The following is a 288,358-nucleotide window of genomic DNA, read 5'->3' as shown; positions in this document are numbered from 1 at the left end:
ATCCTGCCTTTAGGGGTACAAAAAATAGTAATTGGGGCCTAGTATGGTTCTGTACTTTTGAGATACATACATTTTCTTTGATAATATTTTCTATTCCGCTATTCAATAAAAACCTTTGGGTATAAACAATTAAATTTCGGGATAGTCTGTGTTGGTACATGTGAGATACACCTTTCCAATTTTTGGGGTTCATCTTATACTTCTGAAGATTTGAGGGTGCTTCCTTTTCCGTACTCCTCCTACTCCTCATCCTGCCTTTAGGGGTACAAAAAATAGTAATTGGGGCCTAGTGTGGTTCTGTACGTGTGAGATGCATACACTTTTTTTGATAATATTTTCTATTCCGCTATTCAATAAAAATCTTTGGGTATAAACAATTAAATTGCGGGATAGTCTGTGTTGGTACGTGTGAGATAGACCTTTCAAATTTTTGGGGTTCATCTCATACTTCTGAAGATTTGAGGGTGCTGCCTGTTCCGTACTCCTCCTACTCCTCATCCTGCCTTTAGGGGTACAAAAAATAGTAATTGGGGCCTAGTGTGGTTCTGTACGTGTGAGATACATACACTTTTTTTGATAATATTTTCTATTCCGCTCTTCAATAAAAACTATGGGTATAAACAATTAAATTGCGGGATAGTCTGTGTTGGTACGTGTGAGATACACCTTTCCAATTTTTGGGGTTCATCTCATACTTCTGAAGATTTGAGGGTGCTGCCTGTTACGTACTCCTCCTACTCCTCATCCTGCCTTTAGGGGTACAAAAGATAGTAATTGGGGCCTAGTGGGGTTCTGTACGTCTGAGATACATACACTTTTTTGATAATATTTTCTATTCCGCTATTCAATAAAAACCTTTGGATATAAACAATTAAATTGTGGGATAGTCTGTGTTGGTACGTGTGAGATACACCTTTCCAATTTTAGGGGTTTATCTCATACTTCTGAAGATTTGAGGGTGCTGCCTTTTCCGTACTCCTCCTACTCCTCATCCTGCCTTTAGGGGTACAAAAAATAGTAATTGGGGCCTAGTGTGGTTCTGTACGTGTGAGATACATACCCTTTTTTTTGATAATATTTTCGATTCCGCTATTCAATAAAAACCTTTGGTTATAAACAAATAAATTGCGGGATAGTCTGTGTTGGTACGTGTGAGATACACCTTTCCAATTTTTGGGGTTCATCTCATACTTCTGAAGATTTGAGGGTGCTGCCTGTTCTGTACTCCTCCTACTCCTCATCCTGCCTTTAGGGGTACAAAAAATAGTAATTGGGGCCTAGTGTGGTTCTGTACCTGGTAGATACATACACTTTTTTTGATAATATTTTCTATTCCGCTATTCAATAAAAACCTTTGGGTATAAACAATTAAATTGCGGGATAGTCTGTGTTGGTACGTGTGAGATACACCTTTCCAATTTTAGGGGTTTATCTCATACTTCTGAAGATTTGAGGGTGCTGCCTTTTCCGTACTCCTCCTACTCCTCATCCTGCCTTTAGGGGTACAAAAAATAGTAATTGGGGCCTAGTGTGGTTCTGTACGTGTGAGATACATACCCTTTTTTTGATAATATTTTCGATTCCGCTATTCAATAAAAACCTTTGGTTATAAACAAATAAATTGCGGGATAGTCTGTGTTGGTACGTGTGAGATACACCTTTCCAATTTTTGGGGTTCATCTCATACTTCTGAAGATTTGAGGGTGCTGCCTGTTCTGTACTCCTCCTACTCCTCATCCTGCCTTTAGGGGTACAAAAAATAGTAATTGGGGCCTAGTGTGGTTCTGTACCTGGTAGATACATACACTTTTTTTGATAATATTTTCTATTCCGCTATTCAATAAAAACCTTTGGGTATAAACAATTAAATTGCGGGATAGTCTGTGTTGGTACGTGTGAGATACACCTTTCCAATTTTTGGGGTTAATCTCATACTTCTGAAGATTTGAGGGTGCTGCCTGTTCTGTACTCCTCCTACTCCTCATCCTGCCTTTAGGGGTACAAAAAATAGTAATTGGGGCCTAGTCTGGTTCTATACGTGTGAGATACATACACTTTTTTTGATAATATTTTCTATTCCGCTATTCAATAAAAACCTTTGGGTATAAACAATTAAATTGCGGGACAGTCTGTGTTGGTACGTGTGAGATACACCTTTCCAATTTTTGGGGTTCATCTCATACTTCTGAAGATTTGAGGGTGCTGCCTGTTCCGTACTCCTCCTACTCCTCATCCTGCCATTAGGGGTACAAAAAATAGTAATTGGGGTTTGGTCTGGTTCTGTACGTGGGAGATACATACACTTTTTTTGATAATATTTTCTATTCCGCTATTCAATAAAAACCTTTGGGTATAAACAATTAAATTGTGGGATAGTCTGTGTTGGTACGTGTGAGATTCACCTTTCCAATTTTTGGGGTTCATCTCATACTTCTGAAGATTTGAGGGTGCTGCCTGTTCCGTACTCCTCCTACTCCTCATCCTGCCTTTAGGGGTACAAAAAATAGTAATTGGGGCCTAGTGTGGTTCTGTACGTGTGAGATACATACACTTTTTTTGATAATATTTTCAATTCCGCTATTCAATAAAAACCTTTGGGTATAAACAATTAAATTGCGGGATAGTCTGTGTTGGTACATGTGAGATACACCTTTCCAATTTTTGGGGTTCATCTTATACTTCTGAAGATTTGAGGGTGCTGCCTTTTCCGTACTCCTCCTACTCCTCATCCTGCCTTTAGGGGTACAAAAAATTGTAATTGGGGCCTAGTCTGGTTCTGTACGTGTGAGATACATACACTTTTTTTGATAATATTTTCTATTCCGCTATTCAATAAAAACCTTTGGGTATAAACAATTAAATTGCGGGATAGTCTGTGTTGGTACGTATGAGATACACCTTTCCAATTTTTGGGGTTCATCTCATACTTCTGAAGATTTGAGGGTGCTGCCTGTTCCGTACTCCTCCTACTCCTCATCCTGCCTTTAGGGGTACAAAAAATAGTAATTGGGGCCTAGTGTTGTTCTGTACGTGTGAGATACATACACTTTTTTTTGATAATATTTTCTATTCCGCTATTCAATAAAAACCTTTGGGTATAAACAATAAAATTGCGGGATAGTCTGTGTTGGTACGTGTGAGATACACCTTTCCAATTTTTGGGGTTCATCTCATACTTCTGAAGATTTGAGGGTGCTGCCTGTTCCGTACTCCTCCTACTCCTCATCCTACCTTTAGGGGTACAAAAAATAGTAATTGGGGCCTAGTGTGGTTCTGTACGTGTGAGATACATACACTTTTTTTGATAATATTTTCTATTCCGCTATTCAATAAAAACCTTTGGGTATAAACAATTAAATTGCGGGATAGTCTGTGTTGGTATGTGTGAGATACCCCTTTCCAATTTTTGGGGTTTATCTCATACTTCTGAAGATTTGAGGGTGCTGCCTTTTCCATACTCCTCCTACTCCTCATCCTGCCTTTAGGGGTACAAAAAATAGTAATTGGGCCTAGTGTGGTTCTGAACGTGTGAGATACATACACTTTTTTTGATAATATTTTCTATTCCGCTATTCAATAAAAACCTTTGGGTATAAACAATTAAATTGCGGGATAGTCTGTGTTGGTACGTGTGAGATACACCTTTCCAATTTTTGGGGTTCATGTCATACTTCTGAAGATTTGAGGGTGCTGCCTGTTCCATACTCCTCCTACTCCTCATCCTGCCTTTAGGGGTACAAAAAATAGTAATTGGGGCCTAGTGTGGTTCTGTACGTGTGAGATACATACACTTTTTTTGATAATATTTTCTATTCCGCTATTCAATAAAAACCTTTGGGTATAAACATTTAATTTGCTGGATAGTCTGTGTTGGTACATGTGAGATACACCTTTCCAATTTTTGGGGTTCATGTCATACTTCTGAAGATTTGAGGGTGCTGCCTGTTCCGTACTCCTACTACTCCTCATCCTGCCTTTAGGGGTACAAAAAATAGTAATTTGGGTTTAGTCTGGTTCTGTACGTGGGAGATACATACACTTTTTTTGATAATATTTTCTATTCCGCTATTCATTAAAAACCTTTGGGTATAAACAATTAAATTGCGGGATAGTCTGTGTTGGTACGTGTGAGATACACCTTTCCAATTTTTGGGGTTCATCTCATACTTCTGAAGATTTGAGGGTGCTGCCTTTTCCGTACTCCTCCTACTCCTCATCCTGCCTTTAGGGGTACAAAAGATAGTAATTGGGGCCTAGTGTGGTTCTGTACGTCTGAGATACATACACTTTTTTGATAATATTTTCTATTCCGCTATTCAATAAAAACCTTTGGATATAAACAATTAAATTGTGGGATAGTCTGTGTTGGTACGTGTGAGATACACCTTTCCAATTTTAGGGGTTCATCTCATACTTCTGAAGATTTGAGGGTGCTGCCTTTTCCGTACTCCTCCTACTCCTCATCCTGCCTTTAGGGGTACAAAAAATAGTAATTGGGGCCTAGTGTGGTTCTGTACGTTTGAGATACATACCCTTTTTTTGATAATATTTTCTATTCCGCTATTCAATAAAAAACCTTTGGGTATAAACAATTAAATTGCGGGATAGTCTGTGTTGGTACGTGTGAGATACACCTTTCCAATTTTTGGGGTTCATCTCATACTTCTGAAGATTTGAGGGTGCTGCCTGTTCTGTACTCCTCCTACTCCTCATCCTGCCTTTAGGGGTACAAAAAATAGTAATTGGGACCTAGTGTGGTTCTGTACGTCTGAGATACATACACTTTTTTGATAATATTTTCTATTCCGCTATTCAATAAAAACCTTTGGGTATAAACAATTAAATTGCGGGATAGTCTGTGTTGGTACGTGTGAGATACACCTTTCCAATTTTTGGGGTTCATCTCATACTTCTGAAGATTTGAGGGTGCTGCCTGTTCTGTACTCCTACTACTCCTCATCCTGCCTTTAGGGGTACAAAAAATAGTAATTGGGGCCTAGTGTGGTTCTGTACCTGGTAGATACATACACTTTTTTTGATAATATTTTCTATTCCGCTATTCAATAAAAACCTTTGGGTATAAACAATTAAATTACGGGATAGTCTGTGTTGGTACGTGTGAGATACACCTTTCCAATTTTTGGGGTTAATCTCATACTTCTGAAGATTTGAGGGTGCTGCCTGTTCTGTACTCCTCCTACTCCTCATCCTGCCTTTAGGGGTACAAAAAATAGTAATTGGGGCCTAGTGTGGTTCTGTACCTGGTAGATACATACACTTTTTTTGATAATATTTTCTATTCCGCTATTCAATAAAAACCTTTGGGTATAAACAATTAAATTGCCGGATAGTCTGTGTTGGTACGTGTGAGATACACCTTTCCAATTTTTAGGGTTAATCTCATACTTCTGAAGATTTGAGGGTGCTGCCTGTTCTGTACTCCTCCTACTCCTCATCCTGCCTTTAGGGGTACAAAAAATAGTAATTGGGGCCTAGTATGGTTCTGTACTTTTGAGATACATACATTTTCTTTGATAATATTTTCTATTCCGCTATTCAATAAAAACCTTTGGGTATAAACAATTAAATTTCGGGATAGTCTGTGTTGGTACATGTGAGATACACCTTTCCAATTTTTGGGGTTCATCTCATACTTCTGAAGATTTGAGGGTGCTGCCTGTTCCGTACTCCTCCTACTCCTCATCCTGCCTTTAGGGGTACAAAAAATCGTAATTGGGGCCTAGTGTGGTTCTGTACGTGTGAGATACATACACTTTTTTTGATAATATTTTCTATTCCGCTCTTCAATAAAAACTATGGGTATAAACAATTAAATTGCGGGATAGTCTGTGTTGGTACGTGTGAGATACACCTTTCCAATTTTTGGGGTTCATCTCATACTTCTGAAGATTTGAGGGTGCTGCCTGTTACGTACTCCTCCTACTCCTCATCCTGCCTTTAGGGGTACAAAAGATAGTAATTGGGGCCTAGTGTGGTTCTGTACGTCTGAGATACATACACTTTTTTGATAATATTTTCTATTCCGCTATTCAGTAAAAACCTTTGGATATAAACAATTAAATTGTGGGATAGTCTGTGTTGGTACGTGTGAGATACACCTTTCCAAATTTAGGGGTTTATCTCATACTTCTGAAGATTTGAGGGTGCTGCCTTTTCCGTACTCCTCCTACTCCTCATCCTGCCTTTAGGGGTACAAAAAATAGTAATTGGGGCCTAGTGTGGTTCTGTACGTGTGAGATACATACCCTTTTTTTGATAATATTTTCTATTCCGCTATTCAATAAAAACCTTTGGTTATAAACAAATAAATTGCGGGATAGTCTGTGTTGGTACGTGTGAGATACACCTTTCCAATTTTTGGGGTTCATCTCATACTTCTGAAGATTTGAGGGTGCTGCCTGTTCTGTACTCCTCCTACTCCTCATCCTGCCTTTAGGGGTACAAAAAATAGTAATTGGGGCCTAGTGTGGTTCTGTACCTGGTAGATACATACACTTTTTTTGATAATATTTTCTATTCCGCTATTCAATAAAAACCTTTGGGTATAAACAATTAAATTGCGGGATAGTCTGTGTTGGTACGTGTGAGATACACCTTTCCAATTTTTGGGGTTAATCTCATACTTCTGAAGATTTGAGGGTGCTGCCTGTTCTGTACTCCTACTCCTCATCCTGCCTTTAGGGGTACAAAAAATAGTAATTGGGGCCTAGTCTGGTTCTGTACGTGTGAGAAACATACACTTTTTTTGATAATATTTTCTATTCCGCTATTCAATAAAAACCTTTGGGTATAAACAATTAAATTGCGGGACAGTCTGTGTTGGTACGTGTGAGATACACCTTTCCAATTTTTGGGGTTCATCTTATACTTCTGAAGATTTGAGGGTGCTGCCTGTTCCGTACTCCTCCTACTCCTCATCCTGCCATTAGGGGTACAAAAAATAGTAATTGGGGCCTAGTGTGGTTCTGTACGTGTGAGATACATACACTTTTTTTGATAATATTTTCTATTCCGCTATTCAATAAAAACCTTTGGGTTTAAACAATTAAATTGCAGGATAGTCTGTGTTGGTACATGTGAGATACACCTTTCAAATTTTTGGGGTTCATCTCATACTTCTGAAGATTTGAGGGTGCTGCCTGTTCCGTACTCCTCCTACTCCTCATCCTGCCTTTAGGGGTACAAAAAATAGTAATTGGGGCCTAGTGTGGTTCTGTACGTGTGAGATACATACACTTTTTTTGATAATATTTTCTATTCCGCTATTCAATAAAAACCTTTGGGTATAAACAATTAAATTGCCGGATAGTCTGTGTTGGTACGTGTGAGATACACCTTTCCAATTTTTGGGGTTCATCTTATACTTCTGAAGATTTGAGGGTGCTGCCTGTTCTGTACTCCTCCTACTCCTCATCTTGCCTTTAGGGGTACAAAAAATAGTAATTGGGGTTTAGTCTGGTTCTGTACGTGGGAGATACATACACTTTTTTTGATAATATTTTCTATTCCGCTATTCAATAAAAACCTTTGGGTATAAACAATTAAATTGTGGGATAGTCTGTGTTGGTACGTGTGAGATACACCTTTCCAATTTTTGGGGTTCATCTCATACTTCTGAAGATTTGAGGGTGCTGCCTGTTCCGTACTCCTCCTACTCCTCATCCTGCCTTTAGGGGTACAAAAATAGTAATTGGGGCCTAGTGTGGTTCTGTACGTGTGAGATACATACACTTTTTTTGATAATATTTTCAATTCCGCTATTCAATAAAAACCTTTGGGTATAAACAATTAAATTGCGGGATAGTCTGTGTTGGTACGTGTGAGATACACCTTTCCAATTTTTGGGGTTCATCTTATACTTCTGAAGATTTGAGGGTGCTGCCTTTTCCGTACTCCTCCTACTCCTCATCCTGCCTTTAGGGGTACAAAAAATAGTAATTGGGGCCTAGTGTGGTTCTGTACCTGTGAGATACATACACTTTTTTTGATAATATTTTCTATTCCGCTATTCAATAAAAACCTTTGGGTATAAACAATTAAATTGCGGGATAGTCTGTGTTGGTACGTATGAGATACACCTTTCCAATTTTTGGGGTTCATCTCATACTTCTGAAGATTTGAGGGTGCTGCCTGTTCCGTACTCCTCCTACTCCTCATCCTGCCTTTAGGGGTACAAAAAATAGTAATTGGGGCCTAGTGTGGTTCTGTACGTGTGAGATACATACACTTTTTTTGATAATATTTTCTATTCCGCTATTCAATAAAAACCTTTGGGTATAAACAATAAAATTGCGGGATAGTCTGTGTTGGTACGTGTGAGATACACCTTTCCAATTTTTGCGGTTCATCTTATACTTCTGAAGATTTGAGGGTGCTGCCTGTTCCGTACTCCTCCTACTCCTCATCCTGCCATTAGGGGTACAAAAAATAGTAATTGGGGCCTAGTGTGGTTCTGTACGTGTGAGATACATACACTTTTTTTGATAATATTTTCTATTCCGCTATTCAATAAAAACCTTTGGGTTTAAACAATTAAATTGCAGGATAGTCTGTGTTGGTACATGTGAGATACACCTTTCAAATTTTTGGGGTTCATCTCATACTTCTGAAGATTTGAGGGTGCTGCCTGTTCCGTACTCCTCCTACTCCTCATCCTGCCTTTAGGGGTACAAAAAATAGTAATTGGGGCCTAGTGTGGTTCTGTACGTGTGAGATACATACACTTTTTTTGATAATATTTTCTATTCCGCTATTCAATAAAAACCTTTGGGTATAAACAATTAAATTGCCGGATAGTCTGTGTTGGTACGTGTGAGATACACCTTTCCAATTTTTGGGGTTCATCTTATACTTCTGAAGATTTGAGGGTGCTGCCTGTTCTGTACTCCTCCTACTCCTCATCTTGCCTTTAGGGGTACAAAAAATAGTAATTGGGGTTTAGTCTGGTTCTGTACGTGGGAGATACATACACTTTTTTTGATAATATTTTCTATTCCGCTATTCAATAAAAACCTTTGGGTATAAACAATTAAATTGTGGGATAGTCTGTGTTGGTACGTGTGAGATACACCTTTCCAATTTTTGGGGTTCATCTCATACTTCTGAAGATTTGAGGGTGCTGCCTGTTCCGTACTCCTCCTACTCCTCATCCTGCCTTTAGGGGTACAAAAATAGTAATTGGGGCCTAGTGTGGTTCTGTACGTGTGAGATACATACACTTTTTTTGATAATATTTTCAATTCCGCTATTCAATAAAAACCTTTGGGTATAAACAATTAAATTGCGGGATAGTCTGTGTTGGTACGTGTGAGATACACCTTTCCAATTTTTGGGGTTCATCTTATACTTCTGAAGATTTGAGGGTGCTGCCTTTTCCGTACTCCTCCTACTCCTCATCCTGCCTTTAGGGGTACAAAAAATAGTAATTGGGGCCTAGTGTGGTTCTGTACCTGTGAGATACATACACTTTTTTTGATAATATTTTCTATTCCGCTATTCAATAAAAACCTTTGGGTATAAACAATTAAATTGCGGGATAGTCTGTGTTGGTACGTATGAGATACACCTTTCCAATTTTTGGGGTTCATCTCATACTTCTGAAGATTTGAGGGTGCTGCCTGTTCCGTACTCCTCCTACTCCTCATCCTGCCTTTAGGGGTACAAAAAATAGTAATTGGGGCCTAGTGTGGTTCTGTACGTGTGAGATACATACACTTTTTTTGATAATATTTTCTATTCCGCTATTCAATAAAAACCTTTGGGTATAAACAATAAAATTGCGGGATAGTCTGTGTTGGTACGTGTGAGATACACCTTTCCAATTTTTGCGGTTCATCTCATACTTCTGAAGATTTGAGGGTGCTGCCTGTTCCGTACTCCTCCTACTCCTCATCCTACCTTTAGGGGTACAAAAAATAGTAATTGGGGCCTAGTGTGGTTCTGTACGTGTGAGATACATACACTTTTTTTGATAATATTTTCTATTCCGCTATTCAATAAAAACCTTTGGGTATAAACAATTAAATTGCGGGATAGTCTGTGTTGGTATGTGTGAGATACCCCTTTCCAATTTTTGGGGTTTATCTCATACTTCTGAAGATTTGAGGGTGCTGCCTTTCCATACTCCTCCTACTCCTCATCCTGCCTTTAGGGGTACAAAAAATAGTAATTGGGGCCTAGTGTGGTTCTGTACGTGTGAGATACATACACTTTTTTTGATAATATTTTCTATTCCGCTATTCAATAAAAACCTTTGGGTATAAACAATTAAATTGCCGGATAGTCTGTGTTGGTACGTGTGAGATACACCTTTCCAATTTTTGGGGTTCATCTTATACTTCTGAAGATTTGAGGGTGCTGCCTGTTCTGTACTCCTCCTACTCCTCATCTTGCCTTTAGGGGTACAAAAAATAGTAATTGGGGTTTAGTCTGGTTCTGTACGTGGGAGATACATACACTTTTTTTGATAATATTTTCTATTCCGCTATTCAATAAAAACCTTTGGGTATAAACAATTAAATTGTGGGATAGTCTGTGTTGGTACGTGTGAGATACACCTTTCCAATTTTTGGGGTTCATCTCATACTTCTGAAGATTTGAGGGTGCTGCCTGTTCCGTACTCCTCCTACTCCTCATCCTGCCTTTAGGGGTACAAAAATAGTAATTGGGGCCTAGTGTGGTTCTGTACGTGTGAGATACATACACTTTTTTTGATAATATTTTCAATTCCGCTATTCAATAAAAACCTTTGGGTATAAACAATTAAATTGCGGGATAGTCTGTGTTGGTACGTGTGAGATACACCTTTCCAATTTTTGGGGTTCATCTTATACTTCTGAAGATTTGAGGGTGCTGCCTTTTCCGTACTCCTCCTACTCCTCATCCTGCCTTTAGGGGTACAAAAAATAGTAATTGGGGCCTAGTGTGGTTCTGTATCTGTGAGATACATACACTTTTTTTGATAATATTTTCTATTCCGCTATTCAATAAAAACCTTTGGGTATAAACAATTAAATTGCGGGATAGTCTGTGTTGGTACGTATGAGATACACCTTTCCAATTTTTGGGGTTCATCTCATACTTCTGAAGATTTGAGGGTGCTGCCTGTTCCGTACTCCTCCTACTCCTCATCCTGCCTTTAGGGGTACAAAAAATAGTAATTGGGGCCTAGTGTGGTTCTGTACGTGTGAGATACATACACTTTTTTTGATAATATTTTCTATTCCGCTATTCAATAAAAACCTTTGGGTATAAACAATAAAATTGCGGGATAGTCTGTGTTGGTACGTGTGAGATACACCTTTCCAATTTTTGCGGTTCATCTCATACTTCTGAAGATTTGAGGGTGCTGCCTGTTCCGTACTCCTCCTACTCCTCATCCTACCTTTAGGGGTACAAAAAATAGTAATTGGGGCCTAGTGTGGTTCTGTACGTGTGAGATACATACACTTTTTTTGATAATATTTTCTATTCCGCTATTCAATAAAAACCTTTGGGTATAAACAATTAAATTGCGGGATAGTCTGTGTTGGTATGTGTGAGATACCCCTTTCCAATTTTTGGGGTTTATCTCATACTTCTGAAGATTTGAGGGTGCTGCCTTTCCATACTCCTCCTACTCCTCATCCTGCCTTTAGGGGTACAAAAAATAGTAATTGGGGCCTAGTGTGGTTCTGTACGTGTGAGATACATACACTTTTTTTGATAATATTTTCTATTCCGCTATTCAATAAAAACCTTTGGGTATAAACAATTAAATTGCGGGATAGTCTGTGTTGGTACGTGTGAGATACACCTTTCCAATTTTTGGGGTTCATCTCATACTTCTGAAGATTTGAGGGTGCTGCCTGTTCCATACTCCTCCTACTCCTCATCCTGCCTTTAGGGGTACAAAAAATAGTAATTGGGGCCTAGTGTGGTTCTATACGTGTGAGATACATACACTTTTTTTGATAATATTTTCTATTCCGCTATTCAATAAAAACCTTTGGGTATAAACAATTAAATTGCGGGATAGTCTGTGTTGGTACATGTGAGATACACCTTTCCAATTTTTGGGGTTCATGTCATACTTCTGAAGATTTGAGGGTGCTGCCTGTTCCGTACTCCTACTACTCCTCATCCTGCCTTTAGGGGTACAAAAAATAGTAATTTGGGTTTAGTCTGGTTCTGTACGTGGGAGATACATACACTTTTTTTGATAATATTTTCTATTCTGCTATTCATTAAAAACCTTTGGGTATAAACAATTAAATTGCGGGATAGTCTGTGTTGGTACGTGTGAGATACACCTTTCCAATTTTTGGGGTTCATCTCATACTTCTAAAGATTTGAGGGTGCTGCCTGTTCCGTACTCCTCCTACTCCTCATCCTGCCTTTAGGGGTACAAAAAATAGTAATTGGGGCCTAGTGTGGTTCTGTACGTGTGAGATACATACACTTTTTTTGATAATATTTTCCATTCCCTTATTCAATAAAAACCTTTGGGTATAAACAATTATATTGCGGGATAGTCTGTGTTGGTACGTGTGAGATACACCTTTCCAATTTTTGGGGTTCATCTCATACTTCTGAAGATTTGAGGGTGCTGCCTGTTCTGTACTCCTCCTACTCCTCATCCTGCCTTTAGGGGTACAAAAAATAGTAATTGGGGCCTAGTCTGGTTCTGTACGTGTGAGATACATACACTTTTTTTGATAATATTTTCTATTCCGCTATTCAATAAAAAACCTTTAGGTATAAACAATTAAATTGCGGGATAGTCTGTGTTGGTACGTGTGAGATACACCTTTCCAATTTTTGGGGTTCATCTCATACTTCTGAAGATTTGAGGGTGCTGCCTGTTCCGTACTCCTCGTACTCCTCATCCTTCCTTTAGGGGGTACAAAAAATAGTAATTGGGGCCTAGTGTGGTTCTGTACGTGTGAGATACATACACTTTTTTTGATAATATTTTTTATTCCGCTATTCAATAAAAACCTTTGGGTATAAACAATTAAATTGCGGGATAGTCTGTGTTGGTAAGTGTGAGATACACCTTTCCAATTTTTGGGGTTCATCTCATACTTCTGAAGATTTGAGGGTGCTGCCTGTTCCGTACTCCTCCTACTCCTCATCCTGCCTTTAGGGGTATAAAAAATAGTAATTGGGGCCTAGTGTGGTTCTGTACGTCTGAGATACATACACTTTTTTTGATAATATTTTCTATTCCGCTATTCAATAAAAACCTTTGGATATAAACAATTAAATTGTGGGATAGTCTGTGTTGGTACGTGTGAGATACACCTTTCCAATTTTAGGGGTTCATCTCATACTTCTGAAGATTTGAGGGTGCTGCCTGTTCCGTACTCCTCCTACTCCTCATCCTGCCTTTAGGGGTACAAAAAATAGTAATTGGGGCCTAGTGTGGTTCTGTAGGTTTGAGATACATACCCTTTTTTTGATAATATTTTCTATTCCACTATTCAATAAAAACCTTTGGGTATAAACAATTAAATTGCGGGATAGTCTGTGTTGGTACGTGTGAGATACACCTTTCCAATTTTTGGGGTTCATCTCATACTTCTAAAGATTTGAGGGTGCTGCCTGTTCTGTACTCCTCCTACTCCTCATCCTGCCTTTAGGGGTACAAAAAATAGTAATTGGGGCCTAGTCTGGTTCTGTACGTGTGAGATACATACACTTTTTTTGATAATATTTTCTATTCCGCTATTCAATAAAAACCTTTGGGTATAAACAATTAAATTGCAGGATAGTCTGTGTTGGTACGTGTGAGATACACCTTTCCAATTTTTGGGGTTCATCTCATACTTCTGAAGATTTGAGGGTGCTGCCTGTTCTGTACTCCTCCTACTCCTCATCCTGCCTTTAGGGGTACAAAAAATAGTAATTGGGGTCTAGCGTGGTTCTGTACCTGGTAGATACATACACTTTTTTTGATAATATTTTCTATTCCGCTATTCAATAAAAACCTTTGGGTATAAACAATTAAAATGCGGGATAGTCTGTGTTGGTACGTGTGAGATACACCTTTCATATTTTTGGGGTTCATCTCATACTTCTGAAGATTTGAGGGTGCTGCCTGTTCTGTACTCCTCCTACTCCTCATCCTGCCTTTAGGGGTACAAAAAATAGTAATTGGGGCCTAGTCTGGTTCTGTACGTGTGAGATACATACACTTTTTTTGATAATATTTTCTATTCCGCTATTCAATAAAAACCTTTGGGTATAAACAATTAAATTGCGGGATAGTCTGTGTTGGTACGTGTGAGATACACCTTTCCAATTTTTGGGGTTCATCTTATACTTCTGAAGATTTGAGGGTGCTTCCTTTTCCGTACTCCTCCTGCTCCTCATCCTGCCTTTAGGGGTACAAAAAATAGTAATTGGGGCCTAGTCTGGTTCTGTACGTGTGAGATACATACACTTTTTTTGATAATATTTTGTACTCCGCTATTCAATAAAAACCTTTGGGTATAAACAATTAAATTGCGGGATAGTCCGTGTTGGTACGTATGAGATACACCTTTCCAATTTTTGGGGTTCATCTCATACTTCTGAAGATTTGAGGGTGCTGCCTGTTCCGTACTCCTCCTACTCCTCATCCTGCCTTTAGGGTTACAAAAAATAGTAATTGGGGCCTAGTGTGGTTCTGTACGTGTGAGATACATACACTTTTTTTGATAATATTTTCTATTCCGCTATTCAATAAAAACCTTTGGGTATAAACAATTAAATTGCGGGATAGTCTGTGTTGGTACGTGTGATATACACTTTTCCAATTTTTGGGGTTCATCTCATACTTCTGAAGATTTGAGGGTGCTGCCTGTTCCGTACTCCTCCTACTCCTCATCCTACCTTTAGGGGTACAAAAAATAGTAATTGGGGCCTAGTGTGGTTCTGTACGTGTGAGATACATACACTTTTTTTGATAATATTTTCTATTCCGCTATTCAATAAAAACCTTTGGGTATAAACAATTAAATTGCGGGATAGTCTGTGTTGGTATGTATGAGATACACCTTTCCAATTTTTGGGGTTCATCTCATACTTCTGAAGATTTGAGGGTGCTGCCTGTTCCGTACTCCTCGTACTCCTCATCCTGCCTTTAGGGGTACAAAAAATAGTAATTGGGGCCTAGTGTGGTTCTGTACGTGTGAGATACATACACTTTTTTTGATAATATTTTCTATTCCGCTATTCAATAAAAACCTTTGGGTATAAACAATTAAATTGCGGGATAGTCTGTGTTGGTACGTGTGAGATACACCTTTCCAATTTTTGGGGTTCATCTCATACTTCTGAAGATTTGAGGGTGCTGCCTGTTCCGTACTCCTCCTACTCCTCATCCTGACTTTAGGGGTACAAAAAATAGTAATTGGGGCCTAGTGTGGATCTGTACGTGTGAGATACATACACTTTTTTTGATAATATTTTCTATTCCGCTATTCAATAAAAACCTTTGGGTATAAACAATTAAATTGCGGGATAGTCTGTGTTGGTACGTGTGAGATACACCTTTCCAATTTTTGGGGTTCATCTCATACTTCTGAAGATTTGAGGGTGCTGCCTGTTCCGTACTCCTCCTACTCCTCATCCTGCCTTTAGGGGTACAAAAAATAGTATTTGGGGCCTAGTGTGGTTCTGTACGTGTGAGATACATACACTTTTTTTGATAATATTTTCTATTCCGCTATTCAATAAAAACCTTTGGGTATAAACAATTAAATTGCGGGATAGTCTGTGTTGGTAAGTGTGATATACACCTTTCCAATTTTTGGGGTTCATCTCATACTTCTGAAGATTTGAGGGTGCTGCCTGTTCCGTACTCCTCCTACTCCTCATCCTGCCTTTAGGGGTACAAAAAATAGTAATTGGGGCCTAGTCTGGTTCTGTACGTGTGAGATACATACACTTTTTTTGATAATATTTTCTATTCCGCTATTCAATAAAAAACCTTTAGGTATAAACAATTAAATTGCGGGATAGTCTGTGTTGGTACGTGTGAGATACACCTTTCCAATTTTTGGGGTTCATCTCATACTTCTGAAGATTTGAGGGTGCTGCCTGTTCCGTACTCCTCGTACTCCTCATCCTTCCTTTAGGGGGTACAAAAAATAGTAATTGGGGCCTAGTGTGGTTCTGTACGTGTGAGATACATACACTTTTTTTGATAATATTTTTTATTCCGCTATTCAATAAAAACCTTTGGGTATAAACAATTAAATTGCGGGATAGTCTGTGTTGGTAAGTGTGAGATACACCTTTCCAATTTTTGGGGTTCATCTCATACTTCTGAAGATTTGAGGGTGCTGCCTGTTCCGTACTCCTCCTACTCCTCATCCTGCCTTTAGGGGTATAAAAAATAGTAATTGGGGCCTAGTGTGGTTCTGTACGTCTGAGATACATACACTTTTTTTGATAATATTTTCTATTCCGCTATTCAATAAAAACCTTTGGATATAAACAATTAAATTGTGGGATAGTCTGTGTTGGTACGTGTGAGATACACCTTTCCAATTTTAGGGGTTCATCTCATACTTCTGAAGATTTGAGGGTGCTGCCTGTTCCGTACTCCTCCTACTCCTCATCCTGCCTTTAGGGGTACAAAAAATAGTAATTGGGGCCTAGTGTGGTTCTGTAGGTTTGAGATACATACCCTTTTTTTGATAATATTTTCTATTCCACTATTCAATAAAAACCTTTGGGTATAAACAATTAAATTGCGGGATAGTCTGTGTTGGTACGTGTGAGATACACCTTTCCAATTTTTGGGGTTCATCTCATACTTCTAAAGATTTGAGGGTGCTGCCTGTTCTGTACTCCTCCTACTCCTCATCCTGCCTTTAGGGGTACAAAAAATAGTAATTGGGGCCTAGTCTGGTTCTGTACGTGTGAGATACATACACTTTTTTTGATAATATTTTCTATTCCGCTATTCAATAAAAACCTTTGGGTATAAACAATTAAATTGCAGGATAGTCTGTGTTGGTACGTGTGAGATACACCTTTCCAATTTTTGGGGTTCATCTCATACTTCTGAAGATTTGAGGGTGCTGCCTGTTCTGTACTCCTCCTACTCCTCATCCTGCCTTTAGGGGTACAAAAAATAGTAATTGGGGTCTAGCGTGGTTCTGTACCTGGTAGATACATACACTTTTTTTGATAATATTTTCTATTCCGCTATTCAATAAAAACCTTTGGGTATAAACAATTAAAATGCGGGATAGTCTGTGTTGGTACGTGTGAGATACACCTTTCATATTTTTGGGGTTCATCTCATACTTCTGAAGATTTGAGGGTGCTGCCTGTTCTGTACTCCTCCTACTCCTCATCCTGCCTTTAGGGGTACAAAAAATAGTAATTGGGGCCTAGTCTGGTTCTGTACGTGTGAGATACATACACTTTTTTTGATAATATTTTCTATTCCGCTATTCAATAAAAACCTTTGGGTATAAACAATTAAATTGCGGGATAGTCTGTGTTGGTACGTGTGAGATACACCTTTCCAATTTTTGGGGTTCATCTTATACTTCTGAAGATTTGAGGGTGCTTCCTTTTCCGTACTCCTCCTGCTCCTCATCCTGCCTTTAGGGGTACAAAAAATAGTAATTGGGGCCTAGTCTGGTTCTGTACGTGTGAGATACATACACTTTTTTTGATAATATTTTGTACTCCGCTATTCAATAAAAACCTTTGGGTATAAACAATTAAATTGCGGGATAGTCCGTGTTGGTACGTATGAGATACACCTTTCCAATTTTTGGGGTTCATCTCATACTTCTGAAGATTTGAGGGTGCTGCCTGTTCCGTACTCCTCCTACTCCTCATCCTGCCTTTAGGGTTACAAAAAATAGTAATTGGGGCCTAGTGTGGTTCTGTACGTGTGAGATACATACACTTTTTTTGATAATATTTTCTATTCCGCTATTCAATAAAAACCTTTGGGTATAAACAATTAAATTGCGGGATAGTCTGTGTTGGTACGTGTGATATACACTTTTCCAATTTTTGGGGTTCATCTCATACTTCTGAAGATTTGAGGGTGCTGCCTGTTCCGTACTCCTCCTACTCCTCATCCTACCTTTAGGGGTACAAAAAATAGTAATTGGGGCCTAGTGTGGTTCTGTACGTGTGAGATACATACACTTTTTTTGATAATATTTTCTATTCCGCTATTCAATAAAAACCTTTGGGTATAAACAATTAAATTGCGGGATAGTCTGTGTTGGTATGTATGAGATACACCTTTCCAATTTTTGGGGTTCATCTCATACTTCTGAAGATTTGAGGGTGCTGCCTGTTCCGTACTCCTCGTACTCCTCATCCTGCCTTTAGGGGTACAAAAAATAGTAATTGGGGCCTAGTGTGGTTCTGTACGTGTGAGATACATACACTTTTTTTGATAATATTTTCTATTCCGCTATTCAATAAAAACCTTTGGGTATAAACAATTAAATTGCGGGATAGTCTGTGTTGGTACGTGTGAGATACACCTTTCCAATTTTTGGGGTTCATCTCATACTTCTGAAGATTTGAGGGTGCTGCCTGTTCCGTACTCCTCCTACTCCTCATCCTGACTTTAGGGGTACAAAAAATAGTAATTGGGGCCTAGTGTGGATCTGTACGTGTGAGATACATACACTTTTTTTGATAATATTTTCTATTCCGCTATTCAATAAAAACCTTTGGGTATAAACAATTAAATTGCGGGATAGTCTGTGTTGGTACGTGTGAGATACACCTTTCCAATTTTTGGGGTTCATCTCATACTTCTGAAGATTTGAGGGTGCTGCCTGTTCCGTACTCCTCCTACTCCTCATCCTGCCTTTAGGGGTACAAAAAATAGTATTTGGGGCCTAGTGTGGTTCTGTACGTGTGAGATACATACACTTTTTTTGATAATATTTTCTATTCCGCTATTCAATAAAAACCTTTGGGTATAAACAATTAAATTGCGGGATAGTCTGTGTTGGTAAGTGTGATATACACCTTTCCAATTTTTGGGGTTCATCTCATACTTCTGAAGATTTGAGGGTGCTGCCTGTTCCGTACTCCTCCTACTCCTCATCCTGACTTTAGGGGTACAAAAAATAGTAATTGGGGCCTAGTGTGGTTCTGTACGTCTGAGATACATACACTTTTTTTGATAATATTTTCTATTCCGCTATTCAATAAAAACCTTTGGATATAAACAATTAAATTGTGGGATAGTCTGTGTTGGTACGTGTGAGATACACCTTTCCAATTTTAGGGGTTCATCTCATACTTCTGAAGATTTGAGGGTGCTGCCTGTTCCGTACTCCTCCTACTCCTCATCCTGCCTTTAGGGGTACAAAAAATAGTAATTGGGGCCTAGTGTGGTTCTTTAGGTTTGAGATACATACCCTTTTTTTGATAATATTTTCTATTCCACTATTCAATAAAAACCTTTGGGTATAAACAATTAAATTGCGGGATAGTCTGTGTTGGTACGTGTGAGATACACCTTTCCAATTTTTGGGGTTCATCTCATACTTCTAAAGATTTGAGGGTGCTGCCTGTTCTGTACTCCTCCTACTCCTCATCCTGCCTTTAGGGGTACAAAAAATAGTAATTGGGGCCTAGTCTGGTTCTGTACGTGTGAGATACATACACTTTTTTTGATAATATTTTCTATTCCGCTATTCAATAAAAACCTTTGGGTATAAACAATTAAATTGCAGGATAGTCTGTGTTGGTACGTGTGAGATACACCTTTCCAATTTTTGGGGTTCATCTCATACTTCTGAAGATTTGAGGGTGCTGCCTGTTCTGTACTCCTCCTACTCCTCATCCTGCCTTTAGGGGTACAAAAAATAGTAATTGGGGTCTAGCGTGGTTCTGTACCTGGTAGATACATACACTTTTTTTGATAATATTTTCTATTCCGCTATTCAATAAAAACCTTTGGGTATAAACAATTAAAATGCGGGATAGTCTGTGTTGGTACGTGTGAGATACACCTTTCATATTTTTGGGGTTCATCTCATACTTCTGAAGATTTGAGGGTGCTGCCTGTTCTGTACTCCTCCTACTCCTCATCCTGCCTTTAGGGGTACAAAAAATAGTAATTGGGGCCTAGTCTGGTTCTGTACGTGTGAGATACATACACTTTTTTTGATAATATTTTCTATTCCGCTATTCAATAAAAACCTTTGGGTATAAACAATTAAATTGCGGGATAGTCTGTGTTGGTACGTGTGAGATACACCTTTCCAATTTTTGGGGTTCATCTTATACTTCTGAAGATTTGAGGGTGCTTCCTTTTCCGTACTCCTCCTGCTCCTCATCCTGCCTTTAGGGGTACAAAAAATAGTAATTGGGGCCTAGTCTGGTTCTGTACGTGTGAGATACATACACTTTTTTTGATAATATTTTGTACTCCGCTATTCAATAAAAACCTTTGGGTATAAACAATTAAATTGCGGGATAGTCCGTGTTGGTACGTATGAGATACACCTTTCCAATTTTTGGGGTTCATCTCATACTTCTGAAGATTTGAGGGTGCTGCCTGTTCCGTACTCCTCCTACTCCTCATCCTGCCTTTAGGGGTACAAAAAATAGTAATTGGGGCCTAGTGTGGTTCTGTACGTGTGAGATACATACACTTTTTTTGATAATATTTTCTATTTCGCTATTCAATAAAAACCTTTGGGTATAAACAATTAAATTGCGGGATAGTCTGTGTTGGTACGTGTGATATACACTTTTCCAATTTTTGGGGTTCATCTCATACTTCTGAAGATTTGAGGGTGCTGCCTGTTCCGTACTCCTCCTACTCCTCATCCTACCTTTAGGGGTACAAAAAATAGTAATTGGGGCCTAGTGTGGTTCTGTACGTGTGAGATACATACACTTTTTTTGATAATATTTTCTATTCCGCTATTCAATAAAAACCTTTGGGTATAAACAATTAAATTGCGGGATAGTCTGTGTTGGTATGTATGAGATACACCTTTCCAATTTTTGGGGTTCATCTCATACTTCTGAAGATTTGAGGGTGCTGCCTGTTCCGTACTCCTCGTACTCCTCATCCTGCCTTTAGGGGTACAAAAAATAGTAATTGGGGCCTAGTGTGGTTCTGTACGTGTGAGATACATACACTTTTTTTGATAATATTTTCTATTCCGCTATTCAATAGAAACCTTTGGGTATAAACAATTAAATTGCGGGATAGTCTGTGTTGGTACGTGTGAGATACACCTTTCCAATTTTTGGGGTTCATCTCATACTTCTGAAGATTTGAGGGTGCTGCCTGTTCCGTACTCCTCCTACTCCTCATCCTGACTTTAGGGGTACAAAAAATAGTAATTGGGGCCTAGTGTGGATCTGTACGTGTGAGATACATACACTTTTTTTGATAATATTTTCTATTCCGCTATTCAATAAAAACCTTTGGGTATAAACAATTAAATTGCGGGATAGTCTGTGTTGGTACGTGTGAGATACACCTTTCCAATTTTTGGGGTTCATCTCATACTTCTGAAGATTTGAGGGTGCTGCCTGTTCCGTACTCCTCCTACTCCTCATCCTGCCTTTAGGGGTACAAAAAATAGTATTTGGGGCCTAGTGTGGTTCTGTACGTGTGAGATACATACACTTTTTTTGATAATATTTTCTATTCCGCTATTCAATAAAAACCTTTGGGTATAAACAATTAAATTGCGGGATAGTCTGTGTTGGTAAGTGTGATATACACCTTTCCAATTTTTGGGGTTCATCTCATACTTCTGAAGATTTGAGGGTGCTGCCTGTTCCGTACTCCTCCTACTCCTCATCCTACCTTTAGGGGTACAAAAAATAGTAATTGGGGCCTAGTGTGGTTCTGTACGTGTGAGATACATACACTTTTTTTGATAATATTTTCTATTCCGCTATTCAATAAAAACCTTTGGGTATAAACAATTAAATTGCGGGATAGTCTGTGTTGGTAAGTGTGATATACACCTTTCCAATTTTTGGGGTTCATCTCATACTTCTGAAGATTTGAGGGTGCTGCCTGTTCCGTACTCCTCCTACTCCTCATCCTACCTTTAGGGGTACAAAAAATAGTAATTGGGGCCTAGTGTGGTTCTGTACGTGTGAGATACATACACTTTTTTTGATAATATTTTCTATTCCGCTATTCAATAAAAACCTTTGGGTATAAACAATTAAATTGCGGGATAGTCTGTGTTGGTATGTGTGAGATACACCTTTCCAATTTTTGGGGTTCATCTCATACTTCTGAAGATTTGAGGGTGCTGCCTGTTCCGTACTCCTCGTACTCCTCATCCTGCCTTTAGGGGTACAAAAAATAGTAATTGGGGCCTAGTGTGGTTCTGTACGTGTGAGATACATACACTTTTTTTGATAATATTTTCTATTCCGCTATTCAATAAAAACCTTTGGGTATAAACAATTAAATTGCGGGATAGTCTGTGTTGGTACGTGTGAGATACACCTTTCCAATTTTTGGGGTTCATCTCATACTTCTGAAGATTTGAGGGTGCTGCCTGTTCCGTACTCCTCCTACTCCTCATCCTGCCTTTAGGGGTACAAAAAATAGTAATTGGGGCCTAGTGTGGTTCTGTACGTGTGAGATACATACACTTTTTTTGATAATATTTTCTATTCCGCTATTCAATAAAAACCTTTGGGTATAAACAATTAAATTGCGGGATAGTCTGTGTTGGTACGTGTGAGATACACCTTTCCAATTTTTGGGGTTCATCTCATACTTCTAAAGATTTGAGGGTGCTGCCTGTTCCGTACTCCTCCTACTCCTCATCCTGCCTTTAGGGGTACAAAAAATAGTAATTGGGGCCTAGTGTGGTTCTGTACGTGTGAGATACATACACTTTTTTTGATAATATTTTCTATTCCGCTATTCAATAAAAACCTTTGGGTATAAACAATTATATTGCGGGATAGTCTGTGTTGGTACGTGTGAGATACACCTTTCCAATTTTTGGGGTTCATCTCATACTTCTGAAGATTTGAGGGTGCTGCCTGTTCCGTACTCCTCCTACTCCTCATCCTGCCTTTAGGGGTACAAAAAATAGTAATTGGGGCCTAGTCTGGTTCTGTACGTGTGAGATACATACACTTTTTTTGATAATATTTTCTATTCCGCTATTCAATAAAAACCTTTAGGTATAAACAATTAAATTGCGGGATAGTCTGTGTTGGTACGTGTGAGATACACCTTTCCAATTTTTGGGGTTCATCTCATACTTCTGAAGATTTGAGGGTGCTGCCTGTTCCGTACTCCTCGTACTCCTCATCCTTCCTTTAGGGGTACAAAAAATAGTAATTGGGGCCTAGTGTGGTTCTGTACGTGTGAGATACATACACTTTTTTTGATAATATTTTTTATTCCGCTATTCAATAAAAAGCTTTGGGTATAAACAATTAAATTGCGGGATAGTCTGTGTTGGTAAGTGTGAGATACACCTTTCCAATTTTTGGGGTTCATCTCATACTTCTGAAGATTTGAGGGTGCTGCCTGTTCCGTACTCCTCCTACTCCTCATCCTGCCTTTAGGGGTACAAAAAATAGTAATTGGGGCCTAGTGTGGTTCTGTACGTCTGAGATACATACACTTTTTTTGATAATATTTTCTATTCCGCTATTCAATAAAAACCTTTGGATATAAACAATTAAATTGTGGGATAGTCTGTGTTGGTACGTGTGAGATACACCTTTCCAATTTTAGGGGTTCATCTCATACTTCTGAAGATTTGAGGGTGCTGCCTGTTCCGTACTCCTCCTACTCCTCATCCTGCCTTTAGGGGTACAAAAAATAGTAATTGGGGCCTAGTGTGGTTCTGTAGGTTTGAGATACATACCCTTTTTTTGATAATATTTTCTATTCCACTTTTCAATAAAAACCTTTGGGTATAAACAATTAAATTGCGGGATAGTCTGTGTTGGTACGTGTGAGATACACCTTTCCAATTTTTGGGGTTCATCTCATACTTCTGAAGATTTGAGGGTGCTGCCTGTTCTGTACTCCTCCTACTCCTCATCCTGCCTTTAGGGGTACAAAAAATAGTAATTGGGGCCTAGTCTGGTTCTGTACGTGTGAGATACATACACTTTTTTTGATAATATTTTCTATTCCGCTATTCAATAAAAAACTTTGGGTATAAACAATTAAATTGCGGGATAGTCTGTGTTGGTACGTGTGAGATACACCTTTCCAATTTTTGGGGTTCATCTCATACTTCTGAAGATTTGAGGGTGCTGCCTGTTCTGTACTCCTCCTACTCCTCATCCTGCCTTTAGGGGTACAAAAAATAGTAATTGGGGCCTAGAGTGGTTCTGTACCTGGTAGATACATACACTTTTTTTGATAATATTTTCTATTCCGCTATTCAATAAAAACCTTTGGGTATAAACAATTAAAATGCGGGATAGTCTGTGTTGGTACGTGTGAGATACACCTTTCATATTTTTGGGGTTCATCTCATACTTCTGAAGATTTGAGGGTGCTGCCTGTTCTGTACTCCTCCTACTCCTCATCCTGCCTTTAGGGGTACAAAAAATAGTAATTGGGGCCTAGTCTGGTTCTGTACGTGTGAGATACATACACTTTTTTTGATAATATTTTCTATTCCGCTATTCAATAAAAACCTTTGGGTATAAACAATTAAAATGCGGGATAGTCTGTGTTGGTACGTGTGAGATACACCTTTCCAATTTTTGGGGTTCATCTCATACTTCTGAAGATTTGAGGGTGCTGCCTGTTCCGTACTCCTCCTACTCCTCATCCTACCTTTAGGGGTACAAAAAATAGTAATTGGGGCCTAGTGTGGTTCTTTACGTATGAGATACATACACTTTTTTTGATAATATTTTCTATTCCGCTATTCAATAAAAACCTTTGGGTATAAACAATTAAATTGCGGGATAGTCTGTGTTGGTGTGTTTGAGATACACCTTTCCAATTTTTGGGGTTCATCTCATACTTCTGAAGATTTGAGGGTGCTGCCTGTTCCGTACTCCTCCTACTCCTCATCCTGACTTTAGGGGTACAAAAAATAGTAATTGGGGCCTAGTGTGGTTCTGTACGTGTGAGATACATACACTTTTTTTGATAATATTTTCTATTCCGCTATTCAATAAAAACCTTTGGGTATAAACAATTAAATTGCGGGATAGTCTGTGTTGGTACGTGTGAGATACACCTTTCCAATTTTTGGGGTTCATCTCATACTTCTGAAGATTTGAGGGTGCTGCCTGTTCCGTACTCCTCCTACTCCTCATCCTGCCTTTAGGGGTACAAAAAATAGTAATTGGGGCCTAGTGTGGTTCTGTACGTGTGAGATACATATACTTTTTTTGATAATATTTTCTATTCCGCTATTCAATAAAAACCTTTGGGTATAAACAATTAAATTGCGGGATAGTCTGTGTTGGTACGTGTGAGATACACCTTTCCAATTTTTGGGGTTCATCTTATACTTCTGAAGATTTGAGGGTGCTTCCTTTTCCGTACTCCTCCTGCTCCTCATCCTGCATTAGGGGTACAAAAAATAGTAATTGGGGCCTAGTCTGGTTCTGTACGTGTGAGATACATATACTTTTTTTGATAATATTTTGTACTCCGCTATTCAATAAAAACCTTTGGGTATAAACAATTAAATTGCGGGATAGTCTGTGTTGGTACGTATGAGATACACCTTTCCAATTTTTGGGGTTCATCTCATACTTCTGAAGATTTGAGGGTGCTGCCTGTTCCGTACTCCTCCTACTCCTCATCCTGCCTTTAGGGGTACAAAAAATAGTAATTAGGGCCTAGTCTGGTTCTGTACGTGTGAGATACATACACTTTTTTTGATAATATTTTCTATTCCGCTATTCAATAAAAACCTTTGGGTATAAACAATTAAAATGCGGGATAGTCTGTGTTGGTACGTGTGAGATACACCTTTCCAATTTTTGGGGTTCATCTCATACTTCTGAAGATTTGAGGGTGCTGCCTGTTCCGTACTCCTCCTACTCCTCATCCTACCTTTAGGGGTACAAAAAATAGTAATTGGGGCCTAGTGTGGTTCTTTACGTGTGAGATACATACACTTTTTTTGATAATATTTTCTATTCCGCTATTCAATAAAAACCTTTGGGTATAAACAATTAAATTGCGGGATAGTCTGTGTTGGTGTGTTTGAGATACACCTTTCCAATTTTTGGGGTTCATCTCATACTTCTGAAGATTTGAGGGTGCTGCCTGTTCCGTACTCCTCCTACTCCTCATCCTGACTTTAGGGGTACAAAAAATAGTAATTGGGGCCTAGTGTGGTTCTGTACGTGTGAGATACATACACTTTTTTTGATAATATTTTCTATTCCGCTATTCAATAAAAACCTTTGGGTATAAACAATTAAATTGCGGGATAGTCTGTGTTGGTAAGTGTGATATACACCTTTCCAATTTTTGGGGTTCATCTCATACTTCTGAAGATTTGAGGGTGCTGCCTGTTCCGTACTCCTCCTACTCCTCATCCTGCCTTTAGGGGTATAAAAAATAGTAATTGGGGCCTAGTGTGGTTCTGTACGTCTGAGATACATACACTTTTTTTGATAATATTTTCTATTCCGCTATTCAATAAAAACCTTTGGATATAAACAATTAAATTGTGGGATAGTCTGTGTTGGTACGTGTGAGATACACCTTTCCAATTTTAGGGGTTCATCTCATACTTCTGAAGATTTGAGGGTGCTGCCTGTTCCGTACTCCTCCTACTCCTCATCCTGCCTTTAGGGGTACAAAAAATAGTAATTGGGGCCTAGTGTGGTTCTGTAGGTTTGAGATACATACCCTTTTTTTGATAATATTTTCTATTCCACTATTCAATAAAAACCTTTGGGTATAAACAATTAAATTGCGGGATAGTCTGTGTTGGTACGTGTGAGATACACCTTTCCAATTTTTGGGGTTCATCTCATACTTCTAAAGATTTGAGGGTGCTGCCTGTTCTGTACTCCTCCTACTCCTCATCCTGCCTTTAGGGGTACAAAAAATAGTAATTGGGGCCTAGTCTGGTTCTGTACGTGTGAGATACATACACTTTTTTTGATAATATTTTCTATTCCGCTATTCAATAAAAACCTTTGGGTATAAACAATTAAATTGCAGGATAGTCTGTGTTGGTACGTGTGAGATACACCTTTCCAATTTTTGGGGTTCATCTCATACTTCTGAAGATTTGAGGGTGCTGCCTGTTCTGTACTCCTCCTACTCCTCATCCTGCCTTTAGGGGTACAAAAAATAGTAATTGGGGTCTAGCGTGGTTCTGTACCTGGTAGATACATACACTTTTTTTGATAATATTTTCTATTCCGCTATTCAATAAAAACCTTTGGGTATAAACAATTAAAATGCGGGATAGTCTGTGTTGGTACGTGTGAGATACACCTTTCATATTTTTGGGGTTCATCTCATACTTCTGAAGATTTGAGGGTGCTGCCTGTTCTGTACTCCTCCTACTCCTCATCCTGCCTTTAGGGGTACAAAAAATAGTAATTGGGGCCTAGTCTGGTTCTGTACGTGTGAGATACATACACTTTTTTTGATAATATTTTCTATTCCGCTATTCAATAAAAACCTTTGGGTATAAACAATTAAATTGCGGGATAGTCTGTGTTGGTACGTGTGAGATACACCTTTCCAATTTTTGGGGTTCATCTTATACTTCTGAAGATTTGAGGGTGCTTCCTTTTCCGTACTCCTCCTGCTCCTCATCCTGCCTTTAGGGGTACAAAAAATAGTAATTGGGGCCTAGTCTGGTTCTGTACGTGTGAGATACATACACTTTTTTTGATAATATTTTGTACTCCGCTATTCAATAAAAACCTTTGGGTATAAACAATTAAATTGCGGGATAGTCCGTGTTGGTACGTATGAGATACACCTTTCCAATTTTTGGGGTTCATCTCATACTTCTGAAGATTTGAGGGTGCTGCCTGTTCCGTACTCCTCCTACTCCTCATCCTGCCTTTAGGGGTACAAAAAATAGTAATTGGGGCCTAGTGTGGTTCTGTACGTGTGAGATACATACACTTTTTTTGATAATATTTTCTATTCCGCTATTCAATAAAAACCTTTGGGTATAAACAATTAAATTGCGGGATAGTCTGTGTTGGTACGTGTGATATACACTTTTCCAATTTTTGGGGTTCATCTCATACTTCTGAAGATTTGAGGGTGCTGCCTGTTCCGTACTCCTCCTACTCCTCATCCTACCTTTAGGGGTACAAAAAATAGTAATTGGGGCCTAGTGTGGTTCTGTACGTGTGAGATACATACACTTTTTTTGATAATATTTTCTATTCCGCTATTCAATAAAAACCTTTGGGTATAAACAATTAAATTGCGGGATAGTCTGTGTTGGTATGTATGAGATACACCTTTCCAATTTTTGGGGTTCATCTCATACTTCTGAAGATTTGAGGGTGCTGCCTGTTCCGTACTCCTCGTACTCCTCATCCTGCCTTTAGGGGTACAAAAAATAGTAATTGGGGACTAGTGTGGTTCTGTACGTGTGAGATACATACACTTTTTTTGATAATATTTTCTATTCCGCTATTCAATAGAAACCTTTGGGTATAAACAATTAAATTGCGGGATAGTCTGTGTTGGTACGTGTGAGATACACCTTTCCAATTTTTGGGGTTCATCTCATACTTCTGAAGATTTGAGGGTGCTGCCTGTTCCGTACTCCTCCTACTCCTCATCCTGACTTTAGGGGTACAAAAAATAGTAATTGGGGCCTAGTGTGGATCTGTACGTGTGAGATACATACACTTTTTTTGATAATATTTTCTATTCCGCTATTCAATAAAAACCTTTGGGTATAAACAATTAAATTGCGGGATAGTCTGTGTTGGTACGTGTGAGATACACCTTTCCAATTTTTGGGGTTCATCTCATACTTCTGAAGATTTGAGGGTGCTGCCTGTTCCGTACTCCTCCTACTCCTCATCCTGCCTTTAGGGGTACAAAAAATAGTATTTGGGGCCTAGTGTGGTTCTGTACGTGTGAGATACATACACTTTTTTTGATAATATTTTCTATTCCGCTATTCAATAAAAACCTTTGGGTATAAACAATTAAATTGCGGGATAGTCTGTGTTGGTAAGTGTGATATACACCTTTCCAATTTTTGGGGTTCATCTCATACTTCTGAAGATTTGAGGGTGCTGCCTGTTCCGTACTCCTCCTACTCCTCATCCTACCTTTAGGGGTACAAAAAATAGTAATTGGGGCCTAGTGTGGTTCTGTACGTGTGAGATACATACACTTTTTTTGATAATATTTTCTATTCCGCTATTCAATAAAAACCTTTGGGTATAAACAATTAAATTGCGGGATAGTCTGTGTTGGTAAGTGTGATATACACCTTTCCAATTTTTGGGGTTCATCTCATACTTCTGAAGATTTGAGGGTGCTGCCTGTTCCGTACTCCTCCTACTACTCATCCTACCTTTAGGGGTACAAAAAATAGTAATTGGGGCCTAGTGTGGTTCTGTACGTGTGAGATACATACACTTTTTTTGATAATATTTTCTATTCCGCTATTCAATAAAAACCTTTGGGTATAAACAATTAAATTGCGGGATAGTCTGTGTTGGTATGTGTGAGATACACCTTTCCAATTTTTGGGGTTCATCTCATACTTCTGAAGATTTGAGGGTGCTGCCTGTTCCGTACTCCTCGTACTCCTCATCCTGCCTTTAGGGGTACAAAAAATAGTAATTGGGGCCTAGTGTGGTTCTGTACGTGTGAGATACATACACTTTTTTTGATAATATTTTCTATTCCGCTATTCAATAAAAACCTTTGGGTATAAACAATTAAATTGCGGGATAGTCTGTGTTGGTACGTGTGAGATACACCTTTCCAATTTTTGGGGTTCATCTCATACTTCTGAAGATTTGAGGGTGCTGCCTGTTCCGTACTCCTCCTACTCCTCATCCTGCCTTTAGGGGTACAAAAAATAGTAATTGGGGCCTAGTGTGGTTCTGTACGTGTGAGATACATACACTTTTTTTGATAATATTTTCTATTCCGCTATTCAATAAAAACCTTTGGGTATAAACAATTAAATTGCGGGATAGTCTGTGTTGGTACGTGTGAGATACACCTTTCCAATTTTTGGGGTTCATCTCATACTTCTAAAGATTTGAGGGTGCTGCCTGTTCCGTACTCCTCCTACTCCTCATCCTGCCTTTAGGGGTACAAAAAATAGTAATTGGGGCCTAGTGTGGTTCTGTACGTGTGAGATACATACACTTTTTTTGATAATATTTTCTATTCCGCTATTCAATAAAAACCTTTGGGTATAAACAATTATATTGCGGGATAGTCTGTGTTGGTACGTGTGAGATACACCTTTCCAATTTTTGGGGTTCATCTCATACTTCTGAAGATTTGAGGGTGCTGCCTGTTCCGTACTCCTCCTACTCCTCATCCTGCCTTTAGGGGTACAAAAAATAGTAATTGGGGCCTAGTCTGGTTCTGTACGTGTGAGATACATACACTTTTTTTGATAATATTTTCTATTCCGCTATTCAATAAAAACCTTTAGGTATAAACAATTAAATTGCGGGATAGTCTGTGTTGGTACGTGTGAGATACACCTTTCCAATTTTTGGGGTTCATCTCATACTTCTGAAGATTTGAGGGTGCTGCCTGTTCCGTACTCCTCGTACTCCTCATCCTTCCTTTAGGGGTACAAAAAATAGTAATTGGGGCCTAGTGTGGTTCTGTACGTGTGAGATACATACACTTTTTTTGATAATATTTTTTATTCCGCTATTCAATAAAAAGCTTTGGGTATAAACAATTAAATTGCGGGATAGTCTGTGTTGGTAAGTGTGAGATACACCTTTCCAATTTTTGGGGTTCATCTCATACTTCTGAAGATTTGAGGGTGCTGCCTGTTCCGTACTCCTCCTACTCCTCATCCTGCCTTTAGGGGTACAAAAAATAGTAATTGGGGCCTAGTGTGGTTCTGTACGTCTGAGATACATACACTTTTTTTGATAATATTTTCTATTCCGCTATTCAATAAAAACCTTTGGATATAAACAATTAAATTGTGGGATAGTCTGTGTTGGTACGTGTGAGATACACCTTTCCAATTTTAGGGGTTCATCTCATACTTCTGAAGATTTGAGGGTGCTGCCTGTTCCGTACTCCTCCTACTCCTCATCCTGCCTTTAGGGGTACAAAAAATAGTAATTGGGGCCTAGTGTGGTTCTGTAGGTTTGAGATACATACCCTTTTTTTGATAATATTTTCTATTCCACTTTTCAATAAAAACCTTTGGGTATAAACAATTAAATTGCGGGATAGTCTGTGTTGGTACGTGTGAGATACACCTTTCCAATTTTTGGGGTTCATCTCATACTTCTGAAGATTTGAGGGTGCTGCCTGTTCTGTACTCCTCCTACTCCTCATCCTGCCTTTAGGGGTACAAAAAATAGTAATTGGGGCCTAGTCTGGTTCTGTACGTGTGAGATACATACACTTTTTTTGATAATATTTTCTATTCCGCTATTCAATAAAAAACTTTGGGTATAAACAATTAAATTGCGGGATAGTCTGTGTTGGTACGTGTGAGATACACCTTTCCAATTTTTGGGGTTCATCTCATACTTCTGAAGATTTGAGGGTGCTGCCTGTTCTGTACTCCTCCTACTCCTCATCCTGCCTTTAGGGGTACAAAAAATAGTAATTGGGGCCTAGAGTGGTTCTGTACCTGGTAGATACATACACTTTTTTTGATAATATTTTCTATTCCGCTATTCAATAAAAACCTTTGGGTATAAACAATTAAAATGCGGGATAGTCTGTGTTGGTACGTGTGAGATACACCTTTCATATTTTTGGGGTTCATCTCATACTTCTGAAGATTTGAGGGTGCTGCCTGTTCTGTACTCCTCCTACTCCTCATCCTGCCTTTAGGGGTACAAAAAATAGTAATTGGGGCCTAGTCTGGTTCTGTACGTGTGAGATACATACACTTTTTTTGATAATATTTTCTATTCCGCTATTCAATAAAAACCTTTGGGTATAAACAATTAAAATGCGGGATAGTCTGTGTTGGTACGTGTGAGATACACCTTTCCAATTTTTGGGGTTCATCTCATACTTCTGAAGATTTGAGGGTGCTGCCTGTTCCGTACTCCTCCTACTCCTCATCCTACCTTTAGGGGTACAAAAAATAGTAATTGGGGCCTAGTGTGGTTCTTTACGTATGAGATACATACACTTTTTTTGATAATATTTTCTATTCCGCTATTCAATAAAAACCTTTGGGTATAAACAATTAAATTGCGGGATAGTCTGTGTTGGTGTGTTTGAGATACACCTTTCCAATTTTTGGGGTTCATCTCATACTTCTGAAGATTTGAGGGTGCTGCCTGTTCCGTACTCCTCCTACTCCTCATCCTGACTTTAGGGGTACAAAAAATAGTAATTGGGGCCTAGTGTGGTTCTGTACGTGTGAGATACATACACTTTTTTTGATAATATTTTCTATTCCGCTATTCAATAAAAACCTTTGGGTATAAACAATTAAATTGCGGGATAGTCTGTGTTGGTACGTGTGAGATACACCTTTCCAATTTTTGGGGTTCATCTCATACTTCTGAAGATTTGAGGGTGCTGCCTGTTCCGTACTCCTCCTACTCCTCATCCTGCCTTTAGGGGTACAAAAAATAGTAATTGGGGCCTAGTGTGGTTCTGTACGTGTGAGATACATACACTTTTTTTGATAATATTTTCTATTCCGCTATTCAATAAAAACCTTTGGGTATAAACAATTAAATTGCGGGATAGTCTGTGTTGGTACGTGTGAGATACACCTTTCCAATTTTTGGGGTTCATCTTATACTTCTGAAGATTTGAGGGTGCTTCCTTTTCCGTACTCCTCCTGCTCCTCATCCTGCATTAGGGGTACAAAAAATAGTAATTGGGGCCTAGTCTGGTTCTGTACGTGTGAGATACATATACTTTTTTTGATAATATTTTGTACTCCGCTATTCAATAAAAACCTTTGGGTATAAACAATTAAATTGCGGGATAGTCTGTGTTGGTACGTATGAGATACACCTTTCCAATTTTTGGGGTTCATCTCATACTTCTGAAGATTTGAGGGTGCTGCCTGTTCCGTACTCCTCCTACTCCTCATCCTGCCTTTAGGGGTACAAAAAATAGTAATTAGGGCCTAGTCTGGTTCTGTACGTGTGAGATACATACACTTTTTTTGATAATATTTTCTATTCCGCTATTCAATAAAAACCTTTGGGTATAAACAATTAAAATGCGGGATAGTCTGTGTTGGTACGTGTGAGATACACCTTTCCAATTTTTGGGGTTCATCTCATACTTCTGAAGATTTGAGGGTGCTGCCTGTTCCGTACTCCTCCTACTCCTCATCCTACCTTTAGGGGTACAAAAAATAGTAATTGGGGCCTAGTGTGGTTCTTTACGTGTGAGATACATACACTTTTTTTGATAATATTTTCTATTCCGCTATTCAATAAAAACCTTTGGGTATAAACAATTAAATTGCGGGATAGTCTGTGTTGGTGTGTTTGAGATACACCTTTCCAATTTTTGGGGTTCATCTCATACTTCTGAAGATTTGAGGGTGCTGCCTGTTCCGTACTCCTCCTACTCCTCATCCTGACTTTAGGGGTACAAAAAATAGTAATTGGGGCCTAGTGTGGTTCTGTACGTGTGAGATACATACACTTTTTTTGATAATATTTTCTATTCCGCTATTCAATAAAAACCTTTGGGTATAAACAATTAAATTGCGGGATAGTCTGTGTTGGTACGTGTGAGATACACCTTTCCAATTTTTGGGGTTCATCTCATACTTCTGAAGATTTGAGGGTGCTGCCTGTTCCGTACTCCTCCTACTCCTCATCCTGCCTTTAGGGGTACAAAAAATAGTAATTGGGGCCTAGTGTGGTTCTGTACGTGTGAGATACATACAATTTTTTTGATAATATTTTCTATTCCGCTATTCAATAAAAACCTTTGGGTATAAACAATTAAATTGCGGGATAGTCTGTGTTGGTACGTGTGAGATACACCTTTCCAATTTTTGGGGTTCATCTTATACTTCTGAAGATTTGAGGGTGCTTCCTTTTCCGTACTCCTCCTGCTCCTCATCCTGCCTTTAGGGGTACAAAAAATAGTAATTGGGGCCTAGTCTGGTTCTGTACGTGTGAGATACATATACTTTTTTTGATAATATTTTGTACTCCGCTATTCAATAAAAACTTTTGGGTATAAACAATTAAATTGCGGGATAGTCTGTGTTGGTACGTATGAGATACACCTTTCCAATTTTTGGGGTTCATCTCATACTTCTGAAGATTTGAGGGTGCTGCCTGTTCCGTACTCCTCCTACTCCTCATCCTGCCTTTAGGGGTACAAAAAATAGTAATTGGGGCCTAGTGTGGTTCTGTACGTGTGAGATACATTCACTTTTTTTGATAATATTTTCTATTCCGCTATTCAATAAAAACCTTTGGGTATAAACAATTAAATTGCGGGATAGTCTGTGTTGGTATGTGTGAGATACACCTTTCCAATTTTTGGGGTTCATCTCATACTTCTGAAGATTTGAGGGTGCTGCCTGTTCCGTACTCCTCGTACTCCTCATCCTGCCTTTAGGGGTACATAAAATAGTAATTGGGGCCTAGTGTTGTTCTGTACGTGTGAGATACATACACTTTTTTTGATAATATTTTTTATTCCGCTATTCAATAAAAACCTTTGGGTATAAACAATTAAATTGCGGGATAGTCTGTGTTGGTATGTGTGAGATACACCTTTCCAATTTTTGGGGTTCATCTCATACTTCTGAAGATTTGAGGGTGCTGCCTGTTCCGTACTCCTCCAACTCCTCATCCTGCCTTTAGTGGTACAAAAAATAGTAAATGGGGCCTAGTGTGGTTCTGTACGTGTGAGATACATACACTTTTTTGATAATATTTTCTATTCCGCTATTCAATAAAAACATTTGGGTATAAACAATTAAATTGCGGGATAGTCTGTGTTGGTACGTGTGAGATACACCTTTCCAATTTTTGGGGTTCATCTCATACATCTGAAGATTTGAGGGTGCTGCCTGTTCCGTACTCCTCCTACTCCTCATCCTGCCTTTAGGGGTACAAAAAATAGTAATTGGGGCCTAGTCTGGTTCTGTACGTGTGAGATACATACACTTTTTTTGATAATATTTTCTATTCCGCTATTCAAAAAAAACCTTTGGGTATAAACAATTAAATTGCGGGATAGTCTGTGTTGGTACGTATGAGATACACCTTTCCAATTTTTGGGGTTCATCTCATACTTCTGAAGATTTGAGGGTGCTGCCTGTTCCGTACTCCTCCTGCTCCTCATCCTGCCTTTAGGGGTACAAAAAATAGTAATTGGGGCCTAGTCTGGTTCTGTACGTGTGAGATACATACACTTTTTTTGATAATATTTTGTACTCCGCTATTCAATAAAAACCTTTGGGTATAAACAATTAAATTGCAGGATAGTCTGTGTTGGTACGTGTGAGATACACCTTTCCAATTTTTGGGGTTCATCTTATACTTCTGAAGATTTGAGGGTGCTTCCTTTTCCGTACTCCTCCTGCTCCTCATCCTGCCTTTAGGGGTACAAAAAATAGTAATTTGGGCCTAGTCTGGTTCTGTACGTGTGAGATACATACACTTTTTTTGATAATATTTTGTACTCCGCTATTCAATAAAAACCTTTGGGTATAAACGATTAAATTGCGGGATAGTCTGTGTTGGTACGTATGAGATACACCGTTCCAATTTTTGGGGTTCATCTCATACTTCTGAAGATTTGAGGGTGCTGCCTGTTCCGTACTCCTCCTACTCCTCATCCTACCTTTAGGGGTACAAAAAATAGTAATTGGGGCCTAGTGTGGTTCTGTACGTGTGAGATACATACACTTTTTTGATAATATTTTCTATTCCGCTATTCAATAAAAACCTTTGGGTATAAACAATTAAATTGCGGGATAGTCTGTGTTGGTACGTGTGAGATACACCTTTCCAATTTTTGGGGTTCATCTCATACTTCTGAAGATTTGAGGGTGCTGCCTGTTCCGTACTCCTCCTACTCCTCATCCTACCTTTAGGGGTACAAAAAATAGTAATTGGGCCCTTGTGTGGTTCTGTACGTGTGAGATACATACCGTTTTTTTGATAATATTTTCTATTCCGCTTTTCAATAAAAACCTTTGGGTATAAACAATTAAATTGCGGGATAGTCTGTGTTGGTATGTGTGAGATACACCTTTCCAATTTTTGGGGTTCATCTCATACTTCTGAAGATTTGAGGGTGCTGCCTGTTCCGTACTCCTCCTACTCCTCATCCTGACTTTAGGGGTACAAAAAATAGTAATTGGGGCCTAGTGTGGTTCTGTACGTGTGAGATACATACACTTTTTTTGATAATATTTTCTATTCCGCTATTCAATAAAAACCTTTGGGTATAAACAATTAAATTGCGGGATAGTCTGTGTTGGTACGTGTGAGATACACCTTTCCAATTTTTGGGGTTCATCTCATACTTCTGAAGATTTGAGGGTGCTGCCTGTTCCGTACTCCTCCTACTCCTCATCCTGCCTTTAGGGGTACAAAAAATAGTAATTGGGGCCTAGTGTGGTTCTGTACGTGTGAGATACATACACTTTTTTTGATAATATTTTCTATTCCGCTATTCAAAAAAAACCTTTGGGTATAAACAATTAAATTGCGGGATAGTCTGTGTTGGTACGTGTGAGATACACCTTTCCAATTTTTGGGGTTCATCTCATACTTCTAAAGATTTGAGGGTGCTGCCTGTTCCGTACTCCTCCTACTCCTCATCCTGCCTTTAGGGGTACAAAAAATAGTAATTGGGGCCTAGTGTGGTTCTGTACGTGTGAGATACATACACTTTTTTTGATAATATTTTCTATTCCGCTATTCAATAAAAACCTTTGGGTATAAACAATTATATTGCGGGATAGTCTGTGTTGGTACGTATGAGATACACCTTTCCAATTTTTGGGGTTCATCTCATACTTCTGAAGATTTGAGGGTGCTGCCTGTTCCGTACTCCTCCTACTCCTCATCCTGCCTTTAGGGGTACAAAAAATAGTAATTGGGGCCTAGTCTGGTTCTGTACGTGTGAGATACATACACTTTTTTTGATAATATTTTCTATTCCGCTATTCAATAAAAACCTTTAGGTATAAACAATTAAATTGCGGGATAGTCTGTGTTGGTACGTGTGAGATACACCTTTCCAATTTTTGGGGTTCATCTCATACTTCTGAAGATTTGAGGGTGCTGCCTGTTCCGTACTCCTCGTACTCCTCATCCTTCCTTTAGGGGTACAAAAAATAGTAATTGGGGCCTAGTGTGGTTCTGTACGTGTGAGATACATACACTTTTTTTGATAATATTTTTTAATCCGCTATTCAATAAAAACCTTTGGGTATAAACAATTAAATTGCGGGATAGTCTGTGTTGGTAAGTGTGAGATACACCTTTCCAATTTTTGGGGTTCATCTCATACTTCTGAAGATTTGAGGGTGCTGCCTGTTCCGTACTCCTCCTACTCCTCATCCTGCCTTTAGGGGTATAAAAAATAGTAATTGGGGCCTAGTGTGGTTCTGTACGTCTGAGATACATACACTTTTTTTGATAATAAAAACCTTTGGGTATAAACAATTAAATTGCGGGATAGTCTGTGTTGGTAAGTGTGAGATACACCTTTCCAATTTTTGGGGTTCATCTCATACTTCTGAAGATTTGAGGGTGCTGCCTGTTCCGTACTCCTCCTACTCCTCATCCTGCCTTTAGGGGTATAAAAAATAGTAATTGGGGCCTAGTGTGGTTCTGTACGTCTGAGATACATACACTTTTTTTGATAATATTTTCTATTCCGCTATTCAATAAAAACCTTTGGATATAAACAATTAAATTGTGGGATAGTCTGTTTTGGTACGTGTGAGATACACCTTTCCAATTTTAGGGGTTCATCTCATACTTCTGAAGATTTGAGGGTGCTGCCTGTTCCGTACTCCTCCTACTCCTCATCCTGCCTTTAGGGGTACAAAAAATAGTAATTGGGGCCTAGTGTGGTTCTGTAGGTTTGAGATACATACCCTTTTTTTGATAATATTTTCTATTCCACTATTCAATAAAAACCTTTGGGTATAAACAATTAAATTGCGGGATAGTCTGTGTTGGTACGTGTGAGATACACCTTTCCAATTTTTGGGGTTCATCTCATACTTCTAAAGATTTGAGGGTGCTGCCTGTTCTGTACTCCTCCTACTCCTCATCCTGCCTTTAGGGGTACAAAAAATAGTAATTGGGGCCTAGTCTGGTTCTGTACGTGTGAGATACATACACTTTTTTTGATAATATTTTCTATTCCGCTATTCAATAAAAACCTTTGGGTATAAACAATTAAATTGCGGGATAGTCTGTGTTGGTACGTGTGAGATACACCTTTCCAATTTTTGGGGTTCATCTCATACTTCTGAAGATTTGAGGGTGCTGCCTGTTCTGTACTCCTCCTACTCCTTATCCTGCCTTTAGGAGTACAAAAAATAGTAATTGGGGCCTAGCGTGGTTCTGTACCTGGTAGATACATACACTTTTTTTGATAATATTTTCTATTCCGCTATTCAATAAAAACCTTTGGGTATAAACAATTAAAATGCGGGATAGTCTGTGTTGGTACGTGTGAGATACACCTTTCATATTTTTGGGGTTCATCTCATACTTCTGAAGATTTGAGGGTGCTGCCTGTTCTGTACTCCTCCTACTCCTCATCCTGCCTTTAGGGGTACAAAAAATAGTAATTGGGGCCTAGTCTGGTTCTGTACGTGTGAGATACATACACTTTTTTTGATAATATTTTCTATTCCGCTATTCAATAAAAACCTTTGGGTATAAACAATTAAAATTTGGGATAGTCTGTGTTGGTACGTGTGAGATACACCTTTCCAATTTTTGGGGTTCATCTCATACTTCTGAAGATTTGAGGGTGCTGCCTGTTCCGTACTCCTCCTACTCCTCATCCTACCTTTAGGGGTACAAAAAATAGTAATTGGGGCCTAGTGTGGTTCTTTACGTGTGAGATACATACACTTTTTTGATAATATTTTCTATTCCGCTATTCAATAAAAACCTTTGGGTATAAACAATTAAATTGCGGGATAGTCTGTGTTGGTGTGTTTGAGATACACCTTTCCAATTTTTGGGGTTCATCTCATACTTCTGAAGATTTGAGGGTGCTGCCTGTTCCGTACTCCTCCTACTCCTCATCCTGACTTTAGGGGTACAAAAAATAGTAATTGGGGCCTAGTGTGGTTCTGTACGTGTGAGATACATACACTTTTTTTGATAATATTTTCTATTCCGCTATTCAATAAAAACCTTTGGGTATAAACAATTAAATTGCGGGATAGTCTGTGTTGGTACGTGTGAGATACACCTTTCCAATTTTTGGGGTTCATCTCATACTTCTGAAGATTTGAGGGTGCTGCCTGTTCCGTACTCCTCCTACTCCTCATCCTGCCTTTAGGGGTACAAAAAATAGTAATTGGGGCCTAGTGTGGTTCTGTACGTGTGAGATACATACACTTTTTTTGATAATATTTTCTATTCCGCTATTCAATAAAAACCTTTGGGTATAAACAATTAAATTGCGGGATAGTCTGTGTTGGTACGTGTGAGATACACCTTTCCAATTTTTGGGGTTCATCTTATACTTCTGAAGATTTGAGGGTGCTTCCTTTTCCGTACTCCTCCTGCTCCTCATCCTGCCTTTAGGGGTACAAAAAATAGTAATTGGGGCCTAGTCTGGTTCTGTACGTGTGAGATACATATACTTTTTTTGATAATATTTTGTACTCCGCTATTCAATAAAAACCTTTGGGTATAAACAATTAAATTGCGGGATAGTCTGTGTTGGTACGTATGAGATACACCTTTCCAATTTTTGGGGTTCATCTCATACTTCTGAAGATTTGAGGGTGCTGCCTGTTCCGTACTCCTCCTACTCCTCATCCTGCCTTTAGGGGTACAAAAAATAGTAATTGGGGCCTAGTGTGGTTCTGTACGTGTGAGATACATACACTTTTTTTGATAATATTTTCTATTCCGCTATTCAATAAAAACCTTTGGGTATAAACAATTAAATTGCGGGATAGTCTGTGTTGGTAAGTGTGATATACACCTTTCCAATTTTTGGGGTTCATCTCATACTTCTGAAGATTTGAGGGTGCTGCCTGTTCCGTACTCCTCCTACTCCTCATCCTACCTTTAGGGGTACAAAAAATAGTAATTGGGGCCTAGTGTGGTTCTGTACGTGTGAGATACATACACTTTTTTTGATAATATTTTCTATTCCGCTATTCAATAAAAACCTTTGGGTATAAACAATTAAATTGCGGGATAGTCTGTGTTGGTATGTGTGAGATACACCTTTCCAATTTTTGGGGTTCATCTCATACTTCTGAAGATTTGAGGGTTCTGCCTGTTCCGTACTCCTCGTACTCCTCATCCTGCCTTTAGGGGTACAAAAAATAGTAATTGGGGCCTAGTGTGGTTCTGTACGTGTGAGATACATACACTTTTTTTGATAATATTTTTTATTCCGCTATTCAATAAAAACATTTGGGTATAAACAATTAAATTGCGGGATAGTCTGTGTTGGTACGTGTGAGATACACCTTTCCAATTTTTGGGGTTCATCTCATACATCTGAAGATTTGAGGGTGCTGCCTGTTCCGTACTCCTCCTACTCCTCATCCTGCCTTTAGGGGTACAAAAAATAGTAATTGGGGCCTAGTCTGGTTCTGTACGTGTGAGATACATACACTTTTTTTGATAATATTTTGTACTCCGCTATTCAATAAAAACCTTTGGGTATAAACAATTAAATTGCGGGATAGTCTGTGTTGGTACGTGTGAGATACACCTTTCCAATTTTTGGGGTTCATCTTATACTTCTGAAGATTTGAGGGTGCTTCCTTTTCCGTACTCCTCCTGCTCCTCATCCTGCCTTTAGGGGTACAAAAAATAGTAATTGGGGCCTAGTCTGGTTCTGTACGTGTGAGATACATACACTTTTTTTGATAATATTTTGTACTCCGCTATTCAATAAAAACCTTTGGGTATAAACGATTAAATTGCGGGATAGTCTGTGTTGGTACGTATGACATACACCTTTCCAATTTTTGGGGTTCATCTCATACTTCTGAAGATTTGAGGGTGCTGCCTGTTCCGTACTCCTCCTACTCCTCATCCTGCCTTTAGGGGTACAAAAAATAGTAATTGGGGCCTAGTGTGGTTCTGTACGTGTGAGATACATACACTTTTTTGATAATATTTTCTATTCCGCTATTCAATAAAAACCTTTGGGTATAAACAATTAAATTGCGGGATAGTCTGTGTTGGTACGTGTGAGATACACCTTTCCAATTTTTGGGGTTCATCTCATACTTCTGAAGATTTGAGGGTGCTGCCTGTTCCGTACTCCTCCTACTCCTCATCCTACCTTTAGGGGTACAAAAAATAGTAATTGGGCCCTAGTGTGGTTCTGTACGTGTGAGATACATACCGTTTTTTTGATAATATTTTCTATTCCGCTTTTCAATAAAAACCTTTGGGTATAAACAATTAAATTGCGGGATAGTCTGTGTTGGTATGTGTGAGATACACCTTTCCAATTTTTGGGGTTCATCTCATACTTCTGAAGATTTGAGGGTGCTGCCTGTTCCGTACTCCTCCTACTCCTCATCCTGACTTTAGGGGTACAAAAAATAGTAATTGGGGCCTAGTGTGGTTCTGTACGTGTGAGATACATACACTTTTTTTGATAATATTTTCTATTCCGCTATTCAATAAAAACCTTTGGGTATAAACAATTAAATTGCGGGATAGTCTGTGTTGGTACGTGTGAGATACACCTTTCCAATTTTTGGGGTTCATCTCATACTTCTGAAGATTTGAGGGTGCTGCCTGTTCCGTACTCCTCCTACTCCTCATCCTGCCTTTAGGGGTACAAAAAATAGTAATTGGGGCCTAGTGTGGTTCTGTACGTGTGAGATACATACACTTTTTTTGATAATATTTTCTATTCCGCTATTCAATAAAAACCTTTGGGTATAAACAATTAAATTTCGGGATAGTCTGTGTTGGTACGTGTGAGATACACCTTTCCAATTTTTGGGGTTCATCTCATACTTCTAAAGATTTGAGGGTGCTGCCTGTTCCGTACTCCTCCTACTCCTCATCCTGCCTTTAGGGGTACAAAAAATAGTAATTGGGGCCTAGTGTGGTTCTGTACGTGTGAGATACATACACTTTTTTTGATAATATTTTCTATTCCGCTATTCAATAAAAACCTTTGGGTATAAACAATTATATTGCGGGATAGTCTGTGTTGGTACGTGTGAGATACACCTTTCCAATTTTTGGGGTTCATCTCATACTTCTGAAGATTTGAGGGTGCTGCCTGTTCCGTACTCCTCCTACTCCTCATCCTACCTTTAGGGGTACAAAAAATAGTAATTGGGCCCTAGTGTGGTTCTGTACGTGTGAGATACATACCGTTTTTTTGATAATATTTTCTATTCCGCTTTTCAATAAAAACCTTTGGGTATAAACAATTAAATTGCGGGATAGTCTGTGTTGGTATGTGTGAGATACACCTTTCCAATTTTTGGGGTTCATCTCATACTTCTGAAGATTTGAGGGTGCTGCCTGTTCCGTACTCCTCCTACTCCTCATCCTGACTTTAGGGGTACAAAAAATAGTAATTGGGGCCTAGTGTGGTTCTGTACGTGTGAGATACATACACTTTTTTTGATAATATTTTCTATTCCGCTATTCAATAAAAACCTTTGGGTATAAACAATTAAATTGCGGGATAGTCTGTGTTGGTACGTGTGAGATACACCTTTCCAATTGTTGGGGTTCATCTCATACTTCTGAAGATTTGAGGGTGCTGCCTGTTCCGTACTCCTCCTACTCCTCATCCTGCCTTTAGGGGTACAAAAAATAGTAATTGGGGCCTAGTGTGGTTCTGTACGTGTGAGATACATACACTTTTTTTGATAATATTTTCTATTCCGCTATTCAATAAAAACCTTTGGGTATAAACAATTAAATTTCGGGATAGTCTGTGTTGGTACGTGTGAGATACACCTTTCCAATTTTTGGGGTTCATCTCATACTTCTAAAGATTTGAGGGTGCTGCCTGTTCCGTACTCCTCCTACTCCTCATCCTGCCTTTAGGGGTACAAAAAATAGTAATTGGGGCCTAGTGTGGTTCTGTACGTGTGAGATACATACACTTTTTTTGATAATATTTTCTATTCCGCTATTCAATAAAAACCTTTGGGTATAAACAATTATATTGCGGGATAGTCTGTGTTGGTACGTGTGAGATACACCTTTCCAATTTTTGGGGTTCATCTCATACTTCTGAAGATTTGAGGGTGCTGCCTGTTCCGTACTCCTCCTACTCCTCATCCTGCCTTTAGGGGTACAAAAAATAGTAATTGGGGCCTAGTCTGGTTCTGTACGTGTGAGATACATACACTTTTTTTGATAATATTTTCTATTCCGCTATTCAATAAAAACCTTTAGGTATAAACAATTAAATTGCGGGATAGTCTGTGTTGGTACGTGTGAGATACACCTTTCCAATTTTTGGGGTTCATCTCATACTTCTGAAGATTTGAGGGTGCTGCCTGTTCCGTACTCCTCGTACTCCTCATCCTTCCTTTAGGGGTACAAAAAATAGTAATTGGGGCCTAGTGTGGTTCTGTACGTGTGAGATACATACACTTTTTTTGATAATATTTTTTATTCCGCTATTCAATAAAAACCTTTGGGTATAAACAATTAAATTGCGGGATAGTCTGTGTTGGTAAGTGTGAGATACACCTTTCCAATTTTTGGGGTTCATCTCATACTTCTGAAGAGTTGAGGGTGCTGCCTGTTCCGTACTCCTCCTACTCCTCATCCTGCCTTTAGGGGTATAAAAAATAGTAATTGGGGCCTAGTGTGGTTCTGTACGTCTGAGATACATACACTTTTTTTGATAATATTTTCTATTCCGCTATTCAATAAAAACCTTTGGATATAAACAATTAAATTGTGGGATAGTCTGTGTTGGTACGTGTGAGATACACCTTTCCAATTTTAGGGGTTCATCTCATACTTCTGAAGATTTGAGGGTGCTGCCTGTTCCGTACTCCTCCTACTCCTCATCCTGCCTTTAGGGGTACAAAAATAGTAATTGGGGCCTAGTGTGGTTCTGTAGGTTTGAGATACATACCCTTTTTTTGATAATATTTTCTATTCCACTATTCAATAAAAACCTTTGGGTATAAACAATTAAATTGCGGGATAGTCTGTGTTGGTACGTGTGAGATACACCTTTCCAATTTTTGGGGTTCATCTCATACTTCTAAAGATTTGAGGGTGCTGCCTGTTCTGTACTCCTCCTACTCCTCATCCTGCCTTTAGGGGTACAAAAAATAGTAATTGGGGCCTAGTCTGGTTCTGTACGTGTGAGATACATACACTTTTTTTGATAATATTTTCTATTCCGCTATTCAATAAAAACCTTTGGGTATAAACAATTAAATTGCGGGATAGTCTGTGTTGGTACGTGTGAGATACACCTTTCCAATTTTTGGGGTTCATCTCATACTTCTGAAGATTTGAGGGTGCTGCCTGTTCTGTACTCCTCCTACTCCTTATCCGGCCTTTAGGGGTACAAAAAATAGTAATTGGGGCCTAGCGTGGTTCTGTACCTGGTAGATACATACACTTTTTTTGATAATATTTTCTATTCCGCTATTCAATAAAAACCTTTGGGTATAAACAATTAAAATGCGGGATAGTCTGTGTTGGTACGTGTGAGATACACCTTTCATATTTTTGGGGTTCATCTCATACTTCTGAAGATTTGAGGGTGCAGCCTGTTCTGTACTCCTCCTACTCCTCATCCTGCCTTTAGGGGTACAAAAAATAGTAATTGGGGCCTAGTCTGGTTCTGTACGTGTGAGATACATACACTTTTTTTGATAATATTTTCTATTCCGCTATTCAATAAAAACCTTTGGGTATAAACAATTAAAATGCGGGATAGTCTGTGTTGGTACGTGTGAGATACACCTTTCCAATTTTTGGGGTTCATCTCATACTTCTGAAGATTTGAGGGTGCTGCCTGTTCCGTACTCCTCCTACTCCTCATCCTACCTTTAGGGGTACAAAAAATAGTAATTGGGGCCTAGTGTGGTTCTTTACGTGTGAGATACATACACTTTTTTTGATAATATTTTCTATTCCGCTATTCAATAAAAACCTTTGGGTATAAACAATTAAATTGCGGGATAGTCTGTGTTGGTGTGTTTGAGATACACCTTTCCAATTTTTGGGGTTCATCTCATAGTTCTGAAGATTTGAGGGTGCTGCCTGTTCCGTACTCCTCCTACTCCTCATCCTGACTTTAGGGGTACAAAAAATAGTAATTGGGGCCTAGTGTGGTTCTGTACGTGTGAGATACATACACTTTTTTTGATAATATTTTCTATTCCCCTATTCAATAAAAACCTTTGGGTATAAACAATTAAATTGCGGGATAGTCTGTGTTGGTACGTGTGAGATACACCTTTCCAATTTTTGGGGTTCATCTCATACTTCTGAAGATTTGAGGGTGCTGCCTGTTCCGTACTCCTCCTACTCCTCATCCTGCCTTTAGGGGTACAAAAAATAGTAATTGGGGCCTAGTGTGGTTCTGTACGTGTGAGATACATACACTTTTTTTGATAATATTTTCTATTCCGCTATTCAATAAAAACCTTTGGGTATAAACAATTAAATTGCGGGATAGTCTGTGTTGGTACGTGTGAGATACACCTTTCCAATTTTTGGGGTTCATCTTATACTTCTGAAGATTTGAGGGTGCTTCCTTTTCCGTACTCCTCCTGCTCCTCATCCTGCCTTTAGGGGTACAAAAAATAGTAATTGGGGCCTAGTCTGGTTCTGTACGTGTGAGATACATACACTTTTTTTGATAATATTTTCTATTCCGCTATTCAATAAAAACCTTTATTTATAAACAATTAAATTGCGGGATAGTCTGTGTTGGTACGTGTGAGATACACCTTTCCAATTTTTGGGGTTCATCTCATACTTCTGAAGATTTGAGGGTGCTGCCTGTTCCGTACTCCTCGTACTCCTCATCCTTCCTTTAGGGGTACAAAAAATAGTAATTGGGGCCTAGTGTGGTTTTTACGTGTGAGATACATACACTTTTTTTGATAATATTTTTTATTCCGCTATTCAATAAAAACCTTTGGGTATAAACAATTAAATTGCGGGATAGTCTGTGTTGGTAAGTGTGAGATACACCTTTCCAATTTTTGGGGTTCATCTCATACTTCTGAAGAGTTGAGGGTGCTGCCTGTTCCGTACTCCTCCTACTCCTCATCCTGCCTTTAGGGGTATAAAAAATAGTAATTGGGGCCTAGTGTGGTTCTGTACGTCTGAGATACATACACTTTTTTTGATAATATTTTCTATTCCGCTATTCAATAAAAACCTTTGGATATAAACAATTAAATTGTGGGATAGTCTGTGTTGGTACGTGTGAGATACACCTTTCCAATTTTAGGGGTTCATCTCATACTTCTGAAGATTTGAGGGTGCTGCCTGTTCCGTACTCCTCCTACTCCTCATCCTGCCTTTAGGGGTACAAAAATAGTAATTGGGGCCTAGTGTGGTTCTGTAGGTTTGAGATACATACCCTTTTTTTGATAATATTTTCTATTCCACTATTCAATAAAAACCTTTGGGTATAAACAATTAAATTGCGGGATAGTCTGTGTTGGTACGTGTGAGATACACCTTTCCAATTTTTGGGGTTCATCTCATACTTCTAAAGATTTGAGGGTGCTGCCTGTTCTGTACTCCTCCTACTCCTCATCCTACCTTTAGGGGTACAAAAAATAGTAATTGGGGCCTAGTCTGGTTCTGTACGTGTGAGATACATACACTTTTTTTGATAATATTTTCTATTCCGCTATTCAATAAAAACCTTTGGGTATAAACAATTAAATTGCGGGATAGTCTGTGTTGGTACGTGTGAGATACACCTTTCCAATTTTTGGGGTTCATCTCATACTTCTGAAGATTTGAGGGTGCTGCCTGTTCTGTACTCCTCCTACTCCTTATCCGGCCTTTAGGGGTACAAAAAATAGTAATTGGGGCCTAGCGTGGTTCTGTACCTGGTAGATACATACACTTTTTTTGATAATATTTTCTATTCCGCTATTCAATAAAAACCTTTGGGTATAAACAATTAAAATGCGGGATAGTCTGTGTTGGTACGTGTGAGATACACCTTTCATATTTTTGGGGTTCATCTCATACTTCTGAAGATTTGAGGGTGCTGCCTGTTCTGTACTCCTCCTACTCCTCATCCTGCCTTTAGGGGTACAAAAAATAGTAATTGGGGCCTAGTCTGGTTCTGTACGTGTGAGATACATACACTTTTTTTGATAATATTTTCTATTCCGCTATTCAATAAAAACCTTTGGGTATAAACAATTAAAATGCGGGATAGTCTGTGTTGGTACGTGTGAGATACACCTTTCCAATTTTTGGGGTTCATCTCATACTTCTGAAGATTTGAGGGTGCTGCCTGTTCCGTACTCCTCCTACTCCTCATCCTACCTTTAGGGGTACAAAAAATAGTAATTGGGGCCTAGTGTGGTTCTTTACGTGTGAGATACATACACTTTTTTTGATAATATTTTCTATTCCGCTATTCAATAAAAACCTTTGGGTATAAACAATTAAATTGCGGGATAGTCTGTGTTGGTGTGTTTGAGATACACCTTTCCAATTTTTGGGGTTCATCTCATAGTTCTGAAGATTTGAGGGTGCTGCCTGTTCCGTACTCCTCCTACTCCTCATCCTGACTTTAGGGGTACAAAAAATAGTAATTGGGGCCTAGTGTGGTTCTGTACGTGTGAGATACATACACTTTTTTTGATAATATTTTCTATTCCCCTATTCAATAAAAACCTTTGGGTATAAACAATTAAATTGCGGGATAGTCTGTGTTGGTACGTGTGAGATACACCTTTCCAATTTTTGGGGTTCATCTCATACTTCTGAAGATTTGAGGGTGCTGCCTGTTCCGTACTCCTCCTACTCCTCATCCTGCCTTTAGGGGTACAAAAAATAGTAATTGGGGCCTAGTGTGGTTCTGTACGTGTGAGATACATACACTTTTTTTGATAATATTTTCTATTCCGCTATTCAATAAAAACCTTTGGGTATAAACAATTAAATTGCGGGATAGTCTGTGTTGGTACGTGTGAGATACACCTTTCCAATTTTTGGGGTTCATCTTATACTTCTGAAGATTTGAGGGTGCTTCCTTTTCCGTACTCCTCCTGCTCCTCATCCTGCCTTTAGGGGTACAAAAAATAGTAATTGGGGCCTAGTCTGGTTCTGTACGTGTGAGATACATACACTTTTTTTGATAATATTTTGTACTCCGCTATTCAATAAAAACCTTTGGGTATATACAATTAAATTGCGGGATAGTCTGTGTTGGTACGTATGAGATACACCTTTCCAATTTTTGGGGTTAATCTCATACTTCTGAAGATTTGAGGGTGCTGCCTGTTCCGTACTCCTCCTACTCCTCATCCTACCTTTAGGGGTACAAAAAATAGTAATTGGGGCCTAGTGTGGTTCTGTACCTGGTAGAAACATACACTTTTTTTGATAATATTTTCTATTCCGCTATTCAATAAAAACCTTTGGGTATAAACAATTAAATTGCGGGATAGTCTGTGTTGGTACGTGTGAGATACACCTTTCCAATTTTTGGGGTTAATCTCATACTTCTGAAGATTTGAGGGTGCTGCCTGTTCTGTACTCCTCCTACTCCTCATCCTGCCTTTAGGGGTACAAAAAATAGTAATTGGGGCCTAGTGTGGTTCCGTACGTGTGAGATACATACACTTTTTTTGATAATATTTTCTATTCCGCTATTCAATAAAAATCTTTGGGTATAAACAATTAAATTGCGGGATAGTCTGTGTTGGTACGTGTGAGATACACCTTTCCAATTTTTGGGGTTCATCTCATACTTCTGAAGATTTGAGGGTGCTGCCTGTTCCGTACTCCTCCTACTCCTCATCCTGCCTTTAGGAGTACAAAAAATAGTAATTGGGGCCTAGTGTGGTTCTGTACGTGTGAGATACATACCCTTTTTTTGATAATATTTTCTATTCCGCTCTTCAATAAAAACTATGGGTATAAACAATTAAATTGCGGGATAGTCTGTGTTGGTACGTGTGAGATACACCTTTCCAATTTTTGGGGTTCATCTCATACTTCTGAAGATTTGAGGGTGCTGCCTGTTACGTACTCCTCCTACTCCTCATCCTGTCTTTAGGGGTACAAAAAATAGTAATTGGGACCTAGTGTGGTTCTGTACGTCTGAGATACATACACTTTTTTGATAATATTTTCTATTCCGCTATTCGATAAAAACCTTTGGGTATAAACAATTAAATTGCGGGATAGTCTGTGTTGGTACGTGTGAGATACACCTTTCCAATTTTTGGGGTTCATCTCATACTTCTGAAGATTTGAGGGTGCTGCCTGTTCTGTACTCCTCCTACTCCTCATCCTGCCTTTAGGGGTACAAAAAATAGTAATTGGGGCCTAGTGTGGTTCTGTACCTGGTAGATACATACACTTTTTTTGATAATATTTTCTATTCCGCTATTCAATAAAAACCTTTGGGTATAAACAATTAAATTGTGGGATAGTCTGTGTTGGTACGTGTGAGATACACCTTTCCAATTTTTGGGGTTAATCTCATACTTCTGAAGATTTGAGGGTGCTGCCTGTTCTGTACTCCTCCTACTCCCCATCCTGCCCTTAGGGGTACAAAAAATAGTAATTGGGGCCTAGTCTGGTTCTGTACGTGTGAGATACCTACACTTTTTTTGATAATATTTTCTATTCCGCTATTCAATAAAAACCTTTGGGTATAAACAATTAAATTGCGGGATAGTCTGTGTTGGTACGTGTGAGATACACCTTTCCAATTTTTGGGGTTCATCTCATACTTCTGAAGATTTGAGGGTGCTGCCTGTTCCGTACTCCTCCTACTCCTCATCCTGCCATTAGGGGTACAAAAAATAGTAATTGGGGCCTAGTGTGGTTCTGTACGTGTGAGATACATACACTTTTTTTGATAATATTTTCTATTCCGCTATTCAATAAAAACCTTTGGGTATAAACAATTAAATTGCCGGATAGTCTGTGTTGGTACGTGTGAGATACACCTTTCCAATTTTTGGGGTTCATCTTATACTTCTGAAGATTTGAGGGTGCTGCCTGTTCTGTACTCCTCCTACTCCTCATCTTGCCTTTAGGGGTACAAAAAATAGTAATTGGGGTTTAGTCTGGTTATGTACGTGGGAGATACATACACTTTTTTTGATAATATTTTCTATTCCGCTATTCAATAAAAACCTTTGGGTATAAACAATTAAATTGTGGGATAGTCTGTGTTGGTACGTGTGAGATACACCTTTCCAATTTTTGGGGTTCATCTCATACTTCTGAAGATTTGAGGGTGCTGCCTGTTCCGTACTCCTCCTACTCCTCATCCTGCCTTTAGGGGTACAAAAAATAGTAATTGGGGCCTAGTGTGGTTCTGTACGTGTGAGATACATACACTTTTTTTGATAATATTTTCAATTCCGCTATTCAATAAAAACCTTTGGGTATAAACAATTAAATTGCGGGATAGTCTGTGTTGGTACGTGTGAGATACACCTTTCCAATTTTTGGGGTTCATCTTATACTTCTGAAGATTTGAGGGTGCTGCCTTTTCCGTACTCCTCCTACTCCTCATCCTGCCTTTAGGGGTACAAAAAATAGTAATTGGGGCCTAGTCTGGTTCTGTACGTGTGAGATACATACACTTTTTTGATAATATTTTCTATTCCGCTATTCGATAAAAACCTTTGGGTATAAACAATTAAATTGCGGGATGGTCTGTGTTGGTACGTATGAGATACACCTTTCCAATTTTTGGGGTTCATCTCATACTTCTGAAGATTTGAGGGTGCTGCCTGTTCCGTACTCCTCCTACTCCTCATCCTGCCTTTAGGGGTACAAAAAATAGTAATTGGGGCCTAGTGTGGTTCTGTACGTGTGAGATACATACACTTTTTTTGATAATATTTTCTATTCCGCTATTCAATAAAAACCTTTGGGTATAAACAATTAAATTGCGGGATAGTCTGTGTTGGTACGTGTGAGATACACCTTTCCAATTTTTGGGGTTCATCTTATACTTCTGAAGATTTGAGGGTGCTTCCTTTTCCGTACTCCTCCTGCTCCTCATCCTGCCTTTAGGGGTACAAAAAATAGTAATTGGGGCCTAGTCTGGTTCTGTACGTGTGAGATACATACACTTTTTTTGATAATATTTTGTACTCCGCTATTCAATAAAAACCTTTGGGTATATACAATTAAATTGCGGGATAGTCTGTGTTGGTACGTATGAGATACACCTTTCCAATTTTTGGGGTTAATCTCATACTTCTGAAGATTTGAGGGTGCTGCCTGTTCCGTACTCCTCCTACTCCTCATCCTACCTTTAGGGGTACAAAAAATAGTAATTGGGGCCTAGTGTGGTTCTGTACCTGGTAGAAACATACACTTTTTTTGATAATATTTTCTATTCCGCTATTCAATAAAAACCTTTGGGTATAAACAATTAAATTGCGGGATAGTCTGTGTTGGTACGTGTGAGATACACCTTTCCAATTTTTGGGGTTAATCTCATACTTCTGAAGATTTGAGGGTGCTGCCTGTTCTGTACTCCTCCTACTCCTCATCCTGCCTTTAGGGGTACAAAAAATAGTAATTGGGGCCTAGTGTGGTTCCGTACGTGTGAGATACATACACTTTTTTTGATAATATTTTCTATTCCGCTATTCAATAAAAATCTTTGGGTATAAACAATTAAATTGCGGGATAGTCTGTGTTGGTACGTGTGAGATACACCTTTCCAATTTTTGGGGTTCATCTCATACTTCTGAAGATTTGAGGGTGCTGCCTGTTCCGTACTCCTCCTACTCCTCATCCTGCCTTTAGGAGTACAAAAAATAGTAATTGGGGCCTAGTGTGGTTCTGTACGTGTGAGATACATACCCTTTTTTTGATAATATTTTCTATTCCGCTCTTCAATAAAAACTATGGGTATAAACAATTAAATTGCGGGATAGTCTGTGTTGGTACGTGTGAGATACACCTTTCCAATTTTTGGGGTTCATCTCATACTTCTGAAGATTTGAGGGTGCTGCCTGTTACGTACTCCTCCTACTCCTCATCCTGTCTTTAGGGGTACAAAAAATAGTAATTGGGACCTAGTGTGGTTCTGTACGTCTGAGATACATACACTTTTTTGATAATATTTTCTATTCCGCTATTTAATAAAAACCTTTGGGTATAAACAATTAAATTGCGGGATAGTCTGTGTTGGTACGTGTGAGATACACCTTTCCAATTTTTGGGGTTCATCTCATACTTCTGAAGATTTGAGGGTGCTGCCTGTTCTGTACTCCTCCTACTCCTCATCCTGCCTTTAGGGGTACAAAAAATAGTAATTGGGGCCTAGTGTGGTTCTGTACCTGGTAGATACATACACTTTTTTTGATAATATTTTCTATTCCGCTATTCAATAAAAACCTTTGGGTATAAACAATTAAATTGTGGGATAGTCTGTGTTGGTACGTGTGAGATACACCTTTCCAATTTTTGGGGTTAATCTCATACTTCTGAAGATTTGAGGGTGCTGCCTGTTCTGTACTCCTCCTACTCCCCATCCTGCCCTTAGGGGTACAAAAAATAGTAATTGGGGCCTAGTCTGGTTCTGTACGTGTGAGATACCTACACTTTTTTTGATAATATTTTCTATTCCGCTATTCAATAAAAACCTTTGGGTATAAACAATTAAATTGCGGGATAGTCTGTGTTGGTACGTGTGAGATACACCTTTCCAATTTTTGGGGTTCATCTCATACTTCTGAAGATTTGAGGGTGCTGCCTGTTCCGTACTCCTCCTACTCCTCATCCTGCCATTAGGGGTACAAAAAATAGTAATTGGGGCCTAGTGTGGTTCTGTACGTGTGAGATACATACACTTTTTTTGATAATATTTTCTATTCCGCTATTCAATAAAAACCTTTGGGTATAAACAATTAAATTGCCGGATAGTCTGTGTTGGTACGTGTGAGATACACCTTTCCAATTTTTGGGGTTCATCTTATACTTCTGAAGATTTGAGGGTGCTGCCTGTTCTGTACTCCTCCTACTCCTCATCTTGCCTTTAGGGGTACAAAAAATAGTAATTGGGGTTTAGTCTGGTTATGTACGTGGGAGATACATACACTTTTTTTGATAATATTTTCTATTCCGCTATTCAATAAAAACCTTTGGGTATAAACAATTAAATTGTGGGATAGTCTGTGTTGGTACGTGTGAGATACACCTTTCCAATTTTTGGGGTTCATCTCATACTTCTGAAGATTTGAGGGTGCTGCCTGTTCCGTACTCCTCCTACTCCTCATCCTGCCTTTAGGGGTACAAAAAATAGTAATTGGGGCCTAGTGTGGTTCTGTACGTGTGAGATACATACACTTTTTTTGATAATATTTTCAATTCCGCTATTCAATAAAAACCTTTGGGTATAAACAATTAAATTGCGGGATAGTCTGTGTTGGTACGTGTGAGATACACCTTTCCAATTTTTGGGGTTCATCTTATACTTCTGAAGATTTGAGGGTGCTGCCTTTTCCGTACTCCTCCTACTCCTCATCCTGCCTTTAGGGGTACAAAAAATAGTAATTGGGGCCTAGTCTGGTTCTGTACGTGTGAGATACATACACTTTTTTGATAATATTTTCTATTCCGCTATTCGATAAAAACCTTTGGGTATAAACAATTAAATTGCGGGATGGTCTGTGTTGGTACGTATGAGATACACCTTTCCAATTTTTGGGGTTCATCTCATACTTCTGAAGATTTGAGGGTGCTGCCTGTTCCGTACTCCTCCTACTCCTCATCCTGCCTTTAGGGGTACAAAAAATAGTAATTGGGGCCTAGTGTGGTTCTGTACGTGTGAGATACATACACTTTTTTTGATAATATTTTCTATTCCGCTATTCAATAAAAACCTTTGGGTATAAACAATTAAATTGCGGGATAGTCTGTGTTGGTACGTGTGAGATACACCTTTCCAATTTTTAGGGTTCATCTCATACTTCTGAAGATTTGAGGGTGCTGCCTGTTCCGTACTCCTCCTACTCCTCATCCTACCTTTAGGGGTACAAAAAATAGTAATTGGGGCCTAGTGTGGTTCTGTACGTGTGAGATACATACACTTTTTTTGATAATATTTTCTATTCCGCTATTCAATAAAAACCTTTGGGTATAAACAATTAAATTGCGGGATAGTCTGTGTTGGTATGTGTGAGATACACCTTTCCAATTTTTGGGGTTCATCTCATACTTCTGAAGATTTGAGGGTGCTGCCTGTTCCATACTCCTCCTACTCCTCATCCTGCCTTTAGGGGTACAAAAAATAGTAATTGGGGCCTAGTGTGGTTCTTTACGTGTGAGATACATACACTTTTTTTGATAATATTTTCTATTCCGCTATTCAATAAAAACCTTTGGGTATAAACAATTAAATTGCGGGATAGTCTGTGTTGGTGTGTTTGAGATACACCTTTCCAATTTTTGGGGTTCATCTCATAGTTCTGAAGATTTGAGGGTGCTGCCTGTTCCGTACTCCTCCTACTCCTCATCCTGACTTTAGGGGTACAAAAAATAGTAATTGGGGCCTAGTGTGGTTCTGTACGTGTGAGATACATACACTTTTTTTGATAATATTTTCTATTCCCCTATTCAATAAAAACCTTTGGGTATAAACAATTAAATTGCGGGATAGTCTGTGTTGGTACGTGTGAGATACACCTTTCCAATTTTTGGGGTTCATCTCATACTTCTGAAGATTTGAGGGTGCTGCCTGTTCCGTACTCCTCCTACTCCTCATCCTGCCTTTAGGGGTACAAAAAATAGTAATTGGGGCCTAGTGTGGTTCTGTACGTGTGAGATACATACACTTTTTTTGATAATATTTTCTATTCCGCTATTCAATAAAAACCTTTGGGTATAAACAATTAAATTGCGGGATAGTCTGTGTTGGTACGTGTGAGATACACCTTTCCAATTTTTGGGGTTCATCTTATACTTCTGAAGATTTGAGGGTGCTTCCTTTTCCGTACTCCTCCTGCTCCTCATCCTGCCTTTAGGGGTACAAAAAATAGTAATTGGGGCCTAGTCTGGTTCTGTACGTGTGAGATACATACACTTTTTTTGATAATATTTTCTATTCCGCTATTCAATAAAAACCTTTATTTATAAACAATTAAATTGCGGGATAGTCTGTGTTGGTACGTGTGAGATACACCTTTCCAATTTTTGGGGTTCATCTCATACTTCTGAAGATTTGAGGGTGCTGCCTGTTCCGTACTCCTCGTACTCCTCATCCTTCCTTTAGGGGTACAAAAAATAGTAATTGGGGCCTAGTGTGGTTTTTACGTGTGAGATACATACACTTTTTTTGATAATATTTTTTATTCCGCTATTCAATAAAAACCTTTGGGTATAAACAATTAAATTGCGGGATAGTCTGTGTTGGTAAGTGTGAGATACACCTTTCCAATTTTTGGGGTTCATCTCATACTTCTGAAGAGTTGAGGGTGCTGCCTGTTCCGTACTCCTCCTACTCCTCATCCTGCCTTTAGGGGTATAAAAAATAGTAATTGGGGCCTAGTGTGGTTCTGTACGTCTGAGATACATACACTTTTTTTGATAATATTTTCTATTCCGCTATTCAATAAAAACCTTTGGATATAAACAATTAAATTGTGGGATAGTCTGTGTTGGTACGTGTGAGATACACCTTTCCAATTTTAGGGGTTCATCTCATACTTCTGAAGATTTGAGGGTGCTGCCTGTTCCGTACTCCTCCTACTCCTCATCCTGCCTTTAGGGGTACAAAAATAGTAATTGGGGCCTAGTGTGGTTCTGTAGGTTTGAGATACATACCCTTTTTTTGATAATATTTTCTATTCCACTATTCAATAAAAACCTTTGGGTATAAACAATTAAATTGCGGGATAGTCTGTGTTGGTACGTGTGAGATACACCTTTCCAATTTTTGGGGTTCATCTCATACTTCTAAAGATTTGAGGGTGCTGCCTGTTCTGTACTCCTCCTACTCCTCATCCTGCCTTTAGGGGTACAAAAAATAGTAATTGGGGCCTAGTCTGGTTCTGTACGTGTGAGATACATACACTTTTTTTGATAATATTTTCTATTCCGCTATTCAATAAAAACCTTTGGGTATAAACAATTAAATTGCGGGATAGTCTGTGTTGGTACGTGTGAGATACACCTTTCCAATTTTTGGGGTTCATCTCATACTTCTGAAGATTTGAGGGTGCTGCCTGTTCTGTACTCCTCCTACTCCTTATCCGGCCTTTAGGGGTACAAAAAATAGTAATTGGGGCCTAGCGTGGTTCTGTACCTGGTAGATACATACACTTTTTTTGATAATATTTTCTATTCCGCTATTCAATAAAAACCTTTGGGTATAAACAATTAAAATGCGGGATAGTCTGTGTTGGTACGTGTGAGATACACCTTTCATATTTTTGGGGTTCATCTCATACTTCTGAAGATTTGAGGGTGCTGCCTGTTCTGTACTCCTCCTACTCCTCATCCTGCCTTTAGGGGTACAAAAAATAGTAATTGGGGCCTAGTCTGGTTCTGTACGTGTGAGATACATACACTTTTTTTGATAATATTTTCTATTCCGCTATTCAATAAAAACCTTTGGGTATAAACAATTAAAATGCGGGATAGTCTGTGTTGGTACGTGTGAGATACACCTTTCCAATTTTTGGGGTTCATCTCATACTTCTGAAGATTTGAGGGTGCTGCCTGTTCCGTACTCCTCCTACTCCTCATCCTACCTTTAGGGGTACAAAAAATAGTAATTGGGGCCTAGTGTGGTTCTTTACGTGTGAGATACATACACTTTTTTTGATAATATTTTCTATTCCGCTATTCAATAAAAACCTTTGGGTATAAACAATTAAATTGCGGGATAGTCTGTGTTGGTGTGTTTGAGATACACCTTTCCAATTTTTGGGGTTCATCTCATAGTTCTGAAGATTTGAGGGTGCTGCCTGTTCCGTACTCCTCCTACTCCTCATCCTGACTTTAGGGGTACAAAAAATAGTAATTGGGGCCTAGTGTGGTTCTGTACGTGTGAGATACATACACTTTTTTTGATAATATTTTCTATTCCCCTATTCAATAAAAACCTTTGGGTATAAACAATTAAATTGCGGGATAGTCTGTGTTGGTACGTGTGAGATACACCTTTCCAATTTTTGGGGTTCATCTCATACTTCTGAAGATTTGAGGGTGCTGCCTGTTCCGTACTCCTCCTACTCCTCATCCTGCCTTTAGGGGTACAAAAAATAGTAATTGGGGCCTAGTGTGGTTCTGTACGTGTGAGATACATACACTTTTTTTGATAATATTTTCTATTCCGCTATTCAATAAAAACCTTTGGGTATAAACAATTAAATTGCGGGATAGTCTGTGTTGGTACGTGTGAGATACACCTTTCCAATTTTTGGGGTTCATCTTATACTTCTGAAGATTTGAGGGTGCTTCCTTTTCCGTACTCCTCCTGCTCCTCATCCTGCCTTTAGGGGTACAAAAAATAGTAATTGGGGCCTAGTCTGGTTCTGTACGTGTGAGATACATACACTTTTTTTGATAATATTTTGTACTCCGCTATTCAATAAAAACCTTTGGGTATATACAATTAAATTGCGGGATAGTCTGTGTTGGTACGTATGAGATACACCTTTCCAATTTTTGGGGTTAATCTCATACTTCTGAAGATTTGAGGGTGCTGCCTGTTCCGTACTCCTCCTACTCCTCATCCTACCTTTAGGGGTACAAAAAATAGTAATTGGGGCCTAGTGTGGTTCTGTACCTGGTAGAAACATACACTTTTTTTGATAATATTTTCTATTCCGCTATTCAATAAAAACCTTTGGGTATAAACAATTAAATTGCGGGATAGTCTGTGTTGGTACGTGTGAGATACACCTTTCCAATTTTTGGGGTTAATCTCATACTTCTGAAGATTTGAGGGTGCTGCCTGTTCTGTACTCCTCCTACTCCTCATCCTGCCTTTAGGGGTACAAAAAATAGTAATTGGGGCCTAGTGTGGTTCCGTACGTGTGAGATACATACACTTTTTTTGATAATATTTTCTATTCCGCTATTCAATAAAAATCTTTGGGTATAAACAATTAAATTGCGGGATAGTCTGTGTTGGTACGTGTGAGATACACCTTTCCAATTTTTGGGGTTCATCTCATACTTCTGAAGATTTGAGGGTGCTGCCTGTTCCGTACTCCTCCTACTCCTCATCCTGCCTTTAGGAGTACAAAAAATAGTAATTGGGGCCTAGTGTGGTTCTGTACGTGTGAGATACATACCCTTTTTTTGATAATATTTTCTATTCCGCTCTTCAATAAAAACTATGGGTATAAACAATTAAATTGCGGGATAGTCTGTGTTGGTACGTGTGAGATACACCTTTCCAATTTTTGGGGTTCATCTCATACTTCTGAAGATTTGAGGGTGCTGCCTGTTACGTACTCCTCCTACTCCTCATCCTGTCTTTAGGGGTACAAAAAATAGTAATTGGGACCTAGTGTGGTTCTGTACGTCTGAGATACATACACTTTTTTGATAATATTTTCTATTCCGCTATTCAATAAAAACCTTTGGGTATAAACAATTAAATTGCGGGATAGTCTGTGTTGGTACGTGTGAGATACACCTTTCCAATTTTTGGGGTTCATCTCATACTTCTGAAGATTTGAGGGTGCTGCCTGTTCTGTACTCCTCCTACTCCTCATCCTGCCTTTAGGGGTACAAAAAATAGTAATTGGGGCCTAGTGTGGTTCTGTACCTGGTAGATACATACACTTTTTTTGATAATATTTTCTATTCCGCTATTCAATAAAAACCTTTGGGTATAAACAATTAAATTGTGGGATAGTCTGTGTTGGTACGTGTGAGATACACCTTTCCAATTTTTGGGGTTAATCTCATACTTCTGAAGATTTGAGGGTGCTGCCTGTTCTGTACTCCTCCTACTCCCCATCCTGCCCTTAGGGGTACAAAAAATAGTAATTGGGGCCTAGTCTGGTTCTGTACGTGTGAGATACCTACACTTTTTTTGATAATATTTTCTATTCCGCTATTCAATAAAAACCTTTGGGTATAAACAATTAAATTGCGGGATAGTCTGTGTTGGTACGTGTGAGATACACCTTTCCAATTTTTGGGGTTCATCTCATACTTCTGAAGATTTGAGGGTGCTGCCTGTTCCGTACTCCTCCTACTCCTCATCCTGCCATTAGGGGTACAAAAAATAGTAATTGGGGCCTAGTGTGGTTCTGTACGTGTGAGATACATACACTTTTTTTGATAATATTTTCTATTCCGCTATTCAATAAAAACCTTTGGGTATAAACAATTAAATTGCCGGATAGTCTGTGTTGGTACGTGTGAGATACACCTTTCCAATTTTTGGGGTTCATCTTATACTTCTGAAGATTTGAGGGTGCTGCCTGTTCTGTACTCCTCCTACTCCTCATCTTGCCTTTAGGGGTACAAAAAATAGTAATTGGGGTTTAGTCTGGTTATGTACGTGGGAGATACATACACTTTTTTTGATAATATTTTCTATTCCGCTATTCAATAAAAACCTTTGGGTATAAACAATTAAATTGTGGGATAGTCTGTGTTGGTACGTGTGAGATACACCTTTCCAATTTTTGGGGTTCATCTCATACTTCTGAAGATTTGAGGGTGCTGCCTGTTCCGTACTCCTCCTACTCCTCATCCTGCCTTTAGGGGTACAAAAAATAGTAATTGGGGCCTAGTGTGGTTCTGTACGTGTGAGATACATACACTTTTTTTGATAATATTTTCAATTCCGCTATTCAATAAAAACCTTTGGGTATAAACAATTAAATTGCGGGATAGTCTGTGTTGGTACGTGTGAGATACACCTTTCCAATTTTTGGGGTTCATCTTATACTTCTGAAGATTTGAGGGTGCTGCCTTTTCCGTACTCCTCCTACTCCTCATCCTGCCTTTAGGGGTACAAAAAATAGTAATTGGGGCCTAGTCTGGTTCTGTACGTGTGAGATACATACACTTTTTTGATAATATTTTCTATTCCGCTATTCGATAAAAACCTTTGGGTATAAACAATTAAATTGCGGGATGGTCTGTGTTGGTACGTATGAGATACACCTTTCCAATTTTTGGGGTTCATCTCATACTTCTGAAGATTTGAGGGTGCTGCCTGTTCCGTACTCCTCCTACTCCTCATCCTGCCTTTAGGGGTACAAAAAATAGTAATTGGGGCCTAGTGTGGTTCTGTACGTGTGAGATACATACACTTTTTTTGATAATATTTTCTATTCCGCTATTCAATAAAAACCTTTGGGTATAAACAATTAAATTGCGGGATAGTCTGTGTTGGTACGTGTGAGATACACCTTTCCAATTTTTGGGGTTCATCTTATACTTCTGAAGATTTGAGGGTGCTTCCTTTTCCGTACTCCTCCTGCTCCTCATCCTGCCTTTAGGGGTACAAAAAATAGTAATTGGGGCCTAGTCTGGTTCTGTACGTGTGAGATACATACACTTTTTTTGATAATATTTTGTACTCCGCTATTCAATAAAAACCTTTGGGTATATACAATTAAATTGCGGGATAGTCTGTGTTGGTACGTATGAGATACACCTTTCCAATTTTTGGGGTTAATCTCATACTTCTGAAGATTTGAGGGTGCTGCCTGTTCCGTACTCCTCCTACTCCTCATCCTACCTTTAGGGGTACAAAAAATAGTAATTGGGGCCTAGTGTGGTTCTGTACCTGGTAGAAACATACACTTTTTTTGATAATATTTTCTATTCCGCTATTCAATAAAAACCTTTGGGTATAAACAATTAAATTGCGGGATAGTCTGTGTTGGTACGTGTGAGATACACCTTTCCAATTTTTGGGGTTAATCTCATACTTCTGAAGATTTGAGGGTGCTGCCTGTTCTGTACTCCTCCTACTCCTCATCCTGCCTTTAGGGGTACAAAAAATAGTAATTGGGGCCTAGTGTGGTTCCGTACGTGTGAGATACATACACTTTTTTTGATAATATTTTCTATTCCGCTATTCAATAAAAATCTTTGGGTATAAACAATTAAATTGCGGGATAGTCTGTGTTGGTACGTGTGAGATACACCTTTCCAATTTTTGGGGTTCATCTCATACTTCTGAAGATTTGAGGGTGCTGCCTGTTCCGTACTCCTCCTACTCCTCATCCTGCCTTTAGGAGTACAAAAAATAGTAATTGGGGCCTAGTGTGGTTCTGTACGTGTGAGATACATACCCTTTTTTTGATAATATTTTCTATTCCGCTCTTCAATAAAAACTATGGGTATAAACAATTAAATTGCGGGATAGTCTGTGTTGGTACGTGTGAGATACACCTTTCCAATTTTTGGGGTTCATCTCATACTTCTGAAGATTTGAGGGTGCTGCCTGTTACGTACTCCTCCTACTCCTCATCCTGTCTTTAGGGGTACAAAAAATAGTAATTGGGACCTAGTGTGGTTCTGTACGTCTGAGATACATACACTTTTTTGATAATATTTTCTATTCCGCTATTTAATAAAAACCTTTGGGTATAAACAATTAAATTGCGGGATAGTCTGTGTTGGTACGTGTGAGATACACCTTTCCAATTTTTGGGGTTCATCTCATACTTCTGAAGATTTGAGGGTGCTGCCTGTTCTGTACTCCTCCTACTCCTCATCCTGCCTTTAGGGGTACAAAAAATAGTAATTGGGGCCTAGTGTGGTTCTGTACCTGGTAGATACATACACTTTTTTTGATAATATTTTCTATTCCGCTATTCAATAAAAACCTTTGGGTATAAACAATTAAATTGTGGGATAGTCTGTGTTGGTACGTGTGAGATACACCTTTCCAATTTTTGGGGTTAATCTCATACTTCTGAAGATTTGAGGGTGCTGCCTGTTCTGTACTCCTCCTACTCCCCATCCTGCCCTTAGGGGTACAAAAAATAGTAATTGGGGCCTAGTCTGGTTCTGTACGTGTGAGATACCTACACTTTTTTTGATAATATTTTCTATTCCGCTATTCAATAAAAACCTTTGGGTATAAACAATTAAATTGCGGGATAGTCTGTGTTGGTACGTGTGAGATACACCTTTCCAATTTTTGGGGTTCATCTCATACTTCTGAAGATTTGAGGGTGCTGCCTGTTCCGTACTCCTCCTACTCCTCATCCTGCCATTAGGGGTACAAAAAATAGTAATTGGGGCCTAGTGTGGTTCTGTACGTGTGAGATACATACACTTTTTTTGATAATATTTTCTATTCCGCTATTCAATAAAAACCTTTGGGTATAAACAATTAAATTGCCGGATAGTCTGTGTTGGTACGTGTGAGATACACCTTTCCAATTTTTGGGGTTCATCTTATACTTCTGAAGATTTGAGGGTGCTGCCTGTTCTGTACTCCTCCTACTCCTCATCTTGCCTTTAGGGGTACAAAAAATAGTAATTGGGGTTTAGTCTGGTTATGTACGTGGGAGATACATACACTTTTTTTGATAATATTTTCTATTCCGCTATTCAATAAAAACCTTTGGGTATAAACAATTAAATTGTGGGATAGTCTGTGTTGGTACGTGTGAGATACACCTTTCCAATTTTTGGGGTTCATCTCATACTTCTGAAGATTTGAGGGTGCTGCCTGTTCCGTACTCCTCCTACTCCTCATCCTGCCTTTAGGGGTACAAAAAATAGTAATTGGGGCCTAGTGTGGTTCTGTACGTGTGAGATACATACACTTTTTTTGATAATATTTTCAATTCCGCTATTCAATAAAAACCTTTGGGTATAAACAATTAAATTGCGGGATAGTCTGTGTTGGTACGTGTGAGATACACCTTTCCAATTTTTGGGGTTCATCTTATACTTCTGAAGATTTGAGGGTGCTGCCTTTTCCGTACTCCTCCTACTCCTCATCCTGCCTTTAGGGGTACAAAAAATAGTAATTGGGGCCTAGTCTGGTTCTGTACGTGTGAGATACATACACTTTTTTGATAATATTTTCTATTCCGCTATTCGATAAAAACCTTTGGGTATAAACAATTAAATTGCGGGATGGTCTGTGTTGGTACGTATGAGATACACCTTTCCAATTTTTGGGGTTCATCTCATACTTCTGAAGATTTGAGGGTGCTGCCTGTTCCGTACTCCTCCTACTCCTCATCCTGCCTTTAGGGGTACAAAAAATAGTAATTGGGGCCTAGTGTGGTTCTGTACGTGTGAGATACATACACTTTTTTTGATAATATTTTCTATTCCGCTATTCAATAAAAACCTTTGGGTATAAACAATTAAATTGCGGGATAGTCTGTGTTGGTACGTGTGAGATACACCTTTCCAATTTTTAGGGTTCATCTCATACTTCTGAAGATTTGAGGGTGCTGCCTGTTCCGTACTCCTCCTACTCCTCATCCTACCTTTAGGGGTACAAAAAATAGTAATTGGGGCCTAGTGTGGTTCTGTACGTGTGAGATACATACACTTTTTTTGATAATATTTTCTATTCCGCTATTCAATAAAAACCTTTGGGTATAAACAATTAAATTGCGGGATAGTCTGTGTTGGTATGTGTGAGATACACCTTTCCAATTTTTGGGGTTCATCTCATACTTCTGAAGATTTGAGGGTGCTGCCTGTTCCATACTCCTCCTACTCCTCATCCTGCCTTTAGGGGTACAAAAAATAGTAATTGGGGCCTAGTGTGGTTCTGTACGTGTGAGATACATACACTTTTTTTGATAATATTTTCTATTCCGCTATTCAATAAAAACCTTTGGGTATAAACAATTAAATTGCGGGATAGTCTGTGTTGGTACGTGTGAGATACACCTTTCCAATTTTTGGGGTTCATCTCATACTTCTGAAGATTTGAGGGTGCTGCCTGTTCCATACTCCTCCTACTCCTCATCCTGCCTTTAGGGGTACAAAAAATAGTAATTGGGGCCTAGTGTGGTTCTGTACGTGTGAGATACATACACTTTTTTTGATAATATTTTCTATTCCGCTATTCAATAAAAACCTTTGGGTATAAACAATTAAATTGCGGGATAGTCTGTGTTGGTACGTGTGAGATACACCTTTCCAATTTTTGGGGTTCATCTTATACTTCTGAAGATTTGAGGGTGCTTCCTTCTCCGAACTCCTCCTACTCCTCATCCTGCCTTTAGGGGTACAAAAAATAGTAATTGGGGCCTAGTCTGGTTCTGTACGTGTGAGATACATACACTTTTTTTGATAATATTTTCTATTCCGCTATTCAATAAAAACCTTTGGGTATAAACAATTAAATTGCGGGATAGTCTGTGTTGGTACGTGTGAGATACACCTTTCCAATTTTTGGGGTTCATGTCATACTTCTGAAGATTTGAGGGTGCTGCCTGTTCCGTACTCCTACTACTCCTCATCCTGCCTTTAGGGGTACAAAAAATAGTAATTTGGGTTTAGTCTGGTTCTGTACGTGGGAGATACATACACTTTTTTTGATAATATTTTCTATTCCGCTATTCATTAAAAACCTTTGGGTATAAACAATTAAATTGCGGGATAGTCTGTGTTGGTACGTGTGAGATACACCTTTCCAATTTTTGGGGTTCATCTCATACTTCTGAAGATTTGAGGGTGCTGCCTTTTCCGTACTCCTCCTACTCCTCATCCTGCCTTTAGGGGTACAAAAAATAGTAATTGGGGCCTAGTGTGGTTCTGTACGTGTGAGATACATACACTTTTTTTGATAATATTTTCTATTCCGCTATTCAATAAAAACCTATGGGTATAAACAATTAAATTGCGGGATAGTCTGTGTTGGTACATGTGAGATACACCTTTCCAATTTTTGGGGTTCATCTCATACTTCTGAAGATTTGAGGGTGCTGCCTGTTACGTACTCCTCCTACTCCTCATCCTGCCTTTAGGGGTACAAAAGATAGTAATTGGGGCCTAGTGTGGTTCTGTACGTCTGAGATACATACACTTTTTTGATAATATTTTCTATTCCGCTATTCAATAAAAACCTTTGGATATAAACAATTAAATTGTGGGATAGTCTGTGTTGGTACGTGTGAGATACACCTTTCCAATTTTAGGGGTTCATCTCATACTTCTGAAGATTTGAGGGTGCTGCCTTTTCCGTACTCCTCCTACTCCTCATCCTGCCTTTAGGGGTACAAAAAATAGTAATTGGGGCCTAGTGTGGTTCTGTACGTTTGAGATACATACCCTTTTTTTGATAATATTTTCTATTCCGCTATTCAATAAAAACCTTTGGGTATAAACAATTAAATTGCGGGATAGTCTGTGTTGGTACGTGTGAGATACACCTTTCCAATTTTTGGGGTTCATCTCATACTTCTGAAGATTTGAGGGTGCTGCCTGTTCCGTACTCCTCCTACTCCTCATCCTGACTTTAGGGGTACAAAAAATAAAAAATTGGGGCCTAGTCTGGGTCTGTACGTGTGAGATACATAAATTTTTTTTGATAATATTTTCTACTCCGCTATTAAATAAAAACCTTTGGGTATAAACAATTAAATTGCGGGATAGTCTGTGTTGGTACGTGTGAGATACACCTTTCCAATTTTTGGGGTTCATCTCATACTTCTGAAGATTTGAGGGTGCTGCCTGTTCTGTACTCCTACTACTCCTCATCCTGCCTTTAGGGGTACAAAAAATAGTAATTTGGGTTTAGTCTGGTTCTGTACGTGGGAGATACATACACTTTTTTTGATAATATTTTCTATTCCGCTATTCATTAAAAACCTTTGGGTATAAACAATTAAATTGCGGGATAGTCTGTGTTGGTACGTGTGAGATACACCTTTCCAATTTTTGGGGTTCATCTCATACTTCTGAAGATTTGAGGGTGCTGCCTTTTCCGTACTCCTCCTACTCCTCATCCTGCCTTTAGGGGTACAAAAATAGTAATTGGGGCCTAGTGTGGTTCTGTACGTGTGAGATACATACACTTTTTTTGATAATATTTTCTATTCCGCTATTCAATAAAAACCTATGGGTATAAACAATTAAATTGCGGGATAGTCTGTGTTGGTACATGTGAGATACACCTTTCCAATTTTTGGGGTTCATCTCATACTTCTGAAGATTTGAGGGTGCTGCCTGTTACGTACTCCTCCTACTCCTCATCCTGCCTTTAGGGGTACAAAAGATAGTAATTGGGGCCTAGTGTGGTTCTGTACGTCTGAGATACATACACTTTTTTGATAATATTTTCTATTCCGCTATTCAATAAAAACCTTTGGATATAAACAATTAAATTGTGGGATAGTCTGTGTTGGTACGTGTGAGATACACCTTTCCAATTTTAGGGGTTCATCTCATACTTCTGAAGATTTGAGGGTGCTGCCTTTTCCGTACTCCTCCTACTCCTCATCCTGCCTTTAGGGGTACAAAAAATAGTAATTGGGGCCTAGTGTGGTTCTGTACGTTTGAGATACATACCCTTTTTTTGATAATATTTTCTATTCCGCTATTCAATAAAAACCTTTGGGTATAAACAATTAAATTGCGGGATAGTCTGTGTTGGTACGTGTGAGATACACCTTTCCAATTTTTGGGGTTCATCTCATACTTCTGAAGATTTGAGGGTGCTGCCTGTTCCGTACTCCTCCTACTCCTCATCCTGACTTTAGGGGTACAAAAAATAAAAAATTGGGGCCTAGTCTGGTTCTGTACGTGTGAGATACATAAATTTTTTTTGATAATATTTTCTACTCCGCTATTAAATAAAAACCTTTGGGTATAAACAATTAAATTGCGGGATAGTCTGTGTTGGTACGTGTGAGATACACCTTTCCAATTTTTGGGGTTCATCTCATACTTCTGAAGATTTGAGGGTGCTGCCTGTTCTGTACTCCTCCTACTCCTCATCCTGCCGTTAGGGGTACAAAAAATAGTAATTGGGGCCTAGTGTGGTTCTGTACCTGGTAGATACATACACTTTTTTTGATAATAATTTCTATTCCGCTATTCAATAAAAACCTTTGGGTATAAACAATTAAATTGCGGGATAGTCTGTGTTGGTACGTGTGGGATACACCTTTCCAATTTTTGGGGTTAATCTCATACTTCTGAAGATTTGAGGGTGCTGCCTGTTCTGTACTCCTCCTACTCCTCATCCTGCCTTTAGGGGTACAAAAAATAGTAATTGGGGCCTAGTCTGGTTCTGTACGTGTGAGATACATACACTTTTTTTGATAATATTTTCTATTCCGCTATTCAATAAAAACCTTTGGGTATAAACAATTAAATTGCAGGATAGTCTGTGTTGGTACGTGTGAGATACACCTTTCCAATTTTTGGGGTTCATCTCATACTTCTGAAGATTTGAGGGTGCTGCCTGTTCCGTACTCCTCCTACTCCTCATCCTGACTTTAGGGGTACAAAAAATAGTAATTGGGGCCTAGTCAGGTTCTGTACGTGTGAGATACATACACTTTTTTTGATAATATTTTCTACTCCGCTATTCAATAAAAACCTTTGGGTATAAACAATTAAATTGCGGGATAGTCTGTGTTGGTACGTGTGAGATACACCTTTCCAATTTTTGGGGTTCATCTCATACTTCTGAAGATTTGAGGGTGCTGCCTGTTCTGTACTCCTCCTACTCCTCATCCTGCCTTTAGGGGTACAAAAAATAGTAATTGGGGCCTAGTGTGGTTCTGTACCTGGTAGATACATACACTTTTTTTGATAATATTTTCTATTCCGCTATTCAATAAAAACCTTTGGGTATAAACAATTAAATTGCGGGATAGTCTGTGTTGGTACGTGTGAGATACACCTTTCCAATTTTTGGGGTTAATCTCATACTTCTGAAGATTTGAGGGTGCTGCCTGTTCTGTACTCCTCCTACTCCTCATCCTGCCTTTAGGGGTACAACAAATAGTAATTGGGGCCTAGTCTGGTTCTGTACGTGTGAGATACATACACTTTTTTTGATAATATTTTCTATTCCGCTATTCAATAAAAACCTTTGGGTATAAACAATTAAATTGCGGGATAGTCTGTGTTGGTACGTGTGAGATACACCTTTCCAATTTTTGGGGTTCATCTCATACTTCTGAAGATTTGAGGGTGCTGCCTGTTCCGTACTCCTCCTACTCCTCATCCTGCCATTAGGGGTACAAAAAATAGTAATTGGGGCCTAGTGTGGTTCTGTACGTGTGAGATACATACACTTTTTTTGATAATATTTTCTATTCCGCTATTCAATAAAAACCTTTGGGTTTAAACAATTAAATTGCAGGATAGTCTGTGTTGGTACGTGTGAGATACACCTTTCCAATTTTTGGGGTTTATCTCATACTTCTGAAGATTTGAGGGTGCTGCCTGTTCCGTACTCCTCCTACTCCTCATCCTGCCTTTAGGGGTACAAAAAATAGTAATTGGGGCCTAGTGTGGTTCTGTACGTGTGAGATACATACACTTTTTTTGATAATATTTTCTATTCCGCTATTCAATAAAAACCTTTGGGTATAAACAATTAAATTGCCGGATAGTCTGTGTTGGTACGTGTGAGATACACCTTTCCAATTTTTGGGGTTCATCTTATACTTCTGAAGATTTGAGGGTGCTGCCTGTTCTGTACTCCTCCTACTCCTCATCTTGCCTTTAGGGGTACAAAAAATAGTAATTGGGGTTTAGTCTGGTTCTGTACGTGGGAGATACATACACTTTTTTTGATAATATTTTCTATTCCGCTATTCAATAAAAACCTTTGGGTATAAACAATTAAATTGCGGGATAGTCTGTGTTGGTACGTGTGAGATACACCTTTCCAATTTTTGGGGTTCATCTTATACTTCTGAAGATTTGAGGGTGCTGCCTTTTCCGTACTCCTCCTACTCCTCATCCTGCCTTTAGGGGTACAAAAAATAGTAATTGGGGCCTAGTCTGGTTCTGTACGTGTGAGATACATACACTTTTTTTGATAATATTTTCTATTCCGCTATTCAATAAAAACCTTTGGGTATAAACAATTAAATTGCGGGATAGTCTGTGTTGGTACGTATGAGATACACCTTTCCAATTTTTGGGGTTCATCTCATACTTCTGAAGATTTGAGGGTGCTGCCTGTTCCGTACTCCTCCTACTCCTCATCCTGCCTTTAGGGGTACAAAAAATAGTAATTGGGGCCTAGTGTGGTTCTGTACGTGTGAGATACATACACTTTTTTTGATAATATTTTCTATTCCGCTATTCAATAAAAACCTTTGGGTATAAACAATTAAATTGCGGGATAGTCTGTGTTGGTACGTGTGAGATACACCTTTCCAATTTTTGGGGTTCATCTCATACTTCTGAAGATTTGAGGGTGCTGCCTGTTCCATACTCCTCCTACTCCTCATCCTGCCTTTAAGGGTACAAAAAATAGTAATTGGGGCCTAGTGTGGTTCTGTACGTGTGAGATACATACACTTTTTTTGATAATATTTTCTATTCCGCTATTCAATAAAAACCTTTGGGTATAAACAATTAAATTGCGGGATAGTCTGTGTTGGTACGTGTGAGATACACCTTTCCAATTTTTGGGGTTCATCTCATACTTCTGAAGATTTGAGGGTGCTGCCTGTTCCATACTCCTCCTACTCCTCATCCTGCCTTTAGGGGTACAAAAAATAGTAATTGGGGCCTAGTGTGGTTCTGTACGTGTGAGATACATACACTTTTTTTGATAATATTTTCTATTCCGCTATTCAATAAAAACCTTTGGGTATAAACAATTAAATTGCGGGATAGTCTGTGTTGGTACGTGTGAGATACACCTTTACAATTTTTGGGGTTCATCTCATACTTCTGAAGATTTGAGGGTGCTTCCTTTTCCGAACTCCTCCTACTCCTCATCCTGCCTTTAGGGGTACAAAAAATAGTAATTGGGGCCTAGTCTGGTTCTGTACGTGTGAGATACATACACTTTTTTTGATAATATTTTCTATTCCGCTATTCAATAAAAACCTATGGGTATAAACAATTAAATTGCGGGATAGTCTGTGTTGGTACATGTGAGATACACCTTTCCAATTTTTGGGGTTCATCTCATACTTCTGAAGATTTGAGGGTGCTGCCTGTTACGTACTCCTCCTACTCCTCATCCTGCCTTTAGGGGTACAAAAGATAGTAATTGGGGCCTAGTGTGCTTCTGTACGTCTGAGATACATACACTTTTTTGATAATATTTTCTATTCCGCTATTCAATAAAAACCTTTGGATATAAACAATTAAATTGTGGGATAGTCTGTGTTGGTACGTGTGAGATACACCTTTCCAATTTTAGGGGTTCATCTCATACTTCTGAAGATTTGAGGGTGCTGCCTTTTCCGTACTCCTCCTACTCCTCATCCTGCCTTTAGGGGTACAAAAAATAGTAATTGGGGCCTAGTGTGGTTCTGTACGTTTGATATACATACCCTTTTTGTTGATAATATTTTCTATTCCGCCATTCAATAAAAACCTTTGGGTATAAACAATTAAATTGCGGGATAGTCTGTGTTGGTACGTGTGAGATACACCTTTCCAATTTTTGGGGTTCATCTCATACTTCTGAAGATTTGAGGGTGCTGCCTGTTCCATACTCCTCCTACTCCTCATCCTGCCTTTAAGGGTACAAAAAATAGTAATTGGGGCCTAGTCTGGTTCTGTACGTGTGAGATACATACACTTTTTTTGATAATATTTTCTATTCCGCTATTCAATAAAAACCTTTGGGTATAAACAATTAAATTGCGGGATAGTCTGTGTTGGTACGTGTGAGATACACCTTTCCAATTTTTGGGGTTCATCTCATACTTCTGAAGATTTGAGGGTGCTGCCTGTTCCATACTCCTCCTACTCCTCATCCTGCCTTTAAGGGTACAAAAAATAGTAATTGGGGCCTAGTGTGGTTCTGTACGTGTGAGATACATACACTTTTTTTGATAATATTTTCTATTCCGCTATTCAATAAAAACCTTTGGGTATAAACAATTAAATTGCGGGATAGTCTGTGTTGGTACGTGTGAGATACACCTTTCCAATTTTTGGGGTTCATCTCATACTTCTGAAGATTTGAGGGTGCTGCCTGTTCCATACTCCTCCTACTCCTCATCCTGCCTTTAGGGGTACAAAAAATAGTAATTGGGGCCTAGTGTGGTTCTGTACGTGTGAGATACATACACTTTTTTTGATAATATTTTCTATTCCGCTATTCAATAAAAACCTTTGGGTATAAACAATTAAATTGCGGGATAGTCTGTGTTGGTACGTGTGAGATACACCTTTACAATTTTTGGGGTTCATCTCATACTTCTGAAGATTTGAGGGTGCTTCCTTTTCCGAACTCCTCCTACTCCTCATCCTGCCTTTAGGGGTACAAAAAATAGTAATTGGGGCCTAGTCTGGTTCTGTACGTGTGAGATACATACACTTTTTTTGATAATATTTTCTATTCCGCTATTCAATAAAAACCTTTGGGTATAAACAATTAAATTGCGGGATAGTCTGTGTTGGTACGTGTGAGATACACCTTTCCAATTTTTGGGGTTCATGTCATACTTCTGAAGATTTGAGGGTGCTGCCTTTTCCGTACTCCTACTCCTCATCCTGCCTTTAGGGGTACAAAAAATAGTAATTGGGGCCTAGTGTGGTTCTGTACGTGTGAGATACATACACTTTTTTTGATAATATTTTCTATTCCGCTATTCAATAAAAACCTATGGGTATAAACAATTAACTTGCGGGATAGTCTGTGTTGGTACATGTGAGATACACCTTTCCAATTTTTGGGGTTCATCTCATACTTCTGAAGATTTGAGGGTGCTGCCTGTTACGTACTCCTCCTACTCCTCATCCTGCCTTTAGGGGTACAAAAGATAGTAATTGGGGCCTAGTGTGCTTCTGTACGTCTGAGATACATACACTTTTTTGATAATATTTTCTATTCCGCTATTCAATAAAAACCTTTGGATATAAACAATTAAATTGTGGGATAGTCTGTGTTGGTACGTGTGAGATACACCTTTCCAATTTTAGGGGTTCATCTCATACTTCTGAAGATTTGAGGGTGCTGCCTTTTCCGTACTCCTCCTACTCCTCATCCTGCCTTTAGGGGTACAAAAAATAGTAATTGGGGCCTAGTGTGGTTCTGTACGTTTGAGATACATACCCTTTTTGTTGATAATATTTTCTATTCCGCCATTCAATAAAAACCTTTGGGTATAAACAATTAAATTGCGGGATAGTCTGTGTTGGTACGTGTGAGATACACCTTTCCAATTTTTGGGGTTCATCTCATACTTCTGAAGATTTGAGGGTGCTGCCTGTTCCATACTCCTCCTACTCCTCATCCTGCCTTTAAGGGTACAAAAAATAGTAATTGGGGCCTAGTCTGGTTCTGTACGTGTGAGATACATACACTTTTTTTGATAATATTTTCTACTCCGCTATTCAATAAAAACCTTTGGGTATAAACAATTAAATTGCGGGATAGTCTGTGTTGGTACGTATGAGATACACCTTTCCAATTTTTGGGTTCATCTCATACTTCTGAAGATTTGAGGGTGCTGCCTGTTCCGTACTCCTCCTACTCCTCATCCTGCCTTTAGGGGTACAAAAAATAGTAATTGGGGCCTAGTGTGGTTCTGTACGTGTGAGATACATACACTTTTTTTGATAATATTTTCTATTCCGCTATTCAATAAAAACCTTTGGGTATAAACAATTAAATTGCGGGATAGTCTGTGTTGGTACGTGTGAGATACACCTTTCCAATTTTTGGGGTTCATCTCATACTTCTGAAGATTTGAGGGTGCTGCCTGTTCCATACTCCTCCTACTCCTCATCCTGCCTTTAAGGGTACAAAAAATAGTAATTGGGGCCTAGTGTGGTTCTGTACGTGTGAGATACATACACTTTTTTTGATAATATTTTCTATTCCGCTATTCAATAAAAACCTTTGGGTATAAACAATTAAATTGCGGGATAGTCTGTGTTGGTACGTGTGAGATACACCTTTCCAATTTTTGGGGTTCATCTCATACTTCTGAAGATTTGAGGGTGCTGCCTGTTCCATACTCCTCCTACTCCTCATCCTGCCTTTAGGGGTACAAAAAATAGTAATTGGGGCCTAGTGTGGTTCTGTACGTGTGAGATACATACACTTTTTTTGATAATATTTTCTATTCCGCTATTCAATAAAAACCTTTGGGTATAAACAATTAAATTGCGGGATAGTCTGTGTTGGTACGTGTGAGATACACCTTTACAATTTTTGGGGTTCATCTCATACTTCTGAAGATTTGAGGGTGCTTCCTTTTCCGAACTCCTCCTACTCCTCATCCTGCCTTTAGGGGTACAAAAAATAGTAATTGGGGCCTAGTCTGGTTCTGTACGTGTGAGATACATACACTTTTTTTGATAATATTTTCTATTCCGCTATTCAATAAAAACCTATGGGTATAAACAATTAAATTGCGGGATAGTCTGTGTTGGTACATGTGAGATACACCTTTCCAATTTTTGGGGTTCATCTCATACTTCTGAAGATTTGAGGGTGCTGCCTGTTACGTACTCCTCCTACTCCTCATCCTGCCTTTAGGGGTACAAAAGATAGTAATTGGGGCCTAGTGTGCTTCTGTACGTCTGAGATACATACACTTTTTTGATAATATTTTCTATTCCGCTATTCAATAAAAACCTTTGGATATAAACAATTAAATTGTGGGATAGTCTGTGTTGGTACGTGTGAGATACACCTTTCCAATTTTAGGGGTTCATCTCATACTTCTGAAGATTTGAGGGTGCTGCCTTTTCCGTACTCCTCCTACTCCTCATCCTGCCTTTAGGGGTACAAAAAATAGTAATTGGGGCCTAGTGTGGTTCTGTACGTTTGAGATACATACCCTTTTTGTTGATAATATTTTCTATTCCGCCATTCAATAAAAACCTTTGGGTATAAACAATTAAATTGCGGGATAGTCTGTGTTGGTACGTGTGAGATACACCTTTCCAATTTTTGGGGTTCATCTCATACTTCTGAAGATTTGAGGGTGCTGCCTGTTCCATACTCCTCCTACTCCTCATCCTGCCTTTAAGGGTACAAAAAATAGTAATTGGGGCCTAGTCTGGTTCTGTACGTGTGAGATACATACACTTTTTTTGATAATATTTTCTATTCCGCTATTCAATAAAAACCTTTGGGTATAAACAATTAAATTGCGGGATAGTCTGTGTTGGTACGTGTGAGATACACCTTTCCAATTTTTGGGGTTCATCTCATACTTCTGAAGATTTGAGGGTGCTGCCTGTTCCATACTCCTCCTACTCCTCATCCTGCCTTTAAGGGTACAAAAAATAGTAATTGGGGCCTAGTGTGGTTCTGTACGTGTGAGATACATACACTTTTTTTGATAATATTTTCTATTCCGCTATTCAATAAAAACCTTTGGGTATAAACAATTAAATTGCGGGATAGTCTGTGTTGGTACGTGTGAGATACACCTTTCCAATTTTTGGGGTTCATCTCATACTTCTGAAGATTTGAGGGTGCTGCCTGTTCCATACTCCTCCTACTCCTCATCCTGCCTTTAGGGGTACAAAAAATAGTAATTGGGGCCTAGTGTGGTTCTGTACGTGTGAGATACATACACTTTTTTTGATAATATTTTCTATTCCGCTATTCAATAAAAACCTTTGGGTATAAACAATTAAATTGCGGGATAGTCTGTGTTGGTACGTGTGAGATACACCTTTACAATTTTTGGGGTTCATCTCATACTTCTGAAGATTTGAGGGTGCTTCCTTTTCCGAACTCCTCCTACTCCTCATCCTGCCTTTAGGGGTACAAAAAATAGTAATTGGGGCCTAGTCTGGTTCTGTACGTGTGAGATACATACACTTTTTTTGATAATATTTTCTATTCCGCTATTCAATAAAAACCTTTGGGTATAAACAATTAAATTGCGGGATAGTCTGTGTTGGTACGTGTGAGATACACCTTTCCAATTTTTGGGGTTCATGTCATACTTCTGAAGATTTGAGGGTGCTGCCTTTTCCGTACTCCTACTCCTCATCCTGCCTTTAGGGGTACAAAAAATAGTAATTGGGGCCTAGTGTGGTTCTGTACGTGTGAGATACATACACTTTTTTTGATAATATTTTCTATTCCGCTATTCAATAAAAACCTATGGGTATAAACAATTAAATTGCGGGATAGTCTGTGTTGGTACATGTGAGATACACCTTTCCAATTTTTGGGGTTCATCTCATACTTCTGAAGATTTGAGGGTGCTGCCTGTTACGTACTCCTCCTACTCCTCATCCTGCCTTTAGGGGTACAAAAGATAGTAATTGGGGCCTAGTGTGCTTCTGTACGTCTGAGATACATACACTTTTTTGATAATATTTTCTATTCCGCTATTCAATAAAAACCTTTGGATATAAACAATTAAATTGTGGGATAGTCTGTGTTGGTACGTGTGAGATACACCTTTCCAATTTTAGGGGTTCATCTCATACTTCTGAAGATTTGAGGGTGCTGCCTTTTCCGTACTCCTCCTACTCCTCATCCTGCCTTTAGGGGTACAAAAAATAGTAATTGGGGCCTAGTGTGGTTCTGTACGTTTGAGATACATACCCTTTTTGTTGATAATATTTTCTATTCCGCCATTCAATAAAAACCTTTGGGTATAAACAATTAAATTGCGGGATAGTCTGTGTTGGTACGTGTGAGATACACCTTTCCAATTTTTGGGGTTCATCTCATACTTCTGAAGATTTGAGGGTGCTGCCTGTTCCATACTCCTCCTACTCCTCATCCTGCCTTTAAGGGTACAAAAAATAGTAATTGGGGCCTAGTCTGGTTCTGTACGTGTGAGATACATACACTTTTTTTGATAATATTTTCTACTCCGCTATTCAATAAAAACCTTTGGGTATAAACAATTAAATTGCGGGATAGTCTGTGTTGGTACGTATGAGATACACCTTTCCAATTTTTGGGTTCATCTCATACTTCTGAAGATTTGAGGGTGCTGCCTGTTCCGTACTCCTCCTACTCCTCATCCTGCCTTTAGGGGTACAAAAAATAGTAATTGGGGCCTAGTGTGGTTCTGTACGTGTGAGATACATACACTTTTTTTGATAATATTTTCTATTCCGCTATTCAATAAAAACCTTTGGGTATAAACAATTAAATTGCGGGATAGTCTGTGTTGGTACGTGTGAGATACACCTTTCCAATTTTTGGGGTTCATCTCATACTTCTGAAGATTTGAGGGTGCTGCCTGTTCCGTACTCCTCCTACTCCTCATCCTACCTTTAGGGGTACAAAAAATAGTAATTGGGGCCTAGTGTGGTTCTGTACCTGGTAGATACATACACTTTTTTTGATAATATTTTCTATTCTGCTATTCAATAAAAACTTTTGGGTATAAACAATTAAATTGCCGGATAGTCTGTGTTGGTACGTGTGAGATACACCTTTCCAATTTTTAGGGTTAATCTCATACTTCTGAAGATTTGAGGGTGCTGCCTGTTCCGTACTCCTCCTACTCCTCATCCTGACTTTAGGGGTACAAAAAATAAAAAATTGGGGCCTAGTCTGGTTCTGTACGTGTGAGATACATAAATTTTTTTTGATAATATTTTCTACTCCGCTATTAAATAAAAACCTTTGGGTATAAACAATTAAATTGCGGGATAGTCTGTGTTGGTACGTGTGAGATACACCTTTCCAATTTTTGGGGTTCATCTCATACTTCTGAAGATTTGAGGGTGCTGCCTGTTCTGTACTCCTCCTACTCCTCATCCTGCCGTTAGGGGTACAAAAAATAGTAATTGGGGCCTAGTCTGGTTCTGTACGTGTGAGATACATACACTTTTTTTGATAATATTTTCTATTCCGCTATTCAATAAAAACCTTTGGGTATAAACAATTAAATTGCAGGATAGTCTGTGTTGGTACGTGTGAGATACACCTTTCCAATTTTTGGGGTTCATCTCATACTTCTGAAGATTTGAGGGTGCTGCCTGTTCCATACTCCTCCTACTCCTCATCCTGACTTTAGGGGTACAAAAAATAGTAATTAGGGCCTTGTCAGGTTCTGTACGTGTGAGATACATACACTTTTTTTGATAATATTTTCTACTCCGCTATTCAATAAAAACCTTTGGGTATAAACAATTAAATTGCGGGATAGTCTGTGTTGGTACGTGTGAGATACACCTTTCCAATTTTTGGGGTTCATCTCATACTTCTGAAGATTTGAGGGTGCTGCCTGTTCTGTACTCCTCCTACTCCTCATCCTGCCTTTAGGGGTACAAAAAATAGTAATTGGGGCCTAGTGTGGTTCTGTACCTGGTAGATACATACACCTTTTTTGATAATATTTTCTATTCCGCTATTCAATAAAAACCTTTGGGTATAAACAATTAAATTGCGGGATAGTCTGTGTTGGTACGTGTGAGATACACCTTTCCAATTTTTGGGGTTAATCTCATACTTCTAAAGATTTGAGGGTGCTGCCTGTTCTGTACTCCTCCTACTCCTCATCCTGCCTTTAGGGGTACAAAAAATAGTAATTGGGGCCTAGTCTGGTTCTGTACGTGTGAGATACATACACTTTTTTTGATAATATTTTCTATTCCGCTATTCAATAAAAACCTTTGGGTATAAACAATTAAATTGCGGGATAGTCTGTGTTGGTACGTGTGAGATACACCTTTCCAATTTTTGGGGTTCATCTCATACTTCTGAAGATTTGAGGGTGCTGCCTGTTCCGTACTCCTCCTACTCCTCATCCTGCCATTAGGGGTACAAAAAATAGTAATTGGGGCCTAGTGTGGTTCTGTACGTGTGAGATACATACACTTTTTTTGATAATATTTTCTATACCGCTATTCAATAAAAACCTTTGGGTTTAAACAATTAAATTGCAGGATAGTCTGTGTTGGTACGTGTGAGATACACCTTTCCAATTTTTGGGGTTCATCTCATACTTCTGAAGATTTGAGGGTGCTGCCTGTTCCGTACTCCTCCTACTCCTCATCCTGCCTTTAGGGGTACAAAAAATAGTAATTGGGGCCTAGTGTGGTTCTGTACGTGTGAGATACATACACTTTTTTTGATAATATTTTCTATTCCGCTATTCAATAAAAACCTTTGGGTATAAACAATTAAATTGCCGGATAGTCTGTGTTGGTACGTGTGAGATACACCTTTCCAATTTTTGGGGTTCATCTTATACTTCTGAAGATTTGAGGGTGCTGCCTGTTCTGTACTCCTCCTACTCCTCATCTTGCCTTTAGGGGTACAAAAAATAGTAATTGGGGTTTAGTCTGGTTCTGTACGTGGGAGATACATAAACTTTTTTTGATAATATTTTCTATTCCGCTATTCAATAAAAACCTTTGGGTATAAACAATTAAATTGTGGGATAGTCTGTGTTGGTACGTGTGAGATACACCTTTCCAATTTTTGGGGTTCATCTCATACTTCTGAAGATTTGAGGGTGCTGCCTGTTCCGTACTCCTCCTACTCCTCATCCTGCCTTTAGGGGTACAAAAAATAGTAATTGGGGCCTAGTGTGGTTCTGTACGTGTGAGATACATACACTTTTTTTGATAATATTTTCAATTCCGCTATTCAATAAAAACCTTTGGGTATAAACAATTAAATTGCGGGATAGTCTGTGTTGGTACGTGTGAGATACACCTTTCCAATTTTTGGGGTTCATCTTATACTTCTGAAGATTTGAGGGTGCTGCCTTTTCCGTACTCCTCCTACTCCTCATCCTGCCTTTAGGGGTACAAAAAATAGTAATTGGGGCCTAGTCTGGTTCTGTACGTGTGAGATACATACACTTTTTTTGATAATATTTTCTATTCCGCTATTCAATAAAAACCTTTGGGTATAAACAATTAAATTGCGGGATAGTCTGTGTTGGTACGTATGAGATACACCTTTCCAATTTTTGGGGTCCATCTCATACTTCTGAAGATTTGAGGGTGCTGCCTGTTCCGTACTCCTCCTACTCCTCATCCTGCCTTTAGGGGTACAAAAAATAGTAATTGGGGCCTAGTGTGGTTCTGTACGTGTGAGATACATACACTTTTTTGATAATATTTTCTATTCCGCTATTCAATAAAAACCTTTGGGTTTAAACAATTAAATTGCGGGATAGTCTGTGTTGGTACGTGTGAGATACACCTTTCCAATTTTTGGGGTTCATCTCATACTTCTGAAGATTTGAGGGTGCTGCCTGTTCCGTACTCCTCCTACTCCTCATCCTACCTTTAGGGGTACAAAAAATAGTAATTGGGGCCTAGTGTGGTTCTGTACGTGTGAGATACATACACTTTTTTTGATAATATTTTCTATTCCGCTATTCAATAAAAACCTTTGGGTATAAACAATTAAATTGCGGGATAGTCTGTGTTGGTATGTGTGAGATACACCTTTCCAATTTTTGGGGTTCATCTCATACTTCTGAAGATTTGAGGGTGCTGCCTGTTCCATACTCCTCCTACTCCTCATCCTGCCTTTAGGGGTACAAAAAATAGTAATTGGGGCCTATTGTGGTTCTGTACGTGTGAGATACATACACTTTTTTTGATAATATTTTCTATTCCGCTATTCAATAAAAACCTTTGGGTATAAACAATTAAATTGCGGGATAGTCTGTGTTGGTATGTGTGAGATACACCTTTCCAATTTTTGGGGTTCATCTCATACTTCTGAAGATTTGAGGGTGCTGCCTGTTCCATACTCCTCCTACTCCTCATCCTGCCTTTAGGGGTACAAAAAATAGTAATTGGGGCCTAGTGTGGTTCTGTACGTGTGAGATACATACACTTTTTTTGATAATATTTTCTATTCCGCTATTCAATAAAAACCTTTGGGTATAAACAATTAAATTGCGGGATAGTCTGTGTTGGTACGTGTGAGATACACCTTTCCAATTTTTGGGGTTCATCTCATACTTCTGAAGATTTGAGGGTGCTGCCTGTTCCATACTCCTCCTACTCCTCATCCTGCCTTTAGGGGTACAAAAAATAGTAATTGGGGCCTAGTGTGGTTCTGTACGTGTGAGATACATACACTTTTTTTGATAATATTTTCTATTCCGCTATTCAATAAAAACCTTTGGGTATAAACAATTAAATTGCGGGATAGTCTGTGTTGGTACGTGTGAGATACACCTTTCCAATTTTTGGGGTTCATGTCATACTTCTGAAGATTTTAGGGTGCTGCCTTTTCCGTACTCCTCCTACTCCTCATCCTGCCTTTAGGGGTACAAAAAATAGTAATTGGGGCCTAGTGTGGTTCTGTACGTGTGAGATACATACACTTTTTTTGATAATATTTTCTATTCCGCTATTCAATAAAAACCTATGGGTATAAACAATTAAATTGCGGGATAGTCTGTGTTGGTACATGTGAGATACACCTTTCCAATTTTTGGGGTTCATCTCATACTTCTGAAGATTTGAGGGTGCTGCCTGTTACGTACTCCTCCTACTCCTCATCCTGCCTTTAGGGGTACAAAAGATAGTAATTGGGGCCTAGTGTGCTTCTGTACGTCTGAGATACATACACTTTTTTGATAATATTTTCTATTCCGCTATTCAATAAAAACCTTTGGATATAAACAATTAAATTGTGGGATAGTCTGTGTTGGTACGTGTGAGATACACCTTTCCAATTTTAGGGGTTCATCTCATACTTCTGAAGATTTGAGGGTGCTGCCTTTTCCGTACTCCTCCTACTCCTCATCCTGCCTTTAGGGGTACAAAAAATAGTAATTGGGGCCTAGTGTGGTTCTGTACGTTTGAGATACATACCCTTTTTTTGATAATATTTTCTATTCCGCTATTCAATAAAAACCTTTGGGTATAAACAATTAAATTGCGGGATAGTCTGTGTTGGTACGTGTGAGATACACCTTTCCAATTTTTGGGGTTCATCTCATACTTCTGAAGATTTGAGGGTGCTGCCTGTTCTGTACTCCTCCTACTCCTCATCCTGCCTTTAGGGGTACAAAAAATAGTAATTGGGACCTAGTGTGGTTCTGTACGTCTGAGATACATACACTTTTTTGATAATATTTTCTATTCCGCTATTCAATAAAAACCTTTGGGTATAAACAATTAAATTGCAAGATAGTCTGTGTTGGTATGTGTGAGATACACCTTTCCAATTTTTGGGGTTCATCTCATACTTCTGAAGATTTGAGGGTGCTGCCTGTTCCGTACTCCTCCTACTCCTCATCCTGACTTTAGGGGTACAAAAAATAGTAATTGGGGCCTAGTCTGGTTCTGTACGTGTGAGATACATACACTTTTTTTGATAATATTTTCTACTCCGCTATTCAATAAAAACCTTTGGGTATAAACAATTAAATTGCGGGATAGTCTGTGTTGGTACGTATGAGATACACCTTTCCAATTTTTGGGTTCATCTCATACTTCTGAAGATTTGAGGGTGCTGCCTGTTCCGTACTCCTCCTACTCCTCATCCTGCCTTTAGGGGTACAAAAAATAGTAATTGGGGCCTAGTGTGGTTCTGTACGTGTGAGATACATACACTTTTTTTGATAATATTTTCTATTCCGCTATTCAATAAAAACCTTTGGGTATAAACAATTAAATTGCGGGATAGTCTGTGTTGGTACGTGTGAGATACACCTTTCCAATTTTTGGGGTTCATCTCATACTTCTGAAGATTTGAGGGTGCAGCCTGTTCCGTACTCCTCCTACTCCTCATCCTACCTTTAGGGGTACAAAAAATAGTAATTGGGGCCTAGTGTGGTTCTGTACCTGGTAGATACATACACTTTTTTTGATAATATTTTCTATTCTGCTATTCAATAAAAACCTTTGGGTATAAACAATTAAATTGCCGGATAGTCTGTGTTGGTACGTGTGAGATACACCTTTCCAATTTTTAGGGTTAATCTCATACTTCTGAAGATTTGAGGGTGCTGCCTGTTCCGTACTCCTCCTACTCCTCATCCTGACTTTAGGGGTACAAAAAATAAAAAATTGGGGCCTAGTCTGGTTCTGTACGTGTGAGATACATAAATTTTTTTTGATAATATTTTCTACTCCTCTATTAAATAAAAACCTTTGGGTATAAACAATTAAATTGCGGGATAGTCTGTGTTGGTACGTGTGAGATACACCTTTCCAATTTTTGTAGTTCATCTCATACTTCTGAAGATTTGAGGGTGCTGCCTGTTCCGTACTCCTCCTACTCCTCATCCTGCCGTTAGGGGTACAAAAAATAGTAATTGGGGCCTAGTGTGGTTCTGTACCTGGTAGATACATACACTTTTTTTGATAATATTTTCTATTCCGCTATTCAATAAAAACCTTTGGGTATAAACAATTAAATTGCGGGATAGTCTGTGTTGGTACGTGTGAGATACACCTTTCCAATTTTTGGGGTTAATCTCATACTTCTGAAGATTTGAGGGTGCTGCCTGTTCTGTACCCCTCCTACTCCTCATCCTGCCTTTAGGGGTACAAAAAATAGTAATTGGGGCCTAGTCTGGTTCTGTACGTGTGAGATACATACACTTTTTTTGATAATATTTTCTATTCCGCTATTCAATAAAAACCTTTGGGTATAAACAATTAAATTGCAGGATAGTCTGTGTTGGTACGTGTGAGATACACCTTTCCAATTTTTGGGGTTCATCTCATACTTCTGAAGATTTGAGGGTGCTGCCTGTTCCGTACTCCTCCTACTCCTCATCCTGACTTTAGGGGTACAAAAAATAGTAATTGGGGCCTAGTCAGGTTCTGTACGTGTGAGATACATACACTTTTTTTGATAATATTTTCTACTCCGCTATTCAATAAAAACCTTTGGGTATAAACAATTAAATTGCGGGATAGTCTGTGTTGGTACGTGTGAGATACACCTTTCCAATTTTTGGGGTTCATCTCATACTTCTGAAGATTTGAGGGTGCTGCCTGTTCTGTACTCCTCCTACTCCTCATCCTGCCTTTAGGGGTACAAAAAATAGTAATTGGGGCCTAGTGTGGTTCTGTACCTGGTAGATACATACACTTTTTTTGATAATATTTTCTATTCCGCTATTCAATAAAAACCTTTGGGTATTGTAACAGGAAGTCAGCTAAATCTGGGAATGTAGTCACAGGAAGGAGATACATTTCTACCTGATTTAGAAAGTCCATTAATTAATTTAGGGTGTTGGCTACAGAGCTAGCCAGCAGGAAGTTGAAAGGCCTTCACCTGTTCAGAATGAGGGAGTTAAGGCTCTATAATTTGTTCAGAGAAATTCCTATTGTTTGCTGCCTCCAGAAGCTGCATCCTGAAGCCATGTGGGCTGGGAGCAGGAGGACAGTCAGCGTGTGCCTCCCGACAGGATGTGTGGGCCTGGGAGAAGACCCCCCGGAGTGATGTGTGCCCGGGACGGTAACCAAGGGTGAATACGTCTCAAAGGTGAGAAGACGAACTGTTGATGTGAAAGAAACAAAAGGACTGTGTGGCCCTGTGAAGCTATTATAAAAGGACTATTGAGTGTCCGCTGTAGGACAAGGAAGTCTGCCCGACGGTAGGTTGGAGACAGACACTTAGGCAGGTTCCAGTTGTGAGAAGGTAGCCGCCCACAGAGGCAAGGATTTATTTTCTGTTTTATTTTATTTTGGATGTTTTGCTGCATACAGCCTGGTGAAGAAAACACCATTTAATAAACCACACTGTTTGTTTGCAAGCACTTGTCGGCTACCTCTCTGGGAAAACGCACCCCCCAAGGGGTCATCCACACCCGCCACCGAGCTAATCCCTCACATATGGTGGAGGTATGCAGTGGGCAGAAGCAGCAAGATCCCTGCAAGGAAGTGCAAATGTTTGATGAACTTTATCTGGTGCATGAGATTGCACAATCTATGTGTGCAGGAGAGAAGATCCTGACAGAAAAAAAAAAAGTGTTTTAAAGAGACAGCGGTCTCAAAATTATTTGATGAACTTTGTTGTGTCTGGTGCAAGTGACTGCACAAACTGTGTGTGCAGGAAAAGAGATCTTGCAAGAGAGAGAGAAAAACTACATGTGTTAAAGAGACAGTGGTCTGAAAAATTTTTGCTGGACTGTGAAAAATTTGTTTGTGGAGTTATTGAAGATGGGGCGTTCAAAACGCCTGAAGAATGCAAAGATAGATGAAATGAGAGACCGGATTCTATGGATGGAGGGGATGTTGCCGTCTGAACCAGCCCCATCCATGCCTAAAGAGAGTCTACTAAAGAGGAAGGTTGTTGTCCCTAGCAACACTGATGAAACTGCTATGGAGACGCAGTGTGCTCAGATGAAAAGTAAGCTCAAAATGGAGGAGATGTTGAAACATCTGATTATATCAAATGCAGCTCAACAGCAGGCAAATGCGGATTTTCAGCAGAGCTTTGCAGCTCAACAAAAGGCTCATCAAGAGAGCATGGCAGGCTGGAAACAGAGACGCCAGCAGCCAATGGAGGCCATCGGTTTGGAGGAAACCGAGTATGTGTGCAGGGCTGAGTTGGATGCCTTGCAACGGAAAATGGAAGAAAAGGAACAAGCCTTGGAATTGCTTAAAATGGAGCATAGAAACTTGCAGGAAATGAATGAACTACTCAAGTCTCATGTGTTACAGTGGGAAGAATCCACTGCTCTTCTTTTGGTCGAGTTGCAAAAATGTCAAGACACTATAAAGGAGAAAGATACCATCCTCATGGAAAAGGAAATTGAAATTCAGACTTTGCAGAAGCAAAGTATGTGTGAAATGTTGGAGTTGCGTAATCAGCTGGAAAAAAGTCTTCAGTGTTTGGAAGTTACAAAAATAGACCTGCAGGAGTCGCAGGAACAGAATGTCGCTCTGAAAACGACATTGTCTCTCAGCGACAACGAGAAAAGTGAAAGAGAGGCTAAATTACTGAGTACTGTGTATGAGCTCACCACTTTGAGCAATGTGGTAGATGAATTACGTGCAGACTGTGAAAGTTGGAAAGGTGAAGCCCAACGTTTCCAGCAGCAGTTAAAGGAGAAAGAAGCCTGTGTGGCAGAATTACATAGTTACATAGTTACATAGTAGGCGAGGTTGAATAAAGACAATAGTCCATCCAGTTCAACCTGTGTAGGTGTGTGTGACTGTAATCATCTAACATAGCCCTCAATCTCCTGATCCTTGAGATGTAAGTCTAAGAGTCTTTTGAAAGTCACCATACTACCCGCAGAAACCACCTCTTGTGGTAGACAATTCCACAATCTTGTAGCCCTAACAGTAAAGAACCCCCCACGTTGCCTGAGGTTAAAACGCTTCTCCTCTAATCGCATTGTATGTCCTCGAGTCCTCATGCAATTCCTTCGAATGAACAGCTTTTCTTCTAAGCTGAGATCCCCATTAAGATATTTATAAATTGCTATCATGTCCCCTCTCAGACGTCTTTTCTCCAGGGAAAATAAATCGAGCGATTGCAGCCGCTCTTCATAGGTAAGGTCCTCCAACCCCCTAATCAGTTTAGTTGCCCTTCTCTGGACTTTCTCCAGCTCCAACACATCCCTCCTGAGGACTGGCGACCAGAACTGGACAGAATACTCCAGATGCGGTCGGACCAGAGTTTTATAAAGTGGAAGGATTATAGTCTTATCTCTGGAATACATCCCTTTCTTTATGCATGCTAATATTCTGTTGGCTTTGGAAGCTGCCGCTTGGCATTGCATGCTGTTGCCTAATCTATCATCAACTAAGACTCCCAAATCTTTCTCCATTTTTGATTCCCCCAAGGGTTCCCCTCCTAACGTGTATTGTGCTTTTATGTTTTTGGTCCCCAAGTGCAAAACCTTACACTTCTCCACATTAAACCTCATTTGCCATGTCGTTGCCCACTCCGTAATTTTGTCCAGGTCATTCTGTAGGATATCTGCTTCATGCTGTGCAGTTATCGCCCTGGCCAATTTTGTGTCATCTGCAAAAACTGATAACGAACTACTGATCCCTTCCTCAATGCTGTTTATGAATAAATTGAACAAGGTTGGTCCCAGGACTGAGCCCTGGGGCACCCCGCTTACTACCTCAGACCAGTCTGAGTATGCGCTGTTTATTACTACCCTTTGGACACGGCCTTTTAGCCAATTCCGTATCCAAGAGCAAACCCTGCTGTCGATACCTGCAGACCTTATTTTATAAATTAAGCGCTTGTGGGGAACTGTATCAAACGCCTTAGCGAAATCCAAGTACACCACATCCACTGGTCTCCCCCTATCTAGCTCACAGCTCACTTCCTCGTAGAATGCTAAGAGATTGGTTTGACAAGAACGCCCATTTGTAAACCCGTGCTGGTTACTACTGATGATGTTGTTGTCTTTAGCATACTCTACGATATAGTCCCTTATCATCCCCTCCAAAAGTTTACATATTATTGATGTCAGACTGACAGGCCTATAATTTCCCGGGATATGTCTCTGGCCCTTTTTGAATATCGGAATCACGTTAGCCTTCCTCCAATCCCCTGGTACATCTCCTGTCCTAATACTGTCAGCAAAGATCAGGAACAGTGGTCTAGATATAACCATACTGAGTTCCTTGAGCACTCTCGGATGTACGCCATCCGGGCCTGGTGATTTGTTTGTGTTAAGTTTATCCAGTCTTTCCCTGATTTCCCCCTCTGTTAGCCATAGTGGCAAGTCCTGTGTATTACTACTAACCATACAGTCATGGTCAGTGTACCCTTCCTTTTCCTGCGTAAAAACTGACGAGAAAAAAGAATTCAGCACGGTTGCTTTTTCAGTGTCCTCTGTAACCATCCTCCCATCATCGTTAATTATGTGTGCAATATGCACTGCCCTAGTTTTTTTGCTGTTGATATATTTAAAGAATTTCTTTGGGTTTTTTTTACTATCCTCCGCTATTTGTCTCTCAAAGTTGATTTTAGCCATCTTGATTTCGTGTTTACACTTCTTATTTTCCTCCTTGTATTGCTGGAAGGCCGATACTGTGCCCTCTGATTTATATTTCTTGAAGGCCAATTTTTTTCCCCTAATAAGTTTTTTAACGCTACGGTTTAGCCAGCCAGGTTTGGCTTTGTCTCTTCTAAATTTATTCCCCATAGGAATGCACTGCAAGATGCCTTTGCTTAATATTGTTCTAAAGCATTCCCATTTTTCCTCTGTGGTCAGTGATCCCAGGGTTTGGTCCCAGTTTACCCTTTCCATCAATGAGTACAATTTTGGAAAGTCTGCCCTTCTGAAGTTTAGGGTTCTTATGTTCCCCACTTGCCTTTTTATATTGTTATTTATACTAAATGTGATCATCCTGTGATCGCTAGAGCCCAGGTTGTCCTGGACTCCTACCTCCGAGATTATGTCTGGGTCATTAGTGATCAATAGATCCAGGATAGCATTCTCTCTAGTAGGGGAATCCACCAACTGCGACATGTAGTTATCCTGTAAGGTTTCCGTGAATAGCCGGGCCTTATGCGAGTGTGCAGTCCCCTCTTCCCAGTCAATGTCGGGATAATTGAAGTCCCCCAATATGATGACTGATCCTAGTTTTGCCGCTTTACCTATTAGTGCTAAAAATTCCAGCTCTACCTCCTCCCCTTGGTTAGGTGGCCTATAGCAAACCCCCACAACTACTTTTCCCTTATCTTCTTCCCTATCGAGTTCAACCCACACAGATTCTAAATCCATGCTCATCCCATCCGTAATGTCACTCCTTTCTAGCACCTTTATATTGTTCTTGACATAGAGACATACCCCTCCCCCTCTTTTACCAACCCTGTCCTTCCGGTACACCGAATACCCTTGGATATTGGCCAGCCAGTCATGTGAGGGGTCGAACCAAGTCTCCGCTATTCCCACAAGGTCTATGTCTTCCTCATGTACTAACATTTCCAACTCATCCATCTTATTAGCTAGGCTCCTGGCATTAGCATATACCCCTCTTAGTTTTACGGAAGTTAAACGTGATTGGCGGTTTTGTTTATTTCTGTTTGGTCTGCTGTTCTCCCGCACAGACCCGCCAATTGATGTTGTTGACCTACTGTCGCTGTTGACCCTACAACTGCCTTCAGTCCTCTGCTCCCTCCTGACTGATTCTACTTCTGAGCCCTCCCCCCCGTCTCCTAGTTTAAAAGCCCCTCCAACTCGGTGGCCATCTTTCTCCCCAAAAGAGCTGTACCGTCCCCATTAAGGTGCAGCCCATCCTTACTAAAGAGCCGGTAGCCGACTGAGAAGTCAGCCCAGTTCTCCAGGAACCCAAACCCCTCCTTCCTACACCAATTCCTCAGCCACTTGTTAACTTCCCTAAGCTCCTTCTGCCTCTCCTGTGTGGCTCGAGGTACAGGCAGTATTTCAGAGAAAACCACCTTGGAGGTCCTTTTCCTCAATCTATTACCTAAGTCCCTGAAATCGTTCTTAAGGATCCTCCACCTACCTTTAACTTTGTCATTAGTGCCCACATGCACCATGACCGCTGGGTCATCCCCAGCCCCGCCCAACAATCTGTCTGCCAGATCTGCGATGTGCCGAACTCGGGCGCCCGGTAAACAACAAACTGTTCGGTTCACGAGATCTTTTTTACAGATTTCCCTCTCTGTCCTCTTGATAATTGAGTCCCCAACTACCACAACCTGTCTAACCTTTCCTGCGTTACGGCCCCCCTTCTTCCTGGAGCCGTCCCTCCCCTGGCAGCTGGGGGAGGGCGCATGCTCCAGCTCTGCCACCCCTGAGTTGATATCCCCCTCAACCTGCAACTCAGCAAACATGTTAGGGTCTACCAACTCAGGACTGGCCTCCCTGACTCTCCTCCCCCTAACATTCCTAACAGTCACCCAGCTGCGTACCTCTGCTGCTTGCGTCTCCTCTATTCCTCCCTCCTCTATGCTGACCCCTGCCAGCGCCTGCTGGGTAATGTCCAAGCTCCTTTTCAGGTTGTAGATGCCACGCAGTCTTGTCACTGTGTTCTCTAGATCCACGATGTGGGCTTCCAGAGCAACAAGTCGCTCACATCTTGCACAGCAGTATTCGTCCTCGATTGTTTCATCAAGGAACGCATACATGCCGCAAGAAGTGCACTGAGTGGCATCCCCAATCCTGTCGGACATTATTACCCTCTACTCTATGGGGATAATATTAACAACCTGCTCTTCCTTACCTACCCTACCTCTAACTTCCCTGGTACAAAACCTGGGGTACCCACCAGTCGCTAATACCCTCACCAGTCACTAGATACTCACCAGTCGCAAGGATCCTCACCAGTCGCAAGATACTCACCAGTCGCAAGATACTCACCAGTCGCAAGATACTCACCAGTCGCAAGATACTCACCAGTCGCAAGGATACTCACCAGTCGCAAGGATACTCACCAGTCGCAAAGATACTCACCAGTCGCAAGATACTCACCAGTCGCAAAGATACTCACCAGTCGCAAGCTACTTCACCAGTCGCAAGGGTACTCACCAGTCGCAAGGATACTCACCAGTCGCAAGGATACTCACCAGTCGCAAGGATACTCACCCGTCGCAAGATACTCACCAGTCGCAAGGATACTCACCAGTCGCAAAGATACTCACCAGTCGCAAAGATACTCACCAGTCGCAAAGATACTCACCAGTCGCAAAGATACTCACCAGTCGCAAGGACACTCACCAGTCGCAAAGATACTTCCAGTCGCAAAGCTACTCACCAGTCGCAATGATACTCACCAGTCGCAAGGATACTCACCAGTCGCAAGGATACTCACCAGTCGCAAGGATACTCACCAGTCGCAAGGATACTCACCAGTCGCAAGGATACTCACCAGTCGCAAGGACACTCACCAGTCGCAAGATACTCACCAGTCGCAAGATACTCACCAGTCGCAAGATACTCACCAGTCGCAAGGATACTCACCAGTGCAAGGATATTCACCAGTTGCAAGGATACTCACCAGTTGCAAGGATACTCACCCGTCACAAGGTACTCACCAGTCGCAGGGATACTCACCAGTCGCAAGGATACTCACCAGTCGCAAGGATACTCACCAGTCGCAAAGATACTCACCAGTCGCAAAGACACTCACCAGTCGCAAAGCTACTCACCAGTCGCAAAGCTACTCACCAGTCGCAATGATACTCACCAGTCGCAGGGATACTCACCAGTCGCAAGGATACTCACCAGTCGCAAGGATACTCACCAGTCGCAAGGACACTCACCAGTCGCAAGGACACTCACCAGTCGCAAGGATACTCACCAGTCGCAAGATACTCACCAGTCGCAAGATACTCACCAGTCGCAAGATACTCACCAGTCGCAAGGATACTCACCAGTCGCAAGGACACTCACCAGTCGCAAAGATACTCACCAGTCGCAAGGACACTCACCAGTCGCAAAGATACTCACCAGTCGCAAGGATACTCACCAGTCGCAAGGATACTCACCAGTCGCAAGGATACTCACCAGTCGCAAGGATACTCACCAGTCGCAAAGATACTCACCAGTTGCAAGGACACTCACCAGTCGCAAAGATACTCACCAGTCGCAAGATACTTACCAGTCGCAAGGATACTTACCAGTCGCAAGGATACTTACCAGTCGCAAGGATACTTACCAGTCGCAAGGATACTTACCAGTCGCAAGGATACTTACCAGGTACTCAGTTGCAGAGACAGTCACACAGCAGTCAGTCGCAGTACAGACAAACAGCTATTGATTTCTTACAGAGTACAGTCACACAGCTTTCCCCCTGTTTGCAGCTGCTGCTCTACTCACAGCTGCTGACACACACACACACACACACTGGGACGGATGTCTCCTCCTCCTCACTGGGCACGGACGGTCCTCCTCCTCCTCTTCTTCCAGGCACTAAGGAAGGCGGGTTCTGACCTCCGCCGCCGCCGCTCTCTGCCTCGGCTCCCGTCCTCCACCTCCGCTCAGTTGCTGGTCCCTGCACGGTGCACCCGCACCCCTTGTGCGGCTTCCCCCGCACGTGTCCCCGCAGCTCCTCTTCCTTCCTCCTCTCTCCCTTGCCGCACGAACCGCACGAACCCTCACTTCCGGTTCCCTACATTACAATCTCATTCCCAGAAACTAGCCAATGAGGTGAAGGCTCTTATGCAGGGAAAAGGAGATTGTGAACATAAGAGGGAAAAAGTAGAGGCACAGCTTCTGGAATCGCAAGTCAAGGTGTCAGAAGGTGACCGATTGTGTGCTAAGCTGTCAGAGAAGGCAAACCGACTGCAGGTTGAGTTGGACAATGTTATAAATCAGCTTTCTCAAGCAGACAGAAAATCTAGAGAAATTGCGGAAGATTTTTCTATCTTGGAATCGCAGCTGCAAGACACGCAGGAACTCTTACAGGAAGAGAGGTGTCAAAGGCTGAGTTTTAGCACAAAGCTCAAACAAATGGAAGATGAGAAAAATGGCTTCCTGGAACAATTAAAAGAGGAGGCGGAAGCAAAGAAAAACCTATCAGAGCAAGTCGCAACATTGCAAGCTCAGATAGCGGATATGAAAAAACGCATGGAAGAAAGCGTTGGTTCATTACAGTGTGTTGAAGATGTGAAAAAGAAGTTTGATCAGATGCTTGGTGAAGAGAAGACTGTGTCTGCAAAATATGCAGAAGAACGCGCACGTGCAGAAACGGAGGTGCGTGATAACGAGAGCAAAGCCCTGTTCTTGGCTCGCTCTTTGGAGGAAGCTCTAGAGTGTAAGGTTGAACTAGAAAGAGTTAACCAACAGCTGTGTACAGAAATGGAAGATTTGGTCAGCTCCAAGGATGATGTTGTGAAAAGCGTTCAGGAGCTAGAAAAGTCTAAGCGAGCCTTAGAACAGCAAGTAGAAGAGATGAAGATTCCATTGCAGGAACTGGAAGAGGAATTCCAGGCAACAGAGGATCTGTCCCAAAGAGGGGATAGTGTGCCTGATGCAGTTTTTAAAAGGATCAGTGTTTTGGGGTCTGTCCTGAGTGAGCCTCAGAAATGTGACGACATGTGGCTTGAATCACCCCTTTGGAATAAACCGTTCCTTCAAAAACTTCAAGCATTGGAAAATGTATCATTAGAACTTCAGCAAACAAAGGAGCTGTGTAAGAAATGTGGTGATTTCTCAGTTCAGGCTGAAAACCTAGTGGAGAAAACTAAGGCTGTTGGTGAAAACGTGAAGCAAATGAATAAGTGCCTTTCAGGGAGTGTTTCCAAAATGGAACTGGTGAAAGACGGGTGGCAGAAGTTTGATCGTGATCTTGAGATGCATTCCATGTGGAATTCAGATAGAGAAAAAGAACTAGGTGACCTTGAGCGGTCAAATAGTTCAGCAGAAAGTGCATTGAAGAAACCTGTAAAAGAATGTGTTGCAGTTCCATGCTTCTTCACTGATGCAGAGAGGAGGTCTATAATGGATACCACCCAGATCGCTGGGTTCAACTGTGTTGTTGCCTTTGACCCCTATGTTGGTGGAAGGAAAGTTGATGATGTTCTGGTTGGCTACTTCTGTGAAGAGTTTGGCAAGAAATATAAACTGAATATCAAATCAAGTAGTAGGCCTTTACTGCGACTCGCTCAGGAGGGCGAAAAGTTTAAGAAGTTGATGAGTGCAAATGCTTCAGATCTGCCTATGAATATGAAATGTTTGAATGATATTGATATCTCTGGGAAAAGAAGCAGGGGTCACTTTGAAGAAATGTGTGACAGCCTGTTGTCTCAATTGGAAAATCCTCTGCACAGCATCTTAGAGCAAGCAAAGCTCAAGAAGGAAGATCATTCCCTTTTACAACAAAAAGTCAATGATTGTGTACAGCTGTATGGAGAGGCAACTCAAGTCACAGAGGGATGTCAAGAGTCCCTACTTGGAACAAAGCTTAGTGAAGCAAAGGTTCTCAAAGTTTTGTGGAAAACATTTATGGATTGCAGAGAGAGGCGTCTTAAGAATGTTGAAGACATTAAGACTAGCCCAATTGAGTTGCCTATGGATCACGGTCCTCCATGGTGGATTGGACAGACGGTTATGAGGGACAAGCTGTCTGACATTTATGAGAAAGCTGTCAATGAAGATGACAGAAACGAGAAGGAGCGAAATGATGCCAAAAATGCAGTTGAAGAATGTGTATATGAGATGAGAGACAAACTGTGTGGCATTTATGAGAAATCCGTCAATGAAGATGACAAAACAGTTTCATCCGGAAGCTTGAGGATAATAGGAGGCTTATCAGTGAGTCAGCAGTGCCTGACACATGCGTGCCTGGAAATCTGTGTCCCAACCCTAGGGTTGAAACAAGAGGGGGGGGTATGTAACAGGAAGTCAGCTAAATCTGGGAATGTAGTCACAGGAAGGAGATACATTTCTACCTGATTTAGAAAGTCCATTAATTAATTTAGGGTGTTGGCTACAGAGCTAGCCAGCAGGAAGTTGAAAGGCCTTCACCTGTTCAGAATGAGGGAGTTAAGGCTCTATAATTTGTTCAGAGAAATTCCTATTGTTTGCTGCCTCCAGAAGCTGCATCCTGAAGCCATGTGGGCTGGGAGCAGGAGGACAGTCAGCGTGTGCCTCCCGACAGGATGTGTGGGCCTGGGAGAAGACCCCCCGGAGTGATGTGTGCCCGGGACGGTAACCAAGGGTGAATACGTCTCAAAGGTGAGAAGACGAACTGTTGATGTGAAAGAAACAAAAGGACTGTGTGGCCCTGTGAAGCTATTATAAAAGGACTATTGAGTGTCCGCTGTAGGACAAGGAAGTCTGCCCGACGGTAGGTTGGAGACAGACACTTAGGCAGGTTCCAGTTGTGAGAAGGTAGCCGCCCACAGAGGCAAGGATTTATTTTCTGTTTTATTTTATTTTGGATGTTTTGCTGCATACAGCCTGGTGAAGAAAACACCATTTAATAAACCACACTGTTTGTTTGCAAGCACTTGTCGGCTACCTCTCTGGGAAAACGCACCCCCCAAGGGGTCATCCACACCCGCCACCGAGCTAATCCCTCACAGTATAAACAATTAAATTGCGGGATAGTCTGTGTTGGTACGTGTGAGATACACCTTTCCAATTTTTGGGGTTAATCTCATACTTCTGAAGATTTGAGGGTGCTGCCTGTTCTGTACTCCTCCTACTCCTCATCCTGCCTTTAGGGGTACAAAAAATAGTAATTGGGGCCTAGTCTGGTTCTGTACGTGTGAGATACATACACTTTTTTTGATAATATTTTCTATTCCGCTATTCAATAAAAACCTTTGGGTATAAACAATTAAATTGCGGGATAGTCTGTGTTGGTACGTGTGAGATACACCTTTCCAATTTTTGGGGTTCATCTCATACTTCTGAAGATTTGAGGGTGCTGCCTGTTCCGTACTCCTCCTACTCCTCATCCTGCCATTAGGGGTACAAAAAATAGTAATTGGGGCCTAGTGTGGTTCTGTACGTGTGAGATACATACACTTTTTTTGATAATATTTTCTATACCGCTATTCAATAAAAACCTTTGGGTTTAAACAATTAAATTGCAGGATAGTCTGTGTTGGTACGTGTGAGATACACCTTTCCAATTTTTGGGGTTCATCTCATACTTCTGAAGATTTGAGGGTGCTGCCTGTTCCGTACTCCTCCTACTCCTCATCCTGCCTTTAGGGGTACAAAAAATAGTAATTGGGGCCTAGTGTGGTTCTGTACGTGTGAGATACATACACTTTTTTTGATAATATTTTCTATTCCGCTATTCAATAAAAACCTTTGGGTATAAACAATTAAATTGCCGGATAGTCTGTGTTGGTACGTGTGAGATACACCTTTCCAATTTTTGGGGTTCATCTTATACTTCTGAAGATTTGAGGGTGCTGCCTGTTCTGTACTCCTCCTACTCCTCATCTTGCCTTTAAGGGTACAAAAAATAGTAATTGGGCTTTAGTCCGGTTCTGTACGTGGGAGATACATACACTTTTTTTGATAATATTTTCTATTCCGCTATTCAATAAAAACCTTTGGGTATAAACAATTAAATTGTGGGATAGTCTGTGTTGGTACGTGTGAGATACACCTTTCCAATTTTTGGGGTTCATCTCATACTTCTGAAGATTTGAGGGTGCTGCCTGTTCCGTACTCCTCCTACTCCTCATCCTGCCTTTAGGGGTACAAAAAATAGTAATTGGGGCCTAGTGTGGTTCTGTACGTGTGAGATACATACACTTTTTTTGATAATATTTTCAATTCCGCTATTCAATAAAAACCTTTGGGTATAAACAATTAAATTGCGGGATAGTCTGTGTTGGTACGTGTGAGATACACCTTTCCAATTTTTGGGGTTCATCTTATACTTCTGAAGATTTGAGGGTGCTGCCTTTTCCGTACTCCTCCTACTCCTCATCCTGCCTTTAGGGGTACAAAAAATAGTAATTGGGGCCTAGTCTGGTTCTGTACGTGTGAGATACATACACTTTTTTTTAAAATATTTTCTATTCCGCTATTCAATAAAAACCTTTGGGTATAAACAATTAAATTGCGGGATAGTCTGTGTTGGTACGTATGAGATACACCTTTCCAATTTTTGGGGTTCATCTCATACTTCTGAAGATTTGAGGGTGCTGCCTGTTCCGTACTCCTCCTACTCCTCATCCTGCCTTTAGGGGTACAAAAAATAGTAATTGGGGCCTAGTGTGGTTCTGTACGTGTGAGATACATACACTTTTTTTGATAATATTTTCTATTCCGCTATTCAATAAAAACCTTTGGGTTTAAACAATTAAATTGCGGGATAGTCTGTGTTGGTACGTGTGAGATACACCTTTACAATTTTTGGGGTTCCTCTCATACTTCTGAAGATTTGAGGGTGCTGCCTGTTCCGTACTCCTCCTACTCCTCATCCTACCTTTAGGGGTACAAAAAATAGTAATTGGGGCCTAGTGTGGTTCTGTACGTGTGAGATACATACACTTTTTTTGATAATATTTTCTATTCCGCTATTCAATAAAAACCTTTGGGTATAAACAATTAAATTGCGGGATAGTCTGTGTTGGTATGTGTGAGATACACCTTTCCAATTTTTGGGGTTCATCTCATACTTCTGAAGATTTGAGGGTGCTGCCTGTTCCATACTCCTCCTACTCCTCATCCTGCCTTTAGGGGTACAAAAAATAGTAATTGGGGCCTAGTGTGGTTCTGTACGTGTGAGATACATACACTTTTTTTGATAATATTTTCTATTCCGCTATTCAATAAAAACCTTTGGGTATAAACAATTAAATTGCGGGATAGTCTGTGTTGGTACGTGTGAGATACACCTTTCCAATTTTTGGGGTTCATCTCATACTTCTGAAGATTTGAGGGTGCTGCCTGTTCCATACTCCTCCTACTCCTCATCCTGCCTTTAGGGGTACAAAAAATAGTAATTGGGGCCTAGTGTGGTTCTGTACGTGTGAGATACATACACTTTTTTTGATAATATTTTCTATTCCGCAATTCAATAAAAACCTTTGGGTATAAACAATTAAATTGCGGGATAGTCTGTGTTGGTACGTGTGAGATACACCTTTCCAATTTTTGGGGTTCATGTCATACTTCTGAAGATTTGAGGGTGCTGCCTTTTCCGTACTCCTCCTACTCCTCATCCTGCCTTTAGGGGTACAAAAAATAGTAATTGGGGCCTAGTGTGGTTCTGTACGTGTGAGATACATACACTTTTTTTGATAATATTTTCTATTCCGCTATTCAATAAAAACCTATGGGTATAAACAATTAAATTGCGGGATAGTCTGTGTTGGTACATGTGAGATACACCTTTCCAATTTTTGGGGTTCATCTCATACTTCTGAAGATTTGAGGGTGCTGCCTGTTACGTACTCCTCCTACTCCTCATCCTGCCTTTAGGGGTACAAAAGATAGTAATTGGGGCCTAGTGTGCTTCTGTACGTCTGAGATACATACACTTTTTTGATAATATTTTCTATTCCGCTATTCAATAAAAACCTTTGGATATAAACAATTAAATTGTGGGATAGTCTGTGTTGGTACGTGTGAGATACACCTTTCCAATTTTAGGGGTTCATCTCATACTTCTGAAGATTTGAGGGTGCTGCCTTTTCCGTACTCCTCCTACTCCTCATCCTGCCTTTAGGGGTACAAAAAATAGTAATTGGGGCCTAGTGTGGTTCTGTACGTGTGAGATACATACACTTTTTTTGATAATATTTTCTATTCCGCTATTCAATAAAAACCTTTGGGTATAAACAATTAAATTGCGGGATAGTCTGTGTTGGTACGTGTGAGATACACCTTTCCAATTTTTGGGGTTAATCTCATACTTCTGAAGATTTGAGGGTGCTGCCTGTTCTGTACTCCTCCTACTCCTCATCCTGCCTTTAGGGGTACAAAAAATAGTAATTGGGGCCTAGTCTGGTTCTGTACGTGTGAGATACATACACTTTTTTTGATAATATTTTCTATTCCGCTATTCAATAAAAACCTTTGGGTATAAACAATTAAATTGCGGGATAGTCTGTGTTGGTACGTGTGAGATACACCTTTCCAATTTTTGGGGTTCATCTCATACTTCTGAAGATTTGAGGGTGCTGCCTGTTCCGTACTCCTCCTACTCCTCATCCTGCCATTAGGGGTACAAAAAATAGTAATTGGGGCCTAGTGTGGTTCTGTACGTGTGAGATACATACACTTTTTTTGATAATATTTTCTATACCGCTATTCAATAAAAACCTTTGGGTTTAAACAATTAAATTGCAGGATAGTCTGTGTTGGTACGTGTGAGATACACCTTTCCAATTTTTGGGGTTCATCTCATACTTCTGAAGATTTGAGGGTGCTGCCTGTTCCGTACTCCTCCTACTCCTCATCCTGCCTTTAGGGGTACAAAAAATAGTAATTGGGGCCTAGTGTGGTTCTGTACGTGTGAGATACATACACTTTTTTTGATAATATTTTCTATTCCGCTATTCAATAAAAACCTTTGGGTATAAACAATTAAATTGCCGGATAGTCTGTGTTGGTACGTGTGAGATACACCTTTCCAATTTTTGGGGTTCATCTTATACTTCTGAAGATTTGAGGGTGCTGCCTGTTCTGTACTCCTCCTACTCCTCATCTTGCCTTTAAGGGTACAAAAAATAGTAATTGGGCTTTAGTCCGGTTCTGTACGTGGGAGATACATACACTTTTTTTGATAATATTTTCTATTCCGCTATTCAATAAAAACCTTTGGGTATAAACAATTAAATTGTGGGATAGTCTGTGTTGGTACGTGTGAGATACACCTTTCCAATTTTTGGGGTTCATCTCATACTTCTGAAGATTTGAGGGTGCTGCCTGTTCCGTACTCCTCCTACTCCTCATCCTGCCTTTAGGGGTACAAAAAATAGTAATTGGGGCCTAGTGTGGTTCTGTACGTGTGAGATACATACACTTTTTTTGATAATATTTTCAATTCCGCTATTCAATAAAAACCTTTGGGTATAAACAATTAAATTGCGGGATAGTCTGTGTTGGTACGTGTGAGATACACCTTTCCAATTTTTGGGGTTCATCTTATACTTCTGAAGATTTGAGGGTGCTGCCTTTTCCGTACTCCTCCTACTCCTCATCCTGCCTTTAGGGGTACAAAAAATAGTAATTGGGGCCTAGTCTGGTTCTGTACGTGTGAGATACATACACTTTTTTTTAAAATATTTTCTATTCCGCTATTCAATAAAAACCTTTGGGTATAAACAATTAAATTGCGGGATAGTCTGTGTTGGTACGTATGAGATACACCTTTCCAATTTTTGGGGTTCATCTCATACTTCTGAAGATTTGAGGGTGCTGCCTGTTCCGTACTCCTCCTACTCCTCATCCTGCCTTTAGGGGTACAAAAAATAGTAATTGGGGCCTAGTGTGGTTCTGTACGTGTGAGATACATACACTTTTTTTGATAATATTTTCTATTCCGCTATTCAATAAAAACCTTTGGGTTTAAACAATTAAATTGCGGGATAGTCTGTGTTGGTACGTGTGAGATACACCTTTACAATTTTTGGGGTTCCTCTCATACTTCTGAAGATTTGAGGGTGCTGCCTGTTCCGTACTCCTCCTACTCCTCATCCTACCTTTAGGGGTACAAAAAATAGTAATTGGGGCCTAGTGTGGTTCTGTACGTGTGAGATACATACACTTTTTTTGATAATATTTTCTATTCCGCTATTCAATAAAAACCTTTGGGTATAAACAATTAAATTGCGGGATAGTCTGTGTTGGTATGTGTGAGATACACCTTTCCAATTTTTGGGGTTCATCTCATACTTCTGAAGATTTGAGGGTGCTGCCTGTTCCATACTCCTCCTACTCCTCATCCTGCCTTTAGGGGTACAAAAAATAGTAATTGGGGCCTAGTGTGGTTCTGTACGTGTGAGATACATACACTTTTTTTGATAATATTTTCTATTCCGCTATTCAATAAAAACCTTTGGGTATAAACAATTAAATTGCGGGATAGTCTGTGTTGGTACGTGTGAGATACACCTTTCCAATTTTTGGGGTTCATCTCATACTTCTGAAGATTTGAGGGTGCTGCCTGTTCCATACTCCTCCTACTCCTCATCCTGCCTTTAGGGGTACAAAAAATAGTAATTGGGGCCTAGTGTGGTTCTGTACGTGTGAGATACATACACTTTTTTTGATAATATTTTCTATTCCGCAATTCAATAAAAACCTTTGGGTATAAACAATTAAATTGCGGGATAGTCTGTGTTGGTACGTGTGAGATACACCTTTCCAATTTTTGGGGTTCATGTCATACTTCTGAAGATTTGAGGGTGCTGCCTTTTCCGTACTCCTCCTACTCCTCATCCTGCCTTTAGGGGTACAAAAAATAGTAATTGGGGCCTAGTGTGGTTCTGTACGTGTGAGATACATACACTTTTTTTGATAATATTTTCTATTCCGCTATTCAATAAAAACCTATGGGTATAAACAATTAAATTGCGGGATAGTCTGTGTTGGTACATGTGAGATACACCTTTCCAATTTTTGGGGTTCATCTCATACTTCTGAAGATTTGAGGGTGCTGCCTGTTACGTACTCCTCCTACTCCTCATCCTGCCTTTAGGGGTACAAAAGATAGTAATTGGGGCCTAGTGTGCTTCTGTACGTCTGAGATACATACACTTTTTTGATAATATTTTCTATTCCGCTATTCAATAAAAACCTTTGGATATAAACAATTAAATTGTGGGATAGTCTGTGTTGGTACGTGTGAGATACACCTTTCCAATTTTAGGGGTTCATCTCATACTTCTGAAGATTTGAGGGTGCTGCCTTTTCCGTACTCCTCCTACTCCTCATCCTGCCTTTAGGGGTACAAAAAATAGTAATTGGGGCCTAGTGTGGTTCTGTACGTTTGAGATACATACCCTTTTTTTGATAATATTTTCTATTCCGCTATTCAATAAAAACCTTTGGGTATAAACAATTAAATTGCGGGATAGTCTGTGTTGGTACGTGTGAGATACACCTTTCCAATTTTTGGGGTTCATCTCATACTTCTGAAGATTTGAGGGTGCTGCCTGTTCTGTACTCCTCCTACTCCTCATCCTGCCTTTAGGGGTACAAAAAATAGTAATTGGGACCTAGTGTGGTTCTGTACGTCTGAGATACATACACTTTTTTGATAATATTTTCTATTCCGCTATTCAATAAAAACCTTTGGGTATAAACAATTAAATTGCAAGATAGTCTGTGTTGGTATGTGTGAGATACACCTTTCCAATTTTTGGGGTTCATCTCATACTTCTGAAGATTTGAGGGTGCTGCCTGTTCCGTACTCCTCCTACTCCTCATCCTGACTTTAGGGGTACAAAAAATAGTAATTGGGGCCTAGTCTGGTTCTGTACGTGTGAGATACATACACTTTTTTTGATAATATTTTCTATTCCGCTATTCAATAAAAACCTTTGGGTATAAACAATTAAATTGCGGGATAGTCTGTGTTGGTACGTGTGAGATACACCTTTCCAATTTTTGGGGTTCATCTCATACTTCTGAAGATTTGAGGGTGCTGCCTGTTCCGTACTCCTCCTACTCCTCATCCTACCTTTAGGGGTACAAAAAATAGTAATTGGGACCTAGTGTGGTTCTGTACCTGGTAGATACATACACTTTTTTTGATAATATTTTCTATTCTGCTATTCAATAAAAACCTTTGGGTATAAACAATTAAATTGCCGGATAGTCTGTGTTGGTACGTGTGAGATACACCTTTCCAATTTTTAGGGTTAATCTCATACTTCTGAAGATTTGAGGGTGCTGCCTGTTCCGTACTCCTCCTACTCCTCATCCTGACTTTAGGGGTACAAAAAATAAAAAATTGGGGCCTAGTCTGGTTCTGTACGTGTGAGATACATAAATTTTTTTTGATAATATTTTCTACTCCTCTATTAAATAAAAACCTTTGGGTATAAACAATTAAATTGCGGGATAGTCTGTGTTGGTACGTGTGAGATACACCTTTCCAATTTTTGGGGTTCATCTCATACTTCTGAAGATTTGAGGGTGCTGCCTGTTCCATACTCCTCCTACTCCTCATCCTGCCTTTAGGGGTACAAAAAATAGTAATTGGGGCCTAGTGTGGTTCTGTACGTGTGAGATACATACACTTTTTTTGATAATATTTTCTATTCCGCTATTCAATAAAAACCTTTGGGTATAAACAATTAAATTGCGGGATAGTCTGTGTTGGTACGTGTGAGATACACCTTTCCAATTTTTGGGGTTCATCTCATACTTCTGAAGATTTGAGGGTGCTGCCTGTTCCATACTCCTCCTACTCCTCATCCTGCCTTTAGGGGTACAAAAAATAGTAATTGGGGCCTAGTGTGGTTCTGTACGTGTGAGATACATACACTTTTTTTGATAATATTTTTTATTCCGCAATTCAATAAAAACCTTTGGGTATAAACAATTAAATTGCGGGATAGTCTGTGTTGGTACGTGTGAGATACACCTTTCCAATTTTTGGGGTTCATGTCATACTTCTGAAGATTTGAGGGTGCTGCCTTTTCCGTACTCCTCCTACTCCTCATCCTGCCTTTAGGGGTACAAAAAATAGTAATTGGGGCCTAGTGTGGTTCTGTACGTGTGAGATACATACACTTTTTTTGATAATATTTTCTATTCCGCTATTCAATAAAAACCTATGGGTATAAACAATTAAATTGCGGGATAGTCTGTGTTGGTACATGTGAGATACACCTTTCCAATTTTTGGGGTTCATCTCATACTTCTGAAGATTTGAGGGTGCTGCCTGTTACGTACTCCTCCTACTCCTCATCCTGCCTTTAGGGGTACAAAAGATAGTAATTGGGGCCTAGTGTGCTTCTGTACGTCTGAGATACATACACTTTTTTGATAATATTTTCTATTCCGCTATTCAATAAAAACCTTTGGATATAAACAATTAAATTGTGGGATAGTCTGTGTTGGTACGTGTGAGATACACCTTTCCAATTTTAGGGGTTCATCTCATACTTCTGAAGATTTGAGGGTGCTGCCTTTTCCGTACTCCTCCTACTCCTCATCCTGCCTTTAGGGGTACAAAAAATAGTAATTGGGGCCTAGTGTGGTTCTGTACGTTTGAGATACATACCCTTTTTTTGATAATATTTTCTATTCCGCTATTCAATAAAAACCTTTGGGTATAAACAATTAAATTGCGGGATAGTCTGTGTTGGTACGTGTGAGATACACCTTTCCAATTTTTGGGGTTCATCTCATACTTCTGAAGATTTGAGGGTGCTGCCTGTTCTGTACTCCTCCTACTCCTCATCCTGCCTTTAGGGGTACAAAAAATAGTAATTGGGACCTAGTGTGGTTCTGTACGTCTGAGATACATACACTTTTTTGATAATATTTTCTATTCCGCTATTCAATAAAAACCTTTGGGTATAAACAATTAAATTGCAAGATAGTCTGTGTTGGTATGTGTGAGATACACCTTTCCAATTTTTGGGGTTCATCTCATACTTCTGAAGATTTGAGGGTGCTGCCTGTTCCGTACTCCTCCTACTCCTCATCCTGACTTTAGGGGTACAAAAAATAGTAATTGGGGCCTAGTCTGGTTCTGTACGTGTGAGATACATACACTTTTTTTGATAATATTTTCTACTCCGCTATTCAATAAAAACCTTTGGGTATAAACAATTAAATTGCGGGATAGTCTGTGTTGGTACGTATGAGATACACCTTTCCAATTTTTGGGTTCATCTCATACTTCTGAAGATTTGAGGGTGCTGCCTGTTCCGTACTCCTCCTACTCCTCATCCTGCCTTTAGGGGTACAAAAAATAGTAATTGGGGCCTAGTGTGGTTCTGTACGTGTGAGATACATACACTTTTTTTGATAATATTTTCTATTCCGCTATTCAATAAAAACCTTTGGGTATAAACAATTAAATTGCGGGATAGTCTGTGTTGGTACGTGTGAGATACACCTTTCCAATTTTTGGGGTTCATCTCATACTTCTGAAGATTTGAGGGTGCTGCCTGTTCCGTACTCCTCCTACTCCTCATCCTACCTTTAGGGGTACAAAAAATAGTAATTGGGACCTAGTGTGGTTCTGTACCTGGTAGATACATACACTTTTTTTGATAATATTTTCTATTCTGCTATTCAATAAAAACCTTTGGGTATAAACAATTAAATTGCCGGATAGTCTGTGTTGGTACGTGTGAGATACACCTTTCCAATTTTTAGGGTTAATCTCATACTTCTGAAGATTTGAGGGTGCTGCCTGTTCCGTACTCCTCCTACTCCTCATCCTGACTTTAGGGGTACAAAAAATAAAAAATTGGGGCCTAGTCTGGTTCTGTACGTGTGAGATACATAAATTTTTTTTGATAATATTTTCTACTCCTCTATTAAATAAAAACCTTTGGGTATAAACAATTAAATTGCGGGATAGTCTGTGTTGGTACGTGTGAGATACACCTTTCCAATTTTTGGGGTTCATCTCATACTTCTGAAGATTTGAGGGTGCTGCCTGTTCCGTACTCCTCCTACTCCTCATCCTGCCGTTAGGGGTACAAAAAATAGTAATTGGGGCCTAGTGTGGTTCTGTACCTGGTAGATACATACACTTTTTTTGATAATATTTTCTATTCCGCTATTCAATAAAAACCTTTGGGTATAAACAATTAAATTGCGGGATAGTCTGTGTTGGTACGTGTGAGATACACCTTTCCAATTTTTGGGGTTAATCTCATACTTCTGAAGATTTGAGGGTGCTGCCTGTTCTGTACCCCTCCTACTCCTCATCCTGCCTTTAGGGGTACAAAAAATAGTAATTGGGGCCTAGTCTGGTTCTGTACGTGTGAGATACATACACTTTTTTTGATAATATTTTCTATTCCGCTATTCAATAAAAACCTTTGGGTATAAACAATTAAATTGCAGGATAGTCTGTGTTGGTACGTGTGAGATACACCTTTCCAATTTTTGGGGTTCATCTCATACTTCTGAAGATTTGAGGGTGCTGCCTGTTCCGTACTCCTCCTACTCCTCATCCTGACTTTAGGGGTACAAAAAATAGTAATTGGGGCCTAGTCAGGTTCTGTACGTGTGAGATACATACACTTTTTTTGATAATATTTTCTACTCCGCTATTCAATAAAAACCTTTGGGTATAAACAATTAAATTGCGGGATAGTCTGTGTTGGTACGTGTGAGATACACCTTTCCAATTTTTGGGGTTCATCTCATACTTCTGAAGATTTGAGGGTGCTGCCTGTTCTGTACTCCTCCTACTCCTCATCCTGCCTTTAGGGGTACAAAAAATAGTAATTGGGGCCTAGTGTGGTTCTGTACCTGGTAGATACATACACTTTTTTTGATAATATTTTCTATTCCGCTATTCAATAAAAACCTTTGGGTATAAACAATTAAATTGCGGGATAGTCTGTGTTGGTACGTGTGAGATACACCTTTCCAATTTTTGGGGTTAATCTCATACTTCTGAAGATTTGAGGGTGCTGCCTGTTCTGTACTCCTCCTACTCCTCATCCTGCCTTTAGGGGTACAAAAAATAGTAATTGGGGCCTAGTCTGGTTCTGTACGTGTGAGATACATACACTTTTTTTGATAATATTTTCTATTCCGCTATTCAATAAAAACCTTTGGGTATAAACAATTAAATTGCGGGATAGTCTGTGTTGGTACGTGTGAGATACACCTTTCCAATTTTTGGGGTTCATCTCATACTTCTGAAGATTTGAGGGTGCTGCCTGTTCCGTACTCCTCCTACTCCTCATCCTACCTTTAGGGGTACAAAAAATAGTAATTGGGACCTAGTGTGGTTCTGTACCTGGTAGATACATACACTTTTTTTGATAATATTTTCTATTCTGCTATTCAATAAAAACCTTTGGGTATAAACAATTAAATTGCCGGATAGTCTGTGTTGGTACGTGTGAGATACACCTTTCCAATTTTTAGGGTTAATCTCATACTTCTGAAGATTTGAGGGTGCTGCCTGTTCCGTACTCCTCCTACTCCTCATCCTGACTTTAGGGGTACAAAAAATAAAAAATTGGGGCCTAGTCTGGTTCTGTACGTGTGAGATACATAAATTTTTTTTGATAATATTTTCTACTCCTCTATTAAATAAAAACCTTTGGGTATAAACAATTAAATTGCGGGATAGTCTGTGTTGGTACGTGTGAGATACACCTTTCCAATTTTTGGGGTTCATCTCATACTTCTGAAGATTTGAGGGTGCTGCCTGTTCCATACTCCTCCTACTCCTCATCCTGCCTTTAGGGGTACAAAAAATAGTAATTGGGGCCTAGTGTGGTTCTGTACGTGTGAGATACATACACTTTTTTTGATAATATTTTCTATTCCGCTATTCAATAAAAACCTTTGGGTATAAACAATTAAATTGCGGGATAGTCTGTGTTGGTACGTGTGAGATACACCTTTCCAATTTTTGGGGTTCATCTCATACTTCTGAAGATTTGAGGGTGCTGCCTGTTCCATACTCCTCCTACTCCTCATCCTGCCTTTAGGGGTACAAAAAATAGTAATTGGGGCCTAGTGTGGTTCTGTACGTGTGAGATACATACACTTTTTTTGATAATATTTTCTATTCCGCAATTCAATAAAAACCTTTGGGTATAAACAATTAAATTGCGGGATAGTCTGTGTTGGTACGTGTGAGATACACCTTTCCAATTTTTGGGGTTCATGTCATACTTCTGAAGATTTGAGGGTGCTGCCTTTTCCGTACTCCTCCTACTCCTCATCCTGCCTTTAGGGGTACAAAAAATAGTAATTGGGGCCTAGTGTGGTTCTGTACGTGTGAGATACATACACTTTTTTTGATAATATTTTCTATTCCGCTATTCAATAAAAACCTATGGGTATAAACAATTAAATTGCGGGATAGTCTGTGTTGGTACATGTGAGATACACCTTTCCAATTTTTGGGGTTCATCTCATACTTCTGAAGATTTGAGGGTGCTGCCTGTTACGTACTCCTCCTACTCCTCATCCTGCCTTTAGGGGTACAAAAGATAGTAATTGGGGCCTAGTGTGCTTCTGTACGTCTGAGATACATACACTTTTTTGATAATATTTTCTATTCCGCTATTCAATAAAAACCTTTGGATATAAACAATTAAATTGTGGGATAGTCTGTGTTGGTACGTGTGAGATACACCTTTCCAATTTTAGGGGTTCATCTCATACTTCTGAAGATTTGAGGGTGCTGCCTTTTCCGTACTCCTCCTACTCCTCATCCTGCCTTTAGGGGTACAAAAAATAGTAATTGGGGCCTAGTGTGGTTCTGTACGTTTGAGATACATACCCTTTTTTTGATAATATTTTCTATTCCGCTATTCAATAAAAACCTTTGGGTATAAACAATTAAATTGCGGGATAGTCTGTGTTGGTACGTGTGAGATACACCTTTCCAATTTTTGGGGTTCATCTCATACTTCTGAAGATTTGAGGGTGCTGCCTGTTCTGTACTCCTCCTACTCCTCATCCTGCCTTTAGGGGTACAAAAAATAGTAATTGGGACCTAGTGTGGTTCTGTACGTCTGAGATACATACACTTTTTTGATAATATTTTCTATTCCGCTATTCAATAAAAACCTTTGGGTATAAACAATTAAATTGCAAGATAGTCTGTGTTGGTATGTGTGAGATACACCTTTCCAATTTTTGGGGTTCATCTCATACTTCTGAAGATTTGAGGGTGCTGCCTGTTCCGTACTCCTCCTACTCCTCATCCTGACTTTAGGGGTACAAAAAATAGTAATTGGGGCCTAGTCTGGTTCTGTACGTGTGAGATACATACACTTTTTTTGATAATATTTTCTACTCCGCTATTCAATAAAAACCTTTGGGTATAAACAATTAAATTGCGGGATAGTCTGTGTTGGTACGTATGAGATACACCTTTCCAATTTTTGGGTTCATCTCATACTTCTGAAGATTTGAGGGTGCTGCCTGTTCCGTACTCCTCCTACTCCTCATCCTGCCTTTAGGGGTACAAAAAATAGTAATTGGGGCCTAGTGTGGTTCTGTACGTGTGAGATACATACACTTTTTTTGATAATATTTTCTATTCCGCTATTCAATAAAAACCTTTGGGTATAAACAATTAAATTGCGGGATAGTCTATGTTGGTACGTGTGAGATACACCTTTCCAATTTTTGGGGTTCATCTCATACTTCTGAAGATTTGAGGGTGCTGCCTGTTCCGTACTCCTCCTACTCCTCATCCTACCTTTAGGGGTACAAAAAATAGTAATTGGGACCTAGTGTGGTTCTGTACCTGGTAGATACATACACTTTTTTTGATAATATTTTCTATTCTGCTATTCAATAAAAACCTTTGGGTATAAACAATTAAATTGCCGGATAGTCTGTGTTGGTACGTGTGAGATACACCTTTCCAATTTTTAGGGTTAATCTCATACTTCTGAAGATTTGAGGGTGCTGCCTGTTCCGTACTCCTCCTACTCCTCATCCTGACTTTAGGGGTACAAAAAATAAAAAATTGGGGCCTAGTCTGGTTCTGTACGTGTGAGATACATAAATTTTTTTTGATAATATTTTCTACTCCTCTATTAAATAAAAACCTTTGGGTATAAACAATTAAATTGCGGGATAGTCTGTGTTGGTACGTGTGAGATACACCTTTCCAATTTTTGGGGTTCATCTCATACTTCTGAAGATTTGAGGGTGCTGCCTGTTCCGTACTCCTCCTACTCCTCATCCTGCCGTTAGGGGTACAAAAAATAGTAATTGGGGCCTAGTGTGGTTCTGTACCTGGTAGATACATACACTTTTTTTGATAATATTTTCTATTCCGCTATTCAATAAAAACCTTTGGGTATAAACAATTAAATTGCGGGATAGTCTGTGTTGGTACGTGTGAGATACACCTTTCCAATTTTTGGGGTTAATCTCATACTTCTGAAGATTTGAGGGTGCTGCCTGTTCTGTACCCCTCCTACTCCTCATCCTGCCTTTAGGGGTACAAAAAATAGTAATTGGGGCCTAGTCTGGTTCTGTACGTGTGAGATACATACACTTTTTTTGATAATATTTTCTATTCCGCTATTCAATAAAAACCTTTGGGTATAAACAATTAAATTGCAGGATAGTCTGTGTTGGTACGTGTGAGATACACCTTTCCAATTTTTGGGGTTCATCTCATACTTCTGAAGATTTGAGGGTGCTGCCTGTTCCGTACTCCTCCTACTCCTCATCCTGACTTTAGGGGTACAAAAAATAGTAATTGGGGCCTAGTCAGGTTCTGTACGTGTGAGATACATACACTTTTTTTGATAATATTTTCTACTCCGCTATTCAATAAAAACCTTTGGGTATAAACAATTAAATTGCGGGATAGTCTGTGTTGGTACGTGTGAGATACACCTTTCCAATTTTTGGGGTTCATCTCATACTTCTGAAGATTTGAGGGTGCTGCCTGTTCTGTACTCCTCCTACTCCTCATCCTGCCTTTAGGGGTACAAAAAATAGTAATTGGGGCCTAGTGTGGTTCTGTACCTGGTAGATACATACACTTTTTTTGATAATATTTTCTATTCCGCTATTCAATAAAAACCTTTGGGTATAAACAATTAAATTGCGGGATAGTCTGTGTTGGTACGTGTGAGATACACCTTTCCAATTTTTGGGGTTAATCTCATACTTCTGAAGATTTGAGGGTGCTGCCTGTTCTGTACTCCTCCTACTCCTCATCCTGCCTTTAGGGGTACAAAAAATAGTAATTGGGGCCTAGTCTGGTTCTGTACGTGTGAGATACATACACTTTTTTTGATAATATTTTCTATTCCGCTATTCAATAAAAACCTTTGGGTATAAACAATTAAATTGCGGGATAGTCTGTGTTGGTACGTGTGAGATACACCTTTCCAATTTTTGGGGTTCATCTCATACTTCTGAAGATTTGAGGGTGCTGCCTGTTCCGTACTCCTCCTACTCCTCATCCTGCCATTAGGGGTACAAAAAATAGTAATTGGGGCCTAGTGTGGTTCTGTACGTCTGAGATACATACACTTTTTTTGATAATATTTTCTATACCGCTATTCAATAAAAACCTTTGGGTTTAAACAATTAAATTGCAGGATAGTCTGTGTTGGTACGTGTGAGATACACCTTTCCAATTTTTGGGGTTCATCTCATACTTCTGAAGATTTGAGGGTGCTGCCTGTTCCGTACTCCTCCTACTCCTCATCCTGCCGTTAGGGGTACAAAAAATAGTAATTGGGGCCTAGTGTGGTTCTGTACCTGGTAGATACATACACTTTTTATGATAATATTTTCTATTCCGCTATTCAATAAAAACCTTTGGGTATAAACAATTAAATTGCGGGATAGTCTGTGTTGGTACGTGTGAGATACACCTTTCCAATTTTTGGGGTTAATCTCATACTTCTGAAGATTTGAGGGTGCTGCCTGTTCTGTACCCCTCCTACTCCTCATCCTGCCTTTAGGGGTACAAAAAATAGTAATTGGGGCCTAGTCTGGTTCTGTACGTGTGAGATACATACACTTTTTTTGATAATATTTTCTATTCCGCTATTCAATAAAAACCTTTGGGTATAAACAATTAAATTGCAGGATAGTCTGTGTTGGTACGTGTGAGATACACCTTTCCAATTTTTGGGGTTCATCTCATACTTCTGAAGATTTGAGGGTGCTGCCTGTTCCGTACTCCTCCTACTCCTCATCCTGACTTTAGGGGTACAAAAAATAGTAATTGGGGCCTAGTCAGGTTCTGTACGTGTGAGATACATACACTTTTTTTGATAATATTTTCTACTCCGCTATTCAATAAAAACCTTTGGGTATAAACAATTAAATTGCGGGATAGTCTGTGTTGGTACGTGTGAGATACACCTTTCCAATTTTTGGGGTTCATCTCATACTTCTGAAGATTTGAGGGTGCTGCCTGTTCTGTACTCCTCCTACTCCTCATCCTGCCTTTAGGGGTACAAAAAATAGTAATTGGGGCCTAGTGTGGTTCTGTACCTGGTAGATACATACACTTTTTTTGATAATATTTTCTATTCCGCTATTCAATAAAAACCTTTGGGTATAAACAATTAAATTGCGGGATAGTCTGTGTTGGTACGTGTGAGATACACCTTTCCAATTTTTGGGGTTAATCTCATACTTCTGAAGATTTGAGGGTGCTGCCTGTTCTGTACTCCTCCTACTCCTCATCCTGCCTTTAGGGGTACAAAAAATAGTAATTGGGGCCTAGTCTGGTTCTGTACGTGTGAGATACATACACTTTTTTTGATAATATTTTCTATTCCGCTATTCAATAAAAACCTTTGGGTATAAACAATTAAATTGCGGGATAGTCTGTGTTGGTACGTGTGAGATACACCTTTCCAATTTTTGGGGTTCATCTCATACTTCTGAAGATTTGAGGGTGCTGCCTGTTCCGTACTCCTCCTACTCCTCATCCTGCCATTAGGGGTACAAAAAATAGTAATTGGGGCCTAGTGTGGTTCTGTACGTGTGAGATACATACACTTTTTTTGATAATATTTTCTATACCGCTATTCAATAAAAACCTTTGGGTTTAAACAATTAAATTGCAGGATAGTCTGTGTTGGTACGTGTGAGATACACCTTTCCAATTTTTGGGGTTCATCTCATACTTCTGAAGATTTGAGGGTGCTGCCTGTTCCGTACTCCTCCTACTCCTCATCCTGCCTTTAGGGGTACAAAAAATAGTAATTGGGGCCTAGTGTGGTTCTGTACGTGTGAGATACATACACTTTTTTTGATAATATTTTCTATTCCGCTATTCAATAAAAACCTTTGGGTATAAACAATTAAATTGCCGGATAGTCTGTGTTGGTACGTGTGAGATACACCTTTCCAATTTTTGGGGTTCATCTTATACTTCTGAAGATTTGAGGGTGCTGCCTGTTCTGTACTCCTCCTACTCCTCATCTTGCCTTTAAGGGTACAAAAAATAGTAATTGGGCTTTAGTCCGGTTCTGTACGTGGGAGATACATACACTTTTTTTGATAATATTTTCTATTCCGCTATTCAATAAAAACCTTTGGGTATAAACAATTAAATTGTGGGATAGTCTGTGTTGGTACGTGTGAGATACACCTTTCCAATTTTTGGGGTTCATCTCATACTTCTGAAGATTTGAGGGTGCTGCCTGTTCCGTTCTCCTCCTACTCCTCATCCTGCCTTTAGGGGTACAAAAAATAGTAATTGGGGCCTAGTGTGGTTCTGTACGTGTGAGATACATACACTTTTTTTGATAATATTTTCAATTCCGCTATTCAATAAAAACCTTTGGGTATAAACAATTAAATTGCGGGATAGTCTGTGTTGGTACGTGTGAGATACACCTTTCCAATTTTTGGGGTTCATCTTATACTTCTGAAGATTTGAGGGTGCTGCCTTTTCCGTACTCCTCCTACTCCTCATCCTGCCTTTAGGGGTACAAAAAATAGTAATTGGGGCCTAGTCTGGTTCTGTACGTGTGAGATACATACACTTTTTTTATAATATTTTCTATTCCGCTATTCAATAAAAACCTTTGGGTATAAACAATTAAATTGCGGGATAGTCTGTGTTGGTACGTATGAGATACACCTTTCCAATTTTTGGGGTTCATCTCATACTTCTGAAGATTTGAGGGTGCTGCCTGTTCCGTACTCCTCCTACTCCTCATCCTGCCTTTAGGGGTACAAAAAATAGTAATTGGGGCCTAGTGTGGTTCTGTACGTGTGAGATACATACACTTTTTTTGATAATATTTTCTATTCCGCTATTCAATAAAAACCTTTGGGTTTAAACAATTAAATTGCGGGATAGTCTGTGTTGGTACGTGTGAGATACACCTTTACAATTTTTGGGGTTCATCTCATACTTCTGAAGATTTGAGGGTGCTGCCTGTTCCGTACTCCTCCTACTCCTCATCCTACCTTTAGGGGTACAAAAAATAGTAATTGGGGCCTAGTGTGGTTCTGTACGTGTGAGATACATACACTTTTTTTGATAATATTTTCTATTCCGCTATTCAATAAAAACCTTTGGGTATAAACAATTAAATTGCGGGATAGTCTGTGTTGGTATGTGTGAGATACACCTTTCCAATTTTTGGGGTTCATCTCATACTTCTGAAGATTTGAGGGTGCTGCCTGTTCCATACTCCTCCTACTCCTCATCCTGCCTTTAGGGGTACAAAAAATAGTAATTGGGGCCTAGTGTGGTTCTGTACGTGTGAGATACATACACTTTTTTTGATAATATTTTCTATTCCGCTATTCAATAAAAACCTTTGGGTTTAAACAATTAAATTGCGGGATAGTCTGTGTTGGTACGTGTGAGATACACCTTTACAATTTTTGGGGTTCCTCTCATACTTCTGAAGATTTGAGGGTGCTGCCTGTTCCGTACTCCTCCTACTCCTCATCCTACCTTTAGGGGTACAAAAAATAGTAATTGGGGCCTAGTGTGGTTCTGTACGTGTGAGATACATACACTTTTTTTGATAATATTTTCTATTCCGCTATTCAATAAAAACCTTTGGGTATAAACAATTAAATTGCGGGATAGTCTGTGTTGGTATGTGTGAGATACACCTTTCCAATTTTTGGGGTTCATCTCATACTTCTGAAGATTTGAGGGTGCTGCCTGTTCCATACTCCTCCTACTCCTCATCCTGCCTTTAGGGGTACAAAAAATAGTAATTGGGGCCTAGTGTGGTTCTGTACGTGTGAGATACATACACTTTTTTTGATAATATTTTCTATTCCGCTATTCAATAAAAACCTTTGGGTATAAACAATTAAATTGCGGGATAGTCTGTGTTGGTACGTGTGAGATACACCTTTCCAATTTTTGGGGTTCATCTCATACTTCTGAAGATTTGAGGGTGCTGCCTGTTCCATACTCCTCCTACTCCTCATCCTGCCTTTAGGGGTACAAAAAATAGTAATTGGGGCCTAGTGTGGTTCTGTACGTGTGAGATACATACACTTTTTTTGATAATATTTTCTATTCCGCAATTCAATAAAAACCTTTGGGTATAAACAATTAAATTGCGGGATAGTCTGTGTTGGTAAGTGTGAGATACACCTTTCCAATTTTTGGGGTTCATGTCATACTTCTGAAGATTTGAGGGTGCTGCCTTTTCCGTACTCCTCCTACTCCTCATCCTGCCTTTAGGGGTACAAAAAATAGTAATTGGGGCCTAGTGTGGTTCTGTACGTGTGAGATACATACACTTTTTTTGATAATATTTTCTATTCCGCTATTCAATAAAAACCTATGGGTATAAACAATTAAATTGCGGGATAGTCTGTGTTGGTACATGTGAGATACACCTTTCCAATTTTTGGGGTTCATCTCATACTTCTGAAGATTTGAGGGTGCTGCCTGTTACGTACTCCTCCTACTCCTCATCCTGCCTTTAGGGGTACAAAAGATAGTAATTGGGGCCTAGTGTGCTTCTGTACGTCTGAGATACATACACTTTTTTGATAATATTTTCTATTCCGCTATTCAATAAAAACCTTTGGATATAAACAATTAAATTGTGGGATAGTCTGTGTTGGTACGTGTGAGATACACCTTTCCAATTTTAGGGGTTCATCTCATACTTCTGAAGATTTGAGGGTGCTGCCTTTTCCGTACTCCTCCTACTCCTCATCCTGCCTTTAGGGGTACAAAAAATAGTAATTGGGGCCTAGTGTGGTTCTGTACGTTTGAGATACATACCCTTTTTTTTGATAATATTTTCTATTCCGCTATTCAATAAAAACCTTTGGGTATAAACAATTAAATTGCGGGATAGTCTGTGTTGGTACGTGTGAGATACACCTTTCCAATTTTTGGGGTTCATCTCATACTTCTGAAGATTTGAGGGTGCTGCCTGTTCTGTACTCCTCCTACTCCTCATCCTGCCTTTAGGGGTACAAAAAATAGTAATTGGGACCTAGTGTGGTTCTGTACGTCTGAGATACATACACTTTTTTGATAATATTTTCTATTCCGCTATTCAATAAAAACCTTTGGGTATAAACAATTAAATTGCAAGATAGTCTGTGTTGGTATGTGTGAGATACACCTTTCCAATTTTTGGGGTTCATCTCATACTTCTGAAGATTTGAGGGTGCTGCCTGTTCCGTACTCCTCCTACTCCTCATCCTGACTTTAGGGGTACAAAAAATAGTAATTGGGGCCTAGTCTGGTTCTGTACGTGTGAGATACATACACTTTTTTTGATAATATTTTCTATTCCGCTATTCAATAAAAACCTTTGGGTATAAACAATTAAATTGCGGGATAGTCTGTGTTGGTACGTGTGAGATACACCTTTCCAATTTTTGGGGTTCATCTCATACTTCTGAAGATTTGAGGGTGCTGCCTGTTCCGTACTCCTCCTACTCCTCATCCTACCTTTAGGGGTACAAAAAATAGTAATTGGGACCTAGTGTGGTTCTGTACCTGGTAGATACATACACTTTTTTTGATAATATTTTCTATTCTGCTATTCAATAAAAACCTTTGGGTATAAACAATTAAATTGCCGGATAGTCTGTGTTGGTACGTGTGAGATACACCTTTCCAATTTTTAGGGTTAATCTCATACTTCTGAAGATTTGAGGGTGCTGCCTGTTCCGTACTCCTCCTACTCCTCATCCTGACTTTAGGGGTACAAAAAATAAAAAATTGGGGCCTAGTCTGGTTCTGTACGTGTGAGATACATAAATTTTTTTTGATAATATTTTCTACTCCTCTATTAAATAAAAACCTTTGGGTATAAACAATTAAATTGCGGGATAGTCTGTGTTGGTACGTGTGAGATACACCTTTCCAATTTTTGGGGTTCATCTCATACTTCTGAAGATTTGAGGGTGCTGCCTGTTCCATACTCCTCCTACTCCTCATCCTGCCTTTAGGGGTACAAAAAATAGTAATTGGGGCCTAGTGTGGTTCTGTACGTGTGAGATACATACACTTTTTTTGATAATATTTTCTATTCCGCTATTCAATAAAAACCTTTGGGTATAAACAATTAAATTGCGGGATAGTCTGTGTTGGTACGTGTGAGATACACCTTTCCAATTTTTGGGGTTCATCTCATACTTCTGAAGATTTGAGGGTGCTGCCTGTTCCATACTCCTCCTACTCCTCATCCTGCCTTTAGGGGTACAAAAAATAGTAATTGGGGCCTAGTGTGGTTCTGTACGTGTGAGATACATACACTTTTTTTGATAATATTTTCTATTCCGCAATTCAATAAAAACCTTTGGGTATAAACAATTAAATTGCGGGATAGTCTGTGTTGGTACGTGTGAGATACACCTTTCCAATTTTTGGGGTTCATGTCATACTTCTGAAGATTTGAGGGTGCTGCCTTTTCCGTACTCCTCCTACTCCTCATCCTGCCTTTAGGGGTACAAAAAATAGTAATTGGGGCCTAGTGTGGTTCTGTACGTGTGAGATACATACACTTTTTTTGATAATATTTTCTATTCCGCTATTCAATAAAAACCTATGGGTATAAACAATTAAATTGCGGGATAGTCTGTGTTGGTACATGTGAGATACACCTTTCCAATTTTTGGGGTTCATCTCATACTTCTGAAGATTTGAGGGTGCTGCCTGTTACGTACTCCTCCTACTCCTCATCCTGCCTTTAGGGGTACAAAAGATAGTAATTGGGGCCTAGTGTGCTTCTGTACGTCTGAGATACATACACTTTTTTGATAATATTTTCTATTCCGCTATTCAATAAAAACCTTTGGATATAAACAATTAAATTGTGGGATAGTCTGTGTTGGTACGTGTGAGATACACCTTTCCAATTTTAGGGGTTCATCTCATACTTCTGAAGATTTGAGGGTGCTGCCTTTTCCGTACTCCTCCTACTCCTCATCCTGCCTTTAGGGGTACAAAAAATAGTAATTGGGGCCTAGTGTGGTTCTGTACGTTTGAGATACATACCCTTTTTTTGATAATATTTTCTATTCCGCTATTCAATAAAAACCTTTGGGTATAAACAATTAAATTGCGGGATAGTCTGTGTTGGTACGTGTGAGATACACCTTTCCAATTTTTGGGGTTCATCTCATACTTCTGAAGATTTGAGGGTGCTGCCTGTTCTGTACTCCTCCTACTCCTCATCCTGCCTTTAGGGGTACAAAAAATAGTAATTGGGACCTAGTGTGGTTCTGTACGTCTGAGATACATACACTTTTTTGATAATATTTTCTATTCCGCTATTCAATAAAAACCTTTGGGTATAAACAATTAAATTGCAAGATAGTCTGTGTTGGTATGTGTGAGATACACCTTTCCAATTTTTGGGGTTCATCTCATACTTCTGAAGATTTGAGGGTGCTGCCTGTTCCGTACTCCTCCTACTCCTCATCCTGACTTTAGGGGTACAAAAAATAGTAATTGGGGCCTAGTCTGGTTCTGTACGTGTGAGATACATACACTTTTTTTGATAATATTTTCTACTCCGCTATTCAATAAAAACCTTTGGGTATAAACAATTAAATTGCGGGATAGTCTGTGTTGGTACGTATGAGATACACCTTTCCAATTTTTGGGTTCATCTCATACTTCTGAAGATTTGAGGGTGCTGCCTGTTCCGTACTCCTCCTACTCCTCATCCTGCCTTTAGGGGTACAAAAAATAGTAATTGGGGCCTAGTGTGGTTCTGTACGTGTGAGATACATACACTTTTTTTGATAATATTTTCTATTCCGCTATTCAATAAAAACCTTTGGGTATAAACAATTAAATTGCGGGATAGTCTGTGTTGGTACGTGTGAGATACACCTTTCCAATTTTTGGGGTTCATCTCATACTTCTGAAGATTTGAGGGTGCTGCCTGTTCCGTACTCCTCCTACTCCTCATCCTACCTTTAGGGGTACAAAAAATAGTAATTGGGACCTAGTGTGGTTCTGTACCTGGTAGATACATACACTTTTTTTGATAATATTTTCTATTCTGCTATTCAATAAAAACCTTTGGGTATAAACAATTAAATTGCCGGATAGTCTGTGTTGGTACGTGTGAGATACACCTTTCCAATTTTTAGGGTTAATCTCATACTTCTGAAGATTTGAGGGTGCTGCCTGTTCCGTACTCCTCCTACTCCTCATCCTGACTTTAGGGGTACAAAAAATAAAAAATTGGGGCCTAGTCTGGTTCTGTACGTGTGAGATACATAAATTTTTTTTGATAATATTTTCTACTCCTCTATTAAATAAAAACCTTTGGGTATAAACAATTAAATTGCGGGATAGTCTGTGTTGGTACGTGTGAGATACACCTTTCCAATTTTTGGGGTTCATCTCATACTTCTGAAGATTTGAGGGTGCTGCCTGTTCCGTACTCCTCCTACTCCTCATCCTGCCGTTAGGGGTACAAAAAATAGTAATTGGGGCCTAGTGTGGTTCTGTACCTGGTAGATACATACACTTTTTTTGATAATATTTTCTATTCCGCTATTCAATAAAAACCTTTGGGTATAAACAATTAAATTGCGGGATAGTCTGTGTTGGTACGTGTGAGATACACCTTTCCAATTTTTGGGGTTAATCTCATACTTCTGAAGATTTGAGGGTGCTGCCTGTTCTGTACCCCTCCTACTCCTCATCCTGCCTTTAGGGGTACAAAAAATAGTAATTGGGGCCTAGTCTGGTTCTGTACGTGTGAGATACATACACTTTTTTTGATAATATTTTCTATTCCGCTATTCAATAAAAACCTTTGGGTATAAACAATTAAATTGCAGGATAGTCTGTGTTGGTACGTGTGAGATACACCTTTCCAATTTTTGGGGTTCATCTCATACTTCTGAAGATTTGAGGGTGCTGCCTGTTCCGTACTCCTCCTACTCCTCATCCTGACTTTAGGGGTACAAAAAATAGTAATTGGGGCCTAGTCAGGTTCTGTACGTGTGAGATACATACACTTTTTTTGATAATATTTTCTACTCCGCTATTCAATAAAAACCTTTGGGTATAAACAATTAAATTGCGGGATAGTCTGTGTTGGTACGTGTGAGATACACCTTTCCAATTTTTGGGGTTCATCTCATACTTCTGAAGATTTGAGGGTGCTGCCTGTTCTGTACTCCTCCTACTCCTCATCCTGCCTTTAGGGGTACAAAAAATAGTAATTGGGGCCTAGTGTGGTTCTGTACCTGGTAGATACATACACTTTTTTTGATAATATTTTCTATTCCGCTATTCAATAAAAACCTTTGGGTATAAACAATTAAATTGCGGGATAGTCTGTGTTGGTACGTGTGAGATACACCTTTCCAATTTTTGGGGTTAATCTCATACTTCTGAAGATTTGAGGGTGCTGCCTGTTCTGTACTCCTCCTACTCCTCATCCTGCCTTTAGGGGTACAAAAAATAGTAATTGGGGCCTAGTCTGGTTCTGTACGTGTGAGATACATACACTTTTTTTGATAATATTTTCTATTCCGCTATTCAATAAAAACCTTTGGGTATAAACAATTAAATTGCGGGATAGTCTGTGTTGGTACGTGTGAGATACACCTTTCCAATTTTTGGGGTTCATCTCATACTTCTGAAGATTTGAGGGTGCTGCCTGTTCCATACTCCTCCTACTCCTCATCCTGCCTTTAGGGGTACAAAAAATAGTAATTGGGGCCTAGTGTGGTTCTGTACGTGTGAGATACATACACTTTTTTTGATAATATTTTCTATTCCGCTATTCAATAAAAACCTTTGGGTATAAACAATTAAATTGCGGGATAGTCTGTGTTGGTACGTGTGAGATACACCTTTCCAATTTTTGGGGTTCATCTCATACTTCTGAAGATTTGAGGGTGCTGCCTGTTCCATACTCCTCCTACTCCTCATCCTGCCTTTAGGGGTACAAAAAATAGTAATTGGGGCCTAGTGTGGTTCTGTACGTGTGAGATACATACACTTTTTTTGATAATATTTTCTATTCCGCTATTCAATAAAAACCTTTGGGTATAAACAATTAAATTGCGGGATAGTCTGTGTTGGTACGTGTGAGATACACCTTTCCAATTTTTGGGGTTCATGTCATACTTCTGAAGATTTGAGGGTGCTGCCTTTTCCGTACTCCTCCTACTCCTCATCCTGCCTTTAGGGGTACAAAAAATAGTAATTGGGGCCTAGTGTGGTTCTGTACGTGTGAGATACATACACTTTTTTTGATAATATTTTCTATTCCGCTATTCAATAAAAACCTATGGGTATAAACAATTAAATTGCGGGATAGTCTGTGTTGGTACATGTGAGATACACCTTTCCAATTTTTGGGGTTCATCTCATACTTCTGAAGATTTGAGGGTGCTGCCTGTTACGTACTCCTCCTACTCCTCATCCTGCCTTTAGGGGTACAAAAGATAGTAATTGGGGCCTAGTGTGCTTCTGTACGTCTGAGATACATACACTTTTTTGATAATATTTTCTATTCCGCTATTCAATAAAAACCTTTGGATATAAACAATTAAATTGTGGGATAGTCTGTGTTGGTACGTGTGAGATACACCTTTCCAATTTTAGGGGTTCATCTCATACTTCTGAAGATTTGAGGGTGCTGCCTTTTCCGTACTCCTCCTACTCCTCATCCTGCCTTTAGGGGTACAAAAAATAGTTATTGGGGCCTAGTGTGGTTCTGTACGTTTGAGATACATACCCTTTTTTTGATAATATTTTATATTCCGCTATTCAATAAAAACCTTTGGGTATAAACAATTAAATTGCGGGATAGTCTGTGTTGGTACGTGTGAGATACACCTTTCCAATTTTTGGGGTTCATCTCATACTTCTGAAGATTTGAGGGTGCTGCCTGTTCCGTACTCCTCCTACTCCTCATCCTGACTTTAGGGGTACAAAAAATAGTAATTGGGGCCTAGTCAGGTTCTGTACGTGTGAGATACATACACTTTTTTTGATAATATTTTCTACTCCGCTATTCAATAAAAACCTTTGGGTATAAACAATTAAATTGCGGGATAGTCTGTGTTGGTACGTGTGAGATACACCTTTCCAATTTTTGGGGTTCATCTCATACTTCTGAAGATTTGAGGGTGCTGCCTGTTCTGTACTCCTCCTACTCCTCATCCTGCCTTTAGGGGTACAAAAAATAGTAATTGGGGCCTAGTGTGGTTCTGTACCTGGTAGATACATACACTTTTTTTGATAATATTTTCTATTCCGCTATTCAATAAAAACCTTTGGGTATAAACAATTAAATTGCGGGATAGTCTGTGTTGGTACGTGTGAGATACACCTTTCCAATTTTTGGGGTTAATCTCATACTTCTGAAGATTTGAGGGTGCTGCCTGTTCTGTACTCCTCCTACTCCTCATCCTGCCTTTAGGGGTACAAAAAATAGTAATTGGGGCCTAGTCTGGTTCTGTACGTGTGAGATACATACACTTTCTTTGATAATATTTTCTATTCCGCTATTCAATAAAAACCTTTGGGTATAAACAATTAAATTGCGGGATAGTCTGTGTTGGTACGTGTGAGATACACCTTTCCAATTTTTGGGGTTCATCTCATACTTCTGAAGATTTGAGGGTGCTGCCTGTTCCGTACTCCTCCTACTCCTCATCCTGCCATTAGGGGTACAAAAAATAGTAATTGGGGCCTAGTGTGGTTCTGTACGTGTGAGATACATACACTTTTTTTGATAATATTTTCTATACCGCTATTCAATAAAAACCTTTGGGTTTAAACAATTAAATTGCAGGATAGTCTGTGTTGGTACGTGTGAGATACACCTTTCCAATTTTTGGGGTTCATCTCATACTTCTGAAGATTTGAGGGTGCTGCCTGTTCTGTACTCCTCCTACTCCTCATCCTGCCGTTAGGGGTACAAAAAATAGTAATTGGGGCCTAGTGTGGTTCTGTACCTGGTAGATACATACACTTTTTTTGATAATATTTTCTATTCCGCTATTCAATAAAAACCTTTGGGTATAAACAATTAAATTGCGGGATAGTCTGTGTTGGTACGTGTGAGATACACCTTTCCAATTTTTGGGGTTAATCTCATACTTCTGAAGATTTGAGGGTGCTGCCTGTTCTGTACTCCTCCTACTCCTCATCCTGCCTTTAGGGGTACAAAAAATAGTAATTGGGGCCTAGTCTGGTTCTGTACGTGTGAGATACATACACTTTTTTTGATAATATTTTCTATTCCGCTATTCAATAAAAACCTTTGGGTATAAACAATTAAATTGCAGGATAGTCTGTGTTGGTACGTGTGAGATACACCTTTCCAATTTTTGGGGTTTATCTCATACTTCTGAAGATTTGAGGGTGCTGCCTGTTCCGTACTCCTCCTACTCCTCATCCTGACTTTAGGGGTACAAAAAATAGTAATTGGGGCCTAGTCAGGTTCTGTACGTGTGAGATACATACACTTTTTTTAAAATATTTTCTACTCCGCTATTCAATAAAAACCTTTGGGTATAAACAATTAAATTGCGGGATAGTCTGTGTTGGTACGTGTGAGATACACCTTTCCAATTTTTGGGGTTCATCTCATACTTCTGAAGATTTGAGGGTGCTGCCTGTTCTGTACTCCTCCTACTCCTCATCCTGCCTTTAGGGGTACAAAAAATAGTAATTGGGGCCTAGTGTGGTTCTGTACCTGGTAGATACATACACTTTTTTTGATAATATTTTCTATTCCGCTATTCAATAAAAACCTTTGGGTATAAACAATTAAATTGTGGGATAGTCTGTGTTGGTACGTGTGAGATACACCTTTCCAATTTTTGGGGTTAATCTCATACTTCTGAAGATTTGAGGGTGCTGCCTGTTCTGTACTCCTCCTACTCCTCATCCTGCCTTTAGGGGTACAAAAAATAGTAATTGGGGCCTAGTCTGGTTCTGTACGTGTGAGATACATACACTTTTTTTGATAATATTTTCTATTCCGCTATTCAATAAAAACCTTTGGGTATAAACAATTAAATTGCGGGATAGTCTGTGTTGGTACGTGTGAGATACACCTTTCCAATTTTTGGGGTTCATCTCATACTTCTGAAGATTTGAGGGTGCTGCCTGTTCCGTACTCCTCCTACTCCTCATCCTGCCATTAGGGGTACAAAAAATAGTAATTGGGGCCTAGTGTGGTTCTGTACGTGTGAGATACATACACTTTTTTTGATAATATTTTCTATACCGCTATTCAATAAAAACCTTTGGGTTTAAACAATTAAATTGCAGGATAGTCTGTGTTGGTACGTGTGAGATACACCTTTCCAATTTTTGGGGTTCATCTCATACTTCTGAAGATTTGAGGGTGCTGCCTGTTCCGTACTCCTCCTACTCCTCATCCTGCCTTTAGGGGTACAAAAAATAGTAATTGGGGCCTAGTGTGGTTCTGTACGTGTGAGATACATACACTTTTTTTGATAATATTTTCTATTCCGCTATTCAATAAAAACCTTTGGGTATAAACAATTAAATTGCCGGATAGTCTGTGTTGGTACGTGTGAGATACACCTTTCCAATTTTTGGGGTTCATCTTATACTTCTGAAGATTTGAGGGTGCTGCCTGTTCTGTACTCCTCCTACTCCTCATCTTGCCTTTAAGGGTACAAAAAATAGTAATTGGGCTTTAGTCCGGTTCTGTACGTGGGAGATACATACACTTTTTTTGATAATATTTTCTATTCCGCTATTCAATAAAAACCTTTGGGTATAAACAATTAAATTGTGGGATAGTCTGTGTTGGTACGTGTGAGATACACCTTTCCAATTTTTGGGGTTCATCTCATACTTCTGAAGATTTGAGGGTGCTGCCTGTTCCGTACTCCTCCTACTCCTCATCCTGCCTTTAGGGGTACAAAAAATAGTAATTGGGGCCTAGTGTGGTTCTGTACGTGTGAGATACATACACTTTTTTTGATAATATTTTCAATTCCGCTATTCAATAAAAACCTTTGGGTATAAACAATTAAATTGCGGGATAGTCTGTGTTGGTACGTGTGAGATACACCTTTCCAATTTTTGGGGTTCATCTTATACTTCTGAAGATTTGAGGGTGCTGCCTTTTCCGTACTCCTCCTACTCCTCATCCTGCCTTTAGGGGTACAAAAAATAGTAATTGGGGCCTAGTCTGGTTCTGTACGTGTGAGATACATACACTTTTTTTTATAATATTTTCTATTCCGCTATTCAATAAAAACCTTTGGGTATAAACAATTAAATTGCGGGATAGTCTGTGTTGGTACGTATGAGATACACCTTTCCAATTTTTGGGGTTCATCTCATACTTCTGAAGATTTGAGGGTGCTGCCTGTTCCGTACTCCTCCTACTCCTCATCCTGCCTTTAGGGGTACAAAAAATAGTAATTGGGGCCTAGTGTGGTTCTGTACGTGTGAGATACATACACTTTTTTTGATAATATTTTCTATTCCGCTATTCAATAAAAACCTTTGGGTTTAAACAATTAAATTGCGGGATAGTCTGTGTTGGTACGTGTGAGATACACCTTTACAATTTTTGGGGTTCATCTCATACTTCTGAAGATTTGAGGGTGCTGCCTGTTCCATACTCCTCCTACTCCTCATCCTGCCTTTAGGGGTACAAAAAATAGTAATTGGGGCCTAGTGTGGTTCTGTACGTGTGAGATACATACACTTTTTTTGATAATATTTTCTATTCCGCTATTCAATAAAAACCTTTGGGTATAAACAATTAAATTGCGGGATAGTCTGTGTTGGTACGTGTGAGATACACCTTTCCAATTTTTGGGGTTCATGTCATACTTCTGAAGATTTGAGGGTGCTGCCTTTTCCGTACTCCTCCTACTCCTCATCCTGCCTTTAGGGGTACAAAAAATAGTAATTGGGGCCTAGTGTGGTTCTGTACGTGTGAGATACATACACTTTTTTTGATAATATTTTCTATTCCGCTATTCAATAAAAACCTATGGGTATAAACAATTAAATTGCGGGATAGTCTGTGTTGGTACATGTGAGATACACCTTTCCAATTTTTGGGGTTCATCTCATACTTCTGAAGATTTGAGGGTGCTGCCTGTTACGTACTCCTCCTACTCCTCATCCTGCCTTTAGGGGTACAAAAGATAGTAATTGGGGCCTAGTGTGCTTCTGTACGTCTGAGATACATACACTTTTTTGATAATATTTTCTATTCCGCTATTCAATAAAAACCTTTGGATATAAACAATTAAATTGTGGGATAGTCTGTGTTGGTACGTGTGAGATACACCTTTCCAATTTTAGGGGTTCATCTCATACTTCTGAAGATTTGAGGGTGCTGCCTTTTCCGTACTCCTCCTACTCCTCATCCTGCCTTTAGGGGTACAAAAAATAGTAATTGGGGCCTAGTGTGGTTCTGTACGTTTGAGATACATACCCTTTTTTTGATAATATTTTCTATTCCGCTATTCAATAAAAACCTTTGGGTATAAACAATTAAATTGCGGGATAGTCTGTGTTGGTACGTGTGAGATACACCTTTCCAATTTTTGGGGTTCATCTCATACTTCTGAAGATTTGAGGGTGCTGCCTGTTCTGTACTCCTCCTACTCCTCATCCTGCCTTTAGGGGTACAAAAAATAGTAATTGGGACCTAGTGTGGTTCTGTACGTCTGAGATACATACACTTTTTTGATAATATTTTCTATTCCGCTATTCAATAAAAACCTTTGGGTATAAACAATTAAATTGCAGGATAGTCTGTGTTGGTATGTGTGAGATACACCTTTCCAATTTTTGGGGTTCATCTCATACTTCTGAAGATTTGAGGGTGCTGCCTGTTCCGTACTCCTCCTACTCCTCATCCTGACTTTAGGGGTACAAAAAATAGTAATTGGGGCCTAGTCTGGTTCTGTACGTGTGAGATACATACACTTTTTTTGATAATATTTTCTACTCCGCTATTCAATAAAAACCTTTGGGTATAAACAATTAAATTGCGGGATAGTCTGTGTTGGTACGTATGAGATACACCTTTCCAATTTTTGGGTTCATCTCATACTTCTGAAGATTTGAGGGTTCTGCCTGTTCCGTACTCCTCCTACTCCTCATCCTGCCTTTAGGGGTACAAAAAATAGTAATTGGGGCCTAGTGTGGTTCTGTACGTGTGAGATACATACACTTTTTTTGATAATATTTTCTATTCCGCTATTCAATAAAAACCTTTGGGTATAAACAATTAAATTGCGGGATAGTCTGTGTTGGTACGTGTGAGATACACCTTTCCAATTTTTGGGGTTCATCTCATACTTCTGAAGATTTGAGGGTGCTGCCTGTTCCGTACTGCTCCTACTCCTCATCCTACCTTTAGGGGTACAAAAAATAGTAATTGGGGCCTAGTGTGGTTCTGTACCTGGTAGATACATACACTTTTTTTGATAATATTTTCTATTCTGCTATTCAATAAAAACCTTTGGGTATAAACAATTAAATTGCCGGATAGTCTGTGTTGGTACGTGTGAGATACACCTTTCCAATTTTTAGGGTTAATCTCATACTTCTGAAGATTTGAGGGTGCTGCCTGTTCTGTACTCCTCCTACTCCTCATCCTGCCTTTAGGGGTATAAAAAATAGTAATTGGGGCCTAGTATGGTTCTGTACTTTTGAGATACATACATTTTCTTTGATAATATTTTCTATTCCGCTATTCAATAAAAACCTTTGGGTATAAACAATTAAATTTCGGGATAGTCTGTGTTGGTACATGTGAGATACACCTTTCCAATTTTTGGGGTTCATCTTATACTTCTGAAGATTTGAGGGTGCTTCCTTTTCCGTACTCCTCCTACTCCTCATCCTGCCTTTAGGGGTACAAAAAATAGTAATTGGGGCCTAGTCTGCTTCTGTACGTGTGAGATACATACACTTTTTTTGATAATATTTTCTACTCCGCTATTCAATAAAAACCTTTGGGTATAAACAATTAAATTGCGGGTTAGTCTGTGTTGGTACGTATGAGATACACCTTTCCAATTTTTGGGTTCATCTCATACTTCTGAAGATTTGAGGGTGCTGCCTGTTCCGTACTCCTCCTACTCCTCATCCTGCCTTTAGGGGTACAAAAAATCGTAATTGGGGCCTAGTGTGGTTCTGTACGTGTGAGATACATACACTTTTTTTGATAATATTTTCTATTCCGCTATTCAATAAAAACCTTTGGGTATAAACAATTAAATTGCGGGATAGTCTGTGTTGGTACGTGTGAGATACACCTTTCCAATTTTTGGGGTTCATCTCATACTTCTGAAGATTTGAGGGTTCTGCCTGTTCCGTACTCCTCCTACTCCTCATCCTACCTTTAGGGGTACAAAAAATAGTAATTGGGGCCTAGTGTGGTTCTGTACCTGGTAGATACATACACTTTTTTTGATAATATTTTCTATTCCGCTATTCAATAAAAACCTTTGGGTATAAACAATTAAATTGCGGGATAGTCTGTGTTGGTACATGTGAGATACACCTTTCCAATTTTTGGGGTTCATCTCATACTTCTGAAGATTTGAGGGTGCTGCCTGTTCCATACTCCTACTACTCCTCATCCTGCCTTTAGGGGTACAAAAAATAGTAATTTGGGTTTAGTCTGGTTCTGTACGTGGGAGATACATACACTTTTTTTGATAATATTTTCTATTCCGCTATTCATTAAAAACCTTTGGGTATAAACAATTAAATTGCGGGATAGTCTGTGTTGGTACGTGTGAGATACACCTTTCCAATTTTTGGGGTTCATCTCATACTTCTGAAGATTTGAGGGTGCTGCCTTTTCCGTACTCCTCCTACTCCTCATCCTGCCTTTAGGGGTACAAAAAATAGTAATTGGGGCCTAGTGTGGTTCTGTACGTGTGAGATACATACACTTTTTTTGATAATATTTTCTATTCCGCTATTCAATAAAAACCTATGGGTATAAACAATTAAATATCGGGATAGTCTGTGTTGGTACATGTGAGATACACCTTTCCAATTTTTGGGGTTCATCTCATACTTCTGAAGATTTGAGGGTGCTGCCTGTTACGTACTCCTCCTACTCCTCATCCTGCCTTTAGGGGTACAAAAGATAGTAATTGGGGCCTAGTGTGGTTCTGTACGTCTGAGATACATACACTTTTTTGATAATATTTTCTATTCCGCTATTCAATAAAAACCTTTGCATATAAACAATTAAATTGTGGGATAGTCTGTGTTGGTACGTGTGAGATACACCTTTCCATTTTTAGGGGTTCATCTCATACTTCTGAAGATTTGAGGGTGCTGCCTTTTCCGTACTCCTCCTACTCCTCATCCTGCCTTTAGGGGTACAAAAAATAGTAATTGGGGCCTAGTGTGGTTCTGTACGTTTGAGATACATACCCTTTTTTTGATAATATTTTCTATTCCGCTATTCAATAAAAACCTTTGGGTATAAACAATTAAATTGCGGGATAGTCTGTGTTGGTACGTGTGAGATACACCTTTCCAATTTTTGGGTTCATCTCATACTTCTGAAGATTTGAGGGTGCTGCCTGTTCTGTACTCTTCCTACTCCTCATCCTGCCTTTAGGGGTACAAAAAATAGTAATTGGGACCTAGTGTGGTTCTGTACGTCTGAGATACATACACTTTTTTGATAATATTTTCTATTCCGCTATTCAATAAAAACCTTTGGGTATAAACAATTAAATTGCAGGATAGTCTGTGTTGGTACGTGTGAGATACACCTTTCCAATTTTTGGGGTTCATCTCATACTTCTGAAGATTTGAGGGTGCTGCCTGTTCCGTACTCCTCCTACTCCTCATCCTGACTTTAGGGGTACAAAAAATAGTAATTGGGGCCTAGTCTGGTTCTGTACGTGTGAGAAACATACACTTTTTTTGATAATATTTTCTACTCCGCTATTCAATAAAAACCTTTGGGTATAAACAATTAAATTGCGGGATAGTCTGTGTTGGTACGTGTGAGATACACCTTTCCAATTTTTGGGGTTCATCTCATACTTCTGAAGATTTGAGGGTGCTGCCTGTTCTGTACTCCTCCTACTCCTCATTCTGCCTTTAGGGGTACATAAAATAGTAATTGGGGCCTAGTGTGGTTCTGTACCTGGTAGATACATACACTTTTTTTGATAATATGTTCTATTCCGCTATTCAATAAAAACCTTTGGGTATAAACAATTAAATTGCGGGATAGTCTGTGTTGGTACGTGTGAGATACACCTTTCCAATTTTTGGGGTTAATCTCATACTTCTGAAGATTTGAGGGTGCTGCCTGTTCTGTACTCCTCCTACTCCTCATCCTGCCTTTAGGGGTAAAAAAAATAGTAATTGGGGCCTAGTCTGGTTCTGTACATGTGAGATACATACACTTTTTTTGATAATATTTTCTATTCCGCTATTCAATAAAAACCTTTGGGTATAAACAATTAAATTGCAGGATAGTCTGTGTTGGTACGTGTGAGATACACCTTTCCAATTTTTGGGGTTCATCTCATACTTCTGAAGATTTGAGGGTGCTGCCTGTTCCGTACTCCTCCTACTCCTCATCCTGACTTTAGGGGTACAAAAAATAGTAATTGGGGCCTAGTCTGGTTCTGTACGTGTGAGATACATACACTTTTTTTGATAATATTTTCTACTCCGCTATTCAATAAAAACCTTTGGGTATAAACAATTAAATTGCGGGATAGTCTGTGTTGGTACGTGTGAGATACACCTTTCCAATTTTTGGGGTTCATCTCATACTTCTGAAGATTTGAGGGTGCTGCCTGTTCTGTACTCCTCCTACTCCTCATCCTGCCTTTAGGGGTACAAAAAATAGTAATTGGGGCCTAGTGTGGTTCTGTACCTGGTAGATACATACACTTTTTTTAATAATATTTTCTATTCCGCTATTCAATAAAAACCTTTGGGTATAAACAATTAAATTGCGGGATAGTCTGTGTTGGTACGTGTGAGATACACCTTTCCAATTTTTGGGGTTAATCTCATACTTCTGAAGATTTGAGGGTGCTGCCTGTTCTGTACTCCTCCTACTCCCTATCCTGCCTTTAGGGGTACAAAAAATAGTAATTGGGGCCTAGTCTGGTTCTGTATGTGTGAGATACATACACTTTTTTTGATAATATTTTCTATTCCGCTATTCAATAAAAACCTTTGGGTATAAACAATTAAATTGCGGGATAGTCTGTGTTGGTACGTGTGAGATACACCTTTCCAATTTTTGGGGTTCATCTCATACTTCTGAAGATTTGAGGGTGCTGCCTGTTCCGTACTCCTCCTACTCCTCATCCTGCCATTAGGGGTACAAAAAATAGTAATTGGGGCCTAGTGTGGTTCTGTACGTGTGAGATACATACACTTTTTTTGATAATATTTTCTATTCCGCTATTCAATAAAAACCTTTGGGTTTAAACAATTAAATTGCAGGATAGTCTATGTTGGTACGTGTGAGATACACCTTTCCAATTTTTGGGGTTCATCTCATACTTCTGAAGATTTGAGGGTGCTGCCTGTTCCGTACTCCTCCTACTCCTCATCCTGCCTTTAGGGGTACAAAAAATAGTAATTGGGGCCTAGTCTGGTTCTGTACGTGTGAGATACATACACTTTTTTTGATAATATTTTCTATTCCGCTATTCAATAAAAACCTTTGGGTATAAACAATTAAATTGCGGGATAGTCTGTGTTGGTACGTGTGAGATACACCTTTCCAATTTTTGGGGTTCATCTCATACTTCTGAAGATTTGAGGGTGCTGCCTGTTCCGTACTCCTCCTACTCCTCATCCTGACTTTAGGGGTACAAAAAATAGTAATTGGGGCCTAGTCAGGTTCTGTACGTGTGAGATACATACACTTTTTTTAAAATATTTTCTACTCCGCTATTCAATAAAAACCTTTGGGTATAAACAATTAAATTGCGGGATAGTCTGTGTTGGTACGTGTGAGATACACCTTTCCAATTTTTGGGGTTCATCTCATACTTCTGAAGATTTGAGGGTGCTGCCTGTTCTGTACTCCTCCTACTCCTCATCCTGCCTTTAGGGGTACAAAAAATAGTAATTGGGGCCTAGTGTGGTTCTGTACCTGGTAGATACATACACTTTTTTTGATAATATTTTCTATTCCGCTATTCAATAAAAACCTTTGGGTATAAACAATTAAATTGCGGGATAGTCTGTGTTGGTACGTGTGAGATACACCTTTCCAATTTTTGGGGTTAATCTCATACTTCTGAAGATTTGAGGGTGCTGCCTGTTCTGTACTCCTCCTACTCCTCATCCTGCCTTTAGGGGTACAAAAAATAGTAATTGGGGCCTAGTCTGGTTCTGTACGTGTGAGATACATACACTTTTTTTGATAATATTTTCTATTCCGCTATTCAATAAAAACCTTTGGGTATAAACAATTAAATTGCGGGATAGTCTGTGTTGGTACGTGTGAGATACACCTTTCCAATTTTTGGGGTTCATCTCATACTTCTGAAGATTTGAGGGTGCTGCCTGTTCCGTACTCCTCCTACTCCTCATCCTGCCATTAGGGGTACAAAAAATAGTAATTGGGGCCTAGTGTGGTTCTGTACGTGTGAGATACATACACTTTTTTTGATAATATTTTCTATACCGCTATTCAATAAAAACCTTTGGGTTTAAACAATTAAATTGCAGGATAGTCTGTGTTGGTACGTGTGAGATACACCTTTCCAATTTTTGGGGTTCATCTCATACTTCTGAAGATTTGAGGGTGCTGCCTGTTCCGTACTCCTCCTACTCCTCATCCTGCCTTTAGGGGTACAAAAAATAGTAATTGGGGCCTAGTGTGGTTCTGTACGTGTGAGATACATACACTTTTTTTGATAATATTTTCTATTCCGCTATTCAATAAAAACCTTTGGGTATAAACAATTAAATTGCCGGATAGTCTGTGTTGGTACGTGTGAGATACACCTTTCCAATTTTTGGGGTTCATCTTATACTTCTGAAGATTTGAGGGTGCTGCCTGTTCTGTACTCCTCCTACTCCTCATCTTGCCTTTAAGGGTACAAAAAATAGTAATTGGGCTTTAGTCCGGTTCTGTACGTGGGAGATACATACACTTTTTTTGATAATATTTTCTATTCCGCTATTCAATAAAAACCTTTGGGTATAAACAATTAAATTGTGGGATAGTCTGTGTTGGTACGTGTGAGATACACCTTTCCAATTTTTGGGGTTCATCTCATACTTCTGAAGATTTGAGGGTGCTGCCTGTTCCGTACTCCTCCTACTCCTCATCCTGCCTTTAGGGGTACAAAAAATAGTAATTGGGGCCTAGTGTGGTTCTGTACGTGTGAGATACATACACTTTTTTTGATAATATTTTCAATTCCGCTATTCAATAAAAACCTTTGGGTATAAACAATTAAATTGCGGGATAGTCTGTGTTGGTACGTGTGAGATACACCTTTCCAATTTTTGGGGTTCATCTTATACTTCTGAAGATTTGAGGGTGCTGCCTTTTCCGTACTCCTCCTACTCCTCATCCTGCCTTTAGGGGTACAAAAAATAGTAATTGGGGCCTAGTCTGGTTCTGTACGGGTGAGATACATACACTTTTTTTTATAATATTTTCTATTCCGCTATTCAATAAAAACCTTTGGGTATAAACAATTAAATTGCGGGATAGTCTGTGTTGGTACGTATGAGATACACCTTTCCAATTTTTGGGGTTCATCTCATTCTTCTGAAGATTTGAGGGTGCTGCCTGTTCCGTACTCCTCCTACTCCTCATCCTGCCTTTAGGGGTACAAAAAATAGTAATTGGGGCCTAGTGTGGTTCTGTACGTGTGAGATACATACACTTTTTTTGATAATATTTTCTATTCCGCTATTCAATAAAAACCTTTGGGTTTAAACAATTAAATTGCGGGATAGTCTGTGTTGGTACGTGTGAGATACACCTTTACAATTTTTGGGGTTCATCTCATACTTCTGAAGATTTGAGGGTGCTGCCTGTTCCATACTCCTCCTACTCCTCATCCTGCCTTTAGGGGTACAAAAAATAGTAATTGGGGCCTAGTGTGGTTCTGTACGTGTGAGATACATACACTTTTTTTGATAATATTTTCTATTCCGCTATTCAATAAAAACCTTTGGGTATAAACAATTAAATTGCGGGATAGTCTGTGTTGGTACGTGTGAGATACACCTTTCCAATTTTTGGGGTTCATGTCATACTTCTGAAGATTTGAGGGTGCTGCCTTTTCCGTACTCCTCCTACTCCTCATCCTGCCTTTAGGGGTACAAAAAATAGTAATTGGGGCCTAGTGTGGTTCTGTACGTGTGAGATACATACACTTTTTTTGATAATATTTTCTATTCCGCTATTCAATAAAAACCTATGGGTATAAACAATTAAATTGCGGGATAGTCTGTGTTGGTACATGTGAGATACACCTTTCCAATTTTTGGGGTTCATCTCATACTTCTGAAGATTTGAGGGTGCTGCCTGTTACGTACTCCTCCTACTCCTCATCCTGCCTTTAGGGGTACAAAAGATAGTAATTGGGGCCTAGTGTGCTTCTGTACGTCTGAGATACATACACTTTTTTGATAATATTTTCTATTCCGCTATTCAATAAAAACCTTTGGATATAAACAATTAAATTGTGGGATAGTCTGTGTTGGTACGTGTGAGATACACCTTTCCAATTTTAGGGGTTCATCTCATACTTCTGAAGATTTGAGGGTGCTGCCTTTTCCGTACTCCTCCTACTCCTCATCCTGCCTTTAGGGGTACAAAAAATAGTAATTGGGGCCTAGTGTGGTTCTGTACGTTTGAGATACATACCCTTTTTTTGATAATATTTTCTATTCCGCTATTCAATAAAAACCTTTGGGTATAAACAATTAAATTGCGGGATAGTCTGTGTTGGTACGTGTGAGATACACCTTTCCAATTTTTGGGGTTCATCTCATACTTCTGAAGATTTGAGGGTGCTGCCTGTTCTGTACTCCTCCTACTCCTCATCCTGCCTTTAGGGGTACAAAAAATAGTAATTGGGACCTAGTGTGGTTCTGTACGTCTGAGATACATACACTTTTTTGATAATATTTTCTATTCCGCTATTCAATAAAAACCTTTGGGTATAAACAATTAAATTGCAGGATAGTCTGTGTTGGTATGTGTGAGATACACCTTTCCAATTTTTGGGGTTCATCTCATACTTCTGAAGATTTGAGGGTGCTGCCTGTTCCGTACTCCTCCTACTCCTCATCCTGACTTTAGGGGTACAAAAAATAGTAATTGGGGCCTAGTCTGGTTCTGTACGTGTGAGATACATACACTTTTTTTGATAATATTTTCTACTCCGCTATTCAATAAAAACCTTTGGGTATAAACAATTAAATTGCGGGATAGTCTGTGTTGGTACGTATGAGATACACCTTTCCAATTTTTGGGTTCATCTCATACTTCTGAAGATTTGAGGGTTCTGCCTGTTCCGTACTCCTCCTACTCCTCATCCTGCCTTTAGGGGTACAAAAAATAGTAATTGGGGCCTAGTGTGGTTCTGTACGTGTGAGATACATACACTTTTTTTGATAATATTTTCTATTCCGCTATTCAATAAAAACCTTTGGGTATAAACAATTAAATTGCGGGATAGTCTGTGTTGGTACGTGTGAGATACACCTTTCCAATTTTTGGGGTTCATCTCATACTTCTGAAGATTTGAGGGTGCTGCCTGTTCCGTACTGCTCCTACTCCTCATCCTACCTTTAGGGGTACAAAAAATAGTAATTGGGGCCTAGTGTGGTTCTGTACCTGGTAGATACATACACTTTTTTTGATAATATTTTCTATTCTGCTATTCAATAAAAACCTTTGGGTATAAACAATTAAATTGCCGGATAGTCTGTGTTGGTACGTGTGAGATACACCTTTCCAATTTTTAGGGTTAATCTCATACTTCTGAAGATTTGAGGGTGCTGCCTGTTCTGTACTCCTCCTACTCCTCATCCTGCCTTTAGGGGTACAAAAAATAGTAATTGGGGCCTAGTATGGTTCTGTACTTTTGAGATACATACATTTTCTTTGATAATATTTTCTATTCCGCTATTCAATAAAAACCTTTGGGTATAAACAATTAAATTTCGGGATAGTCTGTGTTGGTACATGTGAGATACACCTTTCCAATTTTTGGGGTTCATCTTATACTTCTGAAGATTTGAGGGTGCTTCCTTTTCCGTACTCCTCCTACTCCTCATCCTGCCTTTAGGGGTACAAAAAATAGTAATTGGGGCCTAGTCTGCTTCTGTACGTGTGAGATACATACACTTTTTTTGATAATATTTTCTACTCCGCTATTCAATAAAAACCTTTGGGTATAAACAATTAAATTGCGGGTTAGTCTGTGTTGGTACGTATGAGATACACCTTTCCAATTTTTGGGTTCATCTCATACTTCTGAAGATTTGAGGGTGCTGCCTGTTCCGTACTCCTCCTACTCCTCATCCTGCCTTTAGGGGTACAAAAAATCGTAATTGGGGCCTAGTGTGGTTCTGTACGTGTGAGATACATACACTTTTTTTGATAATATTTTCTATTCCGCTATTCAATAAAAACCTTTGGGTATAAACAATTAAATTGCGGGATAGTCTGTGTTGGTACGTGTGAGATACACCTTTCCAATTTTTGGGGTTCATCTCATACTTCTGAAGATTTGAGGGTTCTGCCTGTTCCGTACTCCTCCTACTCCTCATCCTACCTTTAGGGGTACAAAAAATAGTAATTGGGGCCTAGTGTGGTTCTGTACCTGGTAGATACATACACTTTTTTTGATAATATTTTCTATTCCGCTATTCAATAAAAACCTTTGGGTATAAACAATTAAATTGCGGGATAGTCTGTGTTGGTACATGTGAGATACACCTTTCCAATTTTTGGGGTTCATCTCATACTTCTGAAGATTTGAGGGTGCTGCCTGTTCCATACTCCTACTACTCCTCATCCTGCCTTTAGGGGTACAAAAAATAGTAATTTGGGTTTAGTCTGGTTCTGTACGTGGGAGATACATACACTTTTTTTGATAATATTTTCTATTCCGCTATTCATTAAAAACCTTTGGGTATAAACAATTAAATTGCGGGATAGTCTGTGTTGGTACGTGTGAGATACACCTTTCCAATTTTTGGGGTTCATCTCATACTTCTGAAGATTTGAGGGTGCTGCCTTTTCCGTACTCCTCCTACTCCTCATCCTGCCTTTAGGGGTACAAAAAATAGTAATTGGGGCCTAGTGTGGTTCTGTACGTGTGAGATACATACACTTTTTTTGATAATATTTTCTATTCCGCTATTCAATAAAAACCTATGGGTATAAACAATTAAATATCGGGATAGTCTGTGTTGGTACATGTGAGATACACCTTTCCAATTTTTGGGGTTCATCTCATACTTCTGAAGATTTGAGGGTGCTGCCTGTTACGTACTCCTCCTACTCCTCATCCTGCCTTTAGGGGTACAAAAGATAGTAATTGGGGCCTAGTGTGGTTCTGTACGTCTGAGATACATACACTTTTTTGATAATATTTTCTATTCCGCTATTCAATAAAAACCTTTGCATATAAACAATTAAATTGTGGGATAGTCTGTGTTGGTACGTGTGAGATACACCTTTCCATTTTTAGGGGTTCATCTCATACTTCTGAAGATTTGAGGGTGCTGCCTTTTCCGTACTCCTCCTACTCCTCATCCTGCCTTTAGGGGTACAAAAAATAGTAATTGGGGCCTAGTGTGGTTCTGTACGTTTGAGATACATACCCTTTTTTTGATAATATTTTCTATTCCGCTATTCAATAAAAACCTTTGGGTATAAACAATTAAATTGCGGGATAGTCTGTGTTGGTACGTGTGAGATACACCTTTCCAATTTTTGGGTTCATCTCATACTTCTGAAGATTTGAGGGTGCTGCCTGTTCTGTACTCCTCCTACTCCTCATCCTGCCTTTAGGGGTACAAAAAATAGTAATTGGGACCTAGTGTGGTTCTGTACGTCTGAGATACATACACTTTTTTGATAATATTTTCTATTCCGCTATTCAATAAAAACCTTTGGGTATAAACAATTAAATTGCAGGATAGTCTGTGTTGGTACGTGTGAGATACACCTTTCCAATTTTTGGGGTTCATCTCATACTTCTGAAGATTTGAGGGTGCTGCCTGTTCCGTACTCCTCCTACTCCTCATCCTGACTTTAGGGGTACAAAAAATAGTAATTGGGGCCTAGTCTGGTTCTGTACGTGTGAGAAACATACACTTTTTTTGATAATATTTTCTACTCCGCTATTCAATAAAAACCTTTGGGTATAAACAATTAAATTGCGGGATAGTCTGTGTTGGTACGTGTGAGATACACCTTTCCAATTTTTGGGGTTCATCTCATACTTCTGAAGATTTGAGGGTGCTGCCTGTTCTGTACTCCTCCTACTCCTCATTCTGCCTTTAGGGGTACATAAAATAGTAATTGGGGCCTAGTGTGGTTCTGTACCTGGTAGATACATACACTTTTTTTGATAATATGTTCTATTCCGCTATTCAATAAAAACCTTTGGGTATAAACAATTAAATTGCGGGATAGTCTGTGTTGGTACGTGTGAGATACACCTTTCCAATTTTTGGGGTTAATCTCATACTTCTGAAGATTTGAGGGTGCTGCCTGTTCTGTACTCCTCCTACTCCTCATCCTGCCTTTAGGGGTAAAAAAAATAGTAATTGGGGCCTAGTCTGGTTCTGTACATGTGAGATACATACACTTTTTTTGATAATATTTTCTATTCCGCTATTCAATAAAAACCTTTGGGTATAAACAATTAAATTGCAGGATAGTCTGTGTTGGTACGTGTGAGATACACCTTTCCAATTTTTGGGGTTCATCTCATACTTCTGAAGATTTGAGGGTGCTGCCTGTTCCGTACTCCTCCTACTCCTCATCCTGACTTTAGGGGTACAAAAAATAGTAATTGGGGCCTAGTCTGGTTCTGTACGTGTGAGATACATACACTTTTTTTGATAATATTTTCTACTCCGCTATTCAATAAAAACCTTTGGGTATAAACAATTAAATTGCGGGATAGTCTGTGTTGGTACGTGTGAGATACACCTTTCCAATTTTTGGGGTTCATCTCATACTTCTGAAGATTTGAGGGTGCTGCCTGTTCTGTACTCCTCCTACTCCTCATCCTGCCTTTAGGGGTACAAAAAATAGTAATTGGGGCCTAGTGTGGTTCTGTACCTGGTAGATACATACACTTTTTTTAATAATATTTTCTATTCCGCTATTCAATAAAAACCTTTGGGTATAAACAATTAAATTGCGGGATAGTCTGTGTTGGTACGTGTGAGATACACCTTTCCAATTTTTGGGGTTAATCTCATACTTCTGAAGATTTGAGGGTGCTGCCTGTTCTGTACTCCTCCTACTCCCTATCCTGCCTTTAGGGGTACAAAAAATAGTAATTGGGGCCTAGTCTGGTTCTGTACGTGTGAGATACATACACTTTTTTTGATAATATTTTCTATTCCGCTATTCAATAAAAACCTTTGGGTATAAACAATTAAATTGTGGGATAGTCTGTGTTGGTACGTGTGAGATACACCTTTCCAATTTTTGGGGTTCATCTCATACTTCTGAAGATTTGAGGGTGCTGCCTGTTCCGTACTCCTCCTACTCCTCATCCTGCCATTAGGGGTACAAAAAATAGTAATTGGGGCCTAGTGTGGTTCTGTACGTGTGAGATACATACACTTTTTTTGATAATATTTTCTATTCCGCTATTCAATAAAAACCTTTGGGTTTAAACAATTAAATTGCAGGATAGTCTATGTTGGTACGTGTGAGATACACCTTTCCAATTTTTGGGGTTCATCTCATACTTCTGAAGATTTGAGGGTGCTGCCTGTTCCGTACTCCTCCTACTCCTCATCCTGCCTTTAGGGGTACAAAAAATAGTAATTGGGGCCTAGTCTGGTTCTGTACGTGTGAGATACATACACTTTTTTTGATAATATTTTCTATTCCGCTATTCAATAAAAACCTTTGGGTATAAACAATTAAATTGCGGGATAGTCTGTGTTGGTACGTGTGAGATACACCTTTCCAATTTTTGGGGTTCATCTCATACTTCTGAAGATTTGAGGGTGCTGCCTGTTCCATACTCCTCCTACTCCTCATCCTGCCTTTAGGGGTACAAAAAATAGTAATTGGGGCCTAGTGTGGTTCTGTACGTGTGAGATACATACACTTTTTGTGATAATATTTTCTATTCCGCTATTCAATAAAAACCTTTGGGTATAAACAATTAAATTGCGGGATAGTCTGTGTTGGTACGTGTGAGATACACCTTTCCAATTTTTGGGGTTCATCTCATACTTCTGAAGATTTGAGGGTGCTGCCTGTTCCATACTCCTCCTACTCCTCATCCTGCCTTTAGGGGTACAAAAAATAGTAATTGGGGCCTAGTGTGGTTCTGTACTTGTGAGATACATACACTTTTTTTGATAATATTTTCTATTCCGCTATTCAATAAAAACCTATGGGTATAAACAATTAAATTGCGGGATAGTCTGTGTTGGTACATGTGAGATACACCTTTCCAATTTTTGGGGTTCATCTCATACTTCTGAAGATTTGAGGGTGCTGCCTGTTACGTACTCCTCCTACTCCTCATCCTGCCTTTAGGGGTACAAAAGATAGTAATTGGGGCCTAGTGTGGTTCTGTACGTCTGAGATACATACACTTTTTTGATAATATTTTCTATTCCGCTATTCAATAAAAACCTTTGGGTATAAACAATTAAATTGTGAGATAGTCTGTGTTGGTACGTGTGAGATACACCTTTCCAATTTTAGGGGTTCATCTCATACTTCTGAAGATTTGAGGGTGCTGCCTTTTCCGTACTCATCCTACTCCTCATCCTGCCTTTAGGGGTACAAAAAATAGTAATTGGGGCCTAGTGTGGTTCTGTACGTTTGAGATACATACCCTTTTTTTTTATAATATTTTCTATTCCGCTATTCAATAAAAACCTTTGGGTATAAACAATTAAATTGCGGGATAGTCTGTGTTGGTACGTGTGAGATACACCTTTCCAATTTTTGGGGTTCATCTCATACTTCTGAAGATTTGAGGGTGCTGCCTGTTCCGTACTCCTCCTACTCCTCATCCTGCCTTTAGGGGTACAAAAAATAGTAATTGGGGCCTAGTGTGGTTCTGTACGTGTGAGATACATACACTTTTTTTGATAATATTTTCTATTCCGCTATTCAATAAAAACCTTTGGGTATAAACAATTAAATTGCCGGATAGTCTGTGTTGGTACGTGTGAGATACACCTTTCCAATTTTTGGGGTTCATCTTATACTTCTGAAGATTTGAGGGTGCTGCCTGTTCTGTACTCCTCCTACTCCTCATCTTGCCTTTAAGGGTACAAAAAATAGTAATTGGGCTTTAGTCCGGTTCTGTACGTGGGAGATACATACACTTTTTTTGATAATATTTTCTATTCCGCTATTCAATAAAAACCTTTGGGTATAAACAATTAAATTGTGGGATAGTCTGTGTTGGTACGTGTGAGATACACCTTTCCAATTTTTGGGGTTCATCTCATACTTCTGAAGATTTGAGGGTGCTGCCTGTTCCGTACTCCTCCTACTCCTCATCCTGCCTTTAGGGGTACAAAAAATAGTAATTGGGGCCTAGTGTGGTTCTGTACGTGTGAGATACATACACTTTTTTTGATAATATTTTCAATTCCGCTATTCAATAAAAACCTTTGGGTATAAACAATTAAATTGCGGGATAGTCTGTGTTGGTACGTGTGAGATACACCTTTCCAATTTTTGGGGTTCATCTTATACTTCTGAAGATTTGAGGGTGCTGCCTTTTCCGTACTCCTCCTACTCCTCATCCTGCCTTTAGGGGTACAAAAAATAGTAATTGGGGCCTAGTCTGGTTCTGTACGTGTGAGATACATACACTTTTTTTTATAATATTTTCTATTCCGCTATTCAATAAAAACCTTTGGGTATAAACAATTAAATTGCGGGATAGTCTGTGTTGGTACGTATGAGATACACCTTTCCAATTTTTGGGGTTCATCTCATACTTCTGAAGATTTGAGGGTGCTGCCTGTTCCGTACTCCTCCTACTCCTCATCCTGCCTTTAGGGGTACAAAAAATAGTAATTGGGGCCTAGTGTGGTTCTGTACGTGTGAGATACATACACTTTTTTTGATAATATTTTCTATTCCGCTATTCAATAAAAACCTTTGGGTTTAAACAATTAAATTGCGGGATAGTCTGTGTTGGTACGTGTGAGATACACCTTTACAATTTTTGGGGTTCATCTCATACTTCTGAAGATTTGAGGGTGCTGCCTGTTCCATACTCCTCCTACTCCTCATCCTGCCTTTAGGGGTACAAAAAATAGTAATTGGGGCCTAGTGTGGTTCTGTACGTGTGAGATACATACACTTTTTTTGATAATATTTTCTATTCCGCTATTCAATAAAAACCTTTGGGTATAAACAATTAAATTGCGGGATAGTCTGTGTTGGTACGTGTGAGATACACCTTTCCAATTTTTGGGGTTCATGTCATACTTCTGAAGATTTGAGGGTGCTGCCTTTTCCGTACTCCTCCTACTCCTCATCCTGCCTTTAGGGGTACAAAAAATAGTAATTGGGGCCTAGTGTGGTTCTGTACGTGTGAGATACATACACTTTTTTTGATAATATTTTCTATTCCGCTATTCAATAAAAACCTATGGGTATAAACAATTAAATTGCGGGATAGTCTGTGTTGGTACATGTGAGATACACCTTTCCAATTTTTGGGGTTCATCTCATACTTCTGAAGATTTGAGGGTGCTGCCTGTTACGTACTCCTCCTACTCCTCATCCTGCCTTTAGGGGTACAAAAGATAGTAATTGGGGCCTAGTGTGCTTCTGTACGTCTGAGATACATACACTTTTTTGATAATATTTTCTATTCCGCTATTCAATAAAAACCTTTGGATATAAACAATTAAATTGTGGGATAGTCTGTGTTGGTACGTGTGAGATACACCTTTCCAATTTTAGGGGTTCATCTCATACTTCTGAAGATTTGAGGGTGCTGCCTTTTCCGTACTCCTCCTACTCCTCATCCTGCCTTTAGGGGTACAAAAAATAGTAATTGGGGCCTAGTGTGGTTCTGTACGTTTGAGATACATACCCTTTTTTTGATAATATTTTCTATTCCGCTATTCAATAAAAACCTTTGGGTATAAACAATTAAATTGCGGGATAGTCTGTGTTGGTACGTGTGAGATACACCTTTCCAATTTTTGGGGTTCATCTCATACTTCTGAAGATTTGAGGGTGCTGCCTGTTCTGTACTCCTCCTACTCCTCATCCTGCCTTTAGGGGTACAAAAAATAGTAATTGGGACCTAGTGTGGTTCTGTACGTCTGAGATACATACACTTTTTTGATAATATTTTCTATTCCGCTATTCAATAAAAACCTTTGGGTATAAACAATTAAATTGCAGGATAGTCTGTGTTGGTATGTGTGAGATACACCTTTCCAATTTTTGGGGTTCATCTCATACTTCTGAAGATTTGAGGGTGCTGCCTGTTCCGTACTCCTCCTACTCCTCATCCTGACTTTAGGGGTACAAAAAATAGTAATTGGGGCCTAGTCTGGTTCTGTACGTGTGAGATACATACACTTTTTTTGATAATATTTTCTACTCCGCTATTCAATAAAAACCTTTGGGTATAAACAATTAAATTGCGGGATAGTCTGTGTTGGTACGTATGAGATACACCTTTCCAATTTTTGGGTTCATCTCATACTTCTGAAGATTTGAGGGTTCTGCCTGTTCCGTACTCCTCCTACTCCTCATCCTGCCTTTAGGGGTACAAAAAATAGTAATTGGGGCCTAGTGTGGTTCTGTACGTGTGAGATACATACACTTTTTTTGATAATATTTTCTATTCCGCTATTCAATAAAAACCTTTGGGTATAAACAATTAAATTGCGGGATAGTCTGTGTTGGTACGTGTGAGATACACCTTTCCAATTTTTGGGGTTCATCTCATACTTCTGAAGATTTGAGGGTGCTGCCTGTTCCGTACTGCTCCTACTCCTCATCCTACCTTTAGGGGTACAAAAAATAGTAATTGGGGCCTAGTGTGGTTCTGTACCTGGTAGATACATACACTTTTTTTGATAATATTTTCTATTCTGCTATTCAATAAAAACCTTTGGGTATAAACAATTAAATTGCCGGATAGTCTGTGTTGGTACGTGTGAGATACACCTTTCCAATTTTTAGGGTTAATCTCATACTTCTGAAGATTTGAGGGTGCTGCCTGTTCTGTACTCCTCCTACTCCTCATCCTGCCTTTAGGGGTACAAAAAATAGTAATTGGGGCCTAGTATGGTTCTGTACTTTTGAGATACATACATTTTCTTTGATAATATTTTCTATTCCGCTATTCAATAAAAACCTTTGGGTATAAACAATTAAATTTCGGGATAGTCTGTGTTGGTACATGTGAGATACACCTTTCCAATTTTTGGGGTTCATCTTATACTTCTGAAGATTTGAGGGTGCTTCCTTTTCCGTACTCCTCCTACTCCTCATCCTGCCTTTAGGGGTACAAAAAATAGTAATTGGGGCCTAGTCTGCTTCTGTACGTGTGAGATACATACACTTTTTTTGATAATATTTTCTACTCCGCTATTCAATAAAAACCTTTGGGTATAAACAATTAAATTGCGGGTTAGTCTGTGTTGGTACGTATGAGATACACCTTTCCAATTTTTGGGTTCATCTCATACTTCTGAAGATTTGAGGGTGCTGCCTGTTCCGTACTCCTCCGACTCCTCATCCTGCCTTTAGGGGTACAAAAAATCGTAATTGGGGCCTAGTGTGGTTCTGTACGTGTGAGATACATACACTTTTTTTGATAATATTTTCTATTCCGCTATTCAATAAAAACCTTTGGGTATAAACAATTAAATTGCGGGATAGTCTGTGTTGGTACGTGTGAGATACACCTTTCCAATTTTTGGGGTTCATCTCATACTTCTGAAGATTTGAGGGTTCTGCCTGTTCCGTACTCCTCCTACTCCTCATCCTACCTTTAGGGGTACAAAAAATAGTAATTGGGGCCTAGTGTGGTTCTGTACCTGGTAGATACATACACTTTTTTTGATAATATTTTCTATTCCGCTATTCAATAAAAACCTTTGGGTATAAACAATTAAATTGCGGGATAGTCTGTGTTGGTACATGTGAGATACACCTTTCCAATTTTTGGGGTTCATCTCATACTTCTGAAGATTTGAGGGTGCTGCCTGTTCCATACTCCTACTACTCCTCATCCTGCCTTTAGGGGTACAAAAAATAGTAATTTGGGTTTAGTCTGGTTCTGTACGTGGGAGATACATACACTTTTTTTGATAATATTTTCTATTCCGCTATTCATTAAAAACCTTTGGGTATAAACAATTAAATTGCGGGATAGTCTGTGTTGGTACGTGTGAGATACACCTTTCCAATTTTTGGGGTTCATCTCATACTTCTGAAGATTTGAGGGTGCTGCCTTTTCCGTACTCCTCCTACTCCTCATCCTGCCTTTAGGGGTACAAAAAATAGTAATTGGGGCCTAGTCTGGTTCTGTACGTGTGAGATACATACACTTTTTTTGATAATATTTTCTATTCCGCTATTCAATAAAAACCTATGGGTATAAACAATTAAATATCGGGATAGTCTGTGTTGGTACATGTGAGATACACCTTTCCAATTTTTGGGGTTCATCTCATACTTCTGAAGATTTGAGGGTGCTGCCTGTTACGTACTCCTCCTACTCCTCATCCTGCCTTTAGGGGTACAAAAGATAGTAATTGGGGCCTAGTGTGGTTCTGTACGTCTGAGATACATACACTTTTTTGATAATATTTTCTATTCCGCTATTCAATAAAAACCTTTGCATATAAACAATTAAATTGTGGGATAGTCTGTGTTGGTACGTGTGAGATACACGTTTCCATTTTTAGGGGTTCATCTCATACTTCTGAAGATTTGAGGGTGCTGCCTTTTCCGTACTCCTCCTACTCCTCATCCTGCCTTTAGGGGTACAAAAAATAGTAATTGGGGCCTAGTGTGGTTCTGTACGTTTGAGATACATACCCTTTTTTTGATAATATTTTCTATTCCGCTATTCAATAAAAACCTTTGGGTATAAACAATTAAATTGCGGGATAGTCTGTGTTGGTACGTGTGAGATACACCTTTCCAATTTTTGGGTTCATCTCATACTTCTGAAGATTTGAGGGTGCTGCCTGTTCTGTACTCCTCCTACTCCTCATCCTGCCTTTAGGGGTACAAAAAATAGTAATTGGGACCTAGTGTGGTTCTGTACGTCTGAGATACATACACTTTTTTGATAATATTTTCTATTCCGCTATTCAATAAAAACCTTTGGGTATAAACAATTAAATTGCAGGATAGTCTGTGTTGGTACGTGTGAGATACACCTTTCCAATTTTTGGGGTTCATCTCATACTTCTGAAGATTTGAGGGTGCTGCCTGTTCCGTACTCCTCCTACTCCTCATCCTGACTTTAGGGGTACAAAAAATAGTAATTGGGGCCTAGTCTGGTTCTGTACGTGTGAGAAACATACACTTTTTTTGATAATATTTTCTACTCCGCTATTCAATAAAAACCTTTGGGTATAAACAATTAAATTGCGGGATAGTCTGTGTTGGTACGTGTGAGATACACCTTTCCAATTTTTGGGGTTCATCTCATACTTCTGAAGATTTGAGGGTGCTGCCTGTTCTGTACTCCTCCTACTCCTCATTCTGCCTTTAGGGGTACATAAAATAGTAATTGGGGCCTAGTGTGGTTCTGTACCTGGTAGATACATACACTTTTTTTGATAATATGTTCTATTCCGCTATTCAATAAAAACCTTTGGGTATAAACAATTAAATTGCGGGATAGTCTGTGTTGGTACGTGTGAGATACACCTTTCCAATTTTTGGGGTTAATCTCATACTTCTGAAGATTTGAGGGTGCTGCCTGTTCTGTACTCCTCCTACTCCTCATCCTGCCTTTAGGGGTAAAAAAAATAGTAATTGGGGCCTAGTCTGGTTCTGTACATGTGAGATACATACACTTTTTTTGATAATATTTTCTATTCCGCTATTCAATAAAAACCTTTGGGTATAAACAATTAAATTGCAGGATAGTCTGTGTTGGTACGTGTGAGATACACCTTTCCAATTTTTGGGGTTCATCTCATACTTCTGAAGATTTGAGGGTGCTGCCTGTTCCGTACTCCTCCTACTCCTCATCCTGACTTTAGGGGTACAAAAAATAGTAATTGGGGCCTAGTCTGGTTCTGTACGTGTGAGATACATACACTTTTTTTGATAATATTTTCTACTCCGCTATTCAATAAAAACCTTTGGGTATAAACAATTAAATTGCGGGATAGTCTGTGTTGGTACGTGTGAGATACACCTTTCCAATTTTTGGGGTTCATCTCATACTTCTGAAGATTTGAGGGTGCTGCCTGTTCTGTACTCCTCCTACTCCTCATCCTGCCTTTAGGGGTACAAAAAATAGTAATTGGGGCCTAGTGTGGTTCTGTACCTGGTAGATACATACACTTTTTTTAATAATATTTTCTATTCCGCTATTCAATAAAAACCTTTGGGTATAAACAATTAAATTGCGGGATAGTCTGTGTTGGTACGTGTGAGATACACCTTTCCAATTTTTGGGGTTAATCTCATACTTCTGAAGATTTGAGGGTGCTGCCTGTTCTGTACTCCTCCTACTCCCTATCCTGCCTTTAGGGGTACAAAAAATAGTAATTGGGGCCTAGTCTGGTTCTGTACGTGTGAGATACATACACTTTTTTTGATAATATTTTCTATTCCGCTATTCAATAAAAACCTTTGGGTATAAACAATTAAATTGCGGGATAGTCTGTGTTGGTACGTGTGAGATACACCTTTCCAATTTTTGGGGTTCATCTCATACTTCTGAAGATTTGAGGGTGCTGCCTGTTCCGTACTCCTCCTACTCCTCATCCTGCCATTAGGGGTACAAAAAATAGTAATTGGGGCCTAGTGTGGTTCTGTACGTGTGAGATACATACACTTTTTTTGATAATATTTTCTATTCCGCTATTCAATAAAAACCTTTGGGTTTAAACAATTAAATTGCAGGATAGTCTATGTTGGTACGTGTGAGATACACCTTTCCAATTTTTGGGGTTCATCTCATACTTCTGAAGATTTGAGGGTGCTGCCTGTTCCGTACTCCTCCTACTCCTCATCCTGCCTTTAGGGGTACAAAAAATAGTAATTGGGGCCTAGTCTGGTTCTGTACGTGTGAGATACATACACTTTTTTTGATAATATTTTCTATTCCGCTATTCAATAAAAACCTTTGGGTATAAACAATTAAATTGCGGGATAGTCTGTGTTGGTACGTGTGAGATACACCTTTCCAATTTTTGGGGTTCATCTCATACTTCTGAAGATTTGAGGGTGCTGCCTGTTCCATACTCCTCCTACTCCTCATCCTGCCTTTAGGGGTACAAAAAATAGTAATTGGGGCCTAGTGTGGTTCTGTACGTGTGAGATACATACACTTTTTGTGATAATATTTTCTATTCCGCTATTCAATAAAAACCTTTGGGTATAAACAATTAAATTGCGGGATAGTCTGTGTTGGTACGTGTGAGATACACCTTTCCAATTTTTGGGGTTCATCTCATACTTCTGAAGATTTGAGGGTGCTGCCTGTTCCATACTCCTCCTACTCCTCATCCTGCCTTTAGGGGTACAAAAAATAGTAATTGGGGCCTAGTGTGGTTCTGTACTTGTGAGATACATACACTTTTTTTGATAATATTTTCTATTCCGCTATTCAATAAAAACCTATGGGTATAAACAATTAAATTGCGGGATAGTCTGTGTTGGTACATGTGAGATACACCTTTCCAATTTTTGGGGTTCATCTCATACTTCTGAAGATTTGAGGGTGCTGCCTGTTACGTACTCCTCCTACTCCTCATCCTGCCTTTAGGGGTACAAAAGATAGTAATTGGGGCCTAGTGTGGTTCTGTACGTCTGAGATACATACACTTTTTTGATAATATTTTCTATTCCGCTTTTCAATAAAAACCTTTGGATATAAACAATTAAATTGTGAGATAGTCTGTGTTGGTACGTGTGAGATACACCTTTCCAATTTTAGGGGTTCATCTCATACTTCTGAAGATTTGAGGGTGCTGCCTTTTCCGTACTCATCCTACTCCTCATCCTGCCTTTAGGGGTACAAAAAATAGTAATTGGGGCCTAGTGTGGTTCTGTACGTTTGAGATACATACCCTTTTTTTTTATAATATTTTCTATTCCGCTATTCAATAAAAACCTTTGGGTATAAACAATTAAATTGCGGGATAGTCTGTGTTGGTACGTGTGAGATACACCTTTCCAATTTTTGGGGTTCATCTCATACTTCTGAAGATTTGAGGGTGCTGCCTGTTCCGTACTCCTCCTACTCCTCATCCTGACTTTAGGGGTAAAAAAAATAGTAATTGGGGCCTAGTCTGGTTCTGTACGTGTGAGATACATACACTTTTTTTGATAATATTTTCTACTCCGCTATTCAATAAAAACCTTTGGGTATAAACAATTAAATTGCGGGATAGTCTGTGTTGGTACGTATGAGATACACCTTTCCAATTTTTGGGTTCATCTCATACTTCTGAAGATTTGAGGGTGCTGCCTGTTCCGTACTCCTCCTACTCCTCATCCTGCCTTTAGGGGTACAAAAAATAGTAATTGGGGCCTAGTGTGGTTCTGTACGTGTGAGATACATACACTTTTTTTGATAATATTTTCTATTCCGCTATTCAATAAAAACCTTTGGGTATAAACAATTAAATTGCGGGATAGTCTGTGTTGGTACGTGTGAGATACACCTTTCCAATTTTTGGGGTTCATCTCATACTTCTGAAGATTTGAGGGTGCTGCCTGTTCCGTACTCCTCCTACTCCTCATCCTACCTTTAGGGGTACAAAAAATAGTAATTGGGGCCTAGTGTGGTTCTGTACCTGGTAGATACATACACTTTTTTTGATAATATTTTCTATTCCGCTATTCAATAAAAACCTTTGGGTATAAACAATTAAATTGCCGGATAGTCTGTGTTGGTACGTGTGAGATACACCTTTCCAATTTTTAGGGTTAATCTCATACTTCTGAAGATTTGAGGGTGCTGCCTGTTCTGTACTCCTCCTACTCCTCATCCTGCCTTTAGGGGTACAAAAAATAGTAATTGGGGCCTAGTATGGTTCTGTACTTTTGAGATACATACATTTTCTTTGATAATATTTTCTATTCCGCTATTCAATAAAAACCTTTGGGTATAAACAATTAAATTTCGGGATAGTCTGTGTTGGTACATGTGAGATACACCTTTCCAATTTTTGGGGTTCATCTTATACTTCTGAAGATTTGAGGGTGCTTCCTTTTCCGTACTCCTCCTACTCCTCATCCTGCCTTTAGGGGTACAAAAAATAGTAATTGGGGCCTAGTGTGGTTCTGTACGTGTGAGATGCATACACTTTTTTTGATAATATTTTCTATTCCGCTATTCAATAAAAACCTTTGGGTATAAACAATTAAATTGCGGGATAGTCTGTGTTGGTACGTGTGAGATACACCTTTCAAATTTTTGGGGTTCATCTCATACTTCTGAAGATTTGAGGGTGCTGCCTGTTCCGTACTCCTCCTACTCCTCATCCTGCCTTTAGGGGTACAAAAAATAGTAATTGGGGCCTAGTGTGGTTCTGTACGTGTGAGATACATACACTTTTTTTGATAATATTTTCTATTCCGCTCTTCAATAAAAACTATGGGTATAAACAATTAAATTGCGGGATAGTCTGTGTTGGTACGTGTGAGATACACCTTTCCAATTTTTGGGGTTCATCTCATACTTCTGAAGATTTGAGGGTGCTGCCTGTTACGTACTCCTCCTACTCCTCATCCTGCCTTTAGGGGTACAAAAGATAGTAATTGGGGCCTAGTGTGGTTCTGTACGTCTGAGATACATACACTTTTTTGATAATATTTTCTATTCCGCTATTCAATAAAAACCTTTGGATATAAACAATTAAATTGTGGGATAGTCTGTGTTGGTACGTGTGAGATACACCTTTCCAATTTTAGGGGTTTATCTCATACTTCTGAAGATTTGAGGGTGCTGCCTTTTCCGTACTCATCCTACTCCTCATCCTGCCTTTAGGGGTACAAAAAATAGTAATTGGGGCCTAGTGTGGTTCTGTACGTTTGAGATACATACCCTTTTTTTTTATAATATTTTCTATTCCGCTATTCAATAAAAACCTTTGGGTATAAACAATTAAATTGCGGGATAGTCTGTGTTGGTACGTGTGAGATACACCTTTCCAATTTTTGGGGTTCATCTCATACTTCTGAAGATTTGAGGGTGCTGCCTGTTCTGTACTCCTCCTACTCCTCATCCTGCCTTTAGGGGTACAAAAAATAGTAATTGGGACCTAGTGTGGTTCTGTACGTCTGAGATACATACACTTTTTTGATAATATTTTCTATTCCGCTATTCAATAAAAACCTTTGGGTATAAACAATTAAATTGCAGGATAGTCTGTGTTGGTACGTGTGAGATACACCTTTCCAATTTTTGGGGTTCATCTCATACTTCTGAAGATTTGAGGGTGCTGCCTGTTCCGTACTCCTCCTACTCCTCATCCTGACTTTAGGGGTAAAAAAAATAGTAATTGGGGCCTAGTCTGGTTCTGTACGTGTGAGATACATACACTTTTTTTGATAATATTTTCTACTCCGCTATTCAATAAAAACCTTTGGGTATAAACAATTAAATTGCGGGATAGTCTGTGTTGGTACGTATGAGATACACCTTTCCAATTTTTGGGTTCATCTCATACTTCTGAAGATTTGAGGGTGCTGCCTGTTCCGTACTCCTCCTACTCCTCATCCTGCCTTTAGGGGTACAAAAAATAGTAATTGGGGCCTAGTGTGGTTCTGTACGTGTGAGATACATACACTTTTTTTGATAATATTTTCTATTCCGCTATTCAATAAAAACCTTTGGGTATAAACAATTAAATTGCGGGATAGTCTGTGTTGGTACGTGTGAGATACACCTTTCCAATTTTTGGGGTTCATCTCATACTTCTGAAGATTTGAGGGTGCTGCCTGTTCCGTACTCCTCCTACTCCTCATCCTACCTTTAGGGGTACAAAAAATAGTAATTGGGGCCTAGTGTGGTTCTGTACCTGGTAGATACATACACTTTTTTTGATAATATTTTCTATTCCGCTATTCAATAAAAACCTTTGGGTATAAACAATTAAATTGCCGGATAGTCTGTGTTGGTACGTGTGAGATACACCTTTCCAATTTTTAGGGTTAATCTCATACTTCTGAAGATTTGAGGGTGCTGCCTGTTCTGTACTCCTCCTACTCCTCATCCTGCCTTTAGGGGTACAAAAAATAGTAATTGGGGCCTAGTATGGTTCTGTACTTTTGAGATACATACATTTTCTTTGATAATATTTTCTATTCCGCTATTCAATAAAAACCTTTGGGTATAAACAATTAAATTTCGGGATAGTCTGTGTTGGTACATGTGAGATACACCTTTCCAATTTTTGGGGTTCATCTTATACTTCTGAAGATTTGAGGGTGCTTCCTTTTCCGTACTCCTCCTACTCCTCATCCTGCCTTTAGGGGTACAAAAAATAGTAATTGGGGCCTAGTGTGGTTCTGTACGTGTGAGATGCATACACTTTTTTTGATAATATTTTCTATTCCGCTATTCAATAAAAACCTTTGGGTATAAACAATTAAATTGCGGGATAGTCTGTGTTGGTACGTGTGAGATACACCTTTCAAATTTTTGGGGTTCATCTCATACTTCTGAAGATTTGAGGGTGCTGCCTGTTCCGTACTCCTCCTACTCCTCATCCTGCCTTTAGGGGTACAAAAAATAGTAATTGGGGCCTAGTGTGGTTCTGTACGTGTGAGATACATACACTTTTTTTGATAATATTTTCTATTCCGCTCTTCAATAAAAACTATGGGTATAAACAATTAAATTGCGGGATAGTCTGTGTTGGTACGTGTGAGATACACCTTTCCAATTTTTGGGGTTCATCTCATACTTCTGAAGATTTGAGGGTGCTGCCTGTTACGTACTCCTCCTACTCCTCATCCTGCCTTTAGGGGTACAAAAGATAGTAATTGGGGCCTAGTGTGGTTCTGTACGTCTGAGATACATACACTTTTTTGATAATATTTTCTATTCCGCTATTCAATAAAAACCTTTGGATATAAACAATTAAATTGTGGGATAGTCTGTGTTGGTACGTGTGAGATACACCTTTCCAATTTTAGGGGTTTATCTCATACTTCTGAAGATTTGAGGGTGCTGCCTGTTCTGTACTCCTCCTACTCCTCATCCTGCCTTTAGGGGTACAAAAAATAGTAATTGGGGCCTAGTGTGGTTCTGTACGTGTGAGATACATACCCTTTTTTTGATAATATTTTCGATTCCGCTATTCAATAAAAACCTTTGGTTATAAACAAATAAATTGCGGGATAGTCTGTGTTGGTACGTGTGAGATACACCTTTCCAATTTTTGGGGTTCATCTCATACTTCTGAAGATTTGAGGGTGCTGCCTGTTCTGTACTCCTCCTACTCCTCATCCTGCCTTTAGGGGTACAAAAAATAGTAATTGGGGCCTAGTGTGGTTCTGTACCTGGTAGATACATACACTTTTTTTGATAATATTTTCTATTCCGCTATTCAATAAAAACCTTTGGGTATAAACAATTTAATTGCGGGATAGTCTGTGTTGGTACGTGTGAGATACACCTTTCCAATTTTTGGGGTTAATCTCATACTTCTGAAGATTTGAGGGTGCTGCCTGTTCTGTACTCCTCCTACTCCTCATCCTGCCTTTAGGGGTACAAAAAATAGTAATTGGGGCCTAGTCTGGTTCTGTACGTGTGAGATACATACACTTTTTTTGATAATATTTTCTATTCCGCTATTCAATAAAAACCTTTGGGTATAAACAATTAAATTGCAGGACAGTCTGTGTTGGTACGTGTGAGATACACCTTTCCAATTTTTGGGGTTCATCTCATACTTCTGAAGATTTGAGGGTGCTGCCTGTTCCGTACTCCTCCTACTCCTCATCCTGCCATTAGGGGTACAAAAAATAGTAATTGGGGCCTAGTGTGGTTCTGTACGTGTGAGATACATACACTTTTTTTGATAATATTTTCTATTCCGCTATTCAATAAAAACCTTTGGGTTTAAACAATTAAATTGCAGGATAGTCTGTGTTGGTACATGTGAGATACACCTTTCCAATTTTTGGGGTTCATCTCATACTTCTGAAGATTTGAGGGTGCTGCCTGTTCCGTACTCCTCCTACTCCTCATCCTGCCTTTAGGGGTACAAAAAATAGTAATTGGGGCCTAGTGTGGTTCTGTACGTGTGAGATACATACACTTTTTTTGATAATATTTTCTATTCCGCTATTCAATAAAAACCTTTGGGTATAAACAATTAAATTGCCGGATAGTCTGTGTTGGTACGTGTGAGATACACCTTTCCAATTTTTGGGGTTCATCTTATACTTCTGAAGATTTGAGGGTGCTGCCTGTTCTGTACTCCTCCTACTCCTCATCTTGCCTTTAGGGGTACAAAAAATAGTAATTGGGGTTTAGTCTGGTTCTGTACGTGGGAGATACATACACTTTTTTTGATAATATTTTCTATTCCGCTATTCAATAAAAACCTTTGGGTATAAACAATTAAATTGTGGGATAGTCTGTGTTGGTACGTGTGAGATACACCTTTCCAATTTTTGGGGTTCATCTCATACTTCTGAAGATTTGAGGGTGCTGCCTGTTCCGTACTCCTCCTACTCCTCATCCTGCCTTTAGGGGTACAAAAAATAGTAATTGGGGCCTAGTGTGGTTCTGTACGTGTGAGATACATACACTTTTTTTGATAATATTTTCAATTCCGCTATTCAATAAAAACCTTTGGGTATAAACAATTAAATTGCGGGATAGTCTGTGTTGGTACATGTGAGATACACCTTTCCAATTTTTGGGGTTCATCTTATACTTCTGAAGATTTGAGGGTGCTGCCTTTTCCGTACTCCTCCTACTCCTCATCCTGCCTTTAGGGGTACAAAAAATAGTAATTGGGGCCTAGTCTGGTTCTGTACGTGTGAGATACATACACTTTTTTTGATAATATTTTCTATTCCGCTATTCAATAAAAACCTTTGGGTATAAACAATTAAATTGCGGGATAGTCTGTGTTGGTACGTATGAGATACACCTTTCCAATTTTTGGGGTTCATCTCATACTTCTGAAGATTTGAGGGTGCTGGCTGTTCCGTACTCCTCCTACTCCTCATCCTGCCTTTAGGGGTACAAAAAATAGTAATTGGGGCCTAGTGTGGTTCTGTACGTGTGAGATACATACACTTTTTTTGATAATATTTTCTATTCCGCTATTCAATAAAAACCTTTGGGTATAAACAATAAAATTGCGGGATAGTCTGTGTTGGTACGTGTGAGATACACCTTTCCAATTTTTGGGGTTCATCTCATACTTCTGAAGATTTGAGGGTGCTGCCTGTTCCGTACTCCTCCTACTCCTCATCCTACCTTTAGGGGTACAAAAAATAGTAATTGGGGCCTAGTGTGGTTCTGTACGTGTGAGATACATACACTTTTTTTGATAATATTTTCTATTCCGCTATTCAATAAAAACCTTTGGGTATAAACAATTAAATTGCGGGATAGTCTGTGTTGGTATGTGTGAGATACCCCTTTCCAATTTTTGGGGTTTATCTCATACTTCTGAAGATTTGAGGGTGCTGCCTTTTCCATACTCCTCCTACTCCTCATCCTGCCTTTAGGGGTACAAAAAATAGTAATTGGGGCCTAGTGTGGTTCTGAACGTGTGAGATACATACACTTTTTTTGATAATATTTTCTATTCCGCTATTCAATAAAAACCTTTGGGTATAAACAATTAAATTGCGGGATAGTCTGTGTTGGTACGTGTGAGATACACCTTTCCAATTTTTGGGGTTCATCTCATACTTCTGAAGATTTGAGGGTGCTGCCTGTTCCATACTCCTCCTACTCCTCACCCTGCCTTTAGGGGTACAAAAAATAGTAATTGGGGCCTAGTGTGGTTCTGTACGTGTGAGATACATACACTTTTTTTGATAATATTTTCTATTCCGCTATTCAATAAAAACCTTTGGGTATAAACAATTAAATTGCGGGATAGTCTGTGTTGGTACATGTGAGATACACCTTTCCAATTTTTGGGGTTCATGTCATACTTCTGAAGATTTGAGGGTGCTGCCTGTTCCGTACTCCTACTACTCCTCATCCTGCCTTTAGGGGTACAAAAAATAGTAATTTGGGTTTAGTCTGGTTCTGTACGTGGGAGATACATACACTTTTTTTGATAATATTTTCTATTCCGCTATTCATTAAAAACCTTTGGGTATAAACAATTAAATTGCGGGATAGTCTGTGTTGGTACGTGTGAGATACACCTTTCCAATTTTTGGGGTTCATCTCATACTTCTGAAGATTTGAGGGTGCTGCCTTTTCCGTACTCCTCCTACTCCTCATCCTGCCTTTAGGGGTACAAAAGATAGTAATTGGGGCCTAGTGTGGTTCTGTACGTCTGAGATACATACACTTTTTTGATAATATTTTCTAGTCCGCTATTCAATAAAAACCTTTGGATATAAACAATTAAATTGTGGGATAGTCTGTGTTGGTACGTGTGAGATACACCTTTCCAATTTTAGGGGTTCATCTCATACTTCTGAAGATTTGAGGGTGCTGCCTTTTCCGTACTCCTCCTACTCCTCATCCTGCCTTTAGGGGTACAAAAAATAGTAATTGGGGCCTAGTGTGGTTGTGTACGTTTGAGATACATACCCTTTTTTTGATAATATTTTCTATTCCGCTATTCAATAAAAACCTTTGGGTATAAACAATTAAATTGCGGGATAGTCTGTGTTGGTACGTGTGAGATACACCTTTCCAATTTTTGGGGTTCATCTCATACTTCTGAAGATTTGAGGGTGCTGCCTGTTCTGTACTCCTCCTACTCCTCATCCTGCCTTTAGGGGTACAAAAAATAGTAATTGGGACCTAGTGTGGTTCTGTACGTCTGAGATACATACACTTTTTTGATAATATTTTCTATTCCGCTATTCAATAAAAACCTTTGGGTATAAACAATTAAATTGCGGGATAGTCTGTGTTGGTACGTGTGAGATACACCTTTCCAATTTTTGGGGTTCATCTCATACTTCTGAAGATTTGAGGGTGCTGCCTGTTCTGTACTCCTCCTACTCCTCATCCTGCCTTTAGGGGTACAAAAAATAGTAATTGGGGCCTAGTGTGGTTCTGTACCTGGTAGATACATACACTTTTTTTGATAATATTTTCTATTCCGCTATTCAATAAAAACCTTTGGGTATAAACAATTAAATTACGGGATAGTCTGTGTTGGTACGTGTGAGATACACCTTTCCAATTTTTGGGGTTAATCTCATACTTCTGAAGATTTGAGGGTGCTGCCTGTTCTGTACTCCTCCTACTCCTCATCCTGCCTTTAGGGGTACAAAAAATAGTAATTGGGGCCTAGTGTGGTTCTGTACCTGGTAGATACATACACTTTTTTTGATAATATTTTCTATTCCGCAATTCAATAAAAACCTTTGGGTATAAACAATTAAATTGCCGGATAGTCTGTGTTGGTACGTGTGAGATACACCTTTCCAATTTTTAGGGTTAATCTCATACTTCTGAAGATTTGAGGGTGCTGCCTGTTCTGTACTCCTCCTACTCCTCATCCTGCCTTTAGGGGTACAAAAAATAGTAATTGGGGCCTAGTATGGTTCTGTACTTTTGAGATACATACATTTTCTTTGATAATATTTTCTATTCCGCTATTCAATAAAAACCTTTGGGTATAAACAATTAAATTTCGGGATAGTCTGTGTTGGTACATGTGAGATACACCTTTCCAATTTTTGGGGTTCATCTTATACTTCTGAAGATTTGAGGGTGCTTCCTTTTCCGTACTCCTCCTACTCCTCATCCTGCCTTTAGGGGTACAAAAAATAGTAATTGGGGCCTAGTCTGCTTCTGTACGTGTGAGATACATACACTTTTTTTGATAATATTTTCTACTCCGCTATTCAATAAAAACCTTTGGGTATAAACAATTAAATTGCGGGATAGTCTGTGTTGGTACGTATGAGATACACCTTTCCAATTTTTGGGTTCATCTCATACTTCTGAAGATTTGAGGGTGCTGCCTGTTCCGTACTCCTCCTACTCCTCATCCTACCTTTAGGGGTACAAAAAATAGTAATTGGGGCCTAGTGTGGTTCTGTACCTGGTAGATACATACACTTTTTTTGATAATATTTTCTATTCCGCTATTCAATAAAAACCTTTGGGTATAAACAATTAAATTGCGGGATAGTCTGTGTTGGTACGTGTGAGATACACCTTTCCAATTTTTGGGGTTAATCTCATACTTCTGAAGATTTGAGGGTGCTGCCTGTTCTGTACTCCTCCTACTCCTCATCCTGCCTTAAGGGGTACAAAAAATAGTAATTGGGGCCTAGTGTGGTTCTGTACGTGTGAGATGCATACACTTTTTTTGATAATATTTTCTATTCCGCTATTCAATAAAAATCTTTGGGTATAAACAATTAAATTGCGGGATAGTCTGTGTTGGTACGTGTGAGATACACCTTTCAAATTTTTGGGGTTCATCTCATACTTCTGAAGATTTGAGGGTGCTGCCTGTTCCGTACTCCTCCTACTCCTCATCCTGCCTTTAGGGGTACAAAAAATAGTAATTGGGGCCTAGTGTGGTTCTGTACGTGTGAGATACATACACTTTTTTTGATAATATTTTCTATTCCGCTCTTCAATAAAAACTATGGGTATAAACAATTAAACTGCGGGATAGTCTGTGTTGGTACGTGTGAGATACACCTTTCCAATTTTTGGGGTTCATCTCATACTTCTGAAGATTTGAGGGTGCTGCCTGTTACGTACTCCTCCTACTCCTCATCCTGCCTTTAGGGGTACAAAAGATAGTAATTGGGGCCTAGTGTGGTTCTGTACGTCTGAGATACATACACTTTTTTGATAATATTTTCTATTCCGCTATTCAATAAAAACCTTTGGATATAAACAATTAAATTGTGGGATAGTCTGTGTTGGTACGTGTGAGATACACCTTTCCAATTTTAGGGGTTTATCTCATACTTCTGAAGATTTGAGGGTGCTGCCTTTTCCGTACTCCTCCTACTCCTCATCCTGCCTTTAGGGGTACAAAAAATAGTAATTGGGGCCTAGTGTGGTTCTGTACGTGTGAGATACATACCCTTTTTTTGATAATATTTTCTATTCCGCTATTCAATAAAAACCTTTGGTTATAAACAAATAAATTGCGGGATAGTCTGTGTTGGTACGTGTGAGATACACCTTTCCAATTTTTGGGGTTCATCTCATACTTCTGAAGATTTGAGGGTGTTGCCTGTTCTGTACTCCTCCTACTCCTCATCCTGCCTTTAGGGGTACAAAAAATAGTAATTGGGGCCTAGTGTGGTTCTGTACCTGGTAGATACATACACTTTTTTTGATAATATTTTCTATTCCGCTATTCAATAAAAACCTTTGGGTATAAACAATTAAATTGCGGGATAGTCTGTGTTGGTACGTGTGAGATACACCTTTCCAATATTTGGGGTTAATCTCATACTTCTGAAGATTTGAGGGTGCTGCCTGTTCTGTACTCCTACTCCTCATCCTGCCTTTAGGGGTACAAAAAATAGTAATTGGGGCCTAGTCTGGTTCTGTACGTGTGAGATACATACACTTTTTTTGATAATATTTTCTATTCCGCTATTCAATAAAAACCTTTGGGTATAAACAATTAAATTGCGGGACAGTCTGTGTTGGTACGTGTGAGATACACCTTTCCAATTTTTGGGGTTCATCTTATACTTCTGAAGATTTGAGTGTGCTGCCTGTTCCGTACTCCTCCTACTCCTCATCCTGCCATTAGGGGTACAAAAAATAGTAATTGGGGCCTAGTGTGGTTCTGTACGTGTGAGATACATACACTTTTTTTGATAATATTTTCTATTCCGCTATTCAATAAAAACCTTTGGGTTTAAACAATTAAATTGCAGGATAGTCTGTGTTGGTACATGTGAGATACACCTTTCAAATTTTTGGGGTTCATCTCATACTTCTGAAGATTTGAGGGTGCTGCCTGTTCCGTACTCCTCCTACTCCTCATCCTGCCTTTAGGGGTACAAAAAATAGTAATTGGGGCCTAGTGTGGTTCTGTACGTGTGAGATACATACACTTTTTTTGATAATATTTTCTATTCCGCTATTCAATAAAAACCTTTGGGTATAAACAATTAAATTGCCGGATAGTCTGTGTTGGTACGTGTGAGATACACCTTTCCAATTTTTGGGGTTCATCTTATACTTCTGAAGATTTGAGGGTGCTGCCTGTTCTGTACTCCTCCTACTCCTCATCTTGCCTTTAGGGGTACAAAAAATAGTAATTGGGGTTTAGTCTGGTTCTGTACGTGGGAGATACATACACTTTTTTTGATAATATTTTCTATTCCGCTATTCAATAAAAACCTTTGGGTATAAACAATTAAATTGTGGGATAGTCTGTGTTGGTACATGTGAGATACACCTTTCCAATTTTTGGGGTTCATCTCACACTTCTGAAGATTTGAGGGTGCTGCCTGTTCCGTACTCCTCCTACTCCTCATCCTGCCTTTAGGGGTACAAAAATAGTAATTGGGGCCTAGTGTGGTTCTGTACGTGTGAGATACATACACTTTTTTTGATAATATTTTCAATTCCGCTATTCAATAAAAACCTTTGGGTATAAACAATTAAATTGCGGGATAGTCTGTGTTGGTACGTGTGAGATACACCTTTCCAATTTTTGGGGTTCATCTTATACTTCTGAAGATTTGAGGGTGCTGCCTTTTCCGTACTCCTCCTACTCCTCATCCTGCCTTTAGGGGTACAAAAAATAGTAATTGGGGCCTAGTCTGGTTCTGTACGTGTGAGATACATACACTTTTTTTGATAATATTTTCTATTCCGCTATTCAATAAAAACCTTTGGGTATAAACAATTAAATTGCGGGATAGTCTGTGTTGGTACGTATGAGATACACCTTTCCAATTTTTGGGGTTCATCTCATACTTCTGAAGATTTGAGGGTGCTGCCTGTTCCGTACTCCTCCTACTCCTCATCCTGCCTTTAGGGGTACAAAAAATAGTAATTGGGGCCTAGTGTGGTTCTGTACGTTTGAGATACATACCCTTTTTTTTTATAATATTTTCTATTCCGCTATTCAATAAAAACCTTTGGGTATAAACAATTAAATTGCGGGATAGTCTGTGTTGGTACGTGTGAGATACACCTTTCCAATTTTTGGGGTTCATCTCATACTTCTGAAGATTTGAGGGTGCTGCCTGTTCTGTACTCCTCCTACTCCTCATCCTGCCTTTAGGGGTACAAAAAATAGTAATTGGGACCTAGTGTGGTTCTGTACGTCTGAGATACATACACTTTTTTGATAATATTTTCTATTCCGCTATTCAATAAAAACCTTTGGGTATAAACAATTAAATTGCAGGATAGTCTGTGTTGGTACGTGTGAGATACACCTTTCCAATTTTTGGGGTTCATCTCATACTTCTGAAGATTTGAGGGTGCTGCCTGTTCCGTACTCCTCCTACTCCTCATCCTGACTTTAGGGGTAAAAAAAATAGTAATTGGGGCCTAGTCTGGTTCTGTACGTGTGAGATACATACACTTTTTTTGATAATATTTTCTACTCCGCTATTCAATAAAAACCTTTGGGTATAAACAATTAAATTGCGGGATAGTCTGTGTTGGTACGTATGAGATACACCTTTCCAATTTTTGGGTTCATCTCATACTTCTGAAGATTTGAGGGTGCTGCCTGTTCCGTACTCCTCCTACTCCTCATCCTGCCTTTAGGGGTACAAAAAATAGTAATTGGGGCCTAGTGTGGTTCTGTACGTGTGAGATACATACACTTTTTTTGATAATATTTTCTATTCCGCTATTCAATAAAAACCTTTGGGTATAAACAATTAAATTGCGGGATAGTCTGTGTTGGTACGTGTGAGATACACCTTTCCAATTTTTGGGGTTCATCTCATACTTCTGAAGATTTGAGGGTGCTGCCTGTTCCGTACTCCTCCTACTCCTCATCCTACCTTTAGGGGTACAAAAAATAGTAATTGGGGCCTAGTGTGGTTCTGTACCTGGTAGATACATACACTTTTTTTGATAATATTTTCTATTCCGCTATTCAATAAAAACCTTTGGGTATAAACAATTAAATTGCCGGATAGTCTGTGTTGGTACGTGTGAGATACACCTTTCCAATTTTTAGGGTTAATCTCATACTTCTGAAGATTTGAGGGTGCTGCCTGTTCTGTACTCCTCCTACTCCTCATCCTGCCTTTAGGGGTACAAAAAATAGTAATTGGGGCCTAGTATGGTTCTGTACTTTTGAGATACATACATTTTCTTTGATAATATTTTCTATTCCGCTATTCAATAAAAACCTTTGGGTATAAACAATTAAATTTCGGGATAGTCTGTGTTGGTACATGTGAGATACACCTTTCCAATTTTTGGGGTTCATCTTATACTTCTGAAGATTTGAGGGTGCTTCCTTTTCCGTACTCCTCCTACTCCTCATCCTGCCTTTAGGGGTACAAAAAATAGTAATTGGGGCCTAGTGTGGTTCTGTACGTGTGAGATGCATACACTTTTTTTGATAATATTTTCTATTCCGCTATTCAATAAAAACCTTTGGGTATAAACAATTAAATTGCGGGATAGTCTGTGTTGGTACGTGTGAGATACACCTTTCAAATTTTTGGGGTTCATCTCATACTTCTGAAGATTTGAGGGTGCTGCCTGTTCCGTACTCCTCCTACTCCTCATCCTGCCTTTAGGGGTACAAAAAATAGTAATTGGGGCCTAGTGTGGTTCTGTACGTGTGAGATACATACACTTTTTTTGATAATATTTTCTATTCCGCTCTTCAATAAAAACTATGGGTATAAACAATTAAATTGCGGGATAGTCTGTGTTGGTACGTGTGAGATACACCTTTCCAATTTTTGGGGTTCATCTCATACTTCTGAAGATTTGAGGGTGCTGCCTGTTACGTACTCCTCCTACTCCTCATCCTGCCTTTAGGGGTACAAAAGATAGTAATTGGGGCCTAGTGTGGTTCTGTACGTCTGAGATACATACACTTTTTTGATAATATTTTCTATTCCGCTATTCAATAAAAACCTTTGGATATAAACAATTAAATTGTGGGATAGTCTGTGTTGGTACGTGTGAGATACACCTTTCCAATTTTAGGGGTTTATCTCATACTTCTGAAGATTTGAGGGTGCTGCCTTTTCCGTACTCCTCCTACTCCTCATCCTGCCTTTAGGGGTACAAAAAATAGTAATTGGGGCCTAGTGTGGTTCTGTACGTGTGAGATACATACCCTTTTTTTGATAATATTTTCGATTCCGCTATTCAATAAAAACCTTTGGTTATAAACAAATAAATTGCGGGATAGTCTGTGTTGGTACGTGTGAGATACACCTTTCCAATTTTTGGGGTTCATCTCATACTTCTGAAGATTTGAGGGTGCTGCCTGTTCTGTACTCCTCCTACTCCTCATCCTGCCTTTAGGGGTACAAAAAATAGTAATTGGGGCCTAGTGTGGTTCTGTACCTGGTAGATACATACACTTTTTTTGATAATATTTTCTATTCCGCTATTCAATAAAAACCTTTGGGTATAAACAATTAAATTGCGGGATAGTCTGTGTTGGTACGTGTGAGATACACCTTTCCAATTTTTGGGGTTAATCTCATACTTCTGAAGATTTGAGGGTGCTGCCTGTTCTGTACTCCTCCTACTCCTCATCCTGCCTTTAGGGGTACAAAAAATAGTAATTGGGGCCTAGTCTGGTTCTGTACGTGTGAGATACATACACTTTTTTTGATAATATTTTCTATTCCGCTATTCAATAAAAACCTTTGGGTATAAACATTTAAATTGCAGGACAGTCTGTGTTGGTACGTGTGAGATACACCTTTCCAATTTTTGGGGTTCATCTCATACTTCTGAAGATTTGAGGGTGCTGCCTGTTCCGTACTCCTCCTACTCCTCATCCTGCCATTAGGGGTACAAAAAATAGTAATTGGGGCCTAGTGTGGTTCTGTACGTGTGAGATACATACACTTTTTTTGATAATATTTTCTATTCCGCTATTCAATAAAAACCTTTGGGTTTAAACAATTAAATTGCAGGATAGTCTGTGTTGGTACATGTGAGATACACCTTTCCAATTTTTGGGGTTCATCTCATACTTCTGAAGATTTGAGGGTGCTGCCTGTTCCGTACTCCTCCTACTCCTCATCCTGCCTTTAGGGGTACAAAAAATAGTAATTGGGGCCTAGTGTGGTTCTGTACGTGTGAGATACATACACTTTTTTTGATAATATTTTCTATTCCGCTATTCAATAAAAACCTTTGGGTATAAACAATTAAATTGCCGGATAGTCTGTGTTGGTACGTGTGAGATACACCTTTCCAATTTTTGGGGTTCATCTTATACTTCTGAAGATTTGAGGGTGCTGCCTGTTCTGTACTCCTCCTACTCCTCATCCTGCCTTTAGGGGTACAAAAAATAGTAATTGGGGCCTAGTGTGGTTCTGTACGTGTGAGATACATACACTTTTTTTGATAATATTTTCAATTCCGCTATTCAATAAAAACCTTTGGGTATAAACAATTAAATTGCGGGATAGTCTGTGTTGGTACATGTGAGATACACCTTTCCAATTTTTGGGGTTCATCTTATACTTCTGAAGATTTGAGGGTGCTGCCTTTTCCGTACTCCTCCTACTCCTCATCCTGCCTTTAGGGGTACAAAAAATAGTAATTGGGGCCTAGTCTGGTTCTGTACGTGTGAGATACATACACTTTTTTTGATAATATTTTCTATTCCGCTATTCAATAAAAACCTTTGGGTATAAACAATTAAATTGCGGGATAGTCTGTGTTGGTACGTATGAGATACACCTTTCCAATTTTTGGGGTTCATCTCATACTTCTGAAGATTTGAGGGTGCTGGCTGTTCCGTACTCCTCCTACTCCTCATCCTGCCTTTAGGGGTACAAAAAATAGTAATTGGGGCCTAGTGTGGTTCTGTACGTGTGAGATACATACACTTTTTTTGATAATATTTTCTATTCCGCTATTCAATAAAAACCTTTGGGTATAAACAATAAAATTGCGGGATAGTCTGTGTTGGTACGTGTGAGATACACCTTTCCAATTTTTGGGGTTCATCTCATACTTCTGAAGATTTGAGGGTGCTGCCTGTTCCGTACTCCTCCTACTCCTCATCCTACCTTTAGGGGTACAAAAAATAGTAATTGGGGCCTAGTGTGGTTCTGTACGTGTGAGATACATACACTTTTTTTGATAATATTTTCTATTCCGCTATTCAATAAAAACCTTTGGGTATAAACAATTAAATTGCGGGATAGTCTGTGTTGGTATGTGTGAGATACCCCTTTCCAATTTTTGGGGTTTATCTCATACTTCTGAAGATTTGAGGGTGCTGCCTTTTCCATACTCCTCCTACTCCTCATCCTGCCTTTAGGGGTACAAAAAATAGTAATTGGGGCCTAGTGTGGTTCTGAACGTGTGAGATACATACACTTTTTTTGATAATATTTTCTATTCCGCTATTCAATAAAAACCTTTGGGTATAAACAATTAAATTGCGGGATAGTCTGTGTTGGTACGTGTGAGATACACCTTTCCAATTTTTGGGGTTCATCTCATACTTCTGAAGATTTGAGGGTGCTGCCTGTTCCATACTCCTCCTACTCCTCACCCTGCCTTTAGGGGTACAAAAAATAGTAATTGGGGCCTAGTGTGGTTCTGTACGTGTGAGATACATACACTTTTTTTGATAATATTTTCTATTCCGCTATTCAATAAAAACCTTTGGGTATAAACAATTAAATTGCGGGATAGTCTGTGTTGGTACATGTGAGATACACCTTTCCAATTTTTGGGGTTCATGTCATACTTCTGAAGATTTGAGGGTGCTGCCTGTTCCGTACTCCTACTACTCCTCATCCTGCCTTTAGGGGTACAAAAAATAGTAATTTGGGTTTAGTCTGGTTCTGTACGTGGGAGATACATACACTTTTTTTGATAATATTTTCTATTCCGCTATTCATTAAAAACCTTTGGGTATAAACAATTAAATTGCGGGATAGTCTGTGTTGGTACGTGTGAGATACACCTTTCCAATTTTTGGGGTTCATCTCATACTTCTGAAGATTTGAGGGTGCTGCCTTTTCCGTACTCCTCCTACTCCTCATCCTGCCTTTAGGGGTACAAAAGATAGTAATTGGGGCCTAGTGTGGTTCTGTACGTCTGAGATACATACACTTTTTTGATAATATTTTCTAGTCCGCTATTCAATAAAAACCTTTGGATATAAACAATTAAATTGTGGGATAGTCTGTGTTGGTACGTGTGAGATACACCTTTCCAATTTTAGGGGTTCATCTCATACTTCTGAAGATTTGAGGGTGCTGCCTTTTCCGTACTCCTCCTACTCCTCATCCTGCCTTTAGGGGTACAAAAAATAGTAATTGGGGCCTAGTGTGGTTGTGTACGTTTGAGATACATACCCTTTTTTTGATAATATTTTCTATTCCGCTATTCAATAAAAACCTTTGGGTATAAACAATTAAATTGCGGGATAGTCTGTGTTGGTACGTGTGAGATACACCTTTCCAATTTTTGGGGTTCATCTCATACTTCTGAAGATTTGAGGGTGCTGCCTGTTCTGTACTCCTCCTACTCCTCATCCTGCCTTTAGGGGTACAAAAAATAGTAATTGGGACCTAGTGTGGTTCTGTACGTCTGAGATACATACACTTTTTTGATAATATTTTCTATTCCGCTATTCAATAAAAACCTTTGGGTATAAACAATTAAATTGCGGGATAGTCTGTGTTGGTACGTGTGAGATACACCTTTCCAATTTTTGGGGTTCATCTCATACTTCTGAAGATTTGAGGGTGCTGCCTGTTCTGTACTCCTCCTACTCCTCATCCTGCCTTTAGGGGTACAAAAAATAGTAATTGGGGCCTAGTGTGGTTCTGTACCTGGTAGATACATACACTTTTTTTGATAATATTTTCTATTCCGCTATTCAATAAAAACCTTTGGGTATAAACAATTAAATTACGGGATAGTCTGTGTTGGTACGTGTGAGATACACCTTTCCAATTTTTGGGGTTAATCTCATACTTCTGAAGATTTGAGGGTGCTGCCTGTTCTGTACTCCTCCTACTCCTCATCCTGCCTTTAGGGGTACAAAAAATAGTAATTGGGGCCTAGTGTGGTTCTGTACCTGGTAGATACATACACTTTTTTTGATAATATTTTCTATTCCGCAATTCAATAAAAACCTTTGGGTATAAACAATTAAATTGCCGGATAGTCTGTGTTGGTACGTGTGAGATACACCTTTCCAATTTTTAGGGTTAATCTCATACTTCTGAAGATTTGAGGGTGCTGCCTGTTCTGTACTCCTCCTACTCCTCATCCTGCCTTTAGGGGTACAAAAAATAGTAATTGGGGCCTAGTATGGTTCTGTACTTTTGAGATACATACATTTTCTTTGATAATATTTTCTATTCCGCTATTCAATAAAAACCTTTGGGTATAAACAATTAAATTTCGGGATAGTCTGTGTTGGTACATGTGAGATACACCTTTCCAATTTTTGGGGTTCATCTTATACTTCTGAAGATTTGAGGGTGCTTCCTTTTCCGTACTCCTCCTACTCCTCATCCTGCCTTTAGGGGTACAAAAAATAGTAATTGGGGCCTAGTCTGCTTCTGTACGTGTGAGATACATACACTTTTTTTGATAATATTTTCTACTCCGCTATTCAATAAAAACCTTTGGGTATAAACAATTAAATTGCGGGATAGTCTGTGTTGGTACGTATGAGATACACCTTTCCAATTTTTGGGTTCATCTCATACTTCTGAAGATTTGAGGGTGCTGCCTTTTCCGTACTCCTCCTACTCCTCATCCTACCTTTAGGGGTACAAAAAATAGTAATTGGGGCCTAGTGTGGTTCTGTACCTGGTAGATACATACACTTTTTTTGATAATATTTTCTATTCCGCTATTCAATAAAAACCTTTGGGTATAAACAATTAAATTGCGGGATAGTCTGTGTTGGTACGTGTGAGATACACCTTTCCAATTTTTGGGGTTAATCTCATACTTCTGAAGATTTGAGGGTGCTGCCTGTTCTGTACTCCTCCTACTCCTCATCCTGCCTTAAGGGGTACAAAAAATAGTAATTGGGGCCTAGTGTGGTTCTGTACGTGTGAGATGCATACACTTTTTTTGATAATATTTTCTATTCCGCTATTCAATAAAAATCTTTGGGTATAAACAATTAAATTGCGGGATAGTCTGTGTTGGTACGTGTGAGATACACCTTTCAAATTTTTGGGGTTCATCTCATACTTCTGAAGATTTGAGGGTGCTGCCTGTTCCGTACTCCTCCTACTCCTCATCCTGCCTTTAGGGGTACAAAAAATAGTAATTGGGGCCTAGTGTGGTTCTGTACGTGTGAGATACATACACTTTTTTTGATAATATTTTCTATTCCGCTCTTCAATAAAAACTATGGGTATAAACAATTAAACTGCGGGATAGTCTGTGTTGGTACGTGTGAGATACACCTTTCCAATTTTTGGGGTTCATCTCATACTTCTGAAGATTTGAGGGTGCTGCCTGTTACGTACTCCTCCTACTCCTCATCCTGCCTTTAGGGGTACAAAAGATAGTAATTGGGGCCTAGTGTGGTTCTGTACGTCTGAGATACATACACTTTTTTGATAATATTTTCTATTCCGCTATTCAATAAAAACCTTTGGATATAAACAATTAAATTGTGGGATAGTCTGTGTTGGTACGTGTGAGATACACCTTTCCAATTTTAGGGGTTTATCTCATACTTCTGAAGATTTGAGGGTGCTGCCTTTTCCGTACTCCTCCTACTCCTCATCCTGCCTTTAGGGGTACAAAAAATAGTAATTGGGGCCTAGTGTGGTTCTGTACGTGTGAGATACATACCCTTTTTTTGATAATATTTTCTATTCCGCTATTCAATAAAAACCTTTGGTTATAAACAAATAAATTGCGGGATAGTCTGTGTTGGTACGTGTGAGATACACCTTTCCAATTTTTGGGGTTCATCTCATACTTCTGAAGATTTGAGGGTGTTGCCTGTTCTGTACTCCTCCTACTCCTCATCCTGCCTTTAGGGGTACAAAAAATAGTAATTGGGGCCTAGTGTGGTTCTGTACCTGGTAGATACATACACTTTTTTTGATAATATTTTCTATTCCGCTATTCAATAAAAACCTTTGGGTATAAACAATTAAATTGCGGGATAGTCTGTGTTGGTACGTGTGAGATACACCTTTCCAATTTTTAGGGTTAATCTCATACTTCTGAAGATTTGAGGGTGCTGCCTGTTCTGTACTCCTACTCCTCATCCTGCCTTTAGGGGTACAAAAAATAGTAATTGGGGCCTAGTCTGGTTCTGTACGTGTGAGATACATACACTTTTTTTGATAATATTTTCTATTCCGCTATTCAATAAAAACCTTTGGGTATAAACAATTAAATTGCGGGACAGTCTGTGTTGGTACGTGTGAGATACACCTTTCCAATTTTTGGGGTTCATCTTATACTTCTGAAGATTTGAGTGTGCTGCCTGTTCCGTACTCCTCCTACTCCTCATCCTGCCATTAGGGGTACAAAAAATAGTAATTGGGGCCTAGTGTGGTTCTGTACGTGTGAGATACATACACTTTTTTTGATAATATTTTCTATTCCGCTATTCAATAAAAACCTTTGGGTTTAAACAATTAAATTGCAGGATAGTCTGTGTTGGTACATGTGAGATACACCTTTCAAATTTTTGGGGTTCATCTCATACTTCTGAAGATTTGAGGGTGCTGCCTGTTCCGTACTCCTCCTACTCCTCATCCTGCCTTTAGGGGTACAAAAAATAGTAATTGGGGCCTAGTGTGGTTCTGTACGTGTGAGATACATACACTTTTTTTGATAATATTTTCTATTCCGCTATTCAATAAAAACCTTTGGGTATAAACAATTAAATTGCCGGATAGTCTGTGTTGGTACGTGTGAGATACACCTTTCCAATTTTTGGGGTTCATCTTATACTTCTGAAGATTTGAGGGTGCTGCCTGTTCTGTACTCCTCCTACTCCTCATCTTGCCTTTAGGGGTACAAAAAATAGTAATTGGGGTTTAGTCTGGTTCTGTACGTGGGAGATACATACACTTTTTTTGATAATATTTTCTATTCCGCTATTCAATAAAAACCTTTGGGTATAAACAATTAAATTGTGGGATAGTCTGTGTTGGTACATGTGAGATACACCTTTCCAATTTTTGGGGTTCATCTCACACTTCTGAAGATTTGAGGGTGCTGCCTGTTCCGTACTCCTCCTACTCCTCATCCTGCCTTTAGGGGTACAAAAATAGTAATTGGGGCCTAGTGTGGTTCTGTACGTGTGAGATACATACACTTTTTTTGATAATATTTTCAATTCCGCTATTCAATAAAAACCTTTGGGTATAAACAATTAAATTGCGGGATAGTCTGTGTTGGTACGTGTGAGATACACCTTTCCAATTTTTGGGGTTCATCTTATACTTCTGAAGATTTGAGGGTGCTGCCTTTTCCGTACTCCTCCTACTCCTCATCCTGCCTTTAGGGGTACAAAAAATAGTAATTGGGGCCTAGTCTGGTTCTGTACGTGTGAGATACATACACTTTTTTTGATAATATTTTCTATTCCGCTATTCAATAAAAACCTTTGGGTATAAACAATTAAATTGCGGGATAGTCTGTGTTGGTACGTATGAGATACACCTTTCCAATTTTTGGGGTTCATCTCATACTTCTGAAGATTTGAGGGTGCTGCCTGTTCCGTACTCCTCCTACTCCTCATCCTGCCTTTAGGGGTACAAAAAATAGTAATTGGGGCCTAGTGTGGTTCTGTACGTGTGAGATACATACACTTTTTTGGATAATATTTTCTATTCCGCTATTCAATAAAAACCTTTGGGTATAAACAATAAAATTGCGGGATAGTCTGTGTTGGTACGTGTGAGATACACCTTTCCAATTTTTGGGGTTCATCTCATACTTCTGAAGATTTGAGGGTGCTGCCTGTTCCGTACTCCTCCTACTCCTCATCCTACCTTTAGGGGTACAAAAAATAGTACTTGGGGCCTAGTGTGGTTCTGTACGTGTGAGATACATACACTTTTTTTGATAATATTTTCTATTCCGCTATTCAATAAAAACCTTTGGGTATAAACAATTAAATTGCGGGATAGTCTGTGTTGGTATGTGTGAGATACCCCTTTCCAATTTTTGGGGTTTATCTCATACTTCTGAAGATTTGAGGGTGCTGCCTTTTCCATACTCCTCCTACTCCTCATCCTGCCTTTAGGGGTACAAAAAATAGTAATTGGGGCCTAGTGTGGTTCTGTACGTGTGAGATACATACACTTTTTTTGATAATATTTTCTATTCCGCTATTCAATAAAAACCTTTGGGTATAAACAATTAAATTGCGGGATAGTCTGTGTTGGTACGTGTGAGATACACCTTTCCAATTTTTGGGGTTCATCTCATACTTCTGAAGATTTGAGGGTGCTGCCTGTTCCATACTCCTCCTACTCCTCATCCTGCCTTTAGGGGTACAAAAAATAGTAATTGGGGCCTAGTGTGGTTCTATACGTGTGAGATACATACACTTTTTTTGATAATATTTTCTATTCCGCTATTCAATAAAAACCTTTGGGTATAAACAATTAAATTGCGGGATAGTCTGTGTTGGTACATGTGAGATACACCTTTCCAATTTTTAGGGTTCATGTCATACTTCTGAAGATTTGAGGGTGCTGCCTGTTCCGTACTCCTACTACTCCTCATCCTGCCTTTAGGGGTACAAAAAATAGTAATTTGGGTTTAGTCTGGTTCTGTACGTGGGAGATACATACACTTTTTTTGATAATATTTTCTATTCCGCTATTCATTAAAAACCTTTGGGTATAAACAATTAAATTGCGGGATAGTCTGTGTTGGTACGTGTGAGATACACCTTTCCAATTTTTGGGGTTCATCTCATACTTCTAAAGATTTGAGGGTGCTGCCTGTTCCGTACTCCTCCTACTCCTCATCCTGCCTTTAGGGGTACAAAAAATAGTAATTGGGGCCTAGTGTGGTTCTGTACGTGTGAGATACATACACTTTTTTTGATAATATTTTCTATTCCCTTATTCAATAAAAACCTTTGGGTATAAACAATTATATTGCGGGATAGTCTGTGTTGGTACGTGTGAGATACACCTTTCCAATTTTTGGGGTTCATCTCATACTTCTGAAGATTTGAGGGTGCTGCCTGTTCCGTACTCCTCCTACTCCTCATCCTGCCTTTAGGGGTACAAAAAATAGTAATTGGGGCCTAGTCTGGTTCTGTACGTGTGAGATACATACACTTTTTTTGATAATATTTTCTATTCCGCTATTCAATAAAAACCTTTGGGTATAAACAATTAAATTGCCGGATAGTCTGTGTTGGTACGTGTGAGATACACCTTTCCAATTTTTGGGGTTCATCTTATACTTCTGAAGATTTGAGGGTGCTGCCTGTTCTGTACTCCTCCTACTCCTCATCTTGCCTTTAGGGGTACAAAAAATAGTAATTGGGGTTTAGTCTGGTTCTGTACGTGGGAGATACATACACTTTTTTTGATAATATTTTCTATTCCGCTATTCAATAAAAACCTTTGGGTATAAACAATTAAATTGTGGGATAGTCTGTGTTGGTACATGTGAGATACACCTTTCCAATTTTTGGGGTTCATCTCACACTTCTGAAGATTTGAGGGTGCTGCCTGTTCCGTACTCCTCCTACTCCTCATCCTGCCTTTAGGGGTACAAAAATAGTAATTGGGGCCTAGTGTGGTTCTGTACGTGTGAGATACATACACTTTTTTTGATAATATTTTCAATTCCGCTATTCAATAAAAACCTTTGGGTATAAACAATTAAATTGCGGGATAGTCTGTGTTGGTACGTGTGAGATACACCTTTCCAATTTTTGGGGTTCATCTTATACTTCTGAAGATTTGAGGGTGCTGCCTTTTCCGTACTCCTCCTACTCCTCATCCTGCCTTTAGGGGTACAAAAAATAGTAATTGGGGCCTAGTCTGGTTCTGTACGTGTGAGATACATACACTTTTTTTGATAATATTTTCTACTCCGCTATTCAATAAAAACCTTTGGGTATAAACAATTAAATTGCGGGATAGTCTGTGTTGGTACGTATGAGATACACCTTTCCAATTTTTGGTTCATCTCATACTTCTGAAGATTTGAGGGTGCTGCCTGTTCCGTACTCCTCCTACTCCTCATCCTGCCTTTAGGGGTACAAAAAATCGTAATTGGGGCCTAGTGTGGTTCTGTACGTGTGAGATACATACACTTTTTTTGATAATATTTTCTATTCCGCTATTCAATAAAAACCTTTGGGTATAAACAATTAAATTGCGGGATAGTCTGTGTTGGTACGTGTGAGATACACCTTTCCAATTTTTGATGTTCATCTCATACTTCTGAAGATTTGAGGGTGCTGCCTGTTCCGTACTCCTCCTACTCCTCATCCTACCTTTAGGGGTACAAAAAATAGTAATTGGGGCCTAGTGTGGTTCTGTACCTGGTAGATACATACACTTTTTTTGATAATATTTTCTTTTCCGCTATTCAATAAAAACCTTTGGGTATAAACAATTAAATTGCGGGATAGTCTGTGTTGGTACGTGTGAGATACACCTTTCCAATTTTTGGGGTTCATCTCATACTTCTGAAGATTTGAGGGTGCTGCCTGTTCTGTACTCCTCCTACTCCTCATCCTGCCTTAAGGGGTACAAAAAATAGTAATTGGGGCCTAGTGTGGTTCTGTACGTGTGAGATGCATACACTTTTTTTGATAATATTTTCTATTCCGCTATTCAATAAAAATCTTTGGGTATAAACAATTAAATTGCGGGATAGTCTGTGTTGGTACGTGTGAGATACACCTTTCAAATTTTTGGGGTTCATCTCATACTTCTGAAGATTTGAGGGTGCTGCCTGTTCCGTACTCCTCCTACTCCTCATCCTGCCTTTAGGGGTACAAAAAATAGTAATTGGGGCCTAGTGTGGTTCTGTACGTGTGAGATACATACACTTTTTTTGATAATATTTTCTATTCCGCTCTTCAATAAAAACTATGGGTATAAACAATTAAATTGCGGGATAGTCTGTGTTGGTACGTGTGAGATACACCTTTCCAATTTTTGGGGTTCATCTCATACTTCTGAAGATTTGAGGGTGCTGCCTGTTACGTACTCCTCCTACTCCTCATCCTGCCTTTAGGGGTACAAAAGATAGTAATTGGGGCCTAGTGTGGTTCTGTACGTCTGAGATACATACACTTTTTTGATAATATTTTCTATTCCGCTATTCAATAAAAACCTTTGGATATAAACAAATAAATTGCGGGATAGTCTGTGTTGGTACGTGTGAGATACACCTTTCCAATTTTTGGGGTTCATCTCATACTTCTGAAGATTTGAGGGTGTTGCCTGTTCTGTACTCCTCCTACTCCTCATCCTGCCTTTAGGGGTACAAAAAATAGTAATTGGGGCCTAGTGTGGTTCTGTACCTGGTAGATACATACACTTTTTTTGATAATATTTTCTATTCCGCTATTCAATAAAAACCTTTGGGTATAAACAATTAAATTGCGGGATAGTCTGTGTTGGTACGTGTGAGATACACCTTTCCAATTTTTGGGGTTAATCTCATACTTCTGAAGATTTGAGGGTGCTGCCTGTTCTGTACTCCTACTCCTCATCCTGCCTTTAGGGGTACAAAAAATAGTAATTGGGGCCTAGTCTGGTTCTGTACGTGTGAGATACATACACTTTTTTTGATAATATTTTCTATTCCGCTATTCAATAAAAACCTTTGGGTATAAACAATTAAATTGCGGGACAGTCTGTGTTGGTACGTGTGAGATACACCTTTCCAATTTTTGGGGTTCATCTTATACTTCTGAAGATTTGAGTGTGCTGCCTGTTCCGTACTCCTCCTACTCCTCATCCTGCCATTAGGGGTACAAAAAATAGTAATTGGGGCCTAGTGTGGTTCTGTACGTGTGAGATACATACACTTTTTTTGATAATATTTTCTATTCCGCTATTCAATAAAAACCTTTGGGTTTAAACAATTAAATTGCAGGATAGTCTGTGTTGGTACATGTGAGATACACCTTTCAAATTTTTGGGGTTCATCTCATACTTCTGAAGATTTGAGGGTGCTGCCTGTTCCGTACTCCTCCTACTCCTCATCCTGCCTTTAGGGGTACAAAAAATAGTAATTGGGGCCTAGTGTGGTTCTGTACGTGTGAGATACATACACTTTTTTTGATAATATTTTCTATTCCGCTATTCAATAAAAACCTTTGGGTATAAACAATTAAATTGCCGGATAGTCTGTGTTGGTACGTGTGAGATACACCTTTCCAATTTTTGGGGTTCATCTTATACTTCTGAAGATTTGAGGGTGCTGCCTGTTCTGTACTCCTCCTACTCCTCATCTTGCCTTTAGGGGTACAAAAAATAGTAATTGGGGTTTAGTCTGGTTCTGTACGTGGGAGATACATACACTTTTTTTGATAATATTTTCTATTCCGCTATTCAATAAAAACCTTTGGGTATAAACAATTAAATTGTGGGATAGTCTGTGTTGGTACATGTGAGATACACCTTTCCAATTTTTGGGGTTCATCTCACACTTCTGAAGATTTGAGGGTGCTGCCTGTTCCGTACTCCTCCTACTCCTCATCCTGCCTTTAGGGGTACAAAAATAGTAATTGGGGCCTAGTGTGGTTCTGTACGTGTGAGATACATACACTTTTTTTGATAATATTTTCAATTCCGCTATTCAATAAAAACCTTTGGGTATAAACAATTAAATTGCGGGATAGTCTGTGTTGGTACGTGTGAGATACACCTTTCCAATTTTTGGGGTTCATCTTATACTTCTGAAGATTTGAGGGTGCTGCCTTTTCCGTACTCCTCCTACTCCTCATCCTGCCTTTAGGGGTACAAAAAATAGTAATTGGGGCCTAGTCTGGTTCTGTACGTGTGAGATACATACACTTTTTTGGATAATATTTTCTATTCCGCTATTCAATAAAAACCTTTGGGTATAAACAATAAAATTGCGGGATAGTCTGTGTTGGTACGTGTGAGATACACCTTTCCAATTTTTGGGGTTCATCTCATACTTCTGAAGATTTGAGGGTGCTGCCTGTTCCGTACTCCTCCTACTCCTCATCCTACCTTTAGGGGTACAAAAAATAGTACTTGGGGCCTAGTGTGGTTCTGTACGTGTGAGATACATACACTTTTTTTGATAATATTTTCTATTCCGCTATTCAATAAAAACCTTTGGGTATAAACAATTAAATTGCGGGATAGTCTGTGTTGGTATGTGTGAGATACCCCTTTCCAATTTTTGGGGTTTATCTCATACTTCTGAAGATTTGAGGGTGCTGCCTTTTCCATACTCCTCCTACTCCTCATCCTGCCTTTAGGGGTACAAAAAATAGTAATTGGGGCCTAGTGTGGTTCTGTACGTGTGAGATACATACACTTTTTTTGATAATATTTTCTATTCCGCTATTCAATAAAAACCTTTGGGTATAAACAATTAAATTGCGGGATAGTCTGTGTTGGTACGTGTGAGATACACCTTTCCAATTTTTGGGGTTCATCTCATACTTCTGAAGATTTGAGGGTGCTGCCTGTTCCATACTCCTCCTACTCCTCATCCTGCCTTTAGGGGTACAAAAAATAGTAATTGGGGCCTAGTGTGGTTCTATACGTGTGAGATACATACACTTTTTTTGATAATATTTTCTATTCCGCTATTCAATAAAAACCTTTGGGTATAAACAATTAAATTGCGGGATAGTCTGTGTTGGTACATGTGAGATACACCTTTCCAATTTTTGGGGTTCATCTTATACTTCTGAAGATTTGAGGGTGCTGCCTGTTCCGTACTCCTACTACTCCTCATCCTGCCTTTAGGGGTACAAAAAATAGTAATTTGGGTTTAGTCTGGTTCTGTACGTGGGAGATACATACACTTTTTTTGATAATATTTTCTATTCCGCTATTCATTAAAAACCTTTGGGTATAAACAATTAAATTGCGGGATAGTCTGTGTTGGTACGTGTGAGATACACCTTTCCAATTTTTGGGGTTCATCTCATACTTCTAAAGATTTGAGGGTGCTGCCTGTTCCGTACTCCTCCTACTCCTCATCCTGCCTTTAGGGGTACAAAAAATAGTAATTGGGGCCTAGTGTGGTTCTGTACGTGTGAGATACATACACTTTTTTTGATAATATTTTCTATTCCCTTATTCAATAAAAACCTTTGGGTATAAACAATTATATTGCGGGATAGTCTGTGTTGGTACGTGTGAGATACACCTTTCCAATTTTTGGGGTTCATCTCATACTTCTGAAGATTTGAGGGTGCTGCCTGTTCCGTACTCCTCCTACTCCTCATCCTGCCTTTAGGGGTACAAAAAATAGTAATTGGGGCCTAGTCTGGTTCTGTACGTGTGAGATACATACACTTTTTTTGATAATATTTTCTATTCCGCTATTCAATAAAAACCTTTGGGTATAAACAATTAAATTGCCGGATAGTCTGTGTTGGTACGTGTGAGATACACCTTTCCAATTTTTGGGGTTCATCTTATACTTCTGAAGATTTGAGGGTGCTGCCTGTTCTGTACTCCTCCTACTCCTCATCTTGCCTTTAGGGGTACAAAAAATAGTAATTGGGGTTTAGTCTGGTTCTGTACGTGGGAGATACATACACTTTTTTTGATAATATTTTCTATTCCGCTATTCAATAAAAACCTTTGGGTATAAACAATTAAATTGTGGGATAGTCTGTGTTGGTACATGTGAGATACACCTTTCCAATTTTTGGGGTTCATCTCACACTTCTGAAGATTTGAGGGTGCTGCCTGTTCCGTACTCCTCCTACTCCTCATCCTGCCTTTAGGGGTACAAAAATAGTAATTGGGGCCTAGTGTGGTTCTGTACGTGTGAGATACATACACTTTTTTTGATAATATTTTCAATTCCGCTATTCAATAAAAACCTTTGGGTATAAACAATTAAATTGCGGGATAGTCTGTGTTGGTACGTGTGAGATACACCTTTCCAATTTTTGGGGTTCATCTCATACTTCTGAAGATTTGAGGGTGCTGCCTGTTCCGTACTCCTCCTACTCCTCATCCTACCTTTAGGGGTACAAAAAATAGTAATTGGGGCCTAGTGTGGTTCTGTACGTGTGAGATACATACACTTTTTTTGATAATATTTTCTATTCCGCTATTCAATAAAAACCTTTGGGTATAAACAATTAAATTGCGGGATAGTCTGTGTTGGTATGTGTGAGATACCCCTTTCCAATTTTTGGGGTTTATCTCATACTTCTGAAGATTTGAGGGTGCTGCCTTTTCCATACTCCTCCTACTCCTCATCCTGCCTTTAGGGGTACAAAAAATAGTAATTGGGGCCTAGTGTGGTTCTGAACGTGTGAGATACATACACTTTTTTTGATAATATTTTCTATTCCGCTATTCAATAAAAACCTTTGGGTATAAACAATTAAATTGCGGGATAGTCTGTGTTGGTACGTGTGAGATACACCTTTCCAATTTTTGGGGTTCATCTCATACTTCTGAAGATTTGAGGGTGCTGCCTGTTCCATACTCCTCCTACTCCTCACCCTGCCTTTAGGGGTACAAAAAATAGTAATTGGGGCCTAGTGTGGTTCTGTACGTGTGAGATACATACACTTTTTTTGATAATATTTTCTATTCCGCTATTCAATAAAAACCTTTGGGTATAAACAATTAAATTGCGGGATAGTCTGTGTTGGTACATGTGAGATACACCTTTCCAATTTTTGGGGTTCATGTCATACTTCTGAAGATTTGAGGGTGCTGCCTGTTCCGTACTCCTACTACTCCTCATCCTGCCTTTAGGGGTACAAAAAATAGTAATTTGGGTTTAGTCTGGTTCTGTACGTGGGAGATACATACACTTTTTTTGATAATATTTTCTATTCCGCTATTCATTAAAAACCTTTGGGTATAAACAATTAAATTGCGGGATAGTCTGTGTTGGTACGTGTGAGATACACCTTTCCAATTTTTGGGGTTCATCTCATACTTCTGAAGATTTGAGGGTGCTGCCTTTTCCGTACTCCTCCTACTCCTCATCCTGCCTTTAGGGGTACAAAAGATAGTAATTGGGGCCTAGTGTGGTTCTGTACGTCTGAGATACATACACTTTTTTGATAATATTTTCTAGTCCGCTATTCAATAAAAACCTTTGGATATAAACAATTAAATTGTGGGATAGTCTGTGTTGGTACGTGTGAGATACACCTTTCCAATTTTAGGGGTTCATCTCATACTTCTGAAGATTTGAGGGTGCTGCCTTTTCCGTACTCCTCCTACTCCTCATCCTGCCTTTAGGGGTACAAAAAATAGTAATTGGGGCCTAGTGTGGTTGTGTACGTTTGAGATACATACCCTTTTTTTGATAATATTTTCTATTCCGCTATTCAATAAAAACCTTTGGGTATAAACAATTAAATTGCGGGATAGTCTGTGTTGGTACGTGTGAGATACACCTTTCCAATTTTTGGGGTTCATCTCATACTTCTGAAGATTTGAGGGTGCTGCCTGTTCTGTACTCCTCCTACTCCTCATCCTGCCTTTAGGGGTACAAAAAATAGTAATTGGGACCTAGTGTGGTTCTGTACGTCTGAGATACATACACTTTTTTGATAATATTTTCTATTCCGCTATTCAATAAAAACCTTTGGGTATAAACAATTAAATTGCGGGATAGTCTGTGTTGGTACGTGTGAGATACACCTTTCCAATTTTTGGGGTTCATCTCATACTTCTGAAGATTTGAGGGTGCTGCCTGTTCTGTACTCCTCCTACTCCTCATCCTGCCTTTAGGGGTACAAAAAATAGTAATTGGGGCCTAGTGTGGTTCTGTACCTGGTAGATACATACACTTTTTTTGATAATATTTTCTATTCCGCTATTCAATAAAAACCTTTGGGTATAAACAATTAAATTACGGGATAGTCTGTGTTGGTACGTGTGAGATACACCTTTCCAATTTTTGGGGTTAATCTCATACTTCTGAAGATTTGAGGGTGCTGCCTGTTCTGTACTCCTCCTACTCCTCATCCTGCCTTTAGGGGTACAAAAAATAGTAATTGGGGCCTAGTGTGGTTCTGTACCTGGTAGATACATACACTTTTTTTGATAATATTTTCTATTCCGCAATTCAATAAAAACCTTTGGGTATAAACAATTAAATTGCCGGATAGTCTGTGTTGGTACGTGTGAGATACACCTTTCCAATTTTTAGGGTTAATCTCATACTTCTGAAGATTTGAGGGTGCTGCCTGTTCTGTACTCCTCCTACTCCTCATCCTGCCTTTAGGGGTACAAAAAATAGTAATTGGGGCCTAGTATGGTTCTGTACTTTTGAGATACATACATTTTCTTTGATAATATTTTCTATTCCGCTATTCAATAAAAACCTTTGGGTATAAACAATTAAATTTCGGGATAGTCTGTGTTGGTACATGTGAGATACACCTTTCCAATTTTTGGGGTTCATCTTATACTTCTGAAGATTTGAGGGTGCTTCCTTTTCCGTACTCCTCCTACTCCTCATCCTGCCTTTAGGGGTACAAAAAATAGTAATTGGGGCCTAGTCTGCTTCTGTACGTGTGAGATACATACACTTTTTTTGATAATATTTTCTACTCCGCTATTCAATAAAAACCTTTGGGTATAAACAATTAAATTGCGGGATAGTCTGTGTTGGTACGTATGAGATACACCTTTCCAATTTTTGGGTTCATCTCATACTTCTGAAGATTTGAGGGTGCTGCCTGTTCCGTACTCCTCCTACTCCTCATCCTACCTTTAGGGGTACAAAAAATAGTAATTGGGGCCTAGTGTGGTTCTGTACCTGGTAGATACATACACTTTTTTTGATAATATTTTCTATTCCGCTATTCAATAAAAACCTTTGGGTATAAACAATTAAATTGCGGGATAGTCTGTGTTGGTACGTGTGAGATACACCTTTCCAATTTTTGGGGTTAATCTCATACTTCTGAAGATTTGAGGGTGCTGCCTGTTCTGTACTCCTCCTACTCCTCATCCTGCCTTAAGGGGTACAAAAAATAGTAATTGGGGCCTAGTGTGGTTCTGTACGTGTGAGATGCATACACTTTTTTTGATAATATTTTCTATTCCGCTATTCAATAAAAATCTTTGGGTATAAACAATTAAATTGCGGGATAGTCTGTGTTGGTACGTGTGAGATACACCTTTCAAATTTTTGGGGTTCATCTCATACTTCTGAAGATTTGAGGGTGCTGCCTGTTCCGTACTCCTCCTACTCCTCATCCTGCCTTTAGGGGTACAAAAAATAGTAATTGGGGCCTAGTGTGGTTCTGTACGTGTGAGATACATACACTTTTTTTGATAATATTTTCTATTCCGCTCTTCAATAAAAACTATGGGTATAAACAATTAAACTGCGGGATAGTCTGTGTTGGTACGTGTGAGATACACCTTTCCAATTTTTGGGGTTCATCTCATACTTCTGAAGATTTGAGGGTGCTGCCTGTTACGTACTCCTCCTACTCCTCATCCTGCCTTTAGGGGTACAAAAGATAGTAATTGGGGCCTAGTGTGGTTCTGTACGTCTGAGATACATACACTTTTTTGATAATATTTTCTATTCCGCTATTCAATAAAAACCTTTGGATATAAACAATTAAATTGTGGGATAGTCTGTGTTGGTACGTGTGAGATACACCTTTCCAATTTTAGGGGTTTATCTCATACTTCTGAAGATTTGAGGGTGCTGCCTTTTCCGTACTCCTCCTACTCCTCATCCTGCCTTTAGGGGTACAAAAAATAGTAATTGGGGCCTAGTGTGGTTCTGTACGTGTGAGATACATACCCTTTTTTTGATAATATTTTCTATTCCGCTATTCAATAAAAACCTTTGGTTATAAACAAATAAATTGCGGGATAGTCTGTGTTGGTACGTGTGAGATACACCTTTCCAATTTTTGGGGTTCATCTCATACTTCTGAAGATTTGAGGGTGTTGCCTGTTCTGTACTCCTCCTACTCCTCATCCTGCCTTTAGGGGTACAAAAAATAGTAATTGGGGCCTAGTGTGGTTCTGTACCTGGTAGATACATACACTTTTTTTGATAATATTTTCTATTCCGCTCTTCAATAAAAACCTTTGGGTATAAACAATTAAATTGCGGGATAGTCTGTGTTGGTACGTGTGAGATACACCTTTCCAATTTTTAGGGTTAATCTCATACTTCTGAAGATTTGAGGGTGCTGCCTGTTCTGTACTCCTACTCCTCATCCTGCCTTTAGGGGTACAAAAAATAGTAATTGGGGCCTAGTCTGGTTCTGTACGTGTGAGATACATACACTTTTTTTGATAATATTTTCTATTCCGCTATTCAATAAAAACCTTTGGGTATAAACAATTAAATTGCGGGACAGTCTGTGTTGGTACGTGTGAGATACACCTTTCCAATTTTTGGGGTTCATCTTATACTTCTGAAGATTTGAGTGTGCTGCCTGTTCCGTACTCCTCCTACTCCTCATCCTGCCATTAGGGGTACAAAAAATAGTAATTGGGGCCTAGTGTGGTTCTGTACGTGTGAGATACATACACTTTTTTTGATAATATTTTCTATTCCGCTATTCAATAAAAACCTTTGGGTTTAAACAATTAAATTGCAGGATAGTCTGTGTTGGTACATGTGAGATACACCTTTCAAATTTTTGGGGTTCATCTCATACTTCTGAAGATTTGAGGGTGCTGCCTGTTCCGTACTCCTCCTACTCCTCATCCTGCCTTTAGGGGTACAAAAAATAGTAATTGGGGCCTAGTGTGGTTCTGTACGTGTGAGATACATACACTTTTTTTGATAATATTTTCTATTCCGCTATTCAATAAAAACCTTTGGGTATAAACAATTAAATTGCCGGATAGTCTGTGTTGGTACGTGTGAGATACACCTTTCCAATTTTTGGGGTTCATCTTATACTTCTGAAGATTTGAGGGTGCTGCCTGTTCTGTACTCCTCCTACTCCTCATCTTGCCTTTAGGGGTACAAAAAATAGTAATTGGGGTTTAGTCTGGTTCTGTACGTGGGAGATACATACACTTTTTTTGATAATATTTTCTATTCCGCTATTCAATAAAAACCTTTGGGTATAAACAATTAAATTGTGGGATAGTCTGTGTTGGTACATGTGAGATACACCTTTCCAATTTTTGGGGTTCATCTCACACTTCTGAAGATTTGAGGGTGCTGCCTGTTCCGTACTCCTCCTACTCCTCATCCTGCCTTTAGGGGTACAAAAATAGTAATTGGGGCCTAGTGTGGTTCTGTACGTGTGAGATACATACACTTTTTTTGATAATATTTTCAATTCCGCTATTCAATAAAAACCTTTGGGTATAAACAATTAAATTGCGGGATAGTCTGTGTTGGTACGTGTGAGATACACCTTTCCAATTTTTGGGGTTCATCTTATACTTCTGAAGATTTGAGGGTGCTGCCTTTTCCGTACTCCTCCTACTCCTCATCCTGCCTTTAGGGGTACAAAAAATAGTAATTGGGGCCTAGTCTGGTTCTGTACGTGTGAGATACATACACTTTTTTTGATAATATTTTCTATTCCGCTATTCAATAAAAACCTTTGGGTATAAACAATTAAATTGCGGGATAGTCTGTGTTGGTACGTATGAGATACACCTTTCCAATTTTTGGGGTTCATCTCATACTTCTGAAGATTTGAGGGTGCTGCCTGTTCCGTACTCCTCCTACTCCTCATCCTGCCTTTAGGGGTACAAAAAATAGTAATTGGGGCCTAGTGTGGTTCTGTACGTGTGAGATACATACACTTTTTTGGATAATATTTTCTATTCCGCTATTCAATAAAAACCTTTGGGTATAAACAATAAAATTGCGGGATAGTCTGTGTTGGTACGTGTGAGATACACCTTTCCAATTTTTGGGGTTCATCTCATACTTCTGAAGATTTGAGGGTGCTGCCTGTTCCGTACTCCTCCTACTCCTCATCCTACCTTTAGGGGTACAAAAAATAGTACTTGGGGCCTAGTGTGGTTCTGTACGTGTGAGATACATACACTTTTTTTGATAATATTTTCTATTCCGCTATTCAATAAAAACCTTTGGGTATAAACAATTAAATTGCGGGATAGTCTGTGTTGGTATGTGTGAGATACCCCTTTCCAATTTTTGGGGTTTATCTCATACTTCTGAAGATTTGAGGGTGCTGCCTTTTCCATACTCCTCCTACTCCTCATCCTGCCTTTAGGGGTACAAAAAATAGTAATTGGGGCCTAGTGTGGTTCTGTACGTGTGAGATACATACACTTTTTTTGATAATATTTTCTATTCCGCTATTCAATAAAAACCTTTGGGTATAAACAATTAAATTGCGGGATAGTCTGTGTTGGTACGTGTGAGATACACCTTTCCAATTTTTGGGGTTCATCTCATACTTCTGAAGATTTGAGGGTGCTGCCTGTTCCATACTCCTCCTACTCCTCATCCTGCCTTTAGGGGTACAAAAAATAGTAATTGGGGCCTAGTGTGGTTCTATACGTGTGAGATACATACACTTTTTTTGATAATATTTTCTATTCCGCTATTCAATAAAAACCTTTGGGTATAAACAATTAAATTGCGGGATAGTCTGTGTTGGTACATGTGAGATACACCTTTCCAATTTTTAGGGTTCATGTCATACTTCTGAAGATTTGAGGGTGCTGCCTGTTCCGTACTCCTACTACTCCTCATCCTGCCTTTAGGGGTACAAAAAATAGTAATTTGGGTTTAGTCTGGTTCTGTACGTGGGAGATACATACACTTTTTTTGATAATATTTTCTATTCCGCTATTCATTAAAAACCTTTGGGTATAAACAATTAAATTGCGGGATAGTCTGTGTTGGTACGTGTGAGATACACCTTTCCAATTTTTGGGGTTCATCTCATACTTCTAAAGATTTGAGGGTGCTGCCTGTTCCGTACTCCTCCTACTCCTCATCCTGCCTTTAGGGGTACAAAAAATAGTAATTGGGGCCTAGTGTGGTTCTGTACGTGTGAGATACATACACTTTTTTTGATAATATTTTCTATTCCCTTATTCAATAAAAACCTTTGGGTATAAACAATTATATTGCGGGATAGTCTGTGTTGGTACGTGTGAGATACACCTTTCCAATTTTTGGGGTTCATCTCATACTTCTGAAGATTTGAGGGTGCTGCCTGTTCCGTACTCCTCCTACTCCTCATCCTGCCTTTAGGGGTACAAAAAATAGTAATTGGGGCCTAGTCTGGTTCTGTACGTGTGAGATACATACACTTTTTTTGATAATATTTTCTATTCCGCTATTCAATAAAAACCTTTGGGTATAAACAATTAAATTGCCGGATAGTCTGTGTTGGTACGTGTGAGATACACCTTTCCAATTTTTGGGGTTCATCTTATACTTCTGAAGATTTGAGGGTGCTGCCTGTTCTGTACTCCTCCTACTCCTCATCTTGCCTTTAGGGGTACAAAAAATAGTAATTGGGGTTTAGTCTGGTTCTGTACGTGTGAGATACATACACTTTTTTTGATAATATTTTCAATTCCGCTATTCAATAAAAACCTTTGGGTATAAACAATTAAATTGCGGGATAGTCTGTGTTGGTACGTGTGAGATACACCTTTCCAATTTTTGGGGTTCATCTTATACTTCTGAAGATTTGAGGGTGCTGCCTTTTCCGTACTCCTCCTACTCCTCATCCTGCCTTTAGGGGTACAAAAAATAGTAATTGGGGCCTAGTCTGGTTCTGTACGTGTGAGATACATACACTTTTTTTGATAATATTTTCTACTCCGCTATTCAATAAAAACCTTTGGGTATAAACAATTAAATTGCGGGATAGTCTGTGTTGGTACGTATGAGATACACCTTTCCAATTTTTGGTTCATCTCATACTTCTGAAGATTTGAGGGTGCTGCCTGTTCCGTACTCCTCCTACTCCTCATCCTGCCTTTAGGGGTACAAAAAATCGTAATTGGGGCCTAGTGTGGTTCTGTACGTGTGAGATACATACACTTTTTTTGATAATATTTTCTATTCCGCTATTCAATAAAAACCTTTGGGTATAAACAATTAAATTGCGGGATAGTCTGTGTTGGTACGTGTGAGATACACCTTTCCAATTTTTGATGTTCATCTCATACTTCTGAAGATTTGAGGGTGCTGCCTGTTCCGTACTCCTCCTACTCCTCATCCTACCTTTAGGGGTACAAAAAATAGTAATTGGGGCCTAGTGTGGTTCTGTACCTGGTAGATACATACACTTTTTTTGATAATATTTTCTTTTCCGCTATTCAATAAAAACCTTTGGGTATAAACAATTAAATTGCGGGATAGTCTGTGTTGGTACGTGTGAGATACACCTTTCCAATTTTTGGGGTTCATCTCATACTTCTGAAGATTTGAGGGTGCTGCCTGTTCTGTACTCCTCCTACTCCTCATCCTGCCTTAAGGGGTACAAAAAATAGTAATTGGGGCCTAGTGTGGTTCTGTACGTGTGAGATGCATACACTTTTTTTGATAATATTTTCTATTCCGCTATTCAATAAAAATCTTTGGGTATAAACAATTAAATTGCGGGATAGTCTGTGTTGGTACGTGTGAGATACACCTTTCAAATTTTTGGGGTTCATCTCATACTTCTGAAGATTTGAGGGTGCTGCCTGTTCCGTACTCCTCCTACTCCTCATCCTGCCTTTAGGGGTACAAAAAATAGTAATTGGGGCCTAGTGTGGTTCTGTACGTGTGAGATACATACACTTTTTTTGATAATATTTTCTATTCCGCTCTTCAATAAAAACTATGGGTATAAACAATTAAATTGCGGGATAGTCTGTGTTGGTACGTGTGAGATACACCTTTCCAATTTTTGGGGTTCATCTCATACTTCTGAAGATTTGAGGGTGCTGCCTGTTACGTACTCCTCCTACTCCTCATCCTGCCTTTAGGGGTACAAAAGATAGTAATTGGGGCCTAGTGTGGTTCTGTACGTCTGAGATACATACACTTTTTTGATAATATTTTCTATTCCGCTATTCAATAAAAACCTTTGGATATAAACAAATAAATTGCGGGATAGTCTGTGTTGGTACGTGTGAGATACACCTTTCCAATTTTTGGGGTTCATCTCATACTTCTGAAGATTTGAGGGTGTTGCCTGTTCTGTACTCCTCCTACTCCTCATCCTGCCTTTAGGGGTACAAAAAATAGTAATTGGGGCCTAGTGTGGTTCTGTACCTGGTAGATACATACACTTTTTTTGATAATATTTTCTATTCCGCTATTCAATAAAAACCTTTGGGTATAAACAATTAAATTGCGGGATAGTCTGTGTTGGTACGTGTGAGATACACCTTTCCAATTTTTGGGGTTAATCTCATACTTCTGAAGATTTGAGGGTGCTGCCTGTTCTGTACTCCTACTCCTCATCCTGCCTTTAGGGGTACAAAAAATAGTAATTGGGGCCTAGTCTGGTTCTGTACGTGTGAGATACATACACTTTTTTTGATAATATTTTCTATTCCGCTATTCAATAAAAACCTTTGGGTATAAACAATTAAATTGCGGGACAGTCTGTGTTGGTACGTGTGAGATACACCTTTCCAATTTTTGGGGTTCATCTTATACTTCTGAAGATTTGAGTGTGCTGCCTGTTCCGTACTCCTCCTACTCCTCATCCTGCCATTAGGGGTACAAAAAATAGTAATTGGGGCCTAGTGTGGTTCTGTACGTGTGAGATACATACACTTTTTTTGATAATATTTTCTATTCCGCTATTCAATAAAAACCTTTGGGTTTAAACAATTAAATTGCAGGATAGTCTGTGTTGGTACATGTGAGATACACCTTTCAAATTTTTGGGGTTCATCTCATACTTCTGAAGATTTGAGGGTGCTGCCTGTTCCGTACTCCTCCTACTCCTCATCCTGCCTTTAGGGGTACAAAAAATAGTAATTGGGGCCTAGTGTGGTTCTGTACGTGTGAGATACATACACTTTTTTTGATAATATTTTCTATTCCGCTATTCAATAAAAACCTTTGGGTATAAACAATTAAATTGCCGGATAGTCTGTGTTGGTACGTGTGAGATACACCTTTCCAATTTTTGGGGTTCATCTTATACTTCTGAAGATTTGAGGGTGCTGCCTGTTCTGTACTCCTCCTACTCCTCATCTTGCCTTTAGGGGTACAAAAAATAGTAATTGGGGTTTAGTCTGGTTCTGTACGTGGGAGATACATACACTTTTTTTGATAATATTTTCTATTCCGCTATTCAATAAAAACCTTTGGGTATAAACAATTAAATTGTGGGATAGTCTGTGTTGGTACATGTGAGATACACCTTTCCAATTTTTGGGGTTCATCTCACACTTCTGAAGATTTGAGGGTGCTGCCTGTTCCGTACTCCTCCTACTCCTCATCCTGCCTTTAGGGGTACAAAAATAGTAATTGGGGCCTAGTGTGGTTCTGTACGTGTGAGATACATACACTTTTTTTGATAATATTTTCAATTCCGCTATTCAATAAAAACCTTTGGGTATAAACAATTAAATTGCGGGATAGTCTGTGTTGGTACGTGTGAGATACACCTTTCCAATTTTTGGGGTTCATCTTATACTTCTGAAGATTTGAGGGTGCTGCCTTTTCCGTACTCCTCCTACTCCTCATCCTGCCTTTAGGGGTACAAAAAATAGTAATTGGGGCCTAGTCTGGTTCTGTACGTGTGAGATACATACACTTTTTTGGATAATATTTTCTATTCCGCTATTCAATAAAAACCTTTGGGTATAAACAATAAAATTGCGGGATAGTCTGTGTTGGTACGTGTGAGATACACCTTTCCAATTTTTGGGGTTCATCTCATACTTCTGAAGATTTGAGGGTGCTGCCTGTTCCGTACTCCTCCTACTCCTCATCCTACCTTTAGGGGTACAAAAAATAGTACTTGGGGCCTAGTGTGGTTCTGTACGTGTGAGATACATACACTTTTTTTGATAATATTTTCTATTCCGCTATTCAATAAAAACCTTTGGGTATAAACAATTAAATTGCGGGATAGTCTGTGTTGGTATGTGTGAGATACCCCTTTCCATTTTTTGGGGTTTATCTCATACTTCTGAAGATTTGAGGGTGCTGCCTTTTCCATACTCCTCCTACTCCTCATCCTGCCTTTAGGGGTACAAAAAATAGTAATTGGGGCCTAGTGTGGTTCTGTACGTGTGAGATACATACACTTTTTTTGATAATATTTTCTATTCCGCTATTCAATAAAAACCTTTGGGTATAAACAATTAAATTGCGGGATAGTCTGTGTTGGTACGTGTGAGATACACCTTTCCAATTTTTGGGGTTCATCTCATACTTCTGAAGATTTGAGGGTGCTGCCTGTTCCATACTCCTCCTACTCCTCATCCTGCCTTTAGGGGTACAAAAAATAGTAATTGGGGCCTAGTGTGGTTCTATACGTGTGAGATACATACACTTTTTTTGATAATATTTTCTATTCCGCTATTCAATAAAAACCTTTGGGTATAAACAATTAAATTGCGGGATAGTCTGTGTTGGTACATGTGAGATACACCTTTCCAATTTTTAGGGTTCATGTCATACTTCTGAAGATTTGAGGGTGCTGCCTGTTCCGTACTCCTACTACTCCTCATCCTGCCTTTAGGGGTACAAAAAATAGTAATTTGGGTTTAGTCTGGTTCTGTACGTGGGAGATACATACACTTTTTTTGATAATATTTTCTATTCCGCTATTCATTAAAAACCTTTGGGTATAAACAATTAAATTGCGGGATAGTCTGTGTTGGTACGTGTGAGATACACCTTTCCAATTTTTGGGGTTCATCTCATACTTCTAAAGATTTGAGGGTGCTGCCTGTTCCGTACTCCTCCTACTCCTCATCCTGCCTTTAGGGGTACAAAAAATAGTAATTGGGGCCTAGTGTGGTTCTGTACGTGTGAGATACATACACTTTTTTTGATAATATTTTCTATTCCCTTATTCAATAAAAACCTTTGGGTATAAACAATTATATTGCGGGATAGTCTGTGTTGGTACGTGTGAGATACACCTTTCCAATTTTTGGGGTTCATCTCATACTTCTGAAGATTTGAGGGTGCTGCCTGTTCCGTACTCCTCCTACTCCTCATCCTGCCTTTAGGGGTACAAAAAATAGTAATTGGGGCCTAGTCTGGTTCTGTACGTGTGAGATACATACACTTTTTTTGATAATATTTTCTATTCCGCTATTCAATAAAAACCTTTGGGTATAAACAATTAAATTGCCGGATAGTCTGTGTTGGTACGTGTGAGATACACCTTTCCAATTTTTGGGGTTCATCTTATACTTCTGAAGATTTGAGGGTGCTGCCTGTTCTGTACTCCTCCTACTCCTCATCTTGCCTTTAGGGGTACAAAAAATAGTAATTGGGGTTTAGTCTGGTTCTGTACGTGGGAGATACATACACTTTTTTTGATAATATTTTCTATTCCGCTATTCAATAAAAACCTTTGGGTATAAACAATTAAATTGTGGGATAGTCTGTGTTGGTACATGTGAGATACACCTTTCCAATTTTTGGGGTTCATCTCACACTTCTGAAGATTTGAGGGTGCTGCCTGTTCCGTACTCCTCCTACTCCTCATCCTGCCTTTAGGGGTACAAAAATAGTAATTGGGGCCTAGTGTGGTTCTGTACGTGTGAGATACATACACTTTTTTTGATAATATTTTCAATTCCGCTATTCAATAAAAACCTTTGGGTATAAACAATTAAATTGCGGGATAGTCTGTGTTGGTACGTGTGAGATACACCTTTCCAATTTTTGGGGTTCATCTTATACTTCTGAAGATTTGAGGGTGCTGCCTTTTCCGTACTCCTCCTACTCCTCATCCTGCCTTTAGGGGTACAAAAAATAGTAATTGGGGCCTAGTCTGGTTCTGTACGTGTGAGATACATACACTTTTTTTGATAATATTTTCTACTCCGCTATTCAATAAAAACCTTTGGGTATAAACAATTAAATTGCGGGATAGTCTGTGTTGGTACGTATGAGATACACCTTTCCAATTTTTGGGTTCATCTCATACTTCTGAAGATTTGAGGGTGCTGCCTGTTCCGTACTCCTCCTACTCCTCATCCTGCCTTTAGGGGTACAAAAAATCGTAATTGGGGCCTAGTGTGGTTCTGTACGTGTGAGATACATACACTTTTTTTGATAATATTTTCTATTCCGCTATTCAATAAAAACCTTTGGGTATAAACAATTAAATTGCGGGATAGTCTGTGTTGGTACGTGTGAGATACACCTTTCCAATTTTTGATGTTCATCTCATACTTCTGAAGATTTGAGGGTGCTGCCTGTTCCGTACTCCTCCTACTCCTCATCCTACCTTTAGGGGTACAAAAAATAGTAATTGGGGCCTAGTGTGGTTCTGTACCGGGTAGATACATACACTTTTTTTGATAATATTTTCTTTTCCGCTATTCAATAAAAACCTTTGGGTATAAACAATTAAATTGCGGGATAGTCTGTGTTGGTACGTGTGAGATACACCTTTCCAATTTTTGGGGTTAATCTCATACTTCTGAAGATTTGAGGGTGCTGCCTGTTCTGTACTCCTCCTACTCCTCATCCTGCCTTAAGGGGTACAAAAAATAGTAATTGGGGCCTAGTGTGGTTCTGTACGTGTGAGATGCATACACTTTTTTTGATAATATTTTCTATTCCGCTATTCAATAAAAATCTTTGGGTATAAACAATTAAATTGCGGGATAGTCTGTGTTGGTACGTGTGAGATACACCTTTCAAATTTTTGGGGTTCATCTCATACTTCTGAAGATTTGAGGGTGCTGCCTGTTCCGTACTCCTCCTACTCCTCATCCTGCCTTTAGGGGTACAAAAAATAGTAATTGGGGCCTAGTGTGGTTCTGTACGTGTGAGATACATACACTTTTTTTGATAATATTTTCTATTCCGCTCTTCAATAAAAACTATGGGTATAAACAATTAAATTGCGGGATAGTCTGTGTTGGTACGTGTGAGATACACCTTTCCAATTTTTGGGGTTCATCTCATACTTCTGAAGATTTGAGGGTGCTGCCTGTTACGTACTCCTCCTACTCCTCATCCTGCCTTTAGGGGTACAAAAGATAGTAATTGGGGCCTAGTGTGGTTCTGTACGTCTGAGATACATACACTTTTTTGATAATATTTTCTATTCCGCTATTCAATAAAAACCTTTGGATATAAACAAATAAATTGCGGGATAGTCTGTGTTGGTACGTGTGAGATACACCTTTCCAATTTTTGGGGTTCATCTCATACTTCTGAAGATTTGAGGGTGTTGCCTGTTCTGTACTCCTCCTACTCCTCATCCTGCCTTTAGGGGTACAAAAAATAGTAATTGGGGCCTAGTGTGGTTCTGTACCTGGTAGATACATACACTTTTTTTGATAATATTTTCTATTCCGCTATTCAATAAAAACCTTTGGGTATAAACAATTAAATTGCGGGATAGTCTGTGTTGGTACGTGTGAGATACACCTTTCCAATTTTTGGGGTTAATCTCATACTTCTGAAGATTTCAGGGTGCTGCCTGTTCTGTACTCCTACTCCTCATCCTGCCTTTAGGGGTACAAAAAATAGTAATTGGGGCCTAGTCTGGTTCTGTACGTGTGAGATACATACACTTTTTTTGATAATATTTTCTATTCCGCTATTCAATAAAAACCTTTGGGTATAAACAATTAAATTGCGGGACAGTCTGTGTTGGTACGTGTGAGATACACCTTTCCAATTTTTGGGGTTCATCTTATACTTCTGAAGATTTGAGTGTGCTGCCTGTTCCGTACTCCTCCTACTCCTCATCCTGCCATTAGGGGTACAAAAAATAGTAATTGGGGCCTAGTGTGGTTCTGTACGTGTGAGATACATACACTTTTTTTGATAATATTTTCTATTCCGCTATTCAATAAAAACCTTTGGGTTTAAACAATTAAATTGCAGGATAGTCTGTGTTGGTACATGTGAGATACACCTTTCAAATTTTTGGGGTTCATCTCATACTTCTGAAGATTTGAGGGTGCTGCCTGTTCCGTACTCCTCCTACTCCTCATCCTGCCTTTAGGGGTACAAAAAATAGTAATTGGGGCCTAGTGTGGTTCTGTACGTGTGAGATACATACACTTTTTTTGATAATATTTTCTATTCCGCTATTCAATAAAAACCTTTGGGTATAAACAATTAAATTGCCGGATAGTCTGTGTTGGTACGTGTGAGATACACCTTTCCAATTTTTGGGGTTCATCTTATACTTCTGAAGATTTGAGGGTGCTGCCTGTTCTGTACTCCTCCTACTCCTCATCTTGCCTTTAGGGGTACAAAAAATAGTAATTGGGGTTTAGTCTGGTTCTGTACGTGGGAGATACATACACTTTTTTTGATAATATTTTCTATTCCGCTATTCAATAAAAACCTTTGGGTATAAACAATTAAATTGTGGGATAGTCTGTGTTGGTACATGTGAGATACACCTTTCCAATTTTTGGGGTTCATCTCACACTTCTGAAGATTTGAGGGTGCTGCCTGTTCCGTACTCCTCCTACTCCTCATCCTGCCTTTAGGGGTACAAAAATAGTAATTGGGGCCTAGTGTGGTTCTGTACGTGTGAGATACATACACTTTTTTTGATAATATTTTCAATTCCGCTATTCAATAAAAACCTTTGGGTATAAACAATTAAATTGCGGGATAGTCTGTGTTGGTACGTGTGAGATACACCTTTCCAATTTTTGGGGTTCATCTTATACTTCTGAAGATTTGAGGGTGCTGCCTTTTCCGTACTCCTCCTACTCCTCATCCTGCCTTTAGGGGTACAAAAAATAGTAATTGGGGCCTAGTCTGGTTCTGTACGTGTGAGATACATACACTTTTTTTGATAATATTTTCTATTCCGCTATTCAATAAAAACCTTTGGGTATAAACAATTAAATTGCGGGACAGTCTGTGTTGGTACGTGTGAGATACACCTTTCCAATTTTTGGGGTTCATCTTATACTTCTGAAGATTTGAGTGTGCTGCCTGTTCCGTACTCCTCCTACTCCTCATCCTGCCATTAGGGGTACAAAAAATAGTAATTGGGGCCTAGTGTGGTTCTGTACGTGTGAGATACATACACTTTTTTTGATAATATTTTCTATTCCGCTATTCAATAAAAACCTTTGGGTTTAAACAATTAAATTGCAGGATAGTCTGTGTTGGTACATGTGAGATACACCTTTCAAATTTTTGGGGTTCATCTCATACTTCTGAAGATTTGAGGGTGCTGCCTGTTCCGTACTCCTCCTACTCCTCATCCTGCCTTTAGGGGTACAAAAAATAGTAATTGGGGCCTAGTGTGGTTCTGTACGTGTGAGATACATACACTTTTTTTGATAATATTTTCTATTCCGCTATTCAATAAAAACCTTTGGGTATAAACAATTAAATTGCCGGATAGTCTGTGTTGGTACGTGTGAGATACACCTTTCCAATTTTTGGGGTTCATCTTATACTTCTGAAGATTTGAGGGTGCTGCCTGTTCTGTACTCCTCCTACTCCTCATCTTGCCTTTAGGGGTACAAAAAATAGTAATTGGGGTTTAGTCTGGTTCTGTACGTGGGAGATACATACACTTTTTTTGATAATATTTTCTATTCCGCTATTCAATAAAAACCTTTGGGTATAAACAATTAAATTGTGGGATAGTCTGTGTTGGTACATGTGAGATACACCTTTCCAATTTTTGGGGTTCATCTCACACTTCTGAAGATTTGAGGGTGCTGCCTGTTCCGTACTCCTCCTACTCCTCATCCTGCCTTTAGGGGTACAAAAATAGTAATTGGGGCCTAGTGTGGTTCTGTACGTGTGAGATACATACACTTTTTTTGATAATATTTTCAATTCCGCTATTCAATAAAAACCTTTGGGTATAAACAATTAAATTGCGGGATAGTCTGTGTTGGTACGTGTGAGATACACCTTTCCAATTTTTGGGGTTCATCTTATACTTCTGAAGATTTGAGGGTGCTGCCTTTTCCGTACTCCTCCTACTCCTCATCCTGCCTTTAGGGGTACAAAAAATAGTAATTGGGGCCTAGTCTGGTTCTGTACGTGTGAGATACATACACTTTTTTTGATAATATTTTCTATTCCGCTATTCAATAAAAACCTTTGGGTATAAACAATTAAATTGCGGGACAGTCTGTGTTGGTACGTGTGAGATACACCTTTCCAATTTTTGGGGTTCATCTTATACTTCTGAAGATTTGAGTGTGCTGCCTGTTCCGTACTCCTCCTACTCCTCATCCTGCCATTAGGGGTACAAAAAATAGTAATTGGGGCCTAGTGTGGTTCTGTACGTGTGAGATACATACACTTTTTTTGATAATATTTTCTATTCCGCTATTCAATAAAAACCTTTGGGTTTAAACAATTAAATTGCAGGATAGTCTGTGTTGGTACATGTGAGATACACCTTTCAAATTTTTGGGGTTCATCTCATACTTCTGAAGATTTGAGGGTGCTGCCTGTTCCGTACTCCTCCTACTCCTCATCCTGCCTTTAGGGGTACAAAAAATAGTAATTGGGGCCTAGTGTGGTTCTGTACGTGTGAGATACATACACTTTTTTTGATAATATTTTCTATTCCGCTATTCAATAAAAACCTTTGGGTATAAACAATTAAATTGCCGGATAGTCTGTGTTGGTACGTGTGAGATACACCTTTCCAATTTTTGGGGTTCATCTTATACTTCTGAAGATTTGAGGGTGCTGCCTGTTCTGTACTCCTCCTACTCCTCATCTTGCCTTTAGGGGTACAAAAAATAGTAATTGGGGTTTAGTCTGGTTCTGTACGTGGGAGATACATACACTTTTTTTGATAATATTTTCTATTCCGCTATTCAATAAAAACCTTTGGGTATAAACAATTAAATTGTGGGATAGTCTGTGTTGGTACATGTGAGATACACCTTTCCAATTTTTGGGGTTCATCTCACACTTCTGAAGATTTGAGGGTGCTGCCTGTTCCGTACTCCTCCTACTCCTCATCCTGCCTTTAGGGGTACAAAAATAGTAATTGGGGCCTAGTGTGGTTCTGTACGTGTGAGATACATACACTTTTTTTGATAATATTTTCAATTCCGCTATTCAATAAAAACCTTTGGGTATAAACAATTAAATTGCGGGATAGTCTGTGTTGGTACGTGTGAGATACACCTTTCCAATTTTTGGGGTTCATCTTATACTTCTGAAGATTTGAGGGTGCTGCCTTTTCCGTACTCCTCCTACTCCTCATCCTGCCTTTAGGGGTACAAAAAATAGTAATTGGGGCCTAGTCTGGTTCTGTACGTGTGAGATACATACACTTTTTTGGATAATATTTTCTATTCCGCTATTCAATAAAAACCTTTGGGTATAAACAATAAAATTGCGGGATAGTCTGTGTTGGTACGTGTGAGATACACCTTTCCAATTTTTGGGGTTCATCTCATACTTCTGAAGATTTGAGGGTGCTGCCTGTTCCGTACTCCTCCTACTCCTCATCCTACCTTTAGGGGTACAAAAAATAGTACTTGGGGCCTAGTGTGGTTCTGTACGTGTGAGATACATACACTTTTTTTGATAATATTTTCTATTCCGCTATTCAATAAAAACCTTTGGGTATAAACAATTAAATTGCGGGATAGTCTGTGTTGGTATGTGTGAGATACCCCTTTCCATTTTTTGGGGTTTATCTCATACTTCTGAAGATTTGAGGGTGCTGCCTTTTCCATACTCCTCCTACTCCTCATCCTGCCTTTAGGGGTACAAAAAATAGTAATTGGGGCCTAGTGTGGTTCTGTACGTGTGAGATACATACACTTTTTTTGATAATATTTTCTATTCCGCTATTCAATAAAAACCTTTGGGTATAAACAATTAAATTGCGGGATAGTCTGTGTTGGTACGTGTGAGATACACCTTTCCAATTTTTGGGGTTCATCTCATACTTCTGAAGATTTGAGGGTGCTGCCTGTTCCATACTCCTCCTACTCCTCATCCTGCCTTTAGGGGTACAAAAAATAGTAATTGGGGCCTAGTGTGGTTCTATACGTGTGAGATACATACACTTTTTTTGATAATATTTTCTATTCCGCTATTCAATAAAAACCTTTGGGTATAAACAATTAAATTGCGGGATAGTCTGTGTTGGTACATGTGAGATACACCTTTCCAATTTTTAGGGTTCATGTCATACTTCTGAAGATTTGAGGGTGCTGCCTGTTCCGTACTCCTACTACTCCTCATCCTGCCTTTAGGGGTACAAAAAATAGTAATTTGGGTTTAGTCTGGTTCTGTACGTGGGAGATACATACACTTTTTTTGATAATATTTTCTATTCCGCTATTCATTAAAAACCTTTGGGTATAAACAATTAAATTGCGGGATAGTCTGTGTTGGTACGTGTGAGATACACCTTTCCAATTTTTGGGGTTCATCTCATACTTCTAAAGATTTGAGGGTGCTGCCTGTTCCGTACTCCTCCTACTCCTCATCCTGCCTTTAGGGGTACAAAAAATAGTAATTGGGGCCTAGTGTGGTTCTGTACGTGTGAGATACATACACTTTTTTTGATAATATTTTCTATTCCCTTATTCAATAAAAACCTTTGGGTATAAACAATTATATTGCGGGATAGTCTGTGTTGGTACGTGTGAGATACACCTTTCCAATTTTTGGGGTTCATCTCATACTTCTGAAGATTTGAGGGTGCTGCCTGTTCCGTACTCCTCCTACTCCTCATCCTGCCTTTAGGGGTACAAAAAATAGTAATTGGGGCCTAGTCTGGTTCTGTACGTGTGAGATACATACACTTTTTTTGATAATATTTTCTATTCCGCTATTCAATAAAAACCTTTGGGTATAAACAATTAAATTGCCGGATAGTCTGTGTTGGTACGTGTGAGATACACCTTTCCAATTTTTGGGGTTCATCTTATACTTCTGAAGATTTGAGGGTGCTGCCTGTTCTGTACTCCTCCTACTCCTCATCTTGCCTTTAGGGGTACAAAAAATAGTAATTGGGGTTTAGTCTGGTTCTGTACGTGGGAGATACATACACTTTTTTTGATAATATTTTCTATTCCGCTATTCAATAAAAACCTTTGGGTATAAACAATTAAATTGTGGGATAGTCTGTGTTGGTACATGTGAGATACACCTTTCCAATTTTTGGGGTTCATCTCACACTTCTGAAGATTTGAGGGTGCTGCCTGTTCCGTACTCCTCCTACTCCTCATCCTGCCTTTAGGGGTACAAAAATAGTAATTGGGGCCTAGTGTGGTTCTGTACGTGTGAGATACATACACTTTTTTTGATAATATTTTCAATTCCGCTATTCAATAAAAACCTTTGGGTATAAACAATTAAATTGCGGGATAGTCTGTGTTGGTACGTGTGAGATACACCTTTCCAATTTTTGGGGTTCATCTTATACTTCTGAAGATTTGAGGGTGCTGCCTTTTCCGTACTCCTCCTACTCCTCATCCTGCCTTTAGGGGTACAAAAAATAGTAATTGGGGCCTAGTCTGGTTCTGTACGTGTGAGATACATACACTTTTTTTGATAATATTTTCTACTCCGCTATTCAATAAAAACCTTTGGGTATAAACAATTAAATTGCGGGATAGTCTGTGTTGGTACGTATGAGATACACCTTTCCAATTTTTGGGTTCATCTCATACTTCTGAAGATTTGAGGGTGCTGCCTGTTCCGTACTCCTCCTACTCCTCATCCTGCCTTTAGGGGTACAAAAAATCGTAATTGGGGCCTAGTGTGGTTCTGTACGTGTGAGATACATACACTTTTTTTGATAATATTTTCTATTCCGCTATTCAATAAAAACCTTTGGGTATAAACAATTAAATTGCGGGATAGTCTGTGTTGGTACGTGTGAGATACACCTTTCCAATTTTTGATGTTCATCTCATACTTCTGAAGATTTGAGGGTGCTGCCTGTTCCGTACTCCTCCTACTCCTCATCCTACCTTTAGGGGTACAAAAAATAGTAATTGGGGCCTAGTGTGGTTCTGTACCGGGTAGATACATACACTTTTTTTGATAATATTTTCTTTTCCGCTATTCAATAAAAACCTTTGGGTATAAACAATTAAATTGCGGGATAGTCTGTGTTGGTACGTGTGAGATACACCTTTCCAATTTTTGGGGTTAATCTCATACTTCTGAAGATTTGAGGGTGCTGCCTGTTCTGTACTCCTCCTACTCCTCATCCTGCCTTAAGGGGTACAAAAAATAGTAATTGGGGCCTAGTGTGGTTCTGTACGTGTGAGATGCATACACTTTTTTTGATAATATTTTCTATTCCGCTATTCAATAAAAATCTTTGGGTATAAACAATTAAATTGCGGGATAGTCTGTGTTGGTACGTGTGAGATACACCTTTCAAATTTTTGGGGTTCATCTCATACTTCTGAAGATTTGAGGGTGCTGCCTGTTCCGTACTCCTCCTACTCCTCATCCTGCCTTTAGGGGTACAAAAAATAGTAATTGGGGCCTAGTGTGGTTCTGTACGTGTGAGATACATACACTTTTTTTGATAATATTTTCTATTCCGCTCTTCAATAAAAACTATGGGTATAAACAATTAAATTGCGGGATAGTCTGTGTTGGTACGTGTGAGATACACCTTTCCAATTTTTGGGGTTCATCTCATACTTCTGAAGATTTGAGGGTGCTGCCTGTTACGTACTCCTCCTACTCCTCATCCTGCCTTTAGGGGTACAAAAGATAGTAATTGGGGCCTAGTGTGGTTCTGTACGTCTGAGATACATACACTTTTTTGATAATATTTTCTATTCCGCTATTCAATAAAAACCTTTGGATATAAACAAATAAATTGCGGGATAGTCTGTGTTGGTACGTGTGAGATACACCTTTCCAATTTTTGGGGTTCATCTCATACTTCTGAAGATTTGAGGGTGTTGCCTGTTCTGTACTCCTCCTACTCCTCATCCTGCCTTTAGGGGTACAAAAAATAGTAATTGGGGCCTAGTGTGGTTCTGTACCTGGTAGATACATACACTTTTTTTGATAATATTTTCTATTCCGCTATTCAATAAAAACCTTTGGGTATAAACAATTAAATTGCGGGATAGTCTGTGTTGGTACGTGTGAGATACACCTTTCCAATTTTTGGGGTTAATCTCATACTTCTGAAGATTTCAGGGTGCTGCCTGTTCTGTACTCCTACTCCTCATCCTGCCTTTAGGGGTACAAAAAATAGTAATTGGGGCCTAGTCTGGTTCTGTACGTGTGAGATACATACACTTTTTTTGATAATATTTTCTATTCCGCTATTCAATAAAAACCTTTGGGTATAAACAATTAAATTGCGGGACAGTCTGTGTTGGTACGTGTGAGATACACCTTTCCAATTTTTGGGGTTCATCTTATACTTCTGAAGATTTGAGTGTGCTGCCTGTTCCGTACTCCTCCTACTCCTCATCCTGCCATTAGGGGTACAAAAAATAGTAATTGGGGCCTAGTGTGGTTCTGTACGTGTGAGATACATACACTTTTTTTGATAATATTTTCTATTCCGCTATTCAATAAAAACCTTTGGGTTTAAACAATTAAATTGCAGGATAGTCTGTGTTGGTACATGTGAGATACACCTTTCAAATTTTTGGGGTTCATCTCATACTTCTGAAGATTTGAGGGTGCTGCCTGTTCCGTACTCCTCCTACTCCTCATCCTGCCTTTAGGGGTACAAAAAATAGTAATTGGGGCCTAGTGTGGTTCTGTACGTGTGAGATACATACACTTTTTTTGATAATATTTTCTATTCCGCTATTCAATAAAAACCTTTGGGTATAAACAATTAAATTGCCGGATAGTCTGTGTTGGTACGTGTGAGATACACCTTTCCAATTTTTGGGGTTCATCTTATACTTCTGAAGATTTGAGGGTGCTGCCTGTTCTGTACTCCTCCTACTCCTCATCTTGCCTTTAGGGGTACAAAAAATAGTAATTGGGGTTTAGTCTGGTTCTGTACGTGGGAGATACATACACTTTTTTTGATAATATTTTCTATTCCGCTATTCAATAAAAACCTTTGGGTATAAACAATTAAATTGTGGGATAGTCTGTGTTGGTACATGTGAGATACACCTTTCCAATTTTTGGGGTTCATCTCACACTTCTGAAGATTTGAGGGTGCTGCCTGTTCCGTACTCCTCCTACTCCTCATCCTGCCTTTAGGGGTACAAAAATAGTAATTGGGGCCTAGTGTGGTTCTGTACGTGTGAGATACATACACTTTTTTTGATAATATTTTCAATTCCGCTATTCAATAAAAACCTTTGGGTATAAACAATTAAATTGCGGGATAGTCTGTGTTGGTACGTGTGAGATACACCTTTCCAATTTTTGGGGTTCATCTTATACTTCTGAAGATTTGAGGGTGCTGCCTTTTCCGTACTCCTCCTACTCCTCATCCTGCCTTTAGGGGTACAAAAAATAGTAATTGGGGCCTAGTCTGGTTCTGTACGTGTGAGATACATACACTTTTTTTGATAATATTTTCTATTCCGCTATTCAATAAAAACCTTTGGGTATAAACAATTAAATTGCGGGATAGTCTGTGTTGGTACGTATGAGATACACCTTTCCAATTTTTGGGGTTCATCTCATACTTCTGAAGATTTGAGGGTGCTGCCTGTTCCGTACTCCTCCTACTCCTCATCCTGCCTTTAGGGGTACAAAAAATAGTAATTGGGGCCTAGTGTGGTTCTGTACGTGTGAGATACATACACTTTTTTGGATAATATTTTCTATTCCGCTATTCAATAAAAACCTTTGGGTATAAACAATAAAATTGCGGGATAGTCTGTGTTGGTACGTGTGAGATACACCTTTCCAATTTTTGGGGTTCATCTCATACTTCTGAAGATTTGAGGGTGCTGCCTGTTCCGTACTCCTCCTACTCCTCATCCTACCTTTAGGGGTACAAAAAATAGTAATTGGGGCCTAGTGTGGTTCTGTACGTGTGAGATACATACACTTTTTTTGATAATATTTTCTATTCCGCTATTCAATAAAAACCTTTGGGTATAAACAATTAAATTGCGGGATAGTCTGTGTTGGTATGTGTGAGATACCCCTTTCCAATTTTTGGGGTTTATCTCATACTTCTGAAGATTTGAGGGTGCTGCCTTTTCCATACTCCTCCTACTCCTCATCCTGCCTTTAGGGGTACAAAAAATAGTAATTGGGGCCTAGTGTGGTTCTGTACGTGTGAGATACATACACTTTTTTTGATAATATTTTCTATTCCGCTATTCAATAAAAACCTTTGGGTATAAACAATTAAATTGCGGGATAGTCTGTGTTGGTACGTGTGAGATACACCTTTCCAATTTTTGGGGTTCATCTCATACTTCTGAAGATTTGAGGGTGCTGCCTGTTCCATACTCCTCCTACTCCTCATCCTGCCTTTAGGGGTACAAAAAATAGTAATTGGGGCCTAGTGTGGTTCTATACGTGTGAGATACATACACTTTTTTTGATAATATTTTCTATTCCGCTATTCAATAAAAACCTTTGGGTATAAACAATTAAATTGCGGGATAGTCTGTGTTGGTACATGTGAGATACACCTTTCCAATTTTTAGGGTTCATGTCATACTTCTGAAGATTTGAGGGTGCTGCCTGTTCCGTACTCCTACTACTCCTCATCCTGCCTTTAGGGGTACAAAAAATAGTAATTTGGGTTTAGTCTGGTTCTGTACGTGGGAGATACATACACTTTTTTTGATAATATTTTCTATTCCGCTATTCATTAAAAACCTTTGGGTATAAACAATTAAATTGCGGGATAGTCTGTGTTGGTACGTGTGAGATACACCTTTCCAATTTTTGGGGTTCATCTCATACTTCTAAAGATTTGAGGGTGCTGCCTGTTCCGTACTCCTCCTACTCCTCATCCTGCCTTTAGGGGTACAAAAAATAGTAATTGGGGCCTAGTCTGGTTCTGTACGTGTGAGATACATACACTTTTTTTGATAATATTTTCTATTCCGCTATTCAATAAAAACCTTTAGGTATAAACAATTAAATTGCGGGATAGTCTGTGTTGGTACGTGTGAGATACACCTTTCCAATTTTTGGGGTTCATCTCATACTTCTGAAGATTTGAGGGTGCTGCCTGTTCCGTACTCCTCGTACTCCTCATCCTTCCTTTAGGGGTACAAAAAATAGTAATTGGGGCCTAGTGTGGTTCTGTACGTGTGAGATACATACACTTTTTTTGATAATATTTTTTATTCCGCTATTCAATAAAAACCTTTGGGTATAAACAATTAAATTGCGGGATAGTCTGTGTTGGTAAGTGTGAGATACACCTTTCCAATTTTTGGGGTTCATCTCATACTTCTGAAGATTTGAGGGTGCTGCCTGTTCCGTACTCCTCCTACTCCTCATCCTGCCTTTAGGGGTATAAAAAATAGTAATTGGGGCCTAGTGTGGTTCTGTACGTCTGAGATACATACACTTTTTTTGATAATATTTTCTATTCCGCTATTAAATAAAAACCTTTGGATATAAACAATTAAATTGTGGGATAGTCTGTGTTGGTACGTGTGATATACACCTTTCCAATTTTAGGGGTTCATCTCATACTTCTGAAGATTTGAGGGTGCTGCCTGTTCCGTACTCCTCCTACTCCTCATCCTGCCTTTAGGGGTACAAAAAATAGTGATTGGGGCCTAGTGTGGTTCTGTAGGTTTGAGATACATACCCTTTTTTTGATAATATTTTCTATTCCACTATTCAATAAAAACCTTTGGGTATAAACAATTAAATTGCGGGATAGTCTGTGTTGGTACGTGTGAGATACACCTTTCCAATTTTTGGGGTTCATCTCATACTTCTAAAGATTTGAGGGTGCTGCCTGTTCTGTACTCCTCCTACTCCTCATCCTGCCTTTAGGGGTACAAAAAATAGTAATTGGGGCCTAGTCTGGTTCTGTACGTGTGAGATACATACACTTTTTTTGATAATATTTTCTATTCCGCTATTCAATAAAAACCTTTGGGTATAAACAATTAAATTGCAGGATAGTCTGTGTTGGTACGTGTGAGATACACCTTTCCAATTTTTGGGGTTCATCTCATACTTCTGAAGATTTGAGGGTGCTGCCTGTTCCGTACTCCTCCTACTCCTCATCCTGCCTTTAGGGGTACAAAAAATAGTAATTGGGGCCTAGTCTGGTTCTGTACGTGTGAGATACATACACTTTTTTTGATAATATTTTCTATTCCGCTATTCAATAAAAACCTTTAGGTATAAACAATTAAATTGCGGGATAGTCTGTGTTGGTACGTGTGAGATACACCTTTCCAATTTTTGGGGTTCATCTCATACTTCTGAAGATTTGAGGGTGCTGCCTGTTCCGTACTCCTCGTACTCCTCATCCTATCTTTAGGGGTACAAAAAATAGTAATTGGGGCCTAGTGTGGTTCTGTACGTGTGAGATACATACACTTTTTTTGATAATATTTTCTATTCCGCTATTCAATAAAAACCTTTGGGTATAAACAATTAAATTGCGGGATAGTCTGTGTTGGTACGTGTGAGATACACCTTTCCAATTTTTGGGGTTCATCTCATACTTCTGAAGATTTGAGGGTGCTGCCTGTTCCATACTCCTCCTACTCCTCATCCTGCCTTTAGGGGTACAAAAAATAGTAATTGGGGCCTAGTGTGGTTCTATACGTGTGAGATACATACACTTTTTTTGATAATATTTTCTATTCCGCTATTCAATAAAAACCTTTGGGTATAAACAATTAAATTGCGGGATAGTCTGTGTTGGTACATGTGAGATACACCTTTCCAATTTTTAGGGTTCATGTCATACTTCTGAAGATTTGAGGGTGCTGCCTGTTCCGTACTCCTACTACTCCTCATCCTGCCTTTAGGGGTACAAAAAATAGTAATTTGGGTTTAGTCTGGTTCTGTACGTGGGAGATACATACACTTTTTTTGATAATATTTTCTATTCCGCTATTCATTAAAAACCTTTGGGTATAAACAATTAAATTGCGGGATAGTCTGTGTTGGTACGTGTGAGATACACCTTTCCAATTTTTGGGGTTCATCTCATACTTCTAAAGATTTGAGGGTGCTGCCTGTTCCGTACTCCTCCTACTCCTCATCCTGCCTTTAGGGGTACAAAAAATAGTAATTGGGGCCTAGTGTGGTTCTGTACGTGTGAGATACATACACTTTTTTTGATAATATTTTCTATTCCCTTATTCAATAAAAACCTTTGGGTATAAACAATTATATTGCGGGATAGTCTGTGTTGGTACGTGTGAGATACACCTTTCCAATTTTTGGGGTTCATCTCATACTTCTGAAGATTTGAGGGTGCTGCCTGTTCCGTACTCCTCCTACTCCTCATCCTGCCTTTAGGGGTACAAAAAATAGTAATTGGGGCCTAGTCTGGTTCTGTACGTGTGAGATACATACACTTTTTTTGATAATATTTTCTATTCCGCTATTCAATAAAAACCTTTAGGTATAAACAATTAAATTGCGGGATAGTCTGTGTTGGTACGTGTGAGATACACCTTTCCAATTTTTGGGGTTCATCTCATACTTCTGAAGATTTGAGGGTGCTGCCTGTTCCGTACTCCTCGTACTCCTCATCCTTCCTTTAGGGGTACAAAAAATAGTAATTGGGGCCTAGTGTGGTTCTGTACGTGTGAGATACATACACTTTTTTTGATAATATTTTTTATTCCGCTATTCAATAAAAACCTTTGGGTATAAACAATTAAATTGCGGGATAGTCTGTGTTGGTAAGTGTGAGATACACCTTTCCAATTTTTGGGGTTCATCTCATACTTCTGAAGATTTGAGGGTGCTGCCTGTTCCGTACTCCTCCTACTCCTCATCCTGCCTTTAGGGGTATAAAAAATAGTAATTGGGGCCTAGTGTGGTTCTGTACGTCTGAGATACATACACTTTTTTTGATAATATTTTCTATTCCGCTATTAAATAAAAACCTTTGGATATAAACAATTAAATTGTGGGATAGTCTGTGTTGGTACGTGTGAGATACACCTTTCCAATTTTAGGGGTTCATCTCATACTTCTGAAGATTTGAGGGTGCTGCCTGTTCCGTACTCCTCCTACTCCTCATCCTGCCTTTAGGGGTACAAAAAATAGTAATTGGGGCCTAGTGTGGTTCTGTAGGTTTGAGATACATACCCTTTTTTTGATAATATTTTCTATTCCACTATTCAATAAAAACCTTTGGGTATAAACAATTAAATTGCGGGATAGTCTGTGTTGGTACGTGTGAGATACACCTTTCCAATTTTTGGGGTTCATCTCATACTTCTAAAGATTTGAGGGTGCTGCCTGTTCTGTACTCCTCCTACTCCTCATCCTGCCTTTAGGGGTACAAAAAATAGTAATTGGGGCCTAGTCTGGTTCTGTACGTGTGAGATACATACACTTTTTTTGATAATATTTTCTATTCCGCTATTCAATAAAAACCTTTGGGTATAAACAATTAAATTGCAGGATAGTCTGTGTTGGTACGTGTGAGATACACCTTTCCAATTTTTGGGGTTCATCTCATACTTCTGAAGATTTGAGGGTGCTGCCTGTTCCGTACTCCTCCTACTCCTCATCCTGCCTTTAGGGGTACAAAAAATAGTAATTGGGGCCTAGTCTGGTTCTGTACGTGTGAGATACATACACTTTTTTTGATAATATTTTCTATTCCGCTATTCAATAAAAACCTTTAGGTATAAACAATTAAATTGCGGGATAGTCTGTGTTGGTACGTGTGAGATACACCTTTCCAATTTTTGGGGTTCATCTCATACTTCTGAAGATTTGAGGGTGCTGCCTGTTCCGTACTCCTCGTACTCCTCATCCTATCTTTAGGGGTACAAAAAATAGTAATTGGGGCCTAGTGTGGTTCTGTACGTGTGAGATACATACACTTTTTTTGATAATATTTTTTATTCCGCTATTCAATAAAAACCTTTGGGTATAAACAATTAAATTGCGGGATAGTCTGTGTTGGTAAGTGTGAGATACACCTTTCCAATTTTTGGGGTTCATCTCATACTTCTGAAGATTTGAGGGTGCTGCCTGTTCCGTACTCCTCCTACTCCTCATCCTGCCTTTAGGGGTATAAAAAATAGTAATTGGGGCCTAGTGTGGTTCTGTACGTCTGAGATACATACACTTTTTTTGATAATATTTTCTATTCCGCTATTAAATAAAAACCTTTGGATATAAACAATTAAATTGTGGGATAGTCTGTGTTGGTACGTGTGAGATACACCTTTCCAATTTTAGGGGTTCATCTCATACTTCTGAAGATTTGAGGGTGCTGCCTGTTCCGTACTCCTCCTACTCCTCATCCTGCCTTTAGGGGTACAAAAAATAGTAATTGGGGCCTAGTGTGGTTCTGTAGGTTTGAGATACATACCCTTTTTTTGATAATATTTTCTATTCCACTATTCAATAAAAACCTTTGGGTATAAACAATTAAATTGCGGGATAGTCTGTGTTGGTACGTGTGAGATACACCTTTCCAATTTTTGGGGTTCATCTCATACTTCTAAAGATTTGAGGGTGCTGCCTGTTCTGTACTCCTCCTACTCCTCATCCTGCCTTTAGGGGTACAAAAAATAGTAATTGGGGCCTAGTCTGGTTCTGTACGTGTGAGATACATACACTTTTTTTGATAATATTTTCTATTCCGCTATTCAATAAAAACCTTTGGGTATAAACAATTAAATTGCAGGATAGTCTGTGTTGGTACGTGTGAGATACACCTTTCCAATTTTTGGGGTTCATCTCATACTTCTGAAGATTTGAGGGTGCTGCCTGTTCTGTACTCCTCCTACTCCTCATCCTGCCTTTAGGGGTACAAAAAATAGTAATTGGGGCCTAGCGTGGTTCTGTACCTGGTAGATACATACACTTTTTTTGATAATATTTTCTATTCCGCTATTCAATAAAAACCTTTGGGTATAAACAATTAAAATGCGGGATAGTCTGTGTTGGTACGTGTGAGATACACCTTTCATATTTTTGGGGTTCATCTCATACTTCTGAAGATTTGAGGGTGCTGCCTGTTCTGTACTCCTCCTACTCCTCATCCTGCCTTTAGGGGTACAAAAAATAGTAATTGGGGCCTAGTCTGGTTCTGTACGTGTGAGATACATACACTTTTTTTGATAATATTTTCTATTCCGCTATTCAATAAAAACCTTTGGGTATAAACAATTAAATTGCGGGATAGTCTGTGTTGGTACGTGTGAGATACACCTTTCCAATTTTTGGGGTTCATCTTATACTTCTGAAGATTTGAGGGTGCTTCCTTTTCCGTACTCCTCCTGCTCCTCATCCTGCCTTTAGGGGTACAAAAAATAGTAATTGGGGCCTAGTCTGGTTCTGTACGTGTGAGATACATACACTTTTTTTGATAATATTTTGTACTCCGCTATTCAATAAAAACCTTTGGGTATAAACAATTAAATTGCGGGATAGTCCGTGTTGGTACGTATGAGATACACCTTTCCAATTTTTGGGGTTCATCTCATACTTCTGAAGATTTGAGGGTGCTGCCTGTTCCGTACTCCTCCTACTCCTCATCCTGCCTTTAGGGGTACAAAAAATAGTAATTGGGGCCTAGTGTGGTTCTGTACGTGTGAGATACATACACTTTTTTGATAATATTTTCTATTCCGCTATTCAATAAAAACCTTTGGGTATAAACAATTAAATTTCGGGATAGTCTGTGTTGGTGTGTTTGAGATACACCTTTCCAATTTTTGGGGTTCATCTCATACTTCTGAAGATTTGAGGGTGCTGCCTGTTCCGTACTCCTCCTACTCCTCATCCTGACTTTAGGGGTACAAAAAATAGTAATTGGGGCCTAGTGTGGTTCTGTACGTGTGAGATACATACACTTTTTTTGATAATATTTTCTATTCCGCTATTCAATAAAAACCTTTGGGTATAAACAATTAAATTGCGGGATAGTCTGTGTTGGTACGTGTGAGATACACCTTTCCAATTTTTGGGGTTCATCTCATACTTCTGAAGATTTGAGGGTGCTGCCTGTTCCGTACTCCTCCTACTCCTCATCCTGCCTTTAGGGGTACAAAAAATAGTAATTGGGGCCTAGTGTGGTTCTGTACGTGTGAGATACATACACTTTTTTTGATAATATTTTCTATTCCGCTATTCAATAAAAACCTTTGGGTATAAACAATTAAATTGCGGGATAGTCTGTGTTGGTACGTGTGAGATACACCTTTCCAATTTTTGGGGTTCATCTTATACTTCTGAAGATTTGAGGGTGCTTCCTTTTCCGTACTCCTCCTGCTCCTCATCCTGCCTTTAGGGGTACAAAAAATAGTAATTGGGGCCTAGTCTGGTTCTGTACGTGTGAGATACATATACTTTTTTTGATAATATTTTGTACTCCGCTATTCAATAAAAACCTTTGGGTATAAACAATTAAATTGCGGGATAGTCTGTGTTGGTACGTATGAGATACACCTTTCCAATTTTTGGGGTTCATCTCATACTTCTGAAGATTTGAGGGTGCTGCCTGTTCCGTACTCCTCCTACTCCTCATCCTGCCTTTAGGGGTACAAAAAATAGTAATTGGGGCCTAGTGTGGTTCTGTACGTGTGAGATACATACACTTTTTTTGATAATATTTTCTATTCCGCTATTCAATAAAAACCTTTGTGTATAAACAATTAAATTGCGGGATAGTCTGTGTTGGTAAGTGTGATATACACCTTTCCAATTTTTGGGGTTCATCTCATACTTCTGAAGATTTGAGGGTGCTGCCTGTTCCGTACTCCTCCTACTCCTTATCCTGCCTTTAGGGGTACAAAAAATAGCAATTGGGGCCTAGCGTGGTTCTGTACCTGGTAGATACATACACTTTTTTTGATAATATTTTCTATTCCGCTATTCAATAAAAACCTTTGGGTATAAACAATTAAATTGCGGGATAGTCTGTGTTGGTACGTGTGAGATACACCTTTCCAATTTTTGGGGTTCATCTTATACTTCTGAAGATTTGAGGGTGCTTCCTTTTCCGTACTCCTCCTGCTCCTCATCCTGCCTTTAGGGGAACAAAAAATAGTAATTGGGGCCTAGTCTGGTTCTGTACGTGTGAGATACATATACTTTTTTTGATAATATTTTGTACTCCGCTATTCAATAAAAACCTTTGTGTATAAACAATTAAATTGCGGGATAGTCTGTGTTGGTAAGTGTGATATACACCTTTCCAATTTTTGGGGTTCATCTCATACTTCTGAAGATTTGAGGGTGCTGCCTGTTCCGTACTCCTCCTACTCCTTATCCTGCCTTTAGGGGTACAAAAAATAGCAATTGGGGCCTAGCGTGGTTCTGTACCTGGTAGATACATACACTTTTTTTGATAATATTTTCTATTCCGCTATTCAATAAAAACCTTTGGGTATAAACAATTAAAATGCGGGATAGTCTGTGTTGGTACGTGTGAGATACACCTTTCATATTTTGGGGGTTCAACTCATACTTCTGAAGATTTGAGGGTGCTGCCTGTTCTGTACTCCTCCTACTCCTCATCCTGCCTTTAGGGGTACAAAAAATAGTAATTGGGGCCTAGTCTGGTTCTGTACGTGTGAGATACATACACTTTTTTTGATAATATTTTCTATTCCGCTATTCCATAAAAACCTTTGGGTATAAACAATTAAAATGCGGGATAGTCTGTGTTGGTACGTGTGAGATACACCTTTCCAATTTTTGGGGTTCATCTCATACTTCTGAAGATTTGAGGGTGCTGCCTGTTCCGTACTCCTCCTACTCCTCATCCTACCTTTAGGGGTACAAAAAATAGTAATTGGGGCCTAGTGTGGTTCTTTACGTGTGAGATACATACACTTTTTTGATAATATTTTCTATTCCGCTATTCAATAAAAACCTTTGGGTATAAACAATTAAATTGCGGGATAGTCTGTGTTGGTGTGTTTGAGATACACCTTTCCAATTTTTGGGGTTCATCTCATACTTCTGAAGATTTGAGGGTGCTGCCTGTTCCGTACTCCTCCTACTCCTCATCCTGACTTTAGGGGTACAAAAAATAGTAATTGGGGCCTAGTGTGGTTCTGTACGTGTGAGATACATACACTTTTTTTGATAATATTTTCTATTCCGCTATTCAATAAAAACCTTTGGGTATAAACAATTAAATTGCGGGATAGTCTGTGTTGGTACGTGTGAGATACACCTTTCCAATTTTTGGGGTTCATCTCATACTTCTGAAGATTTGAGGGTGCTGCCTGTTCCGTACTCCTCCTACTCCTCATCCTGCCTTTAGGGGTACAAAAAATAGTAATTGGGGCCTAGTGTGGTTCTGTACGTGTGAGATACATACACTTTTTTTGATAATATTTTCTATTCCGCTATTCAATAAAAACCTTTGGGTATAAACAATTAAATTTCGGGATAGTCTGTGTTGGTACGTGTGAGATACACCTTTCCAATTTTTGGGGTTCATCTCATACTTCTAAAGATTTGAGGGATCTGCCTGTTCCGTACTCCTCCTACTCCTCATCCTGCCTTTAGGGGTACAAAAAATAGTAATTGGGGCCTAGTGTGGTTCTGTACGTGTGAGATACATACACTTTTTTTGATAATATTTTCTATTCCGCTATTCAATAAAAACCTTTGGGTATAAACAATTATATTGCGGGATAGTCTGTGTTGGTACGTGTGAGATACACCTTTCCAATTTTTGGGGTTCATCTCATACTTCTGAAGATTTGAGGGTGCTGCCTGTTCCGTACTCCTCCTACTCCTCATCCTGCCTTTAGGGGTACAAAAAATAGTAATTGGGGCCTAGTCTGGTTCTGTACGTGTAAGATACATACACTTTTTTTGATAATATTTTCTATTCCGCTATTCAATAAAAACCTTTAGGTATAAACAATTAAATTGCGGGATAGTCTGTGTTGGTACGTGTGAGATACACCTTTCCAATTTTTGGGGTTCATCTCATACTTCTGAAGATTTGAGGGTGCTGCCTGTTCCGTACTCCTCGTACTCCTCATCCTTCCTTTAGGGGTACAAAAAATAGTAATTGGGGCCTAGTGTGGTTCTGTACGTGTGAGATACATACACTTTTTTTGATAATATTTTTTATTCCGCTATTCAATAAAAACCTTTGGGTATAAACAATTAAATTGCGGGATAGTCTGTGTTGGTAAGTGTGAGATACACCTTTCCAATTTTTGGGGTTCATCTCATACTTCTGAAGATTTGAGGGTGCTGCCTGTTCCGTACTCCTCCTACTCCTCATCCTGCCTTTAGGGGTATAAAAAATAGTAATTGGGGCCTAGTGTGGTTCTGTACGTCTGAGATACATACACTTTTTTTGATAATATTTTCTATTCCGCTATTCAATAAAAACCTTTGGATATAAACAATTAAATTGTGGGATAGTCTGTGTTGGTACGTGTGAGATACACCTTTCCAATTTTAGGGGTTCATCTCATACTTCTGAAGATTTGAGGGTGCTGCCTGTTCCGTACTCCTCCTACTCCTCATCCTGCCTTTAGGGGTACAAAAAATAGTAATTGGGGCCTAGTGTGGTTCTGTAGGTTTGAGATACATACCCTTTTTTTGATAATATTTTCTATTCCACTATTCAAAAAAAACCTTTGGGTATAAACAATTAAATTGCGGGATAGTCTGTGTTGGTACGTGTGAGATACACCTTTCCAATTTTTGGGGTTCATCTCATACTTCTAAAGATTTGAGGGTGCTGCCTGTTCTGTACTCCTCCTACTCCTCATCCTGCCTTTAGGGGTACAAAAAATAGTAATTGGGGCCTAGTCTGGTTCTGTACGTGTGAGATACATACACTTTTTTTGATAATATTTTCTATTCCGCTATTCAATAAAAACCTTTGGGTATAAACAATTAAATTGCGGGATAGTCTGTGTTGGTACGTGTGAGATACACCTTTCCAATTTTTGGGGTTCATCTCATACTTCTGAAGATTTGAGGGTGCTGCCTGTTCTGTACTCCTCCTACTCCTTATCCTGCCTTTAGGGGTACAAAAAATAGCAATTGGGGCCTAGCGTGGTTCTGTACCTGGTAGATACATACACTTTTTTTGATAATATTTTCTATTCCGCTATTCAATAAAAACCTTTGGGTATAAACAATTAAAATGCGGGATAGTCTGTGTTGGTACGTGTGAGATACACCTTTCATATTTTGGGGGTTCATCTCATACTTCTGAAGATTTGAGGGTGCTGCCTGTTCTGTACTCCTCCTACTCCTCATCCTGCCTTTAGGGGTACAAAAAATAGTAAATGGGGCCTAGTGTGGTTCTGTACGTGTGAGATACATACACTTTTTTGATAATATTTTCTATTCCGCTATTCAATAAAAACATTTGGGTATAAACAATTAAATTGCGGGATAGTCTGTGTTGGTACGTGTGAGATACACCTTTCCAATTTTTGGGGTTCATCTCATACATCTGAAGATTTGAGGGTGCTGCCTGTTCCGTACTCCTCCTACTCCTCATCCTGCCTTTAGGGGTACAAAAAATAGTAATTGGGGCCTAGTCTGGTTCTGTACGTGTGAGATACATACACTTTTTTTGATAATATTTTCTATTCCGCTATTCAAAAAAAACCTTTGGGTATAAACAATTAAATTGCGGGATAGTCTGTGTTGGTACGTATGAGATACACCTTTCCAATTTTTGGGGTTCATCTCATACTTCTGAAGATTTGAGGGTGCTGCCTGTTCCGTACTCCTCTTGCTCCTCATCCTGCCTTTAGGGGTACAAAAAATAGTAATTGGGGCCTAGTCTGGTTCTGTACGTGTGAGATACATACACTTTTTTTGATAATATTTTGTACTCCGCTATTCAATAAAAACCTTTGGGTATAAACAATTAAATTGCGGGATAGTCTGTGTTGGTACGTGTGAGATACACCTTTCCAATTTTTGGGGTTCATCTTATACTTCTGAAGATTTGAGGGTGCTTCCTTTTCCGTACTCCTCCTGCTCCTCATCCTGCCTTTAGGGGTACAAAAAATAGTAATTGGGGCCTAGTCTGGTTCTGTACGTGTGAGATACATACACTTTTTTTGATAATATTTTGTACTCCGCTATTCAATAAAAACCTTTGGGTATAAACGATTAAATTGCGGGACAGTCTGTGTTGGTACGTATGAGATACACCTTTCCAATTTTTGGGGTTCATCTCATACTTCTGAAGATTTGAGGGTGCTGCCTGTTCCGTACTCCTCCTACTCCTCATCCTGCCTTTAGGGGTACAAAAAATAGTAATTGGGGCCTAGTGTGGTTCTGTACGTGTGAGATACATACACTTTTTTGATAATATTTTCTATTCCGCTATTCAATAAAAACCTTTGGGTATAAACAATTAAATTGCGGGATAGTCTGTGTTGGTACGTGTGAGATACACCTTTCCAATTTTTGGGGTTCATCTCATACTTCTGAAGATTTGAGGGTGCTGCCTGTTCCGTACTCCTCCTACTCCTCATCCTACCTTTAGGGGTACAAAAAATAGTAATTGGGCCCTAGTGTGGTTCTGTACGTGTGAGATACATACCGTTTTTTTGATAATATTTTCTATTCCGCTTTTCAATAAAAACCTTTGGGTATAAACAATTAAATTGCGGGATAGTCTGTGTTGGTATGTGTGAGATACACCTTTCCAATTTTTGGGGTTCATCTCATACTTCTGAAGATTTGAGGGTGCTGCCTGTTCCGTACTCCTCCTACTCCTCATCCTGACTTTAGGGGTACAAAAAATAGTAATTGGGGCCTAGTGTGGTTCTGTACGTGTGAGATACATACACTTTTTTTGATAATATTTTCTATTCCGCTATTCAATAAAAACCTTTGGGTATAAACAATTAAATTGCGGGATAGTCTGTGTTGATACGTGTGAGATACACCTTTCCAATTTTTGGGGTTCATCTCATACTTCTGAAGATTTGAGGGTGCTGCCTGTTCTGTACTCCTCCTACTCCTCATCCTGCCTTTAGGGGTACAAAAAATAGTAATTGGGGCCTAGTGTGGTTCTGTACGTGTGAGATACATACACTTTTTTTGATAATATTTTCTATTCCGCTATTCAATAAAAACCTTTGGGTATAAACAATTAAATTTCGGGATAGTCTGTGTTGGTACGTGTGAGATACACCTTTCCAATTTTTGGGGTTCATCTCATACTTCTAAAGATTTGAGGGTGCTGCCTGTTCCGTACTCCTCCTACTCCTCACCCTTCCTTTAGGGGTACAAAATATAGTAATTGGGGCCTAGTGTGGTTCTGTACGTGTGAGATACATACACTTTTTTTGATAATATTTTCTATTCCGCTATTCAATAAAAACCTTTGGGTATAAACAATTATATTGCGGGATAGTCTGTGTTGGTACGTGTGAGATACACCTTTCCAATTTTTGGGGTTCATCTCATACTTCTGAAGATTTGAGGGTGCTGCCTGTTCCGTACTCCTCCTACTCCTCATCCTACCTTTAGGGGTACAAAAAATAGTAATTGGGGCCTAGTGTGGTTCTGTACGTGTGAGATACATACCGTTTTTTTGATAATATTTTCTATTCCGCTTTTCAATAAAAACCTTTGGGTATAAACAATTAAATTGCGGGATAGTCTGTGTTGGTATGTGTGAGATACACCTTTCCAATTTTTGGGGTTCATCTCATACTTCTGAAGATTTGAGGGTGCTGCCTGTTCCGTACTCCTCCTACTCCTCATCCTGACTTTAGGGGTACAAAAAATAGTAATTGGGGCCTAGTGTGGTTCTGTACGTGTGAGATACATACACTTTTTTTGATAATATTTTCTATTCCGCTATTCAATAAAAACCTTTGGGTATAAACAATTAAATTGCGGGATAGTCTGTGTTGGTACGTGTGAGATACACCTTTCCAATTTTTGGGGTTCATCTCATACTTCTGAAGATTTGAGGGTGCTGCCTGTTCCGTACTCCTCCTACTCCTCATCCTGCCTTTAGGGGTACAAAAAATAGTAATTGGGGCCTAGTGTGGTTCTGTACGTGTGAGATACATACACTTTTTTTGATAATATTTTCTATTCCGCTATTCAATAAAAACCTTTGGGTATAAACAATTAAATTTCGGGATAGTCTGTGTTGGTACGTGTGAGATACACCTTTCCAATTTTTGGGGTTCATCTCATACTTCTAAAGATTTGAGGGTGCTGCCTGTTCCGTACTCCTCCTACTCCTCATCCTGCCTTTAGGGGTACAAAAAATAGTAATTGGGGCCTAGTGTGGTTCTGTACGTGTGAGATACATACACTTTTTTTGATAATATTTTCTATTCCGCTATTCAATAAAAACCTTTGGGTATAAACAATTATATTGCGGGATAGTCTGTGTTGGTACGTGTGAGATACACCTTTCCAATTTTTGGGGTTCATCTCATACTTCTGAAGATTTGAGGGTGCTGCCTGTTCCGTACTCCTCCTACTCCTCATCCTGCCTTTAGGGGTACAAAAAATAGTAATTGGGGCCTAGTCTGGTTCTGTACGTGTAAGATACATACACTTTTTTTGATAATATTTTCTATTCCGCTATTCAATAAAAACCTTTAGGTATAAACAATTAAATTGCGGGATAGTCTGTGTTGGTACGTGTGAGATACACCTTTCCAATTTTTGGGGTTCATCTCATACTTCTGAAGATTTGAGGGTGCTGCCTGTTCCGTACTCCTCGTACTCCTCATCCTTCCTTTAGGGGTACAAAAAATAGTAATTGGGGCCTAGTGTGGTTCTGTACGTGTGAGATACATACACTTTTTTTGATAATATTTTTTATTCCGCTATTCAATAAAAACCTTTGGGTATAAACAATTAAATTGCGGGATAGTCTGTGTTGGTAAGTGTGAGATACACCTTTCCAATTTTTGGGGTTCATCTCATACTTCTGAAGATTTGAGGGTGCTGCCTGTTCCGTACTCCTCCTACTCCTCATCCTGCCTTTAGGGGTATAAAAAATAGTAATTGGGGCCTAGTGTGGTTCTGTACGTCTGAGATACATACACTTTTTTTGATAATATTTTCTATTCCGCTATTCAATAAAAACCTTTGGATATAAACAATTAAATTGTGGGATAGTCTGTGTTGGTACGTGTGAGATACACCTTTCCAATTTTAGGGGTTCATCTCATACTTCTGAAGATTTGAGGGTGCTGCCTGTTCCGTACTCCTCCTACTCCTCATCCTGCCTTTAGGGGTACAAAAAATAGTAATTGGGGCCTAGTGTGGTTCTGTAGGTTTGAGATACATACCCTTTTTTTGATAATATTTTCTATTCCACTATTCAATAAAAACCTTTGGGTATAAACAATTAAATTGCGGGATAGTCTGTGTTGGTACGTGTGAGATACACCTTTCCAATTTTTGGGGTTCATCTCATACTTCTAAAGATTTGAGGGTGCTGCCTGTTCTGTACTCCTCCTACTCCTCATCCTGCCTTTAGGGGTACAAAAAATAGTAATTGGGGCCTAGTCTGGTTCTGTACGTGTGAGATACATACACTTTTTTTGATAATATTTTCTATTCCGCTATTCAATAAAAACCTTTGGGTATAAACAATTAAATTGCGGGATAGTCTGTGTTGGTACGTGTGAGATACACCTTTCCAATTTTTGGGGTTCATCTCATACTTCTGAAGATTTGAGGGTGCTGCCTGTTCTGTACTCCTCCTACTCCTTATCCTGCCTTTAGGGGTACAAAAAATAGCAATTGGGGCCTAGCGTGGTTCTGTACCTGGTAGATACATACACTTTTTTTGATAATATTTTCTATTCCGCTATTCAATAAAAACCTTTGGGTATAAACAATTAAAATGCGGGATAGTCTGTGTTGGTACGTGTGAGATACACCTTTCATATTTTGGGGGTTCATCTCATACTTCTGAAGATTTGAGGGTGCTGCCTGTTCTGTACTCCTCCTACTCCTCATCCTGCCTTTAGGGGTACAAAAAATAGTAATTGGGGCCTAGTCTGGTTCTGTACGTGTGAGATACATACACTTTTTTTGATAATATTTTCTATTCCGCTATTCAATAAAAACCTTTGGGTATAAACAATTAAAATGCGGGATAGTCTGTGTTGGTACGTGTGAGATACACCTTTCCAATTTTTGGGGTTCATCTCATACTTCTGAAGATTTGAGGGTGCTGCCTGTTCCGTACTCCTCCTACTCCTCATCCTACCTTTAGGGGTACAAAAAATAGTAATTGGGGCCTAGTGTGGTTCTTTACGTGTGAGATACATACACTTTTTTGATAATATTTTCTATTCCGCTATTCAATAAAAACCTTTGGGTATAAACAATTAAATTTCGGGATAGTCTGTGTTGGTGTGTTTGAGATACACCTTTCCAATTTTTGGGGTTCATCTCATACTTCTGAAGATTTGAGGGTGCTGCCTGTTCCGTACTCCTCCTACTCCTCATCCTGACTTTAGGGGTACAAAAAATAGTAATTGGGGCCTAGTGTGGTTCTGTACGTGTGAGATACATACACTTTTTTTGATAATATTTTCTATTCCGCTATTCAATAAAAACCTTTGGGTATAAACAATTAAATTGCGGGATAGTCTGTGTTGGTACGTGTGAGATACACCTTTCCAATTTTTGGGGTTCATCTCATACTTCTGAAGATTTGAGGGTGCTGCCTGTTCCGTACTCCTCCTACTCCTCATCCTGCCTTTAGGGGTACAAAAAATAGTAATTGGGGCCTAGTGTGGTTCTGTACGTGTGAGATACATACACTTTTTTTGATAATATTTTCTATTCCGCTATTCAATAAAAACCTTTGGGTATAAACAATTAAATTGCGGGATAGTCTGTGTTGGTACGTGTGAGATACACCTTTCCAATTTTTGGGGTTCATCTTATACTTCTGAAGATTTGAGGGTGCTTCCTTTTCCGTACTCCTCCTGCTCCTCATCCTGCCTTTAGGGGTACAAAAAATAGTAATTGGGGCCTAGTCTGGTTCTGTACGTGTGAGATACATATACTTTTTTTGATAATATTTTGTACTCCGCTATTCAATAAAAACCTTTGGGTATAAACAATTAAATTGCGGGATAGTCTGTGTTGGTACGTATGAGATACACCTTTCCAATTTTTGGGGTTCATCTCATACTTCTGAAGATTTGAGGGTGCTGCCTGTTCCGTACTCCTCCTACTCCTCATCCTGCCTTTAGGGGTACAAAAAATAGTAATTGGGGCCTAGTGTGGTTCTGTACGTGTGAGATACATACACTTTTTTTGATAATATTTTCTATTCCGCTATTCAATAAAAACCTTTGTGTATAAACAATTAAATTGCGGGATAGTCTGTGTTGGTAAGTGTGATATACACCTTTCCAATTTTTGGGGTTCATCTCATACTTCTGAAGATTTGAGGGTGCTGCCTGTTCCGTACTCCTCCTACTCCTTATCCTGCCTTTAGGGGTACAAAAAATAGCAATTGGGGCCTAGCGTGGTTCTGTACCTGGTAGATACATACACTTTTTTTGATAATATTTTCTATTCCGCTATTCAATAAAAACCTTTGGGTATAAACAATTAAAATGCGGGATAGTCTGTGTTGGTACGTGTGAGATACACCTTTCATATTTTGGGGGTTCAACTCATACTTCTGAAGATTTGAGGGTGCTGCCTGTTCTGTACTCCTCCTACTCCTCATCCTGCCTTTAGGGGTACAAAAAATAGTAATTGGGGCCTAGTCTGGTTCTGTACGTGTGAGATACATACACTTTTTTTGATAATATTTTCTATTCCGCTATTCCATAAAAACCTTTGGGTATAAACAATTAAAATGCGGGATAGTCTGTGTTGGTACGTGTGAGATACACCTTTCCAATTTTTGGGGTTCATCTCATACTTCTGAAGATTTGAGGGTGCTGCCTGTTCCGTACTCCTCCTACTCCTCATCCTACCTTTAGGGGTACAAAAAATAGTAATTGGGGCCTAGTGTGGTTCTTTACGTGTGAGATACATACACTTTTTTGATAATATTTTCTATTCCGCTATTCAATAAAAACCTTTGGGTATAAACAATTAAATTGCGGGATAGTCTGTGTTGGTGTGTTTGAGATACACCTTTCCAATTTTTGGGGTTCATCTCATACTTCTGAAGATTTGAGGGTGCTGCCTGTTCCGTACTCCTCCTACTCCTCATCCTGACTTTAGGGGTACAAAAAATAGTAATTGGGGCCTAGTGTGGTTCTGTACGTGTGAGATACATACACTTTTTTTGATAATATTTTCTATTCCGCTATTCAATAAAAACCTTTGGGTATAAACAATTAAATTGCGGGATAGTCTGTGTTGGTACGTGTGAGATACACCTTTCCAATTTTTGGGGTTCATCTCATACTTCTGAAGATTTGAGGGTGCTGCCTGTTCCGTACTCCTCCTACTCCTCATCCTGCCTTTAGGGGTACAAAAAATAGTAATTGGGGCCTAGTGTGGTTCTGTACGTGTGAGATACATACACTTTTTTTGATAATATTTTCTATTCCGCTATTCAATAAAAACCTTTGGGTATAAACAATTAAATTTCGGGATAGTCTGTGTTGGTACGTGTGAGATACACCTTTCCAATTTTTGGGGTTCATCTCATACTTCTAAAGATTTGAGGGTGCTGCCTGTTCCGTACTCCTCCTACTCCTCATCCTGCCTTTAGGGGTACAAAAAATAGTAATTGGGGCCTAGTGTGGTTCTGTACGTGTGAGATACATACACTTTTTTTGATAATATTTTCTATTCCGCTATTCAATAAAAACCTTTGGGTATAAACAATTATATTGCGGGATAGTCTGTGTTGGTACGTGTGAGATACACCTTTCCAATTTTTGGGGTTCATCTCATACTTCTGAAGATTTGAGGGTGCTGCCTGTTCCGTACTCCTCCTACTCCTCATCCTGCCTTTAGGGGTACAAAAAATAGTAATTGGGGCCTAGTCTGGTTCTGTACGTGTAAGATACATACACTTTTTTTGATAATATTTTCTATTCCGCTATTCAATAAAAACCTTTAGGTATAAACAATTAAATTGCGGGATAGTCTGTGTTGGTACGTGTGAGATACACCTTTCCAATTTTTGGGGTTCATCTCATACTTCTGAAGATTTGAGGGTGCTGCCTGTTCCGTACTCCTCGTACTCCTCATCCTTCCTTTAGGGGTACAAAAAATAGTAATTGGGGCCTAGTGTGGTTCTGTACGTGTGAGATACATACACTTTTTTTGATAATATTTTTTATTCCGCTATTCAATAAAAACCTTTGGGTATAAACAATTAAATTGCGGGATAGTCTGTGTTGGTAAGTGTGAGATACACCTTTCCAATTTTTGGGGTTCATCTCATACTTCTGAAGATTTGAGGGTGCTGCCTGTTCCGTACTCCTCCTACTCCTCATCCTGCCTTTAGGGGTATAAAAAATAGTAATTGGGGCCTAGTGTGGTTCTGTACGTCTGAGATACATACACTTTTTTTGATAATATTTTCTATTCCGCTATTCAATAAAAACCTTTGGATATAAACAATTAAATTGTGGGATAGTCTGTGTTGGTACGTGTGAGATACACCTTTCCAATTTTAGGGGTTCATCTCATACTTCTGAAGATTTGAGGGTGCTGCCTGTTCCGTACTCCTCCTACTCCTCATCCTGCCTTTAGGGGTACAAAAAATAGTAATTGGGGCCTAGTGTGGTTCTGTAGGTTTGAGATACATACCCTTTTTTTGATAATATTTTCTATTCCACTATTCAAAAAAAACCTTTGGGTATAAACAATTAAATTGCGGGATAGTCTGTGTTGGTACGTGTGAGATACACCTTTCCAATTTTTGGGGTTCATCTCATACTTCTAAAGATTTGAGGGTGCTGCCTGTTCTGTACTCCTCCTACTCCTCATCCTGCCTTTAGGGGTACAAAAAATAGTAATTGGGGCCTAGTCTGGTTCTGTACGTGTGAGATACATACACTTTTTTTGATAATATTTTCTATTCCGCTATTCAATAAAAACCTTTGGGTATAAACAATTAAATTGCGGGATAGTCTGTGTTGGTACGTGTGAGATACACCTTTCCAATTTTTGGGGTTCATCTCATACTTCTGAAGATTTGAGGGTGCTGCCTGTTCTGTACTCCTCCTACTCCTTATCCTGCCTTTAGGGGTACAAAAAATAGCAATTGGGGCCTAGCGTGGTTCTGTACCTGGTAGATACATACACTTTTTTTGATAATATTTTCTATTCCGCTATTCAATAAAAACCTTTGGGTATAAACAATTAAAATGCGGGATAGTCTGTGTTGGTACGTGTGAGATACACCTTTCATATTTTGGGGGTTCATCTCATACTTCTGAAGATTTGAGGGTGCTGCCTGTTCTGTACTCCTCCTACTCCTCATCCTGCCTTTAGGGGTACAAAAAATAGTAATTGGGGCCTAGTCTGGTTCTGTACGTGTGAGATACATACACTTTTTTTGATAATATTTTCTATTCCGCTATTCAATAAAAACCTTTGGGTATAAACAATTAAAATGCGGGATAGTCTGTGTTGGTACGTGTGAGATACACCTTTCCAATTTTTGGGGTTCATCTCATACTTCTGAAGATTTGAGGGTGCTGCCTGTTCCGTACTCCTCCTACTCCTCATCCTACCTTTAGGGGTACAAAAAATAGTAATTGGGGCCTAGTGTGGTTCTTTACGTGTGAGATACATACACTTTTTTGATAATATTTTCTATTCCGCTATTCAATAAAAACCTTTGGGTATAAACAATTAAATTGCGGGATAGTCTGTGTTGGTGTGTTTGAGATACACCTTTCCAATTTTTGGGGTTCATCTCATACTTCTGAAGATTTGAGGGTGCTGCCTGTTCCGTACTCCTCCTACTCCTCATCCTGACTTTAGGGGTACAAAAAATAGTAATTGGGGCCTAGTGTGGTTCTGTACGTGTGAGATACATACACTTTTTTTGATAATATTTTCTATTCCGCTATTCAATAAAAACCTTTGGGTATAAACAATTAAATTGCGGGATAGTCTGTGTTGGTACGTGTGAGATACACCTTTCCAATTTTTGGGGTTCATCTCATACTTCTGAAGATTTGAGGGTGCTGCCTGTTCCGTACTCCTCCTACTCCTCATCCTGCCTTTAGGGGTACAAAAAATAGTAATTGGGGCCTAGTGTGGTTCTGTACGTGTGAGATACATACACTTTTTTTGATAATATTTTCTATTCCGCTATTCAATAAAAACCTTTGGGTATAAACAATTAAATTGCGGGATAGTCTGTGTTGGTACGTGTGAGATACACCTTTCCAATTTTTGGGGTTCATCTTATACTTCTGAAGATTTGAGGGTGCTTCCTTTTCCGTACTCCTCCTGCTCCTCATCCTGCCTTTAGGGGTACAAAAAATAGTAATTGGGGCCTAGTCTGGTTCTGTACGTGTGAGATACATATACTTTTTTTGATAATATTTTGTACTCCGCTATTCAATAAAAACCTTTGGGTATAAACAATTAAATTGCGGGATAGTCTGTGTTGGTACGTATGAGATACACCTTTCCAATTTTTGGGGTTCATCTCATACTTCTGAAGATTTGAGGGTGCTGCCTGTTCCGTACTCCTCCTACTCCTCATCCTGCCTTTAGGGGTACAAAAAATAGTAATTGGGGCCTAGTGTGGTTCTGTACGTGTGAGATACATACACTTTTTTTGATAATATTTTCTATTCCGCTATTCAATAAAAACCTTTGTGTATAAACAATTAAATTGCGGGATAGTCTGTGTTGGTAAGTGTGATATACACCTTTCCAATTTTTGGGGTTCATCTCATACTTCTGAAGATTTGAGGGTGCTGCCTGTTCCGTACTCCTCCTACTCCTTATCCTGCCTTTAGGGGTACAAAAAATAGCAATTGGGGCCTAGCGTGGTTCTGTACCTGGTAGATACATACACTTTTTTTGATAATATTTTCTATTCCGCTATTCAATAAAAACCTTTGGGTATAAACAATTAAAATGCGGGATAGTCTGTGTTGGTACGTGTGAGATACACCTTTCATATTTTGGGGGTTCATCTCATACTTCTGAAGATTTGAGGGTGCTGCCTGTTCTGTACTCCTCCTACTCCTCATCCTGCCTTTAGGGGTACAAAAAATAGTAATTGGGGCCTAGTCTGGTTCTGTACGTGTGAGATACATACACTTTTTTTGATAATATTTTCTATTCCGCTATTCAATAAAAACCTTTGGGTATAAACAATTAAAATGCGGGATAGTCTGTGTTGGTACGTGTGAGATACACCTTTCCAATTTTTGGGGTTCATCTCATACTTCTGAAGATTTGAGGGTGCTGCCTGTTCCGTACTCCTCCTACTCCTCATCCTACCTTTAGGGGTACAAAAAATAGTAATTGGGGCCTAGTGTGGTTCTTTACGTGTGAGATACATACACTTTTTTGATAATATTTTCTATTCCGCTATTCAATAAAAACCTTTGGGTATAAACAATTAAATTGCGGGATAGTCTGTGTTGGTGTGTTTGAGATACACCTTTCCAATTTTTGGGGTTCATCTCATACTTCTGAAGATTTGAGGGTGCTGCCTGTTCCGTACTCCTCCTACTCCTCATCCTGACTTTAGGGGTACAAAAAATAGTAATTGGGGCCTAGTGTGGTTCTGTACGTGTGAGATACATACACTTTTTTTGATAATATTTTCTATTCCGCTATTCAATAAAAACCTTTGGGTATAAACAATTAAATTGCGGGATAGTCTGTGTTGGTACGTGTGAGATACACCTTTCCAATTTTTGGGGTTCATCTCATACTTCTGAAGATTTGAGGGTGCTGCCTGTTCCGTACTCCTCCTACTCCTCATCCTGCCTTTAGGGGTACAAAAAATAGTAATTGGGGCCTAGTGTGGTTCTGTACGTGTGAGATACATACACTTTTTTTGATAATATTTTCTATTCCGCTATTCAATAAAAACCTTTGGGTATAAACAATTAAATTGCGGGATAGTCTGTGTTGGTACGTGTGAGATACACCTTTCCAATTTTTGGGGTTCATCTTATACTTCTGAAGATTTGAGGGTGCTTTCTTTTCCGTACTCCTCCTGCTCCTCATCCTGCCTTTAGGGGTACAAAAAATAGTAATTGGGGCCTAGTCTGGTTCTGTACGTGTGAGATACATATACTTTTTTTGATAATATTTTGTACTCCGCTATTCAATAAAAACCTTTGGGTATAAACAATTAAATTGCGGGATAGTCTGTGTTGGTACGTATGAGATACACCTTTCCAATTTTTGGGGTTCATCTCATACTTCTGAAGATTTGAGGGTGCTGCCTGTTCCGTACTCCTCCTACTCCTCATCCTGCCTTTAGGGGTACAAAAAATAGTAATTGGGGCCTAGTGTGGTTCTGTACGTGTGAGATACATACACTTTTTTTGATAATATTTTCTATTCCGCTATTCAATAAAAACCTTTGTGTATAAACAATTAAATTGCGGGATAGTCTGTGTTGGTAAGTGTGATATACACCTTTCCAATTTTTGGGGTTCATCTCATACTTCTGAAGATTTGAGGGTGCTGCCTGTTCCGTACTCCTCCTACTCCTCATCCTACCTTTAGGGGTACAAAAAATAGTAATTGGGGCCTAGTGTGGTTCTGTACGTGTGAGATACATACACTTTTTTTGATAATATTTTCTATTCCGCTATTCAATAAAAACCTTTGGGTATAAACAATTAAATTGCGGGATAGTCTGTGTTGGTATGTGTGAGATACACCTTTCCAATTTTTGGGGTTCATCTCATACTTCTGAAGATTTGAGGGTTCTGCCTGTTCCGTACTCCTCGTACTCCTCATCCTGCCTTTAGGGGTACAAAAAATAGTAATTGGGGCCTAGTGTGGTTCTGTACGTGTGAGATACATACACTTTTTTTGATAATATTTTTTATTCCGCTATTCAATAAAAACCTTTGGGTATAAACAATTAAATTGCGGGATAGTCTGTGTTGGTATGTGTGAGATACACCTTTCAAATTTTTGGGGTTCATCTCATACTTCTGAAGATTTGAGGGTGCTGCCTGTTCCGTACTCCTCCAACTCCTCATCCTGCCTTTAGTGGTACAAAAAATAGTAAATGGGGCCTAGTGTGGTTCTGTACGTGTGAGATACATACACTTTTTTGATAATATTTTCTATTCCGCTATTCAATAAAAACATTTGGGTATAAACAATTAAATTGCGGGATAGTCTGTGTTGGTACGTGTGAGATACACCTTTCCAATTTTTGGGGTTCATCTCATACATCTGAAGATTTGAGGGTGCTGCCTGTTCCGTACTCCTCCTACTCCTCATCCTGCCTTTAGGGGTACAAAAAATAGTAATTGGGGCCTAGTCTGGTTCTGTACGTGTGAGATACATACACTTTTTTTGATAATATTTTCTATTCCGCTATTCAAAAAAAACCTTTGGGTATAAACAATTAAATTGCGGGATAGTCTGTGTTGGTACGTATGAGATACACCTTTCCAATTTTTGGGGTTCATCTCATACTTCTGAAGATTTGAGGGTGCTGCCTGTTCCGTACTCCTCTTGCTCCTCATCCTGCCTTTAGGGGTACAAAAAATAGTAATTGGGGCCTAGTCTGGTTCTGTACGTGTGAGATACATACACTTTTTTTGATAATATTTTGTACTCCGCTATTCAATAAAAACCTTTGGGTATAAACAATTAAATTGCGGGATAGTCTGTGTTGGTACGTGTGAGATACACCTTTCCAATTTTTGGGGTTCATCTTATACTTCTGAAGATTTGAGGGTGCTTCCTTTTCCGTACTCCTCCTGCTCCTCATCCTGCCTTTAGGGGTACAAAAAATAGTAATTGGGGCCTAGTCTGGTTCTGTACGTGTGAGATACATACACTTTTTTTGATAATATTTTGTACTCCGCTATTCAATAAAAACCTTTGGGTATAAACGATTAAATTGCGGGACAGTCTGTGTTGGTACGTATGAGATACACCTTTCCAATTTTTGGGGTTCATCTCATACTTCTGAAGATTTGAGGGTGCTGCCTGTTCCGTACTCCTCCTACTCCTCATCCTGCCTTTAGGGGTACAAAAAATAGTAATTGGGGCCTAGTGTGGTTCTGTACGTGTGAGATACATACACTTTTTTGATAATATTTTCTATTCCGCTATTCAATAAAAACCTTTGGGTATAAACAATTAAATTGCGGGATAGTCTGTGTTGGTACGTGTGAGATACACCTTTCCAATTTTTGGGGTTCATCTCATACTTCTGAAGATTTGAGGGTGCTGCCTGTTCCGTACTCCTCCTACTCCTCATCCTACCTTTAGGGGTACAAAAAATAGTAATTGGGCCCTAGTGTGGTTCTGTACGTGTGAGATACATACCGTTTTTTTGATAATATTTTCTATTCCGCTTTTCAATAAAAACCTTTGGGTATAAACAATTAAATTGCGGGATAGTCTGTGTTGGTATGTGTGAGATACATTTTTCCAATTTTTGGGGTTCATCTCATACTTCTGAAGATTTGAGGGTGCTGCCTGTTCCGTACTCCTCCTACTCCTCATCCTGACTTTAGGGGTACAAAAAATAGTAATTGGGGCCTAGTGTGGTTCTGTACGTGTGAGATACATACACTTTTTTTGATAATATTTTCTATTCCGCTATTCAATAAAAACCTTTGGGTATAAACATTTAAATTGCGGGATAGTCTGTGTTGGTACGTGTGAGATACACCTTTCCAATTTTTGGGGTTCATCTCATACTTCTGAAGATTTGAGGGTGCTGCCTGTTCCGTACTCCTCCTACTCCTCATCCTGCCTTTAGGGGTACAAAAAATAGTAATTGGGGCCTAGTGTGGTTCTGTACGTGTGAGATACATACACTTTTTTTGATAATATTTTCTATTCCGCTATTCAATAAAAACCTTTGGGTATAAACAATTAAATTTCGGGATAGTCTGTGTTGGTACGTGTGAGATACACCTTTCCAATTTTTGGGGTTCATCTCATACTTCTAAAGATTTGAGGGTGCTGCCTGTTCCGTACTCCTCCTACTCCTCATCCTGCCTTTAGGGGTACAAAATATAGTAATTGGGGCCTAGTGTGGTTCTGTACGTGTGAGATACATACACTTTTTTTGATAATATTTTCTATTCCGCTATTCAATAAAAACCTTTGGGTATAAACAATTATATTGCGGGATAGTCTGTGTTGGTACGTGTGAGATACACCTTTCCAATTTTTGGGGTTCATCTCATACTTCTGAAGATTTGAGGGTGCTGCCTGTTCCGTACTCCTCCTACTCCTCATCCTACCTTTAGGGGTACAAAAAATAGTAATTGGGCCCTAGTGTGGTTCTGTACGTGTGAGATACATACCGTTTTTTTGATAATATTTTCTATTCCGCTTTTCAATAAAAACCTTTGGGTATAAACAATTAAATTGCGGGATAGTCTGTGTTGGTATGTGTGAGATACACCTTTCCAATTTTTGGGGTTCATCTCATACTTCTGAAGATTTGAGGGTGCTGCCTGTTCCGTACTCCTCCTACTCCTCATCCTGACTTTAGGGGTACAAAAAATAGTAATTGGGGCCTAGTGTGGTTCTGTACGTGTGAGATACATACACTTTTTTTGATAATATTTTCTATTCCGCTATTCAATAAAAACCTTTGGGTATAAACAATTAAATTGCGGGATAGTCTGTGTTGGTACGTGTGAGATACACCTTTCCAATTTTTGGGGTTCATCTCATACTTCTGAAGATTTGAGGGTGCTGCCTGTTCCGTACTCCTCCTACTCCTCATCCTGCCTTTAGGGGTACAAAAAATAGTAATTGGGGCCTAGTGTGGTTCTGTACGTGTGAGATACATACACTTTTTTTGATAATATTTTCTATTCCGCTATTCAATAAAAACCTTTGGGTATAAACAATTAAATTTCGGGATAGTCTGTGTTGGTACGTGTGAGATACACCTTTCCAATTTTTGGGGTTCATCTCATACTTCTAAAGATTTGAGGGTGCTGCCTGTTCCGTACTCCTCCTACTCCTCATCCTGCCTTTAGGGGTACAAAAAATAGTAATTGGGGCCTAGTGTGGTTCTGTACGTGTGAGATACATACACTTTTTTTGATAATATTTTCTATTCCGCTATTCAATAAAAACCTTTGGGTATAAACAATTATATTGCGGGATAGTCTGTGTTGGTACGTGTGAGATACACCTTTCCAATTTTTGGGGTTCATCTCATACTTCTGAAGATTTGAGGGTGCTGCCTGTTCCGTACTCCTCCTACTCCTCATCCTGCCTTTAGGGGTACAAAAAATAGTAATTGGGGCCTAGTCTGGTTCTGTACGTGTAAGATACATACACTTTTTTTGATAATATTTTCTATTCCGCTATTCAATAAAAACCTTTAGGTATAAACAATTAAATTGCGGGATAGTCTGTGTTGGTACGTGTGAGATACACCTTTCCAATTTTTGGGGTTCATCTCATACTTCTGAAGATTTGAGGGTGCTGCCTGTTCCGTACTCCTCGTACTCCTCATCCTTCCTTTAGGGGTACAAAAAATAGTAATTGGGGCCTAGTGTGGTTCTGTACGTGTGAGATACATACACTTTTTTTGATAATATTTTTTATTCCGCTATTCAATAAAAACCTTTGGGTATAAACAATTAAATTGCGGGATAGTCTGTGTTGGTAAGTGTGAGATACACCTTTCCAATTTTTGGGGTTCATCTCATACTTCTGAAGATTTGAGGGTGCTGCCTGTTCCGTACTCCTCCTACTCCTCATCCTGCCTTTAGGGGTATAAAAAATAGTAATTGGGGCCTAGTGTGGTTCTGTACGTCTGAGATACATACACTTTTTTTGATAATATTTTCTATTCCGCTATTCAATAAAAACCTTTGGATATAAACAATTAAATTGTGGGATAGTCTGTGTTGGTACGTGTGAGATACACCTTTCCAATTTTAGGGGTTCATCTCATACTTCTGAAGATTTGAGGGTGCTGCCTGTTCCGTACTCCTCCTACTCCTCATCCTGCCTTTAGGGGTACAAAAAATAGTAATTGGGGCCTAGTGTGGTTCTGTAGGTTTGAGATACATACCCTTTTTTTGATAATATTTTCTATTCCACTATTCAATAAAAACCTTTGGGTATAAACAATTAAATTGCGGGATAGTCTGTGTTGGTACGTGTGAGATACACCTTTCCAATTTTTGGGGTTCATCTCATACTTCTAAAGATTTGAGGGTGCTGCCTGTTCTGTACTCCTCCTACTCCTCATCCTGCCTTTAGGGGTACAAAAAATAGTAATTGGGGCCTAGTCTGGTTCTGTACGTGTGAGATACATACACTTTTTTTGATAATATTTTCTATTCCGCTATTCAATAAAAACCTTTGGGTATAAACAATTAAATTGCGGGATAGTCTGTGTTGGTACGTGTGAGATACACCTTTCCAATTTTTGGGGTTCATCTCATACTTCTGAAGATTTGAGGGTGCTGCCTGTTCTGTACTCCTCCTACTCCTTATCCTGCCTTTAGGGGTACAAAAAATAGTAATTGGGGCCTAGCGTGGTTCTGTACCTGGTAGATACATACACTTTTTTTGATAATATTTTCTATTCCGCTATTCAATAAAAACCTTTGGGTATAAACAATTAAAATCCGGGATAGTCTGTGTTGGTACGTGTGAGATACACCTTTCATATTTTTGGGGTTCATCTCATACTTCTGAAGATTTGAGGGTGCTGCCTGTTCTGTACTCCTCCTACTCCTCATCCTGCCTTTAGGGGTACAAAAAATAGTAATTGGGGCCTAGTCTGGTTCTGTACGTGTGAGATACATACACTTTTTTTGATAATATTTTCTATTCCGCTATTCAATAAAAACCTTTGGGTATAAACAATTAAAATGCGGGATAGTCTGTGTTGGTACGTGTGAGATACACCTTTCCAATTTTTGGGGTTCATCTCATACTTCTGAAGATTTGAGGGTGCTGCCTGTTCCGTACTCCTCCTACTCCTCATCCTACCTTTAGGGGTACAAAAAATAGTAATTGGGGCCTAGTGTGGTTCTTTACGTGTGAGATACATACACTTTTTTTGATAATATTTTCTATTCCGCTATTCAATAAAAACCTTTGGGTATAAACAATTAAATTGCAGGATAGTCTGTGTTGGTGTGTTTGAGATACACCTTTCCAATTTTTGGGGTTCATCTCATAGTTCTGAAGATTTGAGGGTGCTGCCTGTTCCGTACTCCTCCTACTCCTCATCCTGACTTTAGGGGTACAAAAAATAGTAATTGGGGCCTAGTGTGGTTCTGTACGTGTGAGATACATACACTTTTTTTGATAATATTTTCTATTCCCCTATTCAATAAAAACCTTTGGGTATAAACAATTAAATTGCGGGATAGTCTGTGTTGGTACGTGTGAGATACACCTTTCCAATTTTTGGGGTTCATCTCATACTTCTGAAGATTTGAGGGTGCTGCCTGTTCCGTACTCCTCCTACTCCTCATCCTGCCTTTAGGGGTACAAAAAATAGTAATTGGGGCCTAGTGTGGTTCTGTACGTGTGAGATACATACACTTTTTTTGATAATATTTTCTATTCCGCTATTCAATAAAAACCTTTGGGTATAAACAATTAAATTGCGGGATAGTCTGTGTTGGTACGTGTGAGATACACCTTTCCAATTTTTGGGGTTCATCTTATACTTCTGAAGATTTGAGGGTGCTTCCTTTTCCGTACTCCTCCTGCTCCTCATCCTGCCTTTAGGGGTACAAAAAATAGTAATTGGGGCCTAGTCTGGTTCTGTACGTGTGAGATACATACACTTTTTTTGATAATATTTTGTACTCCGCTATTCAATAAAAACCTTTGGGTATAAACAATTAAATTGCGGGATAGTCTGTGTTGGTACGTATGAGATACACCTTTCCAATTTTTGGGGTTCATCTCATACTTCTGAAGATTTGAGGGTGCTGCCTGTTCCGTACTCCTCCTACTCCTCATCCTGCCTTTAGGGGTACAAAAAATAGTAATTGGGGCCTAGTGTGGTTCTGTACGTGTGAGATACATACACTTTTTTTGATAATATTTTCTATTCCGCTATTCAATAAAAACCTTTGGGTATAAACAATTAAATTGCGGGATAGTCTGTGTTGGTACGTGTGATATACACCTTTCCAATTTTTGGGGTTCATCTCATACTTCTGAAGATTTGAGGGTGCTGCCTGTTCCGTACTCCTCCTACTCCTCATCCTACCTTTAGGGGTACAAAAAATAGTAATTGGGGCCTAGTGTGGTTCTGTACGTGTGAGATACATACACTTTTTTTGATAATATTTTCTATTCCGCTATTCAATAAAAACCTTTGGGTATAAACAATTAAATTGCGGGATAGTCTGTGTTGGTATGTGTGAGATACACCTTTCCAATTTTTGGGGTTCATCTCATACTTCTGAAGATTTGAGGGTGCTGCCTGTTCCGTACTCCTCCTACTCCTCATCCTGACTTTAGGGGTACAAAAAATAGTAATTGGGGCCTAGTGTGGTTCTGTACGTGTGAGATACATACACTTTTTTTGATAATATTTTCTATTCCCCTATTCAATAAAAACCTTTGGGTATAAACAATTAAATTGCGGGATAGTCTGTGTTGGTACGTGTGAGATACACCTTTCCAATTTTTGGGGTTCATCTCATACTTCTGAAGATTTGAGGGTGCTGCCTGTTCCGTACTCCTCCTACTCCTCATCCTGCCTTTAGGGGTACAAAAAATAGTAATTGGGGCCTAGTGTGGTTCTCTACGTGTGAGATACATACACTTTTTTTGATAATATTTTCTATTCCCCTATTCAATAAAAACCTTTGGGTATAAACAATTAAATTGCGGGATAGTCTGTGTTGGTACGTGTGAGATACACCTTTCCAATTTTTGGGGTTCATCTTATACTTCTGAAGATTTGAGGGTGCTTCCTTTTCCGTACTCCTTCTGCTCCTCATCCTGCCTTTAGGGGTACAAAAAATAGTAATTGGGGCCTAGTCTGGTTCTGTACGTGTGAGATACATACACTTTTTTTGATAATATTTTGTACTCCGCTATTCAATAAAAACCTTTGGGTATAAACAATTAAATTGCGGGATAGTCTGTGTTGGTACGTATGAGATACACCTTTCCAATTTTTGGGGTTCATCTCATACTTCTGAAGATTTGAGGGTGCTGCCTGTTCCGTACTCCTCCTACTCCTCATCCTGCCTTTAGGGGTACAAAAAATAGTAATTGGGGCCTAGTCTGGTTCTGTACGTGTGAGATACATACACTTTTTTGATAATATTTTCTATTCCGCTATTCAATAAAAACCTTTAGGTATAAACAATTAAATTGCGGGATAGTCTGTGTTGGTACGTGTGAGATACACCTTTCCAATTTTTGGGGTTCATCTCATACTTCTGAAGATTTGAGGGTGCTGCCTGTTCCGTACTCCTCGTACTCCTCATCCTTCCTTTAGGGGTACAAAAAATAGTAATTGGGGCCTAGTGTGGTTCTGTACGTGTGAGATACATACACTTTTTTTGATAATATTTTTTATTCCGCTATTCAATAAAAACCTTTGTGTATAAACAATTAAATTGCGGGATAGTCTGTGTTGGTAAGTGTGAGATACACCTTTCCAATTTTTGGGGTTCATCTCATACTTCTGAAGATTTGAGGGTGCTGCCTGTTCCGTACTCCTCCTACTCCTCATCCTGCCTTTAGGGGTATAAAAAATAGTAATTGGGGCCTAGTGTGGTTCTGTACGTCTGAGATACATACACTTTTTTTGATAATATTTTCTATTCCGCTATTCAATAAAAACCTTTGGATATAAACAATTAAATTGTGGGATAGTCTGTGTTGGTACGTGTGAGATACACCTTTCCAATTTTAGGGGTTCATCTCATACTTCTGAAGATTTGAGGGTGCTGCCTGTTCCGTACTCCTCCTACTCCTCATCCTGCCTTTAGGGGTACAAAAAATAGTAATTGGGGCCTAGTGTGGTTCTGTAGGTTTGAGATACATACCCTTTTTTTGATAATATTTTCTATTCCACTATTCAATAAAAACCTTTGGGTATAAACAATTAAATTGCGGGATAGTCTGTGTTGGTACGTGTGAGATACACCTTTCCAATTTTTGGGGTTCATCTCATACTTCTAAAGATTTGAGGGTGCTGCCTGTTCTGTACTCCTCCTACTCCTCATCCTGACTTTAGGGGTACAAAAAATAGTAATTGGGGCCTAGTGTGGTTCTGTACGTGTGAGATACATACACTTTTTTTGATAATATTTTCTATTCCGCTATTCAATAAAAACCTTTGGGTATAAACAATTAAATTGCGGGATAGTCTGTGTTGGTACGTGTGAGATACACCTTTCCAATTTTTGGGGTTCATCTCATACTTCTGAAGATTTGAGGGTGCTGCCTGTTCTGTACTCCTCCTACTCCTTATCCTGCCTTTAGGGGTACAAAAAATAGTAATTGGGGCCTAGCGTGGTTCTGTACCTGGTAGATACATACACTTTTTTTGATAATATTTTCTATTCCGCTATTCAATAAAAACCTTTGGGTATAAACAATTAAATTGCGGGATAGTCTGTGTTGGTGTGTTTGAGATACACCTTTCCAATTTTTGGGGTTCATCTCATAGTTCTGAAGATTTGAGGGTGCTGCCTGTTCCGTACTCCTCCTACTCCTCATCCTGACTTTAGGGGTACAAAAAATAGTAATTGGGGCCTAGTGTGGTTCTGTACGTGTGAGATACATACACTTTTTTTGATAATATTTTCTATTCCCCTATTCAATAAAAACCTTTGGGTATAAACAATTAAATTGCGGGATAGTCTGTGTTGGTACGTGTGAGATACACCTTTCCAATTTTTGGGGTTCATCTCATACTTCTGAAGATTTGAGGGTGCTGCCTGTTCCGTACTCCTCCTACTCCTCATCCTGCCTTTAGGGGTACAAAAAATAGTAATTGGGGCCTAGTGTGGTTCTGTACGTGTGAGATACATACACTTTTTTTGATAATATTTTCTATTCCGCTATTCAATAAAAACCTTTGGGTATAAACAATTAAATTGCGGGATAGTCTGTGTTGGTACGTGTGAGATACACCTTTCTAATTTTTGGGGTTCATCTTATACTTCTGAAGATTTGAGGGTGCTTCCTTTTCCGTACTCCTCCTGCTCCTCATCCTGCCTTTAGGGGTACAAAAAATAGTAATTGGGGCCTAGTCTGGTTCTGTACGTGTGAGATACATACACTTTTTTTGATAATATTTTGTACTCCGCTATTCAATAAAAACCTTTGGGTATAAACAATTAAATTGCGGGATAGTCTGTGTTGGTATGTGTGAGATACACCTTTCCAATTTTTGGGGTTCATCTCATACTTCTGAAGATTTGAGGGTGCTGCCTGTTCCGTACTCCTCCTACTCCTCATCCTGCCTTTAGGGGTACAAAAAATAGTAATTGGGGCCTAGTGTGGTTCTGTACGTGTGAGATACATACACTTTTTTTGATAATATTTTCTATTCCGCTATTCAATAAAAACCTTTGGGTATAAACAATTAAATTGCGGGATAGTCTGTGTTGGTACGTGTGAGATACACCTTTCCAATTTTTGGGGTTCATCTCATACTTCTGAAGATTTGAGGGTGCTGCCTGTTCCATACTCCTCCTACTCCTCATCCTGCCTTTAGGGGTACAAAAAATAGTAATTGGGGCCTAGTGTGGTTCTGTACGTGTGAGATACATACACTTTTTTTGATAATATTTTCTATTCCGCTATTCAATAAAAACCTTTGGGTATAAACAATTAAATTGCGGGATAGTCTGTGTTGGTACGTGTGAGATACACCTTTCCAATTTTTGGGGTTCATCTCATACTTCTGAAGATTTGAGGGTGCTGCCTGTTCCATACTCCTCCTACTCCTCATCCTGCCTTTAGGGGTACAAAAAATAGTAATTGGGGCCTAGTGTGGTTCTGTACGTGTGAGATACATACACTTTTTTTGATAATATTTTCTATTCCGCTATTCAATAAAAACCTTTGGGTATAAACAATTAAATTGCGGGATAGTCTGTGTTGGTACGTGTGAGATACACCTTTACAATTTTTGGGGTTCATCTCATACTTCTGAAGATTTGAGGGTGCTTCCTTTTCCGAACTCCTCCTACTCCTCATCCTGCCTTTAGGGGTACAAAAAATAGTAATTGGGGCCTAGTCTGGTTCTGTACGTGTGAGATACATACACTTTTTTTGATAATATTTTCTATTCCGCTATTCAATAAAAACCTTTGGGTATAAACAATTAAATTGCGGGATAGTCTGTGTTGGTACGTGTGAGATACACCTTTCCAATTTTTGGGGTTCATGTCATACTTCTGAAGATTTGAGGGTGCTGCCTTTTCCGTACTCCTCCTACTCCTCATCCTGCCTTTAGGGGTACAAAAAATAGTAATTGGGGCCTAGTGTGGTTCTGTACGTGTGAGATACATACACTTTTTTTGATAATATTTTCTATTCCGCTATTCAATAAAAACCTATGGGTATAAACAATTAAATTGCGGGATAGTCTGTGTTGGTACATGTGAGATACACCTTTCCAATTTTTGGGGTTCATCTCATACTTCTGAAGATTTGAGGGTGCTGCCTGTTACGTACTCCTCCTACTCCTCATCCTGCCTTTAGGGGTACAAAAGATAGTAATTGGGGCCTAGTGTGCTTCTGTACGTCTGAGATACATACACTTTTTTGATAATATTTTCTATTCCGCTATTCAATAAAAACCTTTGGATATAAACAATTAAATTGTGGGATAGTCTGTGTTGGTACGTGTGAGATACACCTTTCCAATTTTAGGGGTTCATCTCATACTTCTGAAGATTTGAGGGTGCTGCCTTTTCCGTACTCCTCCTACTCCTCATCCTGCCTTTAGGGGTACAAAAAATAGTAATTGGGGCCTAGTGTGGTTCTGTACGTTTGAGATACATACCCTTTTTTTGATAATATTTTCTATTCCGCTATTCAATAAAAACCTTTGGGTATAAACAATTAAATTGCGGGATAGTCTGTGTTGGTACGTGTGAGATACACCTTTCCAATTTTTGGGGTTCATCTCATACTTCTGAAGATTTGAGGGTGCTGCCTGTTCTGTACTCCTCCTACTCCTCATCCTGCCTTTAGGGGTACAAAAAATAGTAATTGGGACCTAGTGTGGTTCTGTACGTCTGAGATACATACACTTTTTTGATAATATTTTCTATTCCGCTATTCAATAAAAACCTTTGGGTATAAACAATTAAATTGCAAGATAGTCTGTGTTGGTATGTGTGAGATACACCTTTCCAATTTTTGGGGTTCATCTCATACTTCTGAAGATTTGAGGGTGCTGCCTGTTCCGTACTCCTCCTACTCCTCATCCTGACTTTAGGGGTACAAAAAATAGTAATTGGGGCCTAGTCTGGTTCTGTACGTGTGAGATACATACACTTTTTTTGATAATATTTTCTACTCCGCTATTCAATAAAAACCTTTGGGTATAAACAATTAAATTGCGGGATAGTCTGTGTTGGTACGTATGAGATACACCTTTCCAATTTTTGGGTTCATCTCATACTTCTGAAGATTTGAGGGTGCTGCCTGTTCCGTACTCCTCCTACTCCTCATCCTGCCTTTAGGGGTACAAAAAATAGTAATTGGGGCCTAGTGTGGTTCTGTACGTGTGAGATACATACACTTTTTTTGATAATATTTTCTATTCCGCTATTCAATAAAAACCTTTGGGTATAAACAATTAAATTGCGGGATAGTCTGTGTTGGTACGTGTGAGATACACCTTTCCAATTTTTGGGGTTCATCTCATACTTCTGAAGATTTGAGGGTGCTGCCTGTTCCGTACTCCTCCTACTCCTCATCCTACCTTTAGGGGTACAAAAAATAGTAATTGGGGCCTAGTGTGGTTCTGTACCTGGTAGATACATACACTTTTTTTGATAATATTTTCTATTCCGCTATTCAATAAAAACCTTTGGGTATAAACAATTAAATTGCGGGATAGTCTGTGTTGGTACGTGTGAGATACACCTTTCCAATTTTTGGGGTTCATCTCATACTTCTGAAGATTTGAGGGTGCTGCCTGTTCTGTACTCCTCCTACTCCTCATCCTGCCGTTAGGGGTACAAAAAATAGTAATTGGGGCCTAGTCTGGTTCTGTACGTGTGAGATACATACACTTTTTTTGATAATATTTTCTATTCCGCTATTCAATAAAAACCTTTGGGTATAAACAATTAAATTGCAGGATAGTCTGTGTTGGTACGTGTGAGATACACCTTTCCAATTTTTGGGGTTCATCTCATACTTCTGAAGATTTGAGGGTGCTGCCTGTTCCGTACTCCTCCTACTCCTCATCCTGACTTTAGGGGTACAAAAAATAGTAATTGGGGCCTAGTCTGGTTCTGTACGTGTGAGATACATACACTTTTTTTGATAATATTTTCTACTCCGCTATTCAATAAAAACCTTTGGGTATAAACAATTAAATTGCCGGATAGTCTGTGTTGGTACGTGTGAGATACACCTTTCCAATTTTTAGGGTTAATCTCATACTTCTGAAGATTTGAGGGTGCTGCCTGTTCCGTACTCCTCCTACTCCTCATCCTGACTTTAGGGGTACAAAAAATAAAAAATTGGGGCCTAGTCTGGTTCTGTACGTGTGAGATACATAAATTTTTTTTGATAATATTTTCTACTCCGCTATTAAATAAAAACCTTTGGGTATAAACAATTAAATTGCGGGATAGTCTGTGTTGGTACGTGTGAGATACACCTTTCCAATTTTTGGGGTTCATCTCATACTTCTGAAGATTTGAGGGTGCTGCCTGTTCTGTACTCCTCCTACTCCTCATCCTGCCGTTAGGGGTACAAAAAATAGTAATTGGGGCCTAGTGTGGTTCTGTACCTGGTAGATACATACACTTTTTTTGATAATATTTTCTATTCCGCTATTCAATAAAAACCTTTGGGTATAAACAATTAAATTGCGGGATAGTCTGTGTTGGTACGTGTGAGATACACCTTTCCAATTTTTGGGGTTCATCTCATACTTCTGAAGATTTGAGGGTGCTGCCTGTTCTGTACTCCTCCTACTCCTCATCCTGCCGTTAGGGGTACAAAAAATAGTAATTGGGGCCTAGTCTGGTTCTGTACGTGTGAGATACATACACTTTTTTTGATAATATTTTCTATTCCGCTATTCAATAAAAACCTTTGGGTATAAACAATTAAATTGCAGGATAGTCTGTGTTGGTACGTGTGAGATACACCTTTCCAATTTTTGGGGTTCATCTCATACTTCTGAAGATTTGAGGGTGCTGCCTGTTCCGTACTCCTCCTACTCCTCATCCTGACTTTAGGGGTACAAAAAATAGTAATTGGGGCCTAGTGTGGTTCTGTACGTGTGAGATACATACACTTTTTTTGATAATATTTTCTACTCCGCTATTCAATAAAAACCTTTGGGTATAAACAATTAAATTGCGGGATAGTCTGTGTTGGTACGTGTGAGATACACCTTTCCAATTTTTGGGGTTCATCTCATACTTCTGAAGATTTGAGGGTGCTGCCTGTTCTGTACTCCTCCTACTCCTCATCCTGCCTTTAGGGGTACAAAAAATAGTAATTGGGGCCTAGTGTGGTTCTGTACCTGGTAGATACATACACTTTTTTTGATAATATTTTCTATTCCGCTATTCAATAAAAACCTTTGGGTATAAACAATTAAATTGCGGGATAGTCTGTGTTGGTACGTGTGAGATACACCTTTCCAATTTTTGGGGTTAATCTCATACTTCTAAAGATTTGAGGGTGCTGCCTGTTCTGTACTCCTCCTACTCCTCATCCTGCCTTTAGGGGTACAAAAAATAGTAATTGGGGCCTAGTCTGGTTCTGTACGTGTGAGATACATACACTTTTTTTGATAATATTTTCTATTCCGCTATTCAATAAAAACCTTTGGGTATAAACAATTAAATTGCGGGATAGTCTGTGTTGGTACGTGTGAGATACACCTTTCCAATTTTTGGGGTTCATCTCATACTTCTGAAGATTTGAGGTTGCTGCCTGTTCCGTACTCCTCCTACTCCTCATCCTGCCATTAGGGGTACAAAAAATAGTAATTGGGGCCTAGTGTGGTTCTGTACGTGTGAGATACATACACTTTTTTTGATAATATTTTCTATACCGCTATTCAATAAAAACCTTTGGGTTTAAACAATTAAATTGCAGGATAGTCTGTGTTGGTACGTGTGAGATACACCTTTCCAATTTTTGGGGTTCATCTCATACTTCTGAAGATTTGAGGGTGCTGCCTGTTCCGTACTCCTCCTACTCCTCATCCTGCCTTTAGGGGTACAAAAAATAGTAATTGGGGCCTAGTGTGGTTCTGTACGTGTGAGATACATACACTTTTTTTGATAATATTTTCTATTCCGCTATTCAATAAAAACCTTTGGGTATAAACAATTAAATTGCCGGATAGTCTGTGTTGGTACGTGTGAGATACACCTTTCCAATTTTTGGGGTTCATCTCATACTTCTGAAGATTTGAGGTTGCTGCCTGTTCCGTACTCCTCCTACTCCTCATCCTGCCATTAGGGGTACAAAAAATAGTAATTGGGGCCTAGTGTGGTTCTGTACGTGTGAGATACATACACTTTTTTTGATAATATTTTCTATACCGCTATTCAATAAAAACCTTTGGGTTTAAACAATTAAATTGCAGGATAGTCTGTGTTGGTACGTGTGAGATACACCTTTCCAATTTTTGGGGTTCATCTCATACTTCTGAAAATTTGAGGGTGCTGCCTGTTCCGTACTCCTCCTACTCCTCATCCTGCCTTTAGGGGTACAAAAAATAGTAATTGGGGCCTAGTGTGGTTCTGTACGTGTGAGATACATACACTTTTTTTGATAATATTTTCTATTCCGCTATTCAATAAAAACCTTTGGGTATAAACAATTAAATTGCCGGATAGTCTGTGTTGGTACGTGTGAGATACACCTTTCCAATTTTTGGGGTTCATCTTATACTTCTGAAGATTTGAGGGTGCTGCCTGTTCTGTACTCCTCCTACTCCTCATCTTGCCTTTAGGGGTACAAAAAATAGTAATTGGGGTTTAGTCTGGTTCTGTACGTGGGAGATACATAAACTTTTTTTGATAATATTTTCTATTCCGCTATTCAATAAAAACCTTTGGGTATAAACAATTAAATTGTGGGATAGTCTGTGTTGGTACGTGTGAGATACACCTTTCCAATTTTTGGGGTTCATCTCATACTTCTGAAGATTTGAGGGTGCTGCCTGTTCCGTACTCCTCCTACTCCTCATCCTGCCTTTAGGGGTACAAAAAATAGTAATTGGGGCCTAGTGTGGTTCTGTACGTGTGAGATACATACACTTTTTTTGATAATATTTTGAATTCCGCTATTCAATAAAAACCTTTGGGTATAAACAATTAAATTGCGGGATAGTCTGTGTTGGTACGTGTGAGATACACCTTTCCAATTTTTGGGGTTCATCTTATACTTCTGAAGATTTGAGGGTGCTGCCTTTTCCGTACTCCTCCTACTCCTCATCCTGCCTTTAGGGGTACAAAAAATAGTAATTGGGGCCTAGTCTGGTTCTGTACGTGTGAGATACATACACTTTTTTTGATAATATTTTCTATTCCGCTATTCAATAAAAACCTTTGGGTATAAACAATTAAATTGCGGGATAGTCTGTGTTGGTACGTATGAGATACACCTTTCCAATTTTTGGGGTCCATCTCATACTTCTGAAGATTTGAGGGTGCTGCCTGTTCCGTACTCCTCCTACTCCTCATCCTGCCTTTAGGGGTACAAAAAATAGTAATTGGGGCCTAGTGTGGTTCTGTACGTGTGAGATACATACACTTTTTTGATAATATTTTCTATTCCGCTATTCAATAAAAACCTTTGGGTTTAAACAATTAAATTGCGGGATAGTCTGTGTTGGTACGTGTGAGATACACCTTTCCAATTTTTGGGGTTCATCTCATACTTCTGAAGATTTGAGGGTGCTGCCTGTTCCGTACTCCTCCTACTCCTCATCCTACCTTTAGGGGTACAAAAAATAGTAATTGGGGCCTAGTGTGGTTCTGTACGTGTGAGATACATACACTTTTTTTGATAATATTTTCTATTCCGCTATTCAATAAAAACCTTTGGGTATAAACAATTAAATTGCGGGATAGTCTGTGTTGGTACGTGTGAGATACACCTTTCCAATTTTTGGGGTTCATCTTATACTTCTGAAGATTTGAGGGTGCTGCCTTTTCCGTACTCCTCCTACTCCTCATCCTGCCTTTAGGGGTACAAAAAATAGTAATTGGGGCCTAGTCTGGTTCTGTACGTGTGAGATACATACACTTTTTTTGATAATATTTTCTATTCCGCTATTCAATAAAAACCTTTGGGTATAAACAATTAAATTGCGGGATAGTCTGTGTTGGTACGTATGAGATACACCTTTCCAATTTTTGGGGTCCATCTCATACTTCTGAAGATTTGAGGGTGCTGCCTGTTCCGTACTCCTCCTACTCCTCATCCTGCCTTTAGGGGTACAAAAAATAGTAATTGGGGCCTAGTGTGGTTCTGTACGTGTGAGATACATACACTTTTTTGATAATATTTTCTATTCCGCTATTCAATAAAAACCTTTGGGTTTAAACAATTAAATTGCGGGATAGTCTGTGTTGGTACGTGTGAGATACACCTTTCCAATTTTTGGGGTTCATCTCATACTTCTGAAGATTTGAGGGTGCTGCCTGTTCCGTACTCCTCCTACTCCTCATCCTACCTTTAGGGGTACAAAAAATAGTAATTGGGGCCTAGTGTGGTTCTGTACGTGTGAGATACATACACTTTTTTTGATAATATTTTCTATTCCGCTATTCAATAAAAACCTTTGGGTATAAACAATTAAATTGCGGGATAGTCTGTGTTGGTATGTGTGAGATACACCTTTCCAATTTTTGGGGTTCATCTCATACTTCTGAAGATTTGAGGGTGCTGCCTGTTCCATACTCCTCCTACTCCTCATCCTGCCTTTAGGGGTACAAAAAATAGTAATTGGGGCCTAGTGTGGTTCTGTACGTGTGAGATACATACACTTTTTTTGATAATATTTTCTATTCCGCTATTCAATAAAAACCTTTGGGTATAAACAATTAAATTGCGGGATAGTCTGTGTTGGTACGTGTGAGATACACCTTTCCAATTTTTGGGGTTCATCTCATACTTCTGAAGATTTGAGGGTGCTGCCTGTTCCATACTCCTCCTACTCCTCATCCTGCCTTTAGGGGTACAAAAAATAGTAATTGGGGCCTAGTGTGGTTCTGTACGTGTGAGATACATACACTTTTTTTGATAATATTTTCTATTCCGCTATTCAATAAAAACCTTTGGGTATAAACAATTAAATTGCGGGATAGTCTGTGTTGGTACGTGTGAGATACACCTTTACAATTTTTGGGGTTCATCTCATACTTCTGAAGATTTGAGGGTGCTTCCTTTTCCGAACTCCTCCTACTAATCATCCTGCCTTTAGGGGTACAAAAAATAGTAATTGGGGCCTAGTCTGGTTCTGTACGTGTGAGATACATACACTTTTTTTGATAATATTTTCTATTCCGCTATTCAATAAAAACCTTTGGGTATAAACAATTAAATTGCGGGATAGTCTGTGTTGGTACGTGTGAGATACACCTTTCCAATTTTTGGGGTTCATGTCATACTTCTGAAGATTTTAGGGTGCTGCCTTTTCCGTACTCCTCCTACTCCTCATCCTGCCTTTAGGGGTACAAAAAATAGTAATTGGGGCCTAGTGTGGTTCTGTACGTGTGAGATACATACACTTTTTTTGATAATATTTTCTATTCCGCTATTCAATAAAAACCTATGGGTATAAACAATTAAATTGCGGGATAGTCTGTGTTGGTACATGTGAGATACACCTTTCCAATTTTTGGGGTTCATCTCATACTTCTGAAGATTTGAGGGTGCTGCCTGTTACGTACTCCTCCTACTCCTCATCCTGCCTTTAGGGGTACAAAAGATAGTAATTGGGGCCTAGTGTGCTTCTGTACGTCTGAGATACATACACTTTTTTGATAATATTTTCTATTCCGCTATTCAATAAAAACCTTTGGATATAAACAATTAAATTGTGGGATAGTCTGTGTTGGTACGTGTGAGATACACCTTTCCAATTTTAGGGGTTCATCTCATACTTCTGAAGATTTGAGGGTGCTGCCTTTTCCGTACTCCTCCTACTCCTCATCCTGCCTTTAGGGGTACAAAAAATAGTAATTGGGGCCTAGTGTGGTTCTGTACGTTTGAGATACATACCCTTTTTTTGATAATATTTTCTATTCCGCTATTCAATAAAAACCTTTGGGTATAAACAATTAAATTGCGGGATAGTCTGTGTTGGTACGTGTGAGATACACCTTTCCAATTTTTGGGGTTCATCTCATACTTCTGAAGATTTGAGGGTGCTGCCTGTTCTGTACTCCTCCTACTCCTCATCCTGCCTTTAGGGGTACAAAAAATAGTAATTGGGACCTAGTGTGGTTCTGTACGTCTGAGATACATACACTTTTTTGATAATATTTTCTATTCCGCTATTCAATAAAAACCTTTGGGTATAAACAATTAAATTGCAAGATAGTCTGTGTTGGTATGTGTGAGATACACCTTTCCAATTTTTGGGGTTCATCTCATACTTCTGAAGATTTGAGGGTGCTGCCTGTTCCGTACTCCTCCTACTCCTCATCCTGACTTTAGGGGTACAAAAAATAGTAATTGGGGCCTAGTCTGGTTCTGTACGTGTGAGATACATACACTTTTTTTGATAATATTTTCTACTCCGCTATTCAATAAAAACCTTTGGGTATAAACAATTAAATTGCGGGATAGTCTGTGTTGGTACGTATGAGATACACCTTTCCAATTTTTGGGTTCATCTCATACTTCTGAAGATTTGAGGGTGCTGCCTGTTCCGTACTCCTCCTACTCCTCATCCTGCCTTTAGGGGTACAAAAAATAGTAATTGGGGCCTAGTGTGGTTCTGTACGTGTGAGATACATACACTTTTTTTGATAATATTTTCTATTCCGCTATTCAATAAAAACCTTTGGGTATAAACAATTAAATTGCGGGATAGTCTGTGTTGGTACGTGTGAGATACACCTTTCCAATTTTTGGGGTTCATCTCATACTTCTGAAGATTTGAGGGTGCTGCCTGTTCCGTACTCCTCCTACTCCTCATCCTACCTTTAGGGGTACAAAAAATAGTAATTGGGGCCTAGTGTGGTTCTGTACCTCGTAGATACATACACTTTTTTTGATAATATTTTCTATTCTGCTATTCAATAAAAACCTTTGGGTATAAACAATTAAATTGCCGGATAGTCTGTGTTTGTACGTGTGAGATACACCTTTCCAATTTTTAGGGTTAATCTCATACTTCTGAAGATTTGAGGGTGCTGCCTGTTCCGTACTCCTCCTACTCCTCATCCTGACTTTAGGGGTACAAAAAATAAAAAATTGGGGCCTAGTCTGGTTCTGTACGTGTGAGATACATACATTTTTTTTGATAATATTTTCTACTCCTCTATTAAATAAAAACCTTTGGGTATAAACAATTAAATTGCGGGATAGTCTGTGTTGGTACGTGTGAGATACACCTTTCCAATTTTTGGGGTTCATCTCATACTTCTGAAGATTTGAGGGTGCTGCCTGTTCTGTACTCCTCCTACTCCTCATCCTGCCGTTAGGGGTACAAAAAATAGTAATTGGGGCCTAGTGTGGTTCTGTACCTGGTAGATACATACACTTTTTTTGATAATATTTTCTATTCCGCTATTCAATAAAAACCTTTGGGTATAAACAATTAAATTGCGGGATAGTCTGTGTTGGTACGTGTGAGATACACCTTTCCAATTTTTGGGGTTAATCTCATACTTCTGAAGATTTGAGGGTGCTGCCTGTTCTGTACTCCTCCTACTCCTCATCCTGACTTTAGGGGTACAAAAAATAGTAATTGGGGCCTAGTCTGGTTCTGTACGTGTGAGATACATACACTTTTTTTGATAATATTTTCTATTCCGCTATTCAATAAAAACCTTTGGGTATAAACAATTAAATTGCAGGATAGTCTGTGTTGGTACGTGTGAGATACACCTTTCCAATTTTTGGGGTTCATCTCATACTTCTGAAGATTTGAGGGTGCTGCCTGTTCCGTACTCCTCCTACTCCTCATCCTGACTTTAGGGGTACAAAAAATAGTAATTGGGGCCTAGTCAGGTTCTGTACGTGTGAGATACATACACTTTTTTTGATAATATTTTCTACTCCGCTATTCAATAAAAACCTTTGGGTATAAACAATTAAATTGCGGGATAGTCTGTGTTGGTACGTGTGAGATACACCTTTCCAATTTTTGGGGTTCATCTCATACTTCTGAAGATTTGAGGGTGCTGCCTGTTCTGTACTCCTCCTACTCCTCATCCTGCCTTTAGGGGTACAAAAAATAGTAATTGGGGCCTAGTGTGGTTCTGTACCTGGTAGATACATACACTTTTTTTGATAATATTTTCTATTCCGCTATTCAATAAAAACCTTTGGGTATAAACAATTAAATTGCGGGATAGTCTGTGTTGGTACGTGTGAGATACACCTTTCCAATTTTTGGGGTTAATCTCATACTTCTGAAGATTTGAGGGTGCTGCCTGTTCTGTACTCCTCCTACTCCTCATCCTGCCTTTAGGGGTACAAAAAATAGTAATTGGGGCCTAGTCTGGTTCTGTACGTGTGAGATACATACACTTTTTTTGATAATATTTTCTATTCCGCTATTCAATAAAAACCTTTGGGTATAAACAATTAAATTGCGGGATAGTCTGTGTTGGTACGTGTGAGATACACCTTTCCAATTTTTGGGGTTCATCTCATACTTCTGAAGATTTGAGGGTGCTGCCTGTTCCGTACTCCTCCTACTCCTCATCCTGCCATTAGGGGTACAAAAAATAGTAATTGGGGCCTAGTGTGGTTCTGTACGTGTGAGATACATACACTTTTTTTGATAATATTTTCTATACCGCTATTCAATAAAAACCTTTGGGTTTAAACAATTAAATTGCAGGATAGTCTGTGTTGGTACGTGTGAGATACACCTTTCCAATTTTTGGGGTTCATCTCATACTTCTGAAGATTTGAGGGTGCTGCCTGTTCCGTACTCCTCCTACTCCTCATCCTGCCTTTAGGGGTACAAAAAATAGTAATTGGGGCCTAGTGTGGTTCTGTACGTGTGAGATACATACACTTTTTTTGATAATATTTTCTATTCCGCTATTCAATAAAAACCTTTGGGTATAAACAATTAAATTGCCGGATAGTCTGTGTTGGTACGTGTGAGATACACCTTTCCAATTTTTGGGGTTCATCTTATACTTCTGAAGATTTGAGGGTGCTGCCTGTTCTGTACTCCTCCTACTCCTCATCTTGCCTTTAAGGGTACAAAAAATAGTAATTGGGCTTTAGTCCGGTTCTGTACGTGGGAGATACATACACTTTTTTTGATAATATTTTCTATTCCGCTATTCAATAAAAACCTTTGGGTATAAACAATAAAATTGTGGGATAGTCTGTGTTGGTACGTGTGAGATACACCTTTCCAATTTTTGGGGTTCATCTCATACTTCTGAAGATTTGAGGGTGCTGCCTGTTCCGTACTCCTCCTACTCCTCATCCTGCCTTTAGGGGTACAAAAAATAGTAATTGGGGCCTAGTGTGGTTCTGTACGTGTGAGATACATACACTTTTTTTGATAATATTTTCAATTCCGCTATTCAATAAAAACCTTTGGGTATAAACAATTAAATTGCGGGATAGTCTGTGTTGGTACGTGTGAGATACACCTTTCCAATTTTTGGGGTTCATCTTATACTTCTGAAGATTTGAGGGTGCTGCCTTTTCCGTACTCCTCCTACTCCTCATCCTGCCTTTAGGGGTACAAAAAATAGTAATTGGGGCCTAGTCTGGTTCTGTACGTGTGAGATACATACACTTTTTTTTATAATATTTTCTATTCCGCTATTCAATAAAAACCTTTGGGTATAAACAATTAAATTGCGGGATAGTCTGTGTTGGTACGTATGAGATACACCTTTCCAATTTTTGGGGTTCATCTCATACTTCTGAAGATTTGAGGGTGCTGCCTGTTCCGTACTCCTCCTACTCCTCATCCTGCCTTTAGGGGTACAAAAAATAGTAATTGGGGCCTAGTGTGGTTCTGTACGTGTGAGATACATACACTTTTTTTGATAATATTTTCTATTCCGCTATTCAATAAAAACCTTTGGGTTTAAACAATTAAATTGCGGGATAGTCTGTGTTGGTACGTGTGAGATACACCTTTACAATTTTTGGGGTTCATCATATACTTCTGAAGATTTGAGGGTGCTGCCTGTTCCGTACTCCTCCTACTCCTCATCCTACCTTTAGGGGTACAAAAAATAGTAATTGGGGCCTAGTGTGGTTCTGTACGTGTGAGATACATACACTTTTTTTGATAATATTTTCTATTCCGCTATTCAATAAAAACCTTTGGGTATAAACAATTAAATTGCGGGATAGTCTGTGTTGGTATGTGTGAGATACACCTTTCCAATTTTTGGGGTTCATCTCATACTTCTGAAGATTTGAGGGTGCTGCCTGTTCCATACTCCTCCTACTCCTCATCCTGCCTTTAGGGGTACAAAAAATAGTAATTGGGGCCTAGTGTGGTTCTGTACGTGTGAGATACATACACTTTTTTTGATAATATTTTCTATTCCGCTATTCAATAAAAACCTTTGGGTATAAACAATTAAATTGCGGGATAGTCTGTGTTGGTACGTGTGAGATACACCTTTCCAATTTTTGGGGTTCATCTCATACTTCTGAAGATTTGAGGGTGCTGCCTGTTCCATACTCCTCCTACTCCTCATCCTGCCTTTAGGGGTACAAAAAATAGTAATTGGGGCCTAGTGTGGTTCTGTACGTGTGAGATACATACACTTTTTTTGATAATATTTTCTATTCCACTATTCAATAAAAACCTTTGGGTATAAACAATTAAATTGCGGGATAGTCTGTGTTGGTACGTGTGAGATACACCTTTCCAATTTTTGGGGTTCATGTCATACTTCTGAAGATTTGAGGGTGCTGCCTTTTCCGTACTCCTCCTACTCCTCATCCTGCCTTTAGGGGTACAAAAAATAGTAATTGGGGCCTAGTGTGGTTCTGTACGTGTGAGATACATACACTTTTTTTGATAATATTTTCTATTCCGCTATTCAATAAAAACCTATGGGTATAAACAATTAAATTGCGGGATAGTCTGTGTTGGTACATGTGAGATACACCTTTCCAATTTTTGGGGTTCATCTCATACTTCTGAAGATTTGAGGGTGCTGCCTGTTACGTACTCCTCCTACTCCTCATCCTGCCTTTAGGGGTACAAAAGATAGTAATTGGGGCCTAGTGTGCTTCTGTACGTCTGAGATACATACACTTTTTTGATAATATTTTCTATTCCGCTATTCAATAAAAACCTTTGGATATAAACAATTAAATTGTGGGATAGTCTGTGTTGGTACGTGTGAGATACACCTTTCCAATTTTAGGGGTTCATCTCATACTTCTGAAGATTTGAGGGTGCTGCCTTTTCCGTACTCCTCCTACTCCTCATCCTGCCTTTAGGGGTACAAAAAATAGTAATTGGGGCCTAGTGTGGTTCTGTACGTTTGAGATACATACCCTTTTTTTGATAATATTTTCTATTCCGCTATTCAATAAAAACCTTTGGGTATAAACAATTAAATTGCGGGATAGTCTGTGTTGGTACGTGTGAGATACACCTTTCCAATTTTTGGGGTTCATCTCATACTTCTGAAGATTTGAGGGTGCTGCCTGTTCTGTACTCCTCCTACTCCTCATCCTGCCTTTAGGGGTACAAAAAATAGTAATTGGGACCTAGTGTGGTTCTGTACGTCTGAGATACATACACTTTTTTGATAATATTTTCTATTCCGCTATTCAATAAAAACCTTTGGGTATAAACAATTAAATTGCAGGATAGTCTGTGTTGGTATGTGTGAGATACACCTTTCCAATTTTTGGGGTTCATCTCATACTTCTGAAGATTTGAGGGTGCTGCCTGTTCCGTACTCCTCCTACTCCTCATCCTGACTTTAGGGGTACAAAAAATAGTAATTGGGGCCTAGTCTGGTTCTGTACGTGTGAGATACATACACTTTTTTTGATAATATTTTCTACTCCGCTATTCAATAAAAACCTTTGGGTATAAACAATTAAATTGCGGGATAGTCTGTGTTGGTACGTATGAGATACACCTTTCCAATTTTTGGGTTCATCTCATACTTCTGAAGATTTGAGGGTGCTGCCTGTTCCGTACTCCTCCTACTCCTCATCCTGCCTTTAGGGGTACAAAAAATAGTAATTGGGGCCTAGTGTGGTTCTGTACGTGTGAGATACATACACTTTTTTTGATAATATTTTCTATTCCGCTATTCAATAAAAACCTTTGGGTATAAACAATTAAATTGCGGGATAGTCTGTGTTGGTACGTGTGAGATACACCTTTCCAATTTTTGGGGTTCATCTCATACTTCTGAAGATTTGAGGGTGCTGCCTGTTCCGTACTGCTCCTACTCCTCATCCTACCTTTAGGGGTACAAAAAATAGTAATTGGGGCCTAGTGTGGTTCTGTACCTGGTAGATACATACACTTTTTTTGATAATATTTTCTATTCTGCTATTCAATAAAAACCTTTGGGTATAAACAATTAAATTGCCGGATAGTCTGTGTTGGTACGTGTGAGATACACCTTTCCAATTTTTAGGGTTAATCTCATACTTCTGAAGATTTGAGGGTGCTGCCTGTTCTGTACTCCTCCTACTCCTCATCCTGCCTTTAGGGGTACAAAAAATAGTAATTGGGGCCTAGTATGGTTCTGTACTTTTGAGATACATACATTTTCTTTGATAATATTTTCTATTCCGCTATTCAATAAAAACCTTTGGGTATAAACAATTAAATTTCGGGATAGTCTGTGTTGGTACATGTGAGATACACCTTTCCAATTTTTGGGGTTCATCTTATACTTCTGAAGATTTGAGGGTGCTTCCTTTTCCGTACTCCTCCTACTCCTCATCCTGCCTTTAGGGGTACAAAAAATAGTAATTGGGGCCTAGTCTGCTTCTGTACGTGTGAGATACATACACTTTTTTTGATAATATTTTCTACTCCGCTATTCAATAAAAACCTTTGGGTATAAACAATTAAATTGCAGGTTAGTCTGTGTTGGTACGTATGAGATACACCTTTCCAATTTTTGGGTTCATCTCATACTTCTGAAGATTTGAGGGTGCTGCCTGTTCCGTACTCCTCCTACTCCTCATCCTGCCTTTAGGGGTACAAAAAATCGTAATTGGGGCCTAGTGTGGTTCTGTACGTGTGAGATACATACACTTTTTTTGATAATATTTTCTATTCCGCTATTCAATAAAAACCTTTGGGTATAAACAATTAAATTGCGGGATAGTCTGTGTTGGTACGTGTGAGATACACCTTTCCAATTTTTGGGGTTCATCTCATACTTCTGAAGATTTGAGGGTTCTGCCTGTTCCGTACTCCTCCTACTCCTCATCCTACCTTTAGGGGTACAAAAAATAGTAATTGGGGCCTAGTGTGGTTCTCTACCTGGTAGATACATACACTTTTTTTGATAATATTTTCTATTCCGCTATTCAATAAAAACCTTTGGATATAAACAATTAAATTGTGGGATAGTCTGTGTTGGTACGTGTGAGATACACCTTTCCAATTTTAGGGGTTCATCTCATACTTCTGAAGATTTGAGGGTGCTGCCTTTTCCGTACTCCTCCTACTCCTCATCCTGCCTTTAGGGGTACAAAAAATAGTAATTGGGGCCTAGTGTGGTTCTGTACGTTTGAGATACATACCCTTTTTTTGATAATATTTTCTATTCCGCTATTCAATAAAAACCTTTGGGTATAAACAATTAAATTGCGGGATAGTCTGTGTTGGTACGTGTGAGATACACCTTTCCAATTTTTGGGGTTCATCTCATACTTCTGAAGATTTGAGGGTGCTGCCTGTTCTGTACTCCTCCTACTCCTCATCCTGCCTTTAGGGGTACAAAAAATAGTAATTGGGACCTAGTGTGGTTCTGTACGTCTGAGATACATACACTTTTTTGATAATATTTTCTATTCCGCTATTCAATAAAAACCTTTGGGTATAAACAATTAAATTGCAGGATAGTCTGTGTTGGTATGTGTGAGATACACCTTTCCAATTTTTGGGGTTCATCTCATACTTCTGAAGATTTGAGGGTGCTGCCTGTTCCGTACTCCTCCTACTCCTCATCCTGACTTTAGGGGTACAAAAAATAGTAATTGGGGCCTAGTCTGGTTCTGTACGTGTGAGATACATACACTTTTTTTGATAATATTTTCTACTCCGCTATTCAATAAAAACCTTTGGGTATAAACAATTAAATTGCGGGATAGTCTGTGTTGGTACGTATGAGATACACCTTTCCAATTTTTGGGTTCATCTCATACTTCTGAAGATTTGAGGGTGCTGCCTGTTCCGTACTCCTCCTACTCCTCATCCTGCCTTTAGGGGTACAAAAAATAGTAATTGGGGCCTAGTGTGGTTCTGTACGTGTGAGATACATACACTTTTTTTGATAATATTTTCTATTCCGCTATTCAATAAAAACCTTTGGGTATAAACAATTAAATTGCGGGATAGTCTGTGTTGGTACGTGTGAGATACACCTTTCCAATTTTTGGGGTTCATCTCATACTTCTGAAGATTTGAGGGTGCTGCCTGTTCCGTACTGCTCCTACTCCTCATCCTACCTTTAGGGGTACAAAAAATAGTAATTGGGGCCTAGTGTGGTTCTGTACCTGGTAGATACATACACTTTTTTTGATAATATTTTCTATTCTGCTATTCAATAAAAACCTTTGGGTATAAACAATTAAATTGCCGGATAGTCTGTGTTGGTACGTGTGAGATACACCTTTCCAATTTTTAGGGTTAATCTCATACTTCTGAAGATTTGAGGGTGCTGCCTGTTCTGTACTCCTCCTACTCCTCATCCTGCCTTTAGGGGTACAAAAAATAGTAATTGGGGCCTAGTATGGTTCTGTACTTTTGAGATACATACATTTTCTTTGATAATATTTTCTATTCCGCTATTCAATAAAAACCTTTGGGTATAAACAATTAAATTTCGGGATAGTCTGTGTTGGTACATGTGAGATACACCTTTCCAATTTTTGGGGTTCATCTTATACTTCTGAAGATTTGAGGGTGCTTCCTTTTCCGTACTCCTCCTACTCCTCATCCTGCCTTTAGGGGTACAAAAAATAGTAATTGGGGCCTAGTCTGCTTCTGTACGTGTGAGATACATACACTTTTTTTGATAATATTTTCTACTCCGCTATTCAATAAAAACCTTTGGGTATAAACAATTAAATTGCGGGTTAGTCTGTGTTGGTACGTATGAGATACACCTTTCCAATTTTTGGGTTCATCTCATACTTCTGAAGATTTGAGGGTGCTGCCTGTTCCGTACTCCTCCTACTCCTCATCCTGCCTTTAGGGGTACAAAAAATCGTAATTGGGGCCTAGTGTGGTTCTGTACGTGTGAGATACATACACTTTTTTTGATAATATTTTCTATTCCGCTATTCAATAAAAACCTTTGGGTATAAACAATTAAATTGCGGGATAGTCTGTGTTGGTACGTGTGAGATACACCTTTCCAATTTTTGGGGTTCATCTCATACTTCTGAAGATTTGAGGGTTCTGCCTGTTCCGTACTCCTCCTACTCCTCATCCTACCTTTAGGGGTACAAAAAATAGTAATTGGGGCCTAGTGTGGTTCTGTACCTGGTAGATACATACACTTTTTTTGATAATATTTTCTATTCCGCTATTCAATAAAAACCTTTGGGTATAAACAATTAAATTGCGGGATAGTCTGTGTTGGTACATGTGAGATACACCTTTCCAATTTTTGGGGTTCATCTCATACTTCTGAAGATTTGAGGGTGCTGCCTGTTCCGTACTCCTACTACTCCTCATCCTGCCTTTAGGGGTACAAAAAATAGTAATTTGGGTTTAGTCTGGTTCTGTACGTGGGAGATACATACACTTTTTTTGATAATATTTTCTATTCCGCTATTCATTAAAAACCTTTGGGTATAAACAATTAAATTGCGGGATAGTCTGTGTTGGTACGTGTGAGATACACCTTTCCAATTTTTGGGGTTCATCTCATACTTCTGAAGATTTGAGGGTGCTGCCTTTTCCGTACTCCTCCTACTCCTCATCCTGCCTTTAGGGGTACAAAAAATAGTAATTGGGGCCTAGTGTGGTTCTGTACGTGTGAGATACATACACTTTTTTTGATAATATTTTCTATTCCGCTATTCAATAAAAACCTATGGGTATAAACAATTAAATATCGGGATAGTCTGTGTTGGTACATGTGAGATACACCTTTCCAATTTTTGGGGTTCATCTCATACTTCTGAAGATTTGAGGGTGCTGCCTGTTACGTACTCCTCCTACTCCTCATCCTGCCTTTAGGGGTACAAAAGATAGTAATTGGGGCCTAGTGTGGTTCTGTACGTCTGAGATACATACACTTTTTTGATAATATTTTCTATTCCGCTATTCAATAAAAACCTTTGCATATAAACAATTAAATTGTGGGATAGTCTGTGTTGGTACGTGTGAGATACACCTTTCCATTTTTAGGGGTTCATCTCATACTTCTGAAGATTTGAGGGTGCTGCCTTTTCCGTACTCCTCCTACTCCTCATCCTGCCTTTAGGGGTACAAAAAATAGTAATTGGGGCCTAGTGTGGTTCTGTACGTTTGAGATACATACCCTTTTTTTGATAATATTTTCTATTCCGCTATTCAATAAAAACCTTTGGGTATAAACAATTAAATTGCGGGATAGTCTGTGTTGGTACGTGTGAGATACACCTTTCCAATTTTTGGGTTCATCTCATACTTCTGAAGATTTGAGGGTGCTGCCTGTTCTGTACTCCTCCTACTCCTCATCCTGCCTTTAGGGGTACAAAAAATAGTAATTGGGACCTAGTGTGGTTCTGTACGTCTGAGATACATACACTTTTTTGATAATATTTTCTATTCCGCTATTCAATAAAAACCTTTGGGTATAAACAATTAAATTGCAGGATAGTCTGTGTTGGTACGTGTGAGATACACCTTTCCAATTTTTGGGGTTCATCTCATACTTCTGAAGATTTGAGGGTGCTGCCTGTTCCGTACTCCTCCTACTCCTCATCCTGACTTTAGGGGTACAAAAAATAGTAATTGGGGCCTAGTCTGGTTCTGTACGTGTGAGATACATACACTTTTTTTGATAATATTTTCTACTCCGCTATTCAATAAAAACCTTTGGGTATAAACAATTAAATTGCGGGATAGTCTGTGTTGGTACGTGTGAGATACACCTTTCCAATTTTTGGGGTTCATCTCATACTTCTGAAGATTTGAGGGTGCTGCCTGTTCTGTACTCCTCCTACTCCTCATTCTGCCTTTAGGGGTACATAAAATAGTAATTGGGGCCTAGTGTGGTTCTGTACCTGGTAGATACATACACTTTTTTTGATAATATGTTCTATTCCGCTATTCAATAAAAACCTTTGGGTATAAACAATTAAATTGCGGGATAGTCTGTGTTGGTACGTGTGAGATACACCTTTCCAATTTTTGGGGTTAATCTCATACTTCTGAAGATTTGAGGGTGCTGCCTGTTCTGTACTCCTCCTACTCCTCATCCTGCCTTTAGGGGTAAAAAAAATAGTAATTGGGGCCTAGTCTGGTTCTGTACATGTGAGATACATACACTTTTTTTGATAATATTTTCTATTCCGCTATTCAATAAAAACCTTTGGGTATAAACAATTAAATTGCAGGATAGTCTGTGTTGGTACGTGTGAGATACACCTTTCCAATTTTTGGGGTTCATCTCATACTTCTGAAGATTTGAGGGTGCTGCCTGTTCCGTACTCCTCCTACTCCTCATCCTGACTTTAGGGGTACAAAAAATAGTAATTGGGGCCTAGTCTGGTTCTGTACGTGTGAGATACATACACTTTTTTTGATAATATTTTCTACTCCGCTATTCAATAAAAACCTTTGGGTATAAACAATTAAATTGCGGGATAGTCTGTGTTGGTACGTGTGAGATACACCTTTCCAATTTTTGGGGTTCATCTCATACTTCTGAAGATTTGAGGGTGCTGCCTGTTCTGTACTCCTCCTACTCCTCATCCTGCCTTTAGGGGTACAAAAAATAGTAATTGGGGCCTAGTGTGGTTCTGTACCTGGTAGATACATACACTTTTTTTGATAATATTTTCTATTCCGCTATTCAATAAAAACCTTTGGGTATAAACAATTAAATTGCGGGATAGTCTGTGTTGGTACGTGTGAGATACACCTTTCCAATTTTTGGGGTTAATCTCATACTTCTGAAGATTTGAGGGTGCTGCCTGTTCTGTACTCCTCCTACTCCTCATCCTGCCTTTAGGGGTACAAAAAATAGTAATTGGGGCCTAGTCTGGTTCTGTACGTGTGAGATACATACACTTTTTTTGATAATATTTTCTATTCCGCTATTCAATAAAAACCTTTGGGTATAAACAATTAAATTGCGGGATAGTCTGTGTTGGTACGTGTGAGATACACCTTTCCAATTTTTGGGGTTCATCTCATACTTCTGAAGATTTGAGGGTGCTGCCTGTTCCGTACTCCTCCTACTCCTCATCCTGCCATTAGGGGTACAAAAAATAGTAATTGGGGCCTAGTGTGGTTCTGTACGTGTGAGATACATACACTTTTTTTGATAATATTTTCTATTCCGCTATTCAATAAAAACCTTTGGGTTTAAACAATTAAATTGCAGGATAGTCTGTGTTGGCACGTGTGAGATACACCTTTCCAATTTTTGGGGTTCATCTCATACTTCTGAAGATTTGAGGGTGCTGCCTGTTCCGTACTCCTCCTACTCCTCATCCTGCCTTTAGGGGTACAAAAAATAGTAATTGGGGCCTAGTGTGGTTCTGTACGTGTGAGATACATACACTTTTTTTGATAATATTTTCTATTCCGTTATTCAATAAAAACCTTTGGGTATAAACAATTAAATTGCCCGATAGTCTGTGTTGGTACGTGTGAGATACACCTTTCCAATTTTTGGGGTTCATCTTATACTTCTGAAGATTTGAGGGTGCTGCCTGTTCTGTACTCCTCCTACTCCTCATCTTGCCTTTAGGGGTACAAAAAATAGTAATTGGGGTTTAGTCTGGTTCTGTACGTGGGAGATACATACACTTTTTTTGATAATATTTTCTATTCCGCTATTCAATAAAAACCTTTGGGTATAAACAATTAAATTGCAGGATAGTCTGTGTTGGTACGTGTGAGATACACCTTTCCAATTTTTGGGGTTCATCTCATACTTCTGAAGATTTGAGGGTGCTGCCTGTTCCGTACTCCTCCTACTCCTCATCCTGCCATTAGGGGTACAAAAAATAGTAATTGGGGCCTAGTGTGGTTCTGTACGTGTGAGATACATACACTTTTTTTGATAATATTTTCTATTCCGTTATTCAATAAAAACCTTTGGGTATAAACAATTAAATTGCCCGATAGTCTGTGTTGGTACGTGTGAGATACACCTTTCCAATTTTTGGGGTTCATCTTATACTTCTGAAGATTTGAGGGTGCTGCCTGTTCTGTACTCCTCCTACTCCTCATCTTGCCTTTAGGGGTACAAAAAATAGTAATTGGGGTTTAGTCTGGTTCTGTACGTGGGAGATACATACACTTTTTTTGATAATATTTTCTATTCCGCTATTCAATAAAAACCTTTGGGTATAAACAATTAAATTGCGGGATAGTCTGTGTTGGTATGTGTGAGATACACCTTTCCAATTTTTGGGGTTCATCTCATACTTCTGAAGATTTGAGGGTGCTGCCTGTTCCGTACTCCTCATCCTGCCTTTAGGGGTACAAAAAATAGTAATTGGGGCCTAGTCTGGTTCTGTACGTGTGAGATACATACACTTTTTTTGATAATATTTTCTATTCCGCTATTCAATAAAAACCTTTGGGTATAAACAATTAAATTGCGGGATAGTCTGTGTTGGTACGTGTGAGATACACCTTTCCAATTTTTGGGGTTCATCTCATACTTCTGAAGATTTGAGGGTGCTACCTGTTCCATACTCCTCCTACTCCTCATCCTGCCTTTAGGGGTACAAAAAATAGTAATTGGGGCCTAGTGTGGTTCTGTACGTGTGAGATACATACACTTTTTGTGATAATATTTTCTATTCCGCTATTCAATAAAAACCTTTGGGTATAAACAATTAAATTGCGGGATAGTCTGTGTTGGTACGTGTGAGATACACCTTTCCAATTTTTGGGGTTCATCTCATACTTCTGAAGATTTGAGGGTGCTGCCTGTTCCATACTCCTCCTACTCCTCATCCTGCCTTTAGGGGTACAAAAAATAGTAATTGGGGCCTAGTGTGGTTCTGTACTTGTGAGATACATACACTTTTTTTGATAATATTTTCTATTCCGCTATTCAATAAAAACCTATGGGTATAAACAATTAAATTGCGGGATAGTCTGTGTTGGTACATGTGAGATACACCTTTCCAATTTTTGGGGTTCATCTCATACTTCTGAAGATTTGAGGGTGCTGCCTGTTACGTACTCCTCCTACTCCTCATCCTGCCTTTAGGGGTACAAAAGATAGTAATTGGGGCCTAGTGTGGTTCTGTACGTCTGAGATACATACACTTTTTTGATAATATTTTCTATTCCGCTATTCAATAAAAACCTTTGGATATAAACAATTAAATTGTGAGATAGTCTGTGTTGGTACGTGTGAGATACACCTTTCCAATTTTAGGGGTTCATCTCATACTTCTGAAGATTTGAGGGTGCTGCCTTTTCCGTACTCATCCTACTCCTCATCCTGCCTTTAGGGGTACAAAAAATAGTAATTGGGGCCTAGTGTGGTTCTGTACGTTTGAGATACATACCCTTTTTTTTTATAATATTTTCTATTCCGCTATTCAATAAAAACCTTTGGGTATAAACAATTAAATTGCGGGATAGTCTGTGTTGGTACGTGTGAGATACACCTTTCCAATTTTTGGGGTTCATCTCATACTTCTGAAGATTTGAGGGTCCTGCCTGTTCTGTACTCCTCCTACTCCTCATCCTGCCTTTAGGGGTACAAAAAATAGTAATTGGGACCTAGTGTGGTTCTGTACGTCTGAGATACATACACTTTTTTGATAATATTTTCTATTCCGCTATTCAATAAAAACCTTTGGGTATAAACAATTAAATTGCAGGATAGTCTGTGTTGGTACGTGTGAGATACACCTTTCCAATTTTTGGGGTTCATCTCATACTTCTGAAGATTTGAGGGTGCTGCCTGTTCCGTACTCCTCCTACTCCTCATCCTGACTTTAGGGGTAAAAAAAATAGTAATTGGGGCCTAGTCTGGTTCTGTACGTGTGAGATACATACACTTTTTTTGATAATATTTTCTACTCCGCTATTCAATAAAAACCTTTGGGTATAAACAATTAAATTGCGGGATAGTCTGTGTTGGTACGTATGAGATACACCTTTCCAATTTTTGGGTTCATCTCATACTTCTGAAGATTTGAGGGTGCTGCCTGTTCCGTACTCCTCCTACTCCTCATCCTGCCTTTAGGGGTACAAAAAATAGTAATTGGGGCCTAGTGTGGTTCTGTACGTGTGAGATACATACACTTTTTTTGATAATATTTTCTATTCCGCTATTCAATAAAAACCTTTGGGTATAAACAATTAAATTGCGGGATAGTCTGTGTTGGTACGTGTGAGATACACCTTTCCAATTTTTGGGGTTCATCTCATACTTCTGAAGATTTGAGGGTGCTGCCTGTTCCGTACTCCTCCTACTCCTCATCCTACCTTTAGGGGTACAAAAAATAGTAATTGGGGCCTAGTGTGGTTCTGTACCTGGTAGATACATACACTTTTTTTGATAATATTTTCTATTCCGCTATTCAATAAAAACCTTTGGGTATAAACAATTAAATTGCCGGATAGTCTGTGTTGGTACGTGTGAGATACACCTTTCCAATTTTTAGGGTTAATCTCATACTTCTGAAGATTTGAGGGTGCTGCCTGTTCTGTACTCCTCCTACTCCTCATCCTGCCTTTAGGGGTACAAAAAATAGTAATTGGGGCCTAGTATGGTTCTGTACTTTTGAGATACATACATTTTCTTTGATAATATTTTCTATTCCGCTATTCAATAAAAACCTTTGGGTATAAACAATTAAATTTCGGGATAGTCTGTGTTGGTACATGTGAGATACACCTTTCCAATTTTTGGGGTTCATCTTATACTTCTGAAGATTTGAGGGTGCTTCCTTTTCCGTACTCCTCCTACTCCTCATCCTGCCTTTAGGGGTACAAAAAATAGTAATTGGGGCCTAGTGTGGTTCTGTACGTGTGAGATGCATACACTTTTTTTGATAATATTTTCAATTCCGCTATTCAATAAAAACCTTTGGGTATAAACAATTAAATTGCGGGATAGTCTGTGTTGGTACGTGTGAGATACACCTTTCAAATTTTTGGGGTTCATCTCATACTTCTGAAGATTTGAGGGTGCTGCCTGTTCTGTACTCCTCCTACTCCTCATCCTGCCTTTAGGGGTACAAAAAATAGTAATTGGGGCCTAGTGTGGTTCTGTACGTGTGAGATACATACACTTTTTTTGATAATATTTTCTATTCCGCTCTTCAATAAAAACTATGGGTATAAACAATTAAATTGCGGGATAGTCTGTGTTGGTACGTGTGAGATACACCTTTCCAATTTTTGGGGTTCATCTCATACTTCTGAAGATTTGAGGGTGCTGCCTGTTACGTACTCCTCCTACTCCTCATCCTGCCTTTAGGGGTACAAAAGATAGTAATTGGGGCCTAGTGTGGTTCTGTACGTCTGAGATACATACACTTTTTTGATAATATTTTCTATTCCGCTATTCAATAAAAACCTTTGGATATAAACAATTAAATTGTGGGATAGTCTGTGTTGGTACGTGTGAGATACACCTTTCCAATTTTAGGGGTTTATCTCATACTTCTGAAGATTTGAGGGTGCTGCCTTTTCCGTACTCCTCCTACTCCTCATCCTGCCTTTAGGGGTACAAAAAATAGTAATTGGGGCCTAGTGTGGTTCTGTACGTGTGAGATACATACCCTTTTTTTGATAATATTTTCGATTCCGCTATTCAATAAAAACCTTTGGTTATAAACAAATAAATTGCGGGATAGTCTGTGTTGGTACGTGTGAGATACACCTTTCCAATTTTTGGGGTTCATCTCATACTTCTGAAGATTTGAGGGTGCTGCCTGTTCTGTACTCCTCCTACTCCTCATCCTGCCTTTAGGGGTACAAAAAATAGTAATTGGGGCCTAGTGTGGTTCTGTACCTGGTAGATACATACACTTTTTTTGATAATATTTTCTATTCCGCTATTCAATAAAAACCTTTGGGTATAAACAATTAAATTGCGGGATAGTCTGTGTTGGTACGTGTGAGATACACCTTTCCAATTTTTGGGGTTAATCTCATACTTCTGAAGATTTGAGGGTGCTGCCTGTTCTGTACTCCTCCTACTCCTCATCCTGCCTTTAGGGGTACAAAAAATAGTAATTGGGGCCTAGTCTGGTTCTGTACGTGTGAGATACATACACTTTTTTTGATAATATTTTCTATTCCGCTATTCAATAAAAACCTTTGGGTATAAACAATTAAATTGCGGGACAGTCTGTGTTGGTACGTGTGAGATACACCTTTCCAATTTTTGGGGTTCATCTCATACTTCTGAAGATTTGAGGGTGCTGCCTGTTCCGTACTCCTCCTACTCCTCATCCTGCCATTAGGGGTACAAAAAATAGTAATTGGGGCCTAGTGTGGTTCTGTACGTGTGAGATACATACACTTTTTTTGATAATATTTTCTATTCCGCTATTCAATAAAAACCTTTGGGTTTAAACAATTAAATTGCAGGATAGTCTGTGTTGGTACATGTGAGATACACCTTTCCAATTTTTGGGGTTCATCTCATACTTCTGAAGATTTGAGGGTGCTGCCTGTTCCGTACTCCTCCTACTCCTCATCCTGCCTTTAGGGGTACAAAAAATAGTAATTGGGGCCTAGTGTGGTTCTGTACGTGTGAGATACATACACTTTTTTTGATAATATTTTCTATTCCGCTATTCAATAAAAACCTTTGGGTATAAACAATTAAATTGCCGGATAGTCTGTGTTGGTACGTGTGAGATACACCTTTCCAATTTTTGGGGTTCATCTTATACTTCTGAAGATTTGAGGGTGCTGCCTGTTCTGTACTCCTCCTACTCCTCATCTTGCCTTTAGGGGTACAAAAAATAGTAATTGGGGTTTAGTCTGGTTCTGTACGTGGGAGATACATACACTTTTTTTGATAATATTTTCTATTCCGCTATTCAATAAAAACCTTTGGGTATAAACAATTAAATTGTGGGATAGTCTGTGTTGGTACGTGTGAGATACACCTTTCCAATTTTTGGGGTTCATCTCATACTTCTGAAGATTTGAGGGTGCTGCCTGTTCCGTACTCCTCCTACTCCTCATCCTGCCTTTAGGGGTACAAAAAATAGTAATTGGGGCCTAGTGTGGTTCTGTACGTGTGAGATACATACACTTTTTTTGATAATATTTTCAATTCCGCTATTCAATAAAAACCTTTGGGTATAAACAATTAAATTGCGGGATAGTCTGTGTTGGTACATGTGAGATACACCTTTCCAATTTTTGGGGTTCATCTTATACTTCTGAAGATTTGAGGGTGCTGCCTTTTCCGTACTCCTCCTACTCCTCATCCTGCCTTTAGGGGTACAAAAAATAGTAATTGGGGCCTAGTCTGGTTCTGTACGTGTGAGATACATACACTTTTTTTGATAATATTTTCTATTCCGCTATTCAATAAAAACCTTTGGGTATAAACAATTAAATTGCGGGATAGTCTGTGTTGGTACGTATGAGATACACCTTTCCAATTTTTGGGGTTCATCTCATACTTCTGAAGATTTGAGGGTGCTGCCTGTTCCGTACTCCTCCTACTCCTCATCCTGCCTTTAGGGGTACAAAAAATAGTAATTGGGGCCTAGTGTGGTTCTGTACGTGTGAGATACATACACTTTTTTTGATAATATTTTCTATTCCGCTATTCAATAAAAACCTTTGGGTATAAACAATAAAATTGCGGGATAGTCTGTGTTGGTACGTGTGAGATACACCTTTCCAATTTTTGGGGTTCATCTCATACTTCTGAAGATTTGAGGGTGCTGCCTGTTCCGTACTCCTCCTACTCCTCATCCTACCTTTAGGGGTACAAAAAATAGTAATTGGGGCCTAGTGTGGTTCTGTACGTGTGAGATACATACACTTTTTTTGATAATATTTTCTATTCCGCTATTCAATAAAAACCTTTGGGTATAAATAATTAAATTGCGGGATAGTCTGTGTTGGTATGTGTGAGATACCCCTTTCCAATTTTTGGGGTTTATCTCATACTTCTGAAGATTTGAGGGTGCTGCCTTTTCCATACTCCTCCTACTCCTCATCCTGCCTTTAGGGGTACAAAAAATAGTAATTGGGGCCTAGTGTGGTTCTGAACGTGTGAGATACATACACTTTTTTTGATAATATTTTCTATTCCGCTATTCAATAAAAACCTTTGGGTATAAACAATTAAATTGCGGGATAGTCTGTGTTGGTACGTGTGAGATACACCTTTCCAATTTTTGGGGTTCATCTCATACTTCTGAAGATTTGAGGGTGCTGCCTGTTCCATACTCCTCCTACTCCTCACCCTGCCTTTAGGGGTACAAAAAATAGTAATTGGGGCCTAGTGTGGTTCTGTACGTGTGAGATACATACACTTTTTTTGATAATATTTTCTATTCCGCTATTCAATAAAAACCTTTGGGTATAAACAATTAAATTGCGGGATAGTCTGTGTTGGTACATGTGAGATACACCTTTCCAATTTTTGGGGTTCATGTCATACTTCTGAAGATTTGAGGGTGCTGCCTGTTCCGTACTCCTACTACTCCTCATCCTGCCTTTAGGGGTACAAAAAATAGTAATTTGGGTTTAGTCTGGTTCTGTACGTGGGAGATACATACACTTTTTTTGATAATATTTTCTATTCCGCTATTCATTAAAAACCTTTGGGTATAAACAATTAAATTGCGGGATAGTCTGTGTTGGTACGTGTGAGATACACCTTTCCAATTTTTGGGGTTCATCTCATACTTCTGAAGATTTGAGGGTGCTGCCTTTTCCGTACTCCTCCTACTCCTCATCCTGCCTTTAGGGGTACAAAAGATAGTAATTGGGGCCTAGTGTGGTTCTGTACGTCTGAGATACATACACTTTTTTGATAATATTTTCTATTCCGCTATTCAATAAAAACCTTTGGATATAAACAATTAAATTGTGGGATAGTCTGTGTTGGTACGTGTGAGATACACCTTTCCAATTTTAGGGGTTCATCTCATACTTCTGAAGATTTGAGGGTGCTGCCTTTTCCGTACTCCTCCTACTCCTCATCCTGCCTTTAGGGGTACAAAAAATAGTAATTGGGGCCTAGTGTGGTTCTGTACGTTTGAGATACATACCCTTTTTTTGATAATATTTTCTATTCCGCTATTCAATAAAAACCTTTGGGTATAAACAATTAAATTGCGGGATAGTCTGTGTTGGTACGTGTGAGATACACCTTTCCAATTTTTGGGTTCATCTCATACTTCTGAAGATTTGAGGGTGCTGCCTGTTCTGTACTCCTCCTACTCCTCATCCTGCCTTTAGGGGTACAAAAGATAGTAATTGGGGCCTAGTGTGGTTCTGTACGTCTGAGATACATACACTTTTTTGATAATATTTTCTATTCCGCTATTCAATAAAAACCTTTGCATATAAACAATTAAATTGTGGGATAGTCTGTGTTGGTACGTGTGAGATACACCTTTCCATTTTTAGGGGTTCATCTCATACTTCTGAAGATTTGAGGGTGCTGCCTTTTCCGTACTCCTCCTACTCCTCATCCTGCCTTTAGGGGTACAAAAAATAGTAATTGGGGCCTAGTGTGGTTCTGTACGTTTGAGATACATACCCTTTTTTTGATAATATTTTCTATTCCGCTATTCAATAAAAACCTTTGGGTATAAACAATTAAATTGCGGGATAGTCTGTGTTGGTACGTGTGAGATACACCTTTCCAATTTTTGGGTTCATCTCATACTTCTGAAGATTTGAGGGTGCTGCCTGTTCTGTACTCCTCCTACTCCTCATCCTGCCTTTAGGGGTACAAAAAATAGTAATTGGGACCTAGTGTGGTTCTGTACGTCTGAGATACATACACTTTTTTGATAATATTTTCTATTCCGCTATTCAATAAAAACCTTTGGGTATAAACAATTAAATTGCAGGATAGTCTGTGTTGGTACGTGTGAGATACACCTTTCCAATTTTTGGGGTTCATCTCATACTTCTGAAGATTTGAGGGTGCTGCCTGTTCCGTACTCCTCCTACTCCTCATCCTGACTTTAGGGGTACAAAAAATAGTAATTGGGGCCTAGTCTGGTTCTGTACGTGTGAGATACATACACTTTTTTTGATAATATTTTCTACTCCGCTATTCAATAAAAACCTTTGGGTATAAACAATTAAATTGCGGGATAGTCTGTGTTGGTACGTGTGAGATACACCTTTCCAATTTTTGGGGTTCATCTCATACTTCTGAAGATTTGAGGGTGCTGCCTGTTCTGTACTCCTCCTACTCCTCATTCTGCCTTTAGGGGTACATAAAATAGTAATTGGGGCCTAGTGTGGTTCTGTACCTGGTAGATACATACACTTTTTTTGATAATATGTTCTATTCCGCTATTCAATAAAAACCTTTGGGTATAAACAATTAAATTGCGGGATAGTCTGTGTTGGTACGTGTGAGATACACCTTTCCAATTTTTGGGGTTAATCTCATACTTCTGAAGATTTGAGGGTGCTGCCTGTTCTGTACTCCTCCTACTCCTCATCCTGCCTTTAGGGGTAAAAAAAATAGTAATTGGGGCCTAGTCTGGTTCTGTACATGTGAGATACATACACTTTTTTTGATAATATTTTCTATTCCGCTATTCAATAAAAACCTTTGGGTATAAACAATTAAATTGCAGGATAGTCTGTGTTGGTACGTGTGAGATACACCTTTCCAATTTTTGGGGTTCATCTCATACTTCTGAAGATTTGAGGGTGCTGCCTGTTCCGTACTCCTCCTACTCCTCATCCTGACTTTAGGGGTACAAAAAATAGTAATTGGGGCCTAGTCTGGTTCTGTACGTGTGAGATACATACACTTTTTTTGATAATATTTTCTACTCCGCTATTCAATAAAAACCTTTGGGTATAAACAATTAAATTGCGGGATAGTCTGTGTTGGTACGTGTGAGATACACCTTTCCAATTTTTGGGGTTCATCTCATACTTCTGAAGATTTGAGGGTGCTGCCTGTTCTGTACTCCTCCTACTCCTCATCCTGCCTTTAGGGGTACAAAAAATAGTAATTGGGGCCTAGTGTGGTTCTGTACCTGGTAGATACATACACTTTTTTTGATAATATTTTCTATTCCGCTATTCAATAAAAACCTTTGGGTATAAACAATTAAATTGCGGGATAGTCTGTGTTGGTACGTGTGAGATACACCTTTCCAATTTTTGGGGTTAATCTCATACTTCTGAAGATTTGAGGGTGCTGCCTGTTCTGTACTCCTCCTACTCCTCATCCTGCCTTTAGGGGTACAAAAAATAGTAATTGGGGCCTAGTCTGGTTCTGTACGTGTGAGATACATACACTTTTTTTGATAATATTTTCTATTCCGCTATTCAATAAAAACCTTTGGGTATAAACAATTAAATTGCGGGATAGTCTGTGTTGGTACGTGTGAGATACACCTTTCCAATTTTTGGGGTTCATCTCATACTTCTGAAGATTTGAGGGTGCTGCCTGTTCCGTACTCCTCCTACTCCTCATCCTGCCATTAGGGGTACAAAAAATAGTAATTGGGGCCTAGTGTGGTTCTGTACGTGTGAGATACATACACTTTTTTTGATAATATTTTCTATTCCGCTATTCAATAAAAACCTTTGGGTTTAAACAATTAAATTGCAGGATAGTCTGTGTTGGCACGTGTGAGATACACCTTTCCAATTTTTGGGGTTCATCTCATACTTCTGAAGATTTGAGGGTGCTGCCTGTTCCGTACTCCTCCTACTCCTCATCCTGCCTTTAGGGGTACAAAAAATAGTAATTGGGGCCTAGTGTGGTTCTGTACGTGTGAGATACATACACTTTTTTTGATAATATTTTCTATTCCGTTATTCAATAAAAACCTTTGGGTATAAACAATTAAATTGCCCGATAGTCTGTGTTGGTACGTGTGAGATACACCTTTCCAATTTTTGGGGTTCATCTTATACTTCTGAAGATTTGAGGGTGCTGCCTGTTCTGTACTCCTCCTACTCCTCATCTTGCCTTTAGGGGTACAAAAAATAGTAATTGGGGTTTAGTCTGGTTCTGTACGTGGGAGATACATACACTTTTTTTGATAATATTTTCTATTCCGCTATTCAATAAAAACCTTTGGGTATAAACAATTAAATTGCAGGATAGTCTGTGTTGGTACGTGTGAGATACACCTTTCCAATTTTTGGGGTTCATCTCATACTTCTGAAGATTTGAGGGTGCTGCCTGTTCCGTACTCCTCCTACTCCTCATCCTGCCATTAGGGGTACAAAAAATAGTAATTGGGGCCTAGTGTGGTTCTGTACGTGTGAGATACATACACTTTTTTTGATAATATTTTCTATTCCGTTATTCAATAAAAACCTTTGGGTATAAACAATTAAATTGCCCGATAGTCTGTGTTGGTACGTGTGAGATACACCTTTCCAATTTTTGGGGTTCATCTTATACTTCTGAAGATTTGAGGGTGCTGCCTGTTCTGTACTCCTCCTACTCCTCATCTTGCCTTTAGGGGTACAAAAAATAGTAATTGGGGTTTAGTCTGGTTCTGTACGTGGGAGATACATACACTTTTTTTGATAATATTTTCTATTCCGCTATTCAATAAAAACCTTTGGGTATAAACAATTAAATTGCGGGATAGTCTGTGTTGGTATGTGTGAGATACACCTTTCCAATTTTTGGGGTTCATCTCATACTTCTGAAGATTTGAGGGTGCTGCCTGTTCCGTACTCCTCATCCTGCCTTTAGGGGTACAAAAAATAGTAATTGGGGCCTAGTCTGGTTCTGTACGTGTGAGATACATACACTTTTTTTGATAATATTTTCTATTCCGCTATTCAATAAAAACCTTTGGGTATAAACAATTAAATTGCGGGATAGTCTGTGTTGGTACGTGTGAGATACACCTTTCCAATTTTTGGGGTTCATCTCATACTTCTGAAGATTTGAGGGTGCTACCTGTTCCATACTCCTCCTACTCCTCATCCTGCCTTTAGGGGTACAAAAAATAGTAATTGGGGCCTAGTGTGGTTCTGTACGTGTGAGATACATACACTTTTTGTGATAATATTTTCTATTCCGCTATTCAATAAAAACCTTTGGGTATAAACAATTAAATTGCGGGATAGTCTGTGTTGGTACGTGTGAGATACACCTTTCCAATTTTTGGGGTTCATCTCATACTTCTGAAGATTTGAGGGTGCTGCCTGTTCCATACTCCTCCTACTCCTCATCCTGCCTTTAGGGGTACAAAAAATAGTAATTGGGGCCTAGTGTGGTTCTGTACTTGTGAGATACATACACTTTTTTTGATAATATTTTCTATTCCGCTATTCAATAAAAACCTATGGGTATAAACAATTAAATTGCGGGATAGTCTGTGTTGGTACATGTGAGATACACCTTTCCAATTTTTGGGGTTCATCTCATACTTCTGAAGATTTGAGGGTGCTGCCTGTTACGTACTCCTCCTACTCCTCATCCTGCCTTTAGGGGTACAAAAGATAGTAATTGGGGCCTAGTGTGGTTCTGTACGTCTGAGATACATACACTTTTTTGATAATATTTTCTATTCCGCTATTCAATAAAAACCTTTGGATATAAACAATTAAATTGTGAGATAGTCTGTGTTGGTACGTGTGAGATACACCTTTCCAATTTTAGGGGTTCATCTCATACTTCTGAAGATTTGAGGGTGCTGCCTTTTCCGTACTCATCCTACTCCTCATCCTGCCTTTAGGGGTACAAAAAATAGTAATTGGGGCCTAGTGTGGTTCTGTACGTTTGAGATGCATACCCTTTTTTTTTATAATATTTTCTATTCCGCTATTCAATAAAAACCTTTGGGTATAAACAATTAAATTGCGGGATAGTCTGTGTTGGTACGTGTGAGATACACCTTTCCAATTTTTGGGGTTCATCTCATACTTCTGAAGATTTGAGGGTCCTGCCTGTTCTGTACTCCTCCTACTCCTCATCCTGCCTTTAGGGGTACAAAAAATAGTAATTGGGACCTAGTGTGGTTCTGTACGTCTGAGATACATACACTTTTTTGATAATATTTTCTATTCCGCTATTCAATAAAAACCTTTGGGTATAAACAATTAAATTGCAGGATAGTCTGTGTTGGTACGTGTGAGATACACCTTTCCAATTTTTGGGGTTCATCTCATACTTCTGAAGATTTGAGGGTGCTGCCTGTTCCGTACTCCTCCTACTCCTCATCCTGACTTTAGGGGTAAAAAAAATAGTAATTGGGGCCTAGTCTGGTTCTGTACGTGTGAGATACATACACTTTTTTTGATAATATTTTCTACTCCGCTATTCAATAAAAACCTTTGGGTATAAACAATTAAATTGCGGGATAGTCTGTGTTGGTACGTATGAGATACACCTTTCCAATTTTTGGGTTCATCTCATACTTCTGAAGATTTGAGGGTGCTGCCTGTTCCGTACTCCTCCTACTCCTCATCCTGCCTTTAGGGGTACAAAAAATAGTAATTGGGGCCTAGTGTGGTTCTGTACGTGTGAGATACATACACTTTTTTTGATAATATTTTCTATTCCGCTATTCAATAAAAACCTTTGGGTATAAACAATTAAATTGCGGGATAGTCTGTGTTGGTACGTGTGAGATACACCTTTCCAATTTTTGGGGTTCATCTCATACTTCTGAAGATTTGAGGGTGCTGCCTGTTCCGTACTCCTCCTACTCCTCATCCTGCCATTAGGGGTACAAAAAATAGTAATTGGGGCCTAGTGTGGTTCTGTACGTGTGAGATACATACACTTTTTTTGATAATATTTTCTATTCCGCTATTCAATAAAAACCTTTGGGTTTAAACAATTAAATTGCAGGATAGTCTGTGTTGGCACGTGTGAGATACACCTTTCCAATTTTTGGGGTTCATCTCATACTTCTGAAGATTTGAGGGTGCTGCCTGTTCCGTACTCCTCCTACTCCTCATCCTGCCTTTAGGGGTACAAAAAATAGTAATTGGGGCCTAGTGTGGTTCTGTACGTGTGAGATACATACACTTTTTTTGATAATATTTTCTATTCCGTTATTCAATAAAAACCTTTGGGTATAAACAATTAAATTGCCCGATAGTCTGTGTTGGTACGTGTGAGATACACCTTTCCAATTTTTGGGGTTCATCTTATACTTCTGAAGATTTGAGGGTGCTGCCTGTTCTGTACTCCTCCTACTCCTCATCTTGCCTTTAGGGGTACAAAAAATAGTAATTGGGGTTTAGTCTGGTTCTGTACGTGGGAGATACATACACTTTTTTTGATAATATTTTCTATTCCGCTATTCAATAAAAACCTTTGGGTATAAACAATTAAATTGCAGGATAGTCTGTGTTGGTACGTGTGAGATACACCTTTCCAATTTTTGGGGTTCATCTCATACTTCTGAAGATTTGAGGGTGCTGCCTGTTCCGTACTCCTCCTACTCCTCATCCTGCCATTAGGGGTACAAAAAATAGTAATTGGGGCCTAGTGTGGTTCTGTACGTGTGAGATACATACACTTTTTTTGATAATATTTTCTATTCCGTTATTCAATAAAAACCTTTGGGTATAAACAATTAAATTGCCCGATAGTCTGTGTTGGTACGTGTGAGATACACCTTTCCAATTTTTGGGGTTCATCTTATACTTCTGAAGATTTGAGGGTGCTGCCTGTTCTGTACTCCTCCTACTCCTCATCTTGCCTTTAGGGGTACAAAAAATAGTAATTGGGGTTTAGTCTGGTTCTGTACGTGGGAGATACATACACTTTTTTTGATAATATTTTCTATTCCGCTATTCAATAAAAACCTTTGGGTATAAACAATTAAATTGCGGGATAGTCTGTGTTGGTATGTGTGAGATACACCTTTCCAATTTTTGGGGTTCATCTCATACTTCTGAAGATTTGAGGGTGCTGCCTGTTCCGTACTCCTCATCCTGCCTTTAGGGGTACAAAAAATAGTAATTGGGGCCTAGTCTGGTTCTGTACGTGTGAGATACATACACTTTTTTTGATAATATTTTCTATTCCGCTATTCAATAAAAACCTTTGGGTATAAACAATTAAATTGCGGGATAGTCTGTGTTGGTACGTGTGAGATACACCTTTCCAATTTTTGGGGTTCATCTCATACTTCTGAAGATTTGAGGGTGCTACCTGTTCCATACTCCTCCTACTCCTCATCCTGCCTTTAGGGGTACAAAAAATAGTAATTGGGGCCTAGTGTGGTTCTGTACGTGTGAGATACATACACTTTTTGTGATAATATTTTCTATTCCGCTATTCAATAAAAACCTTTGGGTATAAACAATTAAATTGCGGGATAGTCTGTGTTGGTACGTGTGAGATACACCTTTCCAATTTTTGGGGTTCATCTCATACTTCTGAAGATTTGAGGGTGCTGCCTGTTCCATACTCCTCCTACTCCTCATCCTGCCTTTAGGGGTACAAAAAATAGTAATTGGGGCCTAGTGTGGTTCTGTACTTGTGAGATACATACACTTTTTTTGATAATATTTTCTATTCCGCTATTCAATAAAAACCTATGGGTATAAACAATTAAATTGCGGGATAGTCTGTGTTGGTACATGTGAGATACACCTTTCCAATTTTTGGGGTTCATCTCATACTTCTGAAGATTTGAGGGTGCTGCCTGTTACGTACTCCTCCTACTCCTCATCCTGCCTTTAGGGGTACAAAAGATAGTAATTGGGGCCTAGTGTGGTTCTGTACGTCTGAGATACATACACTTTTTTGATAATATTTTCTATTCCGCTATTCAATAAAAACCTTTGGATATAAACAATTAAATTGTGAGATAGTCTGTGTTGGTACGTGTGAGATACACCTTTCCAATTTTAGGGGTTCATCTCATACTTCTGAAGATTTGAGGGTGCTGCCTTTTCCGTACTCATCCTACTCCTCATCCTGCCTTTAGGGGTACAAAAAATAGTAATTGGGGCCTAGTGTGGTTCTGTACGTTTGAGATGCATACCCTTTTTTTTTATAATATTTTCTATTCCGCTATTCAATAAAAACCTTTGGGTATAAACAATTAAATTGCGGGATAGTCTGTGTTGGTACGTGTGAGATACACCTTTCCAATTTTTGGGGTTCATCTCATACTTCTGAAGATTTGAGGGTCCTGCCTGTTCTGTACTCCTCCTACTCCTCATCCTGCCTTTAGGGGTACAAAAAATAGTAATTGGGACCTAGTGTGGTTCTGTACGTCTGAGATACATACACTTTTTTGATAATATTTTCTATTCCGCTATTCAATAAAAACCTTTGGGTATAAACAATTAAATTGCAGGATAGTCTGTGTTGGTACGTGTGAGATACACCTTTCCAATTTTTGGGGTTCATCTCATACTTCTGAAGATTTGAGGGTGCTGCCTGTTCCGTACTCCTCCTACTCCTCATCCTGACTTTAGGGGTAAAAAAAATAGTAATTGGGGCCTAGTCTGGTTCTGTACGTGTGAGATACATACACTTTTTTTGATAATATTTTCTACTCCGCTATTCAATAAAAACCTTTGGGTATAAACAATTAAATTGCGGGATAGTCTGTGTTGGTACGTATGAGATACACCTTTCCAATTTTTGGGTTCATCTCATACTTCTGAAGATTTGAGGGTGCTGCCTGTTCCGTACTCCTCCTACTCCTCATCCTGCCTTTAGGGGTACAAAAAATAGTAATTGGGGCCTAGTGTGGTTCTGTACCTGGTAGATACATACACTTTTTTTGATAATATTTTCTATTCCGCTATTCAATAAAAACCTTTGGGTATAAACAATTAAATTGCCGGATAGTCTGTGTTGGTACGTGTGAGATACACCTTTCCAATTTTTAGGGTTAATCTCATACTTCTGAAGATTTGAGGGTGCTGCCTGTTCTGTACTCCTCCTACTCCTCATCCTGCCTTTAGGGGTACAAAAAATAGTAATTGGGGCCTAGTATGGTTCTGTACTTTTGAGATACATACATTTTCTTTGATAATATTTTCTATTCCGCTATTCAATAAAAACCTTTGGGTATAAACAATTAAATTTCGGGATAGTCTGTGTTGGTACATGTGAGATACACCTTTCCAATTTTTGGGGTTCATCTTATACTTCTGAAGATTTGAGGGTGCTTCCTTTTCCGTACTCCTCCTACTCCTCATCCTGCCTTTAGGGGTACAAAAAATAGTAATTGGGGCCTAGTGTGGTTCTGTACGTGTGAGATGCATACACTTTTTTTGATAATATTTTCAATTCCGCTATTCAATAAAAACCTTTGGGTATAAACAATTAAATTGCGGGATAGTCTGTGTTGGTACGTGTGAGATACACCTTTCAAATTTTTGGGGTTCATCTCATACTTCTGAAGATTTGAGGGTGCTGCCTGTTCTGTACTCCTCCTACTCCTCATCCTGCCTTTAGGGGTACAAAAAATAGTAATTGGGGCCTAGTGTGGTTCTGTACGTGTGAGATACATACACTTTTTTTGATAATATTTTCTATTCCGCTCTTCAATAAAAACTATGGGTATAAACAATTAAATTGCGGGATAGTCTGTGTTGGTACGTGTGAGATACACCTTTCCAATTTTTGGGGTTCATCTCATACTTCTGAAGATTTGAGGGTGCTGCCTGTTACGTACTCCTCCTACTCCTCATCCTGCCTTTAGGGGTACAAAAGATAGTAATTGGGGCCTAGTGTGGTTCTGTACGTCTGAGATACATACACTTTTTTGATAATATTTTCTATTCCGCTATTCAATAAAAACCTTTGGATATAAACAATTAAATTGTGGGATAGTCTGTGTTGGTACGTGTGAGATACACCTTTCCAATTTTAGGGGTTTATCTCATACTTCTGAAGATTTGAGGGTGCTGCCTTTTCCGTACTCCTCCTACTCCTCATCCTGCCTTTAGGGGTACAAAAAATAGTAATTGGGGCCTAGTGTGGTTCTGTACGTGTGAGATACATACCCTTTTTTTGATAATATTTTCGATTCCGCTATTCAATAAAAACCTTTGGTTATAAACAAATAAATTGCGGGATAGTCTGTGTTGGTACGTGTGAGATACACCTTTCCAATTTTTGGGGTTCATCTCATACTTCTGAAGATTTGAGGGTGCTGCCTGTTCTGTACTCCTCCTACTCCTCATCCTGCCTTTAGGGGTACAAAAAATAGTAATTGGGGCCTAGTGTGGTTCTGTACCTGGTAGATACATACACTTTTTTTGATAATATTTTCTATTCCGCTATTCAATAAAAACCTTTGGGTATAAACAATTAAATTGCGGGATAGTCTGTGTTGGTACGTGTGAGATACACCTTTCCAATTTTTGGGGTTAATCTCATACTTCTGAAGATTTGAGGGTGCTGCCTGTTCTGTACTCCTCCTACTCCTCATCCTGCCTTTAGGGGTACAAAAAATAGTAATTGGGGCCTAGTCTGGTTCTGTACGTGTGAGATACATACACTTTTTTTGATAATATTTTCTATTCCGCTATTCAATAAAAACCTTTGGGTATAAACAATTAAATTGCGGGACAGTCTGTGTTGGTACGTGTGAGATACACCTTTCCAATTTTTGGGGTTCATCTCATACTTCTGAAGATTTGAGGGTGCTGCCTGTTCCGTACTCCTCCTACTCCTCATCCTGCCATTAGGGGTACAAAAAATAGTAATTGGGGCCTAGTGTGGTTCTGTACGTGTGAGATACATACACTTTTTTTGATAATATTTTCTATTCCGCTATTCAATAAAAACCTTTGGGTTTAAACAATTAAATTGCAGGATAGTCTGTGTTGGTACATGTGAGATACACCTTTCCAATTTTTGGGGTTCATCTCATACTTCTGAAGATTTGAGGGTGCTGCCTGTTCCGTACTCCTCCTACTCCTCATCCTGCCTTTAGGGGTACAAAAAATAGTAATTGGGGCCTAGTGTGGTTCTGTACGTGTGAGATACATACACTTTTTTTGATAATATTTTCTATTCCGCTATTCAATAAAAACCTTTGGGTATAAACAATTAAATTGCCGGATAGTCTGTGTTGGTACGTGTGAGATACACCTTTCCAATTTTTGGGGTTCATCTTATACTTCTGAAGATTTGAGGGTGCTGCCTGTTCTGTACTCCTCCTACTCCTCATCTTGCCTTTAGGGGTACAAAAAATAGTAATTGGGGTTTAGTCTGGTTCTGTACGTGGGAGATACATACACTTTTTTTGATAATATTTTCTATTCCGCTATTCAATAAAAACCTTTGGGTATAAACAATTAAATTGTGGGATAGTCTGTGTTGGTACGTGTGAGATACACCTTTCCAATTTTTGGGGTTCATCTCATACTTCTGAAGATTTGAGGGTGCTGCCTGTTCCGTACTCCTCCTACTCCTCATCCTGCCTTTAGGGGTACAAAAAATAGTAATTGGGGCCTAGTGTGGTTCTGTACGTGTGAGATACATACACTTTTTTTGATAATATTTTCAATTCCGCTATTCAATAAAAACCTTTGGGTATAAACAATTAAATTGCGGGATAGTCTGTGTTGGTACATGTGAGATACACCTTTCCAATTTTTGGGGTTCATCTTATACTTCTGAAGATTTGAGGGTGCTGCCTTTTCCGTACTCCTCCTACTCCTCATCCTGCCTTTAGGGGTACAAAAAATAGTAATTGGGGCCTAGTCTGGTTCTGTACGTGTGAGATACATACACTTTTTTTGATAATATTTTCTATTCCGCTATTCAATAAAAACCTTTGGGTATAAACAATTAAATTGCGGGATAGTCTGTGTTGGTACGTATGAGATACACCTTTCCAATTTTTGGGGTTCATCTCATACTTCTGAAGATTTGAGGGTGCTGCCTGTTCCGTACTCCTCCTACTCCTCATCCTGCCTTTAGGGGTACAAAAAATAGTAATTGGGGCCTAGTGTGGTTCTGTACGTGTGAGATACATACACTTTTTTTGATAATATTTTCTATTCCGCTATTCAATAAAAACCTTTGGGTATAAACAATAAAATTGCGGGATAGTCTGTGTTGGTACGTGTGAGATACACCTTTCCAATTTTTGGGGTTCATCTCATACTTCTGAAGATTTGAGGGTGCTGCCTGTTCCGTACTCCTCCTACTCCTCATCCTACCTTTAGGGGTACAAAAAATAGTAATTGGGGCCTAGTGTGGTTCTGTACGTGTGAGATACATACACTTTTTTTGATAATATTTTCTATTCCGCTATTCAATAAAAACCTTTGGGTATAAATAATTAAATTGCGGGATAGTCTGTGTTGGTATGTGTGAGATACCCCTTTCCAATTTTTGGGGTTTATCTCATACTTCTGAAGATTTGAGGGTGCTGCCTTTTCCATACTCCTCCTACTCCTCATCCTGCCTTTAGGGGTACAAAAAATAGTAATTGGGGCCTAGTGTGGTTCTGAACGTGTGAGATACATACACTTTTTTTGATAATATTTTCTATTCCGCTATTCAATAAAAACCTTTGGGTATAAACAATTAAATTGCGGGATAGTCTGTGTTGGTACGTGTGAGATACACCTTTCCAATTTTTGGGGTTCATCTCATACTTCTGAAGATTTGAGGGTGCTGCCTGTTCCATACTCCTCCTACTCCTCACCCTGCCTTTAGGGGTACAAAAAATAGTAATTGGGGCCTAGTGTGGTTCTGTACGTGTGAGATACATACACTTTTTTTGATAATATTTTCTATTCCGCTATTCAATAAAAACCTTTGGGTATAAACAATTAAATTGCGGGATAGTCTGTGTTGGTACATGTGAGATACACCTTTCCAATTTTTGGGGTTCATGTCATACTTCTGAAGATTTGAGGGTGCTGCCTGTTCCGTACTCCTACTACTCCTCATCCTGCCTTTAGGGGTACAAAAAATAGTAATTTGGGTTTAGTCTGGTTCTGTACGTGGGAGATACATACACTTTTTTTGATAATATTTTCTATTCCGCTATTCATTAAAAACCTTTGGGTATAAACAATTAAATTGCGGGATAGTCTGTGTTGGTACGTGTGAGATACACCTTTCCAATTTTTGGGGTTCATCTCATACTTCTGAAGATTTGAGGGTGCTGCCTTTTCCGTACTCCTCCTACTCCTCATCCTGCCTTTAGGGGTACAAAAGATAGTAATTGGGGCCTAGTGTGGTTCTGTACGTCTGAGATACATACACTTTTTTGATAATATTTTCTATTCCGCTATTCAATAAAAACCTTTGGATATAAACAATTAAATTGTGGGATAGTCTGTGTTGGTACGTGTGAGATACACCTTTCCAATTTTAGGGGTTCATCTCATACTTCTGAAGATTTGAGGGTGCTGCCTTTTCCGTACTCCTCCTACTCCTCATCCTGCCTTTAGGGGTACAAAAAATAGTAATTGGGGCCTAGTGTGGTTCTGTACGTTTGAGATACATACCCTTTTTTTGATAATATTTTCTATTCCGCTATTCAATAAAAACCTTTGGGTATAAACAATTAAATTGCGGGATAGTCTGTGTTGGTACGTGTGAGATACACCTTTCCAATTTTTGGGGTTCATCTCATACTTCTGAAGATTTGAGGGTGCTGCCTTTTCTGTACTCCTCCTACTCCTCATCCTGCCTTTAGGGGTACAAAAAATAGTAATTGGGACCTAGTGTGGTTCTGTACGTCTGAGATACATACACTTTTTTGATAATATTTTCTATTCCGCTATTCAATAAAAACCTTTGGGTATAAACAATTAAATTGCGGGATAGTCTGTGTTGGTACGTGTGAGATACACCTTTCCAATTTTTGGGGTTCATCTCATACTTCTGAAGATTTGAGGGTGCTGCCTGTTCTGTACTCCTCCTACTCCTCATCCTGCCTTTAGGGGTACAAAAAATAGTAATTGGGGCCTAGTGTGGTTCTGTACCTGGTAGATACATACACTTTTTTTGATAATATTTTCTATTCCGCTATTCAATAAAAACCTTTGGGTATAAACAATTAAATTACGGGATAGTCTGTGTTGGTACGTGTGAGATACACCTTTCCAATTTTTGGGGTTAATCTCATACTTCTGAAGATTTGAGGGTGCTGCCTGTTCTGTACTCCTCCTACTCCTCATCCTGCCTTTAGGGGTACAAAAAATAGTAATTGGGGCCTAGTGTGGTTCTGTACCTGGTAGATACATACACTTTTTTTGATAATATTTTCTATTCCGCAATTCAATAAAAACCTTTGGGTATAAACAATTAAATTGCCGGATAGTCTGTGTTGGTACGTGTGAGATACACCTTTCCAATTTTTAGGGTTAATCTCATACTTCTGAAGATTTGAGGGTGCTGCCTGTTCTGTACTCCTCCTACTCCTCATCCTGCCTTTAGGGGTACAAAAAATAGTAATTGGGGACTAGTATGGTTCTGTACTTTTGAGATACATACATTTTCTTTGATAATATTTTCTATTCCGCTATTCAATAAAAACCTTTGGGTATAAACAATTAAATTTCGGGATAGTCTGTGTTGGTACATGTGAGATACACCTTTCCAATTTTTGGGGTTCATCTTATACTTCTGAAGATTTGAGGGTGCTTCCTTTTCCGTACTCCTCCTACTCCTCATCCTGCCTTTAGGGGTACAAAAAATAGTAATTGGGGCCTAGTCTGCTTCTGTACGTGTGAGATACATACACTTTTTTTGATAATATTTTCTACTCCGCTATTCAATAAAAACCTTTGGGTATAAACAATTAAATTGCGGGATAGTCTGTGTTGGTACGTATGAGATACACCTTTCCAATTTTTAGGTTCATCTCATACTTCTGAAGATTTGAGGGTGCTGCCTGTTCCGTACTCCTCCTACTCCTCATCCTGCCTTTAGGGGTACAAAAAATCGTAATTGGGGCCTAGTGTGGTTCTGTACGTGTGAGATACATACACTTTTTTTGATAATATTTTCTATTCCGCTATTCAATAAAAACCTTTGGGTATAAACAATTAAATTGCGGGATAGTCTGTGTTGGTACGTGTGAGATACACCTTTCCAATTTTTGGGGTTCATCTCATACTTCTGAAGATTTGAGGGTGCTGCCTGTTCCGTACTCCTCCTACTCCTCATCCTACCTTTAGGGGTACAAAAAATAGTAATTGGGGCCTAGTGTGGTTCTGTACCTGGTAGATACATACACTTTTTTTGATAATATTTTCTATTCCGCTATTCAATAAAAACCTTTGGGTATAAACAATTAAATTGCGGGATAGTCTGTGTTGGTACGTGTGAGATACACCTTTCCAATTTTTGGGGTTAATCTCATACTTCTGAAGATTTGAGGGTGCTGCCTGTTCTGTACTCCTCCTACTCCTCATCCTGCCTTAAGGGGTACAAAAAATAGTAATTGGGGCCTAGTGTGGTTCTGTACGTGTGAGATGCATACACTTTTTTTGATAATATTTTCTATTCCGCTATTCAATAAAAATCTTTGGGTATAAACAATTAAATTGCGGGATAGTCTGTGTTGGTACGTGTGAGATACACCTTTCAAATTTTTGGGGTTCATCTCATACTTCTGAAGATTTGAGGGTGCTGCCTGTTCCGTACTCCTCCTACTCCTCATCCTGCCTTTAGGGGTACAAAAAATAGTAATTGGGGCCTAGTGTGGTTCTGTACGTGTGAGATACATACACTTTTTTTGATAATATTTTCTATTCCGCTCTTCAATAAAAACTATGGGTATAAACAATTAAATTGCGGGATAGTCTGTGTTGGTACGTGTGAGATACACCTTTCCAATTTTTGGGGTTCATCTCATACTTCTGAAGATTTGAGGGTGCTGCCTGTTACGTACTCCTCCTACTCCTCATCCTGCCTTTAGGGGTACAAAAGATAGTAATTGGGGCCTAGTGTGGTTCTGTACGTCTGAGATACATACACTTTTTTGATAATATTTTCTATTCCGCTATTCAATAAAAACCTTTGGATATAAACAATTAAATTGTGGGATAGTCTGTGTTGGTACGTGTGAGATACACCTTTCCAATTTTAGGGGTTTATCTCATACTTCTGAAGATTTGAGGGTGCTGCCTTTTCCGTACTCCTCCTACTCCTCATCCTGCCTTTAGGGGTACAAAAAATAGTAATTGGGGCCTAGTGTGGTTCTGTACGTGTGAGATACATACCCTTTTTTTGATAATATTTTCTATTCCGCTATTCAATAAAAACCTTTGGTTATAAACAAATAAATTGCGGGATAGTCTGTGTTGGTACGTGTGAGATACACCTTTCCAATTTTTGGGGTTCATCTCATACTTCTGAAGATTTGAGGGTGTTGCCTGTTCTGTACTCCTCCTACTCCTCATCCTGCCTTTAGGGGTACAAAAAATAGTAATTGGGGCCTAGTGTGGTTCTGTACCTGGTAGATACATACACTTTTTTTGATAATATTTTCTATTCCGCTATTCAATAAAAACCTTTGGGTATTGTGACAGGAAGTCAGGTAAATCTGGGAATGTAGTCACTGAGAGGAGACACATTCCCACCTGCTTTGAAAGTTCACTGATACTATAGGGTGTTGGCTGCAGAGAGAGCCAGCAGGAAGTGAAAACCATTCAGCTGTTCAGAATGAGGAGATCAAGGTCTCTATAATTTGTCCAGAGAAAATCTATTGAGTGCTGCCTCCTGTCGCCGTGTGGGCTGGGAGAGGAAGGCAGACATACGTGTACCTCCCGACGCCGTGTGGGCATGGGAGAAGGACTGCTGCCTCCTGTCGCCGTGTGGGCTGGGAGAGGGGGACAGTCGGATGTGTGCCTCCCGACAAGCTGGTGAGCATGGGAGAAGACCCCCTACAGCGATGTGAAGCTAAGGAGGGTAACCACGAGTGAAGACGTCTCAAAGGTGAGAAGACAAAGTGTTCCATGTGAAGAGTGTGAAGAGTAAAGGGACCTGTTAAATGAACTGTGTTCAATGTGAAGAATCTGAAGAGTAAAGGATCCTGTTATAAATGAACATGTGCTGTGTGAAAGAAAACAAAGGGACATGTTCAATGGACAATGTTTGTGCTGTGTGAAAAGCAAACAAATGGACATTTGAGTGTCTGCTGTAGGATCAGCAGTGTCGGCCCAACAGTAGGTTGGGAAGACTTCTTAGGTAGGTTCCAGCGTGAGAAGGTAGCCGCCCACAGAGGCAAGGATTTATTTTTTCTTTTATTTTATTTTGGCTGTTTTGACGCTTGCAATTATGTGAAGTAAATTGCATGAATAAATCAGTCTTGTTTTCAACCTCTGCTCGGCTATCTCTCTGTGAAAACGCACCCCCAAAGGGGTCACCCATACGCCTACCACCGAGCTAATCCCTTACAGTATAAACAATTAAATTGCGGGATAGTCTGTGTTGGTACGTGTGAGATACACCTTTCCAATTTTTGGGGTTAATCTCATACTTCTGAAGATTTGAGGGTGCTGCCTGTTCTGTACTCCTACTCCTCATCCTGCCTTTAGGGGTACAAAAAATAGTAATTGGGGCCTAGTCTGGTTCTGTACGTGTGAGATACATACACTTTTTTTGATAATATTTTCTATTCCGCTATTCAATAAAAACCTTTGGGTATAAACAATTAAATTGCGGGACAGTCTGTGTTGGTACGTGTGAGATACACCTTTCCAATTTTTGGGGTTCATCTTATACTTCTGAAGATTTGAGTGTGCTGCCTGTTCCGTACTCCTCCTACTCCTCATCCTGCCATTAGGGGTACAAAAAATAGTAATTGGGGCCTAGTGTGGTTCTGTACGTGTGAGATACATACACTTTTTTTGATAATATTTTCTATTCCGCTATTCAATAAAAACCTTTGGGTTTAAACAATTAAATTGCAGGATAGTCTGTGTTGGTACATGTGAGATACACCTTTCAAATTTTTGGGGTTCATCTCATACTTCTGAAGATTTGAGGGTGCTGCCTGTTCCGTACTCCTCCTACTCCTCATCCTGCCTTTAGGGGTACAAAAAATAGTAATTGGGGCCTAGTGTGGTTCTGTACGTGTGAGATACATACACTTTTTTTGATAATATTTTCTATTCCGCTATTCAATAAAAACCTTTGGGTATAAACAATTAAATTGCCGGATAGTCTGTGTTGGTACGTGTGAGATACACCTTTCCAATTTTTGGGGTTCATCTTATACTTCTGAAGATTTGAGGGTGCTGCCTGTTCCATACTCCTCCTACTCCTCATCCTGCCTTTAGGGGTACAAAAAATAGTAATTGGGGCCTAGTGTGGTTCTGTACGTGTGAGATACATACACTTTTTTTGATAATATTTTCTATTCCGCTATTCAATAAAAACCTTTGGGTATAAACAATTAAATTGTGGGATAGTCTGTGTTGGTACATGTGAGATACACCTTTCAAATTTTTGGGGTTCATCTCATACTTCTGAAGATTTGAGGGTGCTGCCTGTTCCGTACTCCTCCTACTCCTCATCCTGCCTTTAGGGGTACAAAAAATAGTAATTGGGGCCTAGTGTGGTTCTGTACGTGTGAGATACATACACTTTTTTTGATAATATTTTCTATTCCGCTATTCAATAAAAACCTTTGGGTATAAACAATTAAATTGCCGGATAGTCTGTGTTGGTACGTGTGAGATACACCTTTCCAATTTTTGGGGTTCATCTTATACTTCTGAAGATTTGAGGGTGCTGCCTGTTCTGTACTCCTCCTACTCCTCATCTTGCCTTTAGGGGTACAAAAAATAGTAATTGGGGTTTAGTCTGGTTCTGTACGTGGGAGATACATACACTTTTTTTGATAATATTTTCTATTCCGCTATTCAATAAAAACCTTTGGGTATAAACAATTAAATTGTGGGATAGTCTGTGTTGGTACATGTGAGATACACCTTTCCAATTTTTGGGGTTCATCTCACACTTCTGAAGATTTGAGGGTGCTGCTTGTTCCGTACTCCTCCTACTCCTCATCCTGCCTTTAGGGGTACAAAAATAGTAATTGGGGCCTAGTGTGGTTCTGTACGTGTGAGATACATACACTTTTTTTGATAATATTTTCAATTCCGCTATTCAATAAAAACCTTTGGGTATAAACAATTAAATTGCGGGATAGTCTGTGTTGGTACGTGTGAGATACACCTTTCCAATTTTTGGGGTTTATCTCATACTTCTGAAGATTTGAGGGTGCTGCCTTTTCCATACTCCTCCTACTCCTCATCCTGCCTTTAGGGGTACAAAAAATAGTAATTGGGGCCTAGTGTGGTTCTGTACGTGTGAGATACATACACTTTTTTTGATAATATTTTCTATTCCGCTATTCAATAAAAACCTTTGGGTATAAACAATTAAATTGCGGGATAGTCTGTGTTGGTACGTGTGAGATACACCTTTCCAATTTTTGGGGTTCATCTCATACTTCTGAAGATTTGAGGGTGCTGCCTGTTCCATACTCCTCCTACTCCTCATCCTGCCTTTAGGGGTACAAAAAATAGTAATTGGGGCCTAGTGTGGTTCTATACGTGTTAGATACATACACTTTTTTTGATAATATTTTCTATTCCGCTATTCAATAAAAACCTTTGGGTATAAACAATTAAATTGCGGGATAGTCTGTGTTGGTACATGTGAGATACACCTTTCCAATTTTTGGGGTTCATGTCATACTTCTGAAGATTTGAGGGTGCTGCCTGTTCCGTACTCCTACTACTCCTCATCCTGCCTTTAGGGGTACAAAAAATAGTAATTTGGGTTTAGTCTGGTTCTGTACGTGGGAGATACATACACTTTTTTTGATAATATTTTCTATTCCGCTATTCATTAAAAACCTTTGTGTATAAACAATTAAATTGCGGGATAGTCTGTGTTGGTACGTGTGAGATACACCTTTCCAATTTTTGGGGTTCATCTCATACTTCTAAAGATTTGAGGGTGCTGCCTGTTCCGTACTCCTCCTACTCCTCATCCTGCCTTTAGGGGTACAAAAAATAGTAATTGGGGCCTAGTGTGGTTCTGTACGTGTGAGATACATACACTTTTTTTGATAATATTTTCTATTCCCTTATTCAATAAAAACCTTTGGGTATAAACAATTATATTGCGGGATAGTCTGTGTTGGTACGTGTGAGATACACCTTTCCAATTTTTGGGGTTCATCTCATACTTCTGAAGATTTGAGGGTGCTGCCTGTTCCGTACTCCTCCTACTCCTCATCCTGCCTTTAGGGGTACAAAAAATAGTAATTGGGGCCTAGTCTGGTTCTGTACGTGTGAGATACATACACTTTTTTTGATAATATTTTCTATTCCGCTATTCAATAAAAACCTTTAGGTATAAACAATTAAATTGCGGGATAGTCTGTGTTGGTACGTGTGAGATACACCTTTCCAATTTTTGGGGTTCATCTCATACTTCTGAAGATTTGAGGGTGCTGCCTGTTCCGTACTCCTCGTACTCCTCATCCTTCCTTTAGGGGTACAAAAAATAGTAATTGGGGCCTAGTGTGGTTCTGTACGTGTGAGATACATACACTTTTTTTGATAATATTTTTTATTCCGCTATTCAATAAAAACCTTTGGGTATAAACAATTAAATTGCGGGATAGTCTGTGTTGGTAAGTGTGAGATACACCTTTCCAATTTTTGGGGTTCATCTCATACTTCTGAAGATTTGAGGGTGCTGCCTGTTCCGTACTCCTCCTACTCCTCATCCTGCCTTTAGGGGTATAAAAAATAGTAATTGGGGCCTAGTGTGGTTCTGTACGTCTGAGATACATACACTTTTTTTGATAATATTTTCTATTCCGCTATTAAATAAAAACCTTTGGATATAAACAATTAAATTGTGGGATAGTCTGTGTTGGTACGTGTGAGATACACCTTTCCAATTTTAGGGGTTCATCTCATACTTCTGAAGATTTGAGGGTGCTGCCTGTTCCGTACTCCTCCTACTCCTCATCCTGCCTTTAGGGGTACAAAAAATAGTAATTGGGGCCTAGTGTGGTTCTGTAGGTTTGAGATACATACCCTTTTTTTGATAATATTTTCTATTCCACTATTCAATAAAAACCTTTGGGTATAAACAATTAAATTGCGGGATAGTCTGTGTTGGTACGTGTGAGATACACCTTTCCAATTTTTGGGGTTCATCTCATACTTCTAAAGATTTGAGGGTGCTGCCTGTTCTGTACTCCTCCTACTCCTCATCCTGCCTTTAGGGGTACAAAAAATAGTAATTGGGGCCTAGTCTGGTTCTGTACGTGTGAGATACATACACTTTTTTTGATAATATTTTCTATTCCGCTATTCAATAAAAACCTTTGGGTATAAACAATTAAATTGCAGGATAGTCTGTGTTGGTACGTGTGAGATACACCTTTCCAATTTTTGGGGTTCATCTCATACTTCTGAAGATTTGAGGGTGCTGCCTGTTCCGTACTCCTCCTACTCCTCATCCTGCCTTTAGGGGTACAAAAAATAGTAATTGGGGCCTAGTCTGGTTCTGTACGTGTGAGATACATACACTTTTTTTGATAATATTTTCTATTCCGCTATTCAATAAAAACCTTTAGGTATAAACAATTAAATTGCGGGATAGTCTGTGTTGGTACGTGTGAGATACACCTTTCCAATTTTTGGGGTTCATCTCATACTTCTGAAGATTTGAGGGTGCTGCCTGTTCCGTACTCCTCGTACTCCTCATCCTTCCTTTAGGGGTACAAAAAATAGTAATTGGGGCCTAGTGTGGTTCTGTACGTGTGAGATACATACACTTTTTTTGATAATATTTTTTATTCCGCTATTCAATAAAAACCTTTGGGTATAAACAATTAAATTGCGGGATAGTCTGTGTTGGTAAGTGTGAGATACACCTTTCCAATTTTTGGGGTTCATCTCATACTTCTGAAGATTTGAGGGTGCTGCCTGTTCCGTACTCCTCCTACTCCTCATCCTGCCTTTAGGGGTATAAAAAATAGTAATTGGGGCCTAGTGTGGTTCTGTACGTCTGAGATACATACACTTTTTTTGATAATATTTTCTATTCCGCTATTAAATAAAAACCTTTGGATATAAACAATTAAATTGTGGGATAGTCTGTGTTGGTACGTGTGAGATACACCTTTCCAATTTTAGGGGTTCATCTCATACTTCTGAAGATTTGAGGGTGCTGCCTGTTCCGTACTCCTCCTACTCCTCATCCTGCCTTTAGGGGTACAAAAAATAGTAATTGGGGCCTAGTGTGGTTCTGTAGGTTTGAGATACATACCCTTTTTTTGATAATATTTTCTATTCCACTATTCAATAAAAACCTTTGGGTATAAACAATTAAATTGCGGGATAGTCTGTGTTGGTACGTGTGAGATACACCTTTCCAATTTTTGGGGTTCATCTCATACTTCTAAAGATTTGAGGGTGCTGCCTGTTCTGTACTCCTCCTACTCCTCATCCTGCCTTTAGGGGTACAAAAAATAGTAATTGGGGCCTAGTCTGGTTCTGTACGTGTGAGATACATACACTTTTTTTGATAATATTTTCTATTCCGCTATTCAATAAAAACCTTTGGGTATAAACAATTAAATTGCAGGATAGTCTGTGTTGGTACGTGTGAGATACACCTTTCCAATTTTTGGGGTTCATCTCATACTTCTGAAGATTTGAGGGTGCTGCCTGTTCTGTACTCCTCCTACTCCTCATCCTGCCTTTAGGGGTACAAAAAATAGTAATTGGGGCCTAGCGTGGTTCTGTACCTGGTAGATACATACACTTTTTTTGATAATATTTTCTATTCCGCTATTCAATAAAAACCTTTGGGTATAAACAATTAAAATGCGGGATAGTCTGTGTTGGTACGTGTGAGATACACCTTTCATATTTTTCGGGTTCATCTCATACTTCTGAAGATTTGAGGGTGCTGCCTGTTCTGTACTCCTCCTACTCCTCATCCTGCCTTTAGGGGTACAAAAAATAGTAATTGGGGCCTAGTCTGGTTCTGTACGTGTGAGATACATACACTTTTTTTGATAATATTTTCTATTCCGCTATTCAATAAAAACCTTTGGGTATAAACAATTAAATTGCGGGATAGTCTGTGTTGGTACGTGTGAGATACACCTTTCCAATTTTTGGGGTTCATCTTATGCTTCTGAAGATTTGAGGGTGCTTCCTTTTCCGTACTCCTCCTGCTCCTCATCCTGCCTTTAGGGGTACAAAAAATAGTAATTGGGGCCTAGTCTGGTTCTGTACGTGTGAGATACATACACTTTTTTTGATAATATTTTGTACTCCGCTATTCAATAAAAACCTTTGGGTA

This window comes from Pelophylax lessonae (assembly GCF_965119305.1).
Source record: "Pelophylax lessonae genome assembly, chromosome: 9".
Classification (NCBI taxonomy): domain Eukaryota; kingdom Metazoa; phylum Chordata; class Amphibia; order Anura; family Ranidae; genus Pelophylax; species Pelophylax lessonae.
Note: the sequence above shows the minus strand (reverse complement) of the source record.